At 39.2% G+C, this 245,014-nt stretch overlaps 14 protein-coding genes and 1 long non-coding RNA gene across 36 annotated transcripts; 8 read left to right on the top strand and 7 right to left on the bottom strand.

Moving 5' to 3' along the window:
• Positions 1-36,687: 36,687 nt before the first annotated feature.
• On the top strand, positions 36,688-42,853 carry LOC306910396. 2 transcript variants are annotated; one of them, XR_013788160.1, is made up of 7 exons: positions 36,688-36,815; positions 36,920-37,034; positions 37,270-37,347; positions 37,803-37,914; positions 39,922-40,056; positions 40,239-40,266; positions 41,104-42,853. It is a non-coding gene; the product is annotated as an uncharacterized lncRNA (long non-coding RNA). The 2 variants fall into 2 exon arrangements; XR_013788161.1 differs by lacking the exons at positions 37,270-37,347; positions 37,803-37,914 and having other exon boundaries at positions 41,104-42,532.
• A 26,644-nt stretch (positions 42,854-69,497) lies between these two features.
• On the bottom strand, positions 69,498-95,748 carry sdc2 (syndecan 2). The gene is made up of 5 exons (XM_079484950.1): positions 95,351-95,748; positions 73,640-73,751; positions 73,054-73,214; positions 72,449-72,578; positions 69,498-71,804 (listed from the first exon to the last, which is right to left on the bottom strand). Exons 1-5 carry the CDS (start codon positions 95,408-95,410, stop codon positions 71,641-71,643), a joined length of 627 nt encoding a protein of 208 aa, XP_079341076.1. The 5' UTR covers positions 95,411-95,748; the 3' UTR covers positions 69,498-71,640.
• A 937-nt stretch (positions 95,749-96,685) lies between these two features.
• ppp1r36 (protein phosphatase 1 regulatory subunit 36) lies at positions 96,686-100,064 on the bottom strand. 2 transcript variants are annotated; one of them, XM_079484947.1, is made up of 11 exons: positions 99,926-99,957; positions 99,747-99,808; positions 99,539-99,634; positions 99,343-99,446; positions 99,191-99,257; positions 98,847-98,933; positions 98,394-98,543; positions 98,216-98,258; positions 97,780-98,003; positions 97,175-97,378; positions 96,686-97,081 (listed from the first exon to the last, which is right to left on the bottom strand). In XM_079484947.1, the coding sequence occupies exons 1-11, from the start codon at positions 99,947-99,949 to the stop codon at positions 96,814-96,816; spliced, it is 1,329 nt and encodes a 442-aa protein (XP_079341073.1). In that variant the 5' UTR covers positions 99,950-99,957; the 3' UTR covers positions 96,686-96,813. The 2 variants fall into 2 exon arrangements, with proteins under 2 accessions (XP_079341073.1, XP_079341074.1); XM_079484948.1 differs by having other exon boundaries at positions 96,691-97,081; positions 99,343-99,431; positions 99,926-100,064.
• On the top strand, positions 99,981-103,651 carry tpmt.1 (thiopurine S-methyltransferase, tandem duplicate 1). Its single transcript, XM_079484949.1, has 9 exons — positions 99,981-100,135; positions 101,316-101,445; positions 101,671-101,763; positions 101,839-101,971; positions 102,238-102,290; positions 102,395-102,469; positions 102,583-102,668; positions 102,763-102,807; positions 102,968-103,651. The coding sequence occupies exons 2-9, from the start codon at positions 101,351-101,353 to the stop codon at positions 103,084-103,086; spliced, it is 699 nt and encodes a 232-aa protein (XP_079341075.1). The 5' UTR covers positions 99,981-100,135; positions 101,316-101,350; the 3' UTR covers positions 103,087-103,651.
• Positions 103,652-103,743: 92 nt separating this feature from the next.
• ext1c (exostoses (multiple) 1c) lies at positions 103,744-143,942 on the top strand. 2 transcript variants are annotated; one of them, XM_079484345.1, is made up of 13 exons: positions 104,652-104,866; positions 106,130-106,268; positions 111,298-112,543; positions 136,310-136,403; positions 138,778-138,885; positions 140,704-140,823; positions 141,124-141,256; positions 141,466-141,584; positions 142,210-142,305; positions 142,396-142,482; positions 142,844-143,004; positions 143,124-143,295; positions 143,382-143,942. In XM_079484345.1, the coding sequence occupies exons 3-13, from the start codon at positions 111,606-111,608 to the stop codon at positions 143,565-143,567; spliced, it is 2,214 nt and encodes a 737-aa protein (XP_079340471.1). In that variant the 5' UTR covers positions 104,652-104,866; positions 106,130-106,268; positions 111,298-111,605; the 3' UTR covers positions 143,568-143,942. The 2 variants fall into 2 exon arrangements, with proteins under 2 accessions (XP_079340470.1, XP_079340471.1); XM_079484344.1 differs by lacking the exon at positions 106,130-106,268 and having other exon boundaries at positions 103,744-104,866.
• On the bottom strand, positions 143,870-149,423 carry LOC306910105 (mediator of RNA polymerase II transcription subunit 30). 2 transcript variants are annotated; one of them, XM_079484346.1, is made up of 6 exons: positions 149,268-149,423; positions 148,897-148,931; positions 148,294-148,530; positions 147,521-147,679; positions 144,909-144,998; positions 143,870-144,654 (listed from the first exon to the last, which is right to left on the bottom strand). In XM_079484346.1, the coding sequence occupies exons 3-6, from the start codon at positions 148,528-148,530 to the stop codon at positions 144,559-144,561; spliced, it is 582 nt and encodes a 193-aa protein (XP_079340472.1). In that variant the 5' UTR covers positions 148,897-148,931; positions 149,268-149,423; the 3' UTR covers positions 143,870-144,558. The 2 variants fall into 2 exon arrangements, with proteins under 2 accessions (XP_079340472.1, XP_079340473.1); XM_079484347.1 differs by lacking the exon at positions 149,268-149,423 and having other exon boundaries at positions 143,952-144,654; positions 148,294-148,509; positions 148,897-149,036.
• ncdn (neurochondrin) lies at positions 149,374-153,335 on the top strand. Of its 8 annotated transcripts, XM_079484342.1 has the most exons (9): positions 149,445-149,489; positions 149,595-149,662; positions 149,929-150,148; positions 150,278-150,689; positions 150,771-151,477; positions 151,555-151,799; positions 151,891-152,106; positions 152,419-152,561; positions 152,784-153,335. In XM_079484342.1, the coding sequence occupies exons 3-9, from the start codon at positions 149,942-149,944 to the stop codon at positions 153,200-153,202; spliced, it is 2,349 nt and encodes a 782-aa protein (XP_079340468.1). In that variant the 5' UTR covers positions 149,445-149,489; positions 149,595-149,662; positions 149,929-149,941; the 3' UTR covers positions 153,203-153,335. The 8 variants fall into 8 exon arrangements, with proteins under 8 accessions (XP_079340462.1, XP_079340463.1, XP_079340467.1 ...); XM_079484336.1 differs by having other exon boundaries at positions 149,374-149,489; positions 150,278-151,477; XM_079484341.1 differs by lacking the exon at positions 149,595-149,662 and having other exon boundaries at positions 149,412-149,489.
• Positions 153,336-154,325: 990 nt separating this feature from the next.
• Positions 154,326-162,400, top strand: tfap2e (transcription factor AP-2 epsilon). 2 transcript variants are annotated; one of them, XM_079484231.1, is made up of 7 exons: positions 154,326-154,456; positions 156,126-156,575; positions 157,949-158,003; positions 159,870-160,101; positions 160,720-160,838; positions 161,141-161,279; positions 161,652-162,400. In XM_079484231.1, exons 1-7 carry the CDS (start codon positions 154,412-154,414, stop codon positions 161,908-161,910), a joined length of 1,299 nt encoding a protein of 432 aa, XP_079340357.1. In that variant the 5' UTR covers positions 154,326-154,411; the 3' UTR covers positions 161,911-162,400. The 2 variants fall into 2 exon arrangements, with proteins under 2 accessions (XP_079340357.1, XP_079340358.1); XM_079484232.1 differs by lacking the exon at positions 154,326-154,456 and adding an exon at positions 154,865-155,082 and having other exon boundaries at positions 161,652-162,396.
• A 1,123-nt stretch (positions 162,401-163,523) lies between these two features.
• Positions 163,524-169,786, bottom strand: psmb2 (proteasome 20S subunit beta 2). Its single transcript, XM_079484269.1, has 6 exons — positions 169,515-169,786; positions 168,707-168,829; positions 168,260-168,330; positions 165,048-165,210; positions 164,907-164,956; positions 163,524-163,939 (listed from the first exon to the last, which is right to left on the bottom strand). Exons 1-6 carry the CDS (start codon positions 169,603-169,605, stop codon positions 163,844-163,846), a joined length of 594 nt encoding a protein of 197 aa, XP_079340395.1. The 5' UTR covers positions 169,606-169,786; the 3' UTR covers positions 163,524-163,843.
• Positions 169,787-175,482: 5,696 nt separating this feature from the next.
• Positions 175,483-177,966, bottom strand: c19h1orf216 (chromosome 19 C1orf216 homolog). 2 transcript variants are annotated; one of them, XM_079484285.1, is made up of 2 exons: positions 177,904-177,966; positions 175,483-176,913 (listed from the first exon to the last, which is right to left on the bottom strand). In XM_079484285.1, exon 2 carries the CDS (start codon positions 176,883-176,885, stop codon positions 175,908-175,910), a length of 978 nt encoding a protein of 325 aa, XP_079340411.1. In that variant the 5' UTR covers positions 176,886-176,913; positions 177,904-177,966; the 3' UTR covers positions 175,483-175,907. The 2 variants fall into 2 exon arrangements, with proteins under 2 accessions (XP_079340411.1, XP_079340410.1); XM_079484284.1 differs by lacking the exon at positions 177,904-177,966 and adding an exon at positions 177,747-177,808 and having other exon boundaries at positions 175,803-176,913.
• A 1,748-nt stretch (positions 177,967-179,714) lies between these two features.
• clspn (claspin) lies at positions 179,715-189,732 on the bottom strand. 4 transcript variants are annotated; one of them, XM_079485136.1, is made up of 24 exons: positions 188,831-189,732; positions 188,241-188,355; positions 187,743-188,086; positions 187,495-187,659; positions 185,912-185,968; positions 185,742-185,814; positions 185,557-185,659; positions 184,971-185,476; positions 184,707-184,892; positions 184,441-184,592; positions 184,096-184,280; positions 183,958-184,010; positions 183,661-183,845; positions 182,990-183,515; positions 182,834-182,891; positions 182,654-182,744; positions 182,395-182,507; positions 182,116-182,277; positions 181,292-181,413; positions 181,019-181,146; positions 180,823-180,940; positions 180,596-180,669; positions 180,334-180,495; positions 179,715-180,034 (listed from the first exon to the last, which is right to left on the bottom strand). In XM_079485136.1, the coding sequence occupies exons 1-24, from the start codon at positions 188,852-188,854 to the stop codon at positions 179,918-179,920; spliced, it is 3,819 nt and encodes a 1,272-aa protein (XP_079341262.1). In that variant the 5' UTR covers positions 188,855-189,732; the 3' UTR covers positions 179,715-179,917. The 4 variants fall into 4 exon arrangements, with proteins under 4 accessions (XP_079341262.1, XP_079341263.1, XP_079341264.1 ...); XM_079485137.1 differs by having other exon boundaries at positions 189,449-189,687; XM_079485138.1 differs by having other exon boundaries at positions 188,241-188,377; positions 189,620-189,687.
• On the top strand, positions 189,725-202,377 carry ago4 (argonaute RISC component 4). Of its 4 annotated transcripts, none has more exons than XM_079485141.1 (18): positions 189,725-189,894; positions 192,974-193,145; positions 193,286-193,406; positions 193,492-193,673; positions 193,869-194,005; positions 194,090-194,224; positions 194,337-194,424; positions 194,554-194,701; positions 194,787-194,906; positions 195,432-195,593; positions 197,113-197,246; positions 197,330-197,514; positions 197,599-197,758; positions 198,075-198,390; positions 198,475-198,609; positions 198,715-198,816; positions 198,902-199,101; positions 199,403-202,377. In XM_079485141.1, the coding sequence occupies exons 1-18, from the start codon at positions 189,855-189,857 to the stop codon at positions 199,509-199,511; spliced, it is 2,646 nt and encodes an 881-aa protein (XP_079341267.1). In that variant the 5' UTR covers positions 189,725-189,854; the 3' UTR covers positions 199,512-202,377. The 4 variants fall into 4 exon arrangements, with proteins under 4 accessions (XP_079341267.1, XP_079341269.1, XP_079341268.1 ...); XM_079485143.1 differs by having other exon boundaries at positions 189,763-189,894; positions 195,432-195,560; XM_079485142.1 differs by having other exon boundaries at positions 189,763-189,894; positions 195,432-195,560; positions 197,098-197,246.
• A 2,587-nt stretch (positions 202,378-204,964) lies between these two features.
• cldn35 (claudin 35) lies at positions 204,965-205,651 on the top strand (the record flags this gene model as incomplete). Its single annotated transcript, XM_079484848.1, has 1 exon — positions 204,965-205,651. The coding sequence occupies one exon, from the start codon at positions 204,965-204,967 to the stop codon at positions 205,649-205,651; it is 687 nt and encodes a 228-aa protein (XP_079340974.1).
• A 1,052-nt stretch (positions 205,652-206,703) lies between these two features.
• airim (AFG2 interacting ribosome maturation factor) lies at positions 206,704-208,715 on the bottom strand. Of its 2 annotated transcripts, none has more exons than XM_079484847.1 (4): positions 208,312-208,715; positions 208,056-208,235; positions 207,743-207,861; positions 206,704-207,167 (listed from the first exon to the last, which is right to left on the bottom strand). In XM_079484847.1, the coding sequence occupies exons 1-4, from the start codon at positions 208,578-208,580 to the stop codon at positions 207,112-207,114; spliced, it is 624 nt and encodes a 207-aa protein (XP_079340973.1). In that variant the 5' UTR covers positions 208,581-208,715; the 3' UTR covers positions 206,704-207,111. The 2 variants fall into 2 exon arrangements, 1 of the variants encoding a protein (XP_079340973.1); XR_013788157.1 differs by having other exon boundaries at positions 206,728-207,167; positions 207,647-207,861.
• A 250-nt stretch (positions 208,716-208,965) lies between these two features.
• On the top strand, positions 208,966-212,529 carry cdca8 (cell division cycle associated 8). 2 transcript variants are annotated; one of them, XM_079484845.1, is made up of 11 exons: positions 208,966-209,087; positions 209,226-209,326; positions 209,418-209,546; positions 209,783-209,820; positions 209,920-209,995; positions 210,091-210,152; positions 210,330-210,412; positions 210,680-210,775; positions 210,888-211,017; positions 211,096-211,182; positions 211,349-212,529. In XM_079484845.1, exons 1-11 carry the CDS (start codon positions 208,978-208,980, stop codon positions 211,382-211,384), a joined length of 948 nt encoding a protein of 315 aa, XP_079340971.1. In that variant the 5' UTR covers positions 208,966-208,977; the 3' UTR covers positions 211,385-212,529. The 2 variants fall into 2 exon arrangements, with proteins under 2 accessions (XP_079340971.1, XP_079340972.1); XM_079484846.1 differs by having other exon boundaries at positions 209,010-209,087; positions 210,867-211,017; positions 211,349-211,820.
• The last annotated feature ends 32,485 nt before the right edge of the window (positions 212,530-245,014 follow it).

Here is a 245,014-nt window from a genome sequence, read left to right as displayed (position 1 = left end):
GACCGGAACGAGAGGCTGGATAGCAACTGGAAGAGGAGCTTCTACGTAGCTCCTCTCGAAGCTGCAGCTGCTTTACCAAGCGCGGGAACGGTGTATACACCATCTCCTCCCGCTCCGGAAAAGGCGGAGGATCATCCATCCCAGCCACCAAGTATGCCCGGACCAGCACATCGGGAAGGGATGCCTTCCTGGCCTCAATGTCCCGGGCGTAGTCCAGCAAGGGACGCTGGCACTGGGAAGGGAATGGGCCTCCTCCGGCCTGGGACTGGGAGACCATATCCTTCCACCACTCAGGATCGGAGGTGCACGGCCATCGGGGAAAGGTTGCACCATCCATGGATGCCTGCTGGGTTTTGTAGTGGCTCGTTGGTTCTGTCAGGAATCACAGAGAACGAACCCAAGCGCAGGCAACAGGAGATGAAGGGGTTTAACAAGACTTTAATAAATAATAAAACAGGAACAAAACAAAAACCCACGAGGGAGTAACAAAACAGTACACAATAACAAATATGATAAACGGATTACTAAACACTCAACAAGAACTCAATATTAAACACTAAGACTAGACTATACGTTACTTGACAAGGTTTCAAGGACACAGTACGGAGTACAAGCAAGGGATATTGTACAACCAACGAGCCCCAGACAATAGACAAGAGGGTATTATATAGGGAGACTAACAAAGGGGATAACGATGGGCAGGTGTGGGTAATGCGACACAGGAGGAGAGCAATACTAGAAACGAGAGGGGCAGGGCCAAATGACGAGACAGGAGAGAACGCATATTATGTCCTGATTGACAATAATATGATCCTCTCCACATAAAACACGTGGGTCTGTCATGATTCTGCCCCTAGACCAGAAAAAAAAAGAGCAGGCAGAATCATGACATGAAAAGCAAATTCTTACATTATGTGAAAAACTGTAATGGAATGCAAAACCTTTAAAGCTCAATATCTCAAAACGGCTCAGAATGCAGACAGAGCCTTAAAATTGGAAGGTGGTAAATTGTGTATGTAAAATGTACTTTTTATGTAAAATGCTTCAATATATTATGACTTAAATTATTTTATAACTCGCTCTTTTGCTTTGTAGTTTTGATTGACTGAAACTCATCAACCTCAGGTCTCTCAATAGACTTGCTGTTTTAGGCAAACCAAACACTCTTGAAACCGGAAACCAGTGTTAGACTTACATCTAAACATCATGCCGAGTGTTTTTGTTAGTTTAGGTTAGCTTTTCTTTTTAGGTGCAGTATTTTAAATAGCAAACTGACGGTCTCAATCTCGGTCTGGATTTTCAGGAACACTCGCAGCAGCTAAGAGTTGTATAAACAACTGTACACTCTCCTATTCCTAAACAATGTGAAAATTACTTCCAAGATTGGTCCCCAAAGAGCGCTTAAAAGTTCTTCTGCTTCTGCCCAGAAAGTAAAGCAGTTTTTCACAAAAGGAGATTTGTTAAGGAAACCCTAGAAAGATTCCTCCAAATGGCACTTTTTCAAGAACTATTCAAAAACAGTTTATGTCCAAATATCACCATTGTCCTTCAAAAGACCTTCTTACCGGAACAGGTTCAAATGAAGAGTATTATTCAGTCCTGTGTGTTCATAGCGGTTCTTATGTCTCTTACACTATTGACAGGAATGTGCAGCTGATAGCAGGTTCATGGGTTCACCGAGCACAGGCACTGCTCATACTTAAGCCTGAAGAGCCTCATTTATGCAGTAACACATGTAAAGAATACCATGGCTTACCGTGATAAGCACAAAGCTAGCTGAGTAACCTTTCCATTTGGTCCCTTATTAACCTCTGAATTATGCCGCGCCTTTCTTATCTGACAGCTGTAACCTGAAAAAAAGGTATATGCTCTTGGTGAAATCCCATTGGAATGGAGCTTTGTTATTTAATACTTTTAGTAGTGATTACGCTGTTTATTGCTGTTGATTTTACAATCTAACATAAATGATTTAGGTGACTGATAGTGTTGATCGAAGCCAATTTGCGCCATTGTTATCTGAGGTGTCGCAGAAGAGCCATATTTGATTTCGGACGGCAGACGCCGCAGGTTGAATTAAAGTAGAAAATATACAACATTCCAGTCTAGACTCAATGATGGAGCGTCCCTTGACTCACAGACACAGTTTCCACACAGTAAGTACATTCTGGGATTCCAGCTCTTTCGTTGTTATCGTGCATGTCTTTCTTCACCTAATGAGTGGACCGGCCGCAGAATATGTCCCAGTCGAGATTCAGATTTATGGACTGCAGTCAAGATACTGTATGCTTTCTTCCTGGTTTGAAGAAAAAAAACATTTAAGCCTTGACACTAATTCTCGCTAAACTGTGAAGACTCAAACTCCTGTACAGTATATACAGCCACAAAAAAGATCACTGCAAAATATTTTTCAGTTTTTCTGAATATACTATTTTTAGGTACGTGTTTTCCCAAACTCCCAAACTTTTCCCAAACTTCACAAAATGTTTTTTTTTATTTGCAGACAATTGAAATGGGACAAACTTGTCAGAATAACAAAAATGAAGCAGTGTTTGCAGATCTTCAATGCTGCAAATTCCAGCTTAAACAACAAAATATTAATGTTTTAACCATGTCCATGTTTAACCATGTCCATGTTTTTTTAGGATCAGTTCAAAATGTAATATCGTCGCTGTCATTCTGAAACCTTGGATATCCAAATTTGCTGTTTTTTAGTTAATGGAAAAAAACTGTACTTTTTAAATGATTACATACTGTGTTGTCAAATTTGACAAGCACTTTTCAAGACGTTTATTGTTTAGATATTTGCAAAGCCCAGTGACAAACATAAAAGGTGACAAATAATAATCTGTATTAATGATGGAAATTCCAGTCCAGTGTTTGTTGAATTTCAACAAAAACAAACCTCAGAAATGACAGTCACCCAACAGCAATGTGAAAGACTGACAAAATGCAAAAGTCATGAAATCACATATTTTTCCATTTTTCCAAATCATATATTATTGTCAAATACATATGATTTCTTGACATTTTGTCAGTCTTTCACATTGCTGTTGGGTGACTGACATTTCTGAGGTTTGTTTTTGTACAGAATATACAGAAATACTGACTGAATGCTAAATTCAATTAAATTTTTCTTCCATGGCTGTACTGTATGTGCACGCTCTCTCTCTTTGTTACACGCATATATTCTTTAAAAAATAAACAAACAAATCAGGGTTGCGGTCCCGAAACCTTTGCGTCTTCTACCTTCGTCTAAGAAAATATTGCTACCACTGTTAATTTAATAATGACGTAGTCTTAAGAAGGTTTCGGGAAACGCAGCCCTGGTATGTATAAAACCTGGAAGCCATGCCCATCATACAGGATCCTCATTGGCACAAATGAGGTTGAGTATTAATATATTCGGTCCGTGGTCATGACACTGACTCTGAATAAAACTCAGAGTCAGTCTGTGATTAGGGATTAAGTCTCTGTACTTTCCAGCCTGATTTAATATGCCAGACGATCTTCTTTATCAGTACTGTGGTGTCCTGCATTCTCGCTTAACTCATCTCAAGGGGTAATATAAACCTGCGGTTTTGAAAGCCCATTCATCATACAGGCACGCGAGCAGTCGTGTTCAGGGGGGCCTGAACATTAAAAGCACTTTACGACTCCCTCGAAAGCTACTGCATCAATGCAAATATTTTAACTAAATTATGCAAATGTAAGTACTATCTAATCTTGCAGGAGTAACCATGCAGAAGTGCCGTGATGGGATGATCAAAGTTAAAAGTGTATTCCTCTCTGAACCCTCTGCTCTCCAGAGAGAGATTGGCTGGGGGGTAGATAGCCCCTTTGACCCCCCCAAGACACCAATCGATCAGCTGCAGTTTCATCTCGGCAGAGGTGAGGGTGAGGATGAGCAAGGAAGCCAATCACTAAGAGGTAGGTATTGAGAACAGGAGATTCGGAGATTGTCCTCGCACTCGGGTCATGAACCAATGGCAGATTTGGAGATCGTCATCACGCTCAGGTCCTAAACCAATTGCAGACATCCAAACATCCAGAAAAAGACTGCAGGGACAGATCAAGACTATCTACAGGCACCTCAAGGTCAACAAGACAAAGAAATACACACGAGACTCAAACCATTAAAATGATTCTGTGCTTTGTGAAATTCTATTTTAAAAAGTAAAGTAATGTGTGGAAAAACGCAAAAACTTGTACTGTTAGTGATACAAAAAAAACATCAGAACCTCAGAAATGCCATCAGTAAACATTTCACGTTCAATCCAACGTTATTAAAAAGCAAACATAATGCATAAGTGCCCTCTACTGGTGATAAAACGGCATAAGCTGAACTTTTAAGACCAAACTAAAATACATTACACCCTATTCATTGTGGAAAAAAACATTTCACAATACCAAACCACATCTGAGAGCTAATAACAGCGGAGTCTTGATGGTATGTTTGTGTTGTAAAGATGATCTATCTTTGGCCCTTAAGGACCTTAAAGACCCGAGGGAATACAGATGTAGACGTCCTGTCTGCTGGGGGAGTTTACTGTCATTCAGAACCTGGAGTCTGACTGTGGGGACGGAGACCCCAGGGAGGTCTAAAAGTGTGGAGATGCATCCACTGAGACCAAGAAAGTTTTATGTTTGAAAACGGAAGTGGTTAGGATGCATCGGGGGAAATGGAAGGAACAAAGGAAACATGCTGTGAACCGATGTCATATGCATGCAACAGAAATCGCTCTTTTAAATATTTGTTTCATGCAGTTGGAAGTGCTCAAACTACAATGAGCCAAATCCAGTAAATGTATTAAGTGAATTATCAACATTTTGCAAACAAATATAATTTTATAAAATATTTTCTCTACATAGACCCATAGTCGGAAAAAAATAACCAAAATCTATCAACCATTTTTAAAGCCACAATATGGAACAATTTTGTTATGAAATATCCAAAAATAACTGGCACAATGTGATATATTTCATGCAGTTGTGTACTTACATTATCCCAAATGTTCCCAAGAATGTGCAAATCCAGAGAAATTACTATTTAAAATAATGGCCCGTCCCTTGTCTGCCTTGTATTTGTCACATATCAGTGACTTAATATCTGGTGCTCCACAATAGGTTTGTAGAAACTACAGCAACACGCAAATGCAGAAGTGGTAATACAGCATCTGGGACGTAGCATCTGTTGATCTTATTATGGATCACGATTACTCTTTGGCGAGTAAAGAAAAACCCCAAAAGTAGATTACGTAACCACGACTGTACGACTGTTTTAAACACGTAAAACTGTGTAGCCTTACGCCACCAAATCAATTCACCAAGTCCAATATCATTCGCGGGCTAACGTTTCTTTCAAGCTAATTCATTACGATGACACAAAATAAAATTCATTCATTACCTCGTCCTTGAACATGTTGGACGATCTCCATACGCCTCTGGATGGTGAAAACAACATGTCCCATAATTCCACTCTCCTACATAAAGTAATTTAGCTTCACCTTTTGTTGCTGTTTTGAAAGTGCACCATCTAGCGGTCCAAATGTACATATTGTGGCTTTAAGCTCACAGATTTGGCCTCTGTGCCTTATTCCTTCACAGTATTTTCTATTTGTTTATGTTCTAATTCTGAGTTTTTAAACCTTCACAAAGATCACAACAAGCACTTTTACCCTCTCATGCATGGACATCTCTACAGCGGAAAGCCATTTCTTGCATATGCGTAGGATTTGATGGCATAAGTGTACAGGGGACACCAGTAGTGCTCAAACCTACACACTGTCACCTCTTGAGCATACTACGCAAGTCCTAGTCCAGGCTCTTGTCCTGTCCAGACTGGACTATTGCAATGCAATCCTTAGGCTGTTCCAATTGCGCATTTTGTTTACCTCATTTGTAAGTTGCTTTGGATAAAAGTGTCTGCTAAATGACCAAATGTAAACGCAGTACAAACACATAGGGAAAAAACAACGGTGGACAGTAGTAAAGTGTATTCTACTGAAGTGTTTTACTTTAATTTTTTTATTTTACCACATACTAACTGCAGCATAATAATGTATCATAGTTTTCAAATTCATAAATAAACTTTTAGTGCATGTGGCACATTAAACATTCACATCAATCTACTGGTGGATCTAGTACTTTCTTATATTTATTCAAGTATTTTACTCAACAATTGTACTCCATTTAACCTCAACAATTGTACTGAGTATTAGGTAGGTAAAAAACAACCACGTGCATTTATAAAATGTGGTGGAGTGAAAAACATGATATCATGCTTTATAATGTAGTAAAGTAAAACTTTTCTCTGTGATAAAGTACAGGTACTTTAAAAACGTGCTTGAATAAAATACCTTACTACTGTCACACATCCCGAGACTGACTGAGGTTTTCATGCACGAAAGGGTTAAATGACAGTTCTTGCTTTTCACCACCAGATGGCCCCATTACAAAAGATATTTTTTGAAGCGAAAACTCCGTGGTTTTATTTCTAACTTATCATGCGTGTGTGACTGAGACGAATACCTGGCAACCAAACAGTCTGTCTACTTCATCACTATAATTGAGTGAAAGCACACCGGTGCTTGCTTTTCAAATACAAACAATTAAGAAGTAAATCAGTTCATAAAAGACTCCCTGTTCCATTTTTAATGCTTGTGTGGGAGGAAGGAAGCATTATTTATTGCAGAAGCATAGTTGAGGGAAGGGTTGCCATGGGCAGTGTTTCTGGGACTATGTGAATGACTGGGTAATTGGAAATGTATGATCCTGGGTTGTGTTCAAATAGCATCCACTTAGATGCATCTCTAATGTGCCACATGCTTTCATTTAGTCAATGTGCAGTATTCAGCGGAGTCCATCTTAACCTTTGTGGATTTAGATGTGCCACCACATGATGCTGGTAAAATAGAATGAGACAGTTCAAAGGAGAATGTAAATAAATAAAAGATTCAATTAATGCTGTGACACGGCAATGATCTGAGATCTGGGGCTTTATTAATAAGTAAAAGGAAAGCCTATTTATTGGTTTGATGCCCAGAGTCTTTGTTGTTTAATTAAAGTGTATGTTTCATTATGGATATCATTTCCCCCAGTGGCTCCTGCCTGGAGACAAATTTTTTCTGCGGTGATGCTTTTATACCAAAGGACTGGCTTCAAGATGAAAGGAAAAAGTTTTCAATTGTTTCGAGCACTCTTAAGGCGGATCGACTGTGAGGTAAGCAGCAAGCTATCCCATTGATTAGATTAGATTAGATTCAACTTTATTGTCATTACACATATACAAGTAGGCCTACAGTGTAACGAAATGTAGTTTAGGTCTAACCAGAAGTGCAATTAGCAAGTGCAGAATATACAGTTAGAATAAATACAGAATACAATATTGAGAAAATATTATACAGTTATGAAAATATGTTACAGTAGGTATGTTCTATGAAAATATGTTACAGTAGGTATGTACTATGAACAATATATACAGATGACTATATACTATGAACATTAACACTATGAACATTAATGTACAGGTGGATTTGAGCAGATAATAATTTAGACTAAACAATAGTGCAAGTGATTTAAGTGTGCATAGATTATTGACATTAGCTGTTAAAGTTGCAGTGCAATAGGTGAGTTAATGCAGTTGTTGAAGTAACAGTGCAGTGGATGAGTTAATGCGGTTATTAAAGTTACGGTGCAGTATAAGAGTTAATAATAGGTTGCAATCCAGTAGATTAGTTAATGCAGTTCAACAATGATATATCATTGATCTCTATATCAACAGATAATTGCTTTGGCCAAGTTTATTTCACTTAGGAATACAGCACAGCCAAAACCGTTCCAAAATCCATAAGAGCTCCTTGTCTTTTCAATCAGGACAACAAGGTTTGACAAAGAAAAATGGCCCTCTGTTCCTAAACATTCCATAAATTCATCATCGCGTATATGTGGGTGTGTGTCTGTTGTGCCAGTAAAAGCTTAGTGTTGAAAATGTTCTCTGGAAATATTTGTGCTCCGTTGCTGCCAAGTTGATTTAGCCCAGAGCCCACACAGAATTCCCAGAGTTCTGTTTGGGCTACACAAGCTCAAATTTCATTGGCTCGGGGCTGGATCTTATACTGGCTATTCAGCACCCTGAGAGATATTTTACAGAGCCATCAACTTAGCGTAGGCTGATTCAGTTTAGTTGACTGCCCAACTTCCCTGTTATGATCAAGTCACACAGGTACTTTATTATGATTGTCACAAAGATAATTGGTAACTTGCTAACACTGGCAAACTTGAAGCCCGGAGCTTGTCTCTGTTATCTTGGAGCAACAAAGCTCATCTGCGGGCAGAATACACAGCAGTGCTGATTCTGTTGAGATTCAACACAAAAATGAGTTCATAAGTCACTGGTGACACTTGGAATTGAAACCTGGAGGAACTTGATGATTCAGGTTTTTACATGTAATTAATTAAAAATGATGGTAAGGATACCAAAAGTTTTGCCTAATGCTGTCAATTTTCTGCATTTACACCATGTTCACTGTAAATATTTTTACATTTTCTTAAATTTCTAAGTACAACCAACTTGACATTACAAGTCCTTTCAACAAATAAGTTGAGCCATTTCAACTTTTAGATGTCACTTTTAGCAAAACAGTTAGTTTAAATGATTTGTAAAGGCAAATTGATTGTGCTTAAATTAAAATAAAAAACACAAACAATTAAATAATCAAATGAGGCAGAAAAATACAATAAAAACAGGAAAAAATTAAATGTGAAAAATGAAAGTGAAATGAAATGATAAGTGTCGGAAATATCACACTAATGTATATAAATGTACAGAATATTGTAAGGTAATTTATATTAATTAATTAATATATTTTAAGCAATGTGCATTTGTAACTGTACTGCAATTATTTTACAATTTCAGAATCTCACAATTTGCTTTGAAGTTCGTGAGACCACCCAGGTCTGCCTCATCATCATCATCATCATCATCATAGCTGCTGTCATTTTAATGTTTCCTTCCAATGTGACTACAATCAAGGTTAGCTAAAGGCCACAATTCTTTATTTGCGATAAAGGTTTTGCTCTTTCCAGCTGTTTCTGAAAGCCATGATATAGATATAAAACCGATAAAGGAAGAGGTTTTGGCAAGATATCAAGACAGCAGGGATCCATATTGCACATTCCAGCCAAGAAGGCTTTGTGTTCAGTCCCTCTTCAAACACCCTGGGAGGTTGAGCAATGAGGGATTTTCTATATGGTGTCACATGTAAGAAAGTAGAATAAAAAAGAGGGAGCGAGAGAGATCGTTTATTTTCGTCTCATTTTCTCTTCTGTTAAACCTCAAATCTATGTATTAGCTAACATAGGAAAGACATACTGAAAATGCATCGCCTTTCAGGAAAAGAGCAGCACCAGTCAAAGGATTCTGCTCTGTAGAATTTAATCGCATGTACAAGTAAGCGAACTGGCAAAATCTGCAGCTGATGGAGGCATCCGTGGTGCAATCTGGTTGCAACGATATTTTAATTGGTTTGCAGACGTTTAGAACCGTCTAAACTTTCAAGACCCAGAGAAGGTCAAAGCAATCTATCAGGATGCTAATAAAACGGCATTTAGCAACAATTAAAATTCTTATTGAGTCATTTTGCAGATGTTTATATTCAAAGCGACTATATTCAAAGGCAGAACAACACAAGGAGAAGCACCAATAATAAGCTCCCAATTTCATCTCAGTTAGTCAGACATCAAGTCGATCGAATCAAAACATACAGACACAATATCCCAGGAGAGATATTAAAACGTGACCCCTGATAATGATATCCCAGCTCAAAAAAAGAAAACTATACAACCTCAGGCGCTGTTTCATGTTATCTACACCTTGCCGTTTTACTTTCTAGACTCTGATTAGAGCTTGTGGCTCCCATATTGAGCGATTCTCATCTATCTTAGGACATCAGAACCTGAGCACATGAGTGCTGCTACATTTCACACCTCTCTTTCAAGACTGAAGCTCTGCAGATTCATGCTGTTGCGATAGTGTTATTTTGCGAGTGGGTCAAGGTGACCCTGCCTGGGCTTTTCAGCTGAAATGAAAGGAGAAGAGAAGGTGGTTCATTGCCTCTGGAGAGCAGTGAGGTGGAAAAAAATCACTTAAAATGTTCAAAAATGAAGACTAGAAAAGCACCCAAGAGTAGGTTTTTTATTATTGTGACGAACTAGATGTGGAGTAATTCAAACTAAAACACGATCTTATTGGGTAAATATAGGCTAGTGAAGCCAAACTACCGTTTTTCCATTTAAAATCAGACAACATGATTAACACGCTGCAAGCACATCTTAACTTACACTGTAAACGTTTTTGCTGTAGTTATGCAGCTAGTTGCCAGTAACTTACTGTAGAATTGTATTTATCTAATTCATTGGCAACAGTTTGTTAAAAGATAAATGAATATTAAACATGAACAAGTCTTTATCTTTACAGAAAAAAATATAAAATAAAGGCCTTATGCAAAGCATTCTGGGAACCAGAAATCCATATTTACATTTCTACATTTAGTCATTTATAGCAGACGTCTTATTCTTGGAACCAGAAATCCACATTTATCAAATGTAAAAATGGATTTCTGGTTCCCAGAATGCTTTGCGTGAGGATGTTATCTTATAGTTTTTTTTCCGTACGGATAAAGACTTGTTAATGTTTAATGATAATTTATCTTTAAACAAACCGTTGCCTGATAATTACATAAATGTAAATCTACAGTAAGTTACTGGCAAACTGCTGCCAGAAATACTGTAATTTTACAGTGCATTTCCGCTATATTGTATCTGCATCTAAAAAACCTGGCAAACTATTTACTGCAAATGAACAACCCGCCAACAGCACTCCAATTAAAACTGGACATATATGTATTTATTTATTGCTTTGTGGGTAAAAATCCAGAGAGGCCGGATGTGTAGGTGAGTCTCTAATTAAACAACATATTTACATTCTAACATAACTGTGTCAAACTTGCTCCTATGATACGACTCCAGTGTTGTTGGTGCCGTCTCTGATATATTCAGCTCTCTAGATTTGTCTTTGTTTTATTGTCTGCCAGGTGAAAATATGAACGCTCAGAAAAGTATAGAACACGTTTCCTCAGCAAGCCCTATAAAGGTATCATATGTCCACAGAACAGTTAATTTGCCCAAAATAATATATTTATTTTACATTATTGTAGGTAACGATTCGCAACATGGATTTACAGGAATCCAATCAAAATCAAGCAATTACTGACATTCTGTGAAATGTTGAAATGTCTTTTTTGAATAGGTCACTGTTAAGAACTTATATGGCCTGACTGTGGTTTAAAAATTAGATGGTGACAGCATCATATTGGTAAATGCAAGGGATTATGTTTCCTTGATGAATGGAGTCCCGCAGCTCATTGCCCATCTGCTGGATGTGGGTTTTTAATCCTATGTGGGTGATCACCATGATTTGTGAAAATGGCTCAACATTAATAATGAATCCCAGAGGAAACCCTCATACTCGAGGGTAACCATAACAGAGTGAGATGTAATGAAGAGTTTCTCTGCCGTCTCTCAGCTGGCTTGCTTTCAAATTTCAAAACTTCCATTATAAAGTAAGAAGCTGAAGTCTTTTCAAAGCGTTCATGCTCGCACATTGCAGGATTTCAATCCCACAAACCTGTACATGGCTCAGATCCAGAGAATTAAGACTTCAAAATAAACTCCAAAAGCGGTAGGCCTATCTTTATTAAAGTTCACTTAGTGGCACAGTTAAATAAATCTTGCACAAACAAAACAAGACCAGAGATCCTGTTATCAAACAGTTTCGATAACCATTAAAATCTACCTATGACAGAAGCTAGTTGACACTATTAGGGCCGTCCCAAGCATGGGTCAAATCTCAATCTCTTCTAAATCATCTTTCAGAAGTACAAGTAGGCTACAACAAATAAATTGTGCGAAAACATAACACACATCAAAGTTATATAACACAGCAGTAAAATAAGTTTATTTAAGAGGTTTCGCTCGTAAAAAACAATGTAAACTTACGATCATTGTGATGGTTGCACACAGCTTTTAAAGCAATGCGGATGCGTGCGACGGGGGCGGCTGTAGCAGCAGTGGTGCGTTCCGAGTTTTTTTTCGCAGGAGAAGTGCGTTCAGTGATACTTCATTTATATTTAAAATGACTAGAATGTACAGTAACTCTGCATCCTTGCTTGATTCAGTACATGAAGAGTTTGGTTCCAAAATGATATCTCTGTTTTAAAAAAAATATCATATAAAAATAAAATCATGTTTTGAATTGTATTAACATGTTTTGATGGTGTTTTATTGTGTTAGTTAGCTGTATTTTTTAGTTATTATGGCTCAAATCAAAACAAACCAACTGTAGTTTGATTGATATTAATTGGATTGCACAATAAAAAAAACATAAATCTTCTTGAAAATCATGAAACATGATTTTTTCTCATCGTGGAATCAGAGTCATGAATATGCAAATCATGTCGAGAAGAGGCTTGCGCTAAACTAAAGGAACGGGGAGGACGGGAGGGAGATGAGAAGAAAAATGAAATATGCGTGCCTAACACATACCTGTAAAAACCGCCACTCACTGGAAACACAATGGTAAAGACAAGCGCACAATCATAGGAAGTCAAACGTGTCTCATCTCCAAAGAGATCTCATGCTTGAATTTGGCATCTAAAAGCAGTGCCTCCCGAAGTGTGAACGAACTGCTCAAACAAACACAAACAGCTATGATTTATCCATATTGTTTCTGTGACAGGCAGAAAATGCTCTCATCGGGAGAGCTCTAAACAAACCATCCAATTACATCTCTGTACTGTCTGCATAGAAATCACGCTCAGTTAAAATCTTATGAATATTCTTCTTAATAATAAAATGAAGAGCATAGTGCAGCTGATGTCTAAGCATACTGAATCAGCTGAAGGGGTCTTTTCATAAATCTGCCCTCTAACAGCTCTTTCAATCGCGATGTTATGCACAAGTGAGTGTGTTTCTTCAAGCAAGATGGACCGCAGGTGTGAAGAGGTCATTTGCTTTCAGCTCCAGTGCTTCGGAAAGTCAGTAATAACCACACATTAATTACCACGGCAACAGCAAGGTTTAGACAAAGAAATTTAAGAATGTACTCAGAGACACACGTGTAGATACTAAACACTGGAATAACTGAAAATTTGCAGAGAGAAGACAGTAATTGAAGTTCAAGTTGCGTTTGGACGACCAACGTATGAGGGTCTGCATACTGTCTGATCCAGCTGTGTTATTTTATATTCGTCCACAAAGTTGACCAGATTTTTCGGTAACTATACGTCGCCCTAGATACCACTGTTTGTTTTTTAAGGTGCACCTGCAGGAAAAGGTTTTGCTTGCAAGTCAGCCACATTTTCTTGGCTGAAGGCAAACACAAATGTTTGCAAAGAAAATGTGTTTGAAGACATGTCACCTTCTCTGAGTGAATATACTTTTTTTGGGGGGAATACTCGATTTATGTGGTTCCAGCATTTGATTTTAGATTTTTGGGTGGCGCGAGGAAAAATAAATCCCAAAGAATATGCACACGCACAGAGTCCGCCTACTTTTCCATGAATTTTATGTCAGTTAACTCTAATTTTGTCCATTTTCTTAAGCATTGATTCACTAAAATGTATAATAAAGCCGTCTCTCGAGCTGTGGCGAATCGATAAACCCTTATTAGATGTAGTTGTGATTATTGGAGAAAAAAAATAGTCATTCGTTGAAAAAAGACCTTGAAAATTGGATTAGATGTTTCACAAGTTCACAATGTGTTCAAGGGTGTGGAAATAGTTGAAAGATATAGATTTCAGACAGCAATACAGAACAATGTTTGAATCCTCGGTCTACACAAAAGAGGGGTTGAATGATAGGTGAGAAAACATGACAGGTTGTTAGAAGTGTAATAGACATATTCGCCTTGATTTTTTCAAGTATTTGATTTTTGAAGTACAATCCCTTACATACTTACTCATTGTGTTCACATATCTGAATGCTAGTAAACTCATCAAAAAGAACTATGAAAAACTTAATGTAACAAAAAATTATTAATATCAAAACTTGTTATATGTGACACTGGAGAACAAATCCAGTCATGACTAGCGCGGGTACATTTTTATATTTGCTCTTTGGAAATGACCCACTCAAGTTTGGTATCTATGTAAAGCTTAGAAATTCCACTTTCAGGTTTATCTACTCTCCACAACATCATTACAGCGGTAAGCCAATAGAGAGAGTTGAAACAAACCTGCTTCTTCTTAAAGGGGTGGTGCAACAGTGTTTCTGACTTCTCAGGCTTCTCATGCTTAACATGGTATACTTGTCAGAAAATGAAATGTGTTTGATGTATCACAGAGTATTTCTGTGATCGAACCTACCCCCCAGGGTTCGTATAGGTTTCGGAAAGTTTTTTTCGAACATGAAATTCCCTTACGCAACAACTTTTCTTAGTCCCGTATTGGATAATTCTCCTAGAAAAGCGCGTCAACCAGCTAGTTTCACCTTTTCAGATTTTTTAGATGCACCAGGCATCCAATTATAGCACGTAACCACCGAATAAGTCAGATCTTTATCCGATGACCCCTAAAATAGTATTAAATCGATATTCATAAATCCCAGTGACATAAAGGGTAAATAATAACAATGACAAAAAATGTAATCACGAAATTTGAAGATACAAGATTCAAAGCATAGCAGCGACGTGTAAGATTTAAAAAAGAAAAGTGCTGCTGGATCAGTGTTTGCATATCGTGAAGTGGTCTATGCGATACATTACTTCATCCCTTAGACACTGGATAAAACTGTGCACTAAATAATTGAATGTAAATGGTACGAACAGTACCATCCATGTCCCCTTTCCATGGCAGACCTTGAAAATATAACCCGGTCCCGCAGTGAAAGCAATCAATCACATCTTCATCTTTAATTGATGTTTTGGGCTTTTTTGAACCCCAGCAGTTTGTAGAAGCATGTGTTTTTGTGTGATTGAGTTAGGCGACTGTGTAATTAAGGCTGATTGTGGCAGAAAAGCAGTGATGTGGTTTCATTCCTCTGTTTAGCGTTGATTTGATTATGGAAATGAGCGTCTTGCTCTTGCACAGTGAGATGCGATGAAAATAAAGAGCTGATAATATGATTAAACTTCCTGTTTCTCAAAAGCTAACTCGGACATGCTCTTCCATCACGTATTTGTCATTTCAAGGTCCTACGCTTTGTGAATATTACGTTTCTTTACATTCATGCATTGCATTAATACATTACAATACATTACGTTTCAATATGTGAACCTTATTAAAATTCATTGAAATTTTACTGTGTCCATAAACCTACTAAGTTACTGTAGTGTAATGTTCAGCACCGAGTGGTCTCAAATGGCGAATGCTATTGTTTCAAACACTCATATATATATATACACACACAAGGAAAAAGTAAACCGAAAAAAGCATCCCATGACTGCAAACAGGAACCTTAACCTAAATGGCAACTTGTGCATCGCAACTTCTACATTAATATTAAAAAACAGGAAGCGAAAGCAATAAAGTTGATGGGATTATTGTATCCCCAACTCACTTCCTCTCTGTGGGAAACAAAAAAAGTTGTAAAGAGATGACTTCCTGTATTAACTTCTTCCTGTCTCTCTTTGTCTTGAGTTTTTCCTGTTGCATACTAATGCACAAGCCGCCGGCCAAAAGTTCAATTCTACCTCTGCCGAGATGGCAGAAATAGATAAACAGGTTGTGATGTTTACTATTTTCAAAATCGTTTTTGCAGCATGAATAAAAAATAAATAATAATGACTCATATTGGTGGCACTCGAAAGGCATCTGCCCCAGATATGAAGCATCAATAAAATATGAAACTCGATGATTTGAAGACACGACAAGCACTGTGATTTCAAAGCGCAAACAGAACACAAAATACTGTTTTAAAGTCGCAGTACAAAAGAAGAATGCTGCACAGCTTCATGTCAGCCTGGGTGGACAGCTTTTGAGCACAAAAAGGAAATTACAACCAGCATACAGCAAACCACCTGCCAAAACAAAACTCTGCCATTTTTAAAGGAAAGACAGACACCTGTGATGTTACCAGAAATGGGTTCCCATGGTATAGAGCCCCCCAAACGCTCTCATTTGTTCATGCAAATCGTGCATATTTTCCATACCAAATATTAATACATGGCCGTAATGGGATTTCTCTTTGTCAAAAGGGGACCTTTTAAAAAATAAAGACAGATAGAATAAAGATGGAATAAAGTGCATTATTTAAAGCACTATGAAAACAAAATGTCATTAATTTAAAGCACCAATGAAAAAATGAATATTTCACACTATGAGACTAATAAAGTTCAAATAAAGGCGACTATATTCAACCAATATTCTATGTGTATTTTGGTCAAAAACTGACACTGTCACGGTCCTGTCTGCCCCCTTGTGTCCCTTGCCAGTTTCCCCTGTGCTTGCACCCCATGGACTCAGTTTCACTGGACCCTTAATTTCATGGACTTCATTTCCCATCACCCCCTTGCATCGGACACCATCTTAGATTTCACCCACACCTGAACCTTATCCCATGGACTCTATCTACCATGTGTTTTATCTTGATATTTGTCAGGTCTAGTTATTTTGTTGTGTTTGCTAGTTCAGACACCTTTAGTATGCTTACCTGTGGATGCTCTTTTGTGTCCATTACTTACCCGTGGATGCTCTTTTGTGTCCATTACTTACCCGTGGATGTTATTTTGTGTCCATTACTTACCCGTGGATGCTCTTTTGTGTCCATTACTTACCCGTGGATGCTCTTTTGTGTCCATTACTTACCCGTGGATGCTCTTTTGTGTCCATTACTTACCCGTGGATGCTCTTTTGTGTCCATTACTTACCCGTGGATGCTATTTTGTGTTCATTACTTACCCGTGGATGCTCTTTTGTGTTTATTTGTTACCCGTGGATATTACCTGTTTGTTCTGCACCTGCTGTTTCGCTCTGTTAAAACCTCCCGTTCACCCCAGTTCCCTTGTGGCATCGTTCATCTGCCCAGAGATGTTACAGACGCATGGTTTAATTCCACTTTATTCCAATATTTTAACACTTAAAGCCTCTGAAACAATGATGGGGATTTATGGTGAGATAATCCTCAAACTTAAACGTCCCCTTCTGTTCAACACACCACACTTTTGTGTCTGTACTAATATGACTGATAATTCCCTAAATCAATATTGATGGGCCAAATGGAAATCTTCTCCTCGTGCCGAACCCTATAAAAACCTTGAAAACTAACATTAAACTCGCACCAAAGACTTACAAAGGAGAACACAAGAATTTCCCCTTCCCGCCCATATGCTATTACTGCTTAGAAAGAGTCTAAATGAATACTGAGAGAATAACGCATGTGGAACGAAGGGTCAGTGAGAACATTAAACAACACAAAAAAAGCATGAAAGGATTTGTGAGTTAAACGTTTTTGTTTTCTATAAAATTTAAATAAATTTTTCTGTAATTTGACCGTTTTTATCATGCCAGAAATATAATGTAAAAATGTATTTTTTGTCGTTTAACGGGGTAAGTGAAAGTATCTTATTCTGATGTGATGAAAATATAGATTTTTTTCAGGTCAGGTCTCAAAGATCTGAAGTCTTTGAGCCGTCGGATTCTAAGATATGAATAAAATGAAAATTGATGCGTGCAAACAGCTGTCTCCATCCTAACACTAATGCATCCGGCTCTGCGTTCACATTCCTAACCCGCTAACACCTTCCCTGTTGCCACACTGCATTCAGAAACATTTCGCAGAGTGTGTCCCTTTTCGCAACATTTTTGTAGGTCGGTACGAGTTAGAAAATTACGGTAACTACGCAATAGCAGAACACAAGAAACCATAACACAAAAGATTAGACCAGTCTATATACAGTAGTTGCAAAATAAATCAAAACTAACGTTGCGCTCACTTGAGCGCTGGCTTCCTGTGTAACTCCATTATAGACTCATATTCCACACAGAGTATCATTATTAGTAGCAATAACCTCAAAACGCAACAAATCTCCTCTTTAGTGCCTCCCATCACACCAGTGTGCTTTATTCCCGCCAAACGCGATTTTTTGACGGAAGTGCAGTCATAATGTAGTCGCTTTGCTGTTTCGGGATCAAATTTATTCATAGGCGCTTTGGAGAGAACTGCTGTACAGAGAACGCTCATATCATGAAGTGCGAAGTTCACACATTCGGAGTACCCAACTAAATGAGTTCTCAGCCATAATGGAGTCCAACACTACAACCATATAGAAGGATGCTAGAAGACAATTGCTTTCTCGAAATAGCTCATTAACATTTCGCAATTTGTAATTTTCTCCGACACTCTTATTTAAAGTGACACTAACTGTAAAAATTGTCTCTCTGGAGATATTCTTGATCCGTTTTCAACATCGCATCACACTAGATATTACTGTATGTTCTGCTCTTTTCTTGTAATACAGTACAGTTTGCAAACTATTCAAATCGTTGTATCTTTAAATTTGCAGAGACACTTGACAACAATTAGAGATTAGATTAGTACTAAAGGTTTTTAAGACATCATTTATTTACCCTCATGCTGTTTAAAACGAATATTTTGAGAAATGTTTCAGTGGTTTTGTGTTCTTAAAATGGAAGTCTATGGGGCCCAAATGTTGTTTGGTTACCAACATTTTTTTAAATACATTTTGTGTTCTGGAGAAGATAAGTTATCCAGCTTTGCAATCACATGAGGTTGAGTTAATAATGAAAGAATGTACATTTTTGGTTTACTGTCCATTTATGAATGCAAATAATGTATAGATTTAAAATGTGGCGTTGCATCAAACAAATACAGTAAATACACACACAATATATATATAATTTAAAAAGAAAGCTTTTAAATATACTATTAAAATGTGTCAAGACTTTCAGAAATATTTGCTTGCAATTGAATTGCTGATTTATTCCTCCACATGTATCTCTATTTAGTTCAGTTAATATAAGCAATCAATTTACAGGCACCCTAAACGTCTTCGCTGCTGATGCTAAAAGCCTCCAAGGAGTGTTTAATATTTGTTATTATGCCACAGCAGGAGCTGTGATGCTACAAAAATGATAGCAGCAAGATTACTTACAAAACACACAAGACATTGCATTCAGGGCTGTCAATTACTTTTCAAAGGGCCTGACACAACATTTTCAGGGGTGGGGTCATGTCCACCTCAGGGCCCAATGAGCAAGAAATACAAAAGAGAAGCTTAGTGGGTCCTGCTTGGATGAATACGTTTGAGCAGTATACAGTGCTAGTCACATGAAACGTGTTTTAAAATAGAAAGCATGTGATTTGATTTGCTGTTTAGTACACCTAATGCATTACCCACTTGGTTGTGTGGCCTTGAACTTAAACCTAAGTCAAATCCATTCGTCCATAATTCGGTTCACAGTATGGCACAGCATCTACTACCATTATGCATTCAAATAGTGAATTAAAAGTATTTTCTGTCAACATGTTTCTTAGAAATCGAACAATCTACCTTTGCACTACTAAGGCAATGCTATGAGCTACACAACCATTTTTAATTACTCGGCATGAAACACTGAAGCAGCGATTGTCTTTTTTCCGTATCGTGACACATACCTGAGTGAAACGACTTCTGAAATGAGAAAAACATGTAGGGCAGGACTTGATTTCATCCACCAAAAACTGATAGGATTGTTAAAAAGTGAAAGATTAGAACGCCAGTTGGCAATCTGCAACGTTCCTCTTGACCAGAAGTAGTAGAAGAGAGGTCGTTCGAGAGGGGGAGGAGGTTAACATTTTGGTTGAAAGATTACAAGTGCAAATTAAAAAAAACAAATGATGACGTGTACGGATAGAACATTTATAATAAATACTTTTCCACTGTGTAAAATAATTACAATTATCTTTTTTTATTTCACGCCTTTAAATACAATACGAATGCGCACACCTGGGGTGGTCAACATGGACAAGCTTCTGAGCCAATGAAAAACATCTCACACTCTTCCTTTGTATGCTAAGAATTTTGCACAGACTTCAATTATCTCTTATCTCTTATAAAACAGCTGTGCTACTGTACATATCCAAATGTATTAATGCAAAATAGAATCACAAAGCAGAACACTCAACTGCATATTTGATTTTATAAATTCACAGTTATTCCTTACAGTATATCCAATACCTTTCATTTTGTGTCTATAGCTTCTATTACAAGGGTGTGGTAAACCAATCCATGGAGTCCAAAGTGGCAATTTATCGGTCACTATTTTTATCTCTTTGTCAAATCTCAGCGGGTTTTCTCTCGCTGTCATCACAAACAACAGAAGAGGAAAAATATAGTCAATAAAACCCCAGCAGGCTGATGTGAGAACAGTTCAGACAGATTTATAGACTGATACATCACACAAACTAACTACCAGATTTATAGTTTTGTTCCACGTCTTTAAGTGTATAGGACACCCTCTAGGCCTATATGGCTTTTTCTATTAGACTCTGTAGAAGCTGCATTTATGGGCTTAAATGAGTCCGTCAGGTACCCAAAGCACACAGAGCCAAAACATACCACAGGAATGTTAAATGCTGATTCAGAGAGTTTAGGGCAAGAAAGAAGGAAAGAAAGAGTATAGAGACTCAAAGTTAGACAGAGTTTCTGTGGGCAAGCATTAAAATGTTTAGAATTCTATGCAGGGAGTTAATGGCAGAAAACATAAACTCAACTGGAGTTGTTCTTTAAGTCCAAATGTCTTGCTTGCTTCACTGTTGGGGACGATTTTGTACATTAGCTGCATCTCTGTAATCTCAAACTGAGGACTGAAGACCTCCACAGAAACCTTTTTACATGGTAAAGCAACAGTTCTCATTCTGTCATCAGAAGACATTTTGAAGAATGCAACCAGACACTAGCGGTACTCGTTGACTTGCATTGGTTTCGATGACAGAATTTGGTCATTTCGGGGTAAACTATCACTTTGAGGCTGTAGTGATTCTATCAAATCTCTTTGATTCAGACATCTAGTCAACTTGGCATCTTATTCAACGTGCCTTCCACACAATGATAACTAGGCATTTCATTTGTTTACATTGGCAGGTTGTTATAAATAACGTTTTGCTCATATTCAGTCAACTTGCTAAATAACCGCTTGTGGTCTTGCGATTACAGCTTTAATACAGTAAGGTAAATGACTGAATAGACAAATGACAGTGATTATAAAGGGCAAGGACAGGGCTTTGGCTCTCCACTGTATAATTAAATCTTAGCTCAACTTGGTTTTTGTCATTCTGCTGAAGCTAGATTGTAGACGGAACATGTCTGCCAAAGAAAACATCCACCATCTAATTTACGAGCAATCCGAGCCGCTAATGTCAGCTTCTATGCTGGGATTGTTTCAGGGAACGTGTTGTGTGTATGTGTGCCTGTTTGTGCGCGTTTACGCTTATAACATTTTTGTCCTTAAAGGGCTGCCCTACAAGTCTAAACCACAATGACACTGCGGTAGTTGCGAAAGACTCCCATCTCATTACTCACCCGGAGATGAAAAGTGGACCGTCCAGGGAAAGAAGTGGAGCGGGGTCTGTTTGGTTTGCTCATGAAAGGATATTTGCACAGCAGAGTTTGTACACCTGTGGAAATGGAATGTGTGCTTGAATATGCTGCCAATACATTTCATTAAGCTTTCACCACCACAAGTAAAGACCACCTCGTATGATCGGCCCCAGCCCTCTTTTTACAATTCTATAGGAACAGTTGACTCAACAAAAAACCTGCAATGGACATCAACAGAACCCATGGGACAAAAAGAGCACTAAGTACACTTTTTAGTACACATCCATAATGTGCTTAAAGTCCGTAATGTGCTCTTTTGTCACACATTCATTTACATTTACTTAAAGTTCTTAAACTTAAAATAGTTTTTGTACTTCTATTCATGGTGTCTCAAAATAGCACAGTTGAGAACACTGAGATCTTCCTAAGTTTACAAACAATTTTTTTATGTTAAGTACAAAACTAGTGCGAGAAAAGTACGTTTAACAGTTTTTAGAAGTATTTAAAGTGCACTTTTTCTCAGGGGAAAGATGGGAGTGGGTCTCAGAAAGTATTATTTTCATAAAACATAACACAGTTATATATCATACATATGTACTATGCAAAATAATACAAGCTTAAACAGAGGACTAAGTGAGGAAAATACAATTTCCGTCTGAACAACACGAAATGCCATCAAGAATTATTTTGCATAATGCTTCAATGTTCCTTAGCAATATTGGTTCTGCATACTTGAGTTGCCAAAAGAGAAAAGCATGAAAAACTGTCCCTTTTATATTTTATACCGGCAGCTGCGTTGGTGGCCTGTGATGAGGCGTGTCTAACGGAAAATACTGTACAAAGTACAACTTCACTTATAACATTAGCACACCTCCCTTACAAGTGCTAAATGATACCATGGCATGTTCTCATTCGGACACTTTAATTCCACTTTTTACAAAGTGCGTTTCATATTTGCAATATAAAACAAAATCCTTACCTCCAATTCTACCGCTTTTCTTTACTTCCATCACAATCTCCTTATCAGTGTTCTGTGGAGACCAAAAATGTAATCCAGGTTATTTATAACATCACAGTGGAGCACATTCCATGAAAGCTAAAACTATTTTGCAATAAAATATTTGTTCCTACGACTTACTGTAGGATTCCTCTAAATGTCTTATTATGAAAAAGTATGCAGTTTACTTAAACTCAAGTTTACTAAACTTACTCTATTTAAATTACTTTAAGCTCAGAGACCACAACCAATTAACAAAAAACCCACTAGTTTGGGTGTATTAAAGACAGCAAAGTTTATATAAATGGTAAAGTACTGTATGTGTTTATTATATGTAAAGGTCCAGTTTATGAGATTTAGCGGCATATAGTGGTGAGGTTGCGAATGGCAACCAACGGCTCACTCCCCCCTCCCCCCCCTCCATTTCGAAGTACTTCGGCGGCCCACACAGAACTAAGATGTTGAAACGTTTTCACTTCTTTGTCTAAGGAGATAATGCACGGTCTGTGGAGCAGTTTAGATCTTCAGTAGAAACCTGGCGAATTGCATGGAAGGGGGTCTGCGGTGTATACAGATAGAAGTAGCTATTTCTAAGGTAATAAAAACATAACGCTTCATTATGTGAGGTCTTTATACACATCTAGGACATAGTTATTTATATAATATTGCTTTTCTGTTAATAGGTCCTCCAAAAATGACACACAACAACTTTAAGTATTTCTCACTGGTATGCTATGGGTGCATTGAGTTCGGTAATTCTGTTAAATCACATTCTGTTAGAAACGTAGGGTTAATTTGTAGTTCTTAAGCACAACACTGAAATATAGTATGCAATGCATTTGCAATCCGTTCCTCTTTTATGCGGTTTGGGATTATTTCATTGTTGTTTTTCCACTCTCTCCACTTCTGGTGAACAAACCTCTCTTATGGAGTTTATCTGCAAAGCCGGTTTAGCTTCAAAACTATTCCGAAGGCTTATGACAGTTACTTTCAGTGAATATGGCAGCTGTAAGATTTATTCACACGCATGAATTTGAAAAAGTAATGAATAATGAAAAATAGAATTAATCAGAAACACAATGAGTTATCGTGTCAGAATGAGGGTGGTGGCATTTGCAGCCAGTTTTCTGCTTGAGTGAGGAAAGACTGTGAGTCACTAAATCAGCAGAATCTGTCTGTTGTGTTTTATTCATCCCCGGTCCGAAGTACAGCAATACAAACTGAAAGGGGAATTTATTTGTTTTTTGCTAGTTTCTGACCCATTACGTCTGGCGTTTTGTCTCCGTAACACCTGCTTCTTACGGGACATTAGTCCTGTTTAGAGCGGATTTGCTCACTGATTTGACTGATCTAGCAGATCTCATGCATCTTTTGTCACAAAAGATTGTCTGGCAAAACACAAAGAAGGCCCCCAGAATTGAAAATGACGCATTGATTGGCTTTTTTTAGGTGACGGTGTTGTGATTTTGAATAGATTTGTTGTTTTGAAGTCACCTTAGTGAGGTCATTTTTAGGTCAAGCCTGATATTCTCATAATTTTCTTTTAAACAGTGAAAATATTGCAGAGACAGTCTCTCCCCTTTCATTCCAAAGCTGTATGCCATTTTTCTTCCGCTGAACACAAATGCATAACATGTACTGTATTGTGGTTTGTTCACACACGACAGAAACAAAAAGGATTACACATGCAATATGGATGCAGAGAGTCCACAGCAAAAACATCGAATTGACTCGTCGCTACTACCCAAAACCGCACAATAAAATAATAAGTGAGTTCAATCTTTGGTGAGACTACTTCACTTTTTAGATCATTCAAAACTTCATTAGGTCATTTCAAGTTATTCGCAGACCTATTTGCACTTAAAAGCAATGAAAAAATATTATTTAAGCCAAACATCTCTCATATATGGAAGAAAAGACCAACAAAGGTTTCATAACACCAGTTCATTTGAAGTATAGCTACTTTCCAAACTCAAAATGAATGGAAACTTAAGTGAAGCATGTTAATGTATTTCGATATAGTAGAGAAATAGAAAGCTAATGAACCCTCCAGAAGGCATTGCTTCTCACCCCATGGAGCAGGTAGGGAGCACACTACAACACATACCCAGATGTTGTCTCCATATTATTCTTCTGTATATCAAAACCTATGACTACAGCTTAGACTGGCTAAAGAGCATCCACTTAATTAAAACTCTTATTAAAAAATGAATTAAAATAAACAAACATCCATAAAGCACCCTGCCTGCTTATGAATTTAATGCTGTTTCTTGTATCTCTAAAGAAACAATTACAGATGTTTCTTACAGAAAAACACACCTCATACAACTACAAAACGCTGAATTATGATTATTGATTTCTGTCCTCTTACGTTAGAACACATTTTTTACAAAACTGAAGCAATAATATACAATTTCCAGGTTCTCACCATAAACGTTGTCAGTTGAGAATGCATTAGCTTAATAAAAACACAATTATCAAAAAAGATAATTCAGTTAAAAGTTCTGACAAAGTATTGCAAGGTAAGAGCAAGTTCACCATATTGACCACATAAGAGCAATTAAAGTCTCTATACTTGAAAATGAATCCCGTGGTGATTTTTCTCATGCCTCCAATTACATCTTAAATTGCAAAAAGGAATCCGTTCATTACTCCAGAATGACTCCAGTTAGCAAACAGCATGTGAACTTTGCCTCTAAAGTTATGACAGCACAACTCTGGACCATGAGAGTCCATGAGAATGACGTTCACACAGTCCTCATTTAAAAGGCAAATTAAAAGCGCTGATATTATCTGATGTTGTAAATGTCAAAAATCTGGCTGTGACACTGTAAATCTATTTCTGTATGATAGTCCACCGTTAAACATTTCATGAATAAACATTACTGGATTTGTTATGAGACAGACTCAGGTACCTTTCTTTAGAATTGGATGGCACACATAATAAAGACTTGAATATGAACGTAAAAAAATGCTTTGGGGTTTCATCTAATAAAACCCAGATGTGCTCCCACATAATGAAAAATAAACTTATGGAGATAGGAAGAGACAATACTGTCAACCATAATGTGTGAGTTCATTTGCAAAACGTTAAAATAAATATATGGAGTTATATGAGCTGTGAGGTTATATGGGCCAGATAATTCTCATCGCTGCCCACCGTCAAAGTGCATTTAAAGAGTGACAGAAAAATGCCTGAATGTTATTTTTAATATTAAAATTACACAGCAATCTTTGTGCCGCAGGGCTGTCATAGCTTAATGTCAATCAGGTTTGTGATTCGAGCGCCACATTACAGCAATTAAAAAGTCCTGACAGCTTGATTAATTAATTGATCTGACTATCAAATGACTCGGTGGGCAGCAGTGAGGAAAGGATTGTGTGTGGGGCTGTGTGAGTGAATGAGAGAGAGAGAGAGAGAGATAGGTTGTGGATGGTAGATGTCTTATGTTCTTGTGAGAACTCACCATGAAAAGCTGGTTATGAGTGTCACACGATGTTAAAATGTCACCCAAGTGCTATCTGATAATGAGGCATGTCATAGATCTGTTTGTTGGAAAAAGATGGAAAGTGAGCGTGTGCTGGGGTCTGCATGGCACATCATTCGATCTCACGTGCATCAATGACCTTACAATAAACTGCTTTTTTTCTGTAAGTGGTCTCCAGGGTTTAGGTCCCATATGAGCATATTGCAAAGTGACAGACCATTGTGTCACAGAGGGAGAGGGGGAGGTAAAGAGTGAGAATTATGTTCAAGAACAAACGAGAACAGAAGGGGAAAGAACTCCGAAAATAAAATATTACATTAACATTTTGGCAGACGCTTTATCCAAAGTGACTTACATAGCATTATCCCATACATTTCTACATAGGTATGTGCAATCCCCTGGGATCAAACCCACAACCTTGCGTTGTTAACGCAATGCTCTTACCACTGAGCAACAGGAAAATATTGAGCAAATGTATAACACGGTAAGTGACAGACAATTTGCAGTCAAAATGTTGAGTTATTTCAACCCATCGTTGGGTCAAAGAAAGGGACAAATCCAACTGTTGTGTTTTAAATTGACTTATGCTAGGTTGTTTCAACCCAAATGCTGGGTTGTTTTAACCCATTGTTGGATCAAACTTATGCATTTTCTGCATATTTTTAAGAGTGTACTAGATGTTCAAGTGAATAGTTACACAAAATACAAATGAGCTGAATATGTTTGTGTATGTTCTATTTAAAAATTCTGTGCCTTTGCTTCTTTCCATCTGGACTGTGAGATACAGCCTAATAAACCTTTTAAAACATTTGACTATTTTGGATGTTTAAATTGAGGCTGCGTCTTCACAACGGAGAATCACATCACAGGCACTTTCATGAACATTTATGTAATTGATATTTTGCCGCTTCATCCTCGAATATCTTTATTTAACACCAAGCACGCTTCATTTTAATCCCTTTCTGCTACAGTAAAAAACAGTAAAAAATTCTGCAAATATTAAAGCATATGGAACTGTCAGTCTGTTTACTGTATGCTATATGACTCCAACCTTTCAACCAGATTTGTGATATTTTATTAACCATTATATCTACATTTAGCATTAGCATTATTGGTCAGCATGTAAAAATGTTTACCCTGTGAAAACCCAGGCTAACATCTCATAAACTAATTGATTATTAGACAACAAGCATCAAAGATTAATTTCAAGCATTGGTTTCATTAATATTGACTGAATAATACCAAAACCATAAAGATATTGTTATATTTTCACAGAATATTCTGTAGGATGATTTTATGAAGGACTTTTGCTGGGTTTTCACAAGCAGGGTCAATATTTTGTAATGAGCAACGTTTTCATTGGGAAATGATTTAAAGATTGATGTAGTTCTGGTATGAATGGCATGGAAAGGCTAATTTAGTAAGTAACTTTGTTCCTGTTTATGATGAACATTTTAATTGTTACATTACATTTTCTTTTATTATGTTGTCAGTCGATACAACAAAGTTTTCTTTATTTAAAAACTTTTATTAACAGACTTCTATTAAGAGGGCATTCCCTTAAAGCCACAGAGCCTATACATACATATATCAAAATATAAAATAAATGGCCTGATAAAAGATCATATCTTTATACAGTATATCCAACTGGGCTAAATTGATTAAATATTAAATATTTATTTTCAAAAAACCTATTGTCCGGACCTCCGTTTAGAAGAAAATATAAAGACTTCTAATTACAATTACAGTTCCTCTTGCAAGAGGAACTGTAATTGAATACCCTGTTCTAGTAAGTTTCTGTTGTTTTGTAAAGTACCCATGAACCGGAAGATGCGATTGTTTTACCTCCATATTCTGACACATTTTGGAGTGAAAGGGAATTTCATAGGAGAAAAATAGTGGGCGTGACTTGGGTTTTTCACTGCGCATTGATTGGATGTGTAAAAGCAGCTGTTGCATTGATTTTGAAATGAAACTGCATTTACTATAAACACTGCAATATTTCATGAAAAAATAAGAATAGTCATATTTAATTTCACTGGGACTTTAAAAGGGTCAACTGCCACTGTATGATGCTACACTGTTCAGACGGCACATAGCTTTCTACTGTCAAAAGAAACAACAAAGAGACTATTTTAAAAGGTTTGCGTTAAAAGGAATGCACACAGAGAAGTTCACTGTTCAGCATTCTCTCTCAAAGACACAGAGTTCACTCTGACCTCATAAATACAAAATTACCTCAAAGATTCAACCTAAATTAAATTCCCTAAATTGCCCATGTGATGTTATTTTATTTTGAAAGAATTTACGACAAAAACAATGTTGCACTTTAACAGTTAAATGTTCAATAAAGTCTGGTTACAGTTTTACAAAATCCCTAAAAGATCAAACCGCTGTTTTCATGGAAAACTTCCATAAGTTCACAAGGTTAAATAAAGATCCATGGTGCATTATTCAGAGAAGCCATCGGTCATAAAGAGAGAGAACAGATTAAAATCGCATCTTTTGGTAACATTTTAAAATACATACATGCTTTGATAGATTGGATTTAACAGGAGTGGAGTACACAGAAAACTAAAATGATTACTGCTATTCACTTCTGGGACTTCATCCACTATCTACATTTGAGACCCACAATGCACCGTTTTGAGAATACACTATTCATTAAGCATACTGACAAATGCAAATCTTCCCTTCTCACCTCCAACTGTTCAAATCGTGGTTACATAAGTTCAACTGAACAGGAATTGAAAGGGTTTAACATTCTGAGACAGAGAAAATGACTACGTTCAGAAAAACACACACTTACGATTGCATTAATAGTATGTATTCATTGCTTAGTAAGTCTTCTATATGCATAGTCCATAGATGACCTAAAGCAAATCTCCCAAATTGTTTCTGTACTATATGCAACAGGGTCATTTAAGGACACTAAATTATGTTTCCCACAATTCAACCCGCTCAATTTGACCTCCCATTTGCATCACAATAAATGAACTGGAACTCAAATTAGCTGTGATTTCTTATTTCAACAGTCAAAAAAAGCCATTGTTTTACAGACTAAATAGATAAATAGACTAAAGGTGCATATTAAATGTTTCTTTTTCATAATCGAACTGTACAGGTACCCAAACTAAACATTCAACATGAGGTCATTCTTTTTTGTCAGAAATGGTCTGTAGTACCCATGTATTGTACCTATGCACTTATTCAGATTACAGGATCATTATAAAGACAAGGCAAACAGCCATAATTGGACAGAATGGCTGACTGGCAACCCCAACACCACCAGCTTATCGCCCACCCACAGACTCTATTACTTTGGGGAAAGGCCACGACAATTACTTTACCTCAGAGCTCAGAGTACTTCCAAAGATAAAAAACAAAGGCTGACTGTAGGAGGAGCAGATCAAGCCATGGATATGAACTAACAAAAAGTCATTCTTTGGCAGCTAAAAAAAGACATTGCAAGAATATATTGCATGAATTCATCTGGCAACTAGGCAGGGCAGCCAATAAGTCACTGGAAGTCTTTTTGCTTACAGACGAGTCCTCTGGGCTTTTGATAAAAGTAGGGGAATACCAGACAGATGGAATGAGCTCATTATAATGGGTGAACATGTATTTAAATGCAGCGGCAGACATGTTAAAGTTAAAGTAAAAAAAGAATATGCCCGTCTCCTTGACGACCCAGCTAAGGGCAAAGCGACTTCATGTCAAGTACATATATCAGTGATGGAGACTTCTGTTGTTGAAGGCAAAGGGGGAATTACTCATCAGCATTGTTTAACTTGCTGAAGCAGGTCCCGTGTGGTAGAGCAATGTATCAACAAGTCATCAGGGGGGTATCCCAGAAAGCTGGCTTTGTGACATACCCGGGTAAATTTAAGGGTTAGTTAGCTGTGACATCAACTTCGGTTCCAAAAACGAAGATGACTTTCAGGGTATGTAAGTAACCATCGCAACTTACTTTCTGAAGATAACTTGTTCAGGAGCAGGTTATGCTCCAGGGTTAGGTCATTTTAAGGAAATGTTACTAAGCTTTAGTGGTTGTCTGCGCATGTGTGCGCTGTTGATGAGCGTCAAGTGGGCGTGAAAGCACAGATTACCTATAATATATTAAACTTTTATAGCAATATTACAATTACATTTCCAATCTCACCCATCGCAATTCAGCATTCACAACGAATTTTAATATTTACTTTATTATTTAACCTTTTAAAATGAAATCCTCTTTAGATAAAATAATGTAAGCTGTTATCGTTAAACTTTATGTTTTTATATAGAATACTGCATATACTTTGAATTGGGTTTATTAAAACATCTCTAAATATCACTGGATGAATATGCACACCTTACAATTTCCAACAGTTAAAGGATGTTAATAGTGAAGTATTTTAACTGAAGAGCAATTGCATGTCATTATTCTTGTCCTCTTATTAGGCAATATTTGATGCATTTGGCCAAAGATAGTTGTGGCCTAATGGTTAGAGAGACAGGTTTAAACTCAAAGGTTGCAAGTTCGATGCCCGGGCTGGCAGGTTTCCAAGTCTTCATTAGGTGACCCCAATGGGATCACCTAGGGAATACTCTTCACATATTTAAATTCTTATTTTAACTTTAAATCTATTTACATAAAAAATACATAAAAAAAACTCATACTGACTGTATTCCTTAAAATGTATTTCTGATCCTCAGCCTCCTCTTACAGTTTAGTATTGAAAGGTCTTTCTCCATATTACAATTAGCCTCCCATGACAGGATTTTAACATTTGGAAAGCCATGGCCTTTTAGCTAACAAAGTCAAACCAAAAAATTAAAATGGATATATTTGAAAAACATTCATTTAAAAGGGATATAAAGTATTACATAACATATTGGACATGTAACTGTGGGCCTAACATTTCATTCTATACCTCTGTCACAGCAGACCTTCATCCTCTAATGCAAATGAATGATCATGATTAGTGGCTGCTTTTCACAATGTGCATTATTCCAATGCAGCTTTACAGGGGAAAATAGAAACCTTAAAACACAAAAAAGGTAAAACACACTACAATTATTCTAGTAAATAATATCTAATAAAAGCAGTCTCCCAGTCGTTTATTTGGCATATTTAGCATTTAAGTAAATGCTTTGCTGAAAATATGTGTCTTTAATCTAGATTTAAATTGGGCGAGTGTGTCTGATAATAGCAAGGGTCCTAGAACCGATCCCTGAGGTAATCCATAATTTACTTGCGTCAGATTTGATGATTCCCCATTAAAAATGGACAAATTGATGTCTGTCTGATAAGTAAGATCTGAACCATTGTAGTGCCTGTCCCCCAATTCCGGTATAATTGTGCAAGCGATCTAGAAGTATGTTATGGTCTACAGTATTGAACGCAGCACTAAGGTCAAGCTGGACTGGGGGGTGGAATTTTAAATTTTTCAACGCTAAAATGCATTATTGAGTCAAGGCTTCAAGATAAAACCTCAAGTTTTTAGTGAACGCTCACACAGACAGGAGTCTAAAACACAGTTTTCACATTTAACCGTACACCAGGTGCATATCATTTATCCACCTACATTTTTGTTAAACAGTCAAGTTTTGTTTCCTTATATGGTATATTCCATGAGGCCTTTAATGGAATGGCAATATGGTAAATCAGAAGATTAGGTAGAAATATCCTGTGTCCAACTTGGAATGGAATGCAGCATATGTTACCACTTCAGGGATCACTGCTTTAGATGAAGGCAAGCGGAGATAACACCAACTGTATTACTTACTTTGGTTATTTTTTGAAGGAGAGTTTGTGTGAGCTGAACAGCTGGATCTAAGGTTCATCTGAATGTTAAGTGCAAGCTTGCTGCTGTGAAAGTTACATCTTCCTTTTCAAATCTTTTTTTCCCATGTAGAATACATCTCAGAACGCTACATATCTGCAGACTTTGGTCTTCTTTTCTTTGCTAATCCTTCTCTCTCGCTCACAGAGAAAGGCCCCAGAACAAGACCTCTCCTTGTGTACCTCTATTTGCTTGAAGAGGCGTGTTCTCGCATAACTGCATTTCACTGGCTGCCTTTGCAAAAATCACACCTGGTGTTCTGGTGTACTTGTGTGTAGCTTTTATGGAGCTCATTGGCTTCTCTGAGGTCAACTAATGGCCCAAGGCATGCAATGATTTCCTGTTTTCTGTATCAAACTGCGCAAAGGAAATGTTTTGGGGCTGCCAGCTTTGTTGCAAAGTACTTTCTGCCATTGCCAATGTTATTTATTTATACAGCATATAATGATGTGTTAACATAAACATATACTGTAATGTGTCATTTTAGGCTCATTAGATTTTTAAAAATGACATATTTCTATTTCTATTTCTATTGTTTCCCTGAAACTAAGAGCTGGCAGCTGAGACCAGTATTACTGCACCTATGTATTGTTAGATGCTTCTATTGTTTTCCCCTACTTAGTTAGTCACTTTGGATAAAAGTGTCTCCTAAATGACTTAAAGTTAAAATGCTATCACTTTAAATGTACGTGAGTAGAAAAAAAGCTATCCATTAAAATTTCCTAAAACCAAACATGTTTCCGCCAACAATTTGATTATCTAATTTTACTGAAAAAGGTAGCTGACCACAGGTTTTCAATGGTGAAATGTTTCTCTGAACAGCTCTTCAGCACAGCATGGCTGATTAGCTGGCAGCAGGTGAGTGTAATAGACCAATTAACTGCTTGCCAACTCACCATCCATTTCATCCAAATCACAAAAACCACAACAGAGTTCTTTTTCAGACAAATTATTACACAGGCCACCCAGTTGCTCGTCCTCTTAAAGATCCCTGAGGAGTGGTTAATTCAGTTTAAAATGTTGTTTAACATACCTAAGATATTTTAAATACCTTTTGGACATAAAATGGTCGAGGATTCACAGTTTAACCTCAAAAACCAGTCATCATATTTACGTAGTACTGAAAGTGGGATTTATTATAGAATAAATCTGTTGAATGTACAGTATAAAAGCTGTAAATGACCATATGTGTCCAAATGGCCTGTTAAATACTGCTTTGCCATTTAGTTTGCTTCACATATTTGGCTAAGAACTGGAAAGCTTTTCATACTTTTCTATTCTCAATTATAGTCCAGTTTGGTGGTTAGGGTGCACATTTTGACTATACAGAGGTATCATTATTTCAGAACAGAAAAACCCTACAAAACTGTTGCAACAAAAATAAAAACAAATATTGAATGTGGTATTGTATAGTGTAGCATTAATATTTGTTTTGAAGGGATAGTTCGCCCAAAAATGAAAATTCTGTCATTATTTACTCACCTTCTTGACATTTTTAACCTCTGTGGCTTTCTTTCTTCTGCAGAACACACAAAAAAAAGATCTTCTGAAGAATGCTGGAAACAATGGCGGTACCCATTCACCACTATAGACACAAAACCAAAGTCAATGGGTACTGCCGTTGTTTGGTTACCAAAATATATTTTGTGTTCGGCAGCAAAAAGAAAGTCATACAGGTTGGAAATATCAAGAGGGTGAATAAAAAATGAGTTTCATTTTGGGTTGAACTATCCCTTTATTTGAATCACTGGAATGGATAAACAAAAGTACAAAAGGTCCAAAAGTGTATTCTTACTCACAATTTACAGTATAACGCTTTCGAAAGAACCCCACACTTAAGGCATTCTTACATACATTTGCAAGCTAAAAAGAACTGGTCACATCTCACATCAATTCACACAAATTGGTGTCTTGTGGCTCTGTCAAATAAAGAAATGTATCTGGTGATATAAAAGAATGTGTCTGATTATGTAACGGAGTTCATAGCTTTAAATAAAATCAGAGTGAACAAAATGTTTGGTAGTAATTCACATCCACCTCATCAGATGGTAATTCAGTACCATCTTGAGATGTTAAATGGTGAAGCAAAGCCTGTCATAACATTTCCTAGATGAATGAAACATTTCTGATAATACATTGTCACCGCCTGCTGTAGGGCTTTGCCATCAACAGTTTCTATAGCAGCATGCTGTGACAATCTGTCAAAGCACCTTCGGCAGTAAAAAATTATATATCTCCTAAACTATTTTATAAAGTACTGGTGCCGTTTCACTAACCCAAACAAGCAGTTTGGAGAGATACTCAGAATGCTTTGAAGGCCCTGACTTTTTACTTTATCATGTTATTATTAGTGGTAGGCAAAGGTGTAATGCGTCTCGGATGGTTTTCCCCCAACAGCCTATTTGTGCACAACAGAGGTTAATGCAACAGTCAATATGGCACGTTGGTTTGGGATGATGGTGGTCTTGAATCATATTTTCTGTGAATAAACACACCTGCAGAATGATTGGTGCAGATTGCGGTGTGTATTGGCCATCAGGTCCTGCAGACTTGAGCAGGTTCATTTTTAGTAGTGACCTCAGTGCCTCATCTGCAAACAGATGGAGCAGCCTGGCCTGGCTGGGTGCAGTTCTGTGGACCCGGTCTGTTTTTCTGGGTTCACATAGAGCATAAAAGGCGTTGAGCTCATTAGGCAGAGAGGCATTATGGAAAGAAGCCACAGGTTATTTATGCTAATGTGTCTGAAAGTGTATTTTGAATACTTTATTCTGCATTTAAAGTGATGTTGGCTGGCATTAGTTTTAATTTATGTCTGATTAGAACAAACAGTCAGATTGAATGCATGACCACTTAATTAAATCTAGATCAAGTTGCCTAGCTTGTTTGCACACGTTGATTTGTTGAAATAAGTTTTTCAGTTGAAAAGTTTTATTTTATAACATATTTTAACTTCTCATTTTATATACATACAAAAATAACTATTTATTTAAGCCTTTTCGGAGTTCAGGCGCCATTCATAACCAAAAACTGGAAACTCAAAATAGCTACTCTTTATAATGGTACAACGTGCTTTCCAAACACCAAAATGGTCTGCAACACACTGCCAAAGGATTTTTATCGCAGAATTCTTTACTCAGTGGCAGATTATAAAAACATATTGAGTCTATTGTGGCAGATGATAAAAACATATTGAGTCTATTGTAGTGCAACACTGGAAAATTCAGCACAGTTTTGCCAAAGTGTTGGTTGGCTGGTTTGGAGCCTGGTTTTGTTTGAAAATGGTTGTTTCATTGAATACTATTTCAGGGAACAAAAGAAGCTATCTCCTTGTCTTTTGGTGGAAAAAGAGAAAATATACTGAGATAAATACTGTAATTTGAAATATACGTAAATAAATTCCTTGTGGACAACAAACTAAAACTCCCTTTTTGAAAAACTCAATTGCTGGAACAATTATGGAACCTTAGTTCCCAGACTCCAATGAGCCCAAGAGCTATTTTGCAAAACATTACCTTAGGCACAGTTACCGAGGAGGGCATTCCCTGCACAAAATTCCAACAGACTTTATCGCACACAGACCTGTCATCTCATCTGAAAAACAACATGGTCTGCTGCCATTCAGTTGCAGAATTAACATGAAAAGAGATGATTCAAACTGTTGTTTAAACATAACTGACACTGTTTTCCATCTTTCATGCTGTGATATGAGGTCAAGCTGCAAGTGGGGGTTGTGAGAATCACTTCAATAAAAAGTGGCTTGTTATCACTTTCATCACTCCTGCAGAATCGAGAGTCGGGGGGGATGGTGGCTAGAGGGGACGTTTCATAAACAAGGATGAACCGGGTCTCGCAAAGGGACAATTCTCATTTCAGAACTAATAAACTCCACTTTTGTTGAATACTGCAGCAGGCCATCCAATACTCGTCTATAGGTGGCTCATGACGTCACAGCACTTTGCGAAGTGCAGACGGAGGGCGGCAAGTGATTTTCTCCATATGAATTCACTATCACAAACTCAAATACAACTTTTTTGCGTCAGTTTTATTCAAATCGATCAAATCACGAAAGGTTTTTTGAGAATTGACTGAGAAACGGAGATAAAAGTGGCTTGTAAACATGAATCTGTGGTTGGGATGAGCAGAGCCGGATACATTTCTAAAACGCTTAATGGTTGTAACGAACCGGGTAAAACCACATTTCTATTGTAATAAACACTAGCTACATTGAAGTTCATTAGAAAGAAACCACATGACGTGGCTCAAGGCAGCGACAAACTGATTAAATAAACATTTCTGTTATCATGTTGATATTAGTGGTTGTTTTGGTGCGCAAGATTTTTCCCTCATTCTTTTAATGGAAGTTAGTTTTACTTACAAGTAAGATTTGGCAGAAATGTGGCCGTACCTAGTCATTGTTCAGGTCGTCATACATTGGTACTTTTATTGTGTGATAGTGAACTCTAGAAAATCACTTGCTGCCCTCCAACAACTTATTCATGCAACTGCAGGCTCAATATGTCTTCCTGATGGATCCTCTCCTTAAAAACCCCACCAGACTCAATCATTATCCACAGAACAGAAAATGACACATTCAGTAACCATTTCTCTCTCCAACGTTTTTCAATGTATCTTAACCCGTTTCCTGGCAGATGGATTTTAAATCCATGTGTGCCCTTATGTCCGGACGTTATGTAAAGTCAACCAATCAGATTCCTGATCAAAAATGTACTTTCAAGCTTTGTGTGCAAAATGCAGCAAAAGGTTAAAGTACAAACTGTGGGCGTCTTCGGTCGGCTGAGATTACAGAGAACCTGAACATACACCTTGGGAGCTTTTAAAAAGTTAAGGGTGAAGAAGTTTTAGAAACAAATGGACAAATGCTGCAATAAATCCCAAAATGTTTTATCACAGTAAGTGTTTGCAGTGAGAGATTTTGATGTGCTCCAAAGATGTCTGTTTATATAACTGAGTGTGTGATGAAATGACGACTCACCATGAAATCCATTTACCTTAGAATGAAGAGATTCTTCTAATTCCAGTAATGTGCCGGGAATCGAGGGCATTTGTCTTTCCACACGTAAGCACACAGGACTACAAACAAACGGATACATGAGGATGTCAATTTAAAGGTATTTTGGCTATTGACTATATAAATAGCCTACTTTCAATTGTTTTTCTATAAGGCTAATTCAATTCTACTTCTACCCTTAACCAATAAAAATAATTTACTTTATTAATACAATTTTCAACTAATTGAAGTTTATATTTTTAAGGCATTATGTAAAGACATTTAGGAGGGGAGGTTCACTTACTATGTGGCTTTATTTACAGAGTTTTCAATGTTGTTTTTTTAATCTTTTTAAGGTGTTTTTCATCATCAATCCTCAAAAGAACACAAAAATGTGTAAACCGTACAGACTACAGAGACCATTTTGTTAGCAGGTCAGTCTAGCCAAGGCCTTTTAAATATTCATTCATAAACTTCTAAAGCCATCGGTCCACATCAAACAATCACACCGCAGGGAAAACACCAAGCAAGAGGAATAGTGTGGGAGGCATTTGATGCAAACAAGGCCGTATGCACACAGAAATAAATCCAAATATTTACGCTCTAAATATACCACACATTCCACTGACTACTCCGTTTGAACATGAATCTCGAACAATATGAGTTAAAACCAGAGCTGTGTGATCTGAAAAGAGGGTGGGGAGGCATTATACACCCTGTCATGAATATTAATTAGGTTCCATAACATTTACCAAATGGACCTGACTGAAAGATGGATTAACATTTTGCTTAAGTACTTTTTATCTGTTCTCTGTTGTTATTCACACAACCCAGGTTTCCCAGATGAAATTATGATGAAATATGCTAATCATTAACATGCTTTGAAAAGTGCCAGCAGTCCTGCTGTCCTTATTTTAGGTCACTAGATCACACGGCTGCCGTGGACATTTATTCTGGTGGTAGCAGACTAGACAGCAGTTATAAGGATCAGGGACTTTTCAGTAAGTAAAGAACTTTCTGCATGATATTAGTTTCGGAAGCATTGCATAGCATTGAATTAAAGGGAATAGTTTAAGCCAAACTAATAATTTTCACACACTCGTCAGTCACAAACCATACATTTGATTGCACTATATACTTATACGTATTGCTATAGCCACCCACAGAACATTTTTAACCAGAATACATTTTTTAAATTAATATCTAAGTTTTAATATAAGATTAAAAATAATAATACTACATTAATTAAAAACTTAAGCCGGAAGTGCTTCTGGACCAATGTTTACATCTAGCAAAGTGGTCTATGATAAATGGAATTGAATGGGGAAAACAGGCAAAACATTATGATAATGGTCAAACAGGTTACAATGACATGAGAATGAATAAAAAAATACAGTAATTTCTCTGCCTTCAGCCCAATGTGTGCTGGGATAGGCTTTTACCCTGCCTCCATTTGATTTTGATTCAACTGAAATTGTTCAAGAATCACGTGAGAGAGAAACCCGTCGGCTTTGTAACCAGCGTGAAATCTTCTCCCACACACGGATCTACCCGAGCTAAAAGGGAAAACAGTCGGTCTGTAGTGTAATGGGTTAGAAGCGGGGTGTAATTTTTGCATTTAGATTCAGTGATGTGGATGAGCCTGGCAGATCAACAAACAACAAACTCCGATACGAATGTCGGGCTGTCACGGCTCTGTAGCTTCTGACATGTTATGTGCTGTCTACACAGGTTTCCTCTCACTCTCTCTGTCTCTCTCTGTTATCTTTTGCTCTTCCTCTCATTCATCTTTTCTATCTGGAATGTCCCAGTTAATACACTTTGGCGTGGCAGATTTATGCTTTTAATTAGCAGGCCATTACAATAAGAGCGTCAGTTTGTGATGAAGGGATGAAATGAAAAAGGACGATGAATGTAATTAAAATGCAGTCAGGACCACCGAGGATGAAAATAGAAGAATGCACAGAGAGAGAAAGAGACAGGACGGAGAAAGAGACAGGACGGAGAAAGATCCTGTCTCCTTGTTTTATTTCGTTTGCAACCACTTAACGGAAAGACTGTAACCTTTTGTAGGTAGTTTCACCCTTAGGGGTGCCATCTACATTTTTTTATTAAATTATACTGATATAAAGTTCATAAATCAAGCAATCATTCTCTTACATAGCACACAAGCACATGTAGCAAGTCTGCTAAAGATCTGGAAAACATCTGCTATGTAAAAACATCTAATAAACGTCTTTAAAAAGGCAGTTTAACATCCATTCTAAATCATAAAAATCTTTCAGACATATTCTAGATGTCTGTATGACATCTAACAGGAAACATCTCAGAGATGTATTGCAGAAACAATACAAAAATACATATTGCAGATATAAATGCAGACATCAAATAGACGTCTCCCCGATGTAGTGTATGTGTGCTATCAGGACTGCATGTATGTATTTAAAATAGTTTTAAAGCATCTTAACAAAGACAAATGTTTAACGTCTGCATTAAGATCAAGAAAAAGGCAATCGTGTCGATGAAAAAAAGCTCCATAAGGAAAGAGGATGCTTATACTCTATACCACCTAAAAACATGACAAGGAATCTCACAGCTGGGGTAAGCATCGCCAAAGCATATTGTTCTTCGCTCCGTCTTTATATCTCCCACAGGCGGACTGAACACATTTCCTACTGTCTTTGCTGTCCTGACCCTCTGCTGAACCATCTTCTTTTGAGAGCAGTCTAAATTGTGAAGGCAAACACTGTACAGTACTTCCTGCTAAAGCACCAGACTCTGCAGTAGGCAGACTGGCATCTGTAATATTAATGTCACTTACCTCTGCATAACAGTACAGTTCGTGAGAGGCGAAGAAGGAAATAATTACCTCTTATGAAACACGAAGGTTCTGCTATCAATAATGACATGACCTTTTGTTTACCTTTATTTATTTGGAGTGTTTGTTCATGAGTTACTGTTGTCTATGCTTCTACTGTAGGTTAACCACAATGTTTGTCAAATCCCAGGGCTGCAAAGAGATACCATTAGAATGCTGACAGGCTTCGACCAAACCCGCATGGAATTGGCACACACAGAACTCCACAGTTTCCACAGAAATTGCAGTGTGTCATTCAGAAAGTTCTACTTTTCTCCATTTCCTTGTAAGTAATCTAAAAGAAATAGAATATATGGAAATGGGATACATGGTATTATTGCCGTTTTCTCAATACAATGCACATTAATTAAACTTATGTTAAAGGAATATTTCAGCCAATAAACCACATTGTCAGATGTTTTACTCACCCTCAAGGCATTCTGACTGAATATGACTTTCTTTTTGCAGAATAATGCAGTCGGAGTTATATTACCACGTATCCTTTTACTTCCAAGAGGTAGAACGTGAGTGAATGGGGGGGCCATTTTTGAAGCTCCAAAAAGTGCAAACATCAATCAAAGAACTGCTCGACATGGCTCTGTGGTCTTAACAAAGGTATTCTGAAGCGAATCGATGCGTTTGTTTAAGATAAATATCCATGTTGACAATGCCATTGACGTCAATGTCTAGCTTCCGTTATCTCTCTGCTCCCGCCGGCGTATCGTAAATTCCAGTGACGAGTGCGTTTTGTTCCAATAGGATACCGTCTCCTCTGTGCGGGAGCTTTCGTCACCGTCATTGGAGAATATGAGAAAAGAAAAACATCTGAAGTGATTGGGTTATCGGTTAAATTGCATTATTTGATAGATTTGAGTTTTTGAAAGTGACATTAGGCTCAGTTTACGCTCCAATGAAAATAGCAGTTTTAAGGCAAAAATGGTTCTGATGAAAGTCGAATTACCCCTCATACATTATAAAATCACAAATTACATATGTTAAAACATAAATATAACTACATACAAAACATATAGATTCAGTCTGTGAAAAACCCTGATGACTCATCCTGCACGCCCCTTTTATGTCCTATCAAATTCTCTGTGGAATGGTTAAAAACTTTTAAACAATTTAAAAAGGAATACATCAACAAAGTAAATGAGATGCATAATACAGCGGCTTCACAGAGTCTGTTTTTCTCGCAAATATATACTAATGGCTCCTTGAACAAGCATACATCCAGAACTAGAGAAAGAAAATAAAGCAGATAACCCTGTAACTGAAGGTTATGTATGTAGAAAATGAATGGACGGTTCAATCCTTAACAAAGAACTATGAGATCTAAAGGTGACGGACAGACAGCAAAAAAACAGCTGTGCAGTCACGTCCACTGCGTCTCCTCTTCAACACCACTCAGACAGAAACAAAGAGAGACATATCATCTGCTGGAAACAGCCCTCCAAAATGAAAAATGTCACCTTGAATGAAGCATGAATTCCTCAAGCAGAAACCCCTCAAAGCCAGACAGGACTAAAGAGCCAAGAGCAGATTAGAGCTACTCACATATTACCCATTACACAGCTGTAAATTCAGCTATATGGGTACTCATGAATCACATGCAGGGGAAACAAGCCATATAGATGTCAAAAGAGTCTTCAAAACAGATGTGGGAAGGCGGGACCAGGAATGGTGCTCCTAATTGAACAAGAGGAAAATAAAAAGCTTGGCTCTAAAACACACCCTCTTTTCTCCACAAACTCAAGAGGACAGAAGGTAAAAAAATCTTTTTGGGAAATGTATGAGCGTATAAATGTTAAAACGGACTCTCCAGTGAATCTCAGACCGGGATTTGTTTGCGTCATCACGAACTGTAGACAGAACATTTGAATGAAAAACAAATTGCAGTTAGTTTCCCGATCACAACTCTTCCCCTCACATGCCTAAAAAGCTTTTAGAAACAGCACTGCCATTCCGTTCCCTGCCAAACGTTTTGTTTTTTGTCATTTTAAAACAAATCCTTTGCCCGAGTCGCTCTAACCTTGTTGGCACTTATAGCGTGAGAGCTTTTAAACACTTTTCTGTTCACACTTTCATTTCTTATCCGTTCCATTTTCTTATCCACTCTTTTATTTACCGAAGTGCCCATGGAGAAACGCAGGCAATAAATACATTTATATCTGAAATGCGGAAATGAGATAAAATCTTTTGTTTCAGGAGAAGTAAATGTAAAATTGTTGATAGGAGGGAGAAGCTGTTAGAAAGGAAAATGGGACAGAGACTGTCATTAATAAAAATGACATTAGTGTTGGGCTTTGAGTTTATTTGGGTTCTGGATTGGATATCTGGTTATCAAAACGATTATACTCTGTGTACATCACAGGACAGTCCTCAGCTGTCGGTTTGTTTTAACACCTGATGCATTTAATGAAATATGCAAATCGGATAACGGTGTGGCCACACACTATAGGCACATATTTGCATCTCTATACCTGGACTGTACATCACTCAATTTGAGGCACCTGAATCAGTTCTACTGTATAAAATGTACTCAGCTACACCTGCATCCATGTCTGTGTGCTGCGATAGTACATATGGAAGTAAATAAAGAACTTACCGTACTTTTGGACAGTAACAACTGTACATTGTACATAGTATTTGTAGTTTTTTTTGTCATGTGACCTATATGGTTGTACCATACAAACAACAGCTGCACAAAATAATGTACTCAACTGTTGTTGACGCAGAATAAATAGGTACCTATATCACTTAAAATAGAGCCGCTCTCCGCACAAATAGTTTCCAGTACTTTTTATTTATTAACTGTTCAAGATCAGTGTCTCCTCAGCTCTAGTGATAGAAGATATCTCTAGAGATAGAAGTACAGTGTACAACTATATATGGACATCTATATCTGGCTATTTCTCACATACGGAGGATAAGGACATACTATTCAATATTTATTTGGCATACTAAATTTTGCGTACAATTTAATAAGAAAATAGGCAATTACGGATGCCAGTCACATGTCTAAATGCATGTGGTTATAATATTTTTCAATTAAGTGTTTGTATTAAAGGGATAGTTGACCCAAAAATGTAAATTCCGACATCTTTACTCACCAACTTGTTATTTCAAACCTGTATGACATTATTTCCCCTGCAAAAAACAGAATATATTTTGAAAATATTTTATTCTTTCAAACTCGCTCTCGCTCTCTCTGTTTTCAATCTGTCATACAAAGAGCTTGTCGGTTCCGTATTCGAAAACAGCACCTTTATGAGTGATCAGGTGAAGGGGAGGTGCTGTCAGGATATCAGTACACACGCATATTCACACATCCTTAAAACAATAACACATCGTCTTTCATGACACACCGTCGATCTGTAAAATGTTCCTGGTGACACCTCAGGATACTCGCTAATGAATAGAAACAAAAAAAGGATTCTCTTTTCCAACTTTACTGCTTTTTTTCTATTTGAAGTTCAAATGTGTATTCAGAACAACATTGAGCTGGTAAAACTGTGGATGAAAACATCATCTTCTAGTTGAAAATGCAAAGATGACGATAAGACATTTATAGGTTGACTAGACACAGATGGGTGGAACAAACAGTCAAGGCTGCTATTACAAAAACATGTTTTAGATGATTTATGGCATTGAGGCAGCAGTATGGTTACAATAAGAAGTTGTTTATCTGGCTCAACCTTGGATGGGCCTCAGTTTTCACCCGTCCATAAAGCTGCTCTCATTCCAGCACATAATAAAACAAGGAAACACTATACAGATGACTGTCACCTCTCGGCGGGTTAGGAAATCACACAACCTCGCGGTGTCTGGAGGATGGGTGCGTGTGCGCAATGATTTGTGCCCAGAATGCCAGAATCATTGTAGTGAAGTTCCTGCCTCCTGTCCAGTAAATCACAGCCACAGCTGGAGCTTTAATCCTGCTCAAGTTAAAAGAAAACTCACAAAACATAAGGAAAGCTGAGGGACACATATACAAGAAAGAAAGAACGTCTGGCCCTCAGGACAGACACACAAACCTTTTCAAGCAGCTAGTGATGGACTCACAAGAAAGGTCTGAGGGATGGGATAGAAAAAAACCCTGAATTTTTGGTTTGATTTATTTGACAAGACATCCCACATGTCTGAAGTCCTACTCTGTGGTATAACGTTTTAAGATATACCGACAGAGTATTGTATATTGTTGGTCATTTAATGTGCTGCCTGATAAAAAATATATTGTAATTAAAAGTAACATTTGATTAAAATAAGCTATATTAATCCTTCTGCAAAGTGGAAAAAAATGAAAATTGCACTCAGCAGTCAGCAGTCAGCCATCAATATACTGGATTAAATCCTAAAGCTCTGTAGAGATTAGACCAGCACTGAAGGCAGCAGTTAACACACACGCACACGCGCACACACACATTAGTAGTTCAAAAACGCATTCATGACCCTTCATAGCCTCCGGAAAAAAATGTCATCACTCTATGATGAATGACATCAGACCCATGAAAAGTAGGATGAAGATGACGGTATTCTGGAGCAAAATTCAGAGAGTGAAATTCAACTCCACTGTCCATCAGAATCTAAGCGGCTTTTAGAGGTTCTTCTACAAATCTTGTATTCAGATTGTCTAGATTTTACGCAGTAAATCATTGAACAAGAGCTCAAATGTGTAACTCAAAGAGTTGAAAGAAACTTGCATACTATATGAAACTTATAGTGAAAGTAGGTGGTTTTACAACGTTATACTAAAACACTTACTATAACATAACAATTGTGTGATGGTTAAATGTCTAGTTTTTCCAGCAACAAGGTGCAGAAAAAGCACATAGCATGCATCGTCGACTGTCACATAAAGTACCTAAGTGAGTGATTGTATTAAACTATGATTGACATCTCTGCCGTGAGAGCAATTTGTCTCTGTCTCCGACTGTACACCGATGAGTCAGATCCCAGCTATGGAATGAATTAAGTTGAAATATGCAGCATTTATTCTGCATCATGCAATCTGTGCAAATTACAACTAATATCACGCAAGTTCAGCACCACCTCCACACTTCGCTACTTCTTTTTCAAGGTCGGCCGTGCATTTAAGCCGGCATGTTAATTCCTTTTTGCCAAGCGCAGCATGTTCTGGCTAAATGCTGCAGTTTTTTATACTGTACATCCTACAGCGAGCGATTTAGTCTGATACTGAAAAACGAGAGAAGTTGGGAGGTTAACAGTAGCCCATAATTCATCACATTGGGCACTCAGTAATTTCTGATCATAATATGACATTTTCCAGCCGACCTCAAGCCAGGCTCGGTTCAAAATACACACACGCATTCTGCAGGGATGTAAGTCATAACCGCTAAATTATCGGTCTTATTCAGAAAAAAGACGCTGTAAACACAACGTCCAGCATTGTGGGCTTTTATTCACTTAAAATGTGTGGATTTGTCTGCCGATGGCCTGAGGTAAATTGTTGTCACTGCCATTTTTAAGGTCACATTTACAAACTAAATTTCTTCTCAGCGAAAGAGCAAAAACAGAAGTAGGGTTGACTACTGCCCACTCCAATAAAGATTTACTAGTAAATCTGTATGAAAGACCGTTTTTCCCATATCTCAGATCCTGCATTTCTTTCACATCCAAAAACTTAAATTGTAGAACATAAAAGTAATCCACTTTTGTGCATTCGTTGCTGTGAATTAAAAACATTGAGTTGGACAGTAAGTTTCATCTTTAAAAAATGATATACCGTCTGAATTGTATTGCAACGTGCCTTTAGGTACAAGGTAAACTGATATGAGGGATAATGGTGTGTGACACTTTGGTATAACATTAAAATGTATCTATTCTTGTAACAGATGCAATGAAGTCACGGAGCCAAAATCAATGTGTTTGTATCTCAAAAGTGTTTTTTACACTTTCAGTCAAGCAGTGAATATTTATTTTATAAATAGCTTCAGGGAGATAACACACCGTGAATGTATAGCTTTTTGTTCTTGTTTACAATGTGGCAAATTGTCACTTGCCACCTATGGTTGACTTAAACTCAAAAGGCATAAATTGTAGGGATTGTAGAAAATGAAGAGCAGTGCAAACTCTGCCATGCAAAGATTGCTTATCCTAGGTCAACCACTAGGATGAGCATTCTTTTTGAATGCGAAGCATCCACAGGTCAGTGGCAATCGGCTAGATTCATGATCAGAATGACCAAGTTTAGTACTAGATGGCAGAGCAAACAACAGCACTCATCACTAAGATGAAGGAAGGTTTACTTCCGATCAGCTGATGCTGTAAGTGCCATCATTCAGGGTGTGCGTAATATGTTCCGTCATTTTTATCATATTAATGTTTCAGCACTTTATCCTAAAATGACTATATTGCTTGAGTTAAGTTTTACTCCCTAATGAATGTTTGTTATCATACAGATGGAAAGTGTGAATGGCTGAGTGGTTTAACAAACAAACAAAAATCTAAACATCCAAAGAACCGTTCCTTCACAAAAGTCCTCACCACGATATCCATGATATAATTATTTATTTCCAGGAATTTTATTCTCGAAATTTTGATTCCTCAATCAAATATTCAATCAGAGATTGCCCAAGCTATTAAAAAGCAATCTCCGAAAAGCAAACACATGTCCTTTGCAGTTCTGCTGGTTGACCCTAAAGCCGATACAAGAGCACTTTTTGAATTCTTCTGCTTCTCACATTTAAAAAATTACACCAAACTTAAAAAGCATACAATGTTTAACACAAAGCCTGAAGCACTGTCGACTACAGAGAGCTGGTTTCCTGCTGTGGCTAGTGAGAGACGTGGAGTCTTTGATTTCCTGCATGCAGGATGTGGAATCAGTCTCATGGCAGGGTCACCCGTTGTCAGCGCCTCTTAGGAAACCAAATGAAAGGTGGCAGGGATGAGGCATGCGTCTGTGTCTGTGCATGTGTGCGTGTCCTCGAGCTTGTGTTCATGACAACAAGGGGAAATGAATGTCCACCACATGCCATCTTTTTCTAATCTCAGTAAAGAGAGTGAAAACCATTGAAATTTCACCATAAAGGCCCGGCAGGAATTAATAGACCTGATTGTTGGATTTTCGCCGTCAATGCTACCAATGCTGCAGAAAAATACAGCCGAGGACAGCAGCAAAATAATCAGATGAGATTGTTGACAACACCTCATATGACACTTGCAATATTAAAGGGATACTCAACCCAAAATTGAAATTCTGTCATCTTGAACTCACCCTTACATTTTCCAAACCTGCATTCATTTCTTTGTTCTGTTGAAAACAAAGAAAGATATTTGGGAAAATGTTAGCAACTGACATGCACTATTGGCACCATTGACAACCATCGTATGAAAAATAATTGTAAATTGTTTTGTTCTGTTGAACACAAAAGAGGATATTTGGGATGTAGAATAGGAAAGCAAACAGTTTTCTGATAGCAAACAAACATCTGGCTGACATCTATTAGATGTCTGCATTTACATCTGCAAGACATAGTTTGCTCATCTGCAGTACGTCTCAGGTGTCATAGGCTATAGACATCTAGATGATGTCAGTAAGATGTTTTGAAATTTAAATTTAGCATATGTTTTTCAGATATCCAGATCTAAAGCAAACATCTTACAGACGTACCTGTGCTAGCTAGGTTCCGGCGCACTATTGACTACCATTTTAATTTCTAGGGTTAGGGTTTGGCAAAAGATAAAACAGCCAAAACAAATTTAACAAAAGATACAAGCCACTTCTAGAGACCGTATCAGAGAGACCTGCAGATGGGCTTTGTTGACTTGACTTTTTGACTTTCAATGCCCGAGCAACTACACAGAACACTTGACAACTGCATAGCAACACCCTGACACCCCCACAACACCTCTGCATTGCGGTGGTTCATCCTGCATGTGCAAACACAAGCCACATTTTTATAAATTGTAACACATAGAATTAACTACACACCAGCTATGGTTTCTCAGCTGGTTATGTAGGTAAATTGTGACTGGATCGTATTATTCCTCATGAACTGAATGGTAAAGATTAAACATTGCCCGATAACCGTTCACCCTCTGACTGCCTAAACAACTTCCACGAGCTATGTTTAGAAGTTAAGCTGGGGCCACACTGAGGTCACGACACACCAGAGAACACTCACAGCCAGCGTGTTTGCCTGTATACTGGGTATCATTCTGGTACGAAGGGTCATATCAAGTTACTGCCAAACTGATTTATCACAGCACCATGATAAACAGCAGTCGTATTTGTCAAACACAATTCTGGTTTCCTGGGACAGATCTGCTGATGCTGGATAAACATCCTTCCTCGGCATACTGTATATCACTGTATTTTTAAATATAAACAAATAAATCTCTGATAAACACACAGCACACAACCAACAGAAGTAAATTTTTCCTGCCAAGAAATGTGCCGTCCTTAAAAAACAGTCTAGGCTGCAAATAAGGTGCATTTGTTGTACTTTGGAAAATATGACCGTATCCGCTACATTCCTGAAGGCTGAGGCACTATTTTGAGTGTCAGAAAGGGTAACGTTTTATTGGCTCTACGGTTCTGTGCCGTCTCAAAAATACCCCTTAAATGACTTTTATGAGGGCTGAATGAATGGTTCTGGATCTTTCAATGTAAACACAGACTACCCCGAGCTGCTGCTTGCTCTGTGATGTTTACATGTAGCAAGCAGCCGCTTCTCCCCTCCGACCGAGGCTTTAAGACTTCCATTCATCATTGAACTTCATATCGCAGCTTATTTCCTAAGAGAGTCACGTGAACGAAAGAGGAGCGGAGTGCAATTACAGACGTTAAAGGATTCTTTAGAGCTTTCTTATGAAAAAAAAAGAATCCCCACAATGCAAATTATGGCAAACATGCCTTGCTGGGATGTTAAAACACTCTTCTTTATTTCTTTTTACAGTATAATGGGCAGATTTACACACTTAGTTTTTGTTCAAATGCTAAGTGCAGCATAGCCTGCCCTGACGGAATGAATTCAGCCCCAGTGCTAGAGGGCAGAGAGAGAGAGAGAGAGAGAGTAAAGATAGCCTAAATGGGGTGGGTAACAGGAGCCAATCAAGTCACAGAAAGGTATAGAGACTGCCCATTCACACACACAATCTAAGAACTATCGTGTAATATTGCAAATAACACAACTCAGATTCTCTGGCAGCAGATGTCAATGACTTCACAACTTTACAGCGCACACAAACACCCACGCTACTGCGCTTTCAGACAGCTGTCTTCCTGTAGGAGTTAAAAGCACTTAAGTGTTCAGATATCTGTGGTTTCACTCCATATTGATAAGAACGACCTCTGTTTTAATCTCTCTCTCTCTCTTTGATTTATTTTTCTCAGGCTCTATTTTGATAGGAGTCTGTTCTTGGCCCACGGGGTTTCAGCATACATCGAATGTGTGCAGAATATCCCATAAAGTAGTGATTTATGTGATCCTGTTGGTAGAAACGAGGATGTGATATGTATTGCTTTATTAAAGGAATAATTAAACTGAACAATGCAGTCCAAGTCACTCATTATAATTATTTGTGCACACTTTATTTGTGCAATTATTTATACAGATAGCATTCCTAATGTGAATCTTACATAAAATAAAACAACTTAATAGCTTAGAGCTATGACTGTAACAGTCCAATTACAAACCTGCAGACAATTATTCATACAGAAGGTGCTGTAAATGTACTTTTTAATTGTACTACTTATTCTATAATAAAATGTATTTGATAATTGTCATGTTTTTATGGTTATACATATTTCTTTCTTTTTCTTTCCTTGTTGTAAATTATTTCGCTAAATGCGCTGACCTGACTTCACAGTCTTCATTTTTGGAAGAACCTTTATACGGATCAGGCCGAGTTTCATTCATACACAATATTCACAGAACACAATTTCAAAGCAATCCTCAATTGGCAATTGCATTTACGGTAACAACAAGAAAAGTAAAAAAAATGTATAGTATTGTATTTCTATTGATTCCCAGTGGACAAGCCGGACACAAATCAGAAATATGAATATTGGAAGGACACGTTTCCCTTAATCTTTGTTGGTTCGACACAATCTCACAGCAATTCATAGCTACATTATGAGGTGGCTTATTAATATTATGATTGTTGACATATTATGATTTCGAATAATTTTTGTACATTTTGGTCAAATCTGCTTTTATGCCAATGACGGTTGGATTTAGGGTCGGGGCTTCAATATTGTTTTTTTCTAATAAAAGTTTTATGTTTTTTGTATTTCACATTGTATAAGTTCACACCTATTAGTCACCATGCAATGTAGTTGCACATTTCTGTAAGCTTAGGCTGGTTGGTGTCAGCTCTGAATTTAAAGGTACAGTAACTTTGTTTTTACCCACTGTAGGTCTGACGTTGCAGCTCTGTTTCAACACTAGTCTGTGACTGATCTTGTAACCCTACTCTGGCTTTCACCCACCCATATACACCCAGACTCCAATAACTAAACATATGTGAGCCAACATTCTCTTATTTTACAACGTATAACTCATTTCTATTGCCCTCCACCCCTAGTCCACGCACACACCTGATCAGATTACCCATTACAGTATGTCACTAAACATACCCTTACAATTAAATCACACACATACAACAATATACAAAGAAACATACACTTGTGCTGACATCAGCGCACAAGCGTTCACATATATATATATATACTTAAGTTCCCATTAGAGCACACAACCATAATTGCATACTTGGCCTGGGGCCTTATAAAATAGAGTAATTGCTTTCCCCGTCTGGGGCAAAAAGGGAAAGTACAGAAAATGAGCCGAGAACGATCTTTCAGGGTGCCTGAAACTCTGGTTCAGTTTGTTACACGGTTCCTTCATCTCAAGCCCGTTGGCTGAATCTGCCACCAAAGTGCTATTTGTTGGGAGCGTTTGACAAACAAGAAGGATGACATAACGCAGACACAGCGAGCTGTCAACTACAGCCTGCTGTGAGGGTTTGCGATCAAGGGAGAGAACAAGAAGCACTGTCAAAAAAAGACAGAAGAATTTCAGCTATTTTCTAATATAAATCTAGCTTTCAATCTTCCTCTTCCGTCACCTGGTAATACTTTTTATAGCCTTATAAAATCGCAGGGATTGAGGGAGGTTGATGATGTACTGGTGAAAACCAGGGCTAGAGGAGAGAATTTTAAGGATTGCAGGTGAGTTTTGTGAGGCGAAGGATTTGATGTGCTATTTCAGATACCTTATGTCAGTTGTTTATTGGTGAGAGTGACAAAGACGGGAACGCACTCAGCAGCAAAGACACAAGGGCTCTGTTCTAATAAAGAAAGCATTTATGGCATCACTCTGGTATGATTCCAACGTAAAGCAAACTAAATGAAAGTAATTGTTCATTGAGAAGGCAATACCATAATGCATTGCTAAAAGGTTATCGAAAAAATAATTAAGATGGCAATACAACTATATTTCATTTTAATTTCATTTCATTTGCTTGCTTGGACCGTCCCAAATCCGTTATTTATAAGGATCCAGCTCCCAATGTAGGGACCAAGGCAGCTCACTAGATTTTCCAACAGAGCTTTTAAAGAGAAGCCACTTATTCAATTAATAAAACAACATAGTTGTGACAAACCATCTAAAAGCCACAATTTAATTATATAAAGCTCATACTTATTCATACAACAATGAATGCATTTAGAACTCAAAGTCGTGCCATCGCTTTCAATGCTGAACCACCAAAGCTAATGTCATAAAAGATTAGAGAGCGGCATTCGTCGTCCGCTTCATGGGAATGCAAATCAAGATAACGAGTAGGAACTAGAAAAAGTAGAGCGGAGAATCAAAGCAGGGGAGACTCTGAGGAAAGACATGTTGAATCGTCTTCAGGGTTTGTTGTTCATTTCAATCTCATCGCGAGGAATTGGGTTGGCCAGAATCCTTTTGATAAATCGAGAGCAATGAAGCCTCGATTTATTTGATTTGGCTTTGATAGTGTCATTCGGCTTTGTTTGGCTCTTTCATCCATGAAGATATTCTAGTCAAAGAAAGCTTGGTGAATTTTAGTACTGATGAAAGATAAAGAGACTACACCTGGTACAGGCAAAAAATGTATGTCCAATCATTCAGCTTCATTAAATCTCTGTAAAGGAAATACCATGGTAGCATGTTAAGTTACACTAAAACACTCCCGTCAATTGAAAATAACCCCACGTTTATCTAACACCGTGTCCAAACCAAACACGATGCAATGCAAGAACACGCGATAGAAGGCATCATCTTTTCCATGTTAATAAGAGTTTTTGTCCTAACTGCGCGACGAGCAACGGCTGTTTCTATTTTAGAAACAGTTTGTGTATATGATGTGCAGTTTCTGCACATCATAAATATTAATTGCCAAACATGGATGAGAACAGGCTATATACCGTACGTTTGATAACATAAATTTTGATTCTGAAATTATAACATAACGTCCTGTGAGGCTGAGGCATCACTGAAGTCATGAGAACATGACGCATCTCTCTATGCTAGGGTGCGTGCCTGCGTGGACAGAGAAAACCTGTTCTGATTGGCTGTGTTGTGTGATTGATTGTTGTGTCCCGCCCCTTTTATCGCATTCGTTATGGACAAAATTATCACAGGAATCTCATCGCACCGCGTTTGGTTAGGTGTAAGACCAAGGAAAATCTGCATTCAAAAACAAACCTGGTCTTAAACCAGCCTTTTCTGGTTAAGCTTGACAAGACTAGCCTGTAATGTGGTTTTAGAGGAATTGTGTACATTTCAACTCAATCTCATGAAAATTTGTGACTATTTAACAAAGTGACTAATTGGTAAGATTATGAATCCTATTTGTATGTTTTTGTATGCATTGCTTTCATGCCAGTGACTGTGACTGGGAGGGATTAGGGGATGGGCTACAGTATTGCTGTTTTTTAATAATCGTATGTTTTTCGTCAGAAGCCACCTCATAAGTTACGAATTCCCATGAGATCAGGCTGGACATTTTTCAATTAGTAATACAAAACCAAGTACCAACTTGGCCAATTTGGGAGACCAAACAGAACCTACTAAAACCAGCAAGCCACATTTCTTTTCTTCTAGAAGAAACCGCTCTTGTGCTAATTTCAGTGTTTGTGTTACAAAACTTTGTTTTCTAAGAGATATTGGAGTGGACTGGTGTTTCTGGTGAATCCTACTCATGTGCTACAATCTCTTGACATAACCAGTAAGCAACGAGAGTTCAAAGCAGAATTGGGAGCCATTAGCTCATATTGAGTACCACGGTAAATACGTATTTCAGGAGCTGCCCACCGCAATCCATAAACTGATTCCCTAACCTCAGGTTTCTGTTACTGCCACAGAAACATTTTCAAGACCTAACATGACCATGATTTTAATTCTCAAGTTTTATACATCTGACCCTAAATAATGAGACCTGTCAATAAGTATTTTGTCCGCTGAGGCCAGTTTAGGGAGAATTTGGGAGATCTCATTACAAGCGGTGTAACGTTTATATTCGCAGCTGCACTAACTACACTCACAGACTGCAAATAAACATTGACATTCCTGCTATAACTCAAATTACCATAACAACCTTTCAGCGAATGAAAATGACCCGCTTAAATGCGTTCTTTGTTTTTAATTAAACATCAATTTAAAGCAGGCCATCGTTTATCTGTATACAGTAGGTTTCCAATAGTGGCGTGATTTAGGGGCTTAGATAAGGCGCAGGGACTGAAACAAAACTTCATGGTGCAAAGAAATAAGATTAATATTGTCATTAAATTTGAGCTTTGGCTCATTAGCCTTTTGACGCTGATGCATGTAATTCAACGCAGCGCTAATGAAGTCATAATTATTTGGATTGCTTGTTTTTAATTAGCCAAACAAAACAAATCGAGTCCAAAATAGCTTAAATCAGTTGTGGATAATGAATCACATCTTGGACATGATTCTCTGACTAAAAAGCATTGTTGGATAGGGGTCTGCTAGACTGACTACATAGAAAGCAATTGCAGGAGATAAATATGGCTGTTTGGGAGAGAGAGAGAGAGAGAGAGAGAGAGAGAGAGAGAGACGCGAAGATAAAACAAATGAGAAAAAGAGTAAGGGAGCCACAAAGCAGAACTAGGGCTGGTCACATGTTGAAAAAAGCCCCCGTGGGTCGGCCATTTTGAGCGAGTGTGTTTAAATGTCCCTTATTGGAGAGATGCAGGCACACATGTGTGCTTCAGATAAGAGTAGGAGAGAGGTGGAGAGACACTGGGAAGGAAGGAATTTCACGGTTGAGCTCTCTATCTTCCCATCACTCTGCCACAGCTGTTATACGCTCATAAAGCGCATAGACTCATCTGTTATATGTACCTATAGACTCTGAGAGCTTCAGAGGCCGCATTGTGATTTTAAAGGAGTTTGAGAGCACCACAACGACTCTCTGTTGGTCGGCCGAATGAATACAAATCTACTCCCTGTACACTGACTATAGTGTAAGCTATATCTTGACATGGACGGAAAAAACATACGGAGATCAAACGTGCCAAGAAAAAGATTCAGATTCGTCTGTGCACATCAGATACACTTATGTATGTGTGTGTTTGTGTGAGTGCAAAAGGCCAGTTGAGTGTTGGTACAACAGTGTTGCCAACTTGGCGACTTTGTCGCTAGATTTAGTGACTTTTCAAACCCCTTTAGCGACTTATTTTTCCAAAATCGACCAGCGACAAATCTAGCTACTTTCTGAATAAGCCTTGGAGACTTAGCGGCACATTCTGCTTCACTTCTACTGCACCGCTAGAGCGAATTTTTGCTTTCCCAGCACAGCACCCCCTCTCTCTGACTACTCTGTTCAGTGAACGGCAAGGAGAAGCAGCACATTCAGTTCAGAACACACTGACGCAAGAATGAGATAACGTTACGCATATGCAACAGTGTTTCCAAAAACGAATCACTTATTGACCTTGTTTGAGCATTTCTGATTTAAAACGCGATGACTCTATGGATGCATAACAAAGACGGAATTTAGCTGTTCAATGAAAGTGTCTGCTGGTGTGTAGTTTTAAGTGGTCGAGTTAACTCACTATTACATCGTTTTTGTTGCCTGCCAACAGAAAAATAAGTAATTAAGAACCTATTTATTGTGCATTTGGGTGTATTGTCTTTTTTATATAGCACTGTATATGACAACTCAGTAGAGATATGAGGAGACCTGAAGTGCTTACCTTGTCAGATACTAAGTGATGGCGTCATCGATATGCAAATTAGCACGTGACGTCATCTGGCGAGATTTAGCATTGAAAAAAGTTGGCAACAGTGTGATACGAGCTGACAAGCAACTTTAAGGCCATGTCTGTCCTTTCTGCCGATACGGGTCTTTTTTTTGCTGGATCGGGTATCGGACTGACGGGTTCCATTCCATTCCGATCCACTGGGTTACCCACGGATGTTATTCTTAAAGGTCCAGTGTGTAATTTTTTGGATGATCTATTGGTAGAAATATAATATAATATATAAATCTATGTCTTCAGGGGTGTATGAAGAGTTTACACAATTAAGTGTTATGTTTTTATTACCTTACAAGGAGCATTTCTATCTACATACATTTCTATCCCCTTGCATGTAATTCGCCATGTTCTGTCAGCCGTCGTAGTTATTCGAAAGGTAGGAGGAGGGTTGAGTGAGCAGTTGGTTGCAATTCGCAACCTTTCAGCTAGATATTACTGACTGAACCTTTAAGCTTCAAAAAGGACTAACTATCAGGAAACCACCGTAAATGTTTCATGTACTGCATTCCACGTCATGCATTTCGAAAGCTTTATGGGAGGAATAAATCAAAACAGCATAATTAAGAAACTCTGTCCTCCGATGGTGTTGTCATCTTCCAATCTTCCAATGTTTTCATTATTCTTCATAATCTCTAGATAAGTCTATGGTTTTGTTTAAAATGCATTTTGCCAGAGAGTGTACTCGCTAGGTGCATTAGATTAAAGCACTGGAAGCGGTCTATGTTGTGCGTCATTCATACACAATAAGTATTTTTTAACTGTCGGATGGATGCAATACACTTACCAAATCTCTTCACTTTGTGTTATAACTGTTTTGAACTTTGTGACATCAGGGGTGTATTCCAGAAAGCAGGTTATGTGACTTACCCGGGTAAGTTTAGGAGTAAGTAAGCGGATAACCTCTGCTTTCGGTTCCAAAAACGGAGGTAACTTTCGGGTTATGTAAGTAACCATAGCAACTGACTCTCTGAGGATAACCTGCTCCGGAGCAGGTTATGTTACAGGGTTAGTTTGTTTCAGAGAGGTTTCCGAGCATGGCGTGCCCTTGCGATGAGGATCCTGTGGACGTAGAGGCACAGATTATACAGGTTTTTTTTCGCCGTGAGAGGGTGATAAGACCACGTATCCACGTCTTTTCTTATCCTAACGAATATTTGCAGGAGCGCTATCGTTTTTCTAGGCAGTCGTTAATTTATTTAACAAACCTACTAAAACCACACATCTCAGACGTGACAAACCGCGGGTCAGCGCTTGGCGCCGAACAAATTCTTTGTATTGCTCTGCGCTTTTTTGCTACGGGGAGTTTTCTCTACAATGTGGGCGATGCAGATCATGTGGGAAAGGCAACAGTGTGTAGAGCAGTTCGTACAGTATGCATGGCACTGAAACGGTTTCCACACACTTTTGTACAGTTCCCTGGCCATAAACCTGTGCGCTTTATTAAAGAAGAATTCCACTGGGTGGCAGGTTTGCTCTCAGAAATTCTGTCATCTACTTCAATTAAATGACATTTCTTAATAAGTTTATTTTGACTGCACACACATACACGTAAAGGCTACACAGACTTTTTAAACTTGTTCTTAATCTTAATAAAAGGGGTCCCAAACGCAACTTGAGTTGTTGTGGGAGGTAGCAAAGTCTGACGAAGTGCCCTCTGGAATCCCATCGACCACAGGGCGACCTTTATTAAACTCCTCAGATGGGGTGAGAGGAGGTGGAGGTGGACCCCCGCCAGTTAGACGGGCCTCAGCCTTCTTTCTATTAGCTATAGGAAGAATACTGTAAAAGTAACTTAAGACATTGATCTTACAACAGTTAAAATAAAATATTACCTTTTTGGAGAATGTTTTTGTGTTTCATTTTGACTTGGGAAAGAGTTCTTTTGGCTCCAGAAGGATTACACCTTATAAAACAAGAGGCCTAAATATTTCTTGTCAATATACATTGCACTGTATTCTTAAGAAACTGATGTAGTAAATGCTTGTCGAGTCATGCCACATGCTCAAAAAGACAATTGTTCAACTTTGCAAATTAACAAAATGCAAGCATATTTACAATGTTATAAAAACAATCTTACGCATTGACTCTGTCAGTTATATTTTGCCAAGCCAATTGTCTCTCCCTCGCATATGCAGCTGTGTTGCTTTTTTTCATTATAATGGGCTTGAACTCCTCATAAGCAAACATTAAAACTTCTAACTTCTAACTACAAGTACGCGGCACGTAACTTTTCACCCTTAGTTTCCATGGTGACTCCTGAATTCGGCGTTCCATTGAAAATGCCTTGATATGTTCTCCGTGCGCGCGCATTAACTCAAGGTTATTAGCAGTAGGTTGATTAAACTAACTCGACACAGGTGTTTTGGAACCGACATACCCAGAGTAAGCAGGTTTTGGGTTAATCAACCCACAGTTCAGGGTTAATCTGATGGTAAATTAACCCAGCTTTCTGGAATACACCCCAGAAGGATCGTAATCAGGACGCATTAATTATGCGACAATGGCAGTGAACTACTTGCTTTCCTACATTCTTCAAAAGATCTTCTTTTGTGTTCAACAGAACAAAGTATTTGCTTACTAAGCAATTTTTCAATGGTGGCCAAGAACTGTTTGGTTACAAGAATTCTTCCAAATATCTTTCTCTTTACAACTTTTATAATGATCAAATTATAAAAAATGATAAACAACACCTTATTTAATTAAAATGAATGCAGAAGCGTTGTGCCTCTCATCTTTTAAGTCAAGTCAACTTTATTTATATAGCGCTTTTTAAAATTTTCATTGTTACAAAAAAAGAGGGACACCACAATGGTGGTCATACTGTTTTTGCTGTACTATTTGGCTGTGTGTGTATGTTTGCATTCATACGTGCGTGTGTGTGTGTGCGTGTGTGTGCGTGTGTGTGTGTGTGCGCGTGTGTGTGTGTGTGTGTGTGTGTGTGTGTGTGTGAAAAAGAGAGAAGCTTAACTGGCCCTCACACATGTAGCAATGTGAATATGAAAGTATCGTGTAATCTGTTTAGCTGCCTTACATAATGTATTCTGAGACCACTTTCAATTTTCACCTCTCTGCTGAGCCCTCATACTCTCATCTCTATGTGTCCCAATTCACACGCACTTGTGTATGATATCCTTTTTTTAGTATACTGCTAATAGTGCTGGTATATTCCTTACGCAATAAACAGGTGGTTTTTTTACATTTTCTCACCCTTTATGACATTCCAAACCTGAATGATTTTCCTCTAACACAAGAGAAAATATTTTGAAGAATGCTGGTAACCAAATGACTTCACACCCCACTGACTTCCATTTTATGACACAAAACCACTGAGCCATTTCTCAAAAAATCTTCTTTTTAAACAACAGAAGGGTCACAAAATGATGGCAGATTTTTTATTTTAGGAACTATCGACCTTAAGTGACAGCCTATCATCTGACCTTACCATCAGTATCTGCTACACTACATACTTTCAACCATTTACCTGAATTACTTCAAATGCACCCAAAGTTATATTGTCTTTCACATACCCACACACAAATCAGGATAAATGAAAGTAAAATGAAACCACCCACACATACAACTCTTCTCCCAGCTCTGAATGAAAGCATTTTAGGCTTGTTACAAAAAAGAACTATTATGTAAATCCAAAGCACTTACAGCTTTTCTCTCTGAAAATTGCAATAATACGACGCATTATGCGTTCTGATTCTCAGGGCACTTCAGGTGACTCCGTAATGCGAGATTCTGTCTCTGACATTTAATTGAACGGGTTTGATTTTAAATCCAGCGGTGCCAAACTGAGGGTGAGGAGAGTCAGCGAGATCTCTCTTCATTAAAAAGTGCTTCGCTCTGAGAGAATGGATAAAGATTTATGAAAGAGATCTAGATGGGAGACAATGAGTGAGAGAGGAACGATGTGGAAGGTAGAGGAAAAAACGTATAGAACTTTAATATTGTGTATTCTGCCCTAATGCACTCTGGTATTAGAAAAAGGCTGTAGAAAAGTCAGTGAGAGCAATAAAAGTCTGTCCGTCTTCTTTGGAGTAGAGGCCAAATGTGTTTGGTATATGAAATCCCAAAGATTCTTAAAGGTTGACTTTGAACCCGAGTACTACTCGGAGGTCCATAGAAGAGCATGATGAGACAACCTGCATTACCATCACAGTGCAGTAGAACATCCTACTAGCTGAAAAAATTATACTTAAAAGGATAGTTCACCAAAAATCTAAATACTTTCATACATTAACATGTATTTCCTGTAGCTCAGTGGTAATAGCATTGCGTTAACAATGCAAGGTTGTGTGTTCGAGCCCAGGGGATTGCAGATACCTATTTATAAATGTATATGATAATGCTACGTAAGTCACTTTGGATAAAAGCGTCTGCCAAATGCCTAAATGTAAATGTATTACCTACATTTTCTACAAAACAAAAGAGAAGAACGTTGGCAGAACAACATTATATGGACACCAAACAAAACCCCTGAGACATTTCACTAAATATCTTTTCCATTAGAGTAACATGAGGCAAAATAAATGATGACAGAATAAAAAATTTAATACAATCCCACGTCCTTTATCTAGAGTCACAGTGTTTTATATCTTGACAGTGATGTCATCACATTAAAACCACTTGAAAGTCAACTCTACCGGCAGTTTATGTGAATTTTTGAGGAAATGAGACCCCCAGATGTTGTTAAGCCTCATAAAGGCTCCCGGACAGACTGCTCCAATGACTTAACATATATGTGCTATGTATAGACTATGAAAGTAAGGGAGAAACGTGCAGTTAACAGCAGGCTTTGGGTTCTTTAATGTGCTTCCTGTTCTATTTGGCCAGATACGTATTGCTGAAATAGTGATGGGAGAGGCTGGTTCGAGCGGCATAATTTGGTGCTAATGGCCAAGTGTCTTTTTATGGGCTGTTACAAACGGCAACTTGAATTTTACTAGGTGCAATTTTGCGTGCCAGTGCGCGGGAGTGTACTTTCATGAAGGCTAATGGCAAATTATGACCTTATATTTAATAGTTAACATCTGCATGAAAAGCTGAAAATTTATCCCGGACTGTTTTGTTATGTTAACCTGAAGTTTTTCCAACACATCTCTAAATGTGTACATCATTGATAAGCTTATTGCTGAATTACACGATTTGCAGTCGGGGGGGTCTGTCAAATTTTGGGCCGTCGGGAATTATACATTCGTATGTACAATTCTTGTCAAGTCAATTCAGAGGATATCAAAAGTATTCTGCGTTTTAAGCTAAATATTTTTATCGTTTGTTGCTCTACAGTGCAAATCTGAGGTCATGTACTGATAAGCCAATAAACAAATATAAAAAGAACTGATAATTGTGTAACACCTCTGTGCAGATTTAAAGGTCAGCTCTTAAATATATTAAAATAAGTCCGACGCCGAACAGCATAGCTTTAAACCGGATAATCACTTAATACTCCACCAGGAACACAACTGCGACTAAGAAACTTAAGCAATAACATTCATTTGATGCAGTCCTCATAACTTTCAAAAGACTGCATAATGCATTTCCTCATAAAGTGCCAGGGATAAACTGTTTGAAAGACTTTAGTTTTAGTCATTTTATCCCCAAGAGAATATAACTGGAAGCATCTCAACTCTCTGTAAGTCGCTTTGTATAAAAGCCTCTGCTAAATGAATAAATGTAAATTTTAAAGAGCCAGTGTTTTTCATAAAGCCTTTTTACTTAATTTTAGGAGCCTGTAATAGTCTACAATGAAAATGCAGGATAAATAAGATAGCAATAGCGTTTCTTCATATTTTTAACACGTACTATTGGGTTGATATTCAATGTTTAGATGTTACATTTTTGTATCTCATGAACTCAATTTTGACTACAAGAAAAAGCTGTAATAAAATCTAATGCTAACAGGCTCAACATTACAATCTCTGGAACATTAAAGGCACTGAACGGGCAACCTTGAGGTGTTGATGTGTTTTAGATTAAGCTCGAAGGTGTAAAAAGCTTTTCTGAAGAATGTCATGGACGGCACAAAGTATCCCGATGCATTATTCACTTTGCCAGCAGGGAAGAAGATTGAGGGGATATAAGAAGCTCCCTGTGGGTTTCTTTAGAGCAGAATGTTTACTCCCTTCCTTCCAAAACAACTTCTGTTACCTTGGATATTATGTGCTGTATGTCTTTGTATGCGTAACGGGGGCTCTTCCTAGAAAAACATTAGATACATATCACCTCAGCTACATTAGGCTTACTGGTTGGTTGATAAATCAAATATTAAATCAAATGCAGCAATACATGAGACCGAAACTGATTGTGTCCACCATACATTTTTTGATCTGGCAATACAAACTATTCAATCCGGGTGTGGAGACTGTATGTAATTGAATCCTTATAAAACCTAGAGCTATAAAACACATATTGCCACTAAGAAAGTCACTGCACTTGTTAAAATGAGTATCACCGCTCCGACATAATTCAGTTGGAGCTCACATTTACATCATCAATGACCTCAAAGAAACGTATGGAGAAGAACTGACGATGTAAATGGAGAGAAACTCATTGGACAAGGTGTAATTGAAATCCAAGCACGTTAAAAGAAAAGGTCATTTGTTCAGATAGTGAAGAAAATCAGAAGAGAGACTGATAAGTAAATCCATCCTCAAGGTTTTGAGAGTCATCTGAAGGAGAAGTACACATGAAGTGTCCTCGCAACCCTTTGAAAGGCACACCATCCACTGAATATGAAACCAGTTTTATAAAATGTAACTCATAACCACAAAAAAACATATTTGGAAAAATGTTAGCAACTGACATTTCTGGGACATCATTGACTACCATAGTAGGAAATATTATTGTATAATTTTTTGTATTTGTTCCACTGAACACAAAATAAGTTATTTTGAGGAATCACTATAAACTAAACTGTCATTGTATGGAAGACCTACAGTGTGTGACAAAACATATATCAGAACATGAAAAAACAAAGACAAACGTTTGTGTGAACTACTCATTTAAATCGTATTGTTGGTCTCCAGTGTTAACTGCCATAAGGAACAAATGAGTTCATGATTTTGAATTAAGACATTAAAAAACATACCAAATCCTCTTCTTCACAGACTACTCAGGTAAACAACGTTTTAAATTATGATCGTCCGGTGAATTCAGCTTTGAAGTCGTTTCTAGGTTATGATGTTTTCAGAGTTCTTTTTTCTGACTCAACGGGATCCAAGCGTCTTGATTCACGAAGCCACACAATAATACCTAAAGGAGGGAAAATCATTGAGGCTAGAATTTATCTAGTCCGAAACACTTTGAGACAGCTTTCTCTCCACATGCCGTCCACGCAACTAAAGACGATCTCTGCTGTTATTGATGCACCGCTCGGTGACCTGCTTTTTTCCACTAGCATTATCCACACAATGATCACAGCTACCTGTGGTTAGAGGTGAAAGGTCAAAATATATATATATATCGCAATAACAGACGGATCAATATGGCAGAACCAAAACAAAATCGACAGTTAAAGGGATAGTTCACCCAAAAATTTCATAATTTACTCACCTGCATGGAACAAAAACAAAGGAAGATATTTGAAAGGATAAAAGTCAGTAACCGAGCAGATCTCATCCCCCATTGACCCATATATTTAGGTTCCCTACAATGTAGTACATATGTATAGGATTTGTTTGGTTACTGACATTTTTCCAAACATCTTCCTTTGTGTTCAATAGAACAAAGAAATTCACACGGGTTTGCAACAACCTATGGTGAGTAAATGATGGCAAAATGTAGATTTTTGGGCTAAATATCTCTTTAACTGATAGCATTACTTCTTCTACACCTTCATTTCTACAGTGTGCAAACACACGATTACATTGTAATGAACATTGTAACATTTCATCACATAACGTTAAAATACTGGATTTCCTAACTTAATATGACAAGACAATAGTAAATAAGCCTCCAAACAGACTCATGGGATTTAGGCTGCTTTGTAAATGACAGGAATTCTGAAAAATAAACTTCATAATTTGAGAAAGATAGGTCTCTATGATAATGCGTGGGGTTTGGTGGAATGTTTTCTGGCAGCGAAAAAAACAACAGAACTCTATTAAATCCTACTTGAATAAGGCCCAAAACAAACTACATACTTTTTTTATGTAATTGAATCCATTAATGTTAGTAATTTGTATTTTTCAGCAGGTTGTAAGTGTGATGAAATTTATAAATAATTATAAATAAGCTGTCAGCATGACACTTGACAGTTTAAAGGAAATCAGAGACGGAGAAACCTGTTGGGGGCTTCGTCTTTGAAAATTGCCCACACACTTTACTTTGTTTAGATAACAGCATGTTGTCACCGGAGGCAATGACGGCCACAGAGTGTAGGTGTGCAACTGCGCATGGGTGCGTGCCTGGCGAATCATTTTCCAACTTCACGTACAATATGTGACGAAGCCATCAAAGTCTTGATAGTTCACAGGTGGGAACACTAAGTTAAATCACAGCACAAGCGACGGAGATTGAGTGCATCTGAGAAAATAAATACAAAGCATCAAAATACCTTAAAAGAGCCTCCTTATGACAGCAAGTAAAGAAATAGAGCATCTGGGTCATTGCACAAGAAGACTTCCGGTTGCTGCTAGAAGGGATACAGCTACGGCCGGAAGTGGTTCAAAATCTCGCCATATGATTACAGTGGCTGAATCTGAAATCGCACACTCGGTGAGTAGGTTCTTAATTTCAGTTCGTACTCCCCCTCCATGGGTTTCATATGAATGCAAATTTGCCGTCGTACGGCATATTGACGTGATCTTGTGACGTATTCTTCTTCTGGAGGGCGGCTGGCAAATAAAGTTGAGGTGCATGTCCGCCACCTACTGTACTGGAGTGTGGGCCAGAGATCAGCCATGTGACGTAATGACAACCGCAACAACTGAAGTTATGGGAGACCGTAACATGGGTTTTGTACAAATAAACAACACATAAAACAAAGCATTCAATTTTCTTCAAGTGCAGCACATTCAGAGCTTTTTATTTTCGTGTATTTTCATTTTACCTTGTAGGGCTATATGTTTGTGATAAAAGTAAACAATTAAAAGGAATGCAGCAGCTTTGTGATTTTGCGATGCGATTTCTCAGTTTAATTTTGGCAATAACAGGCCCATCCACACTTCCCATTGTGAAGAATGATTATTCCAATGGAATGTTCCTTTTGTAACAGAAACATGCTTTGACTGTAAACTGCTGCAAAATAGTATTTTGTCTGCATTCGTTATGGATTCTATTGTAGTATTAAAAACAACCTGAGAAAATCTCTTCTGTGGTGTTTTATGTGCCAAGTATGTTTTAACATAGACGTTATCCAAATGTTACCCGACCACGTTCACGTTTAACTTCCACTTTTTCTTCATCTGTTCTTTTCTTTCCATAAAACGACACAATTGTAAGACATCTCTTAATTTTTCGTTCGGATAAATGATTAATTTAAGTATGCCATTTCAGATTCAGTCAATGAGTTACATTAGGTAACGCCTACCCCAAAAATATGAATCAACGTGAAAAAAAAAGTATGCGCTATTGAACTGCGCATTGCCTAGTGGAGGTAGCTGTATACCTTCTAGTCAAAACCAAGACTTCCCTGCTAAAAACAATACCAACCTTAACGGGTTCCATTACAAATAGACATGCTTGCTCATTTTAATTCATTTATGTAGTGTTTTATGTTTTATGGACATCTAGTGAAGCGGTTCATCGGTCAGTTCCCGTGATGATCCTGGCGTAATTTTGCATGGCTCTCAGCCAATCGGATGGAGAACCAGAGAGAACTGACGTATAGATGGATTTAATGATTTTTATTGTTTCCCTTTGCCACATCACAGAAGCCCGCCGCACATTACCAAAGAGCCACAGTTTCCATTAAAACTAATACAATTCCCATCATAACCATTAGATCCATAAAAATGATGTGATTGTAGCAGGGTTTAAAGTTTGTATTATACAAATATATATTTCAATAAAGTAGCTTGTAGTATTGTGTGCAATGTTATTACTTTAAAATCTTTCCTAATTCTCTATTTCCATTTGAAAATGTCACTTAAGTAGGTTAATACAGCCAGCATGGCAACAACAGCCATTCACCTACTTTCTTTCTCTGTAAGTTTTTGTGTTTTCCTCAAGGGCCACACACACCAGGTTTGATTAGAATTAAGCAGCATGAATGGCTACAGGATGGTCTCAGGAATGCTTTTGAAGAAGAGAGGATCCATGAAGAGAAGCTGTTGTGAGAGAGGGTCTATGGTTTCTAAAGCTCTTTAAGAATTATGGCCACAGGGTGTTTCGCCTGGTCTTGCATTCAGCTGGTCGTAGTGCCCTCTGGCAGAAACAAATGGCTTAGGATGGCTTCTCTTTGACAATTGATATTGGATATGGTGAGGGAAAACACTACTTTACTTTTCTGCCTACTCAGCGCTGCTGAACTCTTTGTATTAATGCAATACAGTATTACCCACAAGGCAAACGTAGGGCAACCTTTCTGTCATGTATCAATATAATGCAATAGATAAGTGGATTTTCATGGTTATCTATTGGGTATGAACACTGTAAGGGCCTAATTCACAATATTATAGAAAGAGCAGTACTATCATTAACTATCATTAGGACCTAAGCGAATAAAGCTGACAGAGAGCTTTACAACAGTGAAAATGATCAATGTAAATATACTCCTGAAAAGGCCAGTAAAAGGTAATCGAAGACACAGAACAAACAAAGCTGATTGTTTAATTTGTCAGTATATATGACACATAAATAAAAAGGATGATGGAGTCGGCAAAGCTTTCTGTCAGCAGATATCGATTTTGATTTGACAGAAAATTAGGTATTAAGCTGTGTATGTTTTCGATTGTCCAGAATTCTTATCGTTTAGGGGAATAGTTCGCCCAAATATTACAATTCATTCAGCATTTAATCAGCCTTATTATGCCAAACCTGTATGACTTTATTTCTTCTGCAGAACACAAACAAAGATATTTGGTAGAATGTCGTTAACAAAACAACATTGACTTACATTGTATGGACACAACACCACTGAGACATTTCTCAAAATATCCCTTTTTGCATTTCAGAGTCGTATACAGGTTTGGAATGACATCAGATTGAATGAAAGATGACAGATGCAGTTTTTGTCGGAATGTTTACAGCGTTGTTTTAGTCTGTTTGTGTATTAAAAGTAGTTCTGGAAAGATGGGTCAATTAGATGCCTTGTTTTATGACCGCTTTTAACTAGATATTCTTTAATAAATAATAGGGTATCATTTATTTTTAAATTAGGCTGACCAAATTTTTATTTGATGGGTTTCATTAGTTATGTAAAGAGATTGCATTTTGCAGAGTTTAGTTCAGAAAGTCAAGTCAACACCAGAATCATAATCAAGTTAAAATCATACAGTATTTTGGAATGTCCATGTACACTGGCGTCTTGCCAAATCTGTTTGTTAGAAGTCCATGTAATGTAGCAGTTAACTATACTCTATACAAAAAAAGCGAAGCTCAAGCACACCCTGATATAAAGGTTAACCAAACACGACTAAACATGACATCGTCTACCCTAAATTACCGCCTCATTTACTGGAATATCGTGCAAGGCTCATTTGCAACAAATGTGGTACCATATGTTATCAACACAAATGGGCCTTGAGTTCTGTAGACTTTTCCAAATCCATCTGTTCAAACTTCCACAAGAGTACTTTAGGACACATTTGTATTATTTGTTTTCTTGAGCTTTGCTTTTAATTAAAACATAATCAAAGGACCCATCAGAGGATTTTGTTAATTTCCAAAATGGCAAGAGCAAGCTTTAAATATTATTAAAATTAAACCACGCTATTATGTTACCGCATAGAGGTGGCTCAAAACGCCAGAGAGCCTGAGTTCATAAGAAATGATTTTCCAAATCCTATCAAGAGGAACCAAGGTGGCATATTGGCATTCATTACCAGGCTGTGTTTAATCAAGAGCGGGAATGATTAAGTGGAAAACTGAGAAGCTTGTCGTTTCTATAAATTGAGTTTGTTGTCAGGGAGCGAAATATATTCATCTTCCCCAGCAAGTAATTTTACTTTCAAAGTTTAAACCCCACTCGAGAGTTCCGGATTATGCGGTTTGGTAATAATCTCCTCGTATTGCGCATGAAACGCACATAATTTCAACCTTTCGTGAAAAACAGAATCGGATTTGTTAAAAGAAGGGTGCAGGTGTTTGTTGTTTGAAGTTTCTGACGTATCTGACCTCTGCTAACACCCAATTTAAAGAGCCCTCCAGAGTCGAGTGGAATTCATAAAAATTAAAAGCAAAGCCCCAACTCATTCACATTTCATTAGAGATTTGTACCAAGTCTTTACCATAATACGATTCACTATTTTGAAAGCCAGAGACAGGCTGTAGATGTTAAAGTGCCTCCTTGCGGCTTACGGCTATCATGTTACTTTTAAAAGGTTTTGACATCGCTTCTCCGCAGGGAGAAGAAATAGTTTAACATGATAATGAGTGACCTTGCATAGAGAGAAGTGTCAGATGGTGGATTAATGTGCTATGAAAATGTTCACGCTTCCAATGTGACGAACCCCTCCCAACGTCTGCGTAGGATCCACCGTGCCCTATAGTCGAGAAAGCAAGCGAAGTGCTCCCACCCACAGGGACCAATTATTCTGGCATCAAGCCATTTTATGGGGGAGAGTGTTATTCTCTCCACCTGTCAAGAGTTTAATCTGGGAGAGTGGATCCTTCCCCAAATGAACAATCATTCCTGCACAACTAAGGGAACGTGTGCATTGAAGAGTCTGGTAAAGTAACTGTGCTAACACATCTGGTCTCTTGGTGGATGAGAAATGAGCTCTCACTTATTTGCATTTTCAACTTTTTTTCACATGAAGTAAAACAATTTTTGAGAGCATGTAACAAGGGTTTAGCATTAAACATTTTCTTTTGTACAGTCTATGGACCAAGTCACTTAAAGCCTTCCTTCCTCTGGAAAAAAATAGTCCCTGGTTGACTAGCAACAGAATGTTCTGTTTACGTTGCTAAGAGTGATTACTGATGGGTGCGTAGTTATACACAGAATCGTGGGGTGAAGCAGTCATGGCTGTGTTGCATAGTGAATAAAGTAATGGCTGTTTTAATCGTACGCACAAGCTGGTCCGAAGTCCAACTTCCAGTCTGTGTTTGTTTATCGGCCTGGCTAGCGGCTAATAATAAAAAAAAATATTTATATGAATATAAACATTTTATTGTATAAAAATTGCTGAATTTTATATTACATGGGTTGTGTCACTTTGTTGCATTTTTGTTTAACCAAGTAACGTTTCTTCTATTGGTTACCCAAAATAATACTGGCAAGACTTTTTACTTGCTAATGTCACTTGTTATTTCTTTTGATCATCTATGTGCAATAATGTATGTTTGCGTTGTTGCTTTGAGATCGTCTATTGACCAATCAGAATTAAGCACTGGAACCAAATGTTTTAAAGACGTTGTTCATCACTGGCTGAACTATTGCTTAAACCTTCTTTTTTAAACAGAATTTTGAGGTACACCAGCCTACAGATTAAAGATAATCATTCCATTGGCCTTCATGAGATCTTATGAAGCCTGAGAGTATGTTTACTTTGGATGGCATTTCCTTGAAGTTTCTGCATGGTTTGGCATTCACGCTTGGCCTTCTTTACTGAATTGGCCCTGTTTCTGAAAGGGACGCCCCAGTGGCCTTTTGTGCTCCATATGCAATTCGCCTTTTTCTCCTGCCCTCCTGCACCCTCCCCTATTCCTGCCGCTATTGAGAAAGACCCTATAAATTAGAGGGCCACTCTGACATGGACTCACACAAACCCAAACACAAACACTGGCCTCTGATCAGGGAGCCGTAAATTCAGGCCGCACTGACTCGTGGTCAGCACAACACAGGCGGGGGGTTTGAACTCGATGAATAGACATGAAAGAAAGCTCCAATGTTTTGATGGGACCGGCTCAGGCAGATGCCACAGATCACGGTCTATCTGCCAAGGGTAACACTGGAATGACCTCTCGGATAAGAAATCAACTGAATTGAAAGAGTTTATGCTATTGTTTACAAGACCGTGAGCAAATTAAAAAAGTAGTTGTTTGAAATAGCCAGAAGAAATGTATACAGCTGGAAATATTGAATAGAAAGGGATTGCTTATACATAAAGTGATAAACGCTTTGTCCAATAACCTTAAATAATTTTCACCATTTACTCTTCAAATGTAATTCTAAACCTCTTCTTCGTCTCTTTCTTCTGCAGGACACAAAATAAGATATTTTGAAGAATGTTGGTATAAAAACAACATTGACTTAACTTTCATTGTAGGGGCACAAACAACTGGGACATTTCTCAAAATATATTTTTTGTGTTCCACAGAAATGAGCATGTCTTTTTAGTCAAATGTATTTATTTTTAATATGACTCCCAAATATTATAGAATTAAATGTATTCCATCAAACAGTTACAGTGATCTGAATGAGAGAGGTGCTGGGATCAAGCTTCATCCCTGTAATCCCACAGGAGAACCAATAAAGATTAATAAATTCACAAGTAATCTGCAGTGCTAAAACCATGCGCAAACACACTCAGCATTAATCCTAATTCTTCTCATATTACAGTCCCAGCAAGAGATTTCAGATGAAGACATTTTTCTAATTATTACCTTCGGACAAACAGACAGAGGAAAAAAGCACAACAGCAACATTAGGCCACAATGTTTATTCAGTAGTGTTGTTTTAATTTATAGGTACAATACTGTCTGCTTTTTGTACAACTAAAAAGATTACCATTTCAGTCTGCTGTGCTTACACAATACGATCGCTCTAAGTACGATCAATACGTACACATCGCCTAAAATCAAGACAGACATTTGCACATTTCCAAATGGTAGGCACTTTGAAGGTTTAAAACATTTGTGAATATACATTTATATATAATTCTATATAGATTTTTTCCCATACATGAATGAGTAATTGGACTCAATGGTCTACTCGAAATGAAAACAAAAACTAAGAGCTAAAAATGAAACAAAACTTAAATGTGGCCAAAGGAACACGCAGCAATGTGAAAATTAAATGAGTCTTTGGGTTCGCCTATGGTTTCTCAATACCTTGACGTGTTTAGCTCTAGCGTCTGGGTCAGGGTCTGTACGGTCACTTATGGGTGTTGGTCACAGTCGGGTACATTGAGAGAAACAAGAGGGCAAGTATGGAAAGATACAGAGGGAAATGGAGCAGAAGCAGATTCACCATACCTCTCATGACAACTGCACAGCTTTTATATTGATCCTTAAGAGAATTTGGCAGCATTTGTGTAATCGTATTGATCTGTAGGGGACGTTACTGGCCTTTCTCAAAAAGTTTAGATGAGCACCATCAGCACCAAAGGTATAGACGCCTGGATAAGCAACTGCTGAACAAATTCAACTGACACAGGATATACGTTAACCGATTTCAATATCAATTGTCAATTCTAAGCAATAATTCCCCAGTGGTCATTCTACGTCAAAGAGCGGCTCCCTGTAAAAGTAAAAAACAGATCACTGGAAGGATCACTGTCTCGGCCTTTCGTCACTTAAACATCAGAACAGCGCACTGATCAAAGGTACATCCACGTGTCTGAGGGCATGCAGGCCATGTCATTGGCCAAAGAGTCAACTCATCTTCTTATCACAAACACAGAGTAAAAGATGGAAGGCTCCTGGCTCGTCAATTAAACAGATCAGGTCAGGACAGGTTTAGTGAACCGTTATGTGGGAGGGTTCACATGGCACTGGTCATTTGAACCCACGGATGCTGTAAGGCTCCAGTGTTGCCGAAACCTCAAATCAAACAATTTAACGTGGTTTTAACAGTTCTAGTACAGAGCTTTACCCTAAACCGCGACGAACTGAACGCAAAGCAAAACGTCGCTCCGAATCATACATGTAACCGAGACGTTCTGAAATAAAAAATAAACATTGGAACCTACAGGGAAAACATTTACATTGACTCATTAAGAGTTAATTTTAAAGACTGAAGACTACAGAAAGGCATTTTTCATCATTCGAGAAACAGATAAATTAATGAAATACATTTTTATGATCAACATGCTAAGACAAAAACAAAAAAGATGAGAAATGAAAACAGGACTGATACAGAACAATTATATTCAATAATTCCACTTAATTTTTTACAAATACATACTGCTACAGTTAAAAAGTAGTCAGAAACTAAAAACAGCTCCTTTGACAGAAGACGGATGCGAATGTCCTCGCCTTTTTACAGATTGTGTTTTTTGTCTTTTCAGCCTTTTCAAATACACAGAAAATTATGTGTAAATACAGAGGGATTTGCCATAAAATAAGCAACGGTTTCTTTTTTCATAAAGAAAAAAAGAGAAAAAAAAAAGATCTTAATAACAATACTCTATGCAAAAGCTTTCCTTTATGTTATTTTTTTTCCTCAATCACATACGGTTTTTACTTGGGACAAGTTTGTCGTAGTCACTGATGTTAGACCGTCACTCTGGTTGGTGAAGCTCGGTTTTGTGAGTGAGTCTATGCGTAAAACTCCTTGGTGGGGGCTTTCTGATAAGCCGCTCCTGAGGGCTTCCTCTCTCCCAGATCGTAGCTGCCTTCGTCCTTCTTTCTCATGCGGTACACCAGTAGGAGGATGAGGAAGATGGCAAAGAGGAAGCCGATAACTCCGCCTGCGATGACAGCTGAAATAGAGGATTCGGGGAGTGTTAATGAGTCCATTTATTTCAATTAAATTAAGTAGACACAAACCAACCAGCTGATACTTGCAGCACATGTAAATGTATCACCCCCGCTGGGGTACGTGACTAAAGCGTCGTCTGGGATTCTACGGCTCATGAAAAGCAGAACCCTGCACTGCTTAGCTTGTCTACGGTAATTGGAAAATTAAATCAGGAACAAGCGAATGCTGCTGTAGGGTCATTGGGTGAGAGGAAGCGTGTCAATCCAAAACAGGAAAAGGGTAAAATCTTCTCATTGGGGTTGTGTCTAGGTTCGACATGATATTAAACAGATGAGCTGTGACCAAAAATCGGTGTGTTGTTTTGCATCTTTGTTATGAAAGCAGATTAAAGGGGCATTCTGGTTAAAAATGTGAACTCTAAATGCTCCCAGCGTGGGCTGCAAGTCAAGTTTATTGAAGTTCACACTGCGGAACCATGAATTATAAATAAGGATTCCTCGGTGACACCTTCAAATGTCGAAGCTGAATTATTATGAAAATCTATTCGAAACATCAGTCGTTGTTTCCCTGGACTGTGTTCAACCCGAAGCGTCTTACAGAGAAATGGATTAATACAATTAATTAAACCTAACACGTTCAACGTACCTGCCAAAACCTCTGTCCTCTGGAACAGATTTTCAGACTGGACGTCCTGTGGATCCAAGGGGGATCTAGGGAGGCTGGTGGTGCTTGTGGTTGGGTTTCTGCGTGAGTCCTCTGTGGGAACTACTGCAGACTGAAAGATTGAAAGAGAGTATGTGGTGCAATAAGTAAAGATTGGAGTTACGGCTGTCATGTTACATATCGTTGCTGTCTTTCTGACACCTCGTATCTCCATATTGTGAGATTTTATCATTAACATTAGTCACTCCCTATGTTTTTCACTGGGATTTGCAAATATCTAACTATAAAAACTATTTGACAACACAGTGTTTAATTTGGACATTCAAGGTTTTGGAAGGACAGGGACGAAATTCATCTATTAACAGTCAAGTATGTTATAATTAAATAAAACGAATCAATATTGAATTCATAAATAGATGGTCAATGTGTTTTTGAACCTGGTGTGCTACAAACAAAATCTCGTTGGTCATCCAACTGCATCAAAAAAAGTTAGACCAGCAACAGACCAGTCTACAAATCTCATCATGGCTTTTTTTCTCTTCATGGTATGACCCACGGTTCCACTCATGACAGACATCACAACACACCTCTATCCTAACATGTTTCTTTCTATCTTTGGGGACGTCGCGTGGAGTAGATATCTCCACTTTCGGTGTGAAGTCTTTGGTGGAATCCTGCGTGGGCTTCGCTTTAGGCACGATGAACAATGTGTTTACTGTGACAGGTTCCTCGATCTCTTCTCCAGCTCCTAAAGGACAATTCAAAAGCACAAAAACAGATTGTTGCATTACAATGTGTTCCCATTATTATTCAGCGGTTGTAATGAGCCCCATACAAAGCCACATATAGATTAAGTTTGAGTTATTCAATTATAAACATTTCTCATGTATTCTCTTTAAAAATACCCTTTAATAGGAGAAAACAAAAACACAAAATAAGAATTAGTGACCTTGAAATTTGATATGTATAAATAAATGTTTAACTTAAATTAAATGAAAATCTCAGCACGCTTTGAAAATAAATAATGTTTTTAAGAGAAACATCTGAGCCATAAAACGGAAGCAAAGCTCTACGCTTGCTGACATGTGATCTTATTGTTCTCTAGGAGAGGCAACGGCACTGTTCTTACAAAGATCTCAATTATAATTTTTCTTGTCTATAGAGAGGTAATACCTGATCCCGATCCCGAGCTGAAGTCGTCATCATCTTCAGGGAAACCTGATCCCGCCTCGTCCAAGTATAAGTCATCAGTCGAGGAGGGGGATTTGGCCGCTTCCACCGCTATCTGCAGAGGCGACAGTTACGCAGAGTCATAAAAATGGAGATTAAGATAATACAGTGTTTCTGCCCGCACCGTCTCTCACATATTGCTCAAACCCCTCGACTCCAAAAACACCTGTGGCTATAAAATTGATTTTTTTCCAGCAGTGCGTTTGAAAGTAGCAAACTGCCCATCTTGATGAACGAGTGGACGCTTTCAACACTCTGCTGCAATTTGAAAGTCAATATTTTCTGCCTTAACTTGTATTATACACAGCCTAACCCTGTCATCAAACACTCTGAACTGATACAGGCCCAACAGCTATAAGAACTATGTTCTCCATAACCGAGCGTTCCGAATGAACCGCAAGCTCAGCTGTTTCTGAAGAACCATATTATGACCATCTTCAACATTTTATAACGCAGCAAGTAGTTCACTTTCCATTCGATTGCTCTTTAATTGAAAGCCCATCCGTACCCTTTCCCATCCTCAGCTCCACCTCCTGTCTCGCAGGTGTTTCGTTTTAGTCCTCTTAAAGTGATAGTTCACCCAAAAATGTATTTTAAACCTGTATGACTTTCTTTTGCAGAACACAAAAGATATTTTGAGAAAACCAAACCGGGAAGTCCCCGTTCACACAAAACATATACAAGTTAATGGGTACCAACATTTTGTGTTCTGCTGAAAGAAAGTCAAATAGGTTTGAAATGGCATGAGGGCGAGTAAATGATGACGGAAATTCATTTTTGGATGACCTATCCCTTTAATATTGTTTATCCATCCAAGACCAGCAATCTATTGCATGTCTATTTTCAATGTATTTTCCTATATTGTCCCAGATATAGGACAGATAAAAAAATTCTGTCATCGTTTACACACCCTCATGTCTTTCCAAATCTGTATGAAATATATTATGAAGAATGTTGGTAAACATTTTTTGTATCCACAGAAGATGTCATATACTGGTATTGAACAGCATGAGGGCTGAATAAATTACAATTTTCATTCCTTTAAATTTTTGGGTGAGTTATACCATTCAATAATTAAATACTACATTCAATGTATGATATGAAAATGAAACTGTGTATCTTGTTTTAATTGTTTTCTGCTTCAATTATCAATAAAATCTATTATATGACAGCAGCATCCCTTACTGATTTACAATAGTTTTGATAACTGATCGGGATAAATGCTGTGAACAGGGATGCTCTCCACACAGTTATGAGTTAACTATATCAAGGTTTTTGTGGTAGTGTGGTAATCATGTTCCTTTGTGTTATTTGTTTGTCTTTGTAGAATGGTGTGCCGGCCCCATGGCAACCAGAATTCAGGACTAGGGCAACTCTGCCCGTGTTGGGCTCTCCATACTGATGCGACTTAGAGAAAGGGCCATAATGTGGTCCCCTATAAATCACCCTTAAGGGCCAGAGAGTGTAGTAAAGAGTCTGCTGCACAGATATTAGTATCTTTGTTCTAAGAGTGGTCGATGTTCTCAGCTGATACAGCCACTGTCGATGAACGTGGATTGACTTTTGTTTTTCTCTGGGTGGGTGGACAGAGGAAAGAACAGAACGAGATTGCAAAGAAAATAGTTTTCTGTCTCCCCTTTGTACTCAACTCGACCACTTTCTCTTGTTTTTTAGCATGGCATATTTTGCAAGCTGTCACTAATGATAGCACTTCCAACATGACTTCTGGAATGGTAGCAACTTGTTACAGTGGATATGTAAAGTATAAAAAAGGGTGCTTCAAAAGGTTATCTGATGCCATTGAAAATCTTTTTGGTTCCATAAAGAACCTTTAACATCTGAAATTTGTGTTTGACTGTAAGACAGAGTATCTTAAAAAAGAGCCAAAGCAGTATCCTACAAAGAAGTAGAGGGGATTGTCAATGGACACAATGATGAAACGGAACAATAACCAACTCATTGAAAAGAAGCACTGACTCCTCAAAGAAACAGCACCCAAGCCGAAGTCCTGATCAAAGGAGGAATTTGTTCAAAGCAACTTTATCTTAACCTCTCTAACCCAGGTCTGCTTTTTCTCAGCGGAGAGCTTCTTGCCTGCCCACACAACACCGTCGTTGATTTGGTAGAATTCTGCCGATTGAAATGCAAAGTACAAAAGAGACAATTATCAGGGCCACACACACACACATGCAAACACTGGCGTGTCAGCTACGCTCAATATCTCCAGTCAATACTCGATGTCAATGGGCTTTTCAGTCACGGCTCTGTGATGAGGCATCTAATGTGTCTTTATGTGGTGCTACAGACAATAAACAGCCCACGGTACTTTAAAGATGCTTCAGAAAAGCTTTTCATAGGATATATTTTACCTGAACAAGTGCTCTTGAACGATTAGCAATTTTCTACTTGGATTACAAAAAGGATCAATATGACTCTTTACTAAAGTGCATCTTTGTGTTTACAATATATGTTAATATTCTACAATCAGCATAAAAAGGTGTAACACATACCTCATGATGGTTACTTTGGAACCCTAACCAAAACGATTTAACCTGTACTGTGAGGTATATATGTGTTCTCAAATCGTGTCTTGCTGGAGAAAGATGTGCTGTTACCAATATACTTTTACCAATGAGATGTATCATATTTGATTGCCAGATGATACAAAAGGTGAGAAAAATCACAAAGACATGCATTCAGGAATGTAGAGAGCAGAATGAACCAATTGCAACCACTAAGTAGTACCCTTGCAACTAGGGATGTTCATATTAATCGTTTAACCGTTAACCGATAGTAAAACTCTATGACCGATTACTATTATCAGTTATGGCTGGGCCGTAAGAGTCCGAGATTTTTCTATTCCGTGTATTCCGCGGAATGTAAATAAGTGGGCGTGTTTAACTCGGCACTCTGCAAATTGGGCGCTATTCTGAAAAAAACAAATGAATGAATCCACCCGTAACAAATGAACCTATCAAACATTCTTTTGACCTTCTTTCAGTCTGTAGTTTAGTGATCCGCTCCAGTCCGCCGATTCTTCTCTCACCCGCAGTGCTCGTGCCGGGATCTGCTCCAGCATAGAAAAAAGCTCATTCTCAACACGTATTGCAGAAGTCAGGTTGTTTTGTAAAGCTGTTAATAGCTTTAATAAAATTTAACTTCAGGCAAGCTAAGGTGAAACTTGCATTGAAATGCGCGATGATGCTCGCCGCGTGAGCGCTTTGATGTGACGCCCTAACATCCAGTTTTGGGAGACGCGTGAGGAGTAAACATAGAGAATAAACAAACCTAAAGACAGAGAGCAACACACGACTATTGCTCATCTATTAGAGAGTGAAAACGATAAACACCTACAGTACAGACCCCATGAACACCAGTTTATAACACGAGTCAAATACTGTACTCTCACTGTTTGTTCATATTAAAACGTCATTATTATACATGCTGTCTATCTTCCTACTGTATACATATGATATAGATATGATATAAATATGAATAAATAATACATCTGATTGTCAGAACTTAATTTGATATATTCAGTACATTTTCATAACTTGCCTACATTTTAACTATGGTGAGCATTCAAATAAGCTGTAATAAATAAATTAAATCAATCTAAGAAAAATTCGGTGTAAAATATAGCATTATAATGCAAGATTTCATGAACATGTCCTCACCGTAAAATAATTTACTCATTCCGTGAAATAGATTTTTGACCATTCCGCCCACCTCTACTATCAGTTAAACGGTTTAACTTCTTTTAATAGAGAAAAAAATATATTTTTTGGTATGACAATGCAGATAATAAATAATAGATTTTCATGTTTTTAGCATGACAACGAAAGATGTGCTAATACTTGTTTATTTACGTCAACACATGAAAGACGTCGGCGCGTGAAGCCACACGTGCCAACAGACATTTCACTGAGAACGCAAAATGAAGCGAGCGAAAGAAAGTAATGTGTGAGTAATCTTTGGCAATGGCCACTACAGAAGATGAACAAGCGGTGTCGGATGATGCGGCTGCGCAAGCGCGGGCATAACAGTTAACAGGCTGCGGTCCAGATTATCCCCGCAGCATGTGGATGCTCCTTTTTCAAAATATTTTAAAATCTTAATTTGTTAACTATTTAATTTATGTGATTTTTTCAGTTTAGGTTTATTTAGAGTTTATTTATTTTCGAAATTTTGAAATTACATTCTTCATTTATATTGTGAATAATATTATGTTTGTTCGTTGTTATCAAGGTTCTCTTGTGATCGTTGTTGATCTGTTTTGTACGCTACTGTTTGCACTTTCATAATAAACCCATAAAAATTAGTTTTTACTGGGTCACAGACAATCGGCAACTGTATTTTTTTTCAACGTCCGATTTATATAAAAATCTCAGTTAACCGTTAATGTTCGGTTAACGAGCGTCGGTTGTCGGTTAAGAAAATTATCCGAAATGAACATCCTTACTTGCAACCAACAACAACACTGTAACAAACTGCATAACAAAATGGATGACAGAGCAGTGCTAAGCAACCTTCAACACTGGAGACAACACTTGCAAAACGGAATGCAACACAATAATTGTTTTACCTTGAATATTTGAAATTTTAAATATATATATATATATATATATATATATATATACTGTGTATATACACTGCCTGTCCCGAAAAAAGTCACCACCTGGATTTAACTCTGCAAACAGGTAAGAGCCTCCCATTGGATTGGAGGTCTTGGCTCAGCAACGTTATATGCCCAAAGAATGAGGTCAGCTGACTACCTGAATATACTGAATGACCAGGTTATTCCATCAATGGGTTTGTTCTTCCCTGATGGCACAGGCATATTCCAAGATGACAATGCCAGGATTCATTGGCTCAAATTGTGAAAGAGTGGTTCAGGGAACATGAGACATCATTTTCACACATGGATTGGCTACCACAGACCTTAACCCCATTCAGAAGCGTTGGGAGAAGATTTTGCACAGCGGTCCGACTCTCCCATTACCAATACAATATCTTAGCAAAACATGAATGCAACTCTGGATGGGAATAAAAGTTGGACGAAAATACATTGCAAAAGCTTATCAAAATGAAACAGAAGGTGGTCAAAAGAAATATTAGAGTCTGTGACTTTTTGGACAGGGAGTGTATATTAAATCATATAGTTAAGCTATAACACACAAGTGTGTATAACAACAAGCGTTGTTTTTGTTCCAAATATAAGGGGTTTTAATGTGATGTTGATTTTATACAACGGCTCAATAAATAAGAAGTAAATATTGTGTTATTTTAGACAATATGGTCTCGTTTTTGCTCAGTTTTGATTAGTAATAATCAATAATGAATTACATGATATAATTATATATTTCAATTGTCCGTTACTCGGCAGCAAACATGCAACTTTCTAATGATTTTTTATCATTGTCAATATTGATCCTTAACTTGATAATTTTGGCTTGTAATTTATTGCTTGTTATGCCTTCTTACGTTTTCCTCTGAAAAAAAGTAAATTGTACCAAAAGTACATATGACAACACAGATCTTGAATCTTGAATAAGAACACAATACCTTCCACCATCCGCACTTTACCAAAAACACATATTTACGTAGTAAAATATACTGTATGTAGCTGCCTTTCTGTCTGGAAACAATCATATTTTATATTTAACAAAAACTCTTACCACCATTAGATTTCAGTATGTTAACAAGTTTGCAAAGTTCACATCTTCAGGACACTAACTAGGGGCCGATGTTTGAAGGTAAATCAGTAGCAAAACTTGTAGATTTTAATTTGTGAACTTGTAAAATAAGTATTCTTACCTGTACACTAAAATGTAGACTCACAGCCCCATTTTGAAAATGGCAGTTTACACATTTGTGACTATTTTTCTGCAACTTCAAATTCAGAAATCAGATTTGTGAAAGTAACAAGGGGCCATCAGTTTGTGGCCCCCATTACGAAACAGTCACAGACTTTACTTTTGTGCGTCTCTAATGAACAGGCAACCAGCAGGAGGCTGTTCCGTTTCCATAGTGAGCCTAAGTACAAAAGACAGAAGACTGCAAACAGTAGGAGGACGAGAGAGAGGACAAGTGACTGTGAGCTAGGGCTGCTCGATTATGACAAAAATCATAACCGCGATAATTTTGGCCAATATTGAGATTATTTAACACGATTACTCATTAACCTTTAAAACAACATAGAAAATAAAAACAACTTTGCTTTTAAACTCTGAATTGAACTGAAAAATAAATGTAAAGAAATAGCACTGCAGAACCGCTGTAAAGAAAAGGTGTGCGCTGTGGATTTATACTACAAGAAAAGAGAGGATCCTTGCAAAATGGCACAAAAATAAATCGTTTACCTCGATTATTTTGTTTTTGTAATTGAAGAAGGCCAAAATTGACGATTACGATTCATTTTCGATTAATTGCACAGCCCTACACTGAGCGAGAAGAGAGTTAAGCAGGGACACAGGGGAGAAAGATTAGCGCTGCTACATACAATCTGCAACCTTCGGGTCACTTTGCTAAAAGCCGTCAAACTGCATGGCCGTGCCTTGCAACCTTTGAAAGGCAAGAAAGGGTCCCTCTGTCCACCATACCCTTTAAGCAATGTTATTGTTAAAGCAGGCAGGGCAAATGGAGGGAAGGACAAAGATGGCCGACTGGTACTTTTTATGCTGCCCGGTCATGCCCCACTGCACAGCAGCTTTTGCTTCTTCTTAAAAACTGAGGATGACGTATATATCTTAAAAGCAGTGAGAGTGCATGTGTGTGTATTTATATACTTTAGTGCTTTGTGACTTAGTCATGCGGATATGCTAGATAAGTATACTGATGCCTATGGACATATTACAATAAAATAATGTTTGTGACGTGAGACAAATATACTACTGCTCTACAACTTTGTAACTTTTAACCCCAAAAGTACAAGAGCGTTGTTCTATACAAACTGTGAGAAACGGATATATACCACGATCAATACAGATATCGTATCCCCTACTTATACCCCCAAGCACCATCAGTAAGCAAGGTGTGTATCTGGGAAGATTGATCAGGATTAAATAAGACCATGGACACCCCGGACAGAGTACAACAGCAAAGTGTAAAAGTCTGTGATGGAGAATTGGGATGTCTTTATTTATACCAAATACCCAGAAGACAAATCAACTAAGTACTTTGGTATTGCGTCTATTGCTCTATTGTTTATTTGTTGCTCCATGTAGACGGACGCCGCACGTGTCATGTTTTTGGAAATGATTCAAGCGATAAAAACGCACCAGCCAGCAATATTAAAAACCCAATGTCAAAAAAAATCACAGAAATTGAAATGAAAGTCTCAGAATTGTTATTGAGTTTGATGTTGCATTCATCACTGATGACATTTCTAAGTAGTTTGGTAACAATTTCAGATTTGATTTGGCAACAATAGTCCTCTGTTTTATCTTCTGAGTCACAAGCAATCCATTCCCCGCACACTGAACGGTTGTTAAAGTCGCATCAACACAAAACCAGACGTAATCTGGAAGTTGAATAATAGTAGTGTAATTTAAAAAGTAAACTATATATTAAGGACTCATTTGCTGTGGAAATGCTGCACTTGCACAATGAAAGAAGACTTGAGCCAAAGCAGAATGATCTCTGTGTTCTCCTAGGCCTAAGTTTTAATTGCTCTCCTAATGTTCATCATCAGGAACTAATTCCGGAAAATGAGATGAGGAAAACGACGGGGAGCTTCTCCAGGAAGTGGACACCAATCAAAGTCAAGCCCAAACCAGAGCGGGCCTGGAACACGTCCAGGGGGTGATATCATTCATGGGCTGCGAGGAGACTAATCTACAAACCAGAATCTCCTCATCGGTCCTGCGAGACACATAAGGCCTTTCCTCTTTCTCTGCGGGGCAGGCTAAGAAATGCTTTGAAGCTGACTTTGACAGATCAAGTGATAGCAGGCTAATGTTGAGCTACATAAACGTATAGAACTTTGAAGGAAGTGCTTACTGAGTTCTAATCCTCACAACACAATGAGGAATCAACTGTACGGACCTCCAACATACAAGCCCCCACAGTTTTGTGCTCCAGAGGTGACTATATCAATCAGAAAGAAATCCCACAAAGAACTTCTCTGCTGATTCCTTCCAGGCTCTCCATTCACATAACGGCGAGGTTTGTAGTCTTTCGTACAATATTTCAAGGCCTCTCTAAACGGAATCCAAAAGTAAAGCATTTTTCAAATCTGAATTGAATCCAGTGACATCTGACAGAAATAAATGTATGTAAAAGAAAGGAACTGACGTTGGATAAGCATCTTTGGATTATGCTGCCAGATGTTTTTCCACAATTCTTGTTTGCCTAGTGTTCTCATAGCCAAAAAAGTGCTAGTGAAAGCGTGCTGGGAAGGGAAGCAAGTGCACTGGCCCAGCACACATTAATACCCTCTCAGATTCCAAAAAAAACGGCTGTCTGACATTCGCGAGCCGGCGCCACATTCCTGGGCTTGTGCTCCATGTATGGATAAAAAGGGTCTCCTTCCCATAGCTGCAGGGGCAACAACCTTTGCGACAACAACAGAAAAAACATTTTGCCACTCCTTCATGTACAATATAAGTGTATACCCAGACTAGTACGCAGATGATCAAATCTTACTTCGTTTTCTTGTACAGCTCAGAACGGAGGACACAAACTTTGCAAGCACATATATATATACTTGAAAACCTTTTACTCTGTATCCTAGCCATCCAGCTCATAAGGGCCTGGACTGCCAGCACAGAAAGAGCAGTGGTGAAAATACTGATCCTGTGCTAGGGTTAATATAAATGGACTTTTTACAGTTTCTGTGAATTGCCGTTGTTTATATCAACACTTTCATAGGACTGTATCGTAATTATATTAAAGGTCCAGTGTGTCATTTTTGGGATGATCTATTGCTAGAAATGCAATAAAATATACATAGCTATGTCTTCAGAGGTTTATGAAGAGCCTACACAATGAAGTTTTCAAATGAATCACTGTAAACAATCCATTTCAGATTTGCAAATAAAATGATATTTCCTCCAGGTGAATCATCCTATGACTTCCTGTCTCGCTGCCCTGTGAGGAAAAACATACATTTTAGTTTCCAGGCTGAGAACCTGCCCAGAGGTGTAAAGGCTCTAGATTTGTATCTATCCAAACTGAGATGTCAATAACAATAATAACATTCACAACAACTTGTTTTTAGCTGTGCAAATATTGAAGTCACCGATTTTCACATCCTTTCTACAGTACAAATGCCAACATTTCACAAGCCTTAGTTGGCTGTTGCCAAGTGACCATTCTAATGATGAACTCAAACTTCTTCTTCAACACGTATCTTACCTTCGATATAACAATTGTGGTGTTATTTCTCAAAGTTTCTCGTGGCTCTCTGGTGGATGGCGCTTGCACTGTGATTTTTTGACAAAGTTAAAAAAGCTTTTGATAGTTCTTAAAATTCCTTGTTTTTTTGTAAGCCGGTAAACGTTAAATGCTGAAAACCAGCTTGAAGTTTGGAATAAAGATGAAATAAGTTAAATATCTGAAACAGTGCGGCAGGTCTGTCCCCTCCGGTAAGAGAAGAAACAAGACAGTTTTGTAAAGCTCAGAGGGATTTGATTTAATAAAACACCTCTCATGCAGCTGCATTCCTTTCTAGGATGACGGATGACTACAAATCAGGTATCAGTGACTGATGGGGAAAAATAATTATTATATAATCTTGTGCCTCCAGGAGAAAGGAAACATTTTCAGAAATGTTGCCCTATTTGATACCTTTTGAAGTTTAACAGTCCGAAATTCTGTTATTGAAGTGATAGTTCACCCTCCAACAAAAAGAAAGTTGTCATTTCCTCACCCTCATTTCAAACCTGTTTGACTTTCTTTCTCAAAAGACACAAAAATATATTTTGAATAGAAACAGTGCCAGCACCCATTCGCTTGTACTGTAGGACACAAAACAAATGCAAGTGAATAGGTTAATAACCTTCTTTAAAATATATTATATTATATTATTTTTTGTACTGCAGAAGAATGAAAGTCATAGAGGTTGGAAATGACAAAAGGGTGTGTAAATGATGACATCATTTTCACTTTAATGAAGCTACTCACAGTAGGTGTGCATATAAAAGTGAAAAACTAATATAATATTACACATTTTGCATATTTCTCTAAAGTGCTTAATATGGTTAAGCGTGGCTCTGCAATACCTTGCAATATTTATTACTATTTTAAGTTAATTTTAAATAACTATTTTGCAAGCAATCCTAAATACACAAGCACTTGATTAGGCAAAGCAACCAAAATGTAGATCTCTGATAAGTATAACTACTAACCCATCACACAGGAGAACTTTGTACACATTTCACCAAGAAGAAAATCACATCATTGATTTAGGAGGACAAAATACGCCCTGAGCATGGCATAAATCAGTAACCTCATTAGGGGGATAAACGACTTTATCTTGGAGATACAGCGAAACAATAATATGGGCACCCAGGAGACACTTTAATATCCTTTTAAAGACACGGGAAGAAAAGAGCCCTGATGTTTCAGAGTTCTTTGTGTTTTTTTAATTGTCTGAATAAAAACGACTACCAAGAATACCAGATAAATTGAAAGCTGTTAACAACACATTTAACAAATTTAACAATTTAATTTTGTTCTAAAAAAGATCTGGAACATTCAGTATTGAACGCTACTTAATAGTTGGGATTGATCGTCCTACTTATAATGCAATGCAGCTTCTGCTATGCTCCCAGAACAGACGTTTAACCTCAACATGACAGACTTCTTAAAGGTCTTGTAACATCTCAGGCCAGCACTGACGCAGAAAAGAATCTGCCAAGACAGGAAATGAAAGCGCAGTGCAGCGTGCTGGCAGGTTCTCTCACAGGAGCCCAGAGAACACGATGTGCGAGAATCAAGGTGAATGTTTTAAGAAACAGATGCTTCAGCCATGTACAGGTTCCATTTTAAAAGCTCCTCAGAGATAATAGTGGATAAACGGCATTAGTCAGACTGAAAAGTGCTGGACCGGGACTTTCTGGCATGTCTAGTTTCGCTGCTCTGCTCTGTTTGAATTTTAAAGACATGACTTCCTAAAAAAATACTTGAGAATAACGTGGACTGGACATGCCGGATCTTTTAAGTGCGGTGCGGAACAAGATTGGCTGGAAATCCCGCATAATGGGCCTTGATACTCAACAGGTAAAGGTGTGTCATTTTTCCAGAGTTAAAATAACTTTGATACTTTGCTATGCAGTGACAACTACAAGCAGTAGCTTAAGGTATGTTGAAAATGCTCTAAGAAAAGCATCTCTTTTACATTTACGCATTTGGCAGACACTTATCCAAAGCGACCTACATTGCATTATCCTATACCAAGTATGTGCGATCCCCTTGGATCGAACCCACGAGCTAGGTGTTGTTGGCACCATGCTCCAACCACTGAGCTACAGGAAAGCTAGTCCTTGAGTAGCCCTTATTGTCCAACCAATGGCAAAGTAGGGGAGTAGGGATCTTAATGGGGATACTAGACAACTAGAAAGTGTGCACTGAACCCTTAATGATATTAAAATCACAAAAAGTAAAAAAGGTTCAAATGCATTCACAGGCTTCTGATACTAACAGTACGAAAAATGCATCCCATCCCAAATACTTCACAGTTTGATACCTGCAGCAGCAAAGGAGAAGCACATGTGGATACATAAATATGTAACAAGGGACACACACAAATGTTCCTGAGCAAACCTTTGCTGGAGCTGTTTTGCATTGAACACAGCCTTTCAAGCCACAACGTGTCTGGCAAATCCCCCAGGTTTCGAGAAACACAGGTGGTGTCTTGAGGGACCCAGGGGGATAGCATCGCTCCAGCATAAATAAGCAAGGTTTGAAATTACAAGAGGGTGAGAAAGTGGTGACAGAATTTGTATTTTTGGGTGAACTATGACTTTCTGGATTTTACATACTTTTAGGTAAAATAATAATGCTGGGTTTTGCGTTGAAATATCTTGTATATAGGTTGTACAACAAAATCAATCCCAAGTAATATATTAATTAATATTAAACTCATTTTTATTTGCCCAATTAGGTGGATGAACACACGACTAAAAAGAAAATGAAAAGTATTCACTCAGCAATATATTAGGTCAAATTAAAGGCTTATTGTATTTGGACGAACATTACGTTAGCTATCACCAGGAGGGCGTCTGAACAATCAAATTTTCCCAAAAAGTTGCCGTAGTTGACCGCGATTTGGGTTGGTTTCTAGAACGCACAATGCTTCCTCATAATGCACCTCAACAAGGGTCAAATGTGGCACCATGAGATATGAGATAACGTAAACCCTCATCACGTGACCCAGCCAGTGACAGGCGCCTCTTTCACAACAATCACTTCAAAAGGTCCACGTTTCCCTCAGTCTGCATTGATTCAATCAGCATTAGGTCTGGGCTTTGTGCTCCAAATCCCCACCCACCCCTAAAAACTTCAAGCCGCCTGAGGCACAATGATGTATAAATTAGCTGCCAGTTCAAAGTTTAATTTAATCCAGATTTCAGCCACCGCTAAAGTGGAGCCGAATGCTTCAAAATGTTGGTGGGATGTTTTGTCCAGTCTCACGCCGCTCCATCCCAGACAGGAAGCTCTGGAAGAGTTCTTTAGCTTCAGCTCATTAACCTCTCAGTGGTTAGAAAACCCCAAGCATGCAATAGTCTCAATCAGAAAGAGAACAAAGGCCAAAACGCAACAATGCCACAGTGTCCTTTTGAGAACATTAAGCAGATGAGTATTGCCTCTGTTTCCTAACACTCTCCGGACTCCTGCTGTGTTGTAATCATTAAACTACCGAGAGTTTTAAACCTCACATTCTGTTGAGGTTTACGTTCATATTTTTTATGTGTGGGGTCTCAAAGACCTCCACTCTTTTGTGTAAAACATTAGCAGTACATGAAAAATGTAGACAAATTCACCAAAATAAATTAGACAAATGGAAGATGCTGACATCTACCATTAAAAAATATATAACATAATCCATTTATTGGAAACGAATATTTCTAAGACTCATTTGCATAACATTTGTCAGTTAAAGTGTGCTAAAAAGTTCGCCTCTAAAATCAGGATTAGGAAGTCATGAATTTTAAACCACACTTAAGCGTAAATACATTTTTGGAGCTATTAAAGTGCTCCTTAATAGTTTCTTATACAGGAGGTTTATTCAAAGGTTTTGCTAATAGTACATGAATCGAAAAGTGACTTGGAGCTTTTTTCCCAAAAGTTTGGACTGACGTAATATATTTTTGCCCATCCGTTTACATCAAAAATGATGACCTGCCAGAGTTGTTCATCACTCGGTGCAAATGGGCCCTTATCTGCAGAGATAAAAGCTGGAGGCGATTTTGACGCTTCAGTGGCTGATCTGTTCCAATCCTCACTCTGTCGCAATTGAATTCCCATCCAACTTTTCCTTAAGAGGATTTGTCCTCAATGGAGTCAGGAGGCCATGGCATTTGGGAAGAGGGGGGTGGGAACAGGGTTGACAGGGATGACAAACATTCAAACACCCTATAAAGATCCAAAACTGGTAAAGAGAAAGAGGAGATGGGCGGAATAGACGGCAAAACGTAATGAACATTGAAGAGACTATAACAACTTTTGTTGATTGAAACTGGACACATACGCCACACCAATAGATCAAATGAATAAATGAGATGCAGTCATTGTGTTAGATGCAAAATATTAAACCAGAGTGCAAACCAATGATGCTAGACCTGAATGAACTTTACTTTTCAAAGTGAGTTTTGAAAAAACTTTTATCCACATGCACAAGTCAAGGTGACATTTAGTGAATGAATGAATTCAGTTTCTCTTAAACTCTTACAATAAAGTTTCCTGGGTTTAAAATGATAATGTTATGCTTGAAAAGTGTGAAATTTTTCTTTAAATGAACAATACTTTTAATACCAACACATGACAAAGATATTCGTATATTTAAAAACGTGGTGTAGGTGTCCAAATGCCGTCCTTTCCGGCACTACTGAAGACAGAAAAATGAACCGCAGCACTTAAGATAAAAAATGATGTTGTGATGGCACAAGCTGTCTGTAGCACCTGTCTCATGCGCGCACGCTGTGCTGTTGGAGAGAAAAGGTGTAACACATATTATTAAAGTGAAAGAGGGACACAAGCTGCTGGAGAAAGCAGCAGGTGGTGATCTCTGATCCCATTATGTGGGGCTAATCTACAAACTGGAGCACACACTCTGTGCACACCGACTAATTCTGTTCTGGTAACAGCAGAACCTTTACTTGAAATGACCCTACAGCTCATCTTTATCAAAACACCTGTTCCAGGAACAGTGTCTTTTTGGTTTCACTTTACCTACCCATGATAACCGAGAGAAGCACTGGTCTGAACACAAAGCAGATGATTTTGGTCTGATCATAAAATCTGGGCCATGTGTTTGAAGGGAGAAGGGACAGTCTTGTGACAGATAAAAGCAGGTGCTGCGCTTTCAAACGGAGGCAAAGTTGCATTAAGGATTAGTGGTTTGTGAAGGCATAGGGGTCATAGTGGCACATGCAGGAGATTAGATGGATTGCCATGGTTCATGCCAACCAGGCCACGTACTAATGATCAACAAACAAACCTATATACTGGCTTTTGATCCTGAAATACTGACAAAACGTTTTAAATACAGCCTCAGAAAACATTAAGGGACCATTCCAAATGTTCATTTAATCAGCAGTTCTAGATGTATTGTGGCCATTTCATTCCAGTGTCTGTTGACCGAACCTCAGGAGTGACAAAGTAATCCAGCAGCAAAGTGACAGCATGACAAGAAATATGAAAACTGTGATAAAAAGGTTATCAGATAAAAAAGGTTATCACATAAAAAAATTCTTTTGAACTTCTCTAAAATACATGTACAAATATTACTGTTGTTGCTTAAACTTGAACATAACTAGTTTTACAAAGCACAAATACAAAGCACATTCTGTTATATTGACCGGTTTCATTTTTTGCTAAAATGTGACCCACAATTAAAAAGGAATGAGAATAATAGAATTGACATTAACATGCAGAAATGTCAAAGTTATGGTGTTTAAGATTTCTCTGACTTGTTTCTACTTATTTTACATTTACATTAGATTTATGCATGAGGGAAACTTGAATGCAACAAAGTGTAGGACCATGAGGAGGAACATTACAGAAAATAAATCACTAATTTCTCTGGATTTAAACCTAATAGGAATATTTTGGGTTACTGTCACTACACAAGTGAACACAACGTCTAACACTGTGCTAGTGTTAGACGTAGCATTTTATATAAACATAGTCCCTTCAATTGTTGACTTCCTCCATATTTCCAGTCTTCCTGACAACAAAGACAGCCTAAGGAGATTTCTCAAAGTATAAGGCCAAATTCTAATTTATATTTCATTCCATGTAAATAATTCAGCTTTGGCAAACAGAAATAGGTCCTGTAGCAGAGCTTGTCTGGACTTTAAATCTTTCATGATGAAGAGTGCAGAGAAGCTAAAGGAGGAAGAGGAGGCAATGGCTAATCTTGCCAACAGTCCTCTGACACTACAGAGTTTATCAGAACAGAGAGCGAGTCAGTCCATGGTTCGCCTCAGCCCTCATCGCATTTGGGACCGTTGACAAACCGCACCACCTAAGAACAAGATTGAAATCCTTGCCAAACCTCACACGTACTGTTCTGCGTGCTTATTTCACTCTAAAGGAATGTGTGTGGTTAGAACGGCTGTGAAGTTGCCTTTTTCCAGTCGCAGAACTGTCGAAAACCCCTTTTACTGAAAAAAAAACGTCCCTTTTACTGATTCCATATGGGTAACCTGCCTTGAAAACAGCACTGAGTTTCAGTCTGACTGGCGATTCTGATCTAATGTTTACCGATACGAGTCATTTTGACTGTTGTGTGGGAACACAGTTAAAAGATGCAATTGATTGCTAATGTTAGTCTGTACATCAAACAGACATGTGATGTTTGTCAGCCTAAGCGGTAACAGCCGCTCACAGCGTCGTGCTAGCGGTGACCAAAGCCACACCAAAGAGGAACCGCTTCAGTTCACCAATGACGTTTCAGTCCTTTTGGGTTTATTAAGTATGTACAAAACAAAGAATCAACAGTTAGTTCATTATCCCCTTTGATGCTGGTTACGCTATGACTTTCTCAGTTTTTCCATGAACGTGGCCATGTACATATAGATGTAATCAAATGTGTCTGATTTCTATTGTCTGTTCAGCATGGAAATCGGAAAATAAAACAAACCAAACATTGACGGCAGGAGTTTTACGAATCGCTGGGAAGGTAAGACAAAGCAGGAACAGATGCAAGTATGAAAAAAGGAAGTTCGTGGTGCCAGAAAGCGTTGTTTAACGCCCTACAGGGCCAATATCTAATAACCTTACATCCTGAATTTGCAGAATACAGCTCATTTTTATTCCTCTTATACACATTTCATTATGCGTTTAGGTCTGTCCTGCCCCAGTTTATATTCCGGAGCAGAGCGTCACTATTTTTCTAAATAGTTAAATAACATTCAAAATAAGACTGGTGGCTTTCCAAGGGATTTTCAACAAAGAGCGTGTCAATTTAATTTGCGTGAACAATGACAGTCTGCTTATTGGGACAGGCTTTTCTGAATCCACCCTTTTCACGTTTAAACAGTGTGACGGAAGGCTACAGGACGAGAAAGGAGATCAGAGAGCAGTTTACAGCACGCAAGTGAGTGTTAACGGACCGCATTAGGCCAGATTAACGGGCACGCGTGGAGCTGTTGAATTAATGCGTCAGAGCACATCAAGATTCCCAAAGGGTCAGTGTGCTTTCTGAACCACGACGATTAAAGATCAACACAATCTACTCCTCGTTTTGCTGCCACCATCCTTTTCATAGCAATGTGCCCACCTACGTTTTGATTAGGCGGACACAGTTTAAGGAATTGGAAATGGTGTCTGCCACCAGCATCAGTGTGTAAAATTGATGTTTTAGAGCAGCATACAGTATACAGAATCTGCCACTGCGACCTTAAGTTCTTCATTGCTTCTGCTTCAACATCACCTCTTCAATCGACTGTGTTGGCTTTGTGTTTTATGTTACACGCAAGGTCAAGCGTGCTGAATAAATCAAAACAGAATGAGTGAACAAAACAAGTGAATGGTTCCCATACCAACCTCTTGTCATTGCATGTGCACATTGAAATTTTATGTAATTTTTACTTCGAATAAGTAAGAAAAATATATTTTGTGCGTTGGTGCTAAAACTGTATAAAGAGCGTGTATTACTCTTTTACTCAATGATGAATAAACATACTGTTAATCCGCAGGTCACATGTGTTCCGAACTGTAGAGCACAATCCGTACGGATCATGGATCATCCACGATCCGTTCCACCACTATACCGCAGGGGATGAGAAACGCAGGTTGTTCGTCCATTTAGGACTGCTGTACAAAACATGGCGGCAAGTTCAAGGCCCGCTCTGTATGTACTATGAATAGCTTAATTTAAGATTTCTGTCAATAGATCCTCCTAAAAACCCTGTATTGTTCCATTAATCATTTGCCAGCCCTTATTTTAATGCTGCAATCCTCTTATGTAAAAACAACCAAAAGAACCTGACAGTATAGTCCCGTATACCAGCTTAAAGAACCTAATGAATTCGAACCTTGCACAACATTAAACCATGAAAAAAAAGATGAGAAAATCCACACTTCAAAACACATGTGGTGTCTGATTCTCTTTTTACATTTGCACCGCACAAGATGGCTTCTGCACTCATCAGCTCACACAGTCAGGAGTCTCTTCAATTTGGTTCCCTACAGCATCTCCTATTAAAACAGACACAACAGCGAGGAACGACCGGCCTTATGCAACAAGGGATCTCGCTCGCTCTTTTGGCACAGACATCTTACTAGGCTCAGATGTCATAAAAGCAAAGAGCACTGCAGTTAAAAACTGCTCCCCTTCAACCGCTGTTCCTTAACCACAATCCGGCACAGAAACTTTCCATTTGCTAAGCTAATAAAGAACTAGAAAAGCGAGACTGGGCGAAAAAGAAATAACAGAGTGTGCTGAGGTTTCCCCCCTTACAAGCCTGTGCGTTCGCACGATGGGGCCTCCAGGTCACAGCTTTGCACCCCTGAGGCTCCTTAACGTCTACAGTATGAGGGCCAAATCGATACTTTTAGTAAAAGCACTGTATTCTGCCGGCCTGTTGGCCCGCCACTGTTCCCACTGTTCCCGAGTTCGGCTCAGCTTGGGCTGTTTGTCTATTCCCACTGGTAAGCATGACTTTATCCCTGTGAACGAACAGCCTCCAACTCTAAGGCAAAAGAAGGAAAGAACAAACAGCGGCACTTTGAAGCGAACTTGCATACGTCTCGCAGATGTTTGCGGTGCCGGCATAAACAAGCGCGAGGCTTGTGCCATCAGAGCATAGCATATCCTTTTTTTTCACCCCCCACCCCCGCCTCTTCATTCCTTCCATCTGCAGGGAAAGGAGATAAAGAATAATGCCTCTGTTCTTTGCAGTAACCAAAGTCAGGGTAATAATAATGACGAGCTAGCTGTGGGGAGAAAAGTCGCTGATGACAAAACAAGAGCACTCTGGGATTCCTTTACAGGACTAGCGGCCCGATGCCTGCTGAGACCATTAAGGATTATGCAATGTGGAACAGTTAGATTCAACCAAAAAGGCCCCCCAGGAAAGAGAGGTGGGATGCAAGATTTCGCTCACACGTGCCCACTTCTCATACACGTTTGAGAAGATATAAAAGAGCTTTATTTATAACATAACAGGAAAGAGAACGGGACTGTAAAGACATAATGTTGCAATGCTCAAAGGTATAGTGTGTCATTTCTGTGCCACATTGAACCATTTAGCAAAACTAAAAACAAGCATGTAGTCTTAAGGTAAGGTTGGGTTAGTCTGGATGCGACAAGGTGTTTTGATAGTACCACATATCTACACTTTTCACGAAACTTAACAGAAAAACAGAAAAAAATGTATTTGCACATTAAGCTGGGGATGGAAGAAGCTGCATTTTGAATCTCACACTAGTCCACACTAAACAATACTGATTTTTTTTAATTCCTAGATTGATACATCATTCAGCGAGGCGTTAAAAATTAAGATAACAGCCATCCAGAAAGTGCTTCATTTCCTCACCGTTTAAATCTGCTGACAAGCACCCCTGCTGATTTGCAAATGTGTTTTTCATTTACGAATACACTCATCACTGACAATCAACACCTGAAACCTGCACAATCCATTTGACGAATGGCATAACATATCAAATTATTACTATTTCCTAAGCAAGCTTGTCTGCTTAAACTATGAAAATTTAGTCTAAACAACACTATAGGATTTTAATCAGGACAAAATGAATGAGGGGGTCTTCTTAGCTGCAGAGTGGAAGACACATACATTTTTAGTACACAGGATTAGTCTAGATATGTGACCATCCGTCTGGCTAATAAGGAATAGAAAAACAGCCTCAGGTAAGAGACCAACAGGATCGGGGGTGAGAATGCGGTCAGTGTCTATAGACTGTCTATATTTCATTCTGGTTCATTCCATCATGGAAGCAACACACACTTTTACAGTATGTCAGACTGGAGGAAGTAAAAAAATTTAACAAAACAGATGATAACATCTGAAAAACCGAAGTTACTGGTTGCCGGCTAACATTTAAAGGGATAGTTCACCCAAAAATAATAAATCTGCATAAATAAAAATATTTATTCACACGCTTGTCATTTCAAACCTGTATGATTTTCTGTCCTGTGGAACACAAAAGAAGATATTTAAAGAAATGCCTTAGTGGTTTTGTATCTTTACAAGGGAAGTCAATGGGGCCAGTGTTGTTTGGTTACCAACATTCTTCAAAAAATATCTTCCTCTGTGTTTTGCCATCATACAGGTTTGGAATGATATTAGGGTGAAAAGATGATAAAGTAATTGTATTTTGTGGTGAATTATCGCTTCACCAAACTAGTTCATACCTCTGGATTGGCAAAATAATTTTATTTAGTTGTACATGGTTGTGTAAAACTTATCCCTTGAGGTCTGTCTCTGACAACAAGAGTGCGATGACCTTGCATAAAATCTTCATTTTGACATTAATGTTCACACTTCCCAAAACTCTGTGCAAATCACACACTGGAACATCTGGCCAGAAACAACACACAAAATCATGTCGGGTACATAACATACAATTTCAGAGAAAGAAAAAACAGACGAAATAAAGTCACTCCAAGGACATTATCCTACTATCAACTCACAAGACTTATTATGACTGCTCTTGGACAAACCATTCCTTACTGTTTTTGTTTATCTGAAAATCTTGTCTCTCAGGCACATCACTGGCAAACACACAGATCACACTGGTGGTTTCAAGCCAGATAACTTTATTGCTCTGTGTACATGATGCCAGTATAGAAAATCTATGCACGGTACGGGGTCTCATTGAGATTGATGATGCTTTCATGCCTGTAAGGGAAACTGAGTGAGGTTCTGATCAATGGGAGGAGACAGTACAAACCACCATGCCAGCCAAGCATGGAATTACAAAGTGTGGGTGACAACCCTTTGGCATTTCATCAAAAATTACTAGGGACTGGTCACTGGATTATTCAGATTCAACAAAATTGTGACAAATAGCAAATAGTGTGTAATAAAGCAGGCAGAATTAAAGTCAATTCAGTTCAAATATCATCCAAATATGTGTAACACTTCTCTGGGACATTATTCTTCTTACAAAAATGAATCATGCTTCTACTAAAGTAACTAAAGTAAAAAGTAGTCAATTCATAGTAACCACAAAAATACCAGCCATAGTTTAAAAACCAACCATTCTGGAGTAAAACAAACGGCCTTGACTTTCCTAAGAATCGTCCTTATCTTTAGTTTAACTTTATATTTTCATCAGAGGACTGCTGAAGACCTTGGCCAGCAGAAGGAGAAACAGAATGAACACAGCCAGCGAAACAAGCCAAGTCTGCCCGTGAGTAAAACACAGTTTGTGCCTGATATACAGCTCCTTTGAATTAAACTTAAACTCAACTTGGTCTCTTTAAGAATTGCATTTATAAATCGGACACATTATATATTATATATATATATACACATTTAGATGAATTTTATTGTGCTTGTGAGAGAAAGAGTTGTGGTTTACTCAATTTTAGACGCCAGGAGTTTTTGCAGTATATCGAAAATATCAGTACCTGCCGAGAAATCAAAGCAGATCTAACTGGTCGCTTCACAAGTAACTGTTCTTTATAATACAACTCAAACACTCGCAGAAATATCGATTTGAAACGTTTCTGATTTATAAATATAAATAAATGTGTTAATCTAACTTAACTCTAGCCTACCTGTCGAAATGCCCTCGCCACCTAAAGTAAACACTGTTGCAATTCGCGAAATCCCTCATTACATTACTATCCCTCAATGTTACTAATAATACTGTAATAGTAACAAAACACGGCGTTATAAAGTATGAACCATTGAAGTAGTGTATGACTGGTTACATTGTGACACGGCCAAATCTCTGCTCGACTTTACGCTCAACTACCCGCCAGCAAATCGCGTATTGTTCTCGGTCGAAACTCACCCTCTCTCCCGAAAGAAAAGCTGTCAAGGCGAGGGTTAATATCATCCATAGGTTCCTCATAATTCCTTAGAAAGATGTGCGTCTTCTGTCGAATAAACGGAAAATATCGTCCACCGGTCTGTTTCCACTTTAGGAGAAACTCTCAACCAGCTTCCCCCTCTCGCTCGCTCCAATCTCACTCTCTCGGGACTCAAATCCCACCGGATACGTGTTTCTTTTCTCCGCGCTTATTCCTCCGCGGACTTTTCTCTAGAAACAGTATTTTACCGTAGTGTTGCGCTTTGAGCCCACTGCCGTGTGCACAATGCTGCACTCGGTTTAAGAAAGTAAATTTAACGTGAGCTCTCCAGCATGTGTGAAGCGAAGACCTGCTGTCGAGCCACCCGCAGGACTGAGAGAAAAATACAGGTCAACCGGAGGGAGATCTTGAGCAATGATTGACAGATAGCGCGACCGTATCGGCGCATGGCCTGAGAGGGAGAGCGCTAACGAGATAGAGAAACTATTTTTGTTTATTCATTAAATGTAGTTTTTTGTTCTTTCTTTTTTTATCTTTACTGGTTTGAGGGACGTAATTCAGAGTGTAATGTCTGACTATAATGAACCTAAGTTTTCAACGTATTCTTTTTAAAACAGGTTTTAAATGTTTGTTGTGGAACTATTTAACAATTGTAAACACGTTCACTGTAATATGTTAATCCGTTTGAGTCTGACACACGGCTGTGCAAATAAATTTACATTAGCATGTGTGCCCACATTTTAAGGCAAAAACAAAATTACGCCTTGTATGTGCCTTAAGTAAAAACAAAACAAAAATCTTCATGAATGTTCAATAACAATTTCTACTATAATTTATCTATAACTGTGAGGTTACCTCCGGTGAGACTACTTTGCTCTACTGTATGAAATGTCTCCCTCTAATGGACAAATGTGATAGAGCGAATACGTAATCATAATAATTTTGTAATTTCCTCTCAATGGTCTAAATGTAATGACCACAATTCAACAAACAAGACGTCAGAATGCCCCATATGCCCGATTACAAAAACAATGCTGTATGTAAAACATCATGTGGTAGATTGTTTTTGGGGTAATTACGACTCCCCTCATTGAAGGGATTAGCTAATCCTAAACTAATAGCACATATAAATAACGTTTCACATTTTACACTTTTCAATATCATATCTAGACTAAAGATTACAAGCTGTATAAGTAATAGTTCATATTGGATTATTTACATATAGAGCCAAGAATATATCTGCGACCAGATTTCTGGCCTTGTGGGATTTTAGTATGTGTTACTTCATTAAAGTTTAAAACCTGAAATGAACAGATACATTGAAAATGCCACCCATAGTGGAAAATAGTTTAATAGCTCACTGACAAATGCTGCAATGCATACATGATTGCATACAGAATAATTAACCAACATTAACACACTCATGCATTTGCATACAGGTTAGTCATTCCGTGTCTGAATTCACGTCCTCAGTGGTCGCTCTGGAGACCAAATCAGCTCGACTAGAGCGGCTGCGTCTGTCTGTGGTCATCAATCTTTGGGCTGTGACAGAGGTTTTGCTACTCCTGATGTGAACATGTGACTCATTGTTCGCCACGGCACTGTTTATACCATCGTCTTCCTCATCCTCCATCTCTCCTTCACTGTGACTTCCCTTAAGCTTCAGGCTTTCAGAGCTGAACTGGCTCAAAGGCTTTCCAAGGATCCCAAAGCTAAATGGAAAGAGAAGTTGATTTAGCAAAACATGTAACTTTTTTTACTTCGGTACAACAGTCCTAATGCAAGCTCATACTTCAAGGTATTACCAGAGAGAGGCGAGTTGCTGGTTCAGCTCTTTCTTCACCACCTCTAAATTGCAATATTCATTTGAACATTTTAAACCCTGTTTAAGACGTCTGAAGTTCCCGAACAGGTGAGGAGCCTGTTCTTGTGGAGTGGGCAGCAGAGAGGCCATCAGAGGGGAACGCTGGGTTATAATACTGTTCAGTGTCGGGCGCCGGTTAGACTTCCTGGGTTAGGGTTCAGGAGACAGAGCGAGAGTGTGAAAGAGAAGAGAGGGCTATGTGAAATCATGAATCATTACACAGTCACTTTCACACTCACTGAGGCTGAAGTTTTTGTAAATCTGTTTTAATAAATTTGGTTTCCAAGCTCCAGAGAAATGTAGCAATGATAGTAAATAAATACAGTAATATAATAAAACCATGAAAAAGATCAGAAGTAAAATGGAATATACTGGACTGCTTTTTTAGTTTTAATAGTGTAATGCCAGAATGTTTAATAATATGTTGAAAATAATATTGTGTGAATAATTCACCCTCATCATTCCCACATGACCGGATTATATCTGATCTTAATTTTTGGTCAAACTACCTGAACTAATATCCAATGTAGCATAGCACCTGCTGACCTGTCTTTCTTTGCTGCTTTTCTGGGGTTCTTCACCTCAGACTGACCCTCATTTTGAGAACTGTCCTGATCTTTCTGGTTCTCATCGCATTCCTCCGATTCAGTCCTCAGGGTGGGGTTAAAAGTGTCTGACCGGAACAGGCGGCCAATCTCAATCTGGATTCCCTTCAGGTCCCGCCTACCAAACGTAACCCATGCAGCATAGCTGCAAAAGCTGAGGACACACTTAGATACAAAAAACACACTGATCTCATGATGGGGAAGACATATGAATCCTTTATTGGTGGCAGGCGGTGCCTACTATAGTTCAACAGTATAGAAAGGTAATACTATATGAACAGGAGATGAAGAACGGGGCTAGTTGTCACACTTATTATTATACACTACAGGAAATATTTGGCAGGATAAGACATATGGTATGAGTCAAATGCACAAACCTCATCCAGTTGTATATCACTGTGAGTGGACGACAACCTACCCCTGTTTACATAAATCAGACTCATTATTCCTCAAACACATACCCATCCATCACTCATTCCACCCATGCATTAACTTAACGGAGATGCATATAAATTAAACACACTCTCTAGGCATGGCATTCATAGCTTCTCTGACCTGACATTGGCCGTACGGTGCTGTGGAAACAAGCCACATGGACCCTTTCCTAGAAGAAGAGTGGCATAGCTCAGTGCAAGATGTTTCTGCGCCAGCTCCACCTTAATACGTGTTTCTACCTTTTTCTGCCTCTCGGTTACACTCTCATCACTGGAATAGAAAGAAAGGAAAGAACGAGATGCTGTTGTTGTCACATGACAATGCATTAGGTGATCAAAAAAGTTGTACATTTGATGTATTTGACAGATGATGTCAGTTTCATATGGGAGTCATAGCCATGGCCTTGGCATGGCACTGTTCTATGTTAACTGTAGATATGTGCTTAAAGTAGGTACATAAACCTGACTCATATGATGTCACAAATGGTATAGAAAATGAACAGGTACATTTCTATTTCAAAGTGTCATGTAACAACAGCTATTTAATGATTTTGATGTTAAGATTTTGACTCACTTTTGTATTTCCTCCAGAGCTTTTATCTCAAAGTAGCAAGAAAAGTAGAGCAGGACACAGACAAAAAACTCATCCAGCTCTTTGCTCCTGTGAAAATATGGGTAAAAATATTTGGAATCGCAGAACTCAAAATGAACCTAAAAATCTGCATTTTGTTTATTAATTAATTCAGTAACTTTCATATTTGTTTCATGCTTTTGGCAGGTGCTTTTATCCAGAGTGACATTAAATACACTCAAGCTATAGGCCTACATTTTATCAGCCATTTATCTGAACGTCTTCACAAAAATCATGAAGTCTATACTGAACCAACTGAATGGTTGGGAACGAAAGTTAGAACTTACTTTAATAGAGACAAAAAACACATAGGTATTGGGAATTCATCCTTTTGTAACAAAGAGACAGCTGCCACTGTAACATAATAAGAGTGCTTATAAATATCCTCGCTATTAGAAAAGGACCTTTGTTTTCATTATGCTGCAAACTAAGGACCTACATTTAACATCGTGAATTGTGACATGTGTCTTTTGTGAGCGTTTTATTGACGTCTTGAAGGCGTTCAGTTGAGCTGGTCCCACAGTGTTCCTTTGAAAAATGAAACTGCACCAATCAATTGCTCAGAATAAAAACATACGTTTTTAAGCCATAATTATTTACTGATGTCAGCCAACCACATGTAACACATACACTACCTTTGCCACTTATGCAGGTGTTTTCTGAACTGCTCTTGGTATGTAGATGTCTTGGTAGTTGTATTGTTTTCTCGCAATCCTGCAGGGGGTTCGAAACTGCACACAACAAAAAAAGAATGAAATGCAAAACAGACAAGCAATAGATAATCACTTAATACACAAATAATCATTAAATAGTAATGTGATAAAAGACCCATTCGTTGTTTACCTCGTGAACTCAAGGCTTTGTGTTTCGTCGTTCCAGTCCCAGTTTCCAAAGGAAGACATTATCTGCAATGCAAAAAATAATACAATAGTTTATTCTTTTTCAGTAATATGTCGTTAGAGGCGTCTTCAAACATTCTGTTTTCAGTGATACTGTGGAAATAGATTTTCTAGACTTCCTACCGTTTCCGTCGGTGACTCTGCCATGTTTTTAGTAAAGCAAACTCCAGAACACGAAGCGTCTTTGGTGTCCTAGCGCCCACCAATCACAGAAGGCTCCACCTCCCAGTGTCACGCGCCAGTTCTACGCATGACGAATGCCAAGCCCACCTAACGCTCGTACTTCCTGTTATAAAACGCGAGGAGCTTTGCCACCGGCTGCTCCCTGAACTGGTAAAGTTTACTCTTGTAGACATTGAAATTGTATGATGTTTACGCGCCTAATTCGTGTTTGTCTGTTTTTTGTCAAGAGTTAAAATAAAAGCTTTAGCTTAGATTTACATTCGTTTCGTTTACACTGTTCATTGGGTTTATGAAATAGTCATGAAGATAAACAACAGCTTGTTTTGTCTGTATACGACTTTATTAAGGTCTCTGTAATGTTGTTTCGTGAGTCACAGACCGTAGGAAATAGGTACAGTGGATATGCATGGTCATAATGATTATGGAAATATTTCCCATGCTTTTACGCTGTAAAATACCGCATCAGCATTGGCTGAATGGTTTTGTGTACTTTGACCTACCAGCAGATGTACTTGTTTGCCCTGCTTGTCAAATCAAAACTGTGATCTTGATTTCTGTGTAGACTGCTTCACACATTGTAGAGATCAACTAAACTTGCATATGCATTCTAGACAATGCCATACTTTTGCCCCAATATTAGAAAACTCGCTCGTGACATTTCAAAAGACATGGTAATTCACTTACCTTCATATCTGTGTACTCCCAATAACCTAATTCAGCACAGTGCGCATCTCCCATCGCCAGAAAATGTAATTATATTATTCCCATATTGTCATTAATATACATACTGACTTCATCCTGGACCACTAATTAAATAGCCGGTTTATGAGGGTTAGATTGTTTAGTGTAAGTGTTTTTTCTTAAGTGATATAAAAGTGATTTGGCTTTATGGAAGCCAATCGCAAGAGTGAGAATTATAAAAAACTTTCCTAAACAAGTTGGAGTGCTGGGGGAGTGTATCATGTACAGAAATACTATGACATACGTCCAACTCGTTTTTGAACAAGTTAAGCATGAGAAGCCAGCACGTTTAACGGTGTGAAGAAGTCAGAATGCATGACAGCCCATGATACCCGATCTTTAAATGGAAACGTAATCGGAACCGGGATTTGCTAGGCAAAACTGGAACCGAAAAAATGTATTACCATACCCAACCCTACTCTTATGTGGTATAACCTACCTTTGGTCGCAGGGAAAGCTAGCTCACCTATACAATTTTTGTCCCAGGCCTGATCGACAACACAGATAATCTAATAATCTTAAAAATTAAACAAAATAAATTTTTTGTGATACTGTATTTAACATGTTCTCTTGTTTTTATTAATTCCAGAAGCTATAAAATCATTTCTGAAGACAAGAGAAACCATGTCAGTCCAGGCAAACCGAGTGATGGCTTTGTCGGAGTGGGAGGACAGGTGGCAGGCAGGCAGAATTGGTTTTCACCAACCCCAAGTGCACAAGTAATCCACACATTTGATCATTAACACAGTAGTTAATCATACATACTTGCACATCTCACATAGATTCTCTGCTGAGACGCGATCCTGTTCTGTCGCTTAATGTCTTTGACACCTTTCTGTGTCACATAGATTGATGACATTTTTTCTAAGTTTACATTCTCCATAAATAAACTGCCTGTTATTTTCATTTCTTTTTTTAAACAGTTTTATTCTTGCACTTGTTAGGTTTCTGGAAAAATACTTGGACAAAATCGTACATGGACAAAAGAGTATTCGATTCTTTTTTCCACTGTGTGGTAAAGCTGTGGACATGAAATGGTATGAGGTCTGAAATCCAACGTAACAAAAATATAGTACACATTTTGTTTTGCATTCTCTTATTATATTTTCTAGGCTGGCTGATATGGGTCACACAGTGGCTGGAGTTGAAATTTCAGAAAAAGGAATTAAACAGTTTTTTGAAGACCAAAGCCTTACATACAACGAAGAACCAGTACCAGAGATTCCCGGAGCAAAGGTTTTTAAGGTATTTTGTCACGGGCAATACAATATCATGGTCGCACACCAGTCATAAAAACCAGATGGGATTACGGACACTCATAAAATTATTTTTGTTGGTATTTGGCCTTGTGGCTTAACTCGGATACATACAAATGTAAACCCCTCTGTAGTACTCTGAAACTGCAAGAAGGTCACAATACTTCAGACTTTTTAAATGGAAGTAGACAGCATTATGTTTAACCAGTGAGTTCAAGTCATTTCTACGCAACTAATGCATTTCCTTGATCTCAGAGTGCGGATGGGAAGATCTCCATCTATCAGTGTGATTTATACAAGTTTTCCAGGTGCGTGTTTCACCTTTTCAATTTCAATTTTCAAACATGAAACCATAAATTGTCACATTTCTATCTTTCTTTCTCTCTCACATTGGGTCTTTGTTTACATGCAGTGCAATTGCAGGAAAGTTTGGAGGAATTTGGGATAGAGGAGCACTGGTGGCTATAAACCCATGTGACAGGAAAAAGTAAGTAGACCCGTTACATAACTGATGCAAAATTTACAATAATATGTACATTATCCCTCGCGTATGATAGTTCATACACTCACCTGTATCTACATATCCTTTTCACCCTCAAGGTATGCTTCTCTCCTCACTTCCTTAATGGAGAGTGACTGCAGATATCTTATAGATACGTTGGAATATAATCCTGAGCAGTATAAAGGTAACATTAGGAAAGAAAGCTAATGTAATATGTGCTGTTTTCTTTATAAAGCATATAGTATTTGATCATTTCTTTTGTCGCGCTTGACATACAGGTCCACCATTTCTGGTCACAGAAGATGGTCTAAAAAATTTATTTGGTAAGTTTTCGTCATTTAAATAAACGTTGTGTTACTAAATTACTAATAATTGTTAAATAATTTAAGGTTTAACAACAAGCCGTTACTGTCTTACTAACTATTGAAGCAAGTCGTTTTTTCAATCATAATTTATTTTGTACATTTCTGTCCCTTATTCCAGAAGGAGCCTGTGACATTGAATTGCTTCAATCTACAGATGGCTTTGAGGAAAGACACCGAGCATGGGGAATAGAATACATGACTGAGAAAGTGTACCTTCTCACTCCAAAGAAACAATGAGTTATCATTGTGTTGGCCTACTTGTCTTTACATTAAAGGGCTGTAGTAAATACAAATAAACAAGCTAAATTAATCTTCTATCACTCAAATGATATATATGATATTAATTGAATACTTAAAGACAACGTATCAATATTTGTATTAAATTGTGATGGTTCTGTTAAATTGTGTTGTTTATTTTGTGATGCTACTTTTAATACACATACAGCGAATGCCCACAAGATGGCGTCAGTTGAAAAGGGAAGACTGCACAACCTGACAATAAAAAGAGAGACAACCCTGTCTTGAGTGTTTTATAACGGATAACACTATAGTTGTAAAGAACAAGTAGCCTATCAAACTCACTTTCAATCATCTTCGGTATCACATCATATTTAATGAAAAGTGAATGCTCACGTCTTAACTGAACGGGTCTCTCCTACACAATTTGTATTTTTTTAAGACAAACATTTTATTCGCACTTGATTTACTTACTAGTTTGTTATCACAAGCATTTCGTTCGTTTGGTTGTTATTTTATCAAATCTACCGGCTATTTAAGTTTATAACACTCAACCTTCCAGTCGTCACCTTCTTTGGTTCACCGCAGAGCGCATGCGACGCTGTGGCTCGCGACCTCCGCTGACAGTGACGTTCACCGCTGGCCAGATGTGGGTCTGTTTACTTTAAATTTAGCTCGTGCGAAGGCACCCCGAGTCTGTCGACCAATGAGAAGCGCCGGGGGCGGGCCTGCTGGAATATTGAGGATGCGAGAAAATGAACAATGTAAACCCGAACGCTTCTGGACATCGTGTAATGGCATCAATTGTACATTCATAACATTGTCTAAACGTAGAAACAAAGGGATTTATCATTGGACGCTGGCGGCATCGCATTGTCTATGTGCGGCTCGAACGGGATTTGGGGAGCGCACCATTGAGCGGTCTGCTGAAGTTCAGGGTGAGGTGCTGTCATAAAACGACGTTGCGTTGTGTCTTGGCATCGCTTTAATCGTTTCATCACTCGTTACGAATTCAGTGTCTTTGCTCATCCATACCGGGGACCTTCAACTTCACATTTGCAACCCACCCCAAGGGCACCGGCTGCGACCATTGTTTCCTTGTCACATATTTCATACACAAGAACACAGCGTCTTTCATCCATGCACCGACAGCATCTTACTAAAATATTAACGTGGTTGCTGGCGTTTGCTTCATGCCTGTGTATGAGGACGGCATTCGGTCTCCTCATTCATCCAAACGACCTCGCAATTAAGGTAAGAAGCCACATTATTACAACAACGGAGGTCCTCCTATAATGAGCTCTTACACGAGAGCGATAACCGAACTCAGACTCGCACAAATCTCCCTCAGGATACTAAGAGTGAGAGTGGAATATTAATATTTGGCAAAATAGCGTTATTGAGTGGGAAGAGAGGGAGTGACGGAGAAGAGCGCGGGAGGAGGTGTGAGATTACGAGAGCGCTCGCTGCGTATGCTTGCGCGAGGATCTCTGTAACTCAATCAGCTTGTAGAGCTGGTAAAGCGAGTAGACACGCTTTAGACGAGAGAGAGAGAGAGTGGGAGAGAGAGAGAGAGACTGGTTTTTGAACACAGTGGAGGTGTCCGCGGAGCGCTTCAGGGGTGGACCGTGTGGCACGGATGTTGTTGCATCACGTAAAATTGTGCTACTGAAAACAAGCAAGGTCCATTTCACCGGGAGAGAAAGGAGAGGAGAAAGCGTTCAGTGTCGCCAGGGGATGAGGATGCGGCCATACTAAAGGACCAGCGTCATAATGACAGGTAACGCACTTAATTTTACCTTTACGCGTGATAGAAATCATAACATTTATACATCACTGGATTTCACCTAGTTTAAATGTGCAATTGTAGTTATTAAGTGCAATTAACCTGACAATACGTTTCATATCGTATTGTCAGGTTAATATATGACAATAGGTTAGGTTATTTATTAGGAATATATCATTTACATATATACTAAAAGGCTATTAAACATTACACAAATACTGTTTAAAATAATACATTATTTTTAGCCGTATAAACGAATTACCGTCAGCTCCATGAAGTATGCATGCCGACAGCAGTGATTACAAATTAGTGATGTCTGGCATCTCAGTTACCACAGGTGTATTCAGGACCACCCGTGCATTTTAATACAGAGTGCAGTGATTGTGGTTTTAATTAGATCCCAAGACGCCAAGCAGTGGTCAGCATGAGTCAGAACTGTACCTGAGAAACATTAGTTATCTGTGCCATCATAACGTTGGGTCATTAACTTCACCGATAACTTCAAACCAATTACTGTATTTTGGAAAAGGAGATGAATAGATTTTTCCTTTTATCAATTGATTTTTGCGGTATTATGAGAGCTCCACGTGAAGTGAATGATGCGTCCACCCCTGCGGTGGAGTTGAAAGGAGAGGGAGATCGGGAGGGGACGGAAAAATGGCTGGAATCTCGGCCCTTCTGACAAGCTCTCATAACTCATTCCTTAGCATCATATAACATAATGTATATGACTTCATTAGGGCCAGAGAGAGGTAACGGAGAGGAGGGGCGTGGGAATGAATAGCCAGGCATTGTGGCATAGAAAGCTCATGTTGAATGGCTTCTTTAAATATGCACTGTATACAGTTTTGTCTACTGCAGCTGATAACCTCCAATTGTCTCAACCCATCCTGTTTGTTAGTATAATGAGCCTGTGTGGCATGTGTGTGGGGAACATGTTGTGTAGATTAATCAAGCCCGCTGGTAATTATTGTCGTCCGGTAATTAAAACATGAAAGTAGCGGTGGGCTGTTTAAGAAGATGTAACAGCCAGATTGGACCTTTTTGCATCAGAAATGACAAGTCAGTTATTAAAAGAAAACAAATTTTTTGCCCTAGTTTTTTAATCTTCCTTTTAATCTTCATATCTTCATTTATTTGAGATAACTCCAAAACACCGTGTATGTTCAAGGACGATTTGATTTAGATTTCTCACAAACATCGTCCACGCTGAAATTACACTCACATTAGTCATGTCGCTCTGTGTTTTCTCAAAAGCTCATCTGACTGCAGGCCAGACTGATGTCCCAGCAGGCTTGACCACAAGCTCAGCATGGCTCAGTCTCAGCACCACAAACATGCAGCAGAACTAGGCTGGGCCGTTGGCTCCAACCCCGCTGTCGCTTTCACTTGACCTGTAATGACAGAGTTTGTTGTTTAATTTTAACTCCATCTTACCCACCTCACCACACCATTTGTATTTCTCTAGCATCAGTTGCCACTTGCGTTTTTCTTATTTGTACGGCTTAGGGCAGCTGTTGCTAAATTCAGAAGTAAAATCATAGAGAAATACTTCATCTTCTGTAAGAACAACGTTTCTGACTTTAAACAATTACTCCTGATTTAAAGGTTTCATGAATCAAGAAATAAATTTTAACCTGAGCTTTTTTATATTAAAGTACTCCTGTAAGTGTCAGAACTGAAGACGTCTTTGTTAATGAAATTAAAATTTTTATTGACACCAGGCCCAGCGAACGCCGGGTCCTGAAATGTACCTATCGACAGGTTGGACATCACCTCCGCAAATTCTTAGGAGAATCGATCACTGGTGGTCTGTGCAAGATGCATGCTGGTTAGAAATGTGTCTGAGTAACGTCTGCCTTGCTCTGATGTCATACTGACGTGTGCCAAAACTCTCGCAGGGGCGAGTTGACCTGGCCGGAATCCGCAGGCGAATGCAGTTGCTTTCCCCCGAATGTGTTGACGAAAAACACGATGGAAAACGACTTGCTGACAACACAGCTAAAAAATAATAAAAGATTATACAACAAATAAGACACATTTTTTTCACATTTTCCAAATCCATCCATATTTATAAATTCAAAACAAGAAAAATATAATTGCATTATCGAATAAGTCTAATAAATTTCCAACTTTTCTATTATTTGCTTTCGACAGAATTTTTGAATATTGTCCCAATATTGTCACAAATAATTCTTAAATACTATAAACAGGTTGATTTAAGAAAGTTTGACCTTTCTCACAGTTTCAAACATGCAACATATTGTGCAGCGCCTGGTTGTAAGACTGAGAGTTTCTTGAACCTTCCTGAAAATCAGGATAGAAAATAGCCTATTACTTATTGATCTTGATTTTATTTGATGTAAAAACCATGTGGAATTCATAGGTAGACCTCAGACAACAGTATAAAATAATAACAAAGGCCCATTCATGACACCTTTAAAATGTGTATGATTTAACAATAACAGATCAACTTAAACCAGTAACATCCCTCTGGTTCAGTTACAATATAATCAAATCATAGATGAGACAGGTTGTGGTTAAGGATGTGGGCCTGTTACAGATTATTTCATCAACCCCACACAAGGGCCTTATTAACTGGAGCGTTTATGAGCGAAATACTTAAACCTGTCTCGTTAATGGGATGTTCGCTACAGTGTACTGCAAGGTGCTTTGGTTACAGATAGCAGTGCTGAAATTACACACTTCAAATTCAAAAGTACAAATTGTAAATAGATGTAATAGTTTCTGAAAGTATAAGTGTTCTCTAAGCAGGCTTTTTTACTCAGATCTGATTAATTTGTCAGAGCGGGAGACAGGCCAGGGGAGATCAGATCAGTGTCCAGCTGTCACACACTCATCATGCGAAAAAAACCGACTCAGGCTGTAGCAGTCTGGGCAACAGGCTCGACATAGGAAACTAACTCAGCATGCTTACGATTGCTGCCTCTTAGCCGCGTCCACCTGCTCGCTGTCCTTCTCTATATTCATGATGATCAGCCAACAGTTGAAAAAGCACAAGCATTTGACCTCAGTTTTTCCTTCATACTGGGCTTTCACAAAGTGGAAACCACTTGTTCTGAAAAAGCTAATGAAGTGTCTGGAAGACGTATCGCTCAGTGTTCAGAAGCCTGCGTTCACTTATTCAGCTGTTTCCTGTCATGGTGATTGAGCAATATGCCATCACATCCCCATCTCATTACACTGCCTTCAGCTTGTTTCGAGACCTACCTCCTTGTGATATATTGTGCAGAATAAGTAAGAAAGACTTACAGTGTCAGTGAGATGAAAGCAATTGTATGTTCAAATTACAAAAATAAAAAGTAATTGTGCTAGAAAGCACAACTGGAGAAAGAGTGGGAAACGTCCCTCTGGGCAAAAACAAGCAATCACACCCTGCGTTTAGCTCCAACCTTCTGTCAGCCAGGGTTTTCAAGTCAGGGGAGTAACAGAATATATGTTTGGAATGATGTTATGTAAAACATCATGTTCAGCGATAATTCCAGTCTTATGGATGTGAAATTTGCAGTCAAAACTTGTAAAATCTAAACTCTCTGACAATGACATCTGTTTATATTTTCCTAAACCCCTGTTGATGAAGTCCAGACATTTTCTACAGAAAATCTGCACATGTTTACTATTTAATCCAGATCACTAATATCCAACAAATGGAGAAAGTATTAGTAGGCTTATTAGTAATGAGCATTGGAAGACATTTGTGAACACCTTTGGCTATACGATTTCCTTGTTTCTGGGTTACCAACATCTAAAAATGTCCTGAATTTGCATTGTTTTATATTCAGGTGTTCTTGACGTTCAAAGCTGGAAAAAAGTGCATAAGCGCCCTCAAAACAGTGGAAATCTTAACTGTAGTTAATTTTGAAGAAATGCTGAAATAAATTTTACCTGTGATGCAAAAAAAAGACAGGGAAGGAAAGCCGGGAAATCAATGTCCAAACCAAGGGGCTCATGCATTACTAATGAGAAGTTTGTAATGGAATCCTTTGCATCTGTTGCCTGACAAATATGTGCCTGGCCTCGAGTGTTTAGATAAGGAGAGCTTTACCATGCAAAACAACATGATAACTATACCTTTGTCATTGCACACCCTTATTAACATATATTCACTCACATATTCAGCTGCAGAAATCCTACACCAATGTGAAAGACTGGCAGCATGATAAGACACATTAAAACTTTAAAATAAAAATCAAGGTTATTACATGAAAAATATTTTTTGAACTACATTTACAAATATTACTTTTGCATTGCAAGTCTGGAAAAATACAGTTTCTTCAGTTTTCATTTTCTGCAAATAAACGCGAAAAGAACATACTTTTTTTGGAAATTTGGCACAAAATATTGTAAGTAGATTACAGAATTAAACAAAAATTTCATATAAATAGTACATTTTTAAATAATTTTTAAGTCTCTGAATATGTGGCTGTCAAAAAGGCTGTTTTATAATATGACCTACATATGTAATGTTTTATGTATATTTACATGTGGCGTGAGTAGAAGTATAAACACCCCATTTTTTTCGTGTAATAGAGCTTTACACTTTATAGTACCCCATCGTAATTGCAGTCACAAAACAAGCACACATTCACAAGCATACAAAAGCATATAAACAAGCATAATCAAGCCATTTACATTCATGTAACGTTTTAGTTTATTTTGCGCAAGGGCAGGAGCTGGCCTTACAGCTTAAACAGATAAGAGAGAAGCTCTAGAGGAAGTTAGCAAAAACGCAGCGGTGAGAAGAGAAAAAAGAAAAATAAGGAAGGTGAGACCTGAAAGCTGACTTTGTGCGTTGGTTGGCAGTAGAAACACTGACCTTCTGTCACGCACCACACACACAGGTACACATAAGGATGAAGGCTTCTTGACAAACACCTCCGCTTTCAAAACTGTCGCTCACATCCTTAAAAAACAAACAAGAAAGCAACCTCAGTCTACCACAAGATTAACTGGCATAAGATTTGAAAAGTCGGTTTATGTTTTCCCTCTCCTTCTTGATTTAGGTTTCCTAAGCCCACTTATTTTTTTTCAAGCCCTTCATCTTCACTTCATCTCCCGAATCCGAGCTGAAGCTCAAACCTTCCTGCTCGTGTTTAGTATGTTCACTGCTAAGACTGCACCAGTGTGTGTATGCATGCGTGTAAACAGCTGATCAGACTCAGACCACTGGACCAGTGATTGCCAAAGCCTTCAGACGATAAACAATGTAACCCCTCTGGACTCAACTATACTACATTAGTGTAACATATATTGTAGAATATATACATGAATATCATCATTTAACCACCGCCATGTCACTCTTTCTTCTGCAGAACACTAAAATATTAAGGGTTTTTTTCCAAAATAAGGCCCACATTGACTTCCATTGCATGGACACAACTGAGACATTTCTCAAAATATCGTGTTTGGTGTTTCACAGATTTGAATACAGCTTTGAACGACATGAGGGTGAAAAAATTATGACAACATTTTCGGTGAACTATTCTTTTAACATGATATCAGTTTACTTTACAAAATAACAAGATTAAAATGTTACTTTATTGAACTTATACTGATGCACACACAGTGTTTAGTAGCCAGCACTAGGGCTGAGCATGTGCTCTGCATCGTCATGTTTATAAAATGAACGAGTTTGGCATCCTAATGTGATTTAGTTGGACATTTACGGTATGTTTAAAAATGCAATTGCATAAGATAACAGAATATCAGAGCAAGTGCATTTATTTAGAAGAAACAGCATGTTGTCCTGTATGACAATATAAGTTATTTTGAAGAACGTCGGTAACCAAACAACATTGTTTACCGTTGACTTCTATTGAATGGACACAAATGAGACATTTCTCAAAACATGTTCTTTTGTGTTTTAGAAACACTTCTGACTTGAACATCTCTTTTAATAAGATGAACTATACCTGTGGTTACTCTGCTCGTGGATTCATGAAGTCTTCCTCCCAGATTTCCTGTCCCAAGCACCCTGCTGTGTGAAAGTTACAGGAATAATCCACCATTATTTGTTTGCAGATAGAACTTGGTTTAACATTTTGTTATATAATGCAGTGACATAATATATTTTTAAGTGTGGCTTAAGTGTTCAAGTACTTTTTAAGGTCACTTTATATTCCAGCATGAGCATTGAGTTTCATAAATTCGATGATGTAGTTGTGTAGTGTATTTTTAACCACGGTACAGTTCATTAAAATGCACAATTTATGACATGCATGAAAAATGTTTACAATGTAATGCACTGCCGTCCACGATGCATTGCTTGGTTCATCACACACATTTTTCATGTGTTTGTATAAACAGTGTGTCTGAGGATGGACTGAGTGTGTGCGTGTGTCCATTTGATGAAATAAATGAACAGAAGGCTGTGTACTGAAGTGTGTTGTTGATGTCTCTCGTAGGGAGTCGCAGAGGGATTCACTGAGCCATGAGGAGAGTGGCGCTGCGAAAAGAGAAACTGCACTGCATCGTCTCCAGTGGACATCAGCGAAGAGCACACACATTTATGTTGCATGGGCACACCATGCTGTAAGCAGAGTACGAGTAAGCAAGACGGATAGAAAGAGCGATTTGTGTTTCTCTTTCTCGCTAATGGACAAGTGGACATTGGGGCTATGCTGGAGCTTCGGCCCCTGCTATCCGGCCCATCTCCCCCCTGCTGAGGCTCCCGGCCGGGCCCTGGAGCTCAGAGGGTGAGAGAGACAGCCTCATGCAGGCACGGAAGAAGTACGTGCTCCTGGGCCTATGCACGTGCTGCTGGCTGCTGCTCTTTTATTGGGGCGGCTTGCAGGAACGTCTTTTGGGTCTCATCACCCACAGGAGGGGGGAAGTGGCACGGCCCTGGCCTGACTGGTTGGATCGGGCGCTGCTCCCTGGCTACGCAGACCAGGCGGAACTTCAGCGTGGTGGGGGAGCCGGTGAGTCCCCCAGGCAGCGGCAGCAGACATGGGCCGGGATTTACAAGGACAGTCACTGCAGGATGGACACCTGCTTCGATTTTGCCCGATGCCAAGGTCAAAGTGGCTTTCGGGTGTACGTCTATCCACCAGAGAAGGGAGAGCGGGTGTCAGAAAGTTATCGGAAGATTCTCACCTCAGTGGCGGAATCGCGGTATTACACGTCGGACCCGCACGAAGCATGTCTTTTCGTGCTGGGCATCGACACGCTGGACAGGGACCAGCTGTCCTCGCAGTTCGTGCCCAACGTGGATGAGCGAATTCGAGGATATCCCCTCTGGAACGACGGACGCAACCACGTCATCTTTAACCTTTATTCAGGAACTTGGCCTAACTATACTGAGGACCTGGGATTTAATGTAGGTCAGGCCATTTTGGCCAAAGCAAGCCTGAACACAGAACACTTCAGACCAGGCTTTGACATTTCCATACCTCTGTTTTCTAAAGATCACCCGCAAAAGGGCGGCGAGAGGGGATGGTTAGTTCACAACACCGTCCCCCCTCGGAGGAAATACCTGTTGATGTTTAAAGGTAAACGTTACTTGACGGGCATTGGCTCAGACACTCGAAACGCTTTGCATCACATCCACAATGGAAAGGATATTGTGTCGCTAACAACTTGTCGCCATGGCAAGGACTGGGAGAAACACAAGGACGCACGCTGTGACCATGACAACCAAGAGTATGAGAGGTAAGTCACATAAATGAGCCAGTGGGGAGTTTCTGTACCTGCAGTTATAGCACAAGGAGTTATAAGCATTATGAGATCAGTTTCAGTGACTCAGTTGAGTTTTTCAGTGACACCCAAAGCAGGAACTCAGGTTCCTGTGTGTTAAATGCAAGACGACGCTATCAGTTTACTGCAGAGTGTAGGTTACTTATGTAATACATGACAAAGTGTCAAGTGTGAATAACAGTGAAAATATGAAACTACGCTACTGTTGAGAATGACGTACAATGTATTGAACACGAAAAATGTATAAAGGGCCTCATTTGTGAAACACAAACTTGAATGAATTATTGTGCAAATGCAGCATTCAATTCAATGAGAAAGTATGTATATGGTCATACTTTACTGAAACTATTACAATTCAAACATTTCTGCTTATTTGAAATTAAATTAAATATCAGCCCAAATATAAATCGAAAGACTTAAACTATGAGAAAATGAGAAATAAGAAACACACTGGAATAAGTTTAATCATTAAAACTATCAAATGAAAATAAATTAAAACTAAAACTGAAATAAAACTAAACTAAACTATACAACATAAAAATAAACAATTAAATAATAAAATGACAACACAACAAAATTGCTGAAAACTGAAATTAACTAAAATTCTAATTAAACATTTAAATTTAATAAAAAATAAAAGCCAATTCAAAATATTAATAAAACTAGAATCAAACTGAGAAACAACTGATAATTGAATAAACAGAATAAAAAAAGTTATTCAGCAACATAAAAACAAACAAATTAACAATAAAATCACAAAATCACAACAAAATTGCGGAAAAGTTAAATTAACTAAAATTCTAATAAATTTTTTAAAATATGATCAAATAAAAAAAAAATGGCAATTAAAAGTATTAATAAAACTGAAACTAACTGATAATCGCATAAACTGAATAAAAATAAATAATATAAAAAGGAATTTTAGTTATATTACTTTATAAATGTAAACAATTAAATTATTAAACTACAAAATTACAGCAAAATTGGAACAAAATAACATTAATTGAAATCCTAATTAAATAAAAATATATATTTACAAAAAATAAAAGCCAATTCAAAATATTGATGAAACTATAGAACTGAAAAAATCAATAATAAGTGAACAGAGCTACTAACTGGTTTGTTCTGCATGTGCTTGGTAAATTAGGCACATTGTGTTACATAAATATAAGGACATAGATATCTTAAAACACAACAAACTTTGGAACAGAAGTTAAATAGTTTCTAAGTGATACAAATGTAGCAAACTGTAAGATACATATTTTGTGTAAGCACAGCTGTTCTGCGGGTCAAAAGCATGCATTTTTAAACATTTCTAGTGCATTTTTTAAGTATTTCTTAATGAGCACATGAAAACATAGACTTTTACATATTTTGGGTGAAGAAATATGTAAGAAATATGGGAAAGGATGGAAGGAGAACTTATACAGAGCCACAGAAGTACCACAGAGAATGTGAACCAAATACATTGTGGGTCTTAAAGGAGCATGCACGGCCAAGCAGCGACAAGAGAAATAGTCTAGAGCCGTTGAACGGTGCTTCAAGCTTGTTTGCTTTTGGTTTGTGGCGGGGACAGAGTTCCACTCAGCGCTGGATGAATGAGTTCATTTATTCCACAAGATGAGTCTGGGGGTCTCTCCTATGCAGGAAGAAACTTAGCCATATTTGTTAGCAAGAGGGGTTTTAGGTGGTCCGTGTGAGGAAGGAAAACATTTATGAAATGCTTTTTTTCTACTGGAATGAAAATGATGGCTTGCGTCGTGGAGGTCCGGGCTGGGAAACTGTGTTTAATTTCAAGTTGGCTCCACTGACAAGGACGATACTGAATGCAGTCTTTAGAGGGGGTGGACCAGAACGTCAAAAAGGGAGGGAAAATGTGAAGACAACCAGTACTAAAGGAATTGGGTCTCTCTCTCTTTTTCACTGCCGTGGTGCCATTGAAAAGCTAAGATGGCGAACTTAGAAATAGCTCTTAGGAGGTTCTCTCAGGTTAATGATCACCAGCATCTGCTACTTCTACAGATTAACCTGAAGGCACACCGGGAAGCCTACTGAACCCTTGCCCAGGGAGCAGATGCAAAGAAAGCGGTGGATGCTTTAGAAATGAAAGGGAAAAACTTTTGCAACTGGCCTACATTCATGCACTTTCAGGGTTCTTATAAAAGGGGTTGGTGAGGGGGAGAACTTGCATTGTACCAAGAATGTAAATGAGAAAGAGTGAGAAGAAAATAGGGCATGCTTCAGGACAGTTTTAGGACACACACAAACATAGACAGGATTACACTGCAATACTGATTACACCATCGTAGACTTGTGGGAATGTATTAGAATGCAGTGGTGTGTGTGTGTGTGTGTGTGTGTGTGTGCACGCTCTCACAAACTTTAAAGTCTGAGAGTGTAATTGTAAAATGCCGTAACCTTCAATGACAAGGTCTCCATGACTACAGTCTTACTATGTGCGAGACATTCGTATAAAAAAGATCATTATCCCTGAATCTCGAGGCGAAAAAGAAGAATAACATAGACTCTGAGCTTGAATAACATTACACTGCCTTTTTATCACCTGCCATTGCAAATAAAACACAACGATAGGAAAACATTCTCCCCAGGCCTACATTTACTGTTTTTGGTGAAAGATCTCTGTTGAAACAAATGAAAATGATCACAAACTGTGCTTAATGAACTTAATAAGGACTTTAATGACAGCCCTTTCTCGTTCCGTGACCTTGTGTGTGCATTTGTGTACAATTGTTGGCAGGCCCCAATAAGAAACGCTACACCCCACTGTAATTTGGGGGATGTGAAATTGTAGTTTGGTTTGCAAGGCCCCATTGCACATGCCAGCACAAACCGTGTTTATACAGAACAAATAACTCGAGATTTCCATCTTTCTTGTCTATTGTACTCTCGCTCTCCTCAGTTTCACTACCAAACTATTTAGTCTTGTAGTTCTGTGTGCATGCGTTTATTTATCAGCATGCAAATTTACGCCTCACGTGTGAACACTCGAGATTTCGACTGTCAGTCACTCAAGCATACAGATACCTCGGACACTTAAACAACACATACATGCAAACATCTGCATCTTTATAACAAAGATAAAGACACGAGTAGGGTTTTAGGGTTCCAGCATGCCATGTAGGCAAATCCTTGATAGAGGCTTGTTCATCAGCTCACTTAAAGGATAATTCATCCAAAAATAAAAATTTGCAAGACTTCTTCTGTCTAAGGAAGACATTTTGAGAAATGTGTGGTTTTGTGTCCATTCAATAGAAGCCAATGCTAATAGTGGCTAATGCTGATGCATGGTTACTAACATTTTTATAAAATATCTTTTTTTGTGTTCTACAGATGAAATAAATTAAATGAGGGTAAATAAATGATGAACGAAACTATCCGTCAAGCAATATCTCAAAACCTACTAATAAAAGGGTTTTAGATCTATAAAATAAGTCCAAATAAAACCACGAAAACATATTTTAATACACAAAAACACTTTTCACTTTTAGTAGACATCTAACTGAATATTTGTTTTCTAATGTTCATAAAGGTTTTTTGTTTCTGTTTCAAAGTTGCCCGAGCATTTTGGACTGCAGATTTAATGTGCAGTCTCACTGTTTATACTGTATGTTGTTGTCTTAAACTAGGACTTAAGGGGTTGTCAAACAGGAATCAAATTCCGTACTTGGTGGGCAGCTCCAGACATGCACATTTAACAATCAAACTGTCGAATTGTCTTCATCAATGTTCCTGGTGTGAAGTCAGTTAAAGCGTATTAAAGAGCAAGACAACCTGCCACATTTATTTGTACATTCCTTTAAAACCTAGCAAAATGTAGAGTTTACAAATGTCTCCATTTGTAAATGCATGCTTCGAAACTGTTCATTTCAGCACTTGATAAAAATCTTTAATATCTCAAAGGTTTCTTCTCAGATGGAGATAAAATTAACTCTTTCCCAGATTTTCACAGACCTAAAAGTGTCTCTCCTAGAGTTACAGAAGAGATCTCAACAATGTCAAAAAAAGTTCTGGTTCTCAAGGGCTCTTCATGGAAAGCGGTGTGGATGTCAGAATGGTAGTTCATAATTTAGAGCTGTAATCTGGGCTTTATCTCGCTCTCTGCACACTGCAGAGGTGAATTTGAGAGAATCCATCCGTATCACGTCTGTTATTGTCGGTCTCTGCTGGAGCGGAAAGCTTTTGAGGGGGCATGAGCCAAGAACTCCAGGAAATTTACACAAGAACTTGTTCTTTACCCTCTTATCCTGTTTTTCAGCTTCCTGTTATTTGAATGCATGGATTTATATGTGTTTGAATTGTTTCTGCAAACACACAACTTTTTTTTTTAAATCACAGTGAAGATAAATAGACTATATCTGCCAGGTTACGTAGCAGGTCCCATTGATTTCTGTGTGAAACAGGGATACTATTTGGTAAAACTCCAAACACAGATTGCTTTACAATCGGAAAACAATTATCCATTTGCATCCCTCAGCATAAAAAGTGGTAAGGGTGACTTCCAACGGGTTATTATACACTTTAAGCTTATACAGTAGGGCTGTCAAATGATCGATCACGTTTAGAAAAAAAGTTTACACAATATATGTCTGTGTACTGTGCATTTTAATGTTGTATTATAAAAACATACACCTACATGCATATATTTAAGAAAGAGATAGATAAAGACAGATAAAATCTTAATTTAAGAAAATAATCATGAAGACGATAAATTACACAAATGTGTGAAATTGTGAGAGGATTTACAAAATTGTGTAATTTCATTATTGTCTAGAAAATATGTTATGTCAAATGACTTCATGAGGGCAAAAAAATATATTTATATTTATTGCATATTTAAAACACATACAAACATAGTTACAGTTTAAGGAAACTAACTAACTAAGTTAAATAACATGAAATGTTTTTGAGGCACTACATTATTAGCTGAAAATAAATCAAAGACAAAATAAAATAGATTTTGACAAATGCACACAACAAAATTGCTAAACTTAAGCTAACATGATAAAAGCCAATTTTTCAAACAAAACTATGATTCTGATATATGCAAATACAGCAAAAATAATGTAAACTATATTGATCTTCAACAATTAAGTGTTTTTATATTTCAATAGTCTTTGCATCCGAGTTCAGATCGACTGTTGGTCTGCTTTAAAGAAATCTATAGCTCTGACTAATAGTATTATGTAGGCACCACCAATATAATGAGTCTAGATTTCATTACCCAGACTATATGGCGCTGATTTAGAATCAGAATTGAAACAGAAACCAATAATGTTCCATTAATTATGTAACATTTTATACTAAATTTATTTACCCATTCCAATAACAGGAAGGCTTTATTTCTTCCTCTTTTCAGTATCCGAAATAAATGCATGTTAAAAACAGTTAGTGACCTCCTCCACTAAGCTCGGATAAACCTGTTGCAAGGACAGATACAGACCCATCTGGTCATCTGCAAAAATTCAAGCACTCCTGAGCTCATGCAGGCCAGTGGGATGATGTTAAAGTTAGACCAAAGCCTTTGGTCTTTGCTGATATATCTGAGCACAGTAGCTTCCGGCTAGATAAACTGTCATTGCACAGACAGGCTGAGAGCGTAAACGCACGCACCATGAAGTGCCCTAGATAAACCTGTCAGCCAGGCAAATGAGGAATGTTTTCAGCTTTATAAATGAATCAGTAGAGAATTTGTTTAACTTTTACTTGAAAAAGGCCTCGATGTTGCCGTTCGTACCCCGCTGCCTCTCCGCTCACCTGCCGCAGTAAGATAGCGGCTCTATCACAACAGCTTAATGATTTAGTACCTCTGTGAGGTCTAGACGCCAAGTGCGCAGTGTTTCCATGGAAACTGCGCTCTGAATCCATATATACCAGATTTAGGAATGTGTTCATGAATAGTCCTGGGGAGTGGACCAGATTACTTCATTCGGATGAAAAAAGAGAGAGAGCATATATTTTTATTTAACACGTCTCTCTGTATTCTGATTTATGTCTATGGAAGGTATTGAAAATATGATGAACTATGCTAAGATGTGGAGCTAGGAGTACTACACCTGCCCAATTTTTCATTTGCGTCCATACAATGGAAGTCAGTGGGGTCAATATTGTTTGGTTAGCAGCGTTCTTCGAAATATCTTTTTTTGTGTTCTGCATAAGAAAGAAAATCGAACAGGTTGCACATACAGAGGGTCTGTAAAATGATTAAGAAGAGTTTATGTTATACTGTAGGCTACAAGGGGTATGTTGAAAAATTATTTGGCAACCGAACTTTAATCTACAGCCAGTTTTTTATGAATCAATCACACGGCATAGATGCTAAAGAATCCGTGTGTGGCTTTAACAATCAAGTCTTTGTGTTGTAACTCTAGTTCTTGCCCCATTTCCAACAAATACTGTACAGTTATTCCCTCTCCCACAGCATGCTGTTTTCCCTGATTTCCATAAACGCTGATCCGCAGCAATCTCTATTGTCTACCCCTTGTTTTCTCATCCTATAACAAGCCCTTATTGTTCTTCGGCCACCATTCCCTGCTCACCGCATAACTGCCCCCCAGGCGTTCCGTAACGATCAGCTTCTGACACACATTGTGGATGTTTTGATATTTTGGGACCTGTACACACACCCAATCTTTTCTCAGAGTGTCCCTGCATACCCCAGTGAGTATGCTTCTCCCCACCCCCCAGCTGTCTCTATCCCATCATCCCCCTGCGGCCACATTGGCAGTGGTGTCCGGCACACGCCTACAGTGGGGAATGCAGAAACCAGAGCCTCTCTCATTCTCTTACATCCATGCTCTATTTCAGCATCTCACTTTCTCATTTACTGGGTATCAATAACTCCTATGGCCTGTGCTCCTGGGCTTCCACGCCCCAGTCATAAATTCAGCGGCCCGTGGAGACAGCTGCCTTCAATAGCAGCATCCTAACTGCCATTTTGGATAGTAAACAAAACAAATGGAGACTCAATTTGTTTATAAATAATACTACTACTAATTTATATATAGTAATGGCCATGCAACCAAGTGACCATTTAAGAAAGTGGAGAAAATAAATGGAGATTAAATTTGCTTATAAAAAAATATTACTTCTACTATTATATACAACCACAGAAAAAATCACAAATTTCTATCCATCCATCCATCCATCCATTTTCTACCACTTATCCGGGGCCGGACAAATTTCTAAATTATTTTAAATTGTTTCTGAATTAAATATTTATCGGTATTTGTTTAGGTAAACGTTTCAGCAATACAACAGTAATATTTGTACATGTATTTAGGAAAGGTTATGTGATTTCCATCAACAGTTTTCATGTGTCTTGTCATCCTGTCAGTCTATCCCATTGCTGTTGGATGACTTTATGTCACTCCTGAGGTTTGATGTTGTTTCAATTCAACAGACACTGGACTAAAACGGCGACAATACATCTAGAAATGTTGAGTAAAAGAAAATGTTTAATGGTCTCTTAATTCTTTCAGCAGTTGTTTTTAGTAATGGCCATGCCAATGGCCAGGTAAGTGACCATTCTGGAAAGTGAACAAAACAAATGGAGAGCCAGTCTGCTTATAAACAAATAGAAATAATATAATGTTTATACAATAATGTTTGTACAATAATTGCCAAATGTTATGTACCAGGGGGTATATTTATCTCTGTATAAAAATATTATGTGTATGCATAATACACAACAGATAAAACACTAAACTTCAACAAACTACAACATATCAGCGAATATGGCTTTAAAAATGCAGAGAAAAATGTTCACTTGAAATAAAGCATACTGACTACAGTTTCATCCATTTTCAATATTTGTTTATCCTCGTGTAGTAAAATTCTGTAGCCGTGTTTAATACATCTTATATAAATGAATAAAAGATATAAATGTTCAAAGCTGACATCCCTTTTGGCCATGACTGTATGAATGAAGTGCTGTATTTCTAGTATCCATAACTGACATTTGTATTGCCTCATCCACCATATGATGTCTATCTTTTATACAGCACAAGCACCGATGCCCTAAAATGTAGTCTCTCTAGGCAGCTCACTAGGTTTTAGAACAGTTTGGTCTTTTTCCGATGTCTTTCTTTCAATCCACCCTTCCAAAAAATCTCTGATTACCTCAGCCTGCGTCACACTTCTGCATTTCCTGTCTCACCTTGTTTCAGTATCTCTGATTGCCTCTGATCCGGCGCAAAATCTCTCTCTCTCCGTCTCTCGGCAGTAATGCGATCAGGTGCAGTGAGGGAGTTGTCTCCACTCCAGTAACTGCATTAAGCTCCTCTCTTCTGTAACATCTGCCCCTATTGCCCATATCACTGATCGCAAGGCCAGGGTCACTCAGGCCAGAGCTTTTCCTGGAACAAACACACAAACACCATCACAGGTTTGTAATGGAGGCCTGGCACCCTCTTTCTCTCCCGTCAGTACATGCAATCTATATTCACTTATCTCCACCGCAGTAGCCCTACAGATGCCAGTGAATCTATAGATCAGATAACACCTCCTAGTCTCACACAAACACGTGCACTCACACACACAAAGTGCTTCCCGAGAATCTGGGCACCAACTGAAGTACAAATGTTCTTTATTTTTGTGCAGTCATAGCATGTTATGGCACACTGTATATTCGTAATTATTCCTTAAATAATAAAATAAATGATAATGCACTAATAAATGATAACAAAATGATAAATACAATACAAAATGTATATAACTTTAAATAATATATTTCGTAGATATTTAGCATGGAATGTCTTCCATCATTTTAAAAGAAACATAATAAAAATATTAAATAATAAAACGTACCTTTTTAAGAAATGTATATTATTAGTATGTCCTTTTTACCAACAGAAATGCATGATGATCAAAGGATATAACTGTACCACATCATTTTTCTCATTTAAGTGGGCCACCAACATTAGTTGCAGGCAACGACCCTTGAAAATAAAGTTTCTCCTAGCCATTTCCTTTTACACTTGAGATAAACTTCACGCTATTCCAAACAAGCACTCATACTCAGACACGCTCTGCTGATGGGTCATTTTTCTACAGTGCATTACCGCTTTCCCTATCCTGCCCTGCTTCTTGGAATAATTGGAGGCTGTTGATGTGAAGTGTGCTCTCGCGTGAGTCAACACACGCTCTCGGCTAATGCACAAACTGATGGCTGTGCTGTTCAATTAATTGGACATTCCACTTAACAAGGCAGTCGGACACGCACTTCCTCGAACAGGAGGCTACAGTAGAACAGAAAAGCATAAAAGACATTTGCGATACGGCATCGCGCTTCAGAAAACACTGGAGACGTCAGTCTCTGTGATAGTGGTGGAGATTGACAGAGCCAAACTGTGAACACCTGGCTACCTGCCAGATGTTTCTCAACAGGGATGCCCGATTCTGTTAGTAGCATTTTATTTTAATATTTTTTAAGATGAACTCAAAATGTTTAATATTTGTAATATATAATTGTGTGACACCCCGAATATATAACTCTCATATTGCTGCTGTCCTTCTAAAACTTTAATCTCCATATTTTGTGATTACAATTTTTTGTCATAAATCATTATTATTAGTCCCCCTTTTTATAAATATCTAACCCATAAAAAGACCCACTTAACCCACAGTGTTTTTTCCATTTCCTTCAAAACCGAATTTGGACATCCAAGTTTTTGAAAGGACAGCAACGGTATATCATACATATATTGTGACTGTAATAAAATTACTAGTAAATACAGTAAAAGTTTTGATCATAACACCCACCCCTAACATGACGTTAAAAAGTTCAAAATATGAAAACAGTATCTAAACACTGTTTAATTTCGCACATTCCCGATCTATTCAGAAAGTTTTGTAAACCCCAATCCCTTCTAACAGGATTCATTCATATACTGTATTAACACAGTAATGCATTGATTCACTTTAATACTGGGGCACTTTAGCCTTGAGGCTTTCTGTTTCCAAATCTGTCCGTTGAAGTGTAATTGCTTTTAAAAGACGATTGGAAGCCAAGGTGGCGTCAGCCCTTAACGTCGGCCCGAGACAAATAGTCTGTTGGCTGAAAAGCTCAACTAAACAACTGTCCTCTAGCACTCTTAAATATAGTGTGATTATAGCAGTGCTTCTCATTCAAACCACACTTGCACGTAATATATCTAACACCAAATCCAACACTCCGCTCTCCCTGCGATGGAAACACAAGGACACATTCTGGATCTAAAAGCTGGGCGGATTATTTTGAGATGTACATGCATGAATAGCTTAATGCTGTCCGGGGGAACGGACCATCTGACGGCTGAATATATCAACCCTGAATTTTCCATTAGAACACAACCAGGCTCTCGCAAAAGGAAGCAAAACAAGTGAAAGTGTGTACGGCCCGAATGATGGGTGACATTTCAAAATGCTATATGCAAATAGACTCAGCTCTGACCTTCTAATACTCTGCTTTTGGACTGTTGGCTAACATACCGCTGAACTCTTTCTAATAGACTCTGGGATCGGGAACTGCCCATCGATCACAAATCAAGTTTATTGATTGGCTGCTGGATGTGTCAGGACGGCTGTGCTGATTTCCTCAAATAAGACAGACAAGCATGACCGTGATTTCCAAACAGGCAACTGAATATAGAAAGCAGGAACAATATGCCAGCTGGTCTGCATGTTTAAAACATTAAAGAGAGATCACCCAAAATTAGGGTTGTTCCGACACCAATTCGAAATCACTTCTTCTTCGCTGCTCAGAATGCAAACACAGGAACTTGTCCTGTGTCGTCACAAGCAACCACTGTTTAGAGCAAGGAGAAAGAAATGAAAATGTGCTAGCAGTATGTCCGCTGTTTGGCAGTATTTCAGAGTGGACCAACTAGCCTGTAAAACTGTGAGGGAACTAAGAGAAATAACTAATATTACTTTAAAATGTTTCTCAGATATCAAAAATACTCTGGTTTGCGGTAATTTGTTCATGTTTTATTAAGGGATAAGTCTGAAGCACACCATAAAATAATTCTATCAATTCATACTGGGCTAGTTGTATATACAGCTTCATACAGATACACACCCAGGTATCGGATCAGTTCTTGGTATCGGCCGATACACTGAGCCTTCATTTAATTATCCTTGTGTCATTCCAAACCTTTATGACATTCTTCTGCAGAACATAAAAGAAGATATTTTGAAGAACGTGTAACCAAACAACCGATCAGTATAGCCGGCATTACTGGTTTCCTTCATTGTGTAAAAACTGTTGTGACAGTATTCAAGCTATCGCTATGTGACATATGGTTATTATGAACTGTAAAAAAAACAGGACGATTTTGCGCCCGTATGGCACGCAGATGTTAAATAGATGCTGGTGTATTTGTGAATATTCTGCCATAATCATAATCGGGAGTGAGAAATTGATGCAAATTTACATCGCTTCTCTTCTCTGCACATTTCCGTCATGTAGCTCATTTTCCTCCCATCTGTGTATGTAAGCTGAGATAACAACTCACTCAATTGCAACTTCAATTACTTGTCAACAAACAGCCTTCTAACACTCATGTGCCCCAATGAGCTTTTAGTGATTCCCCAGCAGCTCACAAAAAACACACACACACACACATTTTGTTCACAGTTACCACGCATTAGTTATGAAACCCATTTTGAAAGTGTAATTTTAACACATAATCATCATGATTTATCAAAATTGAAATTACTTTTGCTTGGCTGCTGTAGTGCTATACACCCACCTGAGACCTTGTCCACACTAATACATTTACTTTAGTTTGGGTTTTAAAATGCTCTTTTCAACGCTATCATGTGCATTTATCCATGTATGCATGAGTAAAACGTAAAAACTTAAACATTTATTGAAGTAATTTCAAAGCTGTGTCAATTCTGTTCGGTGTTTTTTTATTTTCTGCCTTATTATAATATAGCAGTTATAATACTATAAATACGCGAATAAAACGTCCTCGATTTCCGCTGCTGAATAATAACTGTGAATAAATATTCAGTCTCCCTGCGATCCATCTGAAACCTTGTATCTCCATATTTCGATTTTTTTTGCCATAAATCCTTATTATCATCTGTCTCCCTTTGTTTTTCACAGGGTTTCGCAAATATCTAACAAATAAAAAAGTAATAATACAAATTCTTGTCAATTTAACAACACAGTATTTAATCTTTAATAAAGTACAGTAGTTCAGTAATCATTTATAAGGTAAAGCAAAGTTGGACATACAAGGTTTTGGAAGGACAATGATGTCAATCGCTAAATAAACGGACACAGACATTAAAACTATCAAACTGGAGAGCAGCTAAAACAATGAATGACGAAAAAGACATCATTTTCGAAAGCCTCTGTTTTCGTAGTCCACACAACACTACAAATGTTTAACCATATTGGAAAGCGTTTTCAAAAAGCTCGGTTTTTGTTGACAAAGTGTGGATGGCCAAAACGGCGAGAAAAAGATGCGTCTTCAATGAAGGCCTGAATCCATTCTAGTACAAAGCAGTCAGTTTTGATCCAATCACTTAACTGTGAATACAATTGAACTATTTTTCACATAATATCCTGTTTCACTTACAAATACATTAGGGAAGTAAAATGAATGACATCAATAAAACGTCTGCTTTCCCAGACAAACATCAAATAGCATTTGTTGAAATTATTAAACTGCAGTGTTTACCCACAAAAGCATAGAGCATTTGTGGTTTGCTTGTGTGAGTGTGTGTGTGTGTGTGTGTTGTCGCATACCATACCATGACACTGACTCAATGTTTTTGATGTGGAAATGGCTAGTGTTGTGATGTCACACTGACATATGTTTCCTTGTGTGTGTAGGAGTGCCCATACGGGCATAAAACACTGCCAGGCTGTGTTTGGAAGCAAAAGTCGGAACGGAAAGCATAGAGATGAGTGTGCTTGCAGTATAGGTCGGCAATTTACAGAAGCACACGCTCAGTTCCAACTGCACAAGGAGCCGCATTCCAATAAGCAGACGGTATCTTAAGTGTTGTGGGGCCCTAACAATGTGTGTGTGTAAGTGAGTGAAGAGCTAATGCATGCATCCATGGCACTTAGATGGAAGAGAAACCAAGCAGGAGTTATTTCACCAAGATCTAATTAACTGCTAATTGTTACCTCAATCGCCACAGGTTGTCCATGGGTTTGTTTATAGGAAGCGTGGGTGTATTACAGGAGGAAACAACTTTACCTCATCTCTGAGATCTCACGCGTGAGTGAAACACAAATTAAGGGCAAGCAGCAGAGGAGAGCATCCATCAACGTCACAAACCACAAGCGACGGTGATGGACTGCAGCAGTCGCACCTTTTCTGTTTGTGTGTGGAATTGACTCACATTGTAGCGAGAATATATCAAGCTGGACAGATGTTGTAGCATCAGCAGGAAGAGTTGTGTAACCAGAGCGATGATGGTAATTTGTAGGTCTCTGTTAATTGCCATGAGCGATATACTGTATCTCTTCCATCTGTCAGCTGTTAAAAAACACACACATAAAACACACATTTACACTTTTTAGAATTTTTTTTTATTTTGAGCATTACAAATAATAATAAAACTTGTTAATAAAAGAAAATAGGTCAGTTTATGTTCGTAAACTATGATTTTGTAAAACTAAGTTCCACTTTGCATACTATACTTTTTATGCAAGATTCAAATTAGCATGCAAGCAGAATAACGTATGGTAGTTTTGAATGATTATGCAATAAACATAAAGAATCTCAATAGTATTGAATCGTGACCCAGAAAGTATAAAATATTATATTCCCACCTCTAATTTATAGTGTGCAGCAGGATTATGCAAATTGGAAGACAGTCTGAGAGAGAGAATTTAAGAGATTCGGCCCAAAAGAAACAAATTCTGTAATTATATTATTTAGTAACCATTATATCATTATATTCAAAATCTGTATATGACTCTTTCTTCTGTGAAACACATAAGTAGATGCTTTGAGAAATGTCTCAGTGGTTTGTGTCCCTACAATGGAATCAATGTTGTTTGGTTACCAACATTCTTCAAAAAATCATACAGGTTTGAAACGACACAATGGAATTAAACATTTTGGGTGAACTATCCCCTTAAAGAGATGCTCTGCAGGACAGCAGGTGAGCAGGTTCAAGCCGCCGGGTCTGAGGCCGGAAAAACAATGTCCTTCTGCTTCGTTCCATTAGTCCAGCCAGAAGGTCAGACTCAACGTCTGCCTCATATATAATGAAAGGGAATTCTTAACATTCTTACTGTGTGTGTGTGTTTATATGCAGCCAATAGTGATGGATGGCCGTCAAGACGGGCGTCCGGTATGATATCACACTGCTATCCTTCGCTCTTTCTAAACGATGGCAAACACGCACGCACACACACTTCTCCTAGTCCTGACCTTTATTATGATTATTTATCTCTTCAATATGTGTACACAGATGTCACAAGCTTGATCTACGCACTGCTTCTCTGCACGCATAGGCAACATGCATGCAGAGAAAAAATACTAGAGGAAGGGAATCGCAGGTACCATTTTAAGAAGATTTCCATAAACCTAAGGTTTCACGTAACCAATGAATGACATATCCTGTGGAGCTACGCTATAATAGTATAATTTTAGAGCCGCGGTGGTCGGCGTGATTACTCGAGCGGGAACTCAATAATCTGATGAGAGAAATAAATGGAAGTCTAAAGCTTAATCATAAGCCAGTCTTCAGTTAACATCCTTTTGCAAGAGATGCTATAAAGAACTACACGCTGTTAATTTATGGCGCATTTATGGCACATCCTAATTCCAGTTTTGAGTGTTGGGTTGGACAGAATGTGAACTGGAATACTTTACTGGGAATGTACAGCATAACTCCAATGCTACAGTCCAGACATCTGTAATGACAAAAGATCACATCTGGCCCATGTTATAATGCCCATGTTATAGCATTCTTCCCCATCGTTTAATCCACATTCTGTAGTGAATTCGCTTCAGTATTCCTGCAAGCGTAAATGTGAAGGCAGACATTTCATGTGCCTGCATGTGATGATTAAAGCACACAGTTCGTAGATGTGTCAGGCCTATGAAACATGAGCAGTGATGTGAATTACCTGTCAGAGGTTTTCTGGTGATAGATTTTCCTACATGATCATCTGCTGAAAACAGGATATTTAATCTCTCTCGTCCTCATCCTCCTCTTCTTCTTGTCAAGTATGACAGATGCAAGGTATTTATTTTCAACCATGCATTTGTACCTTTCCCTCCTTTTCTTTCTTCAGTTTTTTTTCCTCTGCTTGTTATTTGTTTTAAAGGAGTAGCTTACTTTAAAGTAAGCCCCCCTTGACTTTCCATAAAAATAAATATTCCTACCATGGAAAGTCAATAGGTGGTTAATTTTAAATGAACTTCTCCTTTAATGTCCCATTGCTTTCTTTTTTGAGAACTGTTAAATATGTAAGATACATTTTTAAGTTTAAGACACGTCCAATGTTTCATCAACCCTGCTTATATAAAGGACCTTAACGCAGCTAACTAGTCATAAATTAAAGGGATAGCTCACCCAAAAATGATTTTCATAATTTATGAATTTTTATAATTGCAAACACAAACAATATTTTAAGAACGTTGGTAACCAAACACCATAATCCCCCATTGACTTCCACTGTTTGGACACAAAACCACTGAGACATTACTCAAAATATCCTCTATTTTGTTACACAGAAGAAAGAGTCATATACAAGTGACCGACTATCCCTTTGAGAGTAACCATGTAGGATTTCCCAACACTGTCATATGCTTAAAGAAAGAGTCCTAAGATCATCAAAATGACAGAAATGATGAAATGAGAGATGAAGAGGATTTTCTCTGTTCTCTTCCACCTGTCTATGGGAGTGGAGTTTTGATGTTAGCACAGCTGCTAACGTTCAAAGCGTCTGCGTCTGTTTGTTTAAGCTCCAAAACAGTTAAATGAATATTTCATGTGTCTGAAAGAATGAAAGCTGGATTAAGCGGCGTATTATCAGGGAATGGAGGGAGCTGTAAAGCGATGTGATGGGATGTGATGTTTGTTTTGTGCGAGGTTTTAAGGGGTGAGTGATTTTTAATGGAGTGCGCTGCTCAGACGCTCTTGGGCTAGGAGATGAAAGGAATAGTTTGTATAGCTTTGTTATTCACTTTTCTTTTGACGGAGAACATACACAATATGTACAATTTACAACACCTATGGTCTTAGTCTCTATACACACAACAGGTCTTCAGACACAACAGCAGTCATACAGTGCACACAACACAAAATCAAACAAAAGGTCAATTCTTTCGTCAATTGACATAAATCGAGTTGAATTTCATAAAATTTATAAAATAAGCAATACATTTCTTAATTTAATTGATACTTTTATGTCTATTTTGGACATTAGCTGCCACACAAATGCAATGAATTCATAAAATCTTAATTTGACAATTTATTTCAGCAAATTTTGATATATGCAATTACTTCCATCCATTAATTGTCATGTTCTAAAATGTATTTGATCAAAACTGTGAAAAAAAAGAGAAAGCTGTAAGGATTGAAGGGAGAGAGATACACAGACAGTCATTGATGTGTAATTTTACACATATTTACGTCATTTTATACCAGTAAGAACGGATATGTCCTCAAACATCTCTGCACTTCTCTCCCTCTGTTTATTTTCTCCAAACTCGTTCTTGCTTTCCTCCTCATCTTCCAGTAACAGGCTTTTTGCACCATGCCTTCATTTAATTTCCCTTTGAATCTAATTCTCTGTCTATTCATACTTGCACTGGCATCTGTGCTTTCTTTGCCTTTGATGTCTACATATTTTTCCACATATGATAGCTTAATTATTCAGTTTACTGTATAACACATACTATGTTTGACTGTGTGCTGCGTATTTCACATCACAGAGTTTTGTTTGATAAAACATCCCTTTATATTATTTTAATTATGCTTGTAACATTCATGGGTTTGTTGTGTGGAGGTCCCGGATCGAGTGGTCAAATGCGTATCAGTGCAGTTTAGAGAGTATAGCATCTTGATTTGAAAGAAAAATTTAAGTAAAAGTAGGCATATAGGCACAAGCGAACAATGACAGCAGACTTGAGGCTTTACAGAGATAAAGACAGAGAGAGGCAGGAGAGAGTATACGTACACACACACACACACACACACACACACTGGCCCACTATGATTAATGACGGAGAAAGACTTGACTTTATATCCGAGCGCATTGTGGGAATCATGAAGTCAGAATCCAGGACAAATAGCAGAACAGTGCTTCAGTGAGCTGTGTGGTTTCCTGTGTGCACTTGTAATACACACAACTTTGTACACACATGCACAAACCCACAGTCAGATAATCATTTATCAGTATGTGATATAGAAACACCTTCTTAACAGCTACCTTTTTTAGCAAATCCAGATGGCATGTTTCACAAATTCTGTACCAAAAAAGTTATTTGCAATCTCGGTAAAGTGGCATTTTATGATCATTAATGCTCAACAAAGTAAGAATGATTTAAAGTGCATATTTCACTATTTAAAAGGAAACTATTGTCACATTTAACACATGTGAAATGTGTGATTGATCATATTTACTATGTGATAAATTAAATTGTAATAATCTAATACTGCCAGACGTAGAATCTTTATGCCGTAGGGCTGTAGTAGTCCAAACAGACATGTAGAGGACAGACTCACACACCTTGCCGTGGGCTGTCTATGTGATGCAGTTATTGAAACCCCTAATGCAGAGGCTACACAGATTAAAACACACAGATGGGGCGTGGCCTGTCAGTTTTGACGGACAGTCACCGCTGGGCCGCTAAGCGTCATCTCTCATCCGTTGCAAAAGGACAAAGGTCAAGTGTAAATCACTCTCTCACTTCCTCTCACCCGCGCGCCCTCTGTCCTTCTCTTACTCTTTTCCGGATTAGATATTTAATCTGGCTCGTGTTGACCATGCGTATGTATCAGCATACAATGCTGATCAGGGCCAAAGCCGTTCAATTAAAATCCTTTTTGAGAGAGAGAGAGAGAGAGAGAGAGAGAGAGAAAGAGGGTGAACGAGAAGGAGGATATTTTAGGTATACAAAATTAAGAGCCTAAATTTCCTTTAAATTTACAAATAGTGACTTCACTAACCTTCACTTCCTCAGCTCAGTGGGTTTTTCAGGCTGAAAAATTTCTTCAGGCTGCATTTGACTTTTCATAGTTCGCCAAAATGACATGACACACCCACAATGCAAACGTATAGAGAACTGGGTGTGTCTGCGAGGTCTATTTCTGACCCGTCGGCCCTGTGATATTATCGCCTCCTAATGTTTTGTGAACCATTGTGAAGCAAATGTCACTCGCATAACATCGAGTTTATAATGTTCTGTCTGTAAGAACTGCCTAAAGTACTGTATGTGGTTGTTTAAGCTGGTTTGACAAAAATAAAATTACATTTGTGTTGCCAAACTATTTGAAACATACAGATTTAATAATAGTATAAAGCAACACACTCAAATGTGAAAAAACAAATGCTCATATAAATAAAGAAATCAACTTTGGATAAAACAGAATAAACCAATCTAAGATGGTCAGCTGACTTTCAGTTGGTCTTTTTCTTCTCCTGTCTCCAAGCTGGTATTTTGCTGGTTAGATGAATCTCAAAATGGTCTCAAAAACCATACAAACCTGAAAATCAGACTTTTCAAGCTGGGAGACCAGACTTAGAAAAAACAGTGGCTGGTTATAAACCTTACTCCAAAGAAGTACGTATTACATCAGTAACCAGATCCCATCAGAAATATACACAAATATATTCATATTCATCATCTCTCTCTCTCTCTGTTGTGGTTTTCTCTTTGTGTAATATCTGTTACTGCGGAAACCCTGAACGTTGTGGTGTGTGTGTGCGTTCCACACAGATGTTTAATCTGATCGTGCACGTTCTTTTCAGCTACACAACAGCACGATGAGCCTGTCTCTCCTTCATTCTGTCTGTCACCCGTACACACACTCCAGGCGTCTTTGGCTGGTGTCCCAGAGCCTCCTGTGAACACACACCTTTCACCCTGCTTGCTTTATGAGTCATGCACCAATACTGCTAACACCGAGCGCAGTCACAGTAGTTCCGACTGCTAACACCTTCATCTGTTATCAGCCGTTAGCACACATTTACACCCCTGCTATCTGTTCCTCTTCACTGTGTGTGTTTTAATGGGGTTATATCATGGAAAACAGGATTTTCTCTCAGTCTTTTGAAATAAAGGGGTTCAATCTTCTGTGCACACCAGTGGTCTCCAACATGGTGCCTGTGGGCACCTGGTGACCAGCGTGGAGCCGGTGTGTCACCTGCCGAGGACATTCTATAAATAGCCAAGTTTAGGTTTGAAGTTATAAAAAGGACTATATCATTAAAATATTGACGATTTGTTTCTGTGCTCTTTAACGGCTACTCTGCTGGAAAGAATAGTGTGTATATTGTGCTAAAGAATACAATATATTCAGAAAAAAAAACTATATTTTAGTTTAAAAAAACTACAAAATAATAAATAATAAAATATTAGGACCAAAATCAGGCCAAAAATCTAAATATTACAGAGTTAATTTTATTGAATGAATACTTGAATACTAGAGATGGAGAATGTCACTGAATAATGAGTTAAAGTAATGTGGACTACTTTCATTTCTGCGTCTTAAAAGCATGAACCTTTGAATTTCAGGCGTTTCATTCTTGTATGAGCAATTTCTTAATACATTTATAGACGCCAGTTATATCAGTTCTGCATGTTCATTTTGACAGTCCTAGTAAATGCATGTTGTGGAAGTATACAGTGTATACTTGTTTAAGTCATCTGTGCTACAACATTCACCAGCATGAATACTATCTTTCACACTCACCACTTTCAGCTCAAACAGCCTCTCTTTCAATCACACTCATTCACACACTGGTTCTTACACACAGACGGAGATCTCTGGTGTACAGCCGCTGATGACAGCTGAGCAGCCGGGGAATGTTCAGCAGCTCTGATACACACACAGCACAACAGCTGCCCTCTCATTGCTCTCAATGACAGAGAGAGAGAGAGAGAGAGAGAGAGAGAGAGAGACTTGACAGGAAGTAGATACCTAAAACAGGAAATAAGGAGAGAGAGATAGATGATGCATTGGTATCAGTTAAGCTGACAGGAAATAAGGAGAGAGTGACACTGAGGTGTGAAGCCAAGGAAAGAGCCAGAGATATGGAACAGTTGATCCTTGGTGTCTGTGACAGGACTCTGCACCATGTTTGACTCCAACAAAACTTTCCTGCGTTTATATAAATATTTTACGCACTTTTCTCCCCTGGAGAGGCAAGATATCGGAAGCGCAGCTGGGAGGCGTCTGCAGGCCTCGCAATCATGAGCATATGACTGTGCGTGTATACGCAAACACGCTATGTTCTCCATATATAAACACAGATAAAAGCAGACGCTCACCTGCAGGCGTCTATTCTTAACTGAGTTTACTTAGCGGGCACCCGAACTCACGCAGGGACCCCACAGGGCAATGTGGATATTGCTTTGTTATCGGTGTCTTTAAGGGAGTGTCAGAAAAGAACAACCTCATTTTGCAGAAGCTGGAGTTATTACCCCTTTCCATTTTCAACATATTGCATAAAAACAGTGAACTATTCCTTATGAATAGTGTTTGCATTTTGAATAATGTTTTGCATGATATGTATTAAACAACTAGATTTTGTGAATTTACACGTATGGATCCAAAGCAACTTGCAAACTATACATTATTTGTCAGTATAACCAAATAATAGCAGAGTTTAATTTTGCCTAAATACATACAAGTATATAAATACATAGAAAGTTACACTCGTTGTTTCTGACACACAAATACTACAATCTGTATAAACAGTGTTAGTAAGTTTGTGCATGTGTCGTGTGTCATTTTTTAAGTCTCCCTTAATTCCTCACAAAGATGATTCATACTTTGAACTAAAGTATAACAAAAAGACTTTAATAACACAATAAACCCGCGATGGGGCAAACAACAAATCAAAACAAGGTTTAAAAAGAAAACTTCCCACGAGGGGGCAAAACAAACAAAGTCCCGAATGATACTGATAATAATTCCACAAACGGCAAGGCAAGATAGGAACAAGGTAATATAACTAGGACTATGCACAAGAACGGCAGAAAACTCACAGCAGGAGACAACAGTGGGTCAACTCTACAGCGTACAGTCACATTCCCTCATATTTCTCTTTCACACAAGCAGAGATGGGTGATGCATTAGATCATAAAGAGCAATTCTTTTAACAGGTAGTAAACAGAAGAGCAGATTAGAGCTTCTACTAACAAACAGAGCCTGAGTGCCAAAGAGCTCTGTTGATTGCTGGGTAAACCACACCACATTACACACCATGTGAAGGACTGTGATCAAAACCACAAGGTCTGGCCTGCTAAAAAAACTGGCTTAGATCAGCCCGGTTTTCATTGGTTTGTGTCCATTTGGTGCTAGTCTAGCTAATGAAGTAGTATTGTCTAAATAAAGTACCATTCACAAGAACAGTAACTGAAGACTTCAGATGGAAAAGCCTTTAAGGTGCCGTGTGACATTTTTCTTCTTATCATTTTTATCAGGTTCTGATAAAGTTATTTCCATTTAATGGCAAAGAGGACATATTCATTTAAATCACTTTTCATCTATATAACTGTTATAACTTAAAATAAACTTACATCAATATGTCATGCCTTATCTATGTCATGCCTTATCTACAGCTTTGTGAGACTGGAGTAGAAAGTTTATACTATATTATTAAAGGATTGCTCTACAGAAACATACACAAGCACCCTATTTAATGTTTATTTTTTGTAAAATGTGCTGTTGTCCCATGACCTTAAGTCTTGCATTTTTGGATACATTGCAATTCAAAGATAAGCAAGGAGAAACTGTGGATTAATTGTCAGAATTCTTTGAGGGAGCAGCAAGACAGAAAAGATGGACGGTAGCCCTGTTTACTTTACTGGCTGTCCGGTAAATAAACAGCACGTCCTGCTAAATGGAGATAGAGGTGCTTTCATATGAGCCTGTTTGCACTTCTGTTGGAGGTTTCTGTCAGGGCCCGGCACCATGGACCACTTCTGTCGGGCCGATGGGGAACATTGGGTTCTTTCAGGGTTGTAACGGTTCGACACACGCAGAAGCCAAGCAAAACGCTGCTCAGATGATCTCCAGCAAGCAGCCAAGAGGCCTGTAAATACCATACACCACTGCAACAAAAGTGTATGTGTCATTAAGAAGTTTGTTGGCATGGCGGAGGGTATTTGTGCGAGTTGTTGAAAATGAGAATATACAAAGTTGGAAAGTGATATAAACAGTTCCGCAAGTACTACCTACCACATAATTATAGAAGTGCAAAACTTGCATTTGCAGTCACAGCAAACACTGTTACTCTGTTTAATTCAATGAATTATACGCGGTTATTTATCTCTCTTCATCTGACATCCTGGAAGATGTTTTGTTCGTAAGCTTGTCCCGATGCATTGTGGGATTCCCTTTTCCTTAAAGGGGCAGTTTACCCAAAAATGAAAATTGTGTAATTTACCCACCCTCATGTTATTTCATACCTGTAATAATACCTTTTTTTCTGATGAACACAGAGAAAGATATTTGGAAGAATGTTAGCAATTTTCAGTTCTCTGACATCCTTGCCTACAATAGGTGGGCCCTATACTGTTTATGTTGCTACATTGTTCAAAAAGCTAATTTTGGGTTCAATATTTTTTGTCCATGTCCATGAACTGAAAATTGCTAACATTCTTCCAAACATACTTTTTTGTGTTCATCAGAAAAAAAGTCATTATTACAGGTATGAAATGGTTTGGAACAACTCGAGGGTGAGTAAATGATGACAGAATTTTAATTTTTTGGGTGAACTGTTCCTTTAACCGTGACTTTCAGCAGCCTGAAAGCATTTTTCAATGTTTTCCTGAACTTTATACACATGGGCAGATGGCAGCTTAGAGCTTTTGCTGTGTCCTGATCTGACAGAACATCTATCTGAGAGCAGATCTGCTCAATATTAACTGATTTTCATACTCATTAACACACTCTGGGTCAGCTACGGTTTTCTCTCACCTTCACCCTCACAAATCATCCAGAGGTGGCAATCACACAAAGCAGGATTCAGTGTATTCTTAGAAACCATAAATGGTTGCCAGGGACAACAGCTTGAGGCAAAGACGATGGCTTTCTCGGATCAAAACACCCCCCTCAGCACGGCTCGGGTTTGAACAGTGCCTGCGTGGTTCTCAAAGACCTCTGATGTCCTCCTTTAACAGACTTTAAATGTTTTTTCATTGCGGTGCGGTAAAAGGTTGTTAAAATTGTTCTTCTTTTTGGTTTTATATTTGGCCTTTTCTACTGAAACGACAGACTGAAACGAGTAAATGATCAGGAAATGTTGCAAGCCAGATCTGATCTCATTGCTCGCACAAACAAGAAGTATAAAATGTGAAGAATACTGAACAATGAGTGTTATGCTAAAGTGCAGAAAATGGCTTTACGTCACTATTGAGAAAACGTGGCTGTGTTTTTGTTCCTCCAGCAACAAGCTTCTATGTTAATGTTGTGGTTTGTGAATAGTGTAACGGTCTGACACGGTGGTCCCACGTTTGACCCAAGTTTAAATCTGTCTCACTTTGTTTTTCTTTTTCTGCCTAGATTCGACTATCAAGAGCTGCTCCACAACTCCACCTTCTGCCTCGTACCTCGTGGCCGCCGCTTGGGCTCATTTCGATTCCTCGAGTCTTTGCAGGTAAGACGTTCAGTGACCTTTTTCCTCGACTCAAAACAGGCGTGCAAGCTTCAACAAGCTAACCGCTCCTTTTAGCAATGCAAGAAAGGTTCAACTACACCCAGAGGATTATGAAACCAGTCAGGTCTTGAAGTCTCCCAGATAAACAGCACATTAGCCATTAAGTGGCAAAACTTCCCAGGCACATATATTCTTGGATGTCCTGGTAGTGTGTGAAAGGGCCGGAAGCTCGCAGAGGGTGTCCTCCACTCCAGCGAGTCATGCTGAATGGATAAATCCACAGAACGGTGGGTTTGGCACCCAGCTCGGCCCTCACACTGATTACCCGTCCCTCCCTGGCTCTCCTTCTCTTCTTTAGTGTCTTTCCCTTCATGCTTTTCCACATAAGCCCTAGATCTTGTTTTTCTTGTGAGGCGGCCAAAGCCACAGAAAGAACTGGCAATTACCAGTGCTGCGGAAAGTTCTAGAACATCTTCCGACCCCTGTCATCCATAGACTGCTTCTTTCTCTCTAATCTCACAACAGCTCTCACTCTCTCACTCCCTCCCCCTCTCTCTCTCTCTCTCCCTCTCTATGGATTTCTAGACACATTTCCATTTAATAACTGCCACGATTTGCCACCTGTGTTTGAAAAATAAACAAACCTTGTTTGAGGGATGTATGCATCTTAATAAGTGAAAAACTAGTTGGGTAACTTGACAATACAGGTGGGAGAAATCAATATTTTGGAAGTACTATGATATTTAGTTCACAATACGATATCAAGATTCTAAATCATTACGTATTTCACAGAAATAAGCCACACTTATTCAATTATTTGGACCAAATTTCAAACTCACGAAAATCAGCAGAGAAAGTATCTAAAAACATATTTCTATTGATCTTTATATTGTCATTGTTAAAAGGGACAATCTCAAATAATAATAAATTGTGGAATTTTCTAAATAAATAAAACAGATAAAGGGCAAAAGAGATCTGCCCAACTTTTCAATGTTAGCAGTCCTGCTCTACTGCAGGTAAAAAGAACAAGTGCACTAAAATACACTTTATTTAATAGCACCTAGTACTCTTCCATAAGCAATGTGGAGATTATAGCGACGTCTAGTGGTCAGGGTGCGAATTGCAACCAACGACTCACTCCACCCCTCCCTTTCGAAGCACTACGGTGGCTGACAAATAAGATGTCGTCCCTCTGCCAAAGGAAATAAAGTGTTTACAAAATGCACTCTGTAGAGCAGTTTGTCCGCTTATTGCTACTGTAGAAACAACATGGCAAATTCCATGTAGGTGACCTGCGGTGTATGCAGACAGAAAGAGCTCATTCTAAGCTAATAAAACCATAACGCTACATTGTGTAACGTCTTTATACACCTCTGAACACATTGGCCCTGTTTAAAAAGTATTAAAGGCACAAATTAAGTACAAAATAAATGTGTGAAAATAGAGCACTTTAAATAACAAAGTGTATTTTAGTGCAGTTTTTTCACCTGGGTATATGGTCCCACAAATTAACAGAATATAAGTAAGATGAATGATGCAATATATCTTGAATTAATGAAACACATTTAACATTACGAACAGCAATATTATCAAACCATGGCCCTGATTTTATCACATTACTCGCGAATTCCTACCACTAGACTCACTCCTTGCAAAAATGGCTATAGCAACCCAGAAATGTATCAGTGCCAAGACGGACATACCGGTCAAGCGCCCTCAAGCTACCATCAAAGAGCACGAAACAAAAGTCAAACTCCTACATCTCTGTGGTTATAACAGGCCAAGGTAGCAATCAGTCACCTGAAGCAATTTGTTGCCGTCCGCCCATGTGTCCTCTAACGCCTGTTTAAGATGAAAGCTAGGCAGCGCACTGCTAGAGGGGGTGTGTTTGATCTCTGCCCCTACTTAGGATCGCACTCTCTTGTGATTTAATTAAAAACCTCAGTGAAGACCAAAATATGAACTGAATGACGAAAACAAGACGAAAAAGGAAAAAGAGAGCGAAAACAGAGCAACATCAAAACGGAATAGTAAACAACAGGGAGGGCAAGCGTGAAACTTCACTTCAATAAATCATGGACCCTTGCTCCCTTCTCACCAACTACACCCCCTCCACTTCACTTTGGGGGGTAATTAACACATCTGTCTGCCTGAGTCATACAGTACATTGGCCTCCTATGAGACTTCATGCACATCCAAACAACCTTTTCATCATCACACGCTATATTCTATCTTATGACCTTGCCTAAAGGAAACAATTTAACACACTGCATCTATTTTTGTGTATGGGGCTAGCTTCTATTCTTCGTAGGTCCTGTTCATTGGGAAAATTTTTTGTATTGTATTGTAATTCTCTGTCTCTTGTGTCTCACAGGCCGCTTGTATCCCAGTGTTACTCAGTAATGGATGGGAGTTACCTTTCTCTGATGTAATCCAATGGAACCAGGCAGTCATCGAGGGCGACGAGAGGCTGTTGTTACAGGTAACGCACCTCCCACAAAAAGGATGAGAGAAGGATGAAAAGAGTTTTTAATTACAACATATGATAGTAATTGACATCTACTTAGTTTTTGTTTTTCTGCATTTTTAATCATCGAGTTACAGTTTATGAGAACAATTCTGTTGTGTGACAAAAATATTTTAGTCTCTAAAAAAAAAAGATTGCAGGCTGAGAGGTCATTGTCGGAAGTAAATATTACATTTGATTGACCATTAGTGGTGGAATCAAATAATTTTATATACTTCCCACTAAACTGTATATTTGACCAATGTCCCTCAAAACCAGTATTGGTTTCATGTCTCTCAAATGGATCTTTTTAGATAATCTACTAATTTAAAACTAAATCATGTTCCATGTTCATTTACTGTATTAATTTACTTTGAAAGGTGATCGTAGCAATCAAATTATAGAAATGGCGAACACATCTAGCAATGAGACGCCGGCCGAGCACTTGGAAACAATGTAAAATAAATGATTCAATAAACCAATCAACCAATATATCATCGATTTTCAAGAATTAATGTTCATTATACTTTAAGTATTGGTTTCACCGCAAAAGCGAGAGCCGCGTGTACTCACTTAGCCTTGCAGCCGTAAATAAACGGCACATTGAATTCAGTGCACTAGCTAGTTGCTAATGGGTCAACGGTGGCGCCATATTGGGAAGGTCAAGACTGTCCTATAAACCCATACATTTACATCTAAGCATTTGGCAGACGCTTTTATCCAAAGTGACTTACATTGCATTATCCTATTCATTTTACATAGGTATCTGCAATCCCCTGGGATCAAACCCAGAAGCTTGCGTTGTTAATGCAATGCTCTTACCACTGAGCTACAGGAAAGCCAAAATAGCCATACTAGCCATACAAGTGAACGGGAACTAGTACTACCATTTTCTGGATTAAAACACAATAACGTTTACATATCTTACGTTTCACCTCCACTTACATCAAATGCGCAAATGAAATATGGTAAAGTATAATTTGTCATAAGGTATTGTTTAAACTCACCGGTCAAGCATTGATTTGGATTATTTTTGCTTAATATTTGTGGAGACGTCACTAATGTGATATATTTTATATTATAATTTTATGTTATAATTTTAGCCAGGTTTTGATTGAGGAGGGCCTGGGGTGGTTCCAGTCCCCCCATAAGCCTTAAGGGACGCTAAAACAAAACACTATTGTCATTTGTCCAAAGATCAAATTTTAATTAATAGTGTTTAATAAACAGTTTTGAAAGCGTTTATCTTAAAACTCAACAGTTAGTATAATTTTAATATAAACCTTTCTTTATGTATTCTTAATATTATTGCATTGTCAAACCAGATGCGACGTGCTAGCCACTAAAGGGATGTGCAGGTGGTGGCAAAAATAGGAAAGGGAGCAAAAATATTGTTCTCCCCAAGAACATTGTGTTCCTTCGCAAAAACTTTTGTGATTCCACAAGAATATTTTTGTTCCCCAAGAATATTTTTCACATTCTCCAGAGATTATTATGCGCTCTCTTTCCTTTGACGAGAAGGCTACCCTTCTGCTTTCGGAATGTCATCTGTCTTTCTTATTCTGCGCATTGGTTCATATGAATTATCTACAGTATCAGGAGATATATCATGTATATCATGACAAGAGAATAACAAAAAAGGAAAATAAAAGGAAATTCTCAATTAGTAAGAAAATGTTTATCATAACTTTTGAGTACAGCGAGTGTACACACAAAAGCATGATGACGTCAAAGTTCGGAAGACATTGATGTAGTATTCTCAGCAGTATGTTTAATGTAACTTTGTTCCTACAGGTGCCGTCTACAGTGCGTGCTGTAGGCATTGACAGGGTGCTTGCTTTGAGACAGCGCACACAGATGCTCTGGGAAGCGTATTTCTCCTCCGTGGATAAGATCGTACTCACCACACTGGAGGTGAGGGCTGGTTAGACGTGTATACTGTGGCGTACCTGACAGAAAGCAAGGTCTGTCAGTGGAGATTAAACCTGCACATGATGCCATACATCATTAGCGCACATTTAGTCCTCTGCCCCTAGGTTAACTGCCAACAAATGTCGATTTTGCCCAGTTATGGCCTAAGTGCGCCCCCTGCTGGCCAACACTTGTCTAGTCAAGAAAAAGCGAACATGCTGTGCAAATGGAGATACTGTCTGGTGTTTAATGTACTATGTTTGATTTTATGATATAATAAATGCTGTCGCATGCATGTTTCAGATCATAAAGGACAGAGTGTATTCCCACATCTCCAGAAATAAATTAATGTGGAATGCCTTGCCTGGTGGGCTGCTGGTTCTGCCCGAGTACTCTACACACCTGGCCCACTATCCCTTCTATTACTTAAACCTTGGTAAGCAAATGATCTAAAAAGTCTTTGTGTAATATAGTGTAAAGTGATTTGCACCGTATGTACCGTGTACTTGTTTGAAAAAAAGCATAGTTTTATGTTTTCACTGTTCCATATTCATATGTGTAGTATAATAAAATGTATGTATTATTTGTATAGAATGTATAGTATTGTCCTGATAAGAACTATTATATTTTTTTCTGTTGATGTAGGGATCAGCCCAGGTCAAGAGTTTACTGCTGTCATTCATGCCACCTCACCTCTGGTGTCCCAATCTCAGCCAATCATGAAGCTTTTGCAGGTCGTCTCCAAATCCAAATATTGCTCACAGGTACTGCAAAGCTACTATCACTAGTCATCAATGATAATAAATATACAGAGTAATGTTGATCTTTATTAACTTCAAATGGAATTTTGCTACCATTGCAACGCTATTAAAGCATCTCACTAGATCTGGGTGAGCACTTGTGACATCTTAAAGTCACCATGAAACAGAAGTTGCGATGGACTTATTTTCCACATCGTGGTTAATACAAGTTAAATGGCTTCTAGGGCGGGGCTTTATTTTGCTTTTCCCTTTTTGGCTGGTTTGTTGTAAGGTGGACCTGTAGGGGAGAGCTATAATGCCTGACCATTGGACAGTCAGTATAGTCCTACCTCTTTTTTTGTTGCTCACGTCATGTGGTGTAGAGTTGTTGCTGAGAGGGGGAGACGAGCTAAATGTTTTTGATTAAAAATGAAAAGCGCAAATGAATTTTGAAAAAATAATGGTGTGCACAGATAAATCTTTATTAATCATCACTGCAACACTGTGTAGAACACTTCAAACTTCCTGTTTCCTGTTCATGGTGACTTTAATACCATGTGTAAACAGAGCCACAGACCACCAAGCCACCAAAAAGTCCGGAGTTCATGCTGTGATGCTTTGTTTGTTTTCATGTCTGGGTTCTTGTCAGATCATAATCTTGTGGAACAGTGAAAAGCCACCCCCTCAACGGAGTAAATGGCCGCCTATGCCAGTGCCCCTTACGGTCACAGATGGCAGAAGAAAAGTGAGTATTCAAGCGAGTGCACAGTCAAGAAATGTCACTCTCTTTCTCTGTCTCGTTTCTCATGTTCTCTGCCACGCTTTCTGTTAACAGACAAGCAGTCGTTTCTTGCCTCACGCAGTGCTCGAGACGGATGCGGTTTTAAGCCTCGATGAAGACACGGTTCTGCTGACCAATGAGGTAGAGTGTTTTTTAACCCTGCGTAAAGAAATCCAGTCACTTCATACTTTTAGATGTTACTAAACTAACCAGTGCATTTTTGCATTTTAATTTGTTTGTTAAACCACATACTGTAACTACATTTCTACATTTGAGTGTTGAGTATAAGTGGTTCTTTAAAAGCCTAATTCAACCACAATGATAATCATTTTCATTATTGGGTAAAGTATTCCTTTATTACATAGTAAGAGGTTAAAAAGCATGAGCAATAGTCATAGTCAGTGGCAAAATATGGAAAAAGTGATACATGGATTTAGGTTAAACGGTTTTAATATAACCACATACATAGCTAATTTGTGTTTTTCCTCTCTGGCACTCACAGATCAATTTCGCTTTCCATGTTTGGCGGAGTTTTCCTGAGAGGATTGTTGGCTACCCTCCCAGAAGCCATTTCTGGGACCCGGTTAAAAGAGCCTGGGGCTACACCTCTAAATGGACCAATGAGTACTCCATTGTCCTCACTGGAGCCGCCTTCTATCACAGGTAATTGACTTGAGCTGTCTTGTTTTAAAATCATTTCCTCGATGCTCGATCAAGCTCTCAAATATCATCATGGCAAACTGTGCTCTTTGATTATGGCCTAATGCCTTTGTGTCGTACAGGTATTACCATCACCTGTTCTCTCACTACCTGCCCTTGTCTCTCCGTGTGCTGGTGGATCGCACCACAAACTGTGACGATATCCTGATGAATTTCCTGGTCTCTGCTGTGACACACCTGCCACCCGTCAAAGTGGCACAGAGGAAGCAGTACAAAGAGATGCCCGCTTTGCAGGTGAGAATAAGGCCGAGTTTTTTGTTTAAAGGTGCTTTCACAGCATGTCACGGTGATGTATTTTCTTGTTTTCCGTTTCATCTTAGGGCTCCAAGATGGCCCCTTGGGCGAACCCGGAGCACTTTACCCAGAGGCAAGAGTGTGTTAACACCTTTGCAAGCTGGTTCGGTTATATGCCTCTAGTGCACTCGCAATTTCGCCTGGACCCTGTACTCTTCAAGGACCATGTGTCTGTTTTCCGCAAGAAGTACAAAGACCTGGAGCGCGTCTGAGCCAAGCTGACAGCTCGACAGCCAGATGAGACCAGAGACGGGTCACAGACTGATACAGACACTGATGGAGAGATCTGTTTCTTTCTGTCCACAAAGAGCCACATGACTACAGCTTCTGGCTTTTGTAGTGGCCTCCCAGCTACGCTTGTGGTGGCCAATCAGAGGACGGGAGAGAGATATACATATATTATGGTTCTCTATGACTGACAGCTTCAGGGATGGGTGAAAACCGTCATTCCTGCTGCCGTTTCATTGGGGAAGAGTTTGTAGCATGATGCTGACGGTGATATCAACTAACACATGACAGTGTTGGCAAACATCATATTGATCACATGAACTGTAAATTACATGACCAATAAAATAATTCTGAAATGCAAACTGTCTGGGTTATTTGATAAATACTTTAATTTAGAAGGTTACTGACAGACTACTGCTTCAATCCTGCTTGTTTTAGAAACAAGTGTAACCTGTTTGCGCATCTACCAAGGCCATGTATTTATTGACAGATCCTGATCAACCATTTCTTTTTGAGAAATGACAAGTGTCGCCATAGTTGTTTCTTTTTTTATTTTGTATAAAATGCATTGAGTCAAGCAACAAAAGAAACTTTCCATATAAAACCAACCGTTAATTTGAATATTTTTAAGAGATTGAGTGTGTAATCCAGAGCTCAGATCTACATTTAGTCATTAGTCAATTCCACACTGAAAACCTGAGAACCACAAGTGTAACATGCAACAAAAAGATCAAGCAACAAAATGACTAGCTTATGTATATCATTCACATTACTTGCCGTTTGCTGAAAATCAGCATTGGTAATAAATACTGTAAAGGAGAAGTCTTATCTTGTTTGTCAAGATAAAATGTGACATTAACACAATCAATAGATGAAAGACAGTCAGCTATATTATTTGCAAGAGCACCCGAATTGCTTTGAAAGTTGTGGATGAGGTTTGACACAAGCCGGTCAGATGTGTACTAGAGAGCGTTGTCATTTTCTCATTGTGAGCATGGCGTTGACGTCCCAGAGTAAGTTCCTCATTTGGTCCATTAGCACTTTCATCTCTTGGTTTTTCTGCCTGACTTTCTGTTAAACCAAGAATGTTATGTTCTTAATCAAAAGTGCAGTCATGATGGAACTAAAATACATTTATAACAGTCCAATATGTTGGCAATACAGATAACACGAACACTGTATTTAGGGAGATGCACATCCACCTTTATAGCTTTTTCCTGAAGATGGATTAGCCTCCAGCCAGAATATTTATGCGAAGTAATATTTACAGTAATTTTTTTGTATGTAATGTTATCATACTAGTAACAATAATATATGAAACAAACCTCTAGAACTTCTTGTCTTTCCTGGATAACCGCTGGACTACATGGCTCTACCCTCACAGGTGCCGTCTCCTCCCCTACATAAGGAACCAGCTAAAAGAATGCAAACGGGAAAGGAACACACAATATAATCATGAAAATGTAATTAGAACAACCCTTTGAAGTGGACATCTAAATCTCTAAAAAGTGCCCATTCCCTAAAAATCCTGAATTGAGGTTGTAAAAATGCAGGAAATAAATTTATATTTATTTACCAGATGTGTGCTTCAAGACACGGAAAATAATGATTATGTTCTTTAGTAGATTTTATGAAAATAAATTATTAAAATATACTTCCTATAATTATGTTCCTGTTTTTAACAAAAACATACATAAATATTTTTTTGTAGATATAACTTAACTTGGAAGTAGTTCCTAACATGCTATATATCAGATTAACTGTCATTTTAAGTGTATTTCAGTTAAAAGAAAGATTTATTTTTGAGATTTATAATTGTTTTGGTATTTTTATTTTTTTAAATTAAGTTGTTACCGTTGTTCAGAAGAGTGGTGCTCGTGCGTAGGCTGAGGGAGGGATAATTTTAGTCACCAGTCTATTCATACTTGACCATCTATGTTGTATAAAATATAGTATACAGTATGTCACAGAAGTGAGTACACGCCTCACATTTTTGTAAATATTTTATTATATATTTTCATGTGACAATACTGAAGAAATTAGACTTTCCTACAGTGTAAAGTAGTGAGTGTACAGCTTGTTTAACCGTCTAAATTTACTGTCTCCTCCAAATAACTGTAATGTTATTCTTCTTCTGTTATACCCGTAGTAATGTGATTCTTTAGTGTTACAAGGTCTGATGTGTGTTAACTTTGATGTTATCAGACTTGTCACTGGAAGTTCGAGATGGCACCTCATGGCAAATAACTCTCCGAGCATCTGAAAAAAAGAATTGTTTCTCTACATAAAGATGGCCTAGGCTATAAGAAGATTGCCAAGACCCTGAAACTGTGGTTTAACAGGAGAGGCCTCGCCATGGTCGACCAAATAAGTTGAGAGCACATTCTCAGATTCTTATCCAGATGTTGTCTTTGGGAAAAAGACGTATGAGTGCTGCCAGCATTGCTGCAGAGGTTGAAGGGGTGGGGGGTCAGCCTGTCAGTGCTCAGACCATACTTGGTCAAATTGATCTGCATGGCTGTCGGGCTCACTTTTGTGGCCAATGGTTAAGACATTTATGGCTGAGTGTTAAGTTATTTGGGGGGGACAAAAAAATGTACACTGTTTTACAAGCTGTACACTCACTACTTTACATTAAAGCAAAGTCTAATTTCTGCAGTGCTGTCACATGAAAAGATATAATAAAATATTTACTAAAATGTGAGATACTGTATTTTAATATGGAAGTAAGCGATCCGTAAATGTATTGAAAGTGTTTACTTTATTCTGGTTAGAAAGTAGTACATTGAATTATAGCAGCAACTTTAACTTAAAACTAAATACTTCAAATTGCTACGAGGAAGTTATTTTTTTCTTTATAGCTCCTACCACAAGTATTTTAAAAGTGCCATTTATAACAACATTGAGGCTTCTGAAAGTCTCTTAGGGTGTTATATTGCCTGGGCAATGTAAACGCACCCAATCATAGCTTGCACCATAACAGAAGAAGACCTTACTGCTGTTGGATCACACTGGTTAGTACTGTTGGTATTAAACATTGCAGCCAAAAAATCTGTAAATAGGATGCAAGTAACTTTTAGTACAATTAATCTGTTTCTAAATTCTGTTTTTCAGCTTTATTTTGCAAAGATGACACCACATGAGATGTTTCGTAAGCAGTACATATTTCTTGTTATTATACTACTGTAAATAATCGTGTCATTTCACATGTCATGAATTGTCTTTAGTTGAAATGCATTGTTGAGTAGTAACAAATTCAAAATAATATTTAGAATTTTTAGATTTACAGTAATACTTAACATCTTAAAAATACAATAGGGTATCCTTCCTTTTTTAAATATGAATAAGCTGTTAACAAGTTTCTGCAAACACTTTCAGAATCACTTTATCATGTTCTGGTTGTTATTTTTATTTTGCATGTTTCCTGAAGATTTGTTTGGTGGTTGGCTGCGCTACGCCTTGTTCTGTGTGTGGGTTATCAACATCTGTCTGATATTTTATATATATTATCAGCTAAAACTTTTGAAAAAGATACGTGAAAAATACAAAAATTACTGTGTATATGAGAATATTTAAAGAAGCAGGGCTATGATAGCTTGAAAACATCATGTGCTTGAAAATGAATGTTCACCAGAGCAAGCTAATTTAATCTTGCAAAACTGATATAATGTAAAACTCAGTGTTATTATAATGTTTTAATATATCTCACGTAATAAAGGTTCACATAGATTAATTTAACCCTTGATTGTGTGCTATGAGTAAACTTGAAACTATCATTTTATAGACCTTCTTAATATGAATATTGTCAATGTTTTGGATGCTAACATATTCATACTAAAAGCTAAAAAGTGAACACATGTACACCCGGAGCAGTGGGTTATAAGTAGTGGGCACCTGTATATACAGTGTTTTATAAAGACAGATGGTGAACACTCACTTCTGTTGGAGATTCCTGCAGGTCAGTTGTCATCTCTACACAGCGCTCATACAACAGACGCAGTTTACGGAAGAGAAGCGCAAGCTGCCGCAGGTGCTCCTGCAGCTTTCCAAAGCGGTCCTGATACGCTGCCTGGCTTTGTGTCACACCATTTGGTAGCTAGAGGATAAAGCACATTATTCAGAAATAAATATCAACTTAAGTATGCCTTGTCAAATTTATATATATAATTATAATAATCTCACAAGTTATTGTCATAAGTACTACTACTTTGAAGATGCTATGATATGATACGGTTTTATTTATGTTACATTTTAAACATAATTGCTGTGTCACTCTATAGTTTTGATGTGTTAACTAATATTCTAAAATGTGGGAAAAATGATAAACAGAATTATTGAACCTATATTTTAAAGGATAACGTAAATGCATTATAAAAATGTTGGTACATACACACGATTGAAAACATAAAAAGACAAACAACTTTTCTCTTGGAATTTTGCTGAATGATTTTTATTATAAAAAAAGGTTTTCAAGGAGGTGGGTGTGGCAGAACTACTGTTAACGGAATCAGGCCTTCTGGAAAACATGCCTCTGGAATGTAATTTTATCCAGGACACTATGTGATATCTCGGTCATTCCATAATTTCATGAAGGAACAAGGACGAGAATCAAAACATCATGCAAAAACCACATCCAGTCTGCTGGAGGACTGGCACTGGAGGGCGAGTACAGATGCCCCACGTCTCACATTCAGAAAAAATTAAACCCACCTGAGTTAGCCGTGTGATCTGGAAGATTTCCATTGTTCGTGTGACGATGTCTTGGACGGTCTCCTGACCAATGCGACACAAATAAACTGGAGAGATTTCCCGCAGGGTATTTTGGGGAGCCATGCCAGGCTGGGCAGGTCCTAACCCAGAAGCCATGTGTCCCTGCACTTGCTGCTGCTGAGTGGGCATAACAGGCATACCTGGACCCAGTCCCTTCTGAGGGATCGTAGCAGACATCTTAAAGCAGAAAAACATAATTCAAGTACAAAATAACTCTGTGCTTCTGTGTTTGGTTTCACTGAGAAACACGATGTTTGACAGTTTACACTACAATAACATGTGTTTGACTTTCAAAAATGTGTTTTTCAGATTTGCATGTTTGCCTGAAATAAATGTTTTTATAAGTGAAGTTAAAACACCTGGAAAATGGGCATTTAAGAGAAAGCGAGTAGACTTTATTTATTAAGTGCTACTGAACATTTTCAGACATCCAACGTTAACACATCAGACTGAATGAATTAGGATGACTGAACGGCGCTTTTCACTTCTGCCCTTCATATTAAGAGCACTGTATTTACGAATAACTCAATGTAGATACTTAACTGTGCTAAATGATGTTGATCCTGGCCTTCAAGTAGCTGTATTCCAGAAGAAAACAGTAAACACGTCAAAATCACGATACTTCACCACCCCGCTCGCTTTCTGTTTCAAACAGAGCTTCACTATCCATCACTTGTTTCGTCATTTCCTGTCTTCCACTTTCCAGGTTTAATGTCACCGAAAGAAATCTCTCATTATTTAGGATGTGCCGGATCGCATATTGACTAACCTCCGCAAGTAGCAATGCATAAATAGGTATTAACATTTTTTAAATAATTTTGTAGTAATAATAACGTCCATGAATGTATAGGGTTGATTCAGGCAAATTGGGACAAAATGGCAAAATATTCCATTTCTCCTGAATTCAATTTTACATTTGCGTTTTTGTGGCGTGGTTGCTCTAGCAACCGTAGATTAAATTCAAATTTAACATTAAATATCAAAAAATGTATATAATGTACACAATGAAAACGCGACCGCGTGGACTTTTATTTTAAAACGTACACCTCCGGTGTTGAAGGCTTGAAGGTATCGCGAGATTTGTAGTCTACGTACATTCAACGTGGATGCACAGAAAGGCATTATTCGATTATCAGGTTTGTTTACTGTGTATTGTGCATATTTGTACGTTTGTTTTATTGTACAGTAAGTTGAAACCCTTATAACATTTATGTGTTTTGAAAATGTCTTTAATGATTTAGATTTGAGTTAACGTTAACAGATTCGTTTCTTTATAATACTACAAAAGAAGGCTTTCGTTCACTGTGAAGTAAGTCTCTTTTACATCGATGCGATTTAAGATGATGTAACATATTAAACCTGTTTATTCCATTTTGTATACTATTCTCGTTTTGGAATGTCTCACTTTAAACTGACTCTCACATTGTGAGAAGACGTTACCTTATGTTTTTGGGGATACGTAACGTTATATTTAAATGTATGGTGTCAAATGTAAACGTTGCGCATCCTGAGAATGAATTTGTACCTTTAACTTGCTAGTTATTAAAAGCATTGTTGAATATTGGATGTTTATAGGTTGTCACTGGAGATGGCAGAGAATGGTTGTCATGTCAACCCAGAGGAAGCCTCTTACCACCAGCATCCACCCAAAAATGAGCCAAATGGAGCAGAAGGTCCCGGTTCTGCACCTGATTCATGTGGCCTGTCAGGATCTCAAAAGGAAGTCCTTGAGCGCTGTCTGCACGCTCTCACTAATGCCAAGAATGACAGCCACGTTTTAGCAGCACTGCTCCTGGTAAACTGTAGCTTAACCTCCTAATTTTCTACATTATTCCACCAAACGTTATGTTCTAGATTAAGTGAAAATAATCTGATCAATATACACAATTCTAATGCATAATATGTAAATTTGCATCTCTTGCAGATCACAAGGCTGTGCCCAGCAGGCCAGCTGGATAACGGGACTCTGCATCGCATTTTTGAGGCAGTAGGTTTGAATCTTCCCGCACGCCTCCTGGTGACAGCATTCAGGGGTGGGGAGAGCTCTGGGTTGCCCCCACAGGAATTGATCTCTCTGGGTACTGCCCTGCTTGCCGCCCTCAGTACAGATGCAAACATGGCTGCTCATCCCCAACTCCTTAGCACAGTCCCTTTGCTTCTGAGCATACTGGAGAACGGACCCAACTGGACAGCTGAGAATAACTCTAGTTCTCAGAATACGAAAACCAATGATGGAGATGAAAATATCAATGATTCTCCGACAAGCGAGATCACATCATCGGATGAAAAAACATGCCCAGACCCCTCAAGCAACAGAGATGAACCAGGTCAGGCAGGTGGGACTAAACTGGATGAGGCTTTGGCATATGACAGCTACCTGGTTATCAACGCTGTGTGTGCTTTACCACAAGGTCCAGAGCAGCTGTTTTCCCGCGGTGCGGTTCCATCTCTATGTAGAGCTGTCCTGAAAAAACAGACTCTCAGCCAAGAAAAAGGACTTCCACTGCTTGGGCACATCTTGTCCTCCAGCGTTGGACCCCGGGCTTGGACTAAGTACACCTCTGATCTTCTCTCACTTTTGGGTACTGTCTCCCAGAACTTCGGCAGGATCCCAGATCAAGACAGATTAGAGATGTGCTCTCAAATACCACAGTTCCTTCCTCCACCAGGGGGCGAGTCTGTAAACGATGAGCTTAAAGAGATTGTGGGTAATCTATGGACTCCCCTGCGACCCTTGATTCAGGGCAAGCTTAGCAAAGAGCATTTAGGTCTTGTATTGGTATTGTCTGCTTGCCTATTGGATCTGTACGGCTGGGAGTCTGTGGGACCTCCAAAATTGTGCTGCCTGCTGGTAAACCGGGCGTGCGTGGAAGTGAGGATGGGTCTGGAAGAGCTGCCTGGAACAAAAATGTCCCCTCAGGAGCAGCACACCCTCACTGCCTGCTATCGTATCATGGAGGCTGCTATGGAGCAAGCCTGCAGCCAAGTGGTAGTCTCAAATCCTGCCCAGTTACAGACAGCCATCACTGGGTTGAGTCTTCAGCAGAGCAGGCAGGTCTTGGGGGTTTTGGAAGAGGCTTTCTCGGCTGTTATTTACTATCTTAAACAGATTAGTGTGGATAAGGTACTACATTAATAATAAATATATAAATGTACGTGACGCTTTGTAAAATCATTAATACTTTTAAATGTGTAATTTAGGTGGATCAGGCCCACTTTGATGATCTGTTTCTGTTCGCCACTTTCCGCTCACTCTGTGCTTGGCTTGCTGAAGAAACATCATGCCTTAAAGAGGATGTCATCGACCTTCTGCCTTTTCTCATTGGCTATTCTAAAAGTCATTTTAAGGGAGGGCGAAAAGGAAAGGGGCTTACTGATTGTATGTCCAAAATATCCATCAACAACAATTCACAAGATGGGATGTGGACCAAAGATGCCGCTCTGCGGTAAAACAATATTTTTTCTTAATAACTGTTTTGTAACTGTTTGAAGTATGTTGTGTATTTTACCGTACAAAACTTTTTTCCTATGATTCAGATATCTACTCCCAGCTTTGTGTCATCTGTCTGCTGAAGATAAACCAAGACGAGTTCTTCTTTCCCTGGATACTCCAGCCTTGCTAGTAGATTTTCTGAGCAAGGGCTGGGGGTCTTTGAGAGGTCAAAGTGGGAAAACTGTGACTCGAGACCCTGGACTGGAAACGGTGTGCTCTGCTTTACTCAATTTTGCCATCACTGAGCCAGAACGAGTCAGGTATGCACAATTTAAATGTGAACTGTTAAAGGGTAACTTCATCCTAAAGTGAAATTGTTTATGATTTACTCGTGTTATTTCAAAACTGCACGACTTCTTTCTTCTGCGGGACACAAAAGAAGATATTTTGATGAATGCAACCAAACAACACTTGCCCATTTACTTCTATTGTATGCTCACAAGACCCACTTGAGAATTTCTCAAAATATCTTATTTTGTGTTTTAGAGAAGAATGAATCATATATAGGTTTTAAACAGCATTTAGACTTGCAGACAAATAGCTTGATGCTCCGTTTCATGGTGTTCTCTCAGGAGTGATCCTTGTTTTCTCGCTCTGGAGACCATGCTCAGTGAGGCACTGCCTGTTCTTCTTCATAAGCCACGCCTCTTGGTCCTGGCTGCTAACTGTTCCACGTTGGGTCTTATGATTGGTAGACTGAAACCAGCTTCAACAGGTAAAGCCATTTTCCTGAAACCGTGATTTGGTGTATATTATTTGCATAAATCAGCTTAAAGAAGTAGGATGTACTATTTCATACTTTATTCACCCTTCTTAAATATGAGTAACAAAGAGTTTTTAGGTTAGCAGGTAAATGTAAATGGGGTCATGCTGACTTTATTCTGAATATTTTTGTTTATTGTTGCTTTCTTAATGCTGGTTTTACAAACTTTTGTAGAATCTGTAGATCCCGGTCAGCGGCGTTTCTACTCTTCGGTTCTGTCATTTCTCCTGAGTGCTGTACAGTCAGAATCGGCCTCTAACACCGCACAGATCAGCGCTCTCTGGTTGGAAAACTGGGAGGAGGCTGGAGAACTCTGGAGGCTCAGTTTGCAGGCTCTGGGTGGTTGTGTAAGGGCCAAGTCTTGGATAACCAGCCTGATCAGAGAGGAAAAATGGCTGCAAAACATCTTCACCCTGCTAGGATCCAGTGGAAAACTCCCAGACCAACATTCTCAGGATGCCCTAGAGGAGGTTTTGTGTGCCATTGCCAAGCAATGCCCTTTGTGTCTCAAAGACATCAGTGTGTTGGTTAAGAGTCAAAGCTGCGGATCTCTTCAGTGTATGCCACAGCTTAGCAAAGTATTGAGGGGGTAGCCTAGCGTAGCGTGTATTTAAATACTGATGCAGCACTTACTGTGTTGTCTGTTGGCCATTAAACACACAAAAAACATTTGTAATACATGCACTCTGAATCAGAACATGAAATAAAAATATTTTTGCTTTTGAACTGATTTATTTCTTTTTAAAATATATTTCTCTACAAGTGTTTCAATGTTCAAAAGAGAACTTTGATAAATGCTTCTTACATTGAAAAGTCGTTTTAAATTAGAACTTAAGTATATTTAATGCATGTAAATGAAAATGCATCTTCGACCTGTCTTGTGTTAGTATGTCCACTAGGTGGAGTCCTTACAACAAATTGATAATCAAGCCGGTATAATTCCATTGACAGGATCACCAAATTCTTTATAGGCTATGTGCATTAGTTAGCTCTAAATAAAATGTGTTTGAACTCTAAACTTCTACTACTAAACTACTAAAAAAATACATATAGTTGTATGCAAATAAAATGTATAACATTTTGTTAACACTTAAAGCATATCGTGTAGGCCTATATTCATTTAACTGAACCTCGCCTATAAACAAAGTATGCTAAAAGCAATGGTAAACCAACTTCCGTTTTGTTAAACACTTCCGATACATGGGCTATGCTTAATCCATCAACATGGAGAAAAAGTGCCGTGATATGAGTGCGCTTCACTACATGATCACAAATTGTATTGTTTGTACCATGGTTAAATAGATCAATAAAATTATAGTAGGCTAGCCTTGTTACATTTTTTTACCACGAATGAGTTAAATAACAACACATTTTTGTGTTTTTCCAGCATTTAGTGTGTTTTTTAACACTATGAGTAATTTTGTAGGGATTTTGGTGTCCTAAATAGGGGACAACACAAAGTTAAATAAAAGTAGGTTAAACACACAATGTGTTGTTATTAACACAAAAGTATTTACTCTTTTTAATGAATCACAAATGCTGATTTTGGGATGGCCTTTGTTTGCCTCTAAACTTTCGGGACCTCGTTTGCCCCCGTTTGTTTTGTCTCCCTCGTAGCCTATCCATCAGTTTATCCTCCGCCCATCAAGCACATCTCTCTCTTTCTCTCTCCTCAACTCTTTTTGTCAATATAACTCCCGTGTCTCTCTCATACCTCCCTCACCGTTCAGCTGGAAGCACACACACTCTCTTCTCTCCTGTCCGTTGAATTCAACAGAAGACAACAATTTCATCCAAACAACATGTTGTGGAAATCAAGGAGCAAGACAGAACCTTACTGCTTACAGGTACGCTTGTGGTTTCGTTGTATTATTAGTTTTATTGGCTTTATTTTTGTAATGATCTTAGTGTATTCATTTAACTTAAGTATCGCAGTTCGCTGCTGTAGCGATTCATTTTATATTCGCACTTGCTGACAAAACGTAGGAAATACAGCCTTTATTAACATTGTATTTTTTAGATGAAAATATTTAAATTATCAATAAAGTTCAGTAAGCTAAACCATCAAATGGTTGCAACGAGGAAGGGGGGGGGGGGTAATAATACGGCTCGCTGGAAGTAATTTTTCAACTAAATTAAGTGAATTAATTAATTTAAAGGAATTAATTAATGTCCCTTTAAGGTGGTCTACACCCGACCCCTCCCTCCCCCCACACCTAGCGCTATAAGAGCGCTCGGGTGCGATAAACGGGACCACTCCGATACAGAGCTCCATACAGAGCGAAGTAGCCTACATTCCCTTATACAGTCACGGGACTTTCGGATGTCTAGTTAATGGATCAAACACATCTATGAGAGAACTTGAGGTTTTAGTTGACTGATAGATTTTAAGGAGGCTGTAATTCAAAGTGCAGAAGGCGTATTAGAGCTGGGAACCTTATTCCAGATGTTGATTCACACCTACTCGACCATGGTGAGTTAAATATTGGTGCAAAGTTGGTCTATTTGATTCAATTCCTTATTGACATCGCGGTCATGTGATATGTGGTCAGTGTTTGAAAGCGCAAAGATGCGTGACATTAAACATTTCATGGTATAAGTGCAACCCGGGTCAATGCTAAGTTTGTATGTTATATGAAAGCACAAAAGTGTCATTTTGTAAATGTCACATGCTGCCATTGGTCTAAAGTGAGATAACAGACTAGTCTTTGTCTTACAGAGTGTACGTTTTATTTTGCGTTTCAACAAAGAATTGAATTGTAGAAGAGTTAAATACGGCCATGACAGATTTGTTTGATTTAGTTTTATAAAAAGTGAGAATATTTCGTCAATCGGTTTTCTTGTGCCAAATATACATTTTGGTGTTTTTTGCCGAAAATAAAATATTGGTCGAAATGAATGAGGCTGCTAAATTGATTTCTTAAATGGTTTAAACCATTAGGAAAAATATCAGAGGCACTAAATAATTTTATAAGATTATAGCAGTATAAGTAGACAAATTGCTTGTGTATTTTCCGTCATCTATAATCCTGTAAAACAATATTTAATTTGATCTATTGTCTAAGCTTGTCAGTAATGATGTGTTCAAAACCGTGGGTTGCATTAAGACACCTGGCAGAGAGAAGTCTTTAAATTGTATCTTTTTGAAGGATTTGTTGGGCTGTACAATGTTTATTCGTTTCGTTATAATAAATTAAAATGCTAATAGATTAACAATAATTAATTGAAACCCTCAAACAAATAAACAATGTGTACCCTATGTAAAATAAATACATGAATAAAAAATGCGTTTTAATACAGTTTATATTACAGTAATTGTTACATTCATTTACGTGGTTAATGAATATGGTAAATAAATGCAATAAATTAATTCATAAGATTATGTTGATTATGTTACACATGAAATTCAATTCTCGCTGACAGGTAATGAAAACTCACCTTTGTGATTTTAAGTAGGCCCAACTCATTTTGAGGTTGTTAAAAGTAAATAAAACTGGTGTGTTTTTTAACTGACAGGACCGTGCAGACGGACTGTCTGGCTCTTCTCCCAGCGGGCGACTGTCTCAGCTGTCCTCGCTAAACCAGGCAGCTTATTCCTCGGCTCCACCGCTCTGCCACACACCGGCCTCCGACTTTCAACCGCCTTACTTTCCACCTCCATACCCCCAATCTTCACTTTCATACACCCAGAGTCAAGACACCGGATACCCGCACTTGTCGGACCCCTATACCTCCATCAATTCTCTCCATCAGCACCAGCAGGCAGCGTGGCACTCTCAGCGCTCTCGCTCAGAGGACGCGGGGCTTCTCTCACAATCACACCGGGCGCTGAGTTTAGACCCGCGGAGGGAGTATCCGGGCGTACCGCGGCTTCTCCATCATGGACTGGGTGAGGGAGCAGCGGCTCTGGGTGAGGGTCCTTTAGGAATGCACGCACTGGGTCATCACGGTCTGGATGATATTCAAGTGAGTTTAATTCCATACTTTAGACGAATACATTTATCTTTAATCGACACTCACTTTGCTTTCATGAACAAGAATCTCTTTCTGTCAAAAAATAGAAATACTTATTTGCCATTGCCGTGTTATTTGTATAAAAACGAATATTTTAGTTTGTGAACGGGTAATAACTTTGAAGTTGTGTGTCAAAGATTAAGACGTTTTTTTTCCGTCAACATTGTTGGCATAAGCTTTTGCCTCTCCGCAGATATATTTTATAGCCTTAAATCTCTTTCTGTAGGCTATTTATTTTACTTAAAACATTAAAATAAATATTAATACTATTTTTATTGCCTTGTTTTATACATGATTCAAATAATTACAAATATTTTTTTCTGCCGCAATGGCCATCCTATTTACAGTTTTACATATACAATAATACATTTTACAGTGTTAAACAGAATTTATTGCACACGATGGTGGATAACATTGCCAATGTAGCCTACTTATAACATCGAATATTTGTATATATATTTTCCCCGTACTCTTCCTGTATATATATAGCCTATATATATATATATATATATATATATATATATATATATATATATATTACATTGGTCCTATCGGAAACTATCGTGTAAAATAAAAATAAAACGGTTTAATGAAAGAATTTGCCGAGCTTTTTCTTATTTTAATTCGATTGGTTTTCGGCTATAGTAGATGTTCAAACAACTGCATCTCGAGCAGGTGCAGAATGAGTTAACTTAGCGCGTCCAATCGGTTTCCTCGGACAATTATTCAACAAACAACTCGACTCCCTTTGATAATACGAGGGAGCAACACGAGGGATTGTGATTGTTTAATTTGTCACAAATAAAGCTGAAAAAATATGTATACATATTTAAATAAAACAAGCCTAAATAGTAGATTACGAATCCAAACACGTTTCTCTTGAAAGTAAGTAATCATTTTTATATTATTTCCTTACTTATGGTCTCTGTGGCAGTAAGTGTTCTCCAAAGCAAAAAATTTTAAAATATGTTAATATAACAAACAATGTTTTTAGAATAAATAAATAAATAAATACAATTTTAATGATTAGTGTCTGATCATTTTTATTTTAATATTCTTCATCTGCACTGTAGTTCAGTGTGTGATCCAATCACATGCTTTACAAGTCTAAGCGAAATAAATACATACCATAAATATTTACCGTCAATATTTCTTTTGGGGTCATCATGACTAGATGTTTTCTGTCAGAATAGAATACCCCTCAAACTCTAGTCCAAATTACTTGTTATTTAGCCACTAAAATCGACAAACAAAACGACAAACAATAAGCAGTGCTGTATGTTAAGATGAAGAAACTGAACCAGTGGTTTGCTATGTTTTACCAGGGCATGGAGGAGGCATCAGCTTTGGGAATTCTGGACCATTCTGTCATCAAGAAAGGTGAGAGTCTGTACCTCTGATGCGTAGAGAGGTGACCTCTCAAGATAGAAAATGATTGTATGTGGAGCTCAGACATAAATGATTCAACCGAGCACACACACACACACACACAGAAAATAATTCAGCTTTGCAATTTCATTTTAAGTCGCGAAATCCCGCAGAACTCCTCTGCCTTCCCCCTTAAGGCAGTTGCTGTTAATGAACTGTGCGAGTCATATGCGAGAAAGAGGGGGATTAGAAGCAGGCAAAGGGAGGAAGAGTACAGATAATAAAGTTATGAATTCAAAGCATCACCATTTCCACATAGCAAAAAGAACAAAAATATTTTTTCTCAAGAAATGAGTTAATTGGAATTTGAAAGCACTTTCCTTCCCCTGTCTTCACTTTCACCAATTACTTTTGCACGAATCAAACTGCGTTCCGTTTGTGTAGAGCACCGTGAAATCTCACGTATTTACAAAGCAACAGAATAAATCAATCCTGTACTCAAGGGTATATAGAGATCTCCGTGCAGAGAACAAACTAAAGCCCACGTGAATAAGCGGTGGTTTTCTTGGAGCTTGAGACGCATCAGCTGTACCTCCACTGGGCATGCGCACTTCAACAGCCCATGATTTTTGCCCATGAAATTACTATTTTTTTATTGTAAGGTTTAGGGTTGGGGTAGGTGTAGGCATTAGCTAATGTAATTTATTGTAATTTTATGGCGAGATTGTGCATCCCTTCTAGCAAAGACCGCAACTCAGCGCAGCGCAGCGCAGCAGGGCGTATAGCGAATACGCATACACCGCCCACGAAGAGTGGAAAGCCAATACTACATCGCTTTACCTCTACAAAAAGGATATAGATAATATAATCACTAACACCATGCCACCATGTGCCAATCCAAGAGAAAGGGAGAGGGGGTGCGCTTCCAAAACGCCACAGTGCGCGCATGAAAACCCATGAAGCTGAACAGGAATTTTGTTTACTAAATATAAACACGACTCCTTAGACTTTTTGGGATATGCTAATCGTTACTTTTAAAATAAAAAATCTGTCTTTTGGGGATGTGGGGTGATCATCACCCGTCTTTTGAAGTTATGTGTCCCCCACATCTTAACTATAAATCATTCATACACCCATGCAACTAATACGCGCATGCACTGGATTAGTGTGTGTTATTGAAGTGCGCTTGAACATTCAGCCCACACAGATGTGGCATACGAAAATAAGCGATTACACACGTGCCAATCTTATAAAAACAAATGAAGGGTTTTGGGGATGATGTAACAAAGATCCTTGAGCTCAAATGAAAAACCAGTGAAGTCTGTTCTTTCGTAAACAGTACGATTATAAGTCTGAATAAAGATTTATGTGTTAATTACAAAATACATTGGATGGCTGGAAAAAAGCAAAATACACATTCACAGTGTCAGGTTAAAACGTTTAAATACTAAACAGCACATTTTTCGCTTTTCGTTTTGGAAATCGTGAAATTTGTCACAATATAGTTCATTATAAAGTCAGATTTGTATCGAGGCAGAAAACTTTAATTATAAGCAGAAAAAACACCAAAATGGTTGTGTGCACATGTATAACAGATGGAATACAGTCTTTCCCCATGGAGATGCAACACCCATTTCAAAATAAGAGTGAGAAACCGACATGAAACACTGTTATTACGAGACAACAGATGTCAACCTGTGGGAGAGCAAACAACCAAACTGTGACTTTGACTACAAAAAGTTTTCATAAAAGCAGGTCAACTCCAAAAGCACAAATTAGCACAATTCTATGAATCTCATCGTCACTGCTTTAAAAACAAGACATTGCTCTCATGAGATTTAGGCACTAGCACCTAAACCTCTCTCCTCTTTTCTATAGTTCCTCTCCCGTCAAAGCTAAATGGCTCCACGGTCTCAGCCCTGTCCCTTACTAAAGATGGTCTGGGCCTTGGGGGTGTGTCGAACCCGGCAGAGGTTTTCTGCTCTGTCCCCGGCCGTTTGTCCCTCCTCAGCTCCACCTCTAAGTACAAGGTCACGGTTGGAGAGGTGCAGAGACGTCTTGCCCCACCTGAGTGCCTCAATGCCTCGCTGCTTGGAGGAGTCCTGCGCAGGTAAATGGAGGAGGAATGTAAAATACAGTCATTGATAACGCATGTGTAATCACAGAAGACACTCTTTTTTGACAAGACGAAAGTGTACTTTTTAAGAATTACAGAAATGTCTGGTACTACATATGGTGGAGCTCAAAAGGCCAAAAAGCGTTTGTTTTGCAAGGATCTCATTTAAAGGGATGGTGTACCAAAATGTCTTGTTTGGTTCAAAACCTGTATGTGATTCTTTTCTCAGTGGAACACAAAAGAAGATATTTTAAGACAAACCACAAGGTTTCGTGGGGATACAACATTCTTCAAAATATTGTATTTTGTGTTCTTTAGTAGAAAGTAAGTCATTCAGGTTTGGGGTGACATGAGGTGAATGATGAAATAATTTACATTTTCGGATGAACTAACCTTTTAATACCATTTCTTTTTCATGACAATTGTGATTATTAATAAACAATAAACACAAGTTGACAAACCTTAGAAAATGTGGACTTTTAAACCCCACTAAATGTCAACAGAATCTAAATATTAGGACTCAATTTTGAGAACAAGACCAGACGTGTGTTGCACAAACGGACATTAATGATGAATCTGAGGAATTCATCTTTTCCACCTTTCCTCACTCAGAGCCAAATCAAAAAACGGAGGACGCTGTCTGCGAGAACGTCTGGAGAAGATCGGTCTCAACCTGCCCGCCGGACGCAGAAAGGCAGCAAACGTTACACTCCTCACGGCACTGGTGGAAGGTACTGAAACATTTCATCAAAACCAGACACATATTATCACATTATTATGGTTTCATACACCCTCGTAGCTGCTGCTGTAATTGTCCCAAACACAGCACATGCACTACATTATCAGTCCCTTAGGTTAGCAAACTTCTGAAAGGAACATACATGTTAATGTGAGTGTGAGTGTGAAACAATAACCTCCTAGGGAGTGATAACTTAAAAATTGTAACACAACGTAAAGAGCTAATTTCAGATGTTCAGGCTATTATCACCTCAACGTCTCAGTCAGCATGTTGAAGACTAAATTTTTTTCTCAGGTGAAGCGGTTCATCTTGCACGGGACTTTGGGTATGTGTGCGAGACCGAGTTTCCAGCCCGGGCCACAGCAGAGTATCTGTGCAGACAAACTGATCTGGAACAGTTGCCCACACGACGCAGTATGTTGCTGGCCACCAAGTGAGTACCAGAGATTCCTAATTTGCAGGGGGGTTAACTGTTTGGTTAAAAAATAAATAGGTTTACTACACAAAGTTTTCACTAGACCTGAGTATTTATGGTAGACTTTGATATTACTGGTTGATATAAATAAATAAATAAGTAAAACTTTGTTTGGAATGATGGTGAATTGTAATGTATCAATGTAATAAGAAATTCATTTTAATTTAATGTGTGACAAAAATAGATATTACAGAAAATAACTGAGAACACCTTAACAGCACAGAATTTGTTTAACTTATTTGTGAAGCTTCATTCAACTTTTGTGATTCAAACCCCCAATTTAAGGGCACATTGGCACACACACTCTCACCCCTCTTTTCACATCTACAGGGAGATTTGCAAAGAGTTCGTGGAGCTGATGTCACAGGACAGGTCGCCGTTGGGTGGCAGCCGCCCCACCCCCTGCCTGGAGCCCGGGGTGCAAAGCAGCCTGACCCACTTCAGCCTCCTCACCCACGGATTTGGCACGCCCGCCATCTGCGCCGCCCTATCGGCCTTCCAGAGCTACTTGCTAGAGGCCCTAAAACTGCTGGACAAAGGGGAGGGTGGAAAGAGCCACCATGACAAAGAAATAAAGCACCGCAAATGAACACATCGGAAAAAGACAGTTCTGTTTCTGGGCCCTTCCTCACTTTTAGGAGTGTATTTATGTGTATGAATGTGTGTGTCAGCCAACTGATTTACACGCAGTATCTTGCTGCCGGGTTCAGATTTCGCGCCGACACAGATCACAGAAACGCAAGCCTAAATGGACTGGTTACATTTGTGTCTGATGAAATCTGAGGTCTCCTGGGAGATGCAGGAAATGCAACAATTTTTGATACACACTGCATGTGGACCACAAACTCCCTCTGGATCCTCGGGATGAGATAACTGATAATTGTGTTCTCTGGAGACCGGGGCCAAAAACCAATCACATGTGGCACGGGGTGGCAATTTATGTATTAAACAGAGAATTTGTAAAATGTCATTTTGTACTTCATGTTCTGTTTATTATTAATGTTATTGGTATTCTTATTGATGTATTGCAATGTAAATGTAATATATTATTAAAGCAAAACCAACAAACTGCTTTATGCAAAGAATATGAATTTACGTTATTTTGAAACGTGAGGTTTGCAAATTCTGTGTTTGTAGCAGCACTAAACAGAAAAAAATCATATTTACTATAGTAAAGTGCAGTACATTGTAGTATGCTGTGGTATTTTACAGCACTCTGTACTATTTATTATTGTAAATGAATAAACTGCAGTAATAGTATACTTTAATATTTACCCTGACAAGGTCCAATAACACTATGGTATCGAATAATTTTACTAGTTTACTACAGTAAATACTAAAAGTATACCGAAGTATTTTTATGTGTTAATCGATGTGCCCCAGAGGTAAAAAAAAGAATATTAATTATGTTTTTGTTTATTTACCCTCCATTTTAAGCTCAAATTCAGTAAGAATTGTATCATGGAAAAAAGACACACTTCACTTTTAGCATTTGCAAATCACAGAAAACCTCCTGCACGTGTATATTTTATACACTTACCAGGTGACTTTTTACCTTTTATAAATGGACTTGTTGGTGTGGTTACAAAATTAGCGTGATACAAATTGAACACCCAGAGGGATGTTTGAAATTTCTTGCCCTATTTGCTAAAGGCAGGGTGACATTACCCACACCGAAACCTCAACGTGACACAGTGGCAAATCCGGCAGAATTACCTCTGAGATAAAACAGTCCTGACCACTAACCCCTGGGGGCTCGGCAATCACTACAGCGGCAGAACGCAGCTAAACAGTTGCTAGGCTCTCTGTCTCTCCTCTCTCACCCCATCTGTCACTCTACCTTTCTTCGTCTGCTCAGGGGCCTGCATCTCCATACCTGCCCCCCTGCCGGCTCTCACTCACACAGGCACACACACGTACCGATCCTTAGTGTCAATTCCCCGCTCCCCCTTTCCATGACCCCCCCAACCATCTCTCTGACACTCAGCAGGGCTGCTCTGCATTTCTCTCTGCCTGCAGGCGAACATATGCTGCTCGTCCCTTTAGATTCCGGTGTGTTCAGGAGAGAGGGATTGTTTAATGTTTATTAATCACCTGTCTGTGGAGGAGAGAGAGGGGAAGGAGGCGCGCAAACGCACGCGAGCGGAGTGTTAAAAACACTTGTGTACAAAGGAGTAACGAAACAAGTACATATCCAAACATAGCATAAGCACACGTCTCTCTTTTTTTAAATCCTTTGCAGTATGACACAAACAGACCTGACAAACTTTTGAGTGCTTTTTTGTGTAACAGTGTATGAAGTGCTTAGGTATTGGACAATATGTTATAGATGTGTCCTTTGGTATGGTTTTCACAGTTTATTTGTCAACTCTCCGATTAAATCTAAGATATACAGTTGAATGTAAATATATTTGTACTCCTTAATAAAGTCACACCAAGACCTTTATCTAACAGGGTTTTTTGTTTTATTAGAGCACAGAGGGTATAAAAGAGTGTGACCAGAGGGGAATAACAGTAGTTGCTCATTTGGGGGAAAGCTTCTCCATGTCATGAATCCCGTCCTTGTCAATCAAACGGACAGTGAAAGAATGAAGGTTTAGGATGAAACGTTTCTTGAGCTGTGGGAAGAAAAGAAGTAGCCAAAATAGTTAGGTTACAAACTTAAAGCTTCTCCTTGGTATCACATAATAAATCAATAAATATCCATTTATATTTAAGTTTTACAGCAACGTGCAAAAATATATTTACCAAAAATATATCACTGCTGTCCTTCTGAAGGCTTGTGTTTCATGATTACATTTTTTTTGACATAAATCATTGTTGTTATTTAACCTTTATTTTGTCACTGGGTTTTGCAAATATTTAACCGATAAAAGTATTAAAGTGCTTGTCAACTTTAACAACAAAAGATTTAATCATTTTATAGAAGTAGTGTTTTTCCATAAAAAAACTGAATTTGGAGACATTGTTTTGAAGGACAGTGGCGATATACTGATTTAAATCAGGTCTCAAAATCTCAGGTGATATACAAGTTAAAATGTTCATGATAGGGCTGTCACAACAACACATTTTCATTAAACCAAAAATCGACCAAAAGATTCACACTAATGATGTTATCACTATTAAAATTTAACAAATAAATGTCAGTCAAATCATGGTTCCTGTTTTTCCTTTGGCCAAAGAAAACTCATAATAAAAGAATAAAATGATAAGCATTGTGGCTGTTAAGACAAAATATCGAATTATATTGAAGTGTAATAACCAGATACTGGCATGGAATTATTCACAATATTACCATAGGTGTAGCATTAACATGCCATCAATAATCACAGTCATTGTCAATAAATTTCATATAATACAACATTACATCATGTTAACTTAAATTATAACTTTTTGATATTATGATGAACCTTTCCCATCTGAGAACAGTATACAAGTATAAGTGCCTGTTTAGAGAAGATTCAGATAAGGCCTACTACTGATTTTAAGTGCCTACTTTCTAGTCAGCAAACCTTATGGAATCAATTATGTGGATGAACAAACCAGCACAGGGAAAATATATAGTCAGTTCACTAAACAACTTACCTCTTCTAAACACTTTTTCAGCAGATCCACAGCCTCCTCACGAGTCAGATCTGTAGTACATACATACAAATATGGTAAGAATAAACAATTTAACAAGTTTATTAAAAAATCCTTATCCTTTTTCAGATGGTTGATGTTCACCTGGTCTGTAGTATCGGTCCAGGATGGAGAGGGTGAGGAAAGCACCATATCCGTGTGCAGCAAAAGGGGCTTTGGCAAGTGCTGACAGATAGTCCATGTAGTACAGGCCGGGACCATCAGTTTCATCATATCCTGCTAAGAGCAGGTTCACATGATATGGAGTCTAAAAAAAGAGATCATTCGGAAATTAATTAATAAACCAAATAAACAAGGGACAATGTAAGGGTCATTCAGTCATTAGAACAAATGAAACCCCTGAGAGGATCAGAAGGACCCCAACGGGTAACACTCCGACAAGATTGAATTTTCAGTAACATGAAACTGATTTCACTCAGCCACAACTATATAACAGTAATTCACATGGCAATCGCCAATTTACAGTACCCAATTGAAAACACCTACAATCATATCAAACTTATACATTGGCAGAAGTGGAAGCATTAGATGGAAGATATCGAGAGAAAAAGAGAGAGGAAAACGCAGGGGGTGTGAAACAGCTGAGAAAGGGGAGCGAATGGGAGGGAGGAGAGTGTGGAGCGGTCTGGGGGGGGGGTCGCTGGTGTCACCAGCAGTGTGACATCTGCAGGAAGACGGCACCCCTGCTGCCGCGAGCACCTACCCACCTCCTCTCTCCATCTCCCGCCCTCACCCTGATGCCCTGGAGAGATGCCAGCTCTCATTATAACTTCTTTAAGTCCTCTTCCTCCTATCTCGCTTAGCGCTCTTTATCTCCCTGCACAAAAATCTGAAACTGCTCTCACTTTCCTGCACGCGGGTTGTCTCAGATACTGAGATTTCAGCCAAGTTCTGCAATCACCTTAACTGTCAGGGAAAAGGGTGACATTTTTCATTTTAAATAATTCTGTCATCATTTACTCACTTTTATCATTTCAAACCTGAATGACTCTCTTTTGCGCAGCACAAAATATGATATTTTGAAGAATGCTGGAACCGTTAGAACCGCTGGAACCGTTAGAACTGCTGTTCTTTGGTTACCAACGTTCTTCAAATATCCTCTTTCTGTTCTGCAGAAGACAGAAAGTCATACAGGTTTGGAACGACATGAGAGGGAGTAAATGTTGACAGAATTATAATTCTTGGGTGAACCATCCCTTTAAGGCGGAGTTCCCAAAGATGCTTTAAAAATGGTTTTGTTAAGTTACGTGGCCTATTGTGGCTTCTGGTTTCCCAATGAGGTAAACTGGGGCTGGATTAGCAGAAAAAATGATCCGAGTCATGTCTAGAACACCTCAACCCACCTGAGAGGCTTTAATCTGATCTGGGCCGCCCCCTGTTCTCTGCGGCTCTCTGAGGCACTTTGGGTGAGTTAACACCCCCTAGAGACGCTCACCTAAGCAATATGGCTCACTCCCAGCAGTGTGGTTAAAAGAATGGATGCTTGTTGAAAGACAAGATTTGAGTTTGTGTTATATTCCCCTGAGCGTCATCTACCCCATCTTTATAAAATCAACACCTGTTTCACTCATTCTCCACCTGCCTCGTGAACTACAGTACAAGCACAACAGCCCATCACCTGTGTCCCAGTGTAAAAAAGAGGGACAGTAAAAAAAAGCTTTGTCTGATGAATACAAAGATTGATAACAGTATCATTTATTCTTCTCTTGGTCTCACGCTTTCATCTTCTGTGGCTGTGTTCCCCATCCCTTGCCTACTGCCCCAGGACATGTTCTCGTCTTTGGCATCTCTGCCCAATCTGCCGTATTAATTGTTCATCTGTAGCGGAACAGGGGAATGCCTCGCAATATGGCACCAGTAATTATTTGTGCCAGTGTGTTGGGAGAGAACGGGGGCCAATAATATTTCATGCGTGCCAATAAAGGCAAACTGTTGCTGGACGATTCTGCGCAGAGCTCGAGGGGAAGTTGGACGCGGTCGTGATTTCTAAACAAAGGCATGGTACATAAAACAACCACAGAAATGCAGGTTTGGCTGTAAAGAGTCGGTTTAAACTCCCGTATGTTGGTATCTATGTGGACTCTATTATGAGGCATAAGTGCTTCGCATGTTAACAGATTTATCCGCCTTTTCCTTCTCTCTCTGCGAACATCCGTCTGAGGAGACTTTCGAACTCCAGGGGAGCCCCAAAGGCCCAGTTGTTTTTTAAGAAACCTGGTGCTTAAAGCGTGCATGACATCTTTCTCATTTAAACATCCCGAAGGGTTTGAGCACAGATGAGAAACGGATCTACATGTAAAACCGTCAATTAAGTAATACAAAATTTGCAAGATTACACAATTACAAATATTCCTTTTTTTTAAATGAGACTTTGCAAGTAGAGTATGCAAGAATCAATATGTGAAGAAAACAATCTATTACAGTCATTGCTTTAAGGACAATTAAGAGAGCAAATATTGAAATGGAAAACAATACAATTTTTTCTTCTTCAAGCCAAGTAAGCCAGAGGACGCCAAGGCGAGCTAAAAGCGTGCTGACTTATGAACTTGTAGCACTTCCTCTGCCCCAAGAGCCCACCCCTCCCGCCCTCACCCCCCTTTGGCTCACTCTAATTGTTTTTGTAATCATTTTCTTCACTCTGCTATTGTGACAGGAGGCAGTTACACTCTTCCTAACAAATTAACACACACATAACCAGACAAAAGAGGCAGGATGGCGACAAGCCCATTTTTGGACAGATGGGAGCGCTCCACGTTGCTCTCAGTTTAACACACAAACACACACATTTGAAGAAATTCTTAAATAGGCAGGAGGAAGCGCAGGTGTCGACGACCTCTGAGACCCTGATATCACCACTAGACATTCAAAACATGATAACATCAGAATCCATTTTATACCAATTAAATAACAGTTGCAGGCATTCAGATATGCACTTTACTGTCTATATAGTCTGTGCAATTTAATAAAAGGCTTCAAAAAGAACTGAGCATGAACTAAAAATAAATACCTGTTTTAATGCTAGTTTTTGCATGTTAAAAAAATATTCAGTACTATTTTAAAAAACAGCAGATTCATCAACAACACTTCTGGGTAGATTTTAAATGTAAATGGAGCAGAAAAGGGAATAATGAATTTGATTTTCCCACCGGCAACCCAAAATTTGAATCTGCTGCTGCCGTTGTTGCTTTAGATAGATAACACAATATTCACAAACCTTCCGATATTTACACAAATAAAAAATTACTGATATGGATCGAAGAAAATCCAGAGCATGAATGTGAAGGTTCTGGACCCACCCGACTGCGCAGATAGTCTGCAAGGTTTTTCCTTGTGAAGTTTGCAGCTGCTGCTGGACTGAGCTCATATCCTGATAAAAAGAGAACAGAAATCTGGATGAACCCATTAAAACAACAGAAACAACTGCAATATAAAGTGTATAAGATACTTTGCGAAAGAAAACATTGCAGGAGTATGACTATATAATACAAACTATATTAAATATAAACAAATTACTGAATATAGTAAACAAATGCTTGACATTTAAAAGAAATAATGATTGAGTGAGAAATAGAAGGATGTTTAAGCTTGGACAACTTTTAAGCATAAAGTTCTACTGGAAAAAGAAGTATATAGCTTTATGATATTTAAATGTAGTTAACATTAAATTAATAAACATACACCACACTTTCGATTAAAACCAAAAACAGTTCAACTTCACCAAGGATTATTATAAAATGGTTTACCATTTCTCATTTTATAAAGCTGGACATTTTTCTGAATGTATTCTGCAAACTGTACTGTGTCTCCAGCTTCACCCACACACAGGAGTAAGATCTTCTCACTGAGCTTGAACATCTTGTCATAATCTGTCAAAAATAAAAAACGTCATGAGACATCATAGTAGTTTAGACATAATCTCAATTAATGGTTTATATGTATTGTACATGGTGCGTTTACGAAGTATTGGCTGTGGTAATAGATGAAGTTTATAATCTGGTTGCTTCAACTTTACCAATAGGAGACTCTATAAAACATCTATACTTTATACAATACCATTGGTTTTGTATAAAGCCACTTGCGTTTTAATATTTCTCATGCTTAAATATGCTAAATAAATAAAGTAAACAATAATCTATAGAAAGTATTGAGGTTCACTTTCACTTTCACAACTAAATCGCAAACTCATCCTATCACCAATATATACATAACTGACACTCGCGGAAAAAAAGCATTGTAATAACCAACTGTTGGCGAAAGAGGTTAAATAAGTTTTCATATACCCTGAATACCTCCACTGAATATATAAATATGTAAATCACGTCAACGCACAAACTGTGTTAGCTCAGTGTAGCTAAGAGTGATCGACTTACAGTTCAGTTCACATTTATTCTTAAATAAGCAAAAGTATATGCACATTATACGCAACTGTATAAACAGTTAAACGTGTTAAATTATTCGTTTGAACAGTTCTAATATTCAGTTTTGGTGTTGTTTTATTTCTGACTGTTAGCGCGGTGCTAACATGCTAAGACACACATCTGCTAAACTTACCGTGTTTCATCTGTATTATACTGCTGGCTGCAACATTATCTGCTGCAACCAAGACAAAGTCCGGCCCTTGTATCCCAATCAGGTATTCCATGTCGTGAACTTAGTTATAAGTAAACTAAACACCTTTCTTCAGTAATGGACTAGTCGTGCAACTCAATCAGATATTACACAGCAAAAGATGAATGCAGTTCACTAGTGGCGCACTATTCACACGTCACGAAAGAGCGCCTTCACTAATGTCACGTGACAGCAGTCTTACAGACATGAACGGAGAATATTGGACTTCAAAGAGGCCTGTAAATGATCATTATGCACATTTAAATAAGTAAATGAAAGGGCAAGATTTAATGGTAGTTTTCTAGTTCGCATACAAATTTTCATTTTCAATGTAATATTACATTTTCATTTTGTAAATTAATTTAGTCAATAAACATCTCCAAAACAAAATGTCCAAAATATCCAAGAAATTTATTTGTTAAATGCTTTTCATTAAAGCCCATGGTGTCTTTACTACACAACTTTAAGTGAGTATAAATGATTGATCATGTTGCTCAGGCAGGTGATTTTAGATATTGTATACACAACCAGCTGCAGCAGAACGTCTATGGCCTCCTTCCAATGCAAAGACTTCTATTCAGGTTCATTAGTTTTGGTTCTTTGTGTCCCTTTCCTTTACTGTGCATGGTGTTCCTGGCACATCGTAAGTGCAAAACAATTGCAAAATCAGTGGGGTGTATCTATAGTTAAGAAAAATATTTGCCTTTTCTGAGAGCTTGAACTCTCTATATATAGTTATATTTCCACCGTGGCATTTGTTATTTAATTATTTTGTATAAATTGCATATTCATGGGATGAAAGTATATTTTTTCTTCCCTTTCTATCGGTCTCTCTTTCAGCGGTTGTCACTGGTTCAGCCTGACTGCTTCGTTAGGACTCATCATTTGCATTCAGATTAATTATCTAATTACCGACAAATGTCCGGCGGCCACCCCGCACTCCAGCTCATCAGCTCTGCGCCTGTAATTATTTTAATCATTTACTTTCATCTGGAGTGTTCCTGCCATACTCCTGTGTTTAGAGGCCATTCTTAATTACCCTGCCAAGACACTCTTCCCCTCTTTTTATGTGAGGGAAAGGGGCAGAGAGAGAGGGGGAGATAGAGAGAGCCCGACGGGGACAGAATCCAGGAATCTTGACAGCATCATAAAAGCTCCACTGGTTGTTCACTCTGTCTTTTTCCCCACTCAACTTCTCTCTCTCTCTCTCTCTCTCTCTCTCTCTCTCTCATTCTGTCTCTGACTCCACACCCAACCCACATCCTTCTCCAATTTTAACTATTTCTCTCTCCAACTCGCACTCATTTCTCCCTCTCACCCCCATCACCCTCCTCACTTCCTCTAGTTCTCCCTTTATCGCAAGCAGACACAGGAATCGCCTCCGGGGCCCAGTGCTTTGACTACTAATACACTCATACACACTGTGACATACATCATGCACCACGCTCCCTGCGCATTATCTGTTTGGAAAATCTATACACCTCTCCGTCTGCAGTCTCTCTTTATTTAGGCACCATCGGCCTGCTGCTCGGCTTGATCTGGTTTGTGTCTGGTTGTCGTTGGCTCAGTTTCGGCCACTGCCGCTTTCACTGTTGTGCCCTTTCAGCAATTGTGAGACTCACAGCGCTGGTGAAAATACATAAAATGTAATTGGGGCCCTTGGCTGTTTGTGCGTTTTTCTGAGTTTGGAAACCCAAAATGTCTGGATGGCTGTGTTGGAAACACTGATGCGTTATTTTAATTTCAAGTGTAAAAATGTGTTTTTAGTCATGGGTTTTTAGATTAGCATTTGACCATAGAACTGAAATGAAGATTAACAAGAGCCATGTAATAAAGTGTTCAAAGGGCTGTTCTGGAGTATCTGCTTCATCCAGATAAAATTGGTTTGTACTTTCTGTTGTTCTAATTTGAGATCAATTCAGCCAAACACTTTGCAGAAAAGGACTGCGCTTTCAGAGACACATTGTTTCTGCCATGGCTCCAGAGGGAACCCGTCTGAGTTTGGGGATTATGGACTCATGGCCCGGGGGTAGTTTGTTAAGAATGGGGCATGTTTTGAACTCAGATTAAGAGTATAGGTGGAGGATGCAGGGTAGAGCAAATTAATAGTATTCATGGTTTTTGTGTGGGTCCTTCCTTCAATTATTGAAGGTGAAATCTGAAGTTTCCTATCTACAGTGGTATAAATAGTTCATGATGCAGTGTGTGTGTGGGGGGGGGGAGCCATCACACACACACACACACACACACACACACACACACACACACACACACACACACACACACACACACACACACACACACACACACACACACACACAACGTGTTGTACTACATTCATCTCTTCTAACTTTATTTAATAAAACCCAGAAGAAAGGGTGCAACAGGGAAATATGATGAGAACGCGCCGATGTCTTAGGAGCGTGTTTTAAATTGTAATTTCCACATTTGCATTCTTGAAGAAAACGCAACGCACCGCTTTTTCGGTTTAATCTGCAATTTCACGGCGCTGAGAGCGGCTCGGGTTGAGTTCATTGTTTCGGCCTGTCGTCGTTTAGCGTCGCTTTGCTTTTGTTAAGTGGGATAGGGCGTCGATAGGACCTGGGCACGAGAGGGACCACTTCATCTGAAGGGGTGAAAAAGAGCAAGCTAAATGGAAGTGACAGCCTCTGAAAAAATTCCTACCGGCAGCTGGGAGGATTTGACATGGCGAGCTCCCCCACCACCGTCGGCCCTGTGACCCCCGTGCCTGGCACACGCACCTGCCGCTCCGAGTCGCGCTTTCACCGGCGGAGAGATTATCGCGGGGCGTGGTGTGGTCGACCCGTCTTGAATGAAGCCCTGTGAAAACCCCCTTATGCGTGAAAGAGCCACCATTCAGGCGCCTTTGTTCAACACATTTTTATGGGAAAACATTTGGTATTATGAGGTTTTGGGATTAACATGGAACTCCATAGAGGGGTATAATCCTTTCAAGCAGCAAACGAATAAAAGTTTAAACCTGCTGTTTTCATATTTATTAGCTGGTTAAAGCAGACGACGCAGCGGATCCCTCTTCAACCAACAGGCCTTTAAGTCACTTCACACCACGAACAAGACCATCATTAAGATGTTTATGTAATAATATTACAATGACATATTTTTGTTACTTTATGAAAGTTTATTAGTAAATGTTCAAGCCTACTATGCTTTTTTCTATAGAAATACTATCTATCTATCTATCTATCTATCTATCTATCTATCTATCTATCTATCTATCTATCTATCTATCTATCTATCTATCTATCTATCTATCTATCTATCTATCTATCTATCTATCTATCTATCTATCTATCTATCTATCTATCTATCTATCTATCTATCTATCTATCTATCTATCTATCTATCTATCTATCTATCTATCTATCTATCTATCTATCTATCTATCTATCTATCTATCTATCTATCTATCTATCTATCTATCTATCTATCTATCTATCTATCTATCTATCTATCTATCTATCTATCTATCTATCTATCTATCTATCTATCTATCTATCTATCTATCTATCTATCTATCTATCTATCTATCTATCTATCTATCTATCTATCTATCTATCTATCTATCTATCTATCTATCTATCTATCTATCTATCTATCTATCTATCTATCTATCTATCTATCTATCTATCTATCTATCTATCTATCTATCTATCTATCTATCTATCTATCTATCTATCTATCTATCTATCTATCTATCTATCTATCTATCTATCTATCTATCTATCTATCTATCTATCTATCTATCTATCTATCTTAGACAGATCCTAATCACGGACAGACCCTAAGGCTGTCAACATTCCAGCCGACTCTCTGCCACCCCTTCTCTGTCCAAGCTGATTGTTTCCACGCCAGTGGAGTGCTAGAGGCTATCGCACTGTCACACTGCATCATAAAGAGGGAAAGATGAGAGGTAAGAGAGAGGGGAAAAGAAAGAGTTTAAAATCTTTGAGGGCACACATGCGAACGGACTTACTAGCGTTGACGCTTATTTACTCGATTGTGACTGAGAGTGCCCCCTAGTGTTAAGACAGGTTCAATGCATCTATAGGGCAAAAAGGTCGTTTGCTGTCTAAAATCCGTTTGCAGAATTTTTCCTGGGTATATTTCAGGCATTACAGATTGTACGCATGTAATCTTATTAAATTGTAAATTGGAAACCATTTTTTCTGGGACTCACGTGCATGCGTATAAAAAGTTGCGAGATTTTAACAAAATAGGTTAAAACGCTTATGGACGTATTCCAGTTTATGCGCTAAAAGCTGTTAAATAAGTCAAGTAGAAACTCAAGACGACTTTCGAAGTGTAGTATATTTCTGGGTTAAAAAACACTAAATCAGCAGCTCTGCACCTGTAAACACACCCGTATGAACTACTTTATCTCCTCGGGTGGAGAGACGTTCTCACCGGTGCCGTTATTCGCGCCCAGCGGGAACCTTCTCACTCAGCGGTTTGTCCCACTGCCTACATTATACAGTGTGGCTTTTGCTTATTTTTTTAAAACTTTCTGGGTGAAGAAACGACGGAAAAATCACAGCTGAACTATAGCATTCTGACTCCCTCCAAAAAGGATACATAAGAAACTTTTGATTACTTTGGATATGGTTTTCTATTAAAGGGTAAACGAGCTCCTAAAATGACACACGCTTTCAGCAATTCGTCAAGTGTGTCAAGCAAAACAAAATTAGCTTTTGTTAGTAGATAAATAAGGAGAAAATGTTATCCCTATAGCTAACACGTTAACAGCACTTATTGTACGGGGTTATAGGTGCTTCTAGACAAAATTGCATTCAAAGACGTGTAATTCTATGGCGCGCACTTTTGGTGTGATACCCAAAGACGAACCACCAATTCATTAAACACGTTAAGTCTCTGGTACATTCGCAAAAGAGTACGATAAGGTTAGTCAAGGTATAAATCCGCGCAATTTGTGAGAAAACGACGGATTATCCCTCATGTCGCCCCAGGGTCTGGCTGGCTGGACCTGCGGACTACTCACCGGGCCGGATTGGACTAGGCGCCCCGAGGCGCACGCTGTCCAATTCCCTCTGGGACACAAAGCAGGGCAAATTCTTACCCCGCAGCACTGCTTTGCTTGTGGATTATAGGACAAACACTGGTATCTCCGTAAACACTCAGGCACAAGCGTACACACTGAAAGGCCAGACGCTCTCAGCCCGGGGCAACAAGATACAGAGCCCATGCTATTTAGATGATGCAGACCACTTTGATTTAAACTTGCACATAACACTTCGTGTGATAAGGAGAAACAATTAAACATTGTGTGGTTTATAAGAGAGCACTGCCACTAAAGGTCAAAGAGAGAGAAAGAGCTTTGAACATCTTGCTGTGATGAAAAACCATGCCTTAAAGTGGCAACAAACAACAAAATGTTGTTATATAAGTTGTCTATAATAAACTTGCTTGGTTTGTTTGTTCCACATAAGAAAATATGTTTACAAACTTTAATTAGTGAACATGTCGTTCTTTATTAAGCTATTTTTAGTTGATCTTACTCATAGACATTAAAGGGATAGTCTTCAGTTATTAACCCCAATGTCATTCAAAAAAAAAATTCGTTCAAAAGAAGATATTTGATAAATCTCTCAGTTGTGTCCATGTTAGTAATGTGAGGTTACCAAAGGTTTAAAAAATATTTTATTTTTTGTTCTGCAGAAGAAAGCCATACAGGTTTCGAATGACATGAGGGTGACTATGAAAAATAGGCACATTGAACAAAACAACATTGAATGTTATTTTTTCAAAATGTTATTTGGAAAAAAATACATACACATTATATATATATATATATATATATATTATAGTTTTTTACTCCTCACAAGAAATAAGCACTTGACATGGACACAACACTCATCATTAAATAGTTTATTTGATATATTTTTTATTCATCCATTCATTCATCATCTGCCACTTATCCCTATTGTGGTCACAGGGAATGCTGGAGTCTGTACGTATATACAGTTAATATATATTTTATTATACTTTGTATTTTCTTTACACATTTAACACCTTATATATATATATATATATATATATATATATATTATTTAAACATGTCAGGTCGGCAAACGTTTGAAAAACAAGAGTAACCAATGCAGTCAAAATTCAGGGTTGATGTTTTGAGGGACTCTTAACCACAATTCTAATAGTGATATAACTCTGAACATTGTGTTTGCATCAGGGCAACAGAGACCCTAAGATTACTTTTCACATGACAACAATAAAGTCTCTTGCTTCAGTCAACTGTTGGTCTCATGACCTTTCCGTTTGTTTTTGTTATTGGGCCACTGAAGCAGCACCCATCCGCAGAAGCTCCTTCCTGTGTGTCAAAATAATATCGAAGCTGGACTGGAGGCGGTTCTGCTGCTCTTGAACTCTGTTCTGTAAGGTGCGAACCCAACGGATAAGAGCCAGGCGACGGTACATGGTCAGCTGTACCTGATGCTTCTCCATCTCCTGTGCTTTAAACCTCTCTCGGTCCTGCAGAGTCCAAACGGCCTGCATAAGGTCCGGCAGCTCGGAATCCGGGTCATCTTCGTAGTCTGATGAAGCATCTGCTACCGGATCGGCACCCTCTATGCTCTCTCTGCGCTGCTCAACTTTATCATCTTCACTATGCTTTGGGGTTTTTAAGGGGTCTTCTGTCGGACGCCCATGGCAGATCTGGTCCCAGATAGAATTGTGGGCCACATCACCCGCAACATCCCTACTTCCTGTGCTAAGAGGAGAAGAGCTTTCAGACCTGTAGCTGAACTCAAACTCTTCGTCACTGTCGGCCCAGTCTATCACCCCATCATCATCTTCCTCCTCATCCTGTAGTTCCTCTGTTTTCTGAGTCTCCTCCAAAGTCTGCTTTTCCTCATCATCCGTCATCCTTCTCATCTCTTCATCCAGCTTGCCTTCCTCTGCCCCATCCGGGGGCACTCTGCCGCCCATATCATCTCCGCTTTCAATCTCAGGAAGAGGCTCCAAAGGGCTCCAGCAAGGCAAGCGAGACAAAGGGGAGAGGCTCCCCGGCCCATAGTGGTTTGTAGACAGGGATGGATCACGACCCAACAGACCCAAGGCTCGTGGTCGCACCTGGTTGCGATTTTCATCTCCCGTCATGGGGTCATCCTCTTGGCCCAGGAAGTTAAAGTTGCCATCTTTCTCACAACTCTTTTGGGTGTTGGAATAGATACGCAAAGTTGACGGTTTCCCAACTGTCCCCTGACCTCCAAGAACAGGATTCATGGCTCGATCTTGTGCAAGCATTTTCGACTTTGTTTGCGACGCACTTGCTCTAAAAAGGAAAAAGACAAAAAAGGATTAAGTTAGTGAAAAGGGCCGTCAAACAATCCAATGCAAAACGACACATCGTATTATTATTATTATATTTTGGCAGTGAACAGGCCTATAGTTTCTGACAAAACATGAAAATGTTTAAAAGCCAAAAACACGCAGTAAATAATATCCCTCCCTACGATAGCTAATAACGGTTGAAATAATACATCAAATATTCAGAGATGCAATTCCACGACATGTTCTCCATTTCGGTGACATGAAATATTCAGATGTCCTCTCACAGATACAGTCCACCTAATAACTTCGGGGGCCTGTCAATCACGCGCGTTAAAGGCGGTGCGCGGCAATGTGGTGCTGAAGAACAGCAACCAGCCATCCAGGGTTGCGCGCCTAAGGCAGAAATAATAATCGCCTTCAAATGACTGAGGACCAAAAAATCTAGGACCAAACCTAAACCATTCACTATATTTAAATAGCCGACTGTAATGTGGCGATTTAATAGGAAGTCAAATACGAACGTTGCATAAATTCTTAGAAAAATTAACCATCATTTAATAACCATGTTCTGTTTTATTATTATTTGTATTACCATAGTTTTAGTAAATAAATAACATGGTTGGACTATAGTTACTGTAGTAGCATGGTTAATGTTCGAAAGGGGAAGCTCAAATCAATCGCATCAGTGCGATGTCGATTCTCGATCAGCTTTCAAACAAACACATATTCGCTTCAAAACACTTAAATGCCAAAGCAAAGTATTTACAAAATAAACCGACGAAGCATCAGAAAACAGGCTAGATTACGTAAGAGCGACGTTGCAAATGGTCTCACCCCATCTCTCGGTTCCTCTGCCTCGACCGAGACCTCAGCGACAAACCTCTCACATTCGGAGAGCGCACAAACCTCTCTCCATTTTTATTAAGCGCTCGCATAAATCTGTGATTGACAATAACAGTTGAGAATCAATTATTAGAGGTCATTGTCTTACCGTTTTTGGTCGTTTGTCGTCCGCGAATAAGACTCAGCGTCCTCCCCGTTTTCCCCTCCTCCTCCGACCGATGCTCCTTCCTCCCCCTCCCATCCGCTCCGTTTTCCCGTACTGGCCTTCCGTGACTCACTTCCTAAACTGGGAAGGGACCACTTAACTAGAAAGCACTAAGATGGAATTTAAAGTGGAAAAAGTCTACCGGAAGGAAAAGCAATATTGCATTATTTTTGTAGAACTGTTGTGACTATGCTGCTTTTATATCTCTCGTCATTACAGTATTGTGTTCGGGAGATGCTTTTACCCACAGTGCATTCAAACTTATTTTATAATTATGTCTGTTCACTGAGAAACTACAACATCTGTGCTGCTAATGCAATACTAAAGGAACACATGAGTATTATGACCAGAGGTAAAGACCTGTTACGACCAGCTTTATTTCTGTACAGTGCCAGCTTTATTATGGCTTATCATGAGATGTGTGACTGTTTTGGTGCTGGCACATCAGACAGACTCAGTAAATACATCCCCTACATATCCCATGACAAGCAATTGGTGCAGACAGAAGAGAACTCTGCTCTCCCCCACTTCGCTGTCCAACAACATCCCCATTCAAGTGTCACACCTTCAGGCTGTCTTTCCACTCTCCCCCCTTCCATCTCTCAATAATAGCCTTAACACATGAAAAATACATCAAATAAAAAAAACTCGCCTGCGGCTTCGTCACAAGGAAAATCATCTACATCACGCAAACAATCCAGCGAAGAAGCGAGAACGAAGAGAAGACCGAGAGGCAAGAGATGCTTGACAAGAGTATCCTAGTAAAAAACGAGCTTAAACACTTATTGTACCGTTTCTGAAATGTAATATCTGTAAAACATGGGGGGTTGGGGAAATTATTATGGCCTTAAATCAAAACAAGATGGTGTCCATCATAACCATGATAAGTTGCAAAAAGAACCTGCCATTGCCAAAACACAGAAGCACTTGCTTAGACATGAGCAGCCTGCAGTTATGACCCATTTCTCTTAGTTCAGTTGCATGTCTCAGACCCCAGCGGTTTGAGCAGTGACAGAGCCCAGAGGAACTAACCCCTGGCATTGCTGTCAAAAGCCACCACACAGATCCACTATGGCAGCTACTGCACATTCAACCAGTTGCCCATGAGCTCTCCATATACACAGAGCCTACAAGCTTTGGCAGCCACTGTAGAATTCGTTTTTTTTACTTTGACAAGGTCAGTTCTTTTCAAGAACAATCTTTTGAGATCACGGGTTAAAATGCGAAGATGTTGAAGTTAAGCATGTTGCAGGAACTGAGATTTCTTAAAACCGCATGCAGTGAATGATGGACGAATAATGCAGCTGCTTCTGAAAACTGTGCTGGTGTTTAACGTATCGCTGTGGTCTCCTGACAATTACAGGCAAAAAAAAATCAGTAGCTGTGTCCACCCTGGAGCAAGGTTACTCCATTTAAAAAAAACTTAAAACAGAAAATTTAATGAGGAACCTCAGCTCCTTTCCCTAGGAGCTCAGCAGAGGTTGATTAAAAGAGCTCTTATAACGAGTTACAGATACAGAAAAGACCCCAAAAAGCCAACCATTCATACATAAGACACTTGGCTGGGTAAAATGAAGTTAACCCAGAATGAATTAAGGCAAGGCATAAAAAAAGAGAAGCTCGTGGGTTGTGGCCTAAGGGACCATGTGCTGCAAAGACCACCCTTGAGTTCCCTGAGACAGTTTCAAGATGAATGATTATGGATGAGAAAGCATTATAGAGGTTATTCGGTTTGGTAGAGAAATAACAGCGTAACCATTTAAAATACACTTTAATTTACAATTTCTATATAAAAACAAATAAAATGACATCACTTAAAAGAAAAACAAAATCACAGTATTTACATGATAGAAACAGTGTAAAACAAAATAATCACTCATTATCTTGGAATAGCCAATGGGAAAATTCAAGCCATATATTAATTGTAAGTAATACTGGTTTTGTTGAAGGCAACTGATCAGTTCTCCAGATAGCTGAAAATACTTCGTGGTGGTCCTGCAGGTTTGAGGGGGTTCCCAAAACATGGTCGCTTGGCAGCAGGGGCCAAAGAGTCAGTCTGTTCTCTTTTCTTAATCTGTAGTAAATACAGTTAAAAAAAGTAAAGATTGGTAGGCATGAATATAAATGCACTTTACTATACAACTATACAACAAAAACATCTTCATTGCTGATAAACATTTACTGATAGTATCTTAATTTAAACCAATAACCATGACCCCATCCTGTGGTAGAAATATTAACTGCAGAGGAGAGAATGATCCTGTATGAAAGTGTGATTAGAAACCCTGTGAGGGGTTTGTAATATCACACTAATACATTCTGCATTTTAAGTGTAAAAGGGACCAAATAAAACCTTACGATCAAACATCATACCTGTTTCTTGGGACCGTCTGATTTGAGGGTTTCTTTTTCCGGTGACAAGGTTTGGAAGAGAAAACCTCTAGAGTTACGAGGGGCCAAGGGGTTACTGTCAGAGATGCTGGCTAATTTCTGCAACATTGATCGAGGCTGACTGAGCAATGAGCCTCTTTTGACCTGGAGATGCGAAATACAAGTTTAATGCAGTCAATCACAGATTTTCAACATAGAAGCAGCCAGAGAACTATAGACGTAAATGCGCAGAGTGTGTACTGACCACAGTGGGTTCAAATGGCTTTCGGAACTGGTTGGTGTTGGGAGCGGCCTTCTCTTGCAGAACAACTGGAGTGTCTAAAAATAGGAAAGAACTTGGTGAACTTCCATCATGAGGCAAGTAAACAGCAAACACTTTGATAAAGGTTCTGTTGTACTGTTAAAACTAATTTGTTCAAAAAACGTATACACACGTCAAACTCATTAATTGAGACTACAGAGTCAACTTACCTCTCTTCTGGAGTGTCTTGGCAGTGAACTTCTTGGCAAGCTTCATAAACTGACTATCCTCCTCTTCTATCTTTTCTTCATCTTCCACATCTCCCCCCTTTTTGGCCTGAGCTTCATTCTACAGAACAGGACAAGTCATTTACATGCAGGCGATCACAGAACATAAATGTACTTTCTACAAGAGACATGCACACACCTGTTCTCTTATCCACTGCTCCCTCTCTAGCCTCTCTTTACGTCTTTGTAACTCTATTTGATCAATTTCTTCATCTTCTTCTTCCTCGTCTCCATTAGGATCCGTTCCACCAAAATCAAAGTTATCATCTGGTCAAAATAAAAATATCTTTAATAAATACAAAACCACACACTAAAAGATACATTTACTGCAGATGTTTATAGACCTGGTCACACAAATAATATCAGTATCAGAAAACTGAGGGGAAACATGTCGTTGTCTAGCCAAACTCACCAATGTTTTTCCAGTGAAATCGTCGAGCTCGTCCAGGTCCGTCAGAGTGCAGGTCACCATCAGCAAGGTAACGCTCTTGATACAGTCGCAGTCTTCTCTTGTCATCATCTAATACATGCTTCCTGTTAAGAGAACACAATGATCGTCAAGTCTATTCAGATACTTTTAATTTTATAAGATTCAATCAACTGCACCCTCTAGTTGTTCAAAACCTGTATAAATGTTTTGGTTGTGATGAACACAGAGAAAGATATTAGGAAGAATGTAAGCAATTTTCATTTCTAGGACATCATTGACCTATGGTGGTTTATTTTGTTTAGTAAGATACAAAATAAAAGGATAGTAAGGTCCCCTAGAACTGTTTGCTTTTCTAAATTCTTCAAAATATCTAATTTTGTGTTGTGTGGATGATGTCCCAGAACTGAAAGTGGCTAAGATTCTTTCAAATATCTTTCTCTGTGTACAACAGAACAAAGTAATTTGGAGGTTTGGAACAACTTAAGGGTGAGTAAATGGTGACAGCATTTACATTTTTGGGTGAACCATCCCTTTAATACTACAGATGTTACACTTGAGTAATTGTAAATGGTATCAGAAGCACCTCCTTGATTTAAAACAAACAGCATGGCGCCCACTTGTGGCATGTTTACGTAACAACCATTTTAGTAAGTCTGCTTCAAGAGCCAACATGCCCATTTGTGCATTCAGCTGTAAAATGCAAACTTGCCCAACAAGCATTTCAGCTGCTTTGGCAATAGATGAACAAGTACTTTCCTGTTCCACCACCTAACCTAAAGTCAGAGGATTAAGAGAATACTTCTTACATGTGGATTTTGTTCACTTGGTCCATCAACTCCTCATCTGATGGAAGCTCCTCTTGTATATCTTCATCCTCGTATTCATTGCCACCTTCTTCATCCTCATCCTCACTGCCCAAATCACTGCCTGAAAGCTCTGCCTCTGAATCCACAAACTCAGCCAAACGCCTGTTACGACACAAGGATAGCCACATAAGTAATACAACATATAATATGTACCACCCTAAAATAATGTATCAACTTTAAGACTGATTGGCAGCATTCAGGAACCTGTTTGAAACTTACATTTTCTTTTTGCCAGGGCGTCGCCCAAAGACTGCTTCTCTTTCTTCTTCCTCCTCCTCCTCCTCATTGTCAATTTCCTCCTCTTCAGCACCAGATTCATCTTCATTATCCTCCTATATTTATAAAACAAAAGTCTTGTGACACCCTTCAACATTGATAGAGCAGGCCCAAATATGCAAACTGTCTAAAACAAACACTTCGCCACACCTATTATAACTGCAAAAATGAACATATTCTGAAAGATCTATTGAGCAAGTACCTTCTCACTAAGGCTGTCAACATCAGACAGGAGACGGAATTCACAGTCACCCTCATCTTCCTCCTCCTCCTCTTCAATTATGTTCTTGTTTCTGTATAGGTAGACAAGAAATTAGAGTTTAAAACAATTATATTTGGAGTAAGTAAATACTAAAAATCTACAAAATAGTAATATGCGCACCTTTTTTCAGAGGGTTTTTCAAAAGCAGGACTGGAGACTGATTGACGTGAAGAAGCAGCTAAAAACACAGATTAAATATAGTGTGTTATCACAAACCTTCATGAGAAGATGCCCTTGTTTACACTACCACTCCAGTATGCATACAGCAAGACTTACATGAGCTTCCTGTGAACTTGCCGGAACAGAGAGCCAGCAGCTGGTCCATGTCTGCATCTGAACTGCCATGACTATCCCCTCTTTGCTCCTCCGGCAACAAGGCCTTGTTTTTCTCCTTGGGCCGAACGGCTGGTTCTTCAGGCTGTGTTGTAAAAGCTCCAGAGCACAGTCCCAGCAGCTCATTCTCTGCTCCAGGCTGCGAGTTCCCTGGCTGGATCTGCCCTGAACCGAAACCCCCTGAGCAGAGCCCTAGGAGCTCTCCCATGTTAGCGTCCATGGCGTTTTCATCCAGACTGTCAAGTATAAGCTGGCGCTTGTGCGAACGGCTGGGCACACTGCGAGGGCCAACATTTAGGAAGCCGTCGGCATCAAGGAGCTGTGAGTGGGTGTCCTCCTCCAATGAGAATCGACCTTGGGAGTCCCCAGCCGGAGGGAGGGCAGACTCACTTGGAGAAGAGGGTGCGTAAAGGTCTTGAGAGTCCTCAACAGGGAGAGAGAGGGAGGGCTCAGAGAGTTTACCTGAGCTCTGAGACAGAAGAGACAGAATTGTTATTATTTGCTGAACTATTCCACTTAATTACCCAAATGATCTCAAAGATAGTGCAAATGAATTCTGAGCTTGCCTAACAACAAACACACACAAACTTTTAAGTCAATGGAGAGTGCCTCACCTTTGAAGCAGAGCCGAGAAAACTGGGTCGGAAGAGGCATGGGGAGGGAGAGTGGAAAGCACTGGCAGACAGGCCTCTGCCTGCAGCTCTGCTCACTGGCTGGTATGATGGAATCATTGAGCCCATTAGCTCAAAGCTGCTGTTATGACTGCTGTCCTTAACCAATGATAGATTATCATCCTCCTCTGTGAAGAAAACAGAAAAACTTCAGAAATGCCAAAATAATATTATACTTGTCAACATGTGAGAGCAGCAAGCAAAACACTGGACATGCACAATTCATCAAGTTGCACTCACCCATTTTGCTGTCAACTTCATGGCCAGCTGGTCCTGATCTTCTCACACCATCACTGGAAATAATGATATTCAGTTAGTATGGATGCTGATCTGAGATAAGAGTATGCAGCCTACTTATGATCCAAAACAAAAACACACCCTGTACGGGAACAGGAGTTGCCAGCAAAAAGCATTAGTGTCCCATCGGTGTCTGCTGGAGTAGGAGAGGGACTCTTAAAGCCTGGGGAGGGGCATGTTTTCAATGAGACTTCATCTTCACCTTCCTCCTCCGCTGCTTCGTCTTCCTCTTCCGCACCATTATTACCCAACAACTCATCAACACCCTGACAATAAAACAAGCGTCAACTTACAAATAAAATATTGTACACTCAGATAACTATAAATGTTACACTCGTGCTTGATTAAATAAAGGGAAGTAGATTTGATACAGAAAGGTTTCACAAATAATGACTGGCTATGCAAAGTGATGCTTATTTCTGGTACCTCTTCATCCTCTGACTCAGTCATTTCAGCTTCCTCCTCCTCACAATCCTCGTTGTCAAGGCGATGCAGTGCAGCCCTACGCTCCCTTTCTTCCTTCCTGCGGATTGCCATGGCCTGCTGCAAACGAGACTTTAGGACAACCAGTTTCTCACCTAAAAAGAAAAATGTGTAAACTGATAATCAAATAAATGTGCAGAAAGCAAGAAATACGTTTAAACATACTTCAACAAAATCAGTGTGCATTGTGGTTAATGTGCAATCAGTACCTGGTTTGGCTTTTGCAGGCTCCTCTTCGTCATTGACGGTGACAGAGATGGATTCAGTGTGCAGTTCCTCCTGTCCAGAGGGGGCGTTGTCTTTTCTGATCACACTAAGCTGCAAAGTGCGCTCCCCTTTAGGGCGGGCGACAGGCTGAACGTGCTTCAAGAACCGCTCCTGTAGTGCTTTCAGAGCTGCAATAGACAAACAATTATGTTAGGACAATTGGTGAGGAAAGATCAAATTGACCATCATTCTGTCTCTACACTTACCTGGGTTTTCCTGAGGTGGCTCCAGCTGAACAAAAGCCCCCTCATCCGCACAAAGCTTCGCCACTGGAGGAGGATCTAGACCAAGTTCTCTTAGCCTGGCCAGCTTATCCTTTCGAGGTTTTGCCATCTGTGGGGCAGGTTCAGTCACTGATGGCTGTGCAAAATCCTCAGTCTGGATCTGCTCAGCTGAGATGTGCTGCTGTGCATTATCTAAAGGTTCAGCTTCATCAACAGGAGCATCTTTCTCTTCAACCAAAGGTTTGGGGTTGTTAGTGCTTGTATCATTTTCAGTATGTGCTTCTCCGTCAGTAGTGGCTTCCTGGTGAGTGCTGGTAGTGCTGTCTGTTGAGGGAAGGGATGCACTGGATGCCTGCTTTGTAACCACAGATGAGTCTGTCTGAAGACTTGTGTCTGGTTGAGGCCCATTTTCAGAGGTATTGGCTTGATTTTGATCTAGAGAAGGTGCTGCACTGGCCTCTAAAATACAAGCTTGGTATTTGGCAGACCTTAAAAAGGAATGTTTTGGTTATTTCTTCTGTATACAGTGCAAAATAGCTTAATAAGCAATAAGTGATTGATCACATACTTGAGCAAAGCCATGGCAGGACCCTCTGGACGTGGTCTTCTCCTGAAAAACTGATCAATACTTTTGGGCTCTGGCATGTGATATGGAAGACCGACCAAAGACTCTGCAAAGGTGGAAGAGAAACCAATGTCAATTTATGAGACACGATAATATTTTCCACAGTGAGCAGATGTGAACTGACTGACCTCGCACCAGTCTCTGACTGTCACTGTAAAGCTGTCTAAGTGCCTCCTTGCTGGCCTTTGCAGACTTTCTCTCCTGAGGACACAGTTTGTTTACAGAAAAAATTTGATTTCTATTGAAGTCACAGAATAAACACCTAATGGAGGTGTTGCTGAAATATAGAAATATCTACCTTCCGCTGTGGCTTGTTCTCTTGTTCTTCATCTCCACTGAACTCTGACAACTGAGGCTATGGGAAAAAATATATATTAGTGTTCCAAATTCAGGATTCATAGAGTGCTTTTCCACCATCACACCAAATCCATGCCAGCCGGTACGTAAATGGTTTCATTTTCCACTGCAGGGCTGAAAACGAAATGTTTTAGAATGTAAACCCAAACGCGCCACGTGCTGCCTTGGTAACACAAGAGACGCCTCTATAACGCCTCTGCGCGCATATAACCAGCCTCACGTGGAAACAAAACTCACAAGTTTTCAAGGCAATTATGATGTTAAAATATAACAAGGCATAACAAGGCATGTGGTAGGGATAAAATATCTGCAGAACATTTAACATTTGCAAGTAGAAGACTTTGTCCTTTGCTTGCAATTTGTTTTACAGGCTGATGCTATTTTATAGATTTGTTGGTGTCCATTATTATATTTAAGCCAAAACATGGCACAGATATGTATTTTTTTAAAGGAGATTTTAGATTTCTATAACAGGCATAAATGCACAATTTCTATGCGTTTTATTGATGCTTCCAATGCCTTTAATCATTTAAATCATGAATAATGGGTTTACAAGTTAAATAATAGAGGAGTTCCTAAACCTCTGGAAGGGATTTTTTGTATGCTCATCAGTTAATGTGTTTAAAAGGGGATAATCATGTATCTGAACCTTTTTATGTATGTAATGGCGTCAGTCAGGCAGGGAAGCATTTCGTCTCCCTTTCTTTTTAATATTTATATGGATGATTTATCAAAGCTGATAAACAATTGTGGAACAGGTTGTGGGGTGGGTAACAACACTATGTATGCAGAAGATTTGGTGATGTTTTGAAGGGTTTTCCCCTTCTTTTTCAGTTTTCAGAGTTCAGGAGATTGTCTTGACCAGGACAACAACCCTAAATGCATTGAAGCAACTGCCATGTGATTGGTTGATTAGATAATTGCATTCATGAGAAATTGAACAGGTGTTCCTAATAATCCTTTAGGTGAGTGTATAACTGAGGACCTGTCTGATGATAGGGATATTTACAGACAGCATCGTATGATTTATGTGCAAGTAAACATGATTTGCAAATTTGACATGTGTTCTGTGAAGACTACATTATTTAAGGCATATCGTACCCCTATGTACACTGCCCATTTGTGGCGGCTATATAGAAAGAGCAGCATGCAAAAACTTAACGTGGCATAAAATGATGGTATGAGGCTGCTGCTTAAGAGTGCCATGGTGGAACAGTGCAAGCTATATGTTTGTCAGTGTTGATTCTTTAAATAGTACAATTGCAACACTGACGAACCCAGCCACTTAGTTCAGTCAGGTTCTTTTCTAGGTTGCGGAACAGTTGTGGCTTATATGTAAATACGTGATATGTGGATGTAGGTTTGTGTATATTTCTGGACCGTAAGTGTCCTTAATAAAGTTTGGATTGATTGATAACTGTAAACGTTTCAGACTGTGTTTAAAACGGTTCAACGCAATGGTGGAAAAGCACTCTGATACATTTTAGCATAGGTTAAACAATGACTATTGAATGCAGAGCTTACTTTGCGTTTTGCCTTCTTTTTCACAGCTGATCTGATGGCATTCAGTGACTCTTCATCTTCTCCCTCCAAATGTTGATCAGAATCTTCATCCAGTTGTGCATCAAATAGATCAGAGTCTCCCAGAAGACAACCACTGTCATAAAGTGCTTTAAGTGGAGGGGAATCCTGAACAGAAATAATCAGAATCTTGATAAACAGGACAAAAGCAAATTCAGTTAACGCTAAACGTTCCATTAAAAAACAATCACCTCCGTTTCATCTTTCAGTCGATTTGCAAGGGACGCATTGCGTTTGTCTTTCTCTCTGCGTCTCTGTGACTTATCGTTTTTCTTTGCTTCTTTTGGTTTGACTTGAACATCCTCTTTCTCAGGCTCACTCTCATCACTATCCATTGAGAGGCGGGATATTCTGCTGCCCCGTTTCTTTTTTATGCTCTTCGTCTCATTGGCCTTGGTCTCCTCGTCGCTGGATTCTGATAGGACCAGAGCATTTGCCATTCCAGCCTCTTCCTGCTCTCCATCACTGTCGCTGTCTTGAAGTGCCTTTCGCAAACGTCCCTTTCGACTCACTGTGATATCATCGTCATCCGAATCTAGAACACACAGGTTGAGTAAAGCTCATACACAACATATTTACGGTAAAATCTATAACAAGTTCAAAACATTCTATATGAACAGTGTATTGGCAAGGTAGACAGATTTACATTTAGATGTTAACCTGCATAAGTTATATTAATCATCTCTTACCTTGTTGATCATCAATGACCAGATTTGTGTCAGTCATTGGCTCTTCCATAGGTGATCCCATTCCGCTGTCTGAATCACTCGCAGCTGTTCCTCCCTCAACCAGGGGATCTACAGGCTAAAAAATGATAGCATACATGCTACATAAGCATAACGTTAAATAAAGAGTTAAAATACAATCGTAAGATTTGATCAACCATAAAGGGATGTAAAAGTTCCAATGTCTATTAAAACTAACGTTACCACAAAACAATCAGAAAGCAAAGAAATGCACATTAACGTAAGAATACATTGTTTCATGTCCGTTCTTTGTTATAAATGCCACAACAGTTTTAAGAAACACAACAAATTGTAAATATAAGAAGACAAAATAATACAATGGTTCCTCAGGCATGAAAGTCTGCCACTTGTGACAAAAGAACAGTAACGTTATGAATAGCTAACGTTAGGCTGGCTAGTGAAAGACAAAACAAGATGAACTCATTCAATACATTTTCACTTTCTCGGTTAAACGGCTGTAATCTTTTAGATATACAGAGAATGTCTTTGTTTTTAATGATTATTTAACTTATGTTAGATATTTTATACGTTACCCGCTCAAGGAGAAGAGAGCTCATCTTTTGCCTCAAGCTTTATTCGGTACAAAACCACATCAGCCGCAAAAAACAATCACTCCAAAGACAAATAAACGTATAGAATGTAATATTTATATCTTAAACTTCATAAAGTCCAAATGTATCTGCTAGTTTTATAATGCTAAAACCTATACATCCATCTCCCGCCCGATAGTGGTAAAGGAGTTAAACTTCAATTCTTCGCGCGCTGGTCTAGGGCGCTTTTCTTTAGCAGCTTGCGTCATTCTTTTCGAGCCCAGCCATTGGATAAACAGTTGTTAGGCGCCTTTGGTGCTGTGCTGATTGGTCAGGCTAAGGCACCAATACCGCATTGTATTGGTCAAAGTGGACTGTAAATAGACAACAACGGAGTTCCTACAAACAAGACCGCTTTCCATTGGGGGTCAAATCACGTCCACAATAAATGATATCAACTATGCAACTTTGCGTTACGCGCACTCCTAACATAAAATATACAAAGAGATTAGGATAAAATAAGGAAATAGGACTTTGATTAGTACGTGGCAATTACTGGTGCTCAGCCAACCCACAATTAATTTGCTATATTAGTCAATGCACGTGCCAGATGTCACTTACAAATGAAATTGTGTACAAGCAGTAGGTTGATCCTGGATTCAAATAATCAAGTGAAGAGGGATAAATAAATACAAATTAATACCAAAAGGCTGCTCCTAAAAACACATTCTATAACAACACTCCACTTGATTGAGAGTCTTTGGATCTAACTGTGGATCTCATCGCCCAAACCTTTATCATTTTCAATGTGTGTCAATGTGGGCATCCACCAACCGAATTTCGCGTCCCCGCGCATGCGCACATACAAATCCCACGGATCTGCTTTAAATCACTCAGAAGACAACGCAGGCGGAGTAGAACGCAGCACGGTCTACGCATCCTTCCATTTCTTAAATTAGCCACTTTAAGCTTCGAGATACCGCCCCCAATTTCAGTGTCGGTAAGGAGCCGCCAGGCCGGGACAGAGATGGAGAGAGAGCCCTCGGCCATGGAAGCGCTCGGACCCGGTAAGTCCTGAAAATAACCCGAGTGACAGCGTAGTGTGGGCCGATGCGCTGCCTTACTAGGGCCCGCCGCGGCGCGCTGTTTAGGCCTCGACGGAAAAAACGAAAACAATCACCCTATCAACCCGCGTCCGCTTGTCAAAAGCGCCCTAATGGCATGAACCTGTTGATAATTAAACCTTACACCGGTTAACGGGCGTTTGTGTTCCTAACAAATGCGTGTTTATCACCGTATGAGCGTTAAATGGCTTTCAGTATGTTTATCGAGCCCAGTGCGGAAGATGGTAACGTTACGGCATTGTGTGTTGGTGGGGATTTAATCGCACGCATTTTCCTTCCGTGTCTTCTCTTCACGTCTGTTAATATGCGATACGCAATCTAAAAACAGGATATTTGGGGTATTTTCGTTTATTTGTTAGTCAAGACGTCACTGTCGAGAATTGTAAAACGTGTTTATGAATATGACGCTCGAGCATGAAAATAAACAAAACGCTCGCGCGCCGTTTGATTGAATTGCGCGCTGGTGTGTTGTTCATTGTTGGCGCATTGTAAGATCCCCATGTGCATTTGTTTATGCTAAAATGCTGATCACGCCGAAGCACAATGGTTGACACGACTCTACGCGCCTTTGTCACAACAATCGACCATGCCTGTCGTTTTCATTGTGAGAATGAACTCCGTGACCTTCTTAAATGAAGGGGTTCCAAAGAAGGGCTTTAGCATTGAACTTTATGATATGCTTGTTTCCGAGTCCATGTTAAGGAATTGTCATTTAAGATTGCACTTTCTCCTCTCTATCTAGCATCTAACTAAATCTGTGTTAGTCATGGCGTAAACGGCGATTTGGCACACTCTCACGTGCGTGTGTTGTCATGTTTCTTGCACGCGTAATAACTGTTAATGCATCTGCGCTTTGAAAACCTTTAACAACTCCTTTATGCATCTCGAGTTATTTCTCAATAACCTTTTCATACAGGTGGTGAAAGTTTATTTCGTATTTTTTGTGTGTAGTAGTCATTAGGACAGCCACATGCACAATGTTGTCAATAAGTACTGATAAATCATCTGAATCAAGAGCAAAGAATCTCTGCTTGCTAGGTGACTGAGTTCAGTTTATTGAATTATTTATAATGAAGTTTATTATTATGAAACTTCCTACAGATCTGGAAATAGATTTATTCATTGTCGTGTGTGTGTGTGCGCGTGTGTCAGCATCTGGGTAATCCAGGTGACATGGGACTTCGTGCCATTTACGGAGTCATCTATTGGATCCAGCTGCCCCTCACTTTAATCCTATCGTGCCATTTAGCCTGTAGAGCTCATAGCTTGACACATTTAGCTTGTGCCCCCCCACATGTTACATTCATGATTGCTGTGTCTATATGTAATTATTTACAAACTGTAAATTATGATTTTATAAACTAATTTAAACCCCTCTTTGTTTCGATCCACAATTAAAATGAAAACACAATTTCTTTTATAAGTAATTAAATATCCTGATTTCCGTGACTGCATTTAAAATATAAATATTATAATGAATTACCGCTTGTTTATTACAGTCAATGTTAAAATTATTTGAACAATAAACCCTTCAGGAAATGTTAATGTTATCCTTACCAGACATACCCTTACTTCAAATCAATGCTGGGCCATCAGTTGTTCTGCCCCAGAGAAAAGCAATCTAGTGCCCATTCAGTGCTTACTTTACCCATAATGCAATAGAAAGCATTAGGATACCACAGGAAGTCCAGACTCAATAATGAGTGCCGTTCGACACTGATTCTGAACTGAAGGTAATAGCTGCCCACTTTCAGTTTTCCGTCTGGCATTTGAGTCTGACACCCCATCTTGGTGTGAAGCGTAACAGCTGAGTGGCCTATATTTAGAGCCCTCTCTGTTTTTGATGAATGTTGGAGACCTTATGCTGGTTTCACCCAAGCTCTATAACCAAGCTGTTTTAGTGCTTTTGATGTCTGTGATCAGACCATATGAAGAAAATGTTTATAGGAGGGGGAGCTGTGTTTTAGGCACAGCAGAGCGGTTTAGAGGCTACCAATTGTTCTTCCTGCTGCTTGACGTGCTAACTGGAGCGTGTAGGTCTGCGAGGGGCCTGGACCCCTACAAAACCACTCAGCGATCTGATAAAGTTTGACAAAGGGGTGCATCAACGCACTCTGATGGGCCCCAGTATCATCCCCCAATGCAATCCCTTGAATTTGTGTAAGAATTCCAATCTTATTCCTTAAATCCGTGTTTCCTGCATCGACACCCCAAAATTACTTTTTTTATCCATAACACAAAAATAAATATTTAAAAAAATGTATAAATGAAAGAAAACCGTTGGTCCCCATTAACTTGCAATGGTTTTGTGTCCATACAATATAATTTTTGGTTACCAACATGCTTCAAAATATCACCTTGTTCTGCAAAGGAAAGAAAGTCATACAGGGTTGTAATGACAAGAGGGTGAATAAATGGGGTGAACTATCCCTTCAAGGGCCAGTGCAAAAAAGGGACAATATATTATATTGCATTGTTTTTATCTGCGTAACAAAAAATGAATATCAAAACAAATTGCAAATTGTGGACTTTGATACATAAAGTCCCTCTTATCAGTCCTTTTTATGTTATCTGTCTGTTTTATCAGTCTAGCAAAATTACTTGTAAAGTAAAACTCATGGTTACTATGTGGTTTACTTTGTAAGGGAATAGGGAGCTATTTTCTAAAATGGCATTTTGTGGGTAGTGCCATCTTAATTTGCAGTTACCCCCTTCCTCCCCACATGGCCCTGTTGCTGGTTGACTGCAATGGACAGCTTGTGTGGGGCGGGACATTAATGATTGGCCGTTATTGTTCCTTCCATGTCGTCTTTATCCTGTTGAAGGTCAAAGACCTTGGATGTCAAGGCGCCTTATTAAGTTGTTGATATCCGTTTTATTTTCTAAACGCTGGACATTCCCCTTACTGTGTTTTTCAGGAAGTTAAAGGGCATTTCCCTTAATGGAAGATCTCTTAGTGCTGCTCAGACATTGAGTGATGGAACGAAGTGGTGACACTTGAATGCGTTTTTATTTTTTTTAGGCCCGCCTGCCCCTACCTCCCTTTTCCAGCCACCACGCCGGCCCGGCTTGGGTACGGTGGGGAAGCCGATTCGCCTGCTGGCCAATCACTTCCAGGTGCAGATCCCCAAGATCGATGTCTACCATTATGACATCGACATCAAGCCTGAAAAGCGACCCCGAAGGGTCAACAGGTGAGTGTGTTGAAGAAACGATTCAAGCAGACGGGACTTGAAATTTTGTTTTTAAAATGATTAAAGGTGCACTCAACAGGCTCTATATAAAATTGTTGTAATTTGTAAAACTGTTTGCAATTTCGGGGTTTTTTTTACAGAGAGGTGGTGGACACAATGGTCAGACATTTTAAGATGCAGATCTTTGGTGACCGGCAGCCTGGTTATGATGGCAAGAGGAACATGTACACGGCTAATCCGCTGCCCATCGGAAGAGACAGGGTAAGGAAAGCACTATTTACTGTGTGGTGTCACTTAATTGTGTTTCTGAATGTAATTAGTTTTGTGTGCTTTGTGTCTGATTCAGGTGGATCTAGAGGTGACGTTACCAGGGGAAGGGAAAGATCAGACCTTTAAGGTGTCTCTGCAGTGGGTTTCAGTGGTCAGTCTGCAGATGCTCCTGGAAGCTCTGTCCGGACACCTGAACGAGGTTCCAGAGGATTCTGTACAGGCACTGGATGTCATCACTCGCCACCTGCCCTCCATGCGGTAAATCTCTACAGTCCTTTTTGCCCCAATTACAAATTATTTATAGTGAATTTTAAGGATTAATTTAGTAGAACCTGCTTTGCTGCAACTACCATGTAAGCTTTGAATAATCATGCACATTTCTAGCTCTAATATTTGTTTCCAGACAAATTAAAGATGTTATCTCTCATGCATTCATATTGTTTTTTGATCCAGGTACACTCCAGTAGGTCGCTCCTTCTTCTCTCCACCAGAGGGTTACTATCACCCACTGGGCGGTGGGAGGGAGGTATGGTTTGGGTTCCATCAGTCTGTCCGTCCAGCGATGTGGAACATGATGCTCAACATCGATGGTAAGAGGTTTTCTCTGTAGAAATCTTCAATGAATCTCGACTGCAAGTCATGTTCTCACAATGCATAATATTTGCACGTTGCAGTGTCAGCCACAGCCTTTTACCGAGCCCAGCCCGTCATCGAGTTTATGTGTGAGGTTCTAGACATCCAGAACATCAACGAGCAAACCAAGCCCCTTACAGATTCACAACGTGTCAAGTTCACAAAGGAGATCCGAGGTGAGTGGATCAATCAAGAAGCTGTAATAATTGACATATGCACATATTGACTTTTATCAGATTGCATGTTGCTTCGCATTAAGAGTTAAGAAGTTTGTTGTTGTGTGATCAGGACTGAAAGTTGAGGTCACACACTGTGGTCAGATGAAGAGGAAGTACCGTGTTTGCAATGTCACGCGTCGCCCAGCCAGCCATCAGACGTTAGTTCACTGTTCATTTTAAAGCCTTTGCAAAATGTGCAGGGCCTTTCTCATTTTAAAGAGCCTATCTGTTAAAATGAATTCTTATACACCCACCAACTGATGCAATTCTTCTGCCCGTTCCACCAGATTTCCTTTGCAGCTCGAGAATGGTCAAGCAATGGAGTGTACAGTCGCCCAGTATTTCAAACAGAAGTACAGCCTGCAGCTCAAATACCCCCACCTGCCCTGCCTCCAGGTGGGGCAGGAACAGAAGCACACCTACCTGCCCCTTGAAGTAAGTGCCGTCATAAAGAGTTTCCCTAGAGCGCATACAAAATTGCATTTGACTCTACAATGACTGTCTTCGTTCCTGTTTAAAGGTTTGCAACATAGTTGCAGGACAGCGCTGTATAAAGAAACTAACAGATAATCAGACCTCAACCATGATCAAAGCCACAGCCCGTTCAGCCCCAGACAGACAGGAAGAGATCAGCAGATTGGTGAGTTCTAGAATGTGTTACTGTGACAAAATGTTTTATTTCTCTCTTTTAAAGTTGTGTCATGTCCGGTTTGGTATTATGTGGTGATTTGACCTGTGGCATATTCAAAACAAAGGGCAAAGTAAAAGGAAACGACAGGATTTCAAAATCAGACGGGGCATTTTCCCTGACAGGGTTTAAGGCTATTCCAAGAATAACTTAAGTGTCAAAAACAACTTTTACTAGCATATCTTAAAATATATCTGTGAGATTTTGTCTCAAGATGCACACACGTACTGTTTTTTTGTAAAGTATGTTTTTTAAAAAGACTTTAATATCCTCATTTAACTAAGGCATAATCCCTGTCTGGGAAACCGCTCTAACAAGTAAAATTTTTCTCTTTAACATCCCTTTTTTTCCAAACTCGCTCTAGCCAAATGCGTGACATCCTAGTTTCTAGGAAGCGGCTGCTACATGTATGAAAAAAATGAATTAAATTTTGATTTGTTACTAAAATGTAACTAAAGCTCCTATAAACCCTTACAGGTCAAAAGCAACAGCATGGTGGGCGGGCCCGACCCTTACCTGAAAGAATTCGGCATCGTGGTGCACAATGATATGACCGAGGTGACTGGGCGGGTCCTCCCAGCGCCCATGCTCCAGTATGGGGGCCGGGTGAGTACAGACACTGGGAGAGACTGTAGCAGGGTGAGTACTGGGGCTCGGGTGCAGGGTGACTACGGGTGTTCTGGGATCAATGCCATGTTTGTGTATAATGTGCATGCTTGTGTGATTTGTGCAGTGAATGGACTAACCCAGGGAATATTGATCAGACTCAATCGGTGCGGTTTGGATAGTCTAGTGGTTTTTGCATTCTAATTCGGGATTGGACCATTGTGAATGTGGGTGGCGTGGACTGTTGTTAAGTCCATGACGCTACAACATTACCTAAAGTAATATTAGGAGATATTTAACATAAAATGATAGTTCACCCAAAAATGAAAATCGTCATGAATTTCTACTCGAGTTGTTCAAAGTTTGGTTAAAGAAAGATATTTGAAAGAATGTTAGCCACTGAGAGTTCTGGGGCACCATTTATTAGCATAGAAAGAATGATTTGGATCATTTGTTTTTGTTCTATTAAACAAAAAGAAAATATTTTTGAACATTTAGGAAGACAAACCATTTTAATGCTGGACAAGGGTGCCCCAGAATTCTCAGTTGCTTACATTCTTCCAAATATCTTTGTGTTCAACAGAACAAAGCTTTGGAACAACTTGAGGTTGAGTAATTCATGAATCCCTTTAAAATGTACCCACTAGTAGTCTTATCCTCATTCCCGTGAAGTAATTCTTTGCACACTGAACAATTTTGCTTCACCTGATGTGTTCTGCTTATCTCGAGCTGTTGATTGTAAAGAGATTTGTAGTCTCATCTTTCTAATCGATTTCACTAGATTACTGTCTTTTACTTATACTGTACACTGAATTTGAGACAGTGGACATGAACATTTTACTGAATTTGTGGTGTACTGGAACTGAACTGATTGTTTGGAGTAATTTCTCCTTGCTTGCCTGCCTGTCATGGCTGTTTTTATTATGCAATGTTTATCACCTACTGTTACTTGTTTTGAACCACTCCAGGCTTCAGGTCTTTTGACCTTCAGTTAAAAAAAGGTAATATAAAAAGTGTTCTGTTTAAATGTCAAACTGGTAAATAAAAACAGAATCATTAGAAAGCATGTGTGTTTCTGTGGAGACCCAATCATTTGCTTAATTTTTAGTGCAGAATCACTAACACTAATGTAGAATTGTGTGACTGGCACTTAAGGTTACATCAGCCCGTAAGCCCCGAACACTGGAGCGGTTCTGTTCTGTATTATAATAATGCACGTCTTTCACAAAGGTTGTTACTGCATTAATTTACAAACTACTTTAGCTTTTCACTCAACTGTAAAACAAATTTCTGTTACAGTTCTACTAAACTGTACATTTGTCATAGCTCTCCCCAGTATATTGTATCTTAACCTAGCTTAACCAATGGGAAAGAAAAAAGTGGGTCTTTTCTGTGCATCTTCTGCTTTTTGCCATTAGCCCCAGACCTGCCAGAAATGGATCAGGTTTAGTGGGTGTAGAGTTCATCTAGGTGTGAAGGGTGTTGTTGGGTAATGTGTGTGCTCGTGATTAGACCGAGTGGTTCACTAAGAGTGTAGGGACTCTCTCCCCAGAACAAGACCGTGGCCACGCCCAACCAGGGTGTCTGGGACATGAGGGGAAAGCAGTTTTATGCAGGCATCGAAATCAAGGTGTGGGCCGTGGCCTGCTTCGCCCCTCAGAAACAATGCAGAGAGGACCTTCTAAAGTGAGTGCAGGGTGTTATAACTCATTGTTTTACATCAAATTAATTTAATGCTAAATGAGGGGGATTCTCTGCATATTTTGTAGGAGTTTCACTGACCAGCTTCGAAAGATCTCCAAGGATGCTGGGATGCCTATCCAAGGCCAACCCTGCTTCTGCAAGTACGCTCAGGGGGCAGACAGCGTGGAGCCGATGTTCAAACATCTGAAGATGTCTTACGTGGGTCTACAGCTCATTGTGGTCATTCTGCCTGGGAAAACGCCTGTCTATGGTAAGTAGATGCCTTGTGCTTGTGGTTTGGTCCAGCGGAGGTTTTGAGAATGAGCTTTATTGAAGTGCTTTTGTGTTTCTTCAGCCGAGGTCAAACGTGTGGGAGATACTCTGCTGGGAATGGCTACTCAGTGCGTGCAGGTGAAGAACGTGGTGAAGACTTCCCCTCAGACCTTGTCCAATCTCTGCCTCAAGATCAATGCCAAACTGGGAGGCATCAACAATGTACTGGTGCCACATCAGAGGTGAGTTCTATTTTGCCTGTATGGATCATTGAAGGGTACTAAGAAATATGCCCTCTTTCGTTCAAGAGTTTCATCAAAGCCCACATATTTTCTATTGCGATTTTTATAATCCACATGTAAATTATGACCAAACAAAGCTTCCATATTATGTCAATTTTTAGTCCTCTCAAAGAAAATGATTTTGTCACCTAGCAACGATCATAGGCAGTTATAAAAGCGCAGTGTTTATGCGTACAAACTGAATTTGTCAAACTAGAAATGCCCTGAACAATTGAGCTTCCATTGTGTTCCCTCACCTGTGTGTTCCTTCAACCAGGCCCTCAGTTTTCCAGCAGCCAGTCATCTTCCTCGGCGCCGACGTCACTCATCCGCCGGCTGGCGATGGGAAGAAGCCGTCCATCGCAGCTGTGGTGGGAAGCATGGATGGACACCCCAGCCGATACTGTGCCACCGTGCGAGTGCAGACCTCACGCCAGGACCTGTCACAGGAACAGCTCTTCAGCCAGGAGGTCATTCAAGACCTCACCAACATGGTGCGAGAGCTCCTCATTCAGTTCTACAAGTCCACTCGCTTCAAGCCCACACGAATCATCTATTACCGTGGAGGAGTGTCTGAGGGACAGATGAAGCAGGTGAGAGAGCAGATTTGGAACTGTGAAGTGCTGATTTATATATGATTGGGCTTATATAAGTTAATGCTGCTGGTGTTTTTTTAGGTCGCATGGCCGGAGTTGATAGCCATCAGGAAAGCATGCATCAGTCTAGAGGAGGACTATAGACCAGGAATAACCTACATCGTAGTGCAAAAACGCCATCACACTCGACTCTTTTGCTCTGACAAAGCTGAGCGGGTGAGTTATCAAGAGGGCTTGAAGTCTGTGCTAACAAACTTTACATTCTCAACATTGTTATTTATTTGGAAAACAATGTATCCAAATCTCATTGTACCCCTATAGGTGGGAAAGAGTGGCAATGTTCCAGCAGGAACTACGGTGGACAGCACCATCACACACCCCTCAGAATTTGACTTCTACCTGTGTAGCCATGCTGGTATCCAGGTGAGTCGGATTTCTTTTTACCTGCACGTGTATACCTTGTCATAGCCCGGAATGGATAAACAAGTGGGTTTCTTGACTCCCGCAGGGCACAAGCCGTCCCTCTCACTATCATGTCTTGTGGGATGACAACTGTTTCACGGCCGACGAACTGCAGCTCTTGACCTACCAGCTGTGCCACACTTACGTGCGCTGCACCCGCTCCGTCTCCATCCCCGCACCAGCCTACTATGCTCGGCTCGTGGCATTCCGTGCCCGCTACCATTTAGTGGACAAAGACCATGACAGGTTTGAAACATGTTGATGTAGGAGTCTATTGTTGTTAAAGCTTTGTTTTTCTGACTCTTGTGCTGATTCAAACCAGTGAGTGTCTGTAAATTTAACAGCCATTCCATCATGGGCGACCAGCCAGGTGTATAAAAAGAGTGCATATAACTCTCACTGAAGCAAAAAGTCAAATTACTTTAAAAACATGTAAAGAACTGAAAAGCGTGACTGTTTTAAAATTTTGGGAGGTAAATTGTTCCTTAATTCTTGTGGTGAATATAAATGTAAATGGTTTCCTCTTCTGTTGTCTTGTTCTCTTTAGTGCTGAGGGCAGTCATGTATCAGGACAGAGTAATGGCCGAGATCCTCTGGCCCTGGCTAAAGCGGTCCAGATTCACTATGACACCCAGCACACCATGTACTTCGCCTGATGTCAACCAGCAGGAGACGCACCCTCACACTCCCTCAACAATCTCTCTATCTTCGTTATTCTCTGTTGCGTCTTCATCTGCAGCAAAGCAGTTCTGAAGCCAGGGGGGCCATACGTGAGTCCAGTTGTATTCGGTCGGCCTCAGAAGAACCAACCTCTACCAGCAGTCCTGCACTGAGAGGCCTCTGGCCTCCAATGCACACAAAAGTCAAATTGAGCCATTTTAACTTTCATTTTGTTGATTTCGAATGTCTTTTTAATTTGTGAGACACTGAGTGTGAGCAAACCTGCGCCATTGGTCAGGGCAGCTCTGGCTCTCTCAGCTAAGCTGGACTCTGTCTACTTTTACCTCAAGCCACCATTGGCTGAATCTTGTCAAATGTCTTGTGGGGTGGGGCGGGACTTGCATGTAGTAAGGGGTGGGGTTGACTAAGGTTTGGATTTGTTTGTTTTTTCCTCCTTTTTATGATCGTATTTGAACTTTTTCCTCTCAGTCTTTACAAACGAGGTGACCTGGGTGTAAATATGCCCTTTACCTGTTCTGTGTGTGTGTGTGTGTGTGCGTGCGTGCGTGCGTGTATGTGTGTGTACGTATGCATTTGTGTGTGTGGATTCATGTCTCATGGCAGGCCACTGACTTTTAAAGGGAAATCTAGGCGCAAACTGCTGTAAATGCCTCTTTTATATTAACACACACATAGATATATAAAATATATGAACTATTTACAACTCTATAAGCATATTCCATAATTTCACAGGCTTTCATAAGCTGATGGTTTTGTGTAGCAGTAATATTACCCATGGTCTCCTCTCTGTGGACGATGGGTAGTCGGACCTGGGCAAACAGAACTGTACATGTGCCATTCTGCCTGTGGCAGATCTGGAAACACGTACGTCTAGTTTGGATGTTTTTTTACAGGGTTGAAAGGTTATGGCCATTGCACAGTCATGGACGCGTGGCAACGCTGTCTGATAGGCTAGGCTTTGCAACATACAGCACTCTCTTCTTTTATGCATTTATACATAAGATTCAAATCAGATTTGTAAGAGTTTAATATAAAGTTTTTTTGTGTTAAACTTTTAACAGTTTATTGGAGTACATAATCGTTCTTCTCGTCGTTCATGTTGATATTGATCGTTCGTCTGATCGGTTCTGTGACTAAGTGATCCAGGAGTCAATGTGTTCGTAGGCGGAGAGGTTTTTAAAAAATATACAGCTTAATTTCTTGTAGCTTTGTGGCCATGATAATGAGCCCAAATGGCATAGGTTTGTCCTCTTGATGTTTTTTTATGTGTTGATAATTGATCAAAGTTTTTAGCAAATTCTTTACGAAGTAAAATATGGGTCAGATTGGTGGCAGGAGAAAGAGGAGTGACAAATCAGAACTTTTGCAGGGGGGGTACACTTAAAAGTGTGTTTAATACTTCTGTGTGTGTGTATATGAACTTGAATTTATAATATAAGTCTGAGTAACTGTTTCTCTTCATGTATAAAAGATAGGACACCATACATTTTATGACACAAGCATAAGCACTGCCTTTGGACTGAATGGCATCACGCTGAGCCCGGTTGACTGATACTGGGCTGCTGAGGGTCTCCGGCGTGCACGCCTCGGCAGGCGGGCAGCTCTGCAAAAACCCCTTTGTAATAAACCATCCGTAAAGCAGTAGGTTTGCTATGAATGAGTTTGGGCAGCAGCCTGTCGCTGGCGTGGACGCTGGCACCACGAAAGAGAAAGTGGGCAAGGGCATCACATGCAATAAATTGGATTCAAATGCTTAATAGGTTACTTTGTCACAGCTTCCAGAGAATATCTCGTTCGAGTGTAGTGCACGTGTCCTTTTCAGGCTAAATTGTTACATGGCATTAATTCAAGTTTCCAGTCATGATATCATTGCAAAGCAATATAACCCAAAAGTTAGAACATTTAAAAGCTGTTATACTTTTTCGTCGACGTGGCTGTTGGTTGGATTCCTATTGCTGTTTGTGTTTATGTACTTATTTTGCTTGTATCAATCAATGGGAATGTGCATATGGTGGACTAGCTCTTTAGCTCTGTGGATTTTCAAATTTAGACTGCTCGCCTGCATGCCAGAGTATTGTTTTAATCTCTCAGAAAATATTTATTATGAAACCGGAGAGGTTTTCTATTTGTACATTGATTCAGCGAGACTGTGTTTTTAGTAGCAATGTTGTCCGGTCTCTTACAAGATTTTCAAATTCCTCCACAAACGTCAGTAACTCGATGAGGAACACGCGTGGGTGTTGAAGGGGTGAAGACACCAGTCTTCGGGGGCTCCGACCCAAGCGAGGTACCTTCTTCAATCACAGGGCCCTTCTTAAGACTGACCTTCTCACCCCTTCTTTACTTCATCTAACTGATGAAGTACCATGTCATCTGCTGTTTTGTTCTGGCTCTGCTCTCGGGCTCTCCAGTGCTGTGGCACCTCCACACATGCACTTCCTCTCCGCATGTGGTGGGCCCCGGGGGTTCACTGCACAAGAATTACCTCTTTTTACCTTTTTTTAACCCGTTCTCTCTGGCCCAATTAATAGAGAGCATGAGTTTTTTATTCCTATTTGATATATATGGCTTTGTTAATTGACAAATGTGTATTGTAATTTAATTTTTATTTTGTTTCTCTTACTGGTGTGTAGCTTTTTTTGTGCTGTTCTGAGCTGTGTGACTTATAGCAATAGTGGGCACTTTCTTTGACCTGCTGGGAAGGGCTCCTGTAGCTTCTCCGGTCCAGGTGCCCCATGAGTTGCTGTATTGCTTTGTGAAATCTCCCCTTTTTTTTAGCCTGCAGGGAATATTTGTGTTATTGTGCAAATTAATAAATCTGTATTTTATGCCTATAACACACAGCTCTGTGTCATGTCATTTATTGCATAAAAAAATAAAATCTACAGACTTCTTGGCAAAGTTATCATTTTGTAATCATTTTATATTTTATTGATGTGGTTTAAAGTGATAAAAATAATTTTCTCCCCCTCTTGTCATTTCTAAACCTGTATAACTTTCTTCTGCAGAACACAAAGATATTTTTAAAATATTGGTAATCAAGTTTTATGTCCATACAGTAGAAGTGATTGGATACTGTCCTTGTTCAGTTACCAATGTTTTTGGAAAATCTTTTGTGTTCTGCAGAATGAAGCCAGTCATACCCTCTTGCCATATAAAAACTTGTGAGTAAATGATGACACAATTTTAATTTCTGGGTGAACCATCTTTTTAAATATGTTTTGGACATTGATGCCACTGCTAACAAAAAGATGAGAAAATGTAAGATGTTGTTATGCCACAAGATGGCACCACTGCCAAAGGTCTATAAGTTAACAGCTCTGTTTTCAGAAGTAGCACCAACCAGCTGCAATCGTTTTTTTGGTTTTCATTAAACATTTTGTTTAAGTAATATCCTACAAGTGTAGTTTTTATTGAAATGAAGCATGAGTTTGATTCCGGAACAGAATAGAAATTCCTTTTGTGTATTTAAAATGTGATGATTTGAAAACCACCAACATCTGAGGTTACCTGTTAATAAAACATAAGTCTCAACTTTACTGTTCAAAAGCAGTTTACCGATACAGTCGTGTAGAGATTCTATGTACCATCAGTCGGTCCTCTTGCATGTGCCCCCTCTGTCATTTCCTCTGTCCTGTTGTCATGACCACTGTTGCCATGGAGAAGCAGCAACAAAAGGAAACGTAATCCAGAGATCTTGTACTCGTCATATTTAATTCATAAGCAAAGACACCAACGTCTCCAGGTTATAGAGCGGGCCGACACGTCCTTTTTTAAAACAAAGACCTTGAAAACTTGTATTTTTTCCCTGTTTTAATTGGATATTTTATTTCATGCATTAATATGAAAAAACTTCAAATAACACATTATTAATTCACCTTTAATCATCCTGCAAAGTAACATTATGTTGCTGTAAGCAGATCATTTGTACCTCACACATCACAGCCATTACAAGGACATTTCACCCCAAAATAAGACAATTCTTTCATCATTTACAACCTCATGTTATGCCAAACCTTACATTTCTTTACTCTGCAGAACACAAAATATGTTGAAGAACATTGGTAACCAAACAACACTCAACGTGAGGTTGAGTAAATTATATCATTTTTTATTTTTGTGTGAACTATCCCTTTAAACTCACAATACCTACAGCAAAGAAATGTATTGGTGTACTGTTGCAAAGTGGAGGCATTTTACAGTGTTTCATTCTTGCCACCCTCATGCATGACTACAAAAGCAAACAGCCTTGACAAGCTTCTCTTTGAAAGCAATTTTCAGTCAAAACTAACGTTAGCTTAAGCATTTTTCGCAGTGGCTCTTTAAAATCATTAAGGATTTTTAAGCCCCATTGTTATGGGCCTCCTAGATTGTTTTGTGTAAATTGATCCTCTATCAGACACCATGCTCGCCCTCCCTCCCTCGCTCGTCTCTCTCTCCCTGTCTCTCTCTCTGTACACTGTTATTTGCTTTCTTTTCAAGATGAGACTGGCTTTGTGGGACCTTTTCTGAAACAGGCCGGCACACTTGAAACACCTGTAAGTGTTTCGGCCGCCAATGGGTGATCACAGCCCTGACTTCCTCTGACCAACCGCTGAAGGTTTTATTGCAGAGGGGAAGAGGAGACTGCTTTTGTCTTTGCTTAAGTGGCCTGAGGCACAGCACCGTTTTTGTGTTTCGGCTGCTCTTGATTTGACCCTCCTGCAGAATTTCAACATCATATACAGCCTAAAAGAAGACCTTGGATTTCTTTCTGACCGACACCACGTGGTGTCATATCTGACAAACTTTTTTAGCGTCCTCCGTGGGATTTCTAATTTAGCAGAAACTGAGAGAATTACAAAGGCTGTTTACATTTGTCTTGATTTTGTCTACATTTTTTGACATTGTTTGTTTGCGTCTTTGGAGGTAATCCATCTTGGACAGCCACGGCATCCATGTTACAGTATCAAATTTAATCTGGGTGACCCATTTGGGGAAGGCAACACCAACATTAGAGACGTATGTCCCAGAGATAGGAGTAGACCTTTCGTTATCAAGAAGAGAACGCGAAGCAAGCAGCTTCTGCGAATGTTGGACCAAGGTGGTGGAACTTCAGAAGTACAGTCAGTTCCAAGTGGGTGAGCTGAGGCAATTGGCAGCAGTTTTCGGGATTGTTTAACTATTCATCACATCTAGAAAGACGAGAGGACGTGAACGCAACAGTCTGAGGACGCAAACGGGGACGCGCTAACATGCAACTAAAAGAAACTTCGTTTTGAGAAAAGGACAAAAAAGCTTTTCCAGGAGTACGTAGAGGTTTGGTAATCGTGCCAGCCTCTGTGGGCAGAAGAGAGGGAGACAATTATCCATAGTAGGACTTTTTCTAAGCGGAAAGGTGTCGTCGAGGTTGTGGCCCGAGGAGGCGTGGTATTCAGAGGGTGGCAGTATGGTGAACACTGGATTGCAACTGATCAGCTTCACCTGTGCCGTGACAGGCTGGATAATGGCTATAGCGGTGACCGCGTTGCCCCAGTGGAAGGTCACCGCCTTCATAGGCAGCAACATCCTCACCTCTGAGATCGTCTGGCAGGGAATCTGGATGAATTGTATCTATCAGACAACCGGCCACATGCAGTGTAAGACGTACGATTCCATGCTGGCTCTGCCGCCTGATATACAGGCAGCACGTGCTCTCATGTGCATTGCCATCTTCTTGGGCTGGTTGTCCTGCACCGTCTCTTGCTGTGGCATGAAGTGCACCACCTGCGCCGGGGACGATCGCCATGCCAAGGCCGGCATAGCTCTGTCCGGTGGGGTGCTCTTCATCCTGACGGGCCTGTGTGTCCTGGTGCCCGTATCTTGGACAGCAAACACTGTGGTGCAGGATTTCTACAACCCCAATGTTCCTCTGCAGAACAAGCGGGAGCTGGGTCAGGCCATTTATCTGGGATGGGCGGCAGCCGTGATCCTCATAATCAGTGGGGCGGTGCTGAGCACCACCTGCCCGCATATTGAGAGAGAAGGGTACAGACGGGGGTACACAGGCCGTAGCTTTGCCAACTCAAGGTCTTCTGCACCCGATCCTCCCAAGCCCATCACCACCAGTTCCTTGCCTCTTAAGGAGTATGTATAGAGGAAAACAAAAGCAGATGTTCATGATTTAAAGCGGTATGGATGAATAGGGAGACATCTGCAGAGAAATCTAATTGGATATGAAAATTAAAGGCTCAATAAATGGTTTTGTTTTAATGGACGGAGGCATTTTGCTCAGCTGTGCCGCTTGAAGTCCAGTCAGTTCCTTTTTATTGCTCTGGCCTGTGTTTTCTGTCATTATTTATTAACTCTTTCTGTTTTGCTTTGGTGGATCACATACACATTTTGATGCATACTATCACTTGGGCTATTAAGTTGTGTTTAATATGTATATTGTGTTTGTTGGTATATTCTTTGGTTTGCTTGTTTATTTAGATGTTAATGTGCTTTAAATACTGGAATAGTCTTATAAGCTCTTAAAGATGTAGTTTGTCATTCTCTGCTGCTAGGATCACCTAGATAGCTGGACATCCCCTCTGCTTGGTTGAAAAAAAACGCATTTCAGTGGTTCACCCAATGTTATCACTGTACTTTAACATAACAGAACGCACAATTCAGCTTTATAGAAAATAACTTGGTCACACGGCATGATACAGCTGGTCATGTGATTTCAACATGGTAGTCGTCTCACTTGATTGTACATCATATCTTAGATGAGTATTGTTGATTCTGAGGTTAAACTTTTTAAATGTGGAAAATACTGGGTGCACCTTTAATTTACGTTTGTTTTTCACAAAGATCTTTCTGTGTGTTAATAGCACTAAAGAAGTATTAAAGTGGGTCCAAGATTTTCATCATTACTTTTTAGTCTAATCGTATTTTATGCTCTCATGAGAACTGTTGATTTATGTACACTCCACTATTCATGTGAACCTTGTTTAAAAGAGTTTTTACCATAAACGTCTAAATTATTTTAATTTATACAATATTATTTACTTAATACACACACTGTTCCTTAAAATAACTAGTGTTAAATTGACATATCACAGCTCAGTGCTAACTAAGTGTATGTTTGTGCATGATTTCTCTTATGTATTTATTGATTGAAAATGTGAGTTTTAAACCGTGTAATAAAATAAAAGTGTGACGTGACAGTTCTTTCATCTTATTTTATTTGTGTGCGCTGAATAAACACACACTCTTAAACCCTTGCACATATAGGTCACTACAGTGGACCGTGACAAGAGCTCTTAAACGCATACTTCCCAATCAAGTGGACATATGAATATCTCTTTCAAAAATGTAAAATTGTCTTTTTTCTTGGAGCAATAAAAGACTGACTATGGTTTTCATAGATTCATACAAGAAATTGTAAAATTCATTATTTTACATAAACAAAACCTATTCTCAGTGTGCTGAACAGTGATACTGATATACAGTCCTTGTCATGGTCTAGGTACATCCAGATAATGAAATGTCTCTCTTTAGGTCTCTGGTGCTCCTTTTGTTGCCATACTAACAACATCATACACAAGATGTGGCGTAAGCCTACCAATCATCTCAAAGCTGAGATTTGGTAGACATGTCCATGAAGAAGGATACTTGACACAATGCATCTGAAACACACAAAAAAACTAAATATGAATACAAGCATAATGTTTGTAAAAAAAACTGGGCAATACAAACTATCTTAAAAAAACACTCTTATTTAAATGTATATTTATGTATGTTACAGGTCATCTTGCTACTGCAATCACTGTGTGACACCTAAAAAGTTGCATACCATACCATAAATAAACAAAACACACATGAATGCAATGAGATGTATCAACAGAATCTACAGGACTACAAACTATAAATAAACAACAAACACATGAATGCAATTAGATGTATCAACAGAATCTACACGATTACAAACTGTTACACAATACTTCAGACCATGTTTGCATCTGGCTCAATGACTGTTTGTGTCTATGAATGGGAATAGTTCGTTATTTCAATCGTAGTAACTGAATATTACAGGTACATCTTTCATATGATCTGGATATTGATGCCATGCATAAGAAAAATGTTTTGTAAAGCATTATTCACGTACGTGTATGGTAGGTATACACATATATTGTGCCCATGACAGCCGGTAATACCAGATGTAAAATGAGCAGAAGTCTGTAACCTCATACAGTGGAAATACCCCCAATTCTCTCCTCTCTACTAGGTAAACGCAAAGAGTCCCATCTCTTAGGTGCGGTTTCCATTAACGTAAGATCAGTGGGTGTCAGCATCTGCAGAAAGTCTCTTCTCTGCAGTAATCTTAGCATGAAGCTGAGGAAAGTCCTGTGCTGGTTGGTGACAAGCCTTAACTGGTACATAAATACTTCAAGCATGAACAGATTCATAAACTACTCATAACAGGATTTGTGAATGTAGTCTATCATATACATATACAAATGTATTGCCAAACACGTCTATCAACAACCTATAACAGAATGGTTGTCTGAGGATACTGGAGGCGGTAATGACGATCTGCATCTTGAAGCCACTCTAACATGTCTGCGATGGAGGGGCATGTGGCTGATCTGGCGACACAACAAACAATGTCAAGTGTGTTTGTGTTTTTCTCATAGAACTGGAAAGCAGCAGACACGTGTTGGCTGATGGCGTTCCTCGCTGTCTGAAGAGCATCCCTACCAATGAAGACAACACAATGGTGAATGCGTGTTTAAAGAAGCATTATGTGTGCCAATATAAAACAAGACTTACATTTTCGCATCTAACTTTCTCAGAACTGTATCCACAGCCAGTGAGAGTTTATAATGAAGTCGTTCTTGTAAACTGGGGAAATGGGCCAGAGGTGTGTTTGCAAGCTGCACGTTTTTCAACGCCTTTATCTGCGTGGCGAGGTTTCCAAGAGAGCTCATCATAGAAGTACTTTCAACTAACACACCTTCCCAAATACTTTTATTCACTTTTACAACCTCAAAGCATTTATGAAGCTGTTCGTGAAACGACGCTAACACTGAACTAGACATTTTAAATGCCTGTGAACTTCCCAGACAGCATTACAGAAGCAGGCTTTACTAAAGCGCCTTAGAGCAATACGTTTATTAAAGGTATATACAAAATAACATTAACATTGCGGTTTTATTCTTACACGTTTATCTATTTTACAAACCATAACCGCGTGTACGAGCATTCATAAACTCCGTTTCCATCATGTGTACCACGTGATTACAGCGACAAGCTCTAGCGATGTAACTGTCCTAACACACCGACCTTACAGTGCAATCATCCGCCAATCGGCTTCTTTCTTACTGCAGCGGGAACAGCAAAACTCTCAACCATTGGTCAGATTTCATGTTTCCGGTTTAGTGCGGTGTTATCTGATTGGTCAAGAGACAGCTAGCGTTTGCAAGGCGGAGGTCACAAATGCTCGCTGATTGGCTTAGAAACACAGTAGCGTTACGTTTGAAAAGAAGTTTGAACTGTTGGCGATCGCTGTGGTGGGATATACTTCGGCTGAGACAAGGATTATTGAAGTAAACTCAACTAAATTAATAAATAAATAAATAAACAAACAAACATACAATCTTTTTACTCACGCATTTGATGTATTTTTACGACACAAATCTAAGGTCGATTCCGAGGTAAGAAAGGTTGACGCTTTTGTTTTACAGATTCATCATGGCACCGAGAAAACGGACACAGACTTCAAAAAGCAAGAAAAACCCGAAGACCCGCAAACTGGAAGCTTTTCTGCTAGATTTTGACGACGAAGGTCGTACATTTACTCCTGCTGACTAGGATTCCTTAACGCATAATTTGTATTTGCGACCAGATGTTGAATGTGTTGTATTCTGTGTTTGCAGTTCACACCATTGTTGAGAGATTGAAGGAAAAGACCAACAACCTTCTTAAAGATGCAGATAATCTTTATAAAACGGCACTGATAAAACTGCCAATGGCAGTGAGGAAGATGAACTGGATTGAATACTGCAGTAAGAATGTTTTGTAAATCCACATCTTCTTTACCATCTACACGTAATTGTATTTTTTTGTGTTTTCAATTGCTGTCTTAACTTTTGTATAGCATACATTTTTGTTTTTCATAATTGTCCAAGGTTTCTCTTTCACAGAATAAAAGGTCAAACAATGCATCATATAAAAAATCCCCCATATAATTAACATTTGAATATTCACGACTAAAGATTCGAATTTCTTGCTTTTCTCTAAGATTTGGATAAGCCAAAGTCACCAGTGGATGATTCAAAGGTAGTTGTTTTCAACATTTGTTACATTGTAATCTTTTCATTACTAAACATTATGTTGTTGTCAAGTTGATCTTGATTGAAATCTTTGCTTTGTGTCCAGGTGCGAGAGGAAGCTGCCCAGGTTGAACTTGCTATTACTGAGAATCATGCAATTCCTTCCAAAGTTGCTTCAAAAGGTACATTTCACAGCCATCTCTCCTGACTTGTATAATGTACTTGACATCCTTTGTTAAGCTGCCTTTTTTCTCTCTATCTCTTTATTTATGAAAAGCCAAGAACAGTGCAAATTCTGATGATGAAAACATGGCACCCCTGAAGTCTACAGTGATGAAGGTTAGTGAGCTCAGTGATCTACATTGATGTTTTGTTATCAGACAAATTAAATGGATGAGTGCACATAAAGGCAACCATGTTGTCATGGTTACAAGAAGGAAAACCTTTTTATGGGTTTTTATTCTCTAGTTGAAATGTTTGCTGACACAAACCTATCTATGTTTTCTTAATCTGCAGAAGAAAGCTCCAAAGAAGGCACCTTCAACTTCCAAGAAGGCCAGAGCTCTCTCTGTCAGCACGCAGGGAAGGACCATTCGAAAGTAAGAAACAAAAATGATTAATCGACTCATTTCAGACTTGAATATTTTTAAATTGCACATGCCATAATTTAAGGTAACCAAAGTAGTACAAAATCTTATCTAATGAAAACAAGGCTGAAGTAAAAATATGACATGGCTCTGTGGGCTTCCTAAGCTTTGCGCTATAGTTATTGCAATTCAAAGCTAAGGAAGCCCACAGAGCCATGTCATATTTTTAGTTATTGTCACCCCTTAAGAAACCAATGGATTGCCTTTTACCCCTCATAGGTCTACAAGAAAGCCTCTGGTCACCCCTGCTAGAACTTTACTAGAGTCTTCAGTTATTGGCCCAACGCCACTCATTACACCACGATTTGACTCAAGGTAAATACGGACTCTAAAAAAGCATCTCCATTATGTGGCATTGATTATGACCTCTGCCAGTAAAGATTTACATTTGCGTTTGTATATAAAGCACTGCCGTTCTCTCTGGCAGATTGCCAAAAACTCCAGCAATCAGACTTCCACGGCATCAGGAGAAGGTGTATAGCATGTCTGTTAATGGCTCACCCATTGCTGGGAGTGCAGAAGACATTGTCATTAGCGTCCCACTTGGAAATGGAGAGGTGGGTGTTTCTGCTTATTGGCTAAAGCACGTTGTGCATTTGTCACACAAGGTGAACATCTTTTATTTGTCATTACAGTGCATTCAGCTGCTGGCCAATGAGATGGACTCTGTGGATCTGAGTCAGCTAGATGAGAAAGCACTACTTCGTATAAGAAACCTGCAGGTATGTGTTGCTGTTTATTAATTCTTAATGATCACTACCAGGAAAGCATTGTTCACCTCAATGTTTTGGGTTCTTTGAGCGTATTGAATTTAACCTGTTTTTATAGATGCCACCCTTATAAAAGTGACAGCATACATTTTATTTTTGTTCTTCTGTCTATTTGCAGAATCGTCTCACAACTCTTTGTGGAACGTCAAAGTGAAACAACTCTGCCAGCTCTGTACAGCACGCTTTCCCTTCATTTTTCATTATACACATTATTGTCTTTTATTGACCCCGATTTTATACTTGTTTTATAACATTGTGGGGGTTTTCTGTTTTTCTTTATATTCAGTGACTGCTAAAAGCTTTTAAAGGATACATGTAAATACGATTAGTAGCAGTTTTGTATTGCACATGATCTGTGCATTGTTCCAACTTCTGTAAATATGACTTTTTAAAAAGACGAGAGTACACAACCTAAATGTTATTTTCTGCATGTTGTTGTGATTTGCAAACGGATATGATAATGATACACTGTCAAACAATAAGACCCAAAAATGAAAATTACCCTTTACTCACCATCAAGCCCATTTGTTTTTCTTTTCTCTGTGTCTGACAAAGTTAACATTTCTTCTTTCAATACAACAAAAGCCTGCAGTCCACAGGAATGAAATGTCAAAACATTGAAAGTATATCCCTTTTCACGTATTCTGGGGTCAGGCACTTGTTTTTGAAATCTTTACACATATTAGAATAAAAGTGCAAATATTAAGATTAAGTTGATAAGAAACATTTCAGTCAGGGGACAGTAAACAGTTGAACTGTAGTTTATTTTGACAGCTTATAACTTAGTGACTGTTCCAGAGTATTGTTTTAGCTAGATTGCCCTCTGGTGGTTTTATGGGAGAGCTACAGTAAATGAACTGATGTCAGGTGAAGGGTCTGTGAAATAAATAAAAACACATATTTACAGAACATAATAAAATCTCCAGATTTTGGTGGATAATTCGGTCTTTCTGTTGGCTTATGTCTAAACTAAGCTTGTATCTATTTACAGTCTTTATACATTTCTAATCTTGATGGCGTTACTTATCACAATCATTAGAAAGACCCCCGAGCAATAACATTAAACTCAAGGGAGATTCAGTACTTGAGGAAATATGTAAAATTCATTTAAGTTCATGAATGGCCCACAATAACAATCATAAATTTAACTGCGCTACCAATTTTACATCTCACTAGAGGGCAGTGTGCACATATTGATGGAACACTCAAAATGCTTGGATGTTTTAAGCCATGGTATGAACAGACTTGTTGTTTCAATGGTTAGCTCATATTATTTTAAATGATTGTTTAGGTCTGACCATATTTTACCCGACCGTGGGTTGAAACAACCAAGCACATTTCAATTGTCAGAGCATTGGCATAAATATAAAAGCAGAATTTTCGTTCTAAATTCAATTTAAAAGACATCCATTTTTTAAAAAGCATAGGCTATAAATAGAATGAAATAAACATCTTTGTCCCTGCACAACTTAGTCAGAAATCTCATCTCTGTACTTTTCTTTCTGACCTTCAGTGTTGGAATGAGTCTGCAAATGCATCCAATTATTACTTGTTAATGTGATGCACTCATTACAGAAACGAGGTCTAGATTGTCACAACGGCACTAACGGCTATTTCAGCTTAACAGCTTTTGGCAGGCTGCAGTTCCTTTAACACATACTTTAACTTATTTAAGTCAGAGACAAACAGTACAGTACAAACAGTGTATATGCTTCACATCCAATAAGGACAAATTCACCTTTTCGTTGACGATCAAAGCTGAAGACATTTGAAGCTCCATGTCTGAATTATGCTTTACAGGCTTGAACAGATTCTGTACTTGGTTAGTCAGTCGTTCCGGATCCCCTGTTTGCAGACACGCTGTATCACAGCTGCTTCTGGATAACATCAATGAACTGAAAGAATGTATACGTTTACTTTATTTTCAGACAGTTAGTATGTAGTTGGAGGAGTCAATTCCACAGAATGCATTGCTGCGGGTTCAGTTGTAGCTCTTGTTCCTATGGGCCACTGTCCTACAGGGCCTAGTATCTACTTTGCTAAATTGCTTTGTTTTTTAGGTAGGCCCTCCATACACCTTTTTTTCTCAAAACAAATTTGTTCTTCATTATCAACAATCATGTCTAACACATCAGAGGAGATATGTCGGCACATGCATCATCACTTTTAAAATCCAGAGGAGACGGTGTCTGATTATGCAGCGGGATGGAGGAAATTGCCAAATTTGTGGAGAGATGGATTGCCTTGGCACAGCTCTCACCAGCCAAATTAATTCCTCTGTCTGCCCTGTCCCCCTTACGGGACCATCCGTCAAGCGAGTCATCTAATCGATTTATTCACAGACTTTCAGTCTGCCACAGTGGAACCTCCTTTTCACTTACTTTAGAATGCAGCCATATACATGAGGCTGATGGGCTGGTGGATTTGTGGGGTGAGTTGAAGTTAGTTTTCTGGAGAGAAAAATCACAAATTGAAGACCTCTTTAATATTTCAGTGGTTTGCCTAGATATTAATGAAGTAATCCAAATAAAACGAAGAGCGACTGAGACTTCTGCTTTAGTCTCTTGCTTCTCATATTTTGTTTCTTATGGATCATTCATTGTACAAACGTATAATTAATGCTTGACATTTATTACATTATTTGTGTCTCATTTTTTTTAAATATTATATCAGAATTTTTTTATACTTTACATTAAAAAGTTGAACGGCTACAGTATAATAAAACAACATGTGAGGAATAGATATTACCCATCATTGCAGATTTAATTTTTAAAAGTTTTTACACAAATCCATACAAACCAGATTTATCGATTTGTCAAGATTAATAAAGACAACATCATTTATAAAAATAAAATGGGTATCAACTGACTAATTACATCATAGATGGTGAGGATTACTTTGATCCGTCCCTGATGATGTTGAGGCAGTCTGGGCACATACCCTGAGCCTTAATGGTGTTTTGATGGGCCACCCTTCTGTCACCACGAACCCGAGGTGATACGGTAACAAGGGCATCTGCTGCAGGAAAGGTGTGCTACTTTACAATCGACTTTGCAAATGAATGTGTAAAAGGGGCTGTGAGCGGACTCAGAGGACATATTATGCCCCATTCGCACGTCCAGTATGTAGCTTTATCTGTCAGGAACACAGAATGAGGCACAAACATCAAAGAAGCTAAAGAAAGGCCCATGGAGGCTCTGATACAGTAAAACAGAGCTACGGCTAATTCTTCTATGCCAGCGTACGCCAGTCTCCAAGGATTTTCTATTATTGGAGGAATGTGAACTGCATACCGGCGAAGAACTGCTTAGAAGTGGTGCATTACCTTAGTTTTTTCCATCTTTTTATTTATATTTTAAAGGGATGGAGGTATGAGACAGCTAAGAGACAAATTTGCTTGACACTGAGAATAGAATTAGGTTGCGAAACATACAGTCTTTGAAAAAGCTAAGTCTCCTTAGCAATAGCGATTTGGTTCATAGCTCTCTTTCTCTTAAGTGCCTCAATAAAGTATATCACCCTATTTGCGAAAGTAATATGGCCCAGTGCGATCCCAAATTACATATAAATGACACAGCAAATTGGAAAATTAGGAGAAGAGGGAAGGGTAATTTGCAAGCAAACAGGGTAAAACCAATTTATTAGGAGAGCAGAAAGAAAAATAGCCACAGCTACTGTCGTCCATAAAACCTGAAACTCTTACTCAGAGGTTTGCAACTGAAAAACCCTCCACAGATCAAATATCTGACTGAAAGAGATAATGAAATAGAAAATAAATATATTGTTTGTTTTATGAAAATGCTAAAAAATCTGATGTTTGTAATGATTTTCAGATTGCTTCCTGGATAAATGAGGACTTTAAAGATTAAAGGTCTCTGGTGTCCATTAAAGGTTCACATATACTGTGGTTCACAATTCTTTCCTCTGTTTTTCTCGCTCTATCACACCTCTCTAGGAAGCTATTTCTATCCTCTCGCCAGGTGTGTATCTGTGCTCCATATATGGAGCTTGCACAAGCTGCAGACGGAGAGCCAGTGTGAGTCCAGAGAGTTTCAGGTCCCTGGTCTGAGGTTTCTGACCATCAAATGGGCCCTGTGGGCTTCGCCGGAGAACCAGCTCCTCTCACACCATCTGTCAACTTGTTCCTGAAACTTCCACAAGGGAAACGTATCCAATCAGTAAGCAAAGGGCAGCCATGTTGGATTTCAGCCATTCCCTTGTTGGCCTTGTAGCAACATACTGTACTACAACATTATTTTTGTTTCATTTGCACAAATAATGGGGAAAGCCACCTCTCATTAACATGTTTTATGTATGTTTTATCTGTCTTTAACCATTTAGGTATATTGAGGACATTACTCATCACACCACAGTAATCTAAAATAAACCAGAGGGTTAACATATATTCTAAATTAAGCTGTAAATAATATAAAACGTGTTACATTTAGGGTATCACAAGGATGTTATGCTCAATAATGTTCTTTCTAAGAAAGTTATTCAGGTGCTGACATAGGCCTCTGATAAATTTGACGTCAGGTGAAGAATATAATTCAGAGCTCATTTTTCCTTACAATCTTGAAGTTCAACTTTCTTTACAATGTGGCAAGTTTTACACTTTCACCTTTGTCTGGGAAGAAAAGAGACCATGGTGAAAATTGCTGTAAATTTCCCTGTGTACGTTTGAAGTCTGGCCTGTTTGCTTCAAATCTGTGACAGCTTTCACTTGCTATACTCCCAACGATGAACGCAATACAAGGCTTTAAAGTTGCTACATCACAGACATTACTCAGATCTGAGCATTCGCATGATGTACTAAAAAGCAACTATTTCCCAATGATATGGATTTACAGTTACAAGGGAAAATTAGGATATAGAAAGAATTGAATTAGCTGCTGTTTTTTAATAGGACTAGTACGTTTTTATGGAAAGCAGGCATCTAGACTTTGGTATAAAGAGACCTTAAAATGATCTAAGCAGCCTACTCTTAATAAATATTAACGTGTATCATGAGAGATATGTGACATCTTATGAAGCTCACGGAGACTCAGAAATGGAAATTTTGGCAAATTGGGGTGACTCGGGGTGACTTTGTTTATTTTGGCATGGATGCAGTTCTCTGCAGATGAATAAATGAGGATCTGGTTCACGCCTCAGCATGTGCTCGGGTATGCCGTGATGGATGGGCCTCTGTACGCGGTGCTGCTCTTTGCGGGCTCGACATGCGGCGAGCAAATTAAGAACGGCGACATACGAGAATGAAGGTCACCGCTATCTGTGAGTGAAGTATTCAATCTTAAGTGTGAAACTGAAAGTACCTCTGTCAGAACACATGATGAAGAGAAATTATGCAAACTTACAGCCTGTTGTGTGGCACGCCTGTGGAGCAGCAGATCGTAGCCTACGCTGCCACCAAACATTCCCGCCAAGTTCATTCAGTCTTTTTAAAGGAGAGTAGGCTACACCAAAAAATGAAAACTCCTTCAACATTCATTCACCCTTATGTCATTTCCAACCAGTTTCCAATCTGTTTGACTAGTTTTTCTTCAGGGGAACACAGTAGGTAGTTTGAAGAATGCTGGTCACTTCCATATGGATACGAAATGTCTAAAAATACCTTGAGGTAAGTCAACAGACATACAGAATTACCTTAGAGCTTTAATGTCGTCAACACACATTAACAACATCTCTGTTAATATGACTTTCAAATGTGGTAAAATCATAATTTATGTAGTTAGAAGTTCATGTTTTGACATGTCAGCAGCAGCTAGCGTTTTTGCTAACGCTAATCGGAACTAGCCTAAGACTTGTTAACAGGCTTTTTAGATGCTGCAAAAACGACCAAACTCTTCTTTTGATTCAGCTTTATTTACGTTTAAGATGATTTCTTACACTTAAAGTTAAATCTGTTGTTTGCAAACATTCGCTCATGTTTACCAAAGTCATATACACTTTAATAAAAAATTTATTTAAATACATAATATACATTAAAACCTTATTTAAATACAGTTCCTTCTTATCAAAGTTATTAAATACTTTAATTTACAAATTATGTTTAACAGTTTGCTTTAATAGAATCAAATTCTGGTAAAATATTGCTTTCATTTTAGTGGCTACAATAGCATTAAAGTACAGTCTTTAATAATAAACTTTAGACTTTGTTTTGGTGTTTTAGTGCATGGTAGCTCTCTTGGGACATAATTTATATTATTTATCTACGCACACTTGCCTGCTCAGCAGTTCAACCTCATTAAAATAAATATTTGTATGTGTGTGTTTATTATTTAACCTAATATTTGCTTGTACAGCACGGTGAATGCTTGCAGTTATGTCATTATTTGTTCTTTATATCACAATGAAGCCACCATAAATCAATCCTTCAAGAAGCACTTTTTAGTGGGACAGACTCTGTCCTTCTTGAGGTGAGTCAAACTGTCAATGCACTGTGGAATTGTAAAAGCTACACATCCTGTCAATGTATGTACTGTATTTAGGTATATGTGTTTGAGTCCTGTAGTGTATGGGTGATGCACATCTAATCCCTCTGCAGCAGGAAGCAAATGTAGATACGGGGGCACGTCTTTCTTTTAGAGAAACCTCCAAAGTGTCAGCAGAAAAGGTGCTTGCTTTGTTTCTTTACCTTCCAGCTATTCAGCATGTTTCGAGCAGATGTTCTGCGCTCATCTCGGTGTATGTGAATGCCCACCAGTGCGTCTTGCCCCGTTGAGGGTGCTTCTCTGGGCTCTAGTCACAGGTTAGCAGACAGTGCTGATGGTGTGTGTTTACACTGGATCTCGATCATACTGTGGGAGGAGTTTTGATCTGAGTTTTATTAGTGCTATAGAGGTAGGGTCTCCAGTGGGGTCCGAATTAGATATATCAGAGAATGTCTGTTTTTCCTCTCCCCCCATCTGTTTGTTTTTCCTTCTCTGTTAGTTGTCATTTTACTACATGGGCAGCTCTGTTTTGTTTAAAAGAACGGATAATCTGGTTAATGGTCAAACCATTCCTTGCTTTTTTATATTTGATTTGCTTTTGAACTTCATTTAATTGCTGCTTGCGTGCTTTGAGACTATAAATACTATGTCATTGCTTTGCCATGCTTAATCATTCGCCCCTTCCACTTTTTGACCAACAGTTTATCTCAAATTCTCCCAGCCACCTAGTTCAACCATTATTTAGATTTTTCTCTTTGTCCCTTTTGGCCCCAACTCCATCTTCCATCTTCTCTGTCTAATGATGCACAGTAAATGCTTACTCATCTGTTTCCCTTTCTTCCTTGCTTTCTTCCCCCCTCACCCCTGCTGGACCCCCCAAGGTTAAACGAGCTTCTTTAATTGCCCATCATCAATTTGATGTTGACTCATGAGCTCTAGGGGGCCAGGATAGATCTAGTTATTCAGTTGAAGACCCCTCGTTGGATCCTGTTATAGTGCTCCACTTTCCGACTCTTGCTTAAACGGAACCTACCGGATAGAGGAAGGTTGGGGTGATGTCACCCCAGGGATTAAGAACTTAATGTGTTTTTAATGAGTGTAGTCTACAAAGTGACACCGCATAAGTGGCTTATATGATGTGTGTTTGTGTGCATACACAGGTTTGCTTGTTCCCAGGTGTTTACCCCTCCCATGCGTTTTCATTTGATATAGCAATGGCCGCTTGTAACAAAAGCTTCCATGTAATTCTCCTATTAATGGCTGCTGTATGTTTAATATCTCACGGCTCCTCTCCGCTTCAGAGATGCATAATAAGAGAGAGTTATTTTAATAAGATGACAGCGATTAATATTCTCATTTCTCCAATGAGAAGAAAAGGGGCGACGTGCGGCCTCCGGTGCGGCATATATTACAGTCTGTGCACTCCATCTAAAATTAATACGGGTAGGTTGGGTATTTTAATATGTCTTGGGCTAAACCGATGGATGGCATGCCAAAGATAGATGGCTGACAAAAGAAAATTTTGCCGGTTCATTATTGAGGCACTCGAAAGTAATGGAGTTTACAGGCATGAAAGAGTGTCTGAAATATGAACTGAGAGACTGTTTAGCTCCTCATCTTACTTCTCATCCCGCTCACCCGCTTGAGCTCAACAGTCTGCTGCATCATTAGACACTATGGTTATCAAATTTGGGCTTGCGTTCGGGTAAGTAGTGGACCCATATGTGAAATATAAAGTATGTATATTTTACATGATGACAGATGTTACTTAAATTTTTTTTAAATGTTTACGATTGCATTTCTTTTCTTAACTAATGTTTGACTTGAGTCGGGGCGAGAGGTTCATCTTTATATATAAGGCAAATAAATGAATTGATGTGACGTTACATAGTTTTCCCCCTTTGACCCTTTAAAATATTATTTCTTGATAGAAAAAACCCTAATTGGTGAGATTGGTTTTAAGGGGTTGCAGACACTACCCCCCAGGTCATGTTTTCAATTTTACACCTTGTCCAGAGCAGACGATGATGATGTATACAGTACCGCAGCCCCTGACCTTTCACCTCGAGGCTTGTTTCGTTGCAAATGTACTTCTTCGCTTGCCCCTTTGTTCATCAGAGGGAGAAGATGCAGCAACCCTCTGCAGGCCTTCCTTTGAGAACCCACAGGCAGTGATGAATGCTGGTCTTCGCGTGTCATCAATCAGCGCCACGCGTGTCTGTATCCTCAGGGAGAACTTCTGAGTCTAGCCCCTCAGTTCCTCTCGAGGAACAGCGGCGTGTCACCACCACACCTCTTGCTGTTTGTAATAGACGGATTCTGTTTGTATTTGGACTCGGAAGTCCCGAATAACACAAATTTTATTTGAACCAGCCACCGATCCTTAGAACAGTGACCTCAGCGGTCCTGCAAAAGCAAGATGATATGACAGATGTTTGTAAGGTTTCTGTGCAAGGAAAGGCACTAGAGAATTCAGAAGATGAACAGAAAGGGAAAGCATGAAAAGCATGAAATAACAACAGAAAGCAGCAGTTGAAGGTAGTAAATTTGTCACTGTTCTGGGTCACGCATACCTGACCAGGTTTCCCCTTTTTTTATTCTACAGCAGTGAAAGAGAGTTCTGCTTCATGGACTATAAACTGAGCTAATGTACCTTGATAGCTCTCCTCCCCCTCTCTCTTTTTCCCTGCTGTTTTTATATGTTCTCCCCAACACCTACACGCTTAACTGCTGCTGTCACAACGGCTTGTACACTCCTCTACCTGTCAGCATCTCACACTCTCTCCCTTTCCATTTATTCTTATGTGGTACCCTTCACTGATGTGAAAAATTACTGGTTGAAATGAAAGCTCCTGTGTGTGTTTGTACTTTTGCATGTTAATGAGGTGCCATAATGTTCTGTCCAGGGAAATAAATCAGTCCCTCTCCTTGACTTTGCGGCAGTTGCAGGACATGAACAAGATAAGAGCGAGGTAGAGAGAGGGAGAATGAGTTTGAAAGATGAATGCATGCGGGAGATGAAATGATGCTATTAGTGTGTGCTTTCATTTTTTGGTCTTTAGGTAATAGGAGAAAAGAGGAAAGGCGTCAATGACTATACAGGATTTTCAGACAATAGCTAGCGCATTATGCAAGTCCATAGGGCTACAGAAACCACAGAACATCTTACATATTTTCACTTATTGAATGCAGACAAGGTGAATGAGCCAGGGTACTGTTTCCCTAACCTTTTTGTCTCAGGTAGCCCTACATTGACATCAGATTTGCACTACAAAATTTTAAGTTATTAATTTGTCATAGATTTGATTTTATTGCTATTTGAGGTCCACTGTTTAATTGTTTGGATGAGCTATTAAGAGAAATGCAATATAATATACAGTACAGAACTATGTCTTCAGAGGTGTGTAAAAACCTTACATAATGAAGCGTTGTGTTTTTATTACCTTGATGAGCTATTTCTATCTACATACACCATGAGTCACCTTGCATGAAATTCACCATGTTTTTTATACCGTTGTAATGGAAATTTTCTAGTCTAGCTTCTTGATGTGTCTGTCTATATGTTTACGAAGTGTTTATCTATGTTTTCTTTAAAAATGTTATCATGTTTTTCTCTATACACGTCAGAGCACTCTGCCTTTGCCCTCGAGCAGAGGCCAAGATGTTCTGTTTGGAATAACGGGCATCACTTCTCGTAAACCAGCTCGGGATTCTGGCTAGGGGGCAAAGGGAGGGGGTGTCACGTTTTAATATATAAACTCTCGGTGCAGGAGGAAAGAGCGCCTTTTCTCTGCACCAGCTCATTGCTTATGATGCAGATTAAACGACAATGAAATACTTTGCAAAGTACCTGATGTCTCTGTGTGTTGCGTTTGTCAAAATTGACTCATCTAGTTTAAGGAATAAGAAAAATCCACCGCACCGTAGCCCTACACAGACAAACTGTTACTACATTGTCTCCTTTGGCAAAGAAGCGAAAACGTGACGTCATCTTTGTCCTGTCTTAGCCACCGTAGTCCTTCAAAAAAGTGAGGACTTCACCGCGATATGCCGCTAAATTTCATACACCAGACCTTTTACAGATCAAAGTCAAAATCTTCCTCCCTAATGTGTGTGCACATACACTGTGGTTTGAATTCACTGGGCTTGGCTAACTTTTTGCTGTTTGTTAAATATATTTTAAAACAGTAAGTAAAAATCTTCTTTTTTATAAGTCAGGTCAGCTCGATTAATATATAAATTAAATAGATGATTAAGTGCATTAAAAATGGACGTCGCAGATCCTGGGGTGTCCCCGGGGCACGTTAACATTTGAAGAAAGTACGTGCAAAGAACCAGCAAAGAAATGCTGTCTCTTTGCTTCAGGGGGAGAGGGAGAAAAAGCGACACATTTTACTCTGAATATTAAGGGCCTTGTGGGGGCTATGGTAATGAGTCGCACTCTAAAAGAAGCTTTTTTAATTTAACAGAAACTTTAAAAATGTAAAGATTTTTTTCAGGTTCTGCCAAAGTGTCTTTATTGTGCCTGTTTGTAGATGGGTAAGCCTTCTATTGGGAATTTGATATCAACATCAGTATGTGACAGCGGCAGCAGATGAATTTGTAACCCTATGAGAACAGAGCCATCCATCCATCCATCCATTTTCTTCCGCTTATCCGGGACCGGGTCGCGGGGGCAGCAGTCTAAGCAGAGATGCCCAGACATCCCTCACCCTAGACACTTCCTCCAGCTCTTCCGGGGGGACACCGAGACGTTCCCAGGCCAGCCGGGAGACATAGTCCCACCAGCGTGTCCTAGGTCTTCCCCGGGGTCTCCTCCCGGTCGGACGGGCCCGGAACACCTTCCGAGGAAGGCGTCCAGTAGGCATCCGTAACAGATGCCCAAGCCACCTCAGCTGACCCCTCTCGATGTGGAGGAGCAGCGGCTCTACTCCGAGCTCCTCGCGGGTGACCGAGCTTCTCACCCTATCTCTAAGGGATCGCCCAGCCACCCTGCGGAGGAAGCTCATTTCAGCCGCCTGTATCCGGGATCTTGTCCTTTCGGTCATGACCCAAAGCTCATGACCATAGGTGAGAGTAGGAACGTAGATTGACCGGTAAATTGAGAGCTTCGCCTTGCGGCTCAGCTCTTTCTTCACCACGACGGACCGGTACATCGACCGCATTACTGCAGAAGCTGCACCGATCCGTCTGTCAATCTCCCGTTCCCTCCTCCCCTCACTCGTGAACAAGACCCCGAGATACTTAAACTCCTCCACTTGAGGAAGGAACTCTCCACCAACCTGAAGTGGGCAAGCCACCCTTTTCCGACTGAGGACCATGGCCTCGGATTTGGAGGTACTGATTTTCATTCCAGCCGCTTCACACTCTGCTGTAAACCGTCCCAGTGCATGCTGAAGGTCCTGGTTTGAAGGGGCCAACACGACGACATCATCCGCAAATAGCAGAGACGAGATCGTGTGGTCCCCAAACCTGACACCCTCCGGCCCCTGGCTGCGCCTAGAAATTCTGTCCATAAAAATTACGAACAGAACCGGTGACAAAGGGCAGCCCTGCCGGAGTCCGACATGCACTGGGAACAGGTCCGACTTACTGCCGGCAATGCGAACCAAGCTCCTGCTTCGGTCGTACAGGGACCTGACAGCCCTTAGCAAAGGACCACAGACCCCATACTCCCGAAGCACCCTCCACAGGATGCCGCGAGGGACACAGTCGAATGCTTTCTCCAAATCCACAAAACACATGTGGATTGGTTGAGCAAACTCCCATGCACCCTCCAGCACCCTGTAGAGGGTGTAGAGCTGGTCCAGCGTTCCACGGCCTGGACGAAAACCACACTGTTCCTCCTGAATCCGAGGTTCTACTATCGGCCGTATTCTCCTCTCCAGTACCCTGGCATAGACTTTCCCGGGAAGGCTGAGAAGTGTGATCCCCCTGTAGTTGGAACACACCCTCCGGTCCCCCTTCTTAAAAAGAGGGACCACCACCCCGGTCTGCCATCCCAGAGGCACTGTCCCCGACCGCCACGCGATGCTGCAGAGGCGTGTCAGCCAAGACAGCCCCACAACATCCAGAGACTTGAGGTACTCAGGGCGAATCTCATCCACCCCCGGTGCCCTGCCACTGAGGAGTTTCTTGACTACCTCAGTGACTTCGGCTTGGGTGATGGACGAGTCCACCTCTGAGCCCTCAGCCTCTGCTTCCTCAATGGAGGACGTGACGGTGGGATTGAGGAGATCCTCGAAGTACTCCTTCCACCGACCGACGACATCCCCAGTTGAGGTCAACAGCCTCCCACCTCCACTGTAAACAGCGTTGGTAGGGCACTGTTTCCCTCTCCTGAGGCGCCGGACGGTTTGCCAGAATCTCTTCGAGGCCAGTCGATAGTCCTTCTCCATGGCCTCACCAAACTCCTCCCAGGCCCGAGTTTTTGCCTCCACAACCACCCGGGCAGCAGTCCGCTTGGCCTGCCGGTACCTGTCAGCTGCCTCAGGAGTCCCACAAGCCAACCAGGCCCGATAAGACTCCTTCTTCAGCTTGACGGTTTCCCTTACTTCCGGTGTCCACCACCGGGTTCGGGGATTCCCGCCTCGACAGGCACCGGAGACCTTACGGCCACAGCTCCGAGTGGCCGCTTCGACAATGGAGGCGGAGAACATGGTCCACTCGGACTCAATGTCTCCAGCCTCCCTCGGGATCTGGTTGAAGCTCTGCCGGAGGTGGGAGTTAAAGATCTCTCTGACAGGAGACTCGGTAAGGCGTTCCCAGCAGACCCTTACAGTACGTTTGGGTCTGCCGAGTCTGTCCAGCTTCCTCTCCTGCCATCGGATCCAACTCACCACCAGGTGGTGATCAGTTGACAGCTCCGCCCCTCTCTTAACCCGAGTGTCCAAAACATATGGTCGCAGGTCAGATGAAACGACCACAAAGTCGATCATCGACCTGCGGCCTAGGGTGTCCTGGTGCCACGTGCACTGATGGACACCCTTATGCTTGAACATGGTGTTCGTTATAGACAAACTGTGACTAGCACAGAAGTCCAATAACTGAACACCGCTCGGGTTCAGATCAGGGGGGCCGTTCCTCCCAATCACGCCCCTCCAGGTGTCACTGTCGTTGCCGACATGGGCGTTGAAGTCCCCCAGTAGGACGACGGAGTCCCCAGTCGGAGCACTTTCCAGCACCCCTCCCAGAGACTCCAAGAAGGTCGGGTACTCTGCACTGCCGTTCGGCCCGTAGGCACAAACAACAGTGAGAGACCTAACCCCGACCCGTAGGCGCAGGGAAACGACCCTCTCGTTCACCGGGGTAAACTCCAACACATGGCGGGAGAGCTGGGGGGCTATAAGCAGACCCACACCAGCCCGCCGCCTCTCACCATGGGCAACTCCAGAGTGATGAAGTGTCCATCCTCTCTCGAGGAGTGTGGTTCCAGAGCCCAAGCCATGCGTAGAGGTGATCCCGACTATCTCTAGTCGGAACCTCTCAACCTCCCGCACCATCTCAGGCTCCTTCCCCGCCAGCGAGGTGACATTCCACGTCCCTAGAGCTAGCTTCCGTGTCCAGGGATCGGGCTGTCGAGGCACTCTCCTCCGACTGCCGCCCGATCCACAATGCACCGACCCCATATGGTCCCTCCCGCACGTGGTGAGCCCACGGGAAGGCGGCCCCACGTCGCTCCTTCGGGCTGAGCCCGGCCGGACCCCGTGGGGAAAGGCCCGGCCACCAGGCGCTCGCATACGAGCACCGACCCCGGGCCTGGCTCCAGGGTGGTGCCCCGGTTGCGCCATACCGGGCGACGTCACGGTCCTTGTTTTTGTAAACATCATATGGGGTTTTTGAACCACTCTTAGTCTGACCCGTCGCCTAGGACCTGTTTGCCTTGGGAGACCCTACCAGGGGCATATAGCCCCCGACAACATAGCTCCTAGGGTCACTCGGGTACTCAAACCCCTCCACCACGTTAAGGTGGCGGTTCAAGGAAGGGTGAGAACAGAGCAATACCTTAAATTCATTCTTTACTCTGAGACTCAGTTTATCATCCTACACTTTCTATCACATCATTCTTTCCTTTCCTTCAGCAGCATATTGTAAATGTCAATAGAATTTTGATTTGCTGCTTGATAAAACCTCAACATCTATCAGTTTTGTACAATTGTTATTCGACTCTCTTGTTGAAAGTTTAGAGCTGCATCAGAGCTTTGCAAGTGCAGATACAAGGAGTGTGTGTGTGTGTGTGTGTGTGTGTGCCTGTTCTTTGTGATGTTTACATTGCCTGCAGTATGACTCCCCCAGTTGCTGTTAGATCATGCTGTCTTGCTCAATGTGTAACCAACTGCCCCTTGAGCACTCGAATGATCTAAACACGCTTTGTGGTGTTGGTGCTTTAGTTCTGCTCTGTGTCTAAAGGCCCTCCAGTGTTTGCCAGTAATCTTGCTGTCTCTTTTTCTCTCGCTTTCTCTGTCTCATTTCGTAATGGCTCACTAATCATAGACTACAATAAAGCACCTTAGAATCGCAATTTGGGAAGCCACGTGGGATGTGGGGAAGCGTTGTGCGAGGTGGTGGTTGACTGTGTGCAAATTAACTGAAGAGGAAGAGAGGGAGAAAAAAAGAGGAAGATTAAAAAACTGCCGTTCCCACAATGCAGCAATTACAGAGGTGATTGAGAGATCAGAAACTGATTTTCAGAGACTCTTCTTGAGTGCCTGGGTGGAAATAATCCTTTGAACAGATTCATTATGGGCTGCATGGGGGACTGGACTATGATATTATCCCTGATTTAAGAGGGACGCTTATTGATCTGTTTTTTATTTAGTACTTCGCTATTCACTAAGTTTGTTTTTCTTTCGATCAAACATTCAATTAATTTGAGTATTTCAGTCATAAACAGCACAATCACATGCTAGATTTTATTTAATGAAAGCATCAAAATTTTGATTTTTTGAAATTGGGTAAAAATGTTGTTTGGCTTAATGAGCAAAAAGTAAGAATTTGACATGTTGGAAAACCAGCTCAGCTGTCCTTCAGCTGCATTTTACGTCTGAGATGAATTTTGTGGTGTTGGTTTCATTTCACGGTATGGATGTGGGGTCTGTCAGTAACTTGCATGAGGAGTGGATCTGTTTATGAGTTTCATCAGCTGTCATTCCTAAAGTTTACTGGTCTCAGGTTTACAGGCAGAACTGAGAAATGTCAGCAAAGATATTCTTGATCGTTCTCCATCAAATGCAGAACGATGCCTGGGATTCTGATTTTTATTTGTTTATTATCAAGCCCAAAGGATAACATCTTTCAGACTCTGTGAAAACATGTCACTCTTCTGCCTTTGAAATGACGGGATAGATCTTGTTTCCTCGTGACTAAATGTATTTCGTTGTTTGGAACCGTTTCGTGTGCAGCATGTTAATTTGCTGTGTTTTGCACTGGAAACCAAAGAAGATGTTTCAAACAAAGGTTTGAGTGTGATTGTTTGTCTCTGTTGACAGTGAGGCAGAGTATTGTCTCTTTAGTGCCTGTACTGACATGCTTGTCAGCTTTCTTCTCTTTTGCCTTCATTGACACGACCAAGAGTTCCAACACTATGATCTCTCTCTCGCTTTCTCTTGCTTCCGCTTGGTCCTCTTGTTTTTCCGCCTTCCAGCAATGTGCTCGAGCAGACGCTTTAAAGCTGCGTTAATAGCCCTTTTTGATTTCTCTCAAAGCACTAATATCCATAACTATTTATATTCATGGCCTGTATTAATACAGAGGAAAATGAGCAAATCCGGGATATTTCAATGCCAGTTAGCCTATTATCCTCCATTATCTTTTTTTAATGGCCTCGCTCGTGAATGGAATCACAGTCTGTTGAAACATAATAGACTAACGGAGGTAAGTTTTACAGAACACTGACGGAGGAAGAGATATTTGTTTCTGCATTCGTTTTCTTGGTACCTTTACAAGAAAAGAAACTAAAAGCCGTAATGAATATGGACGATTCCATTGTGAGAATTGATGTGGTGGTGTAGCATTTTTTTCACACTTTGTTTTTCAGAGAAGTAGTGATCTTTTGGTTTTAAAATTGCAAATATGTAGTGAAGATGTATCTCTGTAAATGTTCATTATTTTCCTATAGTAGCTACAACACTTACCCCAGGGAGGTGTTTTTATAGATTTGGATTTAGCTTATACTGTGATTAAGAAAGCTAGTGCTTTAAGAATTCTATGGAAAAGAAAACAACATTGTGTAAATAAAGTAAATGTGTGTGATGACACCGGAAGCCGTATTACAATTCATATATATACTGTATATAACTATACAGATGGCATCAGAGATAGATTTCTGCTCTCTGTCTGTTAAAGGTCCAATTTGTAATTTTGGGAGGATCTGTTGAAAAAAATGCAATATAATATACAAATGTCTTCAGAATTGCATAAAGACCTTACATAATGAAGCGTTATGTTTTTATCACTTTAAAATGAGCTATATCAATCTACATACATCTACAATTGTCATTACATTTAAGTGACTGTATTGGCAATGATACCCCCATATTAACAAGAATAATATTTCTGGTTTGGTGTTTAGGAAGAGGTACTTGTCTTGCTGATAGTGTTGTGTATGGGGTAGTACATAAGAAGTGCATCGTAGGTGTGCACACTGAGCTCGTGCTGTGTGTGAAATAAACGCTGCAACAGTGAGTGAATGTGCGCTGAATGTGAAACCACGTTGAGAAGACGCACACCAATGTCAGTTGAACACCTAGAGCTGTTGCCAAGGGAAATCAAGTGTCTCTCAATTGGTGTGTTTGAGGGCGGACCGAATGCTTGTATGAGCTCGCGCCGTCTCGGTTCTCAAATGTAAAAGAATTGTTTACAGACGGCTAAGGAGTGATAAATGTGGAGAACACTTGCTGTTAAAACAACTCTTTCCTTTATGTGTGTGTTTCTCCGTCTTGGTATTGTGCTCCAAGATATTGCAGATTAAAGAACATTGTTAATGGAATGATAAACAAGATGAAGACAAGCTCCACGTCCCAGATGTTCAGAGGCATCATGTTTGTTTTTCTGTTCCTTTCCTGTCTTTTTGATGATCTCTCTCTCTTCTGTCTATTGTGAATGCACCAGACTGTTTTTCCCCATAGGATCCAACATTATAAGATCATTCATCACTGCTTGAGGAGAAACATTTTGAAGCGTATTGTGTGGTGATCGGATTGCAATCTGATCAGCACTGGCTTGCTTAGAAGGAAAACATTTTGGGTGACGGGTAAAATCTAATTCTCTGATATGATTTACTATAGTACATGCTCAAGATTGTGTGTGTAATACTTTTAGTGCATTTGATAGAGAGACGCGTTACTGAAAACAGGAGCTGTGTGACTGTTTTTCAGTTTAGGGAGATGATGGCTGGCCTCTGACGGGCTGAAAATAATGGCAGTGACCTATGGAGGGCGCTCTTTAACTGCACATGTTGCCATGAATGGACGGTGACCTTATTCATTGAGTGGTGTGCACTGAAGATAATGTACCTGCATACACACACATGCAAAAGATTACAGTGATCAACTTGAACAAAAATCTTTATACCTAATATTACTTTTTTCCTTGAAGAACAAACAACATGGCCCCCATTGACTTCTAATGTGTGGACAAAAACGTTGAGACATTTCTCAGAATATCTTTTCTGTTTTACAGTGTCAAGTAATGAACAATATGCGGGTGAATGATTGACAGAATACATTTTTTTGGATGAACACATTTGAAGCCGATGTGAAAATCGAAAACCTGTTTACGTCAATGCACATTTCTGGTATTTTTGGATTACTTTGTGAACATTATTCCAAATAAAACAAATCTTTCATGTTGTATACCCACGGTTTAATATAAGGCCATCCAAGCTCCTACGCTGTTTTCTCAATGTTCTTCTTCACTTTGAAAAATTGCACAAAAAATACAAACAGCATTTCATGTTGACTTCAGTGTCTGTCAATTTTAAGATTTCTCTGCTCGGTGAAAAGGCCTGAACTGTCACATAGCGTACTGGTTCACATGTTGTGCCATGCGAGCCAGCCGCGTATAAAACATTCTGTATTAATGCATGGTGAATAAACTGTCTGGAATGTTTAGCATACCTGACGTAGAAACAAGTCTAATGTTAACACTGTGCTACTTAAATGTCACAAAATGAAGTATTTCAAAGCAGCACTCGACAAATGAGGGCAATTCGCCTCTCCAGTAGTAAACATTAACTGTGATATGGGCGTAGTTTGAAGATTAATACACAGAGTGTACTTATTCTTGTTAGACAGGTCAGCTAGCTGTATTTTTATATTTTGTTTTAGGCTCTTTATATCTGCCCGATGAGCCTGTGAATTGGATCTTCGTAATAGATACATGGTGTAATTCGCAGACAGTGTAAATCAATGCGAGCGGGTTCACCCAACAAGAGAATAAATCAGGTGATCATGAACAAGCACTAATAAGCCATTTCACTCTTTACAAATTGCCCTGCGTAGCGTCTGAGACTAAGTGTCTCTTTCAGTGTGTAGGGAGCTTAAGGGAACACATGTGCATTTGTAAGTTAGAAAGGTTAGAGAAAGACAGGAGGGCTGCATGAAATGTCGTAAGTCTGTTCTGTTTATGTGTGAAAAGCCCATATAGATAATGAAAACAAAAATATTGCCATCAAACTACTAGAAACGAGAGAGGATCTTATTCCATTTTATTATGAATGAAGATCTAAGGACCACATTGAGGAACTGATAAGCATGTTCAGAGCAAGCCAGCATCAGCTGGGCAGTGGAGATGTTTGGATATTTTATAAGATCACCCATGTGTTAAGCCATCCTATGTTTTGTCATTTAAAGCAATATTCAACAGCGGTGTAATCTTATTACTGGAGCTCACACAGGGGACATGTCAATCTCTACCTCTTTTCCCGCCTTGTCGCTACCTGGACATTTTAGAACGAGACTAGCATTTGACGTTGTGAAAGATTTGCACGAGCATGCCGTTTAAACGCACTATTGACTCTTTTTTCATCCTCATTTTGGGTGAACTGTTCCTTTAAACGCTCATCTGCGACCTGCGGCAATGTCAAGGTCATGGGAGTGTAGGTCTGTGTTTATGTGGCTGGATGTTGACGGTACATCATGTTTGAAGGCTGTGCTCTGATATCTCAGAGGCGAGATGAGTTATGTGGGACATCAGCTTGCATGTTTCCCTTCCCCCCGTATCCACATCTCCATGCCGGTTTTATGATTTATTCTGTATGAAAGGTCATCGGAACTGCAAGAAACCAGCCTTCATGTGCCTTATGCACAAGCCCATTTATTTGTTGTAAACACAGTCTTTACACATTTTTTGGGGTTGGCTCGTTCTAATCAGAGGGAGCACCTTTGTGTATGTGTGTTCATATTGCAGTGTTCAAATTATTGTATGGCTGCTTGCAGTTAAAAATGTGTTTGCATGCTGGCTTTATCTGTAATTGTTTTGACCCTGTTTGTTGCCGCTTGGTGTGCTTACCTTGACTGTTTACATTTATTCATTCTGCTATTAGTTTACTTTTCAATTTAGGTCTATATGAGAAGTGTGTGTTCATGCTGAATCGTTGATACTGTTGTATAGCTGTTTGCAGTTAATTTGTTTGCGCATGCTGGTTTAATCTGCGATTTGTTTGTCACCCTGTTTTTTAGTTACAGTCTTTTTTCAGTAAATCTAGTTCTATTTAATTTAGGCACATGGAATGTTTATGCATTATTTAGATTAGAACATTTTGGGACATTAGTATTTTAAAAACGAATAAATCATTGGAATAAACATTCATTTTAATAACAAATACATTCATACAATTTTGTTGAGGTGTGTATTACAATCATTCTGTTGTTCTAATAATTATTCTAATTGGAGGCATTTCTTCAGTTGTTTTAAAGGGACAGTTTACCCCCCCAAAAAAATAATGTCTTTAACTCAACCTCAAATTCCAAATCTGTATAAATATATTTCACAGAGAAATATATTTGGAAGAAGGCTTGTAACCAAGTTGTTCTTGACCACAATAGTAGGAAAAATTACAACGGTAGTCAAAAGTTCCCCAGAACAGTTTGTTTTCTTACATTCTTCAAAATATCTTCTTTTGTGTTCAACAGAACAAAGAAATTCCCCAAGAAATGTTATGGTAGTCACTGGTTACAAACGTTCTTCCAAATATCTTTCTCTGTGTTCATTAGAACAAAGAGTAAGCTTTCCTGTGGCTCAGTGGTTAGAGCATGGTACTTACAACACCAAAGTCATGGGTTTGATCCCAGGGGATTGCCCATAGTCAGACACAAATGGATAAAAGTGTCTGCCAAAAGCATAAATGTAAATGTAAACACATGTGAGTTTATGCACGCTATTTTCTTTCTAGCTCCCTTGTGTCAGATGTGTTTGCCTCCCTGACGTATTGTGTGTGTGTGTGTAGCATGTGCTGTGTGCTCAATGAGGCTTAGGAGACCCTGCAGTAATCAGCACCCTTTTCCAACATCAATAACGCTGCAGGTTCAGCCCCGCGTGAGCCCGGTCTGTTGTTTAGCTCTGCGTCTTGATGAAAGACTGATATTAAAACTGGTTTGGGCTGCCCACATGAACTGCTGCCCTTTCCAGAATTTCCAAGCTTGAATCATGATTCAAACCCAGGCGAATCTCAATGAACCGAACCCATGACCTTGGATAATACAGGCTTATAGCTTACAAGCTAAGGTCTCAAATCTTAAGGATATCCCAGAAGAATCTCAAAAAGAAATAAACAGGTCTTATTTCAGCCCCAGATTTTGAAACTGTTGAATGTGGAGTGTGAAAGATGACATGTGCTGCTTCCTGTGATAGCTGCTTCCTGTAGGAAGTGATATCACGAGGAGCTCCAAACGTGTGAAGATGACTTAGTTTCCTATGGGATTCGAAAGCCTTTTTGAAACAGTTTTTGGTTGTTGATGTTTGAGAAGTTTTTGAAACTTCTCAGTGTTGGGAATTGTGTGCTTTTAAGAGTGTGCGTTCTCAGGGGGCCACAAAAATGAGCTCTTTCACGTTCCCACCATGGCGTCTGTCCTTGTGAAACACTCCCTCAGTGTGTAAACTCCATTACTGCTATATGCCTATCTCTATCACTGTCATCACGCGCACACACATACGCACGCACACTAAAAATCTGCTCCTGTGGTGTCCATCACAAAATCTGCGGTTCCCTCCGTCGTACACGTTAACGCTCATACTCGCAAACACACACACGCTAGCACAATCTATCTTGGCAACTTTATTTTCGGCCTGATCAAGCGGTGTAAAATCAAAGAACTTCAGCACATCTGCTATGGACAAACTTCTTGCTGTCCCACCTCCAGAAGAGTTTAATGTAAAATGCCACCACTGTGTGATAAAATTGCATTCATGTTGATGTTATCGAGTGTATGTGGCAAACAGTAGTACTAAGTACAATGCTAATGTTTCTCTGGAGGCAGAAGATAAGAGAGTATCTGATAAACCTGGGGTTTCTACGGAACAGCAAGACATTCTCTCTCGCCGCAAGTACAACCGGTCGCTTGGATTGCTGCAAATTGCTAACTGTCTTGTTTCACGCCGTGTCTGTCTTGTAAATCTGTTCCTTTGCTTTTCATTCTGTTACTTTATTCAAAAGATATCTGTTTTGGTTACACATTAAATTTTGCAATTTTTCTAAACCAGCACAAAATTTGTATGTACTTCTGAACACCGTTCAATACAGATTTTTTTGTCCCTTTTTTATATGTTTTACCACAGGTAACAAAAAGTACACAAAATGCATCTAAAGTGCTCTATTTTCATGTCCTAATTTTTTTTATTTACTTAAAATGCATTTAGACCATCTAAGTGTACTTAACTGTGCTGTTGAGATACCATGAATAGAAGAAACTATAAGTACAACATTAATATGTGACAATAGTGCAATTTAATACATTATGGACGTGAACTTAAATAAAGTGTAGCCTACTTGGTGCACTTTTTCACCTAGAAAGAAATGTAACACTAGATCAATTCTGCATTTGCCTACTGACAAATTATAATAAATTATCAGCTTACAATGAAGGGTTTCATTTTTCTTAGGGTGCATGTTTAGTTAATGCCAGACTATTGAGTTACTGTCTTGTTTTTGTGCTGTTTTGTATTTCTTAATATGCTCTATTGTTTTTGTTAGGTATCCAATGGATTGCTGAAATAACCAACAATAGAAACATCCCTGCTGTCATTATGACCATCACCCTTTCTGGATATGCATGCTCCCTGGGGTTTTCACCCATCCCACCGTTATGCAAAAAAAACTTTTAATCATCATCATCTACAGATCCAACACTATGAACAATAGCTTCTGTCCTTGCGGCTATGAAAAAAGGACATAGAAGACACATCCACCCTCATGTTCGTAAATTATCCTACAAATCCCAAATTGTGTTTGTAGCCGATGAGACAAAGAACTCCGCATCCCCGTCCCCCCACGAGACACGTGCATTCATCAAGCTGACCTGGTTGCCACGGAGCCGCAGCTCTCCGTATCCTCGCCGTTCTTTTCCTGGTCTCATCTGTTCATCACACCCTCTCTTATTTATTTGATCCCTTTCTCTCTCTCGCTTCGCTCAGTTCGAATTATTACTAATGATAATAGCATTGTGAGGCCAGACACTTCATTGTTCTCAATTCTCTCTTCCCGCACACTTGTACGTTTATCTTTCTCTGCGCTTTGTCGTTCTAGCTTCTCAGTCTCATTGTCTGTCGACGCTAATGGAGATAGGGAGAGCGATTGTCCCGGTTTGGGGCGCGGAGGGGAGAGACGGGTAGATCAACATGGCACTAATTGTTTTCTACCCTCTCCTGTTGAGCGCGTCAGGTACGCATTCATCATTAAGGTGTATCTGTCGGGGGGAGGGGAGATGACTTTGTCAAATGAGCTCCCCATCGCTTCATCCGTCAGACTGCAGGGGCCGAACGCCCACGCACCTGAAACAATAATCAAGCTCAAAGCTCATCTCGTCTCATTCCAGGACCTCCACCCACCAACACCAATCACGGCCCGACTGGGTGGGCCATCGCCTTGGCAACTGACTGTCTAGCCTGTTTACGTCATCATCTATTTTGTCATCCCTTGACATGAAATGCACATCAGTTTTACATGATTTGGTTTGAGGTTTGAGCAGGTAATACCAAGCAAAACTGAATCCGTTTATCCGGTGGATGTTATCATTTACAGACAGTTCAATTCAAATGGATATCTATTGAGTTGCACAGTATTGCACTGGATCAAGACAGCTTTACAGTACTTAAAGAGAAGCAAAGTACAGGCAAAAGTAAAGAAAGGTGTATGAAATCTATAGGAAATGTGGTACAAAAGAACATCGGCTGTACCAACCGCAAAAACACCGGACACTTATAGCCCAAGTGCTTGTAACGACGAGACTGGATTTTCAACATTTTGTGTTGTGACGTCTAGGTTTTTCTGGTAAAATGTTAATCTTTATTAAATGAGTTAGTACTTGAAGAAAAGCAAATGCAAACTATGACCATCTAACCATCACAAAGAAAATGCACTTTGTCCATTCGATCCTGTGAGTTTAAGTCTGTATGTTGGTTACTAATAAAATTCCACACGCCTCTAAATTAATTAGAGCAGCTTTTCGGGGAGTGAACATCCGAGAAATTACATTACATATAATGATGTATGATATGATCCCTAGGGACCCTTGTCAGTAGATTGTTTAGATTCCTTCATCTACAGCCCTGGTTTCCATTAAAGGCCCTCTCTCCAAAATCCTTCTCATTGAGGGTGGAAAAGGAAACCATACCGGTGATGTTTGTTCACATTTAATTAACTCTAATGCTTTATCTGAATAGAATAGCATGGAGCGTTGAAGAAACTGTTCTCGGAAACATTCATTGGCAACCGGAGAGAAACTAGTCAATATTATCTTCAGATTAATTGTTAAATGAAAATTCTTTCAAAATGTACGCACCCTCATATAATTTTAAACCTGTATGACTTTTGCCACAAAAGAAGATATTTTGAAGAACATTAGAGGCCCGACAACATTGGGGCCTCTATTATATGAACAAAGGGATTTCTTGAATATCTTCTTTTACGATCCACAGAAGAAAGAGTCATACACAGGTTCTGAAGACACGAGGGTGAATAAATGAATCATTTTCATTTTTGTTGTGAACTGTACCTTTAAAATTCTTGGATGTAATTTAACAAGACAGATTTTGTTCAACGCCATATTTTCTGTTTTCCATTTTTGTGTTCCTCTCCTCTTCTCCGCATAAGCACAGTCCTTGCTATGCCCTTGCCTTAATTGTGATGAGCTAGATTTATGCCCTGCTCTCAGCGACATAGCGATCATGTTGTAAATTACTTTGGTAGTCCCTTATCATCGATTCAGCGGCAACCACTCGGTGAACACACAAAGCCCCATTTATATTTTTATTCGCATCTCTTATTAGCATTTCAGCCACTTCCTCACCACCCCAATCAAACCAAATCGCCCCCTCATACACCATACTGCTCCCCGCTATCACCTGCCTGTCTTTGAAGAATCTTTCCAACAGGATGGCTTTGTCAGCGTTAAGGGCATAGTAGTAAGACTTCTGGCAATTTAACCTGTTATTGGGACTGGGTTGCATCAGAAATGCTTAAGCAGCCATTAATGCAGCCGTTCTATGTCTCAGGTTTGCATGTTTGGTTAAGGACAACAGGCGAGCTTGGTCGTGACTTGATGACACATTTTCTAATAAGACAACCATGAAATCGCTCCATTCAATGAGCGGCCGAGGCTAGCCCATCACTGCGTTTTATTAACGTGCGCTAATGCCGACACATATGGGCTCGTGGCTCCATTTGCCAGCTGTAACAGATAATTATGTCCAAACAAATGCTCCCCCATGGTGAGAGGATACTATCCATTTGCAGCGTTCATTAAAATTCCTCCAACTGTGCCGATATCTACCGGCAGCTTTCGAAAAGAGGACGTACCTGAAATGCTGCGGATCAGCTGGTTTTCAAAAACAGTCTGAAGGGCAAACAATTGGCCAAGGCGGCAGAATAAAATGAAGCCTCTTTACATTTGCACTTGCATCTTCCTGGGCCAAATGAATATAGGTTATGGACACTGGTTACTGTTTAAATTGCTTGACTGGAGATATCAAGCTGACCTCCAGATGGGTTTCGCAAACCTTGGGGAAAAGATTTTATTTGCGAAAGGTGTATGTGGGACATTGAGTCATATATTTGGTATAAGGTGGACAAAATAGTTTGGAGCCAAGTGCTGCATGGGGAGTGAGGTATACGGCTTGGGTTTTTGGACTGCAAATGAGATGATAAGGTTACCTGTTGATGAATGCAAGTGCAAACTGCTTACCAGTTTTCCTTTTTCCATCAAGTGTACGGGGGTAAAAAAGGATTCACTGCTGTTTTAATGCTTTAATCCATTACTTTTGCTTCTATCGTGCTTGTAACATACATACGCTGCTGTCTTTCTCCATAATTGATGACTTTTTCCGTCACAAATTATTATTGTGTATATATATACACAATAATAATTTGTGACGGAAAAAAGTATATATATATATATATATATATGAAGAGTTATATATGCGTCTTGGAACTTTGGCAATTAATTAACTATAGAGTATAACGCTTTAATACTATTGGTTTAGCTGATGACATGTGACCTGTGTCAAGATAACGTTTTTATGTTTGTTTAATTTTGTTTAATTTACTAATTTAAGATGTTTTCTCTTTGGGTTTAGCTTTCCTAATTTCTTTCTTAATTTTCTTTTTTTTGTTTTAATACAGTTTTCAGAGACAGATCAAGTCAGGTTTATTATTTATTTTCATACAGAAGTTTCAATTAAAACTTGCTTGTTGTCAGTTCTTTTCTAGATTTTTAGTCTATTTTCTACAAATTTTCGGGAATATCACGTACCTTCGTAGTTGTCAACCCAGTCTTGTGGATTGCATTGAATTGTGAACTGAGTGTATCCTTAAACCCTTTTAATCTATGAATGAAAGAAAAGTTTACAGCTCGAAGGTAATTGGTTGACATTTATTATTATTCAGGGCAGTGATTAAAGTTTATTAAATTTACAGAATAAATTTCAGCGTTCGGACAGACCATCACAGGGCAACAAGCAGCGAAATGACCAGGCAAAAGAGAATTCTAAAGAGACAGACAGGCATTGCACGCTAAAAGATAAATGAAAGAGACACATAGAGCGGAACTGAGAAAATGGAAGCCTTTTTTCCTTCAGCTGCCTAGCCAACTACAGCTCAATATCAGACACAGCCCACATGCATCTCTTCATTGAGCTCCTGCCACACAGACTGGCAGTGAATTGAAGCCTCACAGGTGGGATGTTTTTTACAGTGTAGGGAAATGAAGGGTTAACACACACAGAGGAGGGGAGGGTCTGGGAAAGGATACAGAGAAACACTTCTCTAACGTGACTTCATGCAGTCCTATGTGGTCCTGTCTCCATTATATGTTTACATATTTGTAATACACAAACAATACATATACTGTATTAGGAAAAAAACTTTATCCTCACACGAGTTATTCAGCTACTAATTCTTGAATTTCCCTATTATTAGGGGAATGGCTTCATCTGGGTTTTTTTTCTCGGTGTAGCTCTCACCCTGAGCATGTGAAGAAATCATTCTGCACACACAGAGATGTGACTAGCCTCATGGCTGCAGTGATAAAGCGACATTGATTTCAGGTCGGTGCTCCTCGTCTCCTATGCCCACTATAGAGTGACATATGAAATTGAAGTTTGTAGACTGACACATTGCATTTTATAGTGCAGCTGGTGTGTTGAAGTTCTGCACTACAGAATCTTGTGAATTTAGTATGTTGTCCAAGTGATGTATTAAAGTCGCAATAACATGTAGAGCCAGAGTATACCAGCTGAGCTTTTGCTGTAAAATGCAATGTGTCGCTCAGCAAAACAGGCATTGCCGTGCACAGTGTGATTTTAAAAATAGCAAGATATCCCAGCAGAGGCTTGTCTGTAATCCTCTTGTTTTGCCGCTGTTTATTTGCATTACTTCAAAATGTAAACTCTTATTTAAGAGTCAGATCGCTCGATGAGCGACAGACATCTTCGCCATGTGCGCCTTGTGCTCTCGGCACCTGGTGGTTTGAAGAAGCTGACTGTCACTTTTTTTGGTCCAGCAATTATTGCCAGATGGATCCGAAAACAGCATAGTTGTATGTAGGTGTGTGTGTGTGTGTGTGTGTGTGTGAGAGAGAGAGAGAGAGAGAGAGAGTGTGAACTTCTTGGTGGCAGTGATTGGTGCCTGCTGTTGAGAGGAGGTGTGTGTGTGTGTGTGTGGTAAACTGTATTTTGAAATGCAAGAGGTGTGAGGAAGTTAAAAAAAATATTCAGACACTGACATGCCGCATCGCGTACACCAGGTTTGTTCAAGGGCCGCCTTGCAACATTAGCTCCCACTACCTCACTTTTGAGATGTTTGATGTGGTTTTGCAGCATTAAATGCCTACTGTGCCTTTGCAAGGTTCCTTCCAGGGCCCGGTGAGGAAGTGACAGATCCGAGATGGAGAGAGCAACCTCAAGAGACCTGACGACGGTCCCACGGAATGATCTGGGTAATGTAGCGTGATGATATTGTTCCATATTCATTGGGAAAGGCAGCACACACGTGCATTGGCATCGACCTTCTATCTGCTTTTTTAAACGTATGCTTACTGTCCCATGTAGGAAAATGTATGATGGTTCGAATTGAAATCGATTTGGATTTAAGTTACACAAAGTTGCCTTATAATTTCTTAAAGGAGAGGCTGTTGTAAAAGAGAAACTGTGGGAGTGATGTAAAAAAAACGCTTTTGAAATTAATCCTGGATTAGGGATTATTTTTTTAGAAATCAATCAAATCCGACAGTAACGTTATCTTTCAGATGACACCACCTGACATGGTTATGTGCAGAGTAAGAGAGAGAGGAAACAGAAACGGCGGAGAGAGGAAGAGAGAAGAGGACAGTTGGATGTCTCTGTTTGATTTATTTGCACTTGTGTAGGACTAGTCTTTAAAGTTCTCTTCTTCCTTATGCCGATTATGAGAAAACTTTCTTCTTGCTTTGTGTCCCTATGTGCATTCAAAATACATACAGAATGGCCACTGCACATCACAGACGTACTGTTTCCATACAGTCCTCGCAAACCAGTCCTCTCATTTTCCTGTCTGACATTGACGCTATGTTTGTGATCTCTGCCTGGACAAATTGAGAGACGACAGAGATGGACCAAACGTAAAAATCAACAGGGACGCCTTAAAAGCTCAAACTCTCATCAGCTTTTAGTTTTCCTCTTGATAATATGCTTGTCCTGAAAATATCCCACATTCCAGAAGATTGGAGGAGGGGCGATACTTATTGAACTGTGCCCTTGACCCCCTGAGACATCAGAGGACATCTGCGTCGAACTGAATTATCGCCATCTCGTGGATGAAAAAGAGTCTTTTCAATGCTCCCTATCTTGTCGCTCTTAAGCAATCAATGAATTTATTAATTAATGTAGCGCGCATCTCCATGCATTTGTCCATTGATCTTCGGCTCTTAGAATGAACGCATCATTCAATTTCAATTTCAGCACGCAACTCTTTTTTTGTAATCGATGCTCAATAGAGCACCATGCCTGGGGAAAGTCATATTGAGATGGGATGATAGGAAGATGGAAATTGATTGTGGGGTGGAAGGGAAGAGCATTGGAGCTCACGTGGCATTTGGCCGTGGGAGTCCGATGGGGTTCAGAAAGGGCACGTATGATCGCTTTCGACCTCATCCTGTATTAGGAATCTCTGAGAAATATTAATATTATCAATAATGTTTTACACGTGCACAGTTTTTAGGTCATTTAAAAAGTTTCTTAGAGTAGACTGTACTTGATACACCAAGACTTGTATACTGTATATCCGATGTCTTTCACAAAAATAGGTCTATAAAGTTCCTATAAGCGGTACCTGATCAATGCGAATACATATAGCAGATTATATATACAGCCGTGGAAAAATAGAGACCCTTTCAAATAGAGCATTTTCTGTTTTTCTGAATTTACTATTTACAAAATGTTTGTTTTTTCTTTCATTCTGTGAACTAGCCTACTTACAATATTTTACAAAAATTTTAAATTAAAATATTGTTTCTATTAGCATTTATTTGCAGGAAATGAAAATAATAACAAAATAAAGATGTTCTGTATTGTTCAGACCTCAAATACTGCACACAAACAAACAAACAAAGAAAATTTATATGTTCATATTCACGTTTAAGCAACACAACAGTAATATTTGTACATGTATTTAGGAAAAGTTCGAAAAACTGTATGTGATAACCTAATAATGTCACTCATGAGGTTTGATTTTGTTGAAAGTCAACAGACAGTGGACTGAAATGGCCCTTATACATCTTGAAATGCTGATTAAATGAAAATTTGGAATGGTCTTTAAATTGTATTTTATCTTTGACAGATACCTATGGGCTGTGCCACACTATATTAGTTTTCAAAGAAGTTCTCAGTTTGTTAGAAACTTTCCCTCAATCTTTTGCCCTCTTCTTTGCTCCTTTCATTTCTCTAGGCTTAAATCTATTTTGCCCCATGTCTTTTTGCTTTTTCTGTTTGGCCCTACATCCCCGCAGGGTCATGGGGTTCAGGGCACTCAAGGTAAAAAGATGGATAGACCTGAAATGCAGGGCGGTGGGGGACGGAGATGTAAAGAGAGAAAAACCATTACATGAAGTGCGTTGTGGGGGATGAAGGGTCACAATATTCCAAGCCCTTTTCTCTCTTTTTATCAATCCAACACTGTAATAGAACCTTGACCATTTCAAGGTTGCATGTGCCTTTTGAACGGTCTGGTGGTGCTATTTTGAAATAGTAATTAACATATTATGAGTTTCCACCTCATGTTCCACATCTTTAAGGTTACGGAGCTAAAATGAACAAGGCAGCCATGACCTTTGTGCTTGCGTTCAGAATAGAAGCATTCTACTCACTGTTGCTGTAGTATATAGTATTTATACTGCGTTCTGTATGCATAGAATACCTGTATGACCTTCCATATTTGGTTGTGTGATGGGTAAGAACATTTCTGAAATTTCTAAAAACATCTCTCACGTCAGTGCCAAATGTCAAGACGTTTGTGTCTTAGATGAACAGTAGCACTTTACTTCCAATCAGATGCAATTGGCTGAATTAAACATGGAAAGTAATGAGAACATGAGATGACAACATCATAAGGTAAATTGATAATGGTTTTGTAATGGCTCTCACTTACATTTGTGTACAGCTAGTGTATGCAGTAAGTAGAAAGCAAGTATTTAGGATTTAGTAAGCATTTCTGGGGCTCACAGTTTAGAGCATGGCGCTAACAACACCAAGGTCATGGGTTTGATCCCAGGGTATTGCACATAGTCAGAAACAAATGCATACATGTAAATTTAAGAATTTAATTCTAATTTAAGCCCTATTTTGCAGCATTATCATAAACATTTAGGGTTATTGATGGCAGAGTAAAGAGTTTGGATCCTCTACTGTCAAATCCTGCATTTCCAACCTCAACGTCTGTAAAATGCACAACGACTAACTTCCAAAATCATGTGATCATTTTTATTGAACAAATGCCTTTTGGACATTAATGGACTCATAAGAACGAAAGAACTTGACATGTTACGTTGTCTTGGATGACTCAGACGTGTTGTGATCTCTAAGGCCAGTCTTCTGCTTTAACCTCATTAGCACAATGGAAAAACAGACAAAATGGAGCCCTGTTCACCATATACGTAGGGTGAAAGAGAAGCAGACAGTCCGGCTCTCAAAGCCCATTACGATCTTAATGGGGCAATAAAAGAAAGACGGGCACTGCGCTGCCTCGGGCTTGTGGTTTTTTCCACCGCACGTCTGAGCGGTCTTCTGCTTATCTCTGTTATAGTTCAGACTTGACGTTTCTAGCAAGTATTTGTGAATTCGCCTCAATTTCGAGTGATTACAGAAAGCTCCGTCCCCCCCCAACTGCTCCACGTTATAAAGTTAAGCCAGCTTCAATTAGGGCCTGTTTGATCTTCGCTGGCGCATTCTGCCCCGCTAGCAATATTAATGAGGCTGTTTAGTGTCAGCACCTGTGGAGGGTGGGGCTCTGGCTGGCCAGAATTAGAGACTAATTAGAGATAATCTAGGGTTCCTAATGAGCCAGGTGTGCCAGAGAGCATTGAGAGAGCATTTAGGTACCTCTCACTCCCCTACAGTTAATGACGGCTGAGAAAAGAAGGTTAGTCATAAGAAAGCAAAGCATTAGTGTGCGGCAGAGCAAATTGGGCTAAGAGAGTAGGTGTTTTGCCAAAATGAATGTGCATGTTTCTGTTTTTAATCACTTCTTCAAGCAGTGGGCGAATGCGGTAGTCTTGGTGCACCCGTTTGCTTATGCCTGTAAGATCAAGGAAAGGGGAAGTGTAAGAACCTCAGACCTGACTTACCGCATCCATCTAGAGAATTCTGTTGAGAGAGAGTTCAGGAGTCAAGGGGCCGGGAAGAAGTGTGCGTAGGAGCGTTCGCATGCCAATTATCACTACCTGTAGGCTCAGCGCTGGGAGAGTGTCAGCTGTAGATAGGCCGGGAAGATTAGCGGTAAGAGCTGCGTTAGAGGTTAGCAGATGCAGGGATTACAGGAATCCCCTGACCCTCCCGGCAGCCATTAAAGGGAAACTAATTACTGAACAGAGGCCCCCGAGGAGCCGCAGCTACGACTTCTGTCAAGGACCTGGATGTGGAGAGCGCAAAAGAGGGTGTTTGGGTGAAGGACTGGTAGTACTTAGCAGAGTTATTATCAATAATGGAAAAGGAAGATACATAAGAGTCATAAACACAAAGCGGAGCGCCACCTTATCTTGGCCCCGAGTGGCCCAGACGTAGCTTGTGTAATGCATATCATAAACAAAAATAGCTGTAGGTGGAGAAATCCACCATTTCTAGTCTAATTGGCCGGGTGCTATGGAGCCTCCTGAAGAAAGGATGTGCATGGGTTTTTTTTAATTGGAAAACAAAAGGGTTTGTTTGCGATTAGAGTAGTACGATTAAATGAAATAGTTGCTGGGTATTCCAAAGTATTCAAGGTTAATGGCTTACGCAGAGTCTAATAGTCAGTACTTATCAATTATATTGGCCACAAGATTTGTGTATTTTCCCCAAAGATTTTTGCTGTTGCCCTTATACTGTGGTTTTGATTTAACTGTGTTTTAATTTGCGAAAACGAATAAACGAACTTTTAAAATAAAATATGAAATATGTGGTGTCAGAAGAATGGAGCAGTGTAGAACACTGAGCACATCAATAGGTAAATAAAACCATGTTGTTCTGGCATGATGCTATTTGCTGACTAAGTTATCCATCTCCAGAGTATTTTAATCCTGTGCTTGGATCCAATTTAGATTAATAAAAGAATGGACAATGAGCACAATGTGAAGCACCGGCTTCTCCAGTGATCATTTCTACCAACGCTATAAAAATCAAGAGCTCTGGATACGTATCATTCTACACAATTTTACAGAGAAACTGTATGAAAAAAAAGATCAGCACCAAAAAAGGACATTTTTGAAAGTTCAGGCACACCGGTGTAGTTCTGCAGCTGTGCAATCTTTCTTAACCGCTCAGACCGAGATCAATACTTCATATGAAAAAGGTGGGTGTCAGAAAGTCGCTCCGGTGATCTCTGATCTGGCAGATTGTTCGGTGTGCTACCTCTCTGAGGAGCCTCTCCTTGACCCAGTGTCTCAACGCTACGGTTCCTCTGATCTCTGCGCCTCAGGTGATTTTATCCTCCACTACAGATGTTACGAGCGATAACACCGTATTAAAGTAGGTGGTTAAAGTGTCACAAGAAGTGGAATAAGATGAAGTTGTGTGTGTGTGTGTGTTGATTTGGTTAATTTGTCTGTTTTGCGATGCAGTTGATGGGATCCCGTTAAATAAGTGTGGTCACATTAAGGACACAGAATTCTGCGTAAGGTAATATTGCTTTACGTGGGGGGTGATTAAAAGCTACATGAACAGTGGATTTGAATCAAGGAGTTATGAATGCGTACAGTTTGTCAGTAAAGATTACATTTGAACATAGTTCTTGAATCTATTGGACTCTTAATCTTATATGTTTCACTACATAACGTGAATGCGTAATATGCTTTAAAACCCTCTGTGGAAGAACAATAGGACATATTGAATATAGGCTTGTGGGATCAAGGTACACCCTTCTGTATAGTAATATTATATCATACGGACTCTTAGTTGAGTACATTTTTACTCAC

Source organism: Barbatula barbatula (assembly GCF_947034865.1).
Source record: "Barbatula barbatula genome assembly, chromosome: 21".
In the NCBI taxonomy this organism is placed as follows: domain Eukaryota; kingdom Metazoa; phylum Chordata; class Actinopteri; order Cypriniformes; family Nemacheilidae; genus Barbatula; species Barbatula barbatula.
This window is presented reverse-complemented; position numbering and strand designations above follow the sequence as displayed.

What these genes read in the sequence shown, in the direction of transcription:
- tpmt.1 (XM_079484949.1), top strand. Translation starts at nt 101,351, where the DNA reads ATGTCAGTCCAGGCAAACCGAGTGATGGCTTTGTCGGAGTGGGAGGAC. An exon ending in AAAGCTGTGGACATGAAATG is followed by an intron (nt 101,764 to 101,838) that starts GTATGAGGTCTG and finishes TATATTTTCTAG; the next exon opens with GCTGGCTGATATGGGTCACA. An exon ending in TGGTCTAAAAAATTTATTTG is followed by an intron (nt 102,808 to 102,967) that starts GTAAGTTTTCGT and finishes CCCTTATTCCAG; the next exon opens with AAGGAGCCTGTGACATTGAA.
- ncdn (XM_079484337.1), top strand. Translation starts at nt 149,942, where the DNA reads ATGGCAGAGAATGGTTGTCATGTCAACCCAGAGGAAGCCTCTTACCAC. An exon ending in ACTGAGCCAGAACGAGTCAG is followed by an intron (nt 152,107 to 152,418) that starts GTATGCACAATT and finishes GTGTTCTCTCAG; the next exon opens with GAGTGATCCTTGTTTTCTCG. An exon ending in ACTGAAACCAGCTTCAACAG is followed by an intron (nt 152,562 to 152,783) that starts GTAAAGCCATTT and finishes AAACTTTTGTAG; the next exon opens with AATCTGTAGATCCCGGTCAG.
- LOC306910105 (XM_079484346.1), bottom strand. Translation starts at nt 148,530, where the DNA reads ATGTCTGCTACGATCCCTCAGAAGGGACTGGGTCCAGGTATGCCTGTT. An exon ending in AGATCACACGGCTAACTCAG is followed by an intron (nt 147,680 to 148,293) that starts GTGGGTTTAATT and finishes TTTATCCTCTAG; the next exon opens with CTACCAAATGGTGTGACACA. An exon ending in TGCAGGAATCTCCAACAGAA is followed by an intron (nt 144,999 to 147,520) that starts GTGAGTGTTCAC and finishes GCATTCTTTTAG; the next exon opens with CTGGTTCCTTATGTAGGGGA.
- cdca8 (XM_079484845.1), top strand. Translation starts at nt 208,978, where the DNA reads ATGCTCGCTGATTGGCTTAGAAACACAGTAGCGTTACGTTTGAAAAGA. An exon ending in GCTAGATTTTGACGACGAAG is followed by an intron (nt 209,327 to 209,417) that starts GTCGTACATTTA and finishes CTGTGTTTGCAG; the next exon opens with TTCACACCATTGTTGAGAGA. An exon ending in TTCCAAAGTTGCTTCAAAAG is followed by an intron (nt 209,996 to 210,090) that starts GTACATTTCACA and finishes ATTTATGAAAAG; the next exon opens with CCAAGAACAGTGCAAATTCT.
- tfap2e (XM_079484231.1), top strand. Translation starts at nt 154,412, where the DNA reads ATGTTGTGGAAATCAAGGAGCAAGACAGAACCTTACTGCTTACAG. An exon ending in ACGGTCTGGATGATATTCAA is followed by an intron (nt 156,576 to 157,948) that starts GTGAGTTTAATT and finishes ATGTTTTACCAG; the next exon opens with GGCATGGAGGAGGCATCAGC. An exon ending in CCTCACGGCACTGGTGGAAG is followed by an intron (nt 160,839 to 161,140) that starts GTACTGAAACAT and finishes TTTTTTTCTCAG; the next exon opens with GTGAAGCGGTTCATCTTGCA.
- psmb2 (XM_079484269.1), bottom strand. Translation starts at nt 169,605, where the DNA reads ATGGAATACCTGATTGGGATACAAGGGCCGGACTTTGTCTTGGTTGCA. An exon ending in CAGACTATCTGCGCAGTCGG is followed by an intron (nt 165,211 to 168,259) that starts GTGGGTCCAGAA and finishes CTCTTTTTTTAG; the next exon opens with ACTCCATATCATGTGAACCT. An exon ending in TGAAAAAGTGTTTAGAAGAG is followed by an intron (nt 163,940 to 164,906) that starts GTAAGTTGTTTA and finishes TTCTTCCCACAG; the next exon opens with CTCAAGAAACGTTTCATCCT.
- sdc2 (XM_079484950.1), bottom strand. Translation starts at nt 95,410, where the DNA reads ATGAGGAACCTATGGATGATATTAACCCTCGCCTTGACAGCTTTTCTT. An exon ending in CAGCTCGGGATCGGGATCAG is followed by an intron (nt 73,215 to 73,639) that starts GTATTACCTCTC and finishes ATTGTCCTTTAG; the next exon opens with GAGCTGGAGAAGAGATCGAG. An exon ending in GAGGACAGAGGTTTTGGCAG is followed by an intron (nt 71,805 to 72,448) that starts GTACGTTGAACG and finishes CCTCTATTTCAG; the next exon opens with CTGTCATCGCAGGCGGAGTT.
- ago4 (XM_079485140.1), top strand. Translation starts at nt 189,855, where the DNA reads ATGGAGAGAGAGCCCTCGGCCATGGAAGCGCTCGGACCCG. An exon ending in CGACCCCGAAGGGTCAACAG is followed by an intron (nt 193,146 to 193,285) that starts GTGAGTGTGTTG and finishes TTTTTTTTACAG; the next exon opens with AGAGGTGGTGGACACAATGG. An exon ending in ACACCTACCTGCCCCTTGAA is followed by an intron (nt 194,702 to 194,786) that starts GTAAGTGCCGTC and finishes TCCTGTTTAAAG; the next exon opens with GTTTGCAACATAGTTGCAGG.
- ppp1r36 (XM_079484947.1), bottom strand. Translation starts at nt 99,949, where the DNA reads ATGGCAGAGTCACCGACGGAAACG. An exon ending in CACAATTCACGATGTTAAAT is followed by an intron (nt 99,258 to 99,342) that starts GTAGGTCCTTAG and finishes ATTATGTTACAG; the next exon opens with TGGCAGCTGTCTCTTTGTTA. An exon ending in GCTCTGGAGGAAATACAAAA is followed by an intron (nt 98,544 to 98,846) that starts GTGAGTCAAAAT and finishes TTTCTATTCCAG; the next exon opens with TGATGAGAGTGTAACCGAGA.
- airim (XM_079484847.1), bottom strand. Translation starts at nt 208,580, where the DNA reads ATGTCTAGTTCAGTGTTAGCGTCGTTTCACGAACAGCTTCATAAATGC. An exon ending in GATCGTCATTACCGCCTCCA is followed by an intron (nt 207,862 to 208,055) that starts GTATCCTCAGAC and finishes CTTCATGCTAAG; the next exon opens with ATTACTGCAGAGAAGAGACT. An exon ending in TAGAGAGGAGAGAATTGGGG is followed by an intron (nt 207,168 to 207,742) that starts GTATTTCCACTG and finishes TGTGTGTTTCAG; the next exon opens with ATGCATTGTGTCAAGTATCC.
- ext1c (XM_079484344.1), top strand. Translation starts at nt 111,606, where the DNA reads ATGCAGGCACGGAAGAAGTACGTGCTCCTGGGCCTATGCACGTGCTGC. An exon ending in GATTCCTCGAGTCTTTGCAG is followed by an intron (nt 136,404 to 138,777) that starts GTAAGACGTTCA and finishes TGTGTCTCACAG; the next exon opens with GCCGCTTGTATCCCAGTGTT. An exon ending in GGAGCCGCCTTCTATCACAG is followed by an intron (nt 143,005 to 143,123) that starts GTAATTGACTTG and finishes TGTGTCGTACAG; the next exon opens with GTATTACCATCACCTGTTCT.
- clspn (XM_079485136.1), bottom strand. Translation starts at nt 188,854, where the DNA reads ATGAGCTCTCTTCTCCTTGAGCGG. An exon ending in GACTGAAAGATGAAACGGAG is followed by an intron (nt 187,660 to 187,742) that starts GTGATTGTTTTT and finishes ATTTCTGTTCAG; the next exon opens with GATTCCCCTCCACTTAAAGC. An exon ending in AACTCCTGTTCCCGTACAGG is followed by an intron (nt 184,011 to 184,095) that starts GTGTGTTTTTGT and finishes CATTATTTCCAG; the next exon opens with TGATGGTGTGAGAAGATCAG.